The sequence below is a fragment of the Scyliorhinus torazame genome, chromosome 15 (assembly GCF_047496885.1).
Source record: "Scyliorhinus torazame isolate Kashiwa2021f chromosome 15, sScyTor2.1, whole genome shotgun sequence".
Classification (NCBI taxonomy): Eukaryota; Metazoa; Chordata; class Chondrichthyes; order Carcharhiniformes; family Scyliorhinidae; genus Scyliorhinus; species Scyliorhinus torazame.
This window is the reverse complement of record NC_092721.1, coordinates 186,230,931-186,519,288: the sequence shown is the minus strand read 5'-3', so window position 1 is coordinate 186,519,288 and position 288,358 is coordinate 186,230,931. Positions and strand designations below refer to the sequence as shown.

Here is a 288,358-nt window from a genome sequence, read left to right as displayed (position 1 = left end):
GCTAGGGCTCCTTGATGCCATACTTTATCAAATGCTGCCTTAATGTCAAGGGCAGCCACTCTCACCTCACCTATGGAGTTCAGGAGGATCTGAGAATCTTTTCCCTCGATCGCATTCGAGCGCCGGGTCTCCCAGCTCAGGCCTGATGAGGGCAGTGAGGTTTGTCACCTCACCACCAGTGGCCGATCCTTTGCCGTTATTATGGCTGCCTTTCTCCTGTTCATACAAAGCTCCATTCAGGACTCAACCCCCCCATCTACAACACCATATCATGCTGCACCCCCCCCCCCACCATCCCGCTTTACCCCCACAACTATGTGGCGGTTCCCAACACCTTTGCACAACAGACCCTTTAATGACCCCTGGGCTTCTGATCTTCTCTCCAGCCTTGACACACACGGTCAGAGGTGTGTTCCGAGTCTTCCTGGTTCCTGCACCTTCGACACTTCTCAATGGCAGACCATGACAATTCAGTACCTTTTCAAGCATAGATAATCAATGAAACTTTTTGGGCACTGTATCCATGAGCAGCAGGTGGATCAATTTGTATCTGCTGATCTCAGCTGCCATCTCTACCCAGGCCTTCTTGGTGAGGTCGGGTGGCCTCCTCTTGCCACCTCACTCCATCAGAGCATCCCTCTGCTGTCTCCACAAGACCGAGGAGACAGTTCATAAGACCACAAGATAGAGGACCAGAATGAGTCCATTCGGCCCATCGAGTCTGCTCCACAATTCGAAGGCTGATCTGTTTCTCATCCTCATTCTCCTGCCTTCTCCCAGTAACCCGGAATAATATGATCATCCTCAACACCAGTGCCCCACAAGGTTTGGTCCTCAGCCCCCTACTATACTCCTTATACACCTATGACTGTGTGGCCAAATTTCCCTCCAACTCGATTTTCAAATTTGCTGATGACACCACTGTAGTGGGTCGGATTTCAAACAATGACGAGACAGAGTACAGGAATGAGATAGAGAATCTGGTGAACTGGTGCGACGACAATAATCTCTCCCTCAATGTCAACAAAACGAAGGAGATTGTCATCAACTTCAGGAAACGTAGTGGAGAACATGCCCCTGTCTACATCAATGGGAACAAAGTAGAAAGTGTCGAGAGCTTCAAGTTTTTAGGTGTACAGATCACCAACAGCCTGTCCTGGTCCCCCCATGCTGACACTATAGTTAAGAAAGCCCACCAACGACTCTACTTTCCCAGAAGACTAAGGAAATTTGGCATGTCAGCTACGACCCTCACCAACTTCTACAGATGCACCATAGAAAGCATTCTTTCTGGTTGTATCACAGCTTGGTATGGAGCCTGCTCTGCCCAAGACCGCAGGAAACTACAAACGGTCATGAATGTAGCCCAATCTATCATGCAAACCAGCCTCCCATCTATTGACTCTATCTATAATTCCCGCTGCCTCAGAAAGGCAGCCAGCATAATTAAGGACCCCACGCACCCCGGACACACCCTCTTCCACCTTCTTCCATCAGGATAAAGATACCAAAGTTTGAGGTCACGTACCAACTGACTCAAGAACAGCTTCTTCCCTGCTGCCATCAGACTTTTGAATGGACCTACCTCGTATTAAGTTGGTCTTTTCGCTACACCTTGCTATAACTGTAACATTATATTCTGCAGTCTCTCCTTCCTTCCCTATGTACGGTATGCATTGTTTGTACAGCATGCAAGAAACAACACTTTTCACTGTATACTAACACATGTGACAATAATAAATCAAATCAAATCAAATAACCCTTCATCCCCTAATTAATCAAGAACCCATCTGTCTCCGTCTTAAGGACATTCAGTGATTTGGCCTCCACAGCCTTCTGCGTTAATGTGTTCCACAGATTCACCACCCTCTGGCTGAAGAAATTCCTCCGCATCGCAGTTTTTAAGGATCGTCCCTTCAGTCTAAGGATGTGTCCTCGGGTTCTAGTTTCACCTACTAGTGGAAACAGCTTCTCCATGTCCACTCTATCCAGGCCTGTAAGTACCCTGTAAGTTTCAATAAGGTCCCTCCTCATCCTTTTAAACTCCATCAAGTACAGAACCAGAATCCACAACTGCTCCTCATATGACAAGCTCTTCATTTTGGGGATCATTCCTATGAACCTCCTCTGGACCCTTCCAAGGCCATCCCCCCTTAGATACGGGGCCAAAAACTGCTCACAATAATCCAAATGGGGTCTAACCAGAGCCTTATACAGCCCCAGAAGTACATCCCTGCTCTTGTATTCTAGCCCTCTCGACATGAATGCTAACATTGCATTTGCCTTCCTAACTGCCGACTGAACCTGCACGTTAACCTGAAGAGAATCCAGAACTAGGACTTCTAAGTCCCTTTGTGTTTCTGATTTCCTAAGCATTTCCCCATTTATAAAATAGTCTATGCTTCTGTTCAATAATAATAATCTTTATTAGTGTCACAAATAGGCTTAAATTAACACTGCAGTGAAGTCATTGTGAAAATCCCCTAGTCGCCACACTCCGGCACCTTTTTGGGTACACTGAGGGAGAATTCCGAATGTCCAATTCACTAACAGCACGTCCTTTCGGGACTTGTGGGACGAAACCAGAGCACCCGGAGGAAACCCACGCAGACACGGGGAGAACGTGCAGACTCCACATAGACAGTGACCCAAGCCGGGAATCGAACCCGGGTCCCTGGCGCTGTGAAGCAACCATGCCACCCTCTTCCTACCAAAGTGCATGACCTCACACTTTTCCATATTGTATTCCATCTGCCACTTCTTTGCCCACTCTCCTAGCCTGTACAAGTCCTTCTGTAGCCCCCTGCTTCCTCAATACTACCTGTCCTTCCACAGATCTTTGCATCACCTGCAAGCATCTGCAAACTTGGCAACAATGCCCTCAGTTCCTTCTTTCAGATCGTTAATGTATATCGTGAATAGTACGGTCCCAACACTGACTCCTACGGAACACCACTAGTCACCGGCTGCCATCCTGAAAAAGACCCCTTTATCCCCACTCTGCCTTCTGCCAGTCAGCCAATCCTCTATCCATGTCAGTACCTTGTCCCTAACACCATGGGCTCTTATCTTATTTGGCAGCCTCCTGTACGGCACCTTGTCAAATGCCTTCTTGAAATCCAAATAGATCACGTCCACTAGCTCGCCTTTGTCTAACTTCCTCATTACCTTTTCAAAGAACTCTAACAGATTTGTCAGGCGTGACCTCCCCATGAAAAATCTGTGCTGGCTCAGGCCTATTTTGCCATGCATTTCTAAGTACTCAGCAATCTCATCCTTAATAATGGACTCTAAAATCTTACCAACAACCGAAGTCAGGCTAACCAGCCTATAATTTCCTGCCTTCTGCCTCTCTCCCTCCTTAAACAGCGGTGTTACATTAGCCACTTTCCAGTCCTCAGACACCCTTCCTGCCTCCAGTGATTCCTGGAAGCTCATCACTAATGCCTCCACAATCTCCTCAGCTATCTCTTTTAGAACCCTGGGGTGTAGTCCATCCGGTCCAGGAATTTAACCACCTTCAGACCTTTCAGTTTCCCCTTAGTGATGGCCACTACACTCACCTCTGCCCCCTGATTCTCCTGGAGCCCTGGCATCCCACTGGTGTCTTCCACCATGAAGACTGATGCAAAGTAATTATTCAGTTCCTCTGCCATTTCTTTGTTCCCCATTACTGCTTCTCCAGCCTAATTTTCCAGTGGTCCATGTCCATTCTTGCCTCTCTCTTACCTTTTATATATATTTTTTAAAAACTCTTGCAATTTCTTTTATATTACTAGCTAGCTTGTACTCATATTTCATCTTCTCCCCCATTATTGCTTTTTTCGATGTCCTCTGCTCGCTTTTAAAGGCTTCCCAATCTTCTTGCTCCCACAAATTCTCGCCACATTGTATGCTTTTTCTGTTGCTCTTATGCTGTCCCTGAAAAGGTTGCCTGGTCCTTGGGATGAATTACTGTTGTGCCTCCCGAATAACCCCCAAAAACTCCTGCCATTGCTGTTCTGCTGTCTTCCCTGCTGGGCTCCATTTCCAATCAACTCTGGCCAGCCCCCTCCCACATGTCTTTGTAGTTACCTTTATTCAATTGTAATGCCGTTGTATCTGATTCCAGCTTCCCCGTCTCAAACTGTAAATTCTATCATATTGTGGGCATTGCCTCCGAAGGGTTCCTTCACCTTAAGTTCCCTAATCAAGTTTGCTCCATCACATTAGTGGGCAGCACGGTAGCACAGTGGTTAGCACTGTGGCTTCGCAGCGCCAGGTCCCAGGTTCAATGCCCCGCTGGGTCACTGTCTGTGCGGAGTCTGCACATTCTCCCTGTGTCTGTGTGGGTTTCCTCCGGGTGCTCCGGTTTCCTCCCACAGTCCAAAGACGTGCCGGTTAGGTGGATTGAACATGCTAAATTGACCTAAGTGTCCAAAAAGGTTCGGAGGGGTTATTGGGTTACGGGGATCGGGTGGAGGTGCAGACCTGATGGGCCGATTGGCCTCCTTCCGCACTGTATGTTCTATGTTCCATCACACATCACCAAATCCAGAATTGCCCGTTCCCTAGTATGCTCTGTCACAAGCTGCTCCAAAAACCCATCTCATAGACATTCCACAAATTCCTTTTTTGGGGATCCACTACCAACCTGTTTTTCCCAGTCCACCTACATATTTAAGCCCCCCATGATTATTGTAATATTACCTTTCTTATATGCCTTTTCTAGCTCCTAATTTATTTTCCGCCCCACATCCTGACTACTGCTAGGGGGCCTGTACATAACTCTCATCAGGGTCTTCTTTCTTTTGCAATTCCTCAACTCTACTCACAGAGATTCTACGGCTTTCAACCCTATGTTGCTTCTTGCTGTTGATTTAATTTAATTTCTTACTAAGTTTGCAACCCCGCCCCCTTTGCCCATCTGCCTGTCTCTTCAATAGGACTCATGTCCTTGGATATTTAGATCCCAGCCCTGATCCCCTTGCAGCCACGTCTCTGTGATTCCCACAACATTGTACCCACCAATTTCAATGTGCGCTACAAGCTCATTTACCTTGTTTCGTATACAGCATCCTCAATCCTGTGTTGACTGTCCCCCTTTTCATAGTTCTCCCCTTATCTGCCGTGCCTGAAGTTAGATTCCTACCACTTTCCATGCTGTCTGTTCGATAATTTGTTTTGGAAACTTTACTAAGTACTCCTAAGCTCTCTCCCTCCTTAACTAGTTTAAAGTCCACATCATTAACCTGCACTCCTACCTTCACCTTTAGCATTGATTTTCTAATTTTCCATGCACCTGAACCTCCCCCGCCACCCGCATTATTTAATTTAAAGCCCTGTCTACAGTCCTAGTTATGCAATTTGCCAGGACTCTGGTCCCAGCATGATTCAGGTGAAGACCATCCCATCAGAACAGCTCCCTCCTTCCCCTGTGTCAATGTCCCATGAATTCGAACCCATTTCTCCCACACCAACCTTTGAGCCACGCATTTACCGCTTTAATCTTATTGTCCCTGTGCTAATTAGCTCGTGGCTCAGGTAGTAATCAGGAGATTATTACCTTTTTTGGTTCTGCTTTTTAATTTATCATGAATGTGAGGATCAAGTAGGCAACAGAACCTTTGAGACTCTCTATGATGGTTGCAAAGAAGAGCCTATGCCCCTAACTGTACTGTCCCCATTGACGACTACATTTCTTTTCTCTCCCCCCACTTTTTGATGCTTGCGGCCTGTTCGTAGACCACGTCGCCATCCCATTAACAGAGTCTTCCATAGTCTGTCTTATCGCCGATCGGTCCATTTGTGTCAAGAAGGCTGCCAGGAAGGAATATTTTCCCAGGAACGTTTTTAGAGCCGCTAACATTTGTTCTAACTGGTTGTGTCTTTCTGTAAAACCAGAAGCCTATCCATATTTGTAACTTTAGCACAGTCCAATAATTTGAACGCCAGCACTGACTGAGGTATTTCTGGACTGAATTTTTGTGGCCTTAATCTGCTGAATTCCATTAGATACTTTTTTTTCATCTTTCTAAATCTGTCAAAATCTGACCTGGCCTCATAACCATTTAATAAGTCATCCTTTTGGTAAGTCTTATCCATTAATGTCTCCAAACCTTCATCCATGTCCCCTTTTTCCCAGAGGAAACCCACGCAGACCAGGAGAAAGAGTGGAGCGGCACAGTGATTAGCACTGCTGCCTCACAGCTACAGGGTCCTGGGTTCAATTCCGGCCTCGGGCAACTGTCCGTGTGGAGTTTGCACTTTCTCCCTGTGCCTGCGTGGGTTTCCTCCGGGTGCTCCGGTTTCCTCCCATAGAAGGTTAGGTGGATAGGCTATGCTAAATTGCCCCTTAGTATTCAAAAGGTTAGGTGGGGCTGCTGGGTTATGGGGATAGGGTGGAGGTGTGGACTTAAGTAGGGTGCTCTTTCCAAATGCCGGTGCAGACTCGATGGGCCGAATGGCTTCCTTCTGCACTGTAAATTCCATGACTCCACACAATCACCTGAGACCGGATTTGACCCGGGTCCCTGGCGCTGTGAGGCTAACCATTGTACCATCGTCACACCTAGAAACCTAAATTGGACATTCAACCACAATGACATGAAACCTGCAGGTTTTTTTTAATTGGTGATTTAACCTCAGGGTCAACACACCTCAGGTGGGGTTGAGAAGGTGGGGTCTTCATGAATAACCTCAGCCGATATGGGAATTCAACCCATGTTGTTAGCCTTGCTTCACATCAGAGCCTAGGTGTCCAGCCAACTGAGCTAAACCACTCACCTCCTCGCAAACCAGCACTGGTGCCCTTGCCTATTGGGTGGAGGGGATTCTGGTTACCGGGAGTTTGTCCATCAAGGGGTTAAGGTGACAATGAAAATCGCCACCTATAAAGGAATTAGCCAACGCCCAGGTCAGCAAAGCCCATGAAGACTTAGTTACAAAATCAGGGGAATAATTTGGAGGACCATACACATTCATTATTGAGACAAATTCCCCATATAAAAGGCTATTCACAATCACATAATAATAATCTTTATTGTCACCAGTAGGCTTACGTTAACACTGCAATGAGGTTACTGTGAAAAGTACCCCCTTGTCTTTCACACTCTTCTCTATTTTGAAAGGCACATTTTTGTTGACTAATACTCCTCCGCCACGACTACTGGTCGGGAACAAGGCAAAAGAAAACTGTCCAGCCCAGTCCCGCCTCAACTTTAAGATCCAAGTGGCGCGGGAATGGGACCAGCTTCATAATTTGAATCTGGCCCGGCTGGTGGACCAAATGAAGGATGATTTTCGGAGATGGGCCGCGCTTCCGTTGTCTCTAGCTGGGAGGGTGCAAACGGTGAAGGTGACGGTCCTCCCGAGATTCCTATTTGTATTTCAGTGTCTCCCCGTTTTTATTCCGCAGTCCTTTTTTTAAGCGCGGCAACAGAGTGATCATGGGCTTTGTCTGGGCGGGCAAGACCCCGCGAGTAAGGAAGGTAATGCTTGAGCGGAGTCAGGGAGAGGGCGGGCCGGCGCTGCCAAATTTTAGCAATTATTACTGGGCGGCTAATATAGCCATGATCAGGAAATGGGTGGTGGGAGAGGGGTCGGCATGGGTGCGCATGGAGTCGGCTTCATGTAAGGGCACCAGTTTGGGGGCGTTGGTAACTGCGCCTCTACTGTTCCCGCCGGCACAGTACTCCACCAGTCCAGTGGTGGTGGCGGCCCTGAGAGTTTGGGGCCAGTGGAGGCGGCATGTGGGAGGAGTGGGAGCATCGGTTTGGGCCCCAATCTGTGATAATCACCGGTTTGCCCCGGGGAGTATGGATGGGGGGTTCCAGTTATGGTGGAAACGGGAATTGAGAGGATGGGGGATATGTTTATAGAGGGGAGCTTCCCGAGTTTGAGGGCACTGGAGGAGAAGTTTGAGTTGGCGAGGGGAAACAAATTCAGGTATCTGCAGGTGCGGGACTTCCTATGTAAACAGGTGTCAACCTTCCCGCTCCTACTGCTATGAGGGATTCAGGACAGGGTAGTTTCCAGAGGGTTTGTAGGAGAAGGGAGCGTCTCGGACACTTACAAGGAACTTATGAGGTCAGAGGAGACGCAGACTGAGGAGCTGAAGCGCAAGTGGGAGGAGGAGCTGGGAGGAGAGATAGAGGATGGTCTATGGGCAGACGCGTTGAGTACAGTCAACGCGTCCACAACATGTGCCAGGCTCAGCCTGATACAATTTAAGGTTGTTCACCGGGCTCACATGACAGTGGCCCGGATGGGCAGATTCTTTGGGGTTGAGGACAGGTGCGCAAAATGTGCGGGAGAACCAGCGAACCATGGCCACATGTTCTGGGCATGTCCAAAGCTTAGGGGCTTTGGGCAGGGGTTTGCGGATGTCATGTCCCGGTGTTAAAGACAAGGTGGTGCTGAGTCCAGAGGTGGCGATTTTCGGGGTATCAGAAAATCTGGCCTTTGCTTCCCTGGTAGCCCGGAGACGGATACTATTGGCATGGAGGGACTCAAAGCCCCCAAAGTCGGAGACTTGGCTATCGGACATGGCTAGCTTTCTCTGTTTGGAGAAAATCAAGTTCGCCTTGAGAGGGTCACTGTTAGGGTTCACCCGGAGGTGGCAACCATTCGTCGACTTCTTTGCAGGAAGTTCATTGTCAGCAGATGGGGGGTGGGGGGGGGGCGTGAGTAATTTAGATTAGAGTGGGGGACAATAAGGGTGGGACCTGTACGAGAGGTAAAAGGCTTTTGTACTATGTTTTTGGTTTCATGTATATTGTTTATTTTGTTGTGTTACTATACCGAAAATACCTCAATAAAATTTATTTTTTAAAAAACTTTAAGAGTTCCTTGTCATCTAAATGAGTTTCCTGCAACAAAACCATGTCAACTTTCTCCATTTTATGGAATGACAAAATCTTTTTTCTCTTAATAGGGTGATGTATTCCCCATACATGCCAGGAGCAAATTTCTTACGTAGCTACCGCCATTGCCTAATCAGCCAGAGAAAATATAGGATAGGATTTCACGCCACATTCGGGTGTGCATCAAAACATACCTGCCCATTTCAAGTCACACCATAGGTACAATGGCCAGCCTCTATCGCCCTCTGTGGTAAGAAATTCAACAGATTCACTAATCTCTGAGAGATGAAATTCTTCCTCATCTCTGTCTCAAATGGACGACTCCTTACTCTTTGATTATGCCCTATTGTCCGAGACTCTCCCACAAGGGGAAACAACCTCTCAGCATCTACCCTGTCAAGCCCCCCAGAGAATCCTGTATGTCTCAATAAGGTCGCTTCTCATTCTTCTAAACTCCAATGAGTACAGGCCCAACCTACTCAACCTCTCCTCGTAAGAAAATCCCTCCATACCCAGGATCAACCTAGTGAAGGTTCTCTGGATTGTCTCCAATGCCAAAATATCTTTCCTTAGATAAGGGGACCAAACTGTTCACAGTATTCCAGGTGTGATCTAGCAAGTGCCTTGTATAGTTTTAGCAGGACTTCCCTATTTTTATGCTCCATTCCCTTTGAAGTGAAAGTCAACATTCCATTTGCTTTCCCTATAACCTGCTAGGCATGCAGGCTAGCGTTTAGTGATTTATGCACGAGGAGCCCCAAATCCTCCTGTGCTGCAGCTTTCTGCAGTCTCTCTCCATTTAAATCGTATCCAGCTCCTTTATTCTCCCTACTAATGTGCATAACTTCACTTTTCCTACATTATACTCCATCTGCCAAAGATTTTGCCCACTCACCTAGGCAGTCCATATTCCTTTGTAGACGCTGTGTCATCCTCACCATTTGCCTTCCCACCTATTTTTGTGTCATCCGCAAATTTGGCAACAGTGCATTCACTACCCTCAGTCAAATCATTAATGTATATATTGAATAATTATGGCCCAGCATGGATCCCTGTTGCATTCCACCAGTTACAGGTTGCCATCCTGAAAAAGCTCCTCTTTTCCCAACTCTCCGTCTTCATCAATTAGCTAATCCTCTATCCATGCTGATATGTTACCATGGGTTCTTATCTTATTAAGTAGCCTTTTGTGTGGTGTCTTATCGAATGCTTTTTTGGAAATCAAGGTTTATTACACCTTCTGGTACCCCTTTATCTGGGTGGCACGGTAGCACGGTGGTTAGCACTGTTGCTTCACATTGCCAGGGTCCCAGGTTCGATTCCTGGATTGGGTCACTATCTGTGCGGAGTCTGCATGTTCTCCCAGTGTCTGCGTGGGTTTCCTCCGGGTGCTCCGGTTTCCTCGCACATGTCCCGAATTACTTGCGTGATAGGTGAATTGGACATCCTGAATTCTCCCTCAGTGTACCCAACAGGCGCCAGAGTGTGGCGACAAGGGGCTTTTCAGATTAACTTCATTGCAGTGTCAATGTAAGCCTACTTGTGACTATAATAACAATTATTATTATTATCTATCCTGCTCGTTACCACCTCAAAGAAATTTGTGAGGCATGAATTTTCCTTCATGAAAGCCACACTGAATTCATCAGGGGCACACTCCCCTGCCTCCCCTCTCCCACCCACCCACCAATTAGAAACTTTGCTGCTGCTTCAAATCCACTCCTCATCTATTTCTCCATGATTGTTGATTGCATTGCAAATATACTTAATTGGGTGCACGGCACTTTGGGACCTCCCAACAGTTTGAAAATTGCTGTATAATGGTCTCTCTCCATATTTCCATGTGAGAACTGCATTTCGAACATATCTTGATTTAACTTCCACAACAGAGTTGTCAGCATTTTATATGAAATTAATTTCATGAATTTGACAGAAAACCAAGAACAAAAAGGTACTTGAGCAACGAGCACAATATGACACCAATTTAACAATGCACCATAATGTTTAGATGCTTGGTCACACCGTGGTTTTTGCTGTCAGTGAATCTAACGTACGAGGAAGCCTTTATGAGAGACAGATGGACATTGGTCATTAAGAAGGATATGTTTTGGCATAGTTGTTTTCTAAGGATCTCGCAGATGTTTATGGATTTTCTCTGTCTCTTGCCACTTTTAAACAATGGCGCCCTTGTCCATGAAAGTGTGAGAAGGATTGCAATTAAGATTTGGCGAGGGACCTTGGATTCTCAGAGTGGTGAAAAATGGTGACAGGTTTGATCTAGGGTGAACTTTCAGCTGAGATAAGTCTGCAGGTTACGTCACAAATCATCTGGTGAGTGCTCTGTGATTAACCTGTGACATTGTATAGCTGATATCAATTTTAATTACAATTTTCAGGTTTAATTTCAACGATGGTGGGACAAGCTGTACATCATTTTATTTTGGGTGGTCTCCATTACAATTAGACACTGTGATAGGAATGTTTTAATACATTCAATTTATTTAAATTTATGCAGAAAAAATGGAATGTAATTTCTTTTTCGGGGAATAAATTATTTTCCTTTTGTGGATTGAGCGCGGGTGGGGGTTGGGGGAGGGTAACTCCAATTTAGCAGATTGAACAACTGCCACAAGATGTACCCCTAACCTCAAGGTTATTAGGATGGGTCTGTTCCCTCAGGCTCCTCCAATGAATCTAATTGGATCGGGGCTCGGTGAAGCATTGGCCGGTCCACCTCGACATGACAGTGTCAGTCACTTTCGAGCCACCAGTGAAGGTTTAAAGCATTTCTCAATCGTCCACCTTCTGCCACCCAGCCAGTGCCATTGATGACTGTGTTCAACTGACCATGATTTCTGATTTCCGTGATTTTCATCTGACCTAATATCTCCTGTGCGTCTCAGTATCAAGCTTTGTTCCACAACACTGCTTGGTAAAGTATCTTGCCAATTTTTATTTCACTGAAAGCATAGTGCTGGGCGGTACGGTGGCGCAGTGGTTAGCACTGCTGCCTCACGGTGCCAAGGACGGCGTTCTAGCGAGAATCAATTGGCCCACAGCAAGACAAACATCTCAGAGGAACTGCTGGGAAATCCATTTTTTGGGGCGCATCCGTCACTTGGTACCAGAGTGTGGGGTGTATGGCCACAGTTCACCCACTGGCTTACATGGACTGTGTACTTACTGAGAACATTAGAGCATAAAATAGACATTGTAACTTGCATTATCTTTACAAATCTCTACATATCTGTAACGTTACCCTGTTTTTAAAAATATTTATGGGATGTGGGTGTCACTGACTATGTCAGCATTTATCACCCATCCACAATTGTCCTTGAATAGATGGTGGTAAGCTGCCCTCTTGAACAGTTGCATCCCTGTGGTGTAGGTACACCCACAGTGCTGTTAGGGAGGGAGTTCCAGGGATTTGACCCAGTGACAGTGAAGGAACAGCGATATATATCCCAGTCAGGCTGATGAGTGACTTGGCTCTGCTTAGAATCATAGAATCCGTACAGTGCAGAAAGAGGTCATTCAGCCCATCGAGTCTGCACCAACCCTCCAAAAGAGCAGCCTACCTAGGCCCAATTCCCCGCCCTATCCAACATAACCTTTGGACATTTAAGGGCAATTTCGAATGGCCAATCCACCCAACATCTTTGGACTGTGGGAGGAAACTGGAGCACCCGGAGGAACATGCAAACACCACACAGGCAGTCACCCGATATCAGTATCGAACGCAGGCCCCTGCCGCTGTGAAGCAGCAGTGCTAACCTCTGTGCCACAATGCCGCCAAGCCGTGCGGGGACCTTCCAGGTAGTGATGTTTCCATGTCTTCTGCCCCTGTCCTTCTCGATGGTAATGCCTGTGGGTTTGGAAGTTGCTGCCTAAGGAGCCTTGACGAGTTCCTGCAGTGCATCTTGTAGATGGTGCACACGGCTGCCACTGTTCATCTGTAGTTACTCACCCGAGCTGCTCAGAAGCGGTCGCTCATCTTCTTATGGCATTACGTGCTAGTCCTCTTGGTGAGGCTGCCAGCACTCAGCCTCTGCCACCTCATCCCAGGCCTCGGTCAGTATAGCGGGCTTGAGTCTTCACCCTGCCCTGGGGAAGAGGGTGTCCTTCTTCTACTCAATGGTGTCCAGTATGCATTTGATGTCAGCATCCAGGAACCTTGGTGCTGGTCTGCATGCTAGGGGCTGTTTAGCACAGGGCTAAATCGCTGGCTTTGAAAGCAGACCAAGGCAAGCTAGCAGCACGGTTCAATTCCCGTAACAGCCTCCCCGAACAGGTGCCGGAATGTGGCGACTAGGGGCTTTTCACAGTAACTTCATTGAAGCCTACTTGTGACAATAAGCAATTTTCATTTCATTCATTTTTCATGCAGCCACCTTCTTGGCTGGAATGACAGTCTGTGCTGAGTGGAGCGCTGGAAAGCTGTTCTGGGATTCGGGCGAGCTGCGTGCTGGTCCATTTGCATGACATGAATCGCTCCTCGCCACGCTCCTTGCAGCAGCACGCAGTTCCCATGATTCCCCACCAGTTAGTCAGCACATAGTTCCCCACCAGCACTTAGTCTCCAGAACAGAGAATCCAAGCTCTGGAGAAATAAATCAAACTCAAAACTGGGCACTTTGGAAAAAAGGATTCTTGATGTTCTGAACTGCTTCAGGATTGAACAGTCAATCTGAAGTTGAATAGGTCAACACATTATTTTACTCAATAGGAACAGGAGCAGATGACATTGCAAAACAGGGCATCAATGAGATCCCTCATAAATTTGAAAATGTTTTAAAAGTCTTCGACGGCTATTTCAACTTGAGGAGCAAAAACAATCTGGAATGGGCCAAATTCAGCAAAAGGGCCTAGAAACCAAGTGAACCTGTTGAGAATTTTATTATTGACCTTTACAGGCTGGCTGAAGGATGCGAATATGGAGACTGAAAAACAGAATTAATATGAGACCACATTGTAATTCGTGTTACCAATGTATCATTATCAGACTTATTGCAATTTGGGAAGACCTAACCTTAGTAAAGGCAATACAGCTGATGAGACAAAGAGAAGTCGGTAAACTAAACAGGGCAGTACCAAGAGGGGAAGAAAAACCTTGGCTCAGGAAACCTTCAGTGGTCATACAGTTCCCTAAGCCCAAGAATGTAAAAGAAGTGTGAGAAAAGGAGATACAATTCGAAGGGAAAGTACAGGACACCATAAAACCCTGCCAGTGCTGTGGTCAAATTGGCCCTCAGATGCCAAGAGTGCCCTGCAATCATCACAGAATGCATTCTCTGCAGGAAGATTTATAATAATAATCGCTTATTGTCACAATTAGGCTTCAATGAAGTTACTGTGAAAAGCCCCTCGTCACCACATTCCGGCACCTGTTCGGGGAGGCTGATACGGGAATTGAACCCACACTGCTGGCATTGTTCTGCATTGTTCCACATTACAAGCCAGCGATTTAGCCCACTGAGCTAAACCAGCCCCCAGGTTGATGTGCCGAGGTAAAACCTCAAACTTCACGGATTTCAGAGAAAAAGCTTTCACGCACAATGCTATTGTTGAAGTTAAGGAATTTCCTCCAGAAGGGAAATAAATATTCCCTGGGTGAGACCTTAAACATGCTCCCTTCTGGAACATGGACAGCAGCGGTTCAAGAAGGTAGCCCACCCATCGCCTTCTATCAAGGGTAATTAGAGATGGACAACCAGTGACACCCACATCCCATGAATGAATGAAGAATAAATCAATGACTCTGAAATACAGATATATATGTCAATGGAAATACCACCAACTTTAAACTAGATACAGGAGCGGGCGTAACAGTTTTCATACAATCGTCGAATTTACAGTGCAGAAGGAGGCAATTCAGTCCATCAAGTCTGCACCGGATCTTGGAAAGAGCACCCTACTCAAGCCGTCACCTCCATCTTATCCTCGTAACCCAGTAACCCCACCTAAGCTTTTTGGGCACTAAGGGGAATTTATCATGTCCAGTCCACCTAAGCTGTACATCTTTGGACTGTGGGAGGAAACCGGAGCACCCGGAGGAAACCCACGCAGACATGGGGAGAACGTGCAGACTCCGCACAGACAGTGACCCAAGCCGGGAATCAAGCCTGGGACCCTGGAGCAAGTGTGCTAACCACTGTGCTACCGTGCTGCCCAATGTTTTATCAAACAATGGACCATGGTTACCAATGCGTTGCTGCAGTCAATAAAAACCCAGTTATATGGGCCAGGAGGGGTCAAACTAAAAGTCAAGAGAAAGTGATCGGCAAACACTCCAGTACAATAAAAAGCAGCTATTATAAATATTGTATATTCTACAGAATCAGGGAACCTCGCTTTCACACAGAAGACCTTTTCTTATCAGCAAAAATCCAAGGGTGACTTCAGAAATAAATCCCCGGAACTATCCAGCTACAATGAATATCTGGAATGCGATTTCAGCACTGACTTTTTGACATTCTTCACAGAGATTGATAGTCCAGCAATTAGGTAGGAGGACATCCAGGAGAGGGTTGGGCGGAGGGGGGGGGGGGGGGGGGTGCAATCACACTGAATACACAGTGGAAAATTGTGCCAGAGAAAACATTAGAATGAGAATCTTCACTCATTACTCTGTAGCATTGCTTCAAGAGTGGAAGATGCAAATAAGTTGATGCAAAACCCTTTTCAAATACCACATTCATTCAACAGTGGTGGCCTTCTGCAAAGTACATCCACACCTACCCATCCACCAAAGGTGGTCAGCAAGAATGCTAGCAGTCAACAAGGTCAAAACTAGACATGGAGCCATGCCCCACAATGTTCGTGTTTTCTACGTGGGCAGGAAGTTAATCCATTGATAAACCAGGTCTGCTGGATTCTGAGGGAAACAAAAGTGTTGCTCGGATGGATTGTTCGTAGTTTCCCATCCGACCCAAAGAATTACTTCCAGGGTCAGAGGTCCAGGACTATCCGAGAATTCAAGAATGAGGGACTGCAAGGAGTCATTGTTCCAGGAGTACGGAAGGACAGGAAAAAAACCTAAACAAAGATAAGAGGGCAAACTGAAAAAGCAAGGGTAGGAAATTCACAGGTAGAAACCAACAAAATCACATTCACAGAGAGGGAAATGTGATGGAGAAAAGATCAAATCCAATTCCATAAGTCGGACCAAGGGAAAGAAAGAATAATCGTCCAGAGAGATGACAATCCATAGAGATCAGTTTAGTTGAAACGGGAAAAATCTTAGTTCTATTCGTCAAAGACGACAATCAGTCATACATTTGGAAGATTTTGGGCGGGATTCTCCGACCCCACGCTGGGTCGGAGAATCGGCGGGCGCGGAATCCTGCGGCGCCGCACTAACGCCGGTCCGCCGATTCTCCAGCAACCAGAGAATTGGCGCGTTCGCCGCGGCGCCGGTCGGAGGCCGCGCGGGAATTCTCCGCGCTTGACGGGCCAAGTGCCCGCCAAGTTCCGCCGGAGTCATTCGCGTGTGGTCCTACACCGGCGGGACCTTGGCGTTCATGCTGCGGGGGCCGTCCTGGTGGAGGGGAGGAGGGATCCGCCTTCGGGGGGGCCTCCACGGTGGCCTGGCCCGTGATCGGGGCCCTCCGATCAGCGGGCAGACTAATCCTGGGGGGGTCTATGTGTCTCCGCGCCAGGTCCCTGTAGGGCTCCGCCATGTTGCCTGGGGGCCGGCACGGAGAAGGCAGCCCACGCGCATGCACGGACTCGCGTCGCCCGTGCTGGCGCCCATATACCGTCAGCTGCGTCAGGCGCTCCAATACCGTGCTGGCCCCCTGTGCGGCGCAGGAACGCTGCTCCTCGGGGCCAGATGACGCCATCGTAAAATGCTCCGGCAAGATTCCCGTCCAGAACTGAATAAAGACCAAGACACAACGGGCGGAATCTATCAGCCTTGCTGCTTCCAAAACACCACGGAAAAGTGTGGCCAGTAAATGATGGGAGATCCCGCTTCCGGGATCGACCCGGCTCGCCATGCCTCCCGACATCTAACACGATCTCACGGGACGTTGCGATGTGAAAACCGCCCGATGTGGGCGAAATCACTATTTTGGCAAATCTGCATCTTGGAGCAAGACAGTTAGTCTCACTTTGATATGCAGTTCCCTTAGGTAACTAAGGCGTTGCGATCTTTCTTCTTCACCTTGGTGACCTGGGCGAGCGCCATTCAGTACTGGTCTCCACAAATGGGGACCAGACGGAATGGCACTCGTGGGGGTCTCCCAGGGGATTGGAGGCCCTCAGATGCATGCCCTCTAACCAGGGTGGTGCCCTGGCACTGCCAAGGTGCCCAGGTGGCAGGGGAATTGCCAAGGTGCCAAGCTGGCATTTTGTGCTCGGCGGTTATTGGGTGAGGGGTCCCCAGGGAGCCCCTTACAGTGAGTTGGGGTCTTCGGGGCTCGTGTCAGGGGCTCAAGAGATTCGGACGCCATTGAGAAATAACGTCCCGATCTCTCCCTGCACTGAGACGTTTCGGCGAGCGCGGCTCCTCCGTGCGGGAAACGAGACTAAGTGTGGCCTTGGCCGTGTGTTCGCCACTGAGGCCCCGTATCTAACCGGAGTCAGGTTAGATCGTGTGGTGTTTTTCAGCACTGAGCACCGGAAACACACAGCTAAACGTGCTCTCTGTGGGACATAGTTCCCATTTGGTTAAATCATGCCCTATAACACTCAATGGAGACCACAGTCAAGAAAAAATGAGTTCCGAGAGAGGCTACTGGTCTTCCAATCTTGACAAGAACATAATCAGGAGGGATTGTGAATCCTGCTGGCAGATTGAATCTGTCATGTCAGAAACTTGTGGGGGGGATGGGATACTGTGTAAAAAGTATGGACAAAGACACAGAGTGCTGGATCAGGCAAACAAAGTTGTGTGAATCAGGTTGGCATTTTGTCACCTGATTAAACAGCGCTCTGTGATTTCAAAGTGATGGTGAGGATCACAGAGCCAGCTGGGGGAGGGGGGGGGGCCCTAAATGTGCCGGCAAAGTCGCAATTCTGATATCGGGCACCATTTTTAAAGGGCTTCCCGATCTCAAAGTTAAATTAAAGATACCCCTCCCCCGTGAACATCGTCCGCCCCACACTAAGGGGAGCACTCCTCAATTGGGCTCCCCAGAGGGCTTGCCACGACAGTGCCGAACTGACAGTGCCAACCTCGCACTACCAGGTTGGCACTGCCAGGTTGGCGTTGCCACAACGCCAGGAGGCAGTGCCAGGTTACCAGGGGGCAGTGCCAGGGTGCCAGGGGGCAGTGCCAGGGCACTGCCCAGCCATGCCCCTCACCACCTGGGTACTCTCCTTTTGCCCCCGGTGTGGGTTTTTGAAAGCCAATAGTAATTCGCAGCAGCGTGACATCACTCAAAATTTTGCAAGATTCTCTTGCGAGATTTTGCAGCCATAACGGGATTTGCGCATGCATCAAACGGGCCCACTAAATTCCACCAGTCCACCCGTGCTATTAGGATTTGAAAGAGTTAATGTGCGAAACTGTGTAACTAGCACCTCCTGTAATGATGGTATCAGAGAACACGGGCTGGATTCTCTGTTTTTAGAGCTCTGTCCCACGCCATCGTGAAAACTGTGGTCTTTTACGCCAGGAAAACTGGCGTCAAAAGGCTCCAGATTCCCCGTTTTGTGGGGGGCTAGCAGGCAGCTGTCGTAGAGCTCGCAGCTCTAGTTGCCAATGTGGCCCCCGCAACTTCCGGGTCAGAGGCCGCGCATGCACATGGCAGCGGTCTCCAGTGGTCACAGCGTGCTCCATGGCAGACTCAGCCCGCGGACCTGGACCGCCGAAATAGTGCCCGGCATCGGCCGCTCGCGCGCCCCGGACTGCACGCCCACATTGCTCCCAGCCCCGAATGAAGCTCCCACTGCCCGCCGATCGGCCCTCCCCCGACTGTGGCAGCCCTGGACTGAGTCCGCAGCCACCACGCGAGGATCACGGACAGTGGGACCATGTTAGAACCACGCCGTCGGGAATTCGGCCGGTCGGCCACAGAGCATCACGGGGCAGGCCTCAGGCAATGGCCTGGGGTGGTGGATACTCGCCGTAGTGTACTCCACGAGTATGCCGATTTTTTTGGGGGGGCGGAGAATTGCGAAACCTGCACCGGTCCCCATTTCGTGCGCGAAAACCGACTCTCCGCCCCGTCGCCGAACATGATTTTGGCGTCGGGGAGGCGGAGAATCCAGTCCCACATTTCTAGGAGATGGGAGGGAGAATATTCTTGGTTCCAGAACTGTAACACCGCATCATGGATAGCCGGATATCGCTCGGTTGTCTAAAATAAACCAGTTGTTGTTTGAACACACCAACATCTCAGTAATCATTCCGAAGCTGGACCAAACAGCACGTGGCTCTAATTTTAAGATTAAGCCTACTTTTGCTAGACTTTCCAGAGGAAATAATTTCCACCACAACAAACGCTTTGACTATCTTAACCACTTGAATTAGTTCATCCCTGAATCCTCTGCACTCAAAGAAATGCATACTTAGTCCATGAAAGCTGTCCTTAAAAGTTAACCATTTTAGCCCTGGTATCATTCTGCAGCCTTTTCACCGCAACCCCTCTCCAGGCCTCCCCCAGGGTGAGGTACCCTCATGCCGACATCATCCATTTAAATAACAGTTCTTGGCAGCCATGGTAACTGATGTTTCGGGGCACTATGTCCTAGGCTGTTGCGACAATTCAGAATTGGTACACGCTCTTGGGACTGACTGGCTCACACCTGCTCACGTAAACTCAGCACAATAGAGCAGAAAACCTGAAGGAACAATAGTCACCTTCCTGAATCAAACCCACATGGGATTGTGGCTCATTTAAAGAATAAAATGTAAACCTGTTAGCGTGAAACATTCTAAAAACAGCTGTTCTTACAATCTCAGAATTTGTCACCTATCCCTCAATGACCTTGCCATATTGGAGGGCAGTTAGGACTAGGGCCAGGATTGTTCGGAGGTGGTGAGGTCCTACTGCCATGGCCGAAAGTGAGGGGTGGAGGCACCCCTACATCAGCAGACGGTGGCCGAACTCCTGGACTGCAAGATCTCCCGACCCAATCAGAGGGCCACAGCTCAGCAGAGTCAGTAACCACATCGGGTGCGGTGACCATTCACGGGGATGCACCAGAAGGATGAGAACTCATCGATGGATGTGCGCCCTCACAACCAGCTAAGTGAGGCCTAGGAATGCCAAGGCCAACCAGGTAGACCTCAGCAAGGTAATGGAGCATCGTAAAGGGCAGAACCATAGAAAGGTTACGGTGCCGAAAGAGGCCATTCAGCCCATCATGTCTGCGCCAGCCAAGAAAGAGAAAAAGTAAACCAGCTGCTCAATTTTACTCTCACTTTCCAGCACCTGGTCCATTGCCTTGCAGGCTACAGCACTCAGATGCAGAACCAGGTACCTTTTAAATGAATTGAGCATTTCAACCTCAATCACCAACTTAGGCAGTGAGTTTCAGACACCCACCACCCTCTGGGTGAAAATGCTTTTCCTTGTGTCCCCTCTAATTCTTCCTATCACGTTAAATCAGCTAAGGGAAACAGGTGATCACTGACTACCCAGTCCAGGCCCCTGAGAATCTTTTACACCTCAATTAGGTTGCCCCTTAGCCTTCTCTGTTCTAAGGAAAACAAGCCTGGCCTCTCCAATCTCTCGTCACAGCTGCAATTTTTAAGCCCTGACTACATTCTTGTAAACCTCCTCTGCATGCTATCCAGAGTAATTGGGCTGGATTCACCAATTCTGTGGCTATCTCCCCACGTTGGCGTGGGAACGGCAGAAAAACTGGCGCAAAATGGCCACCGATTCCCCATTTTGCTGGAGACTAGCAGGGAGGCAGTATAGAGCACCTGGCTCGAGCTGCTGATACGGCCTGTCGAATTGCCGGGTCCGTGGGCGCGCATGCCCATGGCGGCGGCCTGCAGCGACCACGCGTTGATTCATGGCGGAGGCCGCTCGCGGGCCCGGCCCACAAAATAGTCCCCCCCTTTGGCCGGCTCCACGCCCCGGACCGCCCCAACACAGTGCCCACAGCCCCGAATATGTCCACCCCTGCCCACGGGATCGGGCCTCCCCCGACTGTGGTGGCGCTGGACTGAGTCCGCAGCCGCCACGCCGAGTTCCCGACCGATGAGGCCACACGTGTCACCCGCCGTCAGGAACTCGGCCGGTCGGGGTCGGAGCACCGGGGGCGGGCCTCAGCCGATGACCTGAGGCCGTCGATATGTGGCGCGGTGTACTCGCAGAGTAAGCCGCTTTGGAGGGGGCGGAGCATCGCAAAAGCGGTGCCACCCCCCGATTTCGTCGGGAATTTGGATTCTCCGGCCTTTCACCTAATGCGATTTTGCCGTCGGTAACCAGAGAATCCAGCCCATTATGTCTTTCCTGTAATGTTGTGACCAGAACTGTGCACAAAACCCCAGTTGTGGCCTATCTAACGTTTTATACAGTTCCAGCATCACAGCCCTGCTTTCATATTCAATACCTCATCCAATAAAGGGAAGTATTCCATATGCTCTTTGACCAATTTGTCCAACTGTCCTGCCTCCTGTAAGAACCTGTCACTGGAGCTGGCCATTGCTGTCATGGGGTCCCGTGGTGGGTCAACGTGTGCCAAAAAAAAGGAATATCTACCACCACTCCCAGAGCCAATTGGGATGGCACTAAAGTTTACCTGGTGGTATCTTCACATGGTAGAGGATTACCTGGTCAAATGCAGCAGAGACACAAAACCGCCCTTAATTGGCTGCTTAAGTGGCTCCGTTGAGCGATGAGTGGGCTGCCTGCCACCTTTCCTGCCAAAGCGGCATGGCATTGGAGAGACATCAGCCGTGCCATGTGTTGCTATCCACCCCATTTTGCCAGCCTTCCCACACCACTGACCCCATCCTCCAAGGGCCTGGAAAATCCCAACCACCTTGCTCTTGATCTGGAATCACATGATGGCCAGAGCATGCAAGGATAGCAGATTAATATAAAAGCAAAATACTGCAGACGCTGGAAATCTGAAGTAAAAACGGGAAATAAAACAAAGAACAAAGATCAAAGAAAAGTACAGCTCAGGAACAGGCCCTTCGGCCCTCCAAGCCCGCGCCGACCATGCTGCCCGTCTAAACTAAAATCTTCTACACTTCCTGGGTCCGTATCCCTCTATCCCCATCCTATTCATGTATTTGTCAAGGTGCCTCTTAAATGTCACTATCGTCCCTGCTTCTACCACCTCCTTCGGCAGCGAGTTCCAGGCACCCAGTAAAAAACTTGCCTCGTACATCTCCTCTAAACCTTGCCGCTCGCACCTTAAACCTATGCCCCCTAGTAATTGACCCCTCTACCCTGGGGAAAAGCCTCTGACTATCCACTCTGTCTATGCCCCTTATAATTTTGTAGACCTCTATCAGGTCGCCCCTTAACCTCCGTCATTCCAGTGAGAACAAACCGAGTTTATTCAACCGCTCCTCATAGCTAATGCCCTCCATACCAGGCAACATCCTGGTAAATCTCTTCTGCACCCTCTCTAAAGCCTCCACATCCTTCTGGTAGTGTGGCGACAATAATTGAACACTGTACTCCAAGTGTGGCCTAACTAAGATTCTATACAGCTGCAACATGACTTGCCAATTCTTATACGCAATGCCCCGGCCAATGAAGGCAAGCATGCCATCTGCCTTCTTGACTACCTTCTCCACCTGTGTTGCCCCTTTCAGTGACCTGTGGACCTGTAGACCTAGATTTGTCTGACTATCAATACTCTTGAGGGTTCTACCATTCACTGCATATTCCCTACCAGCATGAGACCTTCCAAAATGCATTACCTCACATTTGTCCGGATTAAACTCCATCTGCCATCTCTCCGCCCAAGTCTCCAAACAATCTAAATCCTGCTGCATCCTCTGACAAACCTCATCGCTATCCGGAATTCCACCAACCTTTGTGTCGTCTGCAAACTTACTAATCAGACCAGTTACATTTTCCTCCAAACCATTTATATATATTACGAACAGCAAAGGTCCCAGCACTGATCCCTGTGGAACACCACTGGTCACAGCCCTCCAATCAGAAAAGCACCCTTCCATTGCTACTCTCTGCCTTCTATGACCTAGCCAGTTCTGTATCCACCTTGCCAGCTCACCCCTGATCCCGTGTGACGTCACCTTTTGTACCAGTCTGCCATGAGAGACCATGTCAATGGTCTTACTGAAGTCCATATAGACAACATCCACTGCCCTACCTGCATCAATCATCTTTGTGACCTCTTTGAAAAACTCTATCAAGTTAGTGAGACACGACCTCCCCTTCACAAAACCATGCTGCCTCTCACAAATAATTGTAGAAAAAACTCAGCATGTCTGGCAGTGTCTGTGGAAAGGGAAACAGAGTTAAGGTTTTGAGGCCAGATGACTCTCCTATGCTGCCAGCTGACCTGCTGAGTTTTTGCAGCATTTTCTGTTTTTACTCAGAGAGAGAAGACTTCATGTGCTAAAAGGGCATTAATGAACCAGATGGATTTTTATGACAATCTGATAGTTATGTGGTTATTTTATATTATAATATAATATATTTTCTTTTATTTCCAGGTTTCTTTCTTAACAAACTTTAATTCCTCAATTGTCATTTGAACTCCTGTCACCAGACTGTTAGTCCAGTAACACAGCCACTTTGCCTTCGTTGTTATGGGCGAGCTGTTTTCAGAACTCCAAAATGTATCATGGAGTTCAACCAACCTCTCCCTTTAATGGATTGTTGCTTTTGAAGCACACGGCTTGTTCCCCAGGTGTGATATTACAATAATGGACACTTGGTTTTTAACACAAAACAATGTTTATTCCATAAACTCAACTTAACCTTCTAAATAAACATTGGATCCCTTAACACCCCTTACTTCAAAGATAACCCCAAAAATAATACAACACTAAATAATCCCTCAAAATGTTCCTTCAAACATCCAAAAGGCTTCAAACCTTCAAAACATTAACACACCAGGTCACAGAATATATATATTTTCTGTTGGATGGCAAAGATGTATCAGCTTGGTTGACTTCAGCTCCAGCACCTTGCTCTTCCTGCAGCTCTCTGGAAACACACAGACACACACAAGCTGCTTTTTCAAACTGAAACCAAAAGCAGAAGTGAGCTCAGCTCCCCCAACCTCTGACATCACTTCAGTAATATGATCATCTCCATTCCTTAAAGGTACATTGCTTAAACATCCATTTCTTAAAGGTACTCTCACATGCCACCGTTCCATCAAGTAGCACATTTACAAGTAGCTCACTCCTCAATCCTTTCTCTTTCAATATATGTTCTCTCCTGTTAACTTGTTCGATGGGCCTGGCCACCCTGTATGTTAAAAATGCTCTGCCTCATTTCCTCATTCATTTCAGCCTTGTGAAACGTGTTAATCCCTTTGCCTTAGAGAACAAATTGCTTGAATCAACTTTTGAGAATTCCCTTTAGAATCATAAGATCTTCAATTAAATAACTTCTAAAGTTGCCTCTTTCCCTGCCCCATCCCCTCCAAAAAGATAATTCAATCTTTCCTCATGAATCTAATACCCAGCACCCAGAATCATCCTTTCTCTGCGCTCTCAAAGGCAATAATCTCCTTCTGGTTAGGTGGCCAGAACTGCACACGATGCCCTGGGTGTGGTCTGATGCAGTCCTATGGAGCAATAGTACATTTAATATATATTTTTTAATGCACTTGATCTCATTAATTTTAATTTGCTTGAAGGAACAATCTTCAGTATTTGTCCTGGTAATTACCGATAAGCTGAATGGTGACATGCTATTATAATACTTTGATAATGGTTCCCAAAAAAAGGCAAAAATTATCAGGATATCACCTGGTTTTAAGAGTGTAACATTTTTACCTACTGTCAGAAGCTGTTTTATTCAAATCAATGGGAATCAGGGGGAAAACTCACCGCTGGTTAAAGTCATACCTGGCACAAAGGATGATTGTTGTGGTGGTTGGAGGTCCATCATCTCAGCTCCAGGACATCACTGCAGGAGTTCCTCAGGGTAGTGTCCTTGGCCCTACCATATTCAGCTGCTTCATCAATGACCTCCCTGCCATGATAAGGTCAGAAATGGGGATGTTTGCAGATGACTACATAATGTTCAGCACCATTCGTGACTCCTCAGACACTGAAGCAGTCCATGTCGAAATGCAGCAAGACCTGGACAATATCCAGGCTTGGCCTGACAAATGGAAAGCTACATTCATGCTACACAAGTGCCAGGCAATGACCATCTCCTACAAGAGAGGATCTAACCATCGCCTCTTGTCATTCAATGGCATTACCATTACTGAATCCCCCACAATCAACATCCTGGGGATTACCATTGATCAGAAACTGAACTGGACTAGCCACATTAATACTGTGGCTACCAGGGCAGGTCAAAGGCCAAGAATCCAATGGCAAGTAACTAACCTCCTGATCCCCTCCCAAAGCCTGTCCACCAATGCACAATTTAGGAGTGTAATGGATTATTCTCCACTTCCTGGGTGAGTGCAGCTCCAGCAACACTCCAGAATCTCAACACAATCTAATAATAATTATAGTCGCTTATTGTCACAAGTAGGCTTCAATGAAGTTACTGTGAAAAATCCCTCGTTGCCTCATTCCGGCGCCTCTTCGGGGAGACAGGTACGGGAATTGAACCCACGCTGCTGGTCTTGTTCTGCATTACAAGCCAGCTGTTTAGCCCACTGTGCTAAACCAGCAGCTCACTTGATTGCTCCTCCTGCCACAAGCATTCAATTCCTACATCACTAGTACAATCTTGATTTGATTTGATTTATTATTGTCACATGTATTAGTATACAGTGAAAAGTGTCGTTTCCTGCATGCTATACAGACAACGCATACCGTACATAGGGAACGAAGGCGAGACTACAGAATGTAATGTTACAGTCATAACTGGGATGTAGGGAAAAGATCAACTTAATACGAGGTAGGTCCATTCAAACGTCTGATGGCAGCAGGGAAGAAGCTGTTCTTGAGTCGGTTGGTACGTGACCTCAAACTTTTGTATCTTTTTCCTGATGGAAGAAGGTGGAAGAGAGTATGTCTGGGGTGCGTGGGGTCCTTAATTATGCTGGCTGCCTTTCCAAGACAGCAGGAATTATAGATAGAGTCAATGGATGGGAGACTGGTTGGCGGGATGTACTGGGCTACATTCATGACCTTTTGTAGTTTCCTGCAGTCTTGGGCAGAGCAGGAACCACACCAAGCTGTGATACAACCAGAAAGAATGCTTTCTATGGGCATCTGTAAAAGTTGGTGAGAGTCGTAGCTGACATGCCAAATTTCCTTAGTCTTCTAGAATGTAGAACGTAGAACTGTACAGCACAGTACAGGCCCTTTGGCCCATGATGTTGTGCCAAACTAGTCTGAAACTAAGATGAAATCAACCTACTCCCAAACATTCTAGTGCACTCCACATGCCTATCCAATAACCGCTTGAAAGTTCCTAAAGTGTCCGACTCCACTACCATAGCTGAGAGTGTGTTCCACGCCCCAACCACTCTCTGAGTAAAGAACCCACCTCTGACATCCCTCCTATATCTTCCACCATGAACCTTATAGTTATAGAACATAGAACATAGAACAATACAGCGCAGTACAGGCCCTTCGGCCCACGATGTTGCACCGAAACAAAAGCTATCTAACCTACACTATGCCATTATCATCCATATGTTTATCCAATAAACTTTTAAATGCCCTCAATGTTGGCGAGTTCACTACTGTAGCAGGTAGGGCATTCCACTGCCTCACTACTCTTTGCGTAAAGAACCTACCTCTGACCTCTGTCCTATATCTATTACCCCTCAGTTTAAAGTTATGTCCCCTCGTGCCAGCCATTTCCATCCGCGGGAGAAGGCTCTCACTGTCCACCCTATCCAACCCCCTGATCATTTTGTATGCCTCTATTAAGTCTCCTCTTAACCTTCTTCTCTCCAACGAAAACAACCTCAAGTCCATCAGCCTTTCCTCATAAGATTTTCCCTCCATACCAGGCAACATCCTGGTAAATCTCCTCTGCACCCGCTCCAAAGCCTCCACGTCCTTCCTATAATGCGGTGACCAGAACTGTACGCAATACTCCAAATGCGGCCGTACCAGAGTTCTGTACAGCTGCAACATGACCTCCCGACTCCGGAACTCAATCCCTCTACCAATAAAGGCCAACACTCCATAGGCCTTCTTCACAACCCTATCAACCTGGGTGGCAACTTTCAGGGATCTATGTACATGGACACCTAGATCCCGCTGCTCATCCACACTTTCAAGAACTTTACCATTAGCCAAATATTCCGCATTCCTGTTATTCCTTCCAAAGTGAATCACCTCACACTTCTCTACATTAAACTCCATTTGCCACCTCTCAGCCCAGCTCTGCAGCTTATCTATATCCCTCTGTAACCTGCTACATCCTTCCACACTATCGACAACACCACCGACTTTAGTATCGTCTGCAAATTTACTCATCCACCCTTCTGCGCCTTCCTCTAGGTCATTGATAAAAATGACAAACAGCAACGGCCCCAGAACAGATCCTTGTGGTACTCCACTTGTGACTGTACTCCATTCTGAACATTTCCCATCAACCACCACCCTCTGTCTTCTTTCAGCTAGCCAATTTCTGATCCACATCTCTAAATCACCCTCAATCCCCAGCCTCCGTATTTTCTGCAATAGCCTACCGTGGGGAACCTTATCAAACGCTTTGCTGAAATCCATATACACCACATCAACTGCTCTACCCTCATCTACCTGTTCAGTCACCTTCTCAAAGAACTCAATAAGGTTTGTGAGGCATGACCTACCCTTCACAAAGCCATGCTGACTATCCCTGATCATATTATTCCTATCTAGATGATTATAAATCTTGTCTCTTATAATCCCCTCCAAGACTTTACCCACTACAGACGTGAGGCTCACCGGTCTATAGTTGCCGGGGTTGTCTCTGCTCCCCTTTTTGAACAAAGGGACCACATTTGCTGTCCTCTAGTCCTCTGGCACTATTCCTGTAGCCAATGATGACATAAAAATCAAAGCCAAAGGTCCAGCAATCTCTTCCCTGGCCTCCCAGAGAATCCTAGGATAAATCCCATCAGGTCCCGGGGACTTATCTATTTTAAGCCTGTCCAGAATTGCCAACACCTCTTCCCTACGTACCTCAATGCCATCTATTCTATTAGCCTGGGGCTCAGCATTCTCCTCCACAACATTATCTTTTTCCCGAGTGAATACTGACGAAAAATATTCATTTAATATCTCGCCTATCTCTTCAGACTCCACACACAATTTCCCATCCCTGTCCTTGACTGGTCCTACTCTTTCCCTAGTCATTCGCTTATTCCTGACATACCTATAGAAAGCTTTTGGGTTTTCCTTGATCCTTCCTGCCAAATACTTCTCATGTCCCCTCCTTGCTCGTCTTAGCTCTCTCTTTAGATCCTTCCTCGCTACCTTGTAACTATCCATCGCCCCAACTGAAACTTCACACCTCATCTTCACATAGGCCTCCTTCTTCCTCTTATGCCCCATTGTAACAGCTACATCCACCCGAGGAAAAGGTCCCTGAACGTCCACTCTATCCACTCTATCTATCCCTCTCATCATCTTATACACCTCAATTAAGTCACCTCTCATCCTCCCTCGCTCCAAAGAGAAAAGCCCTAGCTCCCGCAACCTTTCCTCATAAGGCCTACCCTCCAATCCAGGCAGCATCCTGGTAAATCTCCTTTTCACCCTTTCCAATGCTTCCACATCCTTCCTATAATGAGGTGACCAGAACTCCAAATGTGGTCTAACCAAGGTCTTGTACAGTTGAAGCATAACCTCACGGCTCTTAAACTCAATCCCCCTGTTAATAAATGCTAACACACTATAGGCTTTCTTCATGGCTCTATCCACTTGGGTGGCAACTTTCAGAGATCTATGGCCATGAACTCCGAGATCTCTCTCCTCCTCCACATTCTTCAGAACCCTGCCGTTAACCCTGTAATCCGCATTCAAATTTGTCCTACCAAAATGAATCACCTCACACTTATCAGGGTTAAACTCCATCTGCCACTTTTCAGCCCAGCTCTGCATCCTATTAATGTCTATTTGCAGCCGACAACAGCCCTTCACATTATCCACTACTCCACCAATCTTGGTGTCACCAGCAAATTTACTAACCCAACCTTCAACTCCACCATCCAAATCATTGATAAAAATCACAAATAGCAGAGGACCCAGCACTGATCCCTGTGGTACACCACTGGTGACTGGGCTCCAAGATGAAAATTTACCATCTACCACCACACTCTGTCTTCTATGTGATAGCCAGTTACTGATCCAATCGGCCAAATTTCCCTCTATGCCATGCCTCCTTACTTTCTGCGTGAGCCAACCATGGGGCACCTTATCAAACGCCTTACTAAAATCCATGTATACGACACCAACTGCTCTACCTTCATCTATGTACTTAGTTACCTCCTCAAAGAATACAGTCAAACTTGTGAGGCAAGACTTACTCCTCACAAATCCGTGCTGACTATCCTGGATTAAGCTGTATCTTTCCAAATGATCATAAATTCTATCCCTCAGGACCCTTTCCAATAATTTACCTATGACCGAAGTGAGGCTAACCGGCCTATCATTCCCAGGGTTATACCTATTCCCTTTCTTGAACAAGGGACAACATTGGCCTCTCTCCAGTCTTCTGGCACTATTCCTGTAGACAGTGAGGACATAACGATCAAAGCCAAAGGCTCTGCAATCTCATCCCTCGCCTCCCAAAGAATCCTAGGATATATCCCATCAGGCCCAGGGGACTTATCTATTCTCAGGCTCTCAAAATTTCTAACACATCTTCCTTCCGAATATCTACCTCCTCCAGCCTACCAGCCTGTATTGCGCTATCCTCCTCAACAACATGGCCACTCTCCTTTGTGAACATTGAAGAAAAGTATTCATTTAGGGCCTCTCCTATATCTTCAGACTCCATGCACACGTTCCCACTACTTAGAACATAGAACAATACAGCGCAGTACAGGCCCTTCGGCCCACGATGTTGCACCGAAACAAAAGCCATCTAACCTACACTATACCATTATCATCCATATGTTTATCCAATAAACTTTTAAATGCCCTCAATGTTGGCGAGTTCACTACTGTCCTTGACCGGCCCTAACTTCACCTTGGTCATTCTTTTATTCCTCACATAAGTGTAAAAAGCCTTGGGGTTTTCCTTGATCCTCCCCGCCAAGGACTTCTCATGCCCCCTCCTAGCTCTCCTAAGCCCTTTCTTGAGCTCTTTCCTAGCTATCTTGTATCCCTCAAGTGCCCTAATTGAACCTTGTTTTCTCATCCTTACATAAGCCCCCTTCTTCCTCTTGACAAGACATTCAACCTCTTTTGTAAACCATGGTTCCCCCACTCGGCCATTTCCTCCCTGCCTGACAGGGACATACATATCAAGGACACGCAGTATTTGCTCCTTGAACAAGCTCCACATCTCAATTGTGCCTATCCCTGACAGTTCCTGTTTCCATCTTATGCTCCCCAATTCTTACCTAATCGCATCGTAATTACCCTTCCCCCAGTTATAAACCTTGCCCTGCCGTATGTTCCTATCCCTCTCCATTGCTATAGTGAAAGTCACCGAATTGTGGTCACTATCTCCAAAGTGCTCTCCCACAACCAAATCTAACACTTGGCTCGGTTCATTACCCAGCACCAAATCCAATGTGGCCCGCCTCTTGTCGGTCTACCCACATATTGTGTGAGGAAGCCCTCCTGCACACACTGGATAAAAACAGCCCCATCCAAACTATTCGAATTATAGTGGTTCCAATCAATATTTGGAAAGTTAAAGTCACCCATGGCAACTACCCTGTGACTACCGCACCTATCCAAAATCTGCATTGCAATCTTTTCCTCCACATCTCTGTCACTGTTTGGGGGCCTATAGAAAACTCCTAACAAAGTGACCGCTCCTTTCCTATTTCAAACTTCAGCCCACACCACCTCAGTGGACAGATCCTCCTCAAAATGCCTTTCTGCAGCCATTATACTATCCTTGATTAACAATACTACTCCTCCACCTCTTTTATCACCTTCCCTAATCTTACTGAAACATCTAAACCCCGTAACCTCCAACAACCATTCCTGCCCCTGTTCTATCCACGTCTCCGTAATAGCCACAACATCGTAGTCCCAGGTACCAATCCATGCTTCAAGCTCACCAACCTTATTCCTGATGTTCCTCGCATTGAAGTAGACACACTTCAAACCACCTTCATGCCTGCAGGTCCAATCTTGTGACCTTGGTAGCTTCCTTAGTACTGCACTATCCTCAACTGCCTGAACTCCAGCAATGCCATCTCCTGGACTACAAATCAGTTTCCCATCCCCCTGCCAAATTAGTTTAAACCCCCCCCCCCCGAAGAGCTGTAGCAAATTTCCCTCCCAGGATATTGGTGCCCCTCTGGTTTAGGTGTAACCCGTCCTGTTTGTACAGGTCCCACTTTCCCCAGAATGTGTTCCAATTATCCACGTAACTGAGACCCTCCCTTCTACACCATCCCTGTAGCCACGTGTTTAACTGCACTCTCTCCCTGTTCCTCACCTCGCTAGCACGTGGCACTGGCAGCAAACCAGAGTCTGTCCTGGCTCTCAGCTTCCACCCTAGCTCCCTGAATTCCTGTTTTACATCCCCGTCCCTTTTCCTACCTATGTCGTTGGTACCGATGTGTACCACGACTTGTGGCTGCTCCCCCTCCCACCTAAGGACCCTGAAAACACGATCAGAGACGTCACGGAACTTGGCACCCGGGAGGCAACACACCAAACATGAGCCTCTATCGTTGCCACAGAACCGCCTATCTGTACCTCTAACTATAGATTCTCCAATAACTAATGCTCTCCTGCTCCCCCCCTTCCCTTCTGAGCCACAGGGACAGACTCAGTGATAGAGACCGGGTCACTGTGGCTTACCTCTGGTAGGTTCCCCCCCCCAACAGTATCCAAAACAGTATACCTGTTATTGAGGGGAACAACCGCAGGGGATCCCTACACTGACTGCTTCTTCCCCCTCCTTTTAAACGTCACCCAGCTACCTTCATTCTTAGGAGTAACTACATCCCTGTAGCTTCTATCTATAACCAACTCTGCCTCCCGAATGATCCTCAGTTCATCCAGCTCCAGCTCCAGTTCCCTAACACGGTCTTTGAGGAGCTGGAGATGGATGAACTTCCCGCAGGCGAACTCAGCAGGGCCACTGATGGTGTCCCTCACCTCGAACATCCTGCAGGAGGAGCATTGCATTGCCCTCTCTGCCATCCCTTCCATTTATCCACTTGGCAATTACAGAGAGAAAAAAAAAACTTATTTGATTTTCACACTCCCCACAGGTTGGAGGTGGTGGACGGGTGGAGAGCGGAAAAGGAAAGAAAAACTTACCTCACCAACTCACCACACAGTCTTTTTTTGGTTCGAGGAGGTGGATGGGTGGGAGACACTACCTGTGTAGTATCTCGGGTTTAGCCACTGCCTGAAATATATTAGTTCTAGAAACTCACCCGACAGCAGCTTTCCGCAATTCACTCCCCGCCACAGCCAATCAGCGTCGCCGCTCTGCTGCCCTCTGCAGGATACTTGCCTCAACTTGTCTGAGAAAGTAGAATCGTTGGTGGGCTTTCTTAACTATATTGTCGGCATGGGAAGACCAGGACAGGTTGTTGGTGATCAGGACACCTAAAAACCTTAAGCTCTCGACCCTTTCTACTTTGTTCCCATTGATGTAGACAGGGGCATGTTCTCCTCTACGCTTTCTGAAGTCGATGACAATCTCCTTTGTTTCATTGACATTGAGGGAGGGATCATTGTCGGCGCACCAGATTCTCTATCTCATTCCACGAGGTGCACTTCAGTAGGTCACCAAGGTTCCTTTGGCAGCACCTTCCAAACTCACAATTAGTAACATGGACAAGACCAGCAGAAACCTGGGAAAAGCACCACTTGGAGGTTCTCCTCCAAGCCACACACCATCCTGACTTGGAAGTGTGAACATGCGCTATCTCGCCCAGAAACACAGTTCATTTAAAGCCTCCACTTTCTTTAATTTTAACAAAGAAGCATTGTCAGTCTCTATGCCTTTATAGAATCTTATAGCAGAGAATGAGGCCAATCAGGCTAACATGCACGCCAACTCTTTGGAAAAGAATTATCTGATTGATTCCTTCTCCCACCAAACCCCCAACAACGCCCTTTCTCCATAGCTCAGCATATCTTTCCTTTTCAAGTATTCATCCCATTAACTTTCTAGACCTTCAATTTGTCTTTATTCACGTTCGTGATGTGGGCTTCGCTGGCTGGGCCAGTATTCATTGCCCATCCCTAGTTATCCTTCAGGAGGTGGTGGTGAGCTGCCTTCTAGAACCGCTGCCGTCCATGTGGGGTCGGTACACCCACAGTGCTGTTAGGGAGGGAGTTCCAGGATTTTGACCCAGTGACAGTGAAGGAACAATGATATATTTTGTCCAAGTAGGGAGGGGAGGCCTCATGTCCAGTCAGACCCTGGGGCAGGAAAGAGAGTGGCGAGACAGAAACTGCTCCCGAAAGCAGCACAATAAAGACCAAACCCTCCTTTGAGCCAGGTTGAGAACAGTTTAGATTGAAATCTCTTTGGCTTTGAGTCGGTAGCAGGGTAGGCCTACGTTTTCTATGTGGAACCTTCCATTCCATTTTCTACTGGCTCCACAGGAAAGTAAAAGATTTTGGGTTGCTTCAAGCGCTGAAACACATGTCCACGAGGTTGGCCTGTCGGGGAAATCATGACCACTTTCCGCTCAGGTCAGTGAGTTAAATTTCAGTCATGTCCCAATCAGTGTCCAAAGGTATGTTAACAAGGACCCCACCAGGTTTGGCTGCGTAATCGTCCTGTGTGCTCAGCTGAGCAGGTTAATAATGATCGGTGGTAAGTAATTTGTCTGATTTTCGCTGACCTCGGCAGGTGGAGTTAAAATTATCTCCTCTTGTTAACCATTATTATCTGAAAAGGAATGCGCAGGGCTACAGGGGGCAGGCAGGGGATTGGCAATCAGTAAATTTCTCCTTCAAAAGAGATAGCACAGACATGATGGGCTGAATGGCCTCCTTCTGTGTTGTAACCATTCTGTGATTGCGTGAATTTTAAACGTCTGAACTGTTTTCACATTCAGATTGTTCCCCAGATTCTTCCAAATCTACCGGCAGGGGCACATTTAGAAGTTTAATATGAGATATGAGATGGCACGGTGGCACAGTGGTAGGCACTGCTGCCTCATAGCGCCAGGGACCAGTCTTCGATTCCGGCCTCGGGTGACTGTCTGCGTGGAGTTTGCACGTTCTCCCTGTGTCTGCGTGGGTTTCCTCTGGGTGCCCCGGTTTACTTCCACAGCCCAAAGATGTGCAGGCTTGATGGATTGGCCATGCTAAATTGTCCTTTAGTGTCTCGAGATGTGGGATTACAGGGATAGGACGGGGATGTGGGTCTCGGTGGGCTGCTCTTTCATAGGGTCAGTGCAGACTCGATGGGCCGAGTGGCCTCCTCTACACTGTCAGGATTCTATGGATAGTTTGCTTACGTCTGACATCACCGGCCACAACCTTGAGCAAGACGTATATAGAAGATAGGAGCAGGAGGAGGCCTTTTGGCCCTTCGAGCCTGCTCCGCCATTCATCACGATCATGGCTGATCATCCAACTCACTCCTACTTTCCTACTTTCTCCCCATAGCCTTCGATCCCATTCTCCCAAGTGCCACATCTAGCCGCCTCTTGAATATATTCAATGTTTTAGCATCAACTACTTCCTGTGGTAATGAATTCCACAGGCTCACCACTCTTTGGGTGAAGAAATGTCTCCTAACATCTGTCCGAAATGGTTTACCCTGAATCCTCAGACTGTGACCCCTGGTTCTGGACACACCCATCATTGGTAACATCTTCCCTGCATCTACCCTGTCTAGTCCTGTTAGAATTTTATAAGTCTCTATGAGATCCCCCCTCATTCTTCTGAACTCCAGTGAGAACAATCCCAACCTAGTCAATCTCTCCTCATCTGACAGTCTTGCCATCCCTGGAGTCAGTCTGGTAAATCTTCGCTGCACTCCCTCGAGAGCAAGAACATCCTTCCTCAGAGAAGGAGACCAAAACTGCACACAATACTCCAAGTGTGGCCTCACCAAGGTCCTGTACAACTGCAGCAACACATCGCTGCTTCTATACTCGAAACCTCTCGCAATGAAGGCCAACATACCATTAGCCTTCTTTACCGCCTGCTGCACCTGCATGGTTACCTTCAGCGACTGGCGCACAAGGACACCCAAGTCCCGCTGCACACTTAGCTCTCCCAATTTACAACCATTCAGGTAGTAATCGGCCTTCCTGTTTTTGCTTCCAAAGTGAATAACCTCACACTTATCCAAATTATACTGCAAATGCCATTGATTTGCCCAGTCGCCCAACCTGTCCAGATCATGCTGTAGGATCCCTGCATCTTCGTCACAGTTCACCCTCCCACCTAACTTGGTATCGTCTGCAAACTTTGAGATGTTATATTATGTTCCCTCATCCAAATCATTAATATACATTGTGAATAGCTGAGGTCCCAGCACCGATCCCTGTGGTACCCCACTGGTTACTGCCTCCCAATTTGAAAAGGACCCATTAATCCCTACTCTTTGTTTCCTCTCTGCCAACCAGTTTTCTATCCACCTCAATACATTTCTCCCAATCCCATGTGCTTTAATTTTGCACAATAATCTCTTATGCGGGACTTTGTCAAACGCCTTCTGAAAGTCCAAATATACTGCATCGACTGGCTCTCCCTTGTCTATGTACTGGTTACATCTTCAAAGAATTCCAACAGATTTGTCAAGCATGATTTTCCCTTCATAAATCCATCCTGACTCTGACTGATCCTGCCACTGCTTTCTAAATGTTCCGCTATAGAATCGTTGATAATAAAGTTAATCATTTTACCCACTACCGATGTTAGGCTTACTGGTCTATAATTCCCTGCTTTCTCCCTTTTTGAATATCGCAGTGACGTGAGCTACCCTCCAATCTGCAGGGACAGTTCCAGAGTCTATAGAATCCCAGAAGATGACCACCAATGCATCCACTATTTCCAGAGCCACCTCCTTAAGCACTCTGGGATGCAGATTCTCAGGCTCTGGGGATTTATCCGCCTTCAATCCCATCAATTTTCCCAGCACCATTTCTCGACTAATGTTGATCTACCTCAGTTCTTCCCTCTCACTAAACCTTTCACACTCCAACATTTCTGGGATCTGATTTGTGTCCTCTTTTATGAAAACAGAATCAAAGCATATATTCAATTGCCCAGCCATTTCTTTGTCCCTTGTTATGCATTCCCCTGTTTCTGTCTGTAGGGGGCCTACATTTCTCTTTACCAATCTCTTTCTCTTCACATAGCTAGAGAAACTTAAATCCCTTTGTCCTTCTTTGCTGAATTCTAAACTGCTCCCAACCCTCAGATCTATTATTTTTCTTGGCCAATCTGTATTCTTCTTCCTTAGATAGGATACTAGTTCTAATTTCCTTTGTCAGCCATGGATTGGCCCTCTTACCCCCTTTGCTTGTGTGCCAGACAGGAACGAACAGTTGCAGTCGTTCCCCCATGTGTTCCTTGAATGTTTGCCATTGCCTATCCACTGTCATCCCTTTAAGTAACTCTCCCCAATCTATTAATGCCAACTCATGCCTCATAACTTCATAGTTCCCTTTATTAAGATTCAGCACCCTAGTCTCCGAATCAACTACTTCACTCTCCATCTTGATACAAAATGCTTTCATGTTATAGTCGCTCATCCCCAAGGGGTCTCGTACAGCCAGATTGGCAATGATTCCCTTCTCATTACACAGTACCCAGTCTAAGATGACCTGCTCTCTAGTTGCTTCCTCCATATATTGGTCAAGAAAACCATTCCGTATACACTCCAGGAATTCCTCCTCTACGGCATTGTGTTATGGGTGAGGTGTTTTCAGAACCCCCAAATGTATCATGGAGTTCAACCAACCTCCCCCTTTAATGGATTGTTGCTTTTGAAGCAAACGGCTTGTTCCCCAGGTGTGATATTGCAATTATGGACAGGTGTTTTTTAACACAAAACTATGTTTATTCTATGAACTCAATTTAACCTTTTAAATAAACATTGGATCCCTTAACACCCCCTTATTTCAAAGATAACCCCGAAAATATTACAACACTAAATAATCCTTCAGTTATTCCTTTCAACATCCAAGAGAGACTTAACACCTTTAAACAGAAACACATCAGGTTAAAGGCTTTACTATTATGAGTTTAAATCACCCAAATGATCCCGAGGTAGTCTTTCATGGCAGAGATCACAGCAGATCCAGCTCACTGCAAAACACAGACACACAACCAAGCTATTTTTCAAACTGAAACTTCAAAATGGCTCAACTGAGCTCAGCGCCACCCACTCTCTGACATCACTGTTTTCTTAAAGGTACATTGCTTAAACATCCGTTTCTTAAAGGTACTCTCACATGACACCTCCCCCAAGAAAAAAAAATAAACCATCAACTTTAAGATGGTTTCATTTTTCACTTTTGCACCATCCACTAAGAAATGCACACAGTAAAAAATACGTTTTCCTTTTTAAACAAAACACACGCAAATAGGCATAATAATATAGTCAATTTTTCCCGTTCTTCTTCCTCCAACCGAAATCCATCTCGATTGACAGTCTCTTTGAACAAAGTCTCTGCACGATCCATCCATTCCTCTCTGCCTCGGCATTTCTCTTTAGATGCAGATACTTTAGTTCAATCTGACCACAGAGCCCCTTGCAATTCTCCAGTACAGGAGCATTGGTTACCACAGCTTTCAAGCAGTCAAATGCCTGTTGAAAGTCCACTGTCCATTGAAATTTTTGAAGTTTCTTTAGCAAGTCCATCAGTGGAGTAATCACGCCACAAACATTTGCACAAAGGTTCGATCAAATTCATTCATGTTACGAGATTGCATTATTCCCCTTCGTCTTGAGGGTATCGGAAACTCCTCAAGGGAAGTGATTCGGCTTCTCCAAATTCACTTTCGGCTAGGTTCATCACCAAATCCGCCTCCTGAAGTCGATTGAAGAACTCCATACGATGTTTTAAATGTTCTTTCCATGTCTGGAAGTTGGAAATAAAAGCAGATTGCGGCACTTTCGCAATGCAATCCTTCAAACGTGGGATAGGATAAGAGTCCATTCTTGTAACTGCATTCATCTTTCGATAGTCCACACACAACCATTGGATACCATCTGGTTTAGGTACCATCACTATGGGTGAGCTCCATTGGCTGCAACCCACTTCAATTATGCCATTTTTAAACATACTCTCAATCTCTCTGTTAACCTGTGCCAATTTTAAAGGGTTGAGTCTATATGGATGTTGTTTGATAGGAACAGCATTTCCCACATCTACATCATGTATAGCCATTTTAGTACTTCCCAATTTATCTCTACAAACTAGCCCATGTGATATCAATAACTCTTTCAGGTCAGTTCATTTTTCCTCTGGAAGGTAACTTAACAATTTATTCCAATTTTTAAGAACATCCTCATTACCCAATTTAATTTGAGGTATGTCAAATTCACAGTCATCTGGAATCGGTTCGTCACTTTGAGTTAGAATCATTAAAACCTCCTTTTTCTCTCTTTCCCTTTCAAAGTACCTTTTAAGCATATTCACATGACACACTCGGTGAGTTTTCCTTCTATCTGCTGTTTTTACCACATAATTCACCTCATTTAATTTCCTTTCAATCTAATACAGTCCACAAAACCTAGCTTTTAAAGGCTCACCTACCACTGGTAACAACACTAAAACTTTATCCCCACTGGCAAAACTGCAAACTTTGGATTTCTTGTCCACTACCCGTTTCATCACATTTTGTGCAACTTTCAAATGTTGTCCAGCCAATTCACCTGTTCTATTTAATCGTTCCCTAAAATTTGACACGTAATCCAATAATATAATTTCCGATTTCTCACCCACCAATTTTTCCTGAATCAATTTAAGTGGTCCTCTTACCTCATGACCAAAACTTAGTTCAAAAGGACTAAATTTGGTAGATTCATTAGGTGCATCCCTAATTGCAAACAATACAAATGGGATTCCTTTATCCCAATCCTCTGGATAATCTTGACAATACGCCCTCAACATTGTCTTTAATGTCTGATAGAACATAGAACATAGAAAAATACAGCACAGAACAGGCCTTCGGCCCGCGATGTAGTGCCGAACCTTTGTCCTAGATTAATCATAGATTATCATTGAATTTACAGTGCAGGAGGAGGCCATTCGGCCCATTGAGTCTGCACCGGCACTTGGAAAGAGCACCCTACCCAAAGTCAACACCTCCACCCAACACTAAGGGCAATTTTGGACACTAAGAGCAATTTATCATGGCCAATCCACCTAACCTGCACATCTTTGGACTGTGGGAGGAAACCGATGCCACCTTTCTAACGCTCCCTGCGATTCTTGATGGTACGCGGTTGATTTAAATTGTTTTATTCCTAAGCTATCCATAACTTCTTTGAATAACTTTGAGGTAAAATTTGATCCTTGATCCGATTGAATTTCTGTGGGTAGTCCATATCTAGTAAAGAATTTAAGTAACACCTCCTCAATCCTTTTAGCTGTAATATTATGTCCTGGAATAGCCTCTGGAAACCTAGTAGGCACATCCATTATAGTCAAAAGATATGGATTCCCACTTTTTGTTTTAGGAAGCGGTCCTATGCAATCAATTAGTACCTTTGTAAAAGGTTCCTCAAATGCTGGAATGGGTATTAAGGGTGCTGGTTTTATCACTACTTGAGGTTTCCCTATCACTTGACATGTGTGACATGATTGACAAAATTTAACTACATCTTTATGTAGTCCCGGCCAATAAAAATGTTTCTGGATTTTAGCTTGAGTTTTCCTTATTCCCAAATGACCTCCCACTGGTACCTCATGTGCAACTCGAAACACCTCCCTTCTACACCCTACTGGCAATACTACTTGATGAACTTCTGCCCACTTTTCATCCGCCTGCATATGTATAGGTCACCATTTTCAGGTGTTTTCAGAACCCCAAAATGTATCATGGAGTTCAACCAACCTCCCCCTTTAATGGATTGTTGCTTTTGAAGCACACGACTTGTTCCCCAGGTGTGATATTACAATTATGGACACGTGGTATTTAACACAAAACAATGTTTGTTCTATGAACTCAACTTAACCTTTCAAATAAACATTGAATCCCTTAACATCCCCTTACTTCAAAGATACCCCCGAAGATATATTTCAACACTAAATAATCCTTCAGTTATTCCTTTCAACATCCAAGAGAGACTTAACATCTTTAAACAGAAACACATCAGGTTAAAGGCTTTACTATTATGAGTTTAAATCACCCAAATGATCCCGAGATAATCTTTCATGGCAGAGATCACATCAGATCCAACTCACTGCAAAACACAGACACACACCCAAGCTCTTTTTCAAACTGAAACTTCAAAATGGCTGAACTGAGCTCAGCTCCACCCACTCTCTGACATCATTGTTTTCTTAAAGGTACATTGCTTAAAAATCCATTTCTTAAAGGTACTCTCACATGACAATTATGGCTAATTTGATTTGCCCAATCTATGTGAAGATTAAAATCACCCATGGTTACCGATATTCCCTTATTACATGCATTTCAAATTTTGTGTTTAATGCCATTCCCAACCTCACCACTGCAGTTTGGGGGTCTATATACTCCATATCACTTATGGCCCAGGGCACATTAGCCTTCGCCAATTGTCAGAGCAATAGAGAATTTTCACTGGCAGTGCTGCCAGGAAACTGGAAATCCTCTTTAGAGCAGGATTATACAGCCCCGCCACAGAGTGTCTCCCTGCTTGGTGGATGCAGCGAGATATTTCAACCTCCATTCAGTTCTGTGGGACGGAAATATCCTGCCGGGCGGGAGGGGTGAGAAAATCCTGACCCAGGGAATTTTATACATTTCTTTCATTTGCCTCTTTGAACTATTTGTTGAGCTTTATTGGTTGCAAATCTCTGAAACATAGGACAAGATTTTCTGGCCCATCCCACCGGCAGGATCTTCCAGTCCTGTCAAAAGCGAACCTCTCCCCACCAGATTCTTTGAATCTGTCTATATATGTGTTTCTGGAACATACCTCTTCATTCACCTGAGGAAGGAGCAGCGCTCCGAAAGCTAGTGACATCGAAACAAACCTGTTGGACTTTAACCTGGTGTTGTAAGACTTCTTACATAGATATCTGTAGCATAGATTTAATACTGTTAATTTATTAGCTATTACTTCGTGAAGTGTGCGAACCATTTGAAGTAGTGTATGATATGTGGGGGCTGGTTTAGCACACTGGGCTAAACAGCTGGCTTGTAATGCAGAACAAGGCCAGCAGCACGGTTCAATTCCCGTACCAGCTTCCCCGAACAGACGCCGGAATGTGGCAACTAGGGGCTTTTCACAGTAACTTCATTGAAGCCTACTTGTGACAATAAGCGATTATTATTATTATGCTTGCCAGTGGAAACATCTTCTCTACATCTCCCCTATTGAACCACTTCATAATTTGAAGGAGCTTCATCAGGTCATATCTCAGTCTTCTCTCTTCCAGAGAATTATGACGCTTCCGGGTCAATCTTTGCTGGTAGTTATACCTTCTGAGTGGCGTTGGTATCTCAGCAAATCCTTTTTTTGCACTTTTTGCAATCTCTTTATCCTCGATTCACTTCCTTTCCAGTGCGTGTAGCCCATTGACAGGAAAGAGTGGTACAGCTTTACTGAATGGCAGCATCCTCCATGGCCCAGGGAACCATTGACAGGACACACCGTCATCTGTGCAGACTTCGATGTGAGCAAAAAGGGTTTCATTCGCTCAACGTACAGCTCATATGTGATGCCAGGCACATCATCACACATGTAAATCCCTGATATCTAGGGAGCTGTCACGAATCATTCAATTTAAGACAATCAAGAAGCCCAGCGTTGTTCACTGCCCCAGGCCAAGGACCAATTGGTTGCTCTGGGACAAGGGCTACATCGAACAGCAGTGGTTTGGAGCCCTGCCGATTAAGGTCAGGGCCTTCCAAACTGACAAGATATAATGAGCTATCTGTGGCACAGAATAACTGTGGAGAATATAATTTCTATTTTAAACGGTTGGTTCAGATGTTTTGGTTAATGGAGGGTCAACCTCCAATACATCCCAGTCAGGATTATTCTGTCCTACTGAATGGTTTAGCGATCAGAGAAGGACTTTAGTCCAACAGGCTCAGGAGAAGCTTGGCCAAGGTGGACCGAGCCAGACTATAATCCATAACAATATTAATTTCCACTTGGAAAAACAAAGCAGCCAACACCGATTTGTTAAAGGTAAATTGGGTCTGAAAACATGCTTGAGTTTGTGATGGTCTTTGCTTTCTGAATGAGGATGGCTTCGAAGTGTAGTGTCTCACAAAGAACATCAAGCTAAGTTTTGAACAAAGCTAATTTATTTACACTACAATGAAATAGACTTGACTTGCTTGCTAAGATATGAGAGATTACAGATACACTAAACTATGGTTCTAATAGCTCCTGATAACACAACTATTCTCTACCTCGCCTAACAACCACCCCCCAATCAAGAGTATCACGTGATCCACGTGTATGCGCTTGATTGCCATCTAGTGGTTGGATGCAGTTACAGCAAATCGTTAACCATTCATTATTCTTACAGTATACATATTGTCACAGAGTTCTTCGATGAAATGATGGAGAGGGTTGAAGGATCTTGTTACCATTGCTGTCAAAAATGCTCCTGCGTTATCTCCATGTATCTGCCGGCAGCAATTCCAATGCCAAATTCAGCAAATCATTGAGCTCTCTTGCCCAAGCAACTTGCCTCTTGATATTTTTCTCTTCCTTTAAATGGACCCAGGCAGGGCGATGGGGTGGGGTCCGGTTACATCCCCCTCCCCTCCTAGTCGGGTGGTTTTCTCTGCCTTGTTGGGAAGGACTGTATGGAATGGCGGCTGGTGATTAATAAAGTGATGGGGAAACTAAAAATAAAAAATGGACCCAGGCAACACCGGGGGGGGGGGGAACGACTCCTGCATCAGACAGCCGGCACAGGAAAAAAGGGCAGGGTAATCATGACATGTCAAAATTCAGTCCTTATGTTGTCCTGACAGTAACCCCAATGTTGAGGAAAACCCACCCCATGTGCAATAATAGAGACTGGCACATGGCACAGAGCCTGTGAGGGATTGGCGTACAAGTCAGCAGTACACCATGGGTGGATTTTATCAATTTTAAGCGTTGCAAAATCATGGGGATTGTGCCCGTAATTTCCCCACTGACAATCCTTTCAGACCACAACCCTGCACCACAAGCAAAAGTCCAGATATCAACCCTCACATGTGTAAACACTCCTGCAATAGGTTCAACGGTAGCACAGTGGTTAGCACTGGGTCAGCACGGTAGCATTGTGGATAGCACAATTGTTTCACAGCTCCAGGGTCCCAGGTTCGATTCCCGGCTTGGGTCACTGTCTGTGCGGAGTCTGCACATCCTCCCCGTGTGTGTGTGGGTTTCCTCCGGGTGCTCCAGTTTCCTCCCACAGTCCAAAGATTAGGTGGATTGGCCATGATAAATTGCCCTTAGTGTCCAAAATTGCCTTTAATGTTGGGTGGGGTTACTGGGTTATGGGGATTGGATGGAGGTGTTGACCTTGGGTAGGATGCTCTTTCCAAGAGCTGGTGCAGACTCGATGGGCCGAATGGCCTCCTTCTGCACTGTAAATTCTATGATTCACAGCTCCAGGGTCCCCAGGTTCGATTCCCGACTTGGGTCACTGTGTGCGGTGTCTGCACATTCTCCAGGTGTCTGCGTGGGTTTCCTCCGGATTCTCCGGTTTCCTCCCACAAGTCTCGAATGACATGCTGTTCGGTGAATTGGGCATTCTGAATTCTCCCTCAGCATCCCAAACAGGCGCTGGAATGTGGCGACTAGGGGATTTTCGCAGTAACTTCATTGCAGTGTTGATGTGAGCCGACTTGTGACACTTATAAAGATTATTATTATTATATTAAGCTCACCTCTCATTCTTCTGAACTCCAATGGATAGTAAGTAATGTTGATTCCAGATCTTGAGGGCCACATGATTAATAGCCCACGACATATTAGACAGAATTTACAATACAGAATCATGCCCAGCAGGTCTATTTACATTAATGTTTCTGTATTACAACAGTGGCAGACTTTAAAAGTGTTTCACTGACTGTGAAGTGCTTTGAGACAACCTGAAATTGTGTAGGCAATATAAGTTATTTATTTAATTTTCAGGAAAAGTGCATTCTTTCGTGGCACTCTATAATAATGTTGAAATAAATCTATTGATTTGGAACTTATTCTCTTGTTCGTCCTTCAAGAGTTTGAAAAAAATCTAGTTTCAGCTGGTAGGTCATGTCTGCTATATTATTTTCCAATCTTCGCATGTCCCACCTGGTCGCCGTTCCCCCCCACCCCAATCAATCACAGAGAAACATACATAGAAAATAGAAGCAGGAGGAGGTCAGTCGGCCCTTTGGCTCTTCGAGCCTGCTCCGCCATTCATTATGATCATGGCTGATCATCAAGTTCAATAGCCTGATCCCCCCCCCTCCCCCCACATATCCCTTAATCCTTTTAGCCCAAGAACTATTTCTAATTCCTTCTTGATACTACACAAAGTTTTGGCCTCAACTACTTTCTGTGGTAGTGAATTCCACAGATTCACCACACTCTCTGGGTGAAGAAATTTCTCCTCACCTCAGTACTGAAAGTTTTACCCCTTATCCTCAGACTATGACCCATAGTTCTGGACCCCCCATTATCGGGAACATTCTTTCTGAATCTACCCGGTATAATCCTGTTAGATCTTTATAAGTTTCTATGAGATCCCCTCTCACTCTTCTAAGCCCCACTGAATATAATCCTAACCGACTTACTCTCTCCTCATATGACAGTCCCGCCATCCCAGGAATCAGCCTGGTAAACCTTCTCTGCACTCCCTCCATAGCATGTACATCCTTCCGCCGATAAAGACACCAAAACTGCACAAAATAATCCAAGTGTGGCTTCACCAATGCCCTATGCTCCACTAAAGTTAAATGGAGCCTTTGTGAAAACCAATAAATGACTGTTAAGAAGTAAGTGTGGCTGAGGTAACTTAAATGAGATAAAGCTGATCAAAGGATATCTAACCACAGATGAAACACCCAAATTTGAAAATTATTTATTCCCATCGTAGCCACCATACAAAGAACAAAGAAATGTACAGCACAGGAACAGGCCCTTCGGCCCTCCAAGCCCGTGCCGACCATACTGCCCGACTAAACTACAATCTTCTACACTTCCTGGGTCCGTATCCTTCTATTCCCATCCTATTCATATATTTGTCAAGATGCCCCTTAAATGTCCCTATCGTCCCTGCCTCCACTACCTCCTCCGGTAGTGAGTTCCAGGCACCCACTACCCTCTGCGTAAAAAACTTGCCTCGTACATCTACTCTAAACTTTGCCCCTCTCACCTTAAACCTATGCCCCCTAGTAATTGACCCCTCTACCCTGGGGAAAAGCCTCTGACTATCCACTCTGTCTATGCCCCTCATAATTTTGTATACCTCTATCAGGTCCAGTGAGAACAAACCGAGTTTATTCAATCGCTCCTCATAGCTTATGCCCTCCATACCAGGCAACATTCTGGTAAATCTCTTCTGCACCCTCTCTAAAGCCTCCACATCCTTCTGGTAGTGTGGCGACCAGAATTGAACACTATACTCCAAGTGTGGCCTAACTAAGGTTCTATACAGCTGCAACATGACTTGCCAATTCTTATACTCAATGCCCCGGCCAATGAAGGCAAGCATGCCGTATGCCTTCTTGACTACCTTCTCCACCTGTGTAGCCCCTTTCAGTGATCTGTGGACCTGTACTCCTAGATCTCTTTGACTTTCAATACTCTTGAGGGTTCTACCATTCACTGTATATTCCCTACCTGCATTAGCCCTTCCAAAATGCATTACCTCACATTTGTCCAGGTTAAACTCCATCTGCCATCTCTCCGCCCAAGTCTCCAGACAATCTAAATCCTGCTGTATCCTCAGACAGTCCTCATCGCTATCCGCAATTCCACCAACCTTTGTGTCGTCTGCAAACTTACTAATCAGACCAGTTACATTTTCCTCCAAATCATTTATATATACTACAAAGAGCAAAGGTCCCAGCACTGATCCCTGTGGAACACCACTGGTCACAGCCCTCCAATTAGAAAAGCATCCCTCCATTGCTACCCTCTGCCTTCTATGGCCTAGCCAGTTCTGTATCCACCTTGCCAGTTCACCCCTGATCCCGTGTGACTTCACCTTTTGTACTAGTCTACCATGAGGGACCTTGTCAAAGGCCTTACTGAAGTCCATATAGACAACATCTACTGCCCTACCTGCATCAATCATCTTAGTGACCTCCTCGAAAAACTCTATCAAGTTAGTGAGACACGACCTCCCCTTCACAAAACCGTGCTGCCTCTCACTAATACGTCCATTTGCTTCCAAATGGGAGTAGATCCTGTCTCGAAGAATTCTCTCCAGTAATTTCCCTACCACTGAAGTAAGGCTCACCGGCCTGTAGTTCCCGGGATTATCCTTGCTACCCTTCTTAAACAGAGGAACAACATTGGCTATTCTCCAGTCCTCCGGGACATCCCCTGAAGACAGCGAGGATCCAAAGATTTCTGTCAAGGCCTCAGCAATTTCCTCTCCAGCCTCCTTCAGTATTCTGGGGTAGATCCCATCCGGCCCTGGGGACTTATCTACCTTAATATTTTTTAAGACACCCAACACCTCGTCTTTTTGGATCACAATGTGACCCAGGCTATCTACACCCCCTTCTCCAGACTCAACATCTACCAATTCCTTCTCCTTGGTGAATACTGATGCAAAGTATTCATTTAGTACCTCGCCCATTTCCTCTGGCTCCACACATAGATTCCCTTGCCTATCCTTCAGTGGGCCAACCCTTTCCCTGGCTACCCTCTTGCTTTTTATGTAAGTGTAAAAAGCCTTGGGATTTTCCTTAACCCTATTTGCCAATGACTTTTCATGACCCCTTCTAGCCCTCCTGACTCCTTGCTTAAGTTCCTTCCTACTTTCCTTATATGCCACACAGGCTTCGTCTGTTCCCAGCCTTTTAGCCCTGACAAATGCCTCCTTTTTCTTTTTGACGAGGCCTACAATATCACTCGTCATCCAAGGTTCCCGAAAATTGCCGTATTTATCTTTCTTCCTCACAGGAACATGCCTGTCCTGTATTCCTTTCAACTGACACTTGAAAGCCTCCCACATGTCAGATGTTGATTTGCCCTCAAACATCCGCCCCCAATCTATGTTCTTCAGTTCCCGCCTAATATTGTTATAATTAGCCTTCCCCCAATTTAGCACATTCATCCTCGGACCACTCTTATCCTTGTCCACCAGTACTTTAAAACTTACTGAATTGTGGTCACTGTTACCGAAATGCTCCCCTACTGAAACATCTACCATCTGGCCGGGCTCATTCCCCAATACCAGGTCCAGTACCGCCCCTTCCCTAGTTGGACTGTTTACATATTGTTTTAAGAAGCCCTCCTGGATGCTCCTTACAAACTCTGCCCCGTCTAAGCCCCTGGCACTAAGTGAGTCCCAGTCAATATTGGGGAAGTTGAAGTCTCCCATCACCACAACCCTGTTGTTTTTACTCTTTTCCAAAATCTGTCTACCTATCTGCTCCTCTATCTCCCGCTGGCTGTTGGGAGGCCTGTAGTATACCCCCAACATTGTGACTGCACCCTTCTTATTCCTGATCTCTACCCATATAGCCTCACTGCCCTCTGAGGTGTCCTCTCGCTGTATAGCTGTGATACTCTCCTGAACAAGTAGCGCAACTCCGCCTCCCCTTTTACATCCCCCTCTATCCCGCCTGAAACATCTAAATCCTGGAACGTTTAGCTGCCAATCCTGCCCTTCCCTCAACCAGGTCTCTGTAATGGCAACAACATCATAGTTCCAAGTAGTAATCCAAGCTCTAAGTTCATCTGCCTTACCCGTAATGCTCCTTGCATTAAAACATATGCACTTCAGGCCACCAGACCCGCTGTGTTCATCAACTTCTCCCCGTCTGCTCTGCCTCAGAGCCACACTGTCCCTATTCCCTAGTTCTCCCTCAATGCTCTCACCTTCTGACCTATTGCTCCCGTGCCCACCCCCCTGCCATACTAGTTTAAACCCTCCCGTGTGACACTAGCAAATCTCGCGGCCAGGATATTTATGCCTCTCCGGTTTAGATGCAACCCGTCCATCTTATACAGGTCACACCTGCCCCGGAAGAGCTCCCAGTGGTCCAGATAACAGAAACCCTCCCTCCTACACCAGCTGTTTAGCCACGTGTTTGTCTGCTCTATCTTCCTATTTCTAGCCTCACTGGCACGTGGCACAGGGAGTAATCCCGAGATTACAACCCTCGAGGTCCTGTCTTTTAACTTTCTGCCTAGCTCCCTGAACTCCTGCTGCAGGACCTCATGCCCCTTCCTGCCTATGTCGTTAGTACCAATATGTACAACGACCTCTGCCTGTTTGCCCTCCCCCTTCAGGATTCCCTCTACCCGTTCGGAGACATCCTGGACCCTGGCACCAGGGAGGCAACATATCATCCTGGAGTCTCTTTCACGTCCACAGAAGCGCCTATCTGTGCCCCTGACTATAGAGTCCCCTATAACTATTACTCTTCTGCGCTTTGACCCTCCCTTCTGAACATCAGAGCCAGCCGTGGTGCCACTGCTCTGGCTGCTGCTGTTTTCCCCTGATAGGCTATCCCCCCCGACAGTATCCAAAGGGGTATATCTGTTCGAGAGGGGGACAACCACAGGGGATTCCTGCACTGACTGCCTGCCCTTTCTGGTGGTCACCCATTTCTCTGCCTGCACCTTGGGTGTGACCACACTTACATAACTGCGATCTATGACGCTTTCCGCCACCTGCATGCTCTTAAGTGCATCCAATTGCTGCTCCAACCGAACCATGCGGTCTGTGAGGAGCTGCAGTTGGGTGCACTTTCTGCAGATGAAGCCATCCGGGACGCTGGAAGCCTCCCGGACCTGCCACATCTCACAGTCAGAGCACAGCACCCCTCTAACTGACATTGCGTCAATTAATTAAAATTAAAATTTGTCTTTTTTTTTTTTTATAAATACTTTTTTTTAAATTACAAAGTTACTGTCAACTATCTGTTTCCTAGCACTAGATTTCTAATAGAAATGCGATAGCTAACTATAATATTCTCCGATCTCTGGCTTAGATATCCTCTAAATTATAATTAAGTTATTATGTTTAATTAGTTCCCAAATACTCAAAAAAATTTAGGTTAGAATCCCAACCAGCCACTCAGGTCACAGCTTTTCTGTGATGTCACTTCAGTTTCCCCCCGACACACACAATTTGAAAAAAAGGTATAAAAGTAAAAATCACTTGCTTACCTTCTGAGATGTTCTCAGGTTCTCTCGCTGACAGAGACTGCTCCTCCACCTCCAATCCTTGACCTGCACAATGCTAATAATATAATAATGTAATATGGCACTTACCTTACACCAATGGGTCTTATTATTAGGTTAGAGGAGGAGGGTGGTTGGGAGACACTACACGTGTAGTGTCTCGAGTTTCCTCTCCACCAGAATTTATTGGTTGGGGGGGGGGGAAACTTGCCAGAGGTCGAACTTCCGGTTCCCGCCGAAATCCAAAGGGCTGCTCCTGTAAAGGTAAGTGGTTTTAAACTCACTACTCACCTCCAAGAAGGCCCCTGCACACCGCTGCCGCCGAAATCCAAAGGGCTGCTCCTGTAAAGGTAAGTGGTTTTAAAGTCGCTACTCACCTCCCAGAAGGCCCCTGCGCACCGCTGCCGCCGAAATCCAAAGGGCTGCTCCTGTAAAGGTAAGTGGTTTTAAACTCACTACTCACCTCCAAGAAGGCCCCTGCGCACCGCTGCCGCCGAAATCCAAAGGGCTGCTCCTGTAAAGGTAAGTGGTTTTAAAGTCGCTACTCACCTCCCAGAAGGCCCCTGCGCACCGCTGCCGCCGAAATCCAAAGGGCTGCTCCTGTAAAGGTAAGGTTTTTAAACACACTACTCACCTCCAAGAAGGCCCCTGCGCACCGCTGCCGCCGAAATCCAAAGGGCTGCTCCTGTAAAGGTAAGTGGTTTTAAAGTCGCTACTCACCTCCCAGAAGGCCCCTGCGCACCGCTGCCGCCGAAATCCAAAGGGCTGCTCCTGTAAAGGTAAGGCTTTTAAATACACTACTCACCTCCAAGAAGGCCCCTGCGCACCGCTGCCGCCGAAATCCAAAGGGCTGCTCCTGTAAAGGTAAGTGGTTTTAAAGTCGCTACTCACCTCCCAGAAGGCCCCTGCGCACCGCTGCCGCCGAAATCCAAAGGGCTGCTCCTGTAAAGGTAAGTGGTTTTAAAGTCGCTACTCACCTCCCAGAAGGCCCCTGCGCACCGCTGCCGCCGAAATCCAAAGGGCTGCTCCTGTAAAGGTAAGGTTTTTAAACACACTACTCACCTCCCAGAAGGCCCCTGCGCACCGCTGCCGCCGAAATCCAAAGGGCTGCTCCTGTAAAGGTAAGGTTTTTAAACACACTACTCACCTCCCAGAAGGCCCCTGCGCACCGCTGCCGCCGAAATCCAAAGGGCTGCTCCTGTAAAGGTAAGGGTTTTTAAACACACTACTCACCTCCAAGAAGGCCCCTGCGCACCGCTGCCGCCGAAATCCAAAGGGCTGCTCCTGTAAAGGTAAGTGGTTTTAAAGTCGCTACTCACCTCCCAGAAGGCCCCTGCGCACCACTGCCGCCGAAATCCAAAGGGCTGCTCCTGTAAAGGTAAGGTTTTTAAACACACTACTCACCTCCCAGAAGGCCCCTGCGCACCGCTGCCGCCGAAATCCAAAGGGCTGCTCCTGTAAAGGTAAGTGGTTTTAAAGTCGCTACTCACCTCCCAGAAGGCCCCTGCGCACCGCTGCCACCGAAATCCAAAGGGCTGCTCCTGTAAAGGTAAGTGGTTTTAAAGTAAGTACTCACCTCCCAGAAGGCCCCTGCGCACCGCTGCCGCCGAAATCCAAAGGGCTGCTCCTGTAAAGGTAAGGTTTTTAAACACACTACTCACCTCCAAGAAGGCCCCTGCGCACCGCTGCCGCCGAAATCCAAAGGGCTGCTCCTGTAAAGGTAAGTGGTTTTAAAGTCGCTACTCACCTCCCAGAAGGCCCCTGCGCACCGCTGCCACCGAAATCCAAAGGGCTGCTCCTGTAAAGGTAAGTGGTTTTAAAGTCGCTACTCACCTCCCAGAAGGCCCCTGCGCACCGCTGCCGCCGAAATCCAAAGGGCTGCTCCTGTAAAGGTAAGGTTTTTAAACACACTACTCACCTCCCAGAAGGCCCCTGCGCACCGCTGCCGCCGAAATCCAAAGGGCTGCTCCTGTAAAGGTAAGGTTTTTAAACACACTACTCACCTCCCAGAAGGCCCCTGCGCACCGCTGCCGCCGAAATCCAAAGGGCTGCTCCTGTAAAGGTAAGGGTTTTTAAACACACTACTCACCTCCAAGAAGGCCCCTGCGCACCGCTGCCGCCGAAATCCAAAGGGCTGCTCCTGTAAAGGTAAGTGGTTTTAAAGTCGCTACTCACCTCCCAGAAGGCCCCTGCGCACCACTGCCGCCGAAATCCAAAGGGCTGCTCCTGTAAAGGTAAGGTTTTTAAACACACTACTCACCTCCCAGAAGGCCCCTGCGCACCGCTGCCACCGAAATCCAAAGGGCTGCTCCTGTAAAGGTAAGTGGTTTTAAAGTAAGTACTCACCTCCCAGAAGGCCCCTGCGCACCGCTGCCGCCGAAATCCAAAGGGCTGCTCCTGTAAAGGTAAGGTTTTTAAACACACTACTCACCTCCAAGAAGGCCCCTGCGCACCGCTGCCGCCGAAATCCAAAGGGCTGCTCCTGTAAAGGTAAGTGGTTTTAAAGTCGCTACTCACCTCCCAGAAGGCCCCTGCGCACCGCTGCCGCCGAAATCCAAAGGGCTGCTCCTGTAAAGGTAAGTGGTTTTAAAGTCGCTACTCACCTCCCAGAAGGCCCCTGCGCACCGCTGCCACCGAAATCCAAAGGGCTGCTCCTGTAAAGGTAAGTGGTTTTAAAGTCGCTACTCACCTCCCAGAAGGCCCCTGCGCACCGCTGCCGCCGAAATCCAAAGGGCTGCTCCTGTAAAGGTAAGGTTTTTAAACACACTACTCACCTCCAAGAAGGCCCCTGCGCACCGCTGCCGCCGAAATCCAAAGGCTTTGTTCACTCAATCGAGGCAAATTTCCTCTGCCTAACTATTTATGACCATTGATTGACAAAATCATTAAAACACCTTCAGCTTTGCTGCGTTTTATAAGGATCGATTCTTAGCACATTCCACATACTTTCTATGCCTCACTTCTGCTGTGTTCTAACCCCACTTTTTAAAATCAATAGAATTTTTAATTTTTGGTGGGATCTTCCTCATACAATTCAAATCTTAAATGTTCGTGAATTGGAAAAGAAGAGTGTCGTATTGGTGGAGGTACCTGACAATGGAATTAAAGCACACCGTAGCAATTAATATCGCTCTTACAGCCGGGAACTGCTGAATGAAGACCCTACAATATGCTTGAATTTAAACCAATTCCAACTTTGTGTGCAGAGTTCTGATTTTAATATGTATTTTTTTTATTGGCTTTCATTCAGCCTTGCGCTCTGTCTTATAATTTAAGATAGAAATCTTTGACAGCTTCCCTTGACTTAGACATTAAATTGTTGCCCCAAGGAATTCTTATCCTTGCCAGTCCTTACTCAAGCACTGTCATCACCCCCTCACATTAGCTATCATTCTTGACATGATAGAATCAAAATTAATCATCACATGCAAACATAAATTCTTCGACAGCGAAGAAGAATAATGAGTTGGGGGAAAAAAAATGTCCAAATGTCATGAAAATGGTGTTTTGCTAATGCGCTCTCTCACATAATTCTGATTGCAATGATAAGGGGCAGACGATGTTTAATGAACCATGTAGTAGGCAGGGCTGAGCACCAAAGTTGCCCTGAATCCGAATCAGCCCGATTGCAATCTGTTTTCAGTTTCAGCTTTCCAGACGAAAAGGAAGGGAAAAACTTGCATTTCTATAGCACTTTTCACAACCCGCCGGACGACTTGAAGCACTTTACAGCCAATAAGGTACCTTTGAGGAGCCACCACTGTTGTAATGTAGGGGTGGGGGGACAAAGCCGGAAGATTGAGTGCTGCTGGAAGCTCACGCAGCAAGTCTGGTCCCTAAATGAAGCTGCAAACATCACAGCCGCAATTAATCTATTTTGGTGGGGAGAGAGTTGCGCACATCAAAACAAGGGATGTGGGGGGTGGGGGTGGGGGTGGGGGGCGGAATGGAACAGCCACCAACAATTATGGCCAAGTGTCAATATCGACCACGCTCCGAGATGCTATAACTTGGGCTAAATGCCGGGTGATTTCCGTATTCAGCCTTGACCTCTATCTCAAAATGGCAGCTCTGTACTGTGGCAGAGTGGCATTGCCCACTGAAACACCCAGCATTGCTGTGAGCTTGCTGGGCGGGATAACCAATGCAATACCCATTAGCACCTATCTATGGGCAGTTTTTTATTCTTTACCTGAATTACACTCGGGTTTTATTGCTATCTTCTGTTCAAGAATTCCCTTCCTAAATCTTTCCCCTTTTCATCTTTCCTCCTTTAAGGCACCGCTCAAACCCATCTTCCCATCCAAACATTTGGTCACCCTGTCCTAATCTCTCCTGAGATGGCAGCGCCAGGTTTTGTTTGATAATGCCCCCCTTGAAGGTCCTCGAGGCATTTATTACATTAAAGCATTGTTTTTCAAACTTTTCTTCCCGGGACCCACTTTTATAAACCAGCCGAGTTTCGCGACCCACGCCGGCCGACCTTCGCGGCCCATGCCGGAGGACCTTCGCGATCCACGGCGGACGACCTTAGCAATCCACGCTGGCCGACCTTCACGACCAACGTTGGCCAACCTTCGCGATCCACGGCGGCCGACCTTCGCAGCCCACACCGGACGACCTTCGCGACCCACGTTGGCTGACCTTCGCGATCCACGCTGGGCAACCTCCGCGGCCCACATTGGCCAATCTTCGCAATCCACGCCGACCGACCCTCATGATCCACACCGGCCGACCTTCGCGATCCACGCCGGATGACCTTCGCGATCCACGCCGGATGGCCTTCGCGATCTATGGCGGACGACCTTGACAATCCACACCGGGCGCCCTTCGCGGGCCACGCCGGATGGCCTTGTGACCCACGCCGGACGACCGAGCGGCCTGCACCGGACAACCTTTGCATCCCACGCTGGCCGACCTTCGCGACACATCATTCTCGTTAACTTTTAATGTGACAGGTGAACCTGCTTGGTCCTCACAATCTCACTTGTTTTGTCTTTCAGTGTTACATTTCTCCTAAGGACTTGAGATGACGATTTAAATTCTCGCTGTATCCTTTGAAAAAAATCAAGAGGTTTGTCCACGAACCCGCCTTGCTTAGTTTTCAAATGTCTTTGAAGTTTTGAGGGTTTTAAACTTTCATTTGCCAGTAGTTCCCTGCATATAACACATATGGGCATTGCGTCCTGATTTGCATTGGCAAAATTAACAATGGATACTTCAAGAAATCATCTTTTTACTGCTTTGTTCCCGATATCCGTTTCTTCTTAATGGGTTGTTCACCAGAGGCCATGAAGCTCTGTATGCAGCTCACACCAGCACTGCTTTGTCCTGCCATGGACTCTCCTGTGAAGCTCTCTGCAGCAGATTCAATTGTGAGATCCTGGCCTGTTTGTGTCTCCGGCTCTCTCTTCCTTATTACAAATTGATACATCTTCAGTTTTTCACACAGTCCTGTTGCTTGCTTGCTGGCAGCTATAAAATGGAGTAAACTCGCCTCCATGATTTCATGCCCAAGCACGGACCTACAGGTATGACATCAGTATACTTGCCGGGCGCATGACTTGTTCTCTGCCGCCACCTCTGGCCAGAAGACTCCTGGGTTCACATTTAAAGGTCAGTCATGGCCGGCATTCTGAAAAGCCAGTCACAGCCATTGGGCGCTTCTCCCGCGATTGGGAATGCCATGATCGATCGCTCCGCGACCCTCCCAACACCCGCCTGTGACCCACCCACGGGTCGCGTCCCTGAGTTTGGAAAACCCTGTATTAAAGGTGTTTTCTGAAGGTAAGCTGTTGCTTTAGTTTATAATTAAGTAAATTCAATCCAAAAGTCCCAGAAAAAAATCCCTGGCCCTCATGAACAATGGGTGAGCAGGATGCTGAGATGGGGAAAAAATAACTTAGGATGCTAAGATTGACGTCAAGCCATTTTGTAAACACAGCTGACAGGATAAAGTTCAATCACGGGCTGATCGCAATTTTATTGGATAAAGTTTAAACATGACAGCTTCAGGGATTGGATCGTGTCCAACTGGGGTGGTCTATTGATTTTTGGAAATTGTATAATTGATGTGTTTTTATCAGCGTTAAGTAGATAGATTTTGGCATTATCCCGACCTTAGCTTCGCGTACACGTGAGCTCAGTGTTTGAGCTCCACTTAACCTGTGACATATCAAAGAAGGTATTTACTGGCGCGAGGGCAGCCATTTTGATTGACAAATGGGGCAGCCTTCGGCTATGACCATGGTCAGGTTAGACTGGTTGTGCAGGGTGGTATTCAGATTTGACCACAAACGTGGGGACGTGCACGCCTCGTCCGAATAATTTCACTCTAGTTTTTGGAGGGAGCAAGGGCATTCCATTGAGTAAAGCCACCCATGCAACGTGGAAAAGCATCACTCGAAAGCTTTTTAAAATTCGTGCCTGAGGCGCGGGTGACACTGGCACGGGCGGCATTTGTTGCTCACCCCTAATTACCCTTGAGGAGGGCACTGCCAACCACAGGTTAAATATTACATGGAAAAATGGAATTAACTTTCCCATTGGCTTCAGACTCCCTCAATCTCCACTCAGCTGAGGCCTTCCAGCTGTCAGCAAAGCGCAACTTACTCCCGTCGGCCCGGTCTAAATTGACCCCTGGAAAGTGGAGGCACGACAAAAGGAATATGCGCCATAACATGTTCTTCTTCAAAGGTGTCCAATACGCTCAGATGCAGAGTCCTGTGACAAACGAGCAGCCATCGCAGCAGTTTTATTCTGTAAAAGGAACAAATTCAGTTCAGTGATACAAATCGGAACAAAAAAAGGATACACATCAGGAAACATGCAGGAGGAGGAAGAGTGCTAGCTATCCGTGCAGTGGCGTTAGATCTCCCACATTGTCTTGTCACACCTGTAATAAAAAAAGGCCCTTGTACAACAAAGGAAAACCCTGTGACAGCAGCTCTCATTGTTAACCTCAGGGAGATGCAACAGGTAAAGAATATTCAAGAATAAATTTAGGAAACAAAACCCTTATAAGCAGGAATTTCTTTTCCCAAGGCCTGAATAAGCTAATTGATGTGTGCATTTCATTAACTCTTCAGCATCTGTTGATTCATAAATTATTAAAGCTCCATTGTAACATTTCCCAAATCCCTTTCATTGCAACTCCTTGACTTTAAGTGCGGCAAGTCAGAAATTGTTGCAAAAGAATGCTTAAAATAATTACTCACTGCACATTTCAATAAACCATTCCGGTGTCAACCTTGTTCCCAGTGAGCTAAGGTACACAGTTTTAAAACTGTCTACAATTGCCTATTAAATTGTCATTCACACTGATAGCCATTGCAGGAAATGGAAATATCAGACTGGGGTAATATGGATGCGAGCACATTGTTAAGGTTCCTTAGAGAGGGATTTTCTCTGCGTCTGCCATGACTCAAATGCTGCAAACTCCTCTCAAATTCAGAATTATTTTTTATTCATTCATGGGATGTGGGCATTGCTGGCTAGGCCAGCATTTATTGCCCCTCCCTAATTGTCTTTGAGAAGGTGGTGGTGAGCTGCTTTCTTGAACTGCTGCAGTCCATGAGGTGTAGGTATACCCACAGTGCTGTTAGAGAGGGGGTTCCAGGGGACCCAGCGACAGTGAAGGAACAGCCAATATATTTCCAAGTTCAGGATGGTGAGTGGCTTGGAAGGGAAGTTGCAGGCGGTGGTGTTCCCATGTGTCTATGCCCTTTCTACATGGCAGAGGGCAGGAGTTTGGGAGGTGCCACTGAAAGAGTCATCGCCATGTGGGCAGAGCACCCTAATGCAGGGTTTTTCAAACTCATGTGGGTCACGGGCGGGTGTCGGGAGGGTCGCGGAGCGATCAGTCATGGCGTTCCCGATCACGGGAGAAGCACCCAATGGCCACGTCTGGTTTTTCAGAACGCCGGCGGCAACTGACTTTTAAGTTGAGAATGCCAGCCTTTAAATACCAACGCTGGAGTTTTCCCGTCAGAAGTGGCGGCAAAAAGCAGGTCACGCGTCCGACACATACGCTGACGTCACGCTCCCTGTGGACGTGAAACTACAGAGGAGAGATTCCTCCCATTTTGTAGCTGCCAGCAAGCAAGCAACAGGACTGTGTGAAGAACTGAAGATGTATCAATTTGTAACAAGGAAGAGAGAGCCAGAGACACAAACAGGCCAGGATCTGACAATTGAATCCGCTGGAGAGAGCTTCGCAGGAGAGTCCACGGCAGGACAAAGCAGTGCTGGTGTGAGCTGCATACAGAGCTCCATGGCCTCTGGTGAACAACCCATTAAGAAGAAACGGATATCGGGGACACAGCAGTAGAAAGATGATTTCTGGAGGTATCCATTGTTAATTGTTCCAATGCAAATCAGGATGTAAAGCCTATGTGTGTTATATGCAGGGAAGTTCTAGCAAATGAAAGTTTAAAACCCTCAAAACTTCAAAGACCTTTCAAGACTAAGCATGGTGGGTTTGAGGACAAACCTCTTGATTTTTTTCAAAGGATGCAGTGAGATTTTAAATCATCAGCTGAAATCCTTAGCAGAAATGTAACATTGAATGACATAGCAAGTGGGATTGTGAGGACCAAGCAGGCTCACCTGTCGCAGTAAAGGTAAGCAAAAATGGTGTGTCGGGAAGTTCAGCTGGTGTAGGTCGCGAAGGTCGGCCGGTCGGTAAAAGAGAGTCCCAGGGGAAAAAAGTTTGAAAAACACTGCTCTATCACTCTTGCAACAGGTTCATGAGAGGGCCCTCAGTGACGGGCACTTTGTGGTCCATGGAGGGGCCTTCAGAATAAATGTCAACTCCCGCAGCAACAGCACCACCTGTGCACCACAAGAGCCACCCAAAATACTAGGGCCTGCCTGAAACCAAAGAGAAAATGCTGCAAAATCTCAGCAGGTCTGGCAGCATCTGTAGGGAGAGAAAAGAGCTAATGTTTCGAGTCCAGATGACCCTTTGTCAAAGCTAAAAGACAGAGAAAGTGGGATACAGAAGGATTGGGGCCTTGTAAGCATTTCACCCTGGTTACATTTCAATTTCACCCCAATTTTGCAAGGAAATGCAATACTAGTCTGCTTCTGATAATTTGTGGATAACACCAAATCCTTTTTAATTACGATGTGGCGATGCCAGTGTTGGACTGGGATGGGCACAGTGAGAAGTCTTACGACACCAGGTTAAAGTCCAACAGGCTTGTTTGGAGTCGCCAGCCTCCGGAGCGCAGCTCCTTCATCACCTGGATTCTCTTCCATAATCCACTGAGGGAGCAGAATTCAGAAATTCCTTTTGAAAATAATCATTGCTTCAAAAATAGATGATGAAAGCGGAATGAGCCGCGAGCTGGAGAACACGGAGTTGGTTTGCATGAGGAAACATGTCGGTAAAACCTTGACGGGATGTCACGTCTCCCTATTCTGTAGCATTCAGCGTTTCCGTCATTCTAACATCATGATAGACAAAGGGAAGCTTGTTTGAAAGAAAAGCAGGTGACCTTACTCGATTCAATTGATAGGACGTTCACCTCTGGTCAAAAGATTGGAGTTCAAACCTTGGGCCAACACATCAGAAGAAAGTTTTGGTTAAATTCCAAATAAAAGAAGTGATGCACCATCAGAGAAAATCCTCAAGACCAATCCTGGAAATCCCTCCCTAGCAGCACTGTGGGTGTCTCTACACCATATGCACTGCAACAGAACAAGATGGTAACTCACCACCACCTTCACAAGGGCAATTATGGATTGGTAATAAATGCTGTCTGTAAAGTCTCAGGCAAGTGACCACTCAGAAGCAACGGCTGTAGAAAAAGTTAGATTGATTTCCATATATATTTGCATCTCCTGTTCCCCGAAGGGTCTCCTGTGCCTGGCCCACACTTGGGCCAGGGTATTTATGTCCCAGCAGTCTCTGGTTTAAGGGGGGTAGCTCCGCCTCCCTCATCTGGGTAGATCGTACTCGGGTGAGGCCACAGGGTCTCTGAGGTTGCAGATCATGAGGCTTCCTGTATGGTTGTAACACTGTCCTAGCCAACAAAGCCCACATCCTTGGAATGAATAATGAAAAAGACAAGATGCTGAACTTGGGTCTTATTTGCTTGTTGAGATGAACAAGTGTCGTAGGAAGGGATGATGTTCTGCAAGGACAAGGTCAAATGGACCACAGGCCCTTCCATAACTGAGTTAATGACCCTCTTTAATATGTGCGCAATTAACAATGTGTAGAACACGTAAGACACACAGATTTCAGTTGGCATGATCAAAGCTCTGACATGGAGTGCAGTTATCCTCCACTGTTTCCTCAACAATATTGGTGCTCCATTCCATCAGGTTAATGTCATGGAGTGGTCTATGCAGGTTGAAAATGTGTCAAACACGTAATGGTGGTGCTAAGACCACTATTTTATCACCTAAAGTGTGGAGTACCAGAAAATATGATGAACCTTAGGCCTTAGGCATTGGCCACACAGAAACTAATTGAATACATTTCCATACCATAGCTTCCTAAGTTTTACTTGCCATGTATCCAGATAAAGGTCTCAGCTCCAGAAATCCAAGAAGCAGAGCGGTATTTTATTTTTAAACGCTGTTTAGAATCTACAGGAGTGTTACCAAAAAAAATCCACCATTTCAAAATTCAATGCCGCTAAAAGTTTACCAAACGTCATGACTGAACGTTTCTGAAACCACTGATTATAAAATGGCTGCCAATAACTTTTTTTTTTTTTCTAAATATTTTATTGAAAATTTTTGGTCAACCAACACAGTACATTGTGCATCCTTTACACAATATTATAACAACACAAATAACAATGACCTATTTTATAAACAAAAAATGAATAAATAATAAATAACAAAAATGAAAACTAGCCCTAATTGGCAACTGCCTTGTCACAAGTAACACTCTCCAAAAATATAATTTAACAGTCCAATATATAATTATCTGTAGCAACGACCTATCCATACTATACAGTATATATTAACAACCCTGAGAGTCCTTCTGGTTCCTCCTCCCCCCTCCCCCTCCCCCCCCCCCCCCCCCTCCGCAATCCTGGGCTGCTGCTGCTGCCTTCTTTTTCCCATTCCGTCTATCTTTCTGCGAGGTATTCGACGAACGGTTGCCACCGCCTGGTGAACCCTTGAGCCGACCCCCTTAGGACGAACTTAATCCGCTCTAGCTTTATAAACCCCGCCATGTCATTTATCCAGGTCTCCACCCCCACGGGCTTGGCTTCTTTCCACATTAGCAATATCCTGCGCCGGCTACTAGGGGCGCAAAGGCCAAAACATCGGCCTCTCTCGCCTCCTGCACTCCCGGCTCTTGTGCAACCCCAAATATAGACAACCCCCAGCTTGGTTCGACCCGGACTCCTACTACTTTTGAAAGCACCTTTGTCACCCCCATCCAAAACCCCTGTAGTGCCGGGCATGACCAAAACATATGGGTATGATTCGCTGGGCTTCTCGAGCACCTCGCACACCTATCCTCCACCCCAAAAAATTTACTGAGCCGTGCTCCAGTCATATGTGCCCTGTGTAATACCTTAAACTGAATCAGGCTTAGCCTGGCACACGAGGACGACGAGTTTACCCTGCTTAGGGCATCTGCCCACAGCCCCTCCTCGATCTCCTCCCCCAGCTCTTCTTCCCATTTCCCTTTTAGTTCATCTACCATAGTCTCCCCCGTCCCTCATTTCCCTATATATATCTGACACCTTACCATCCCCCACCCATGTCTTTGAGATCACTCTGTCCTGTACCTCTTGTGTCGGGAGCTGCGGGAATTCCCTCACCTGTTGCCTCACAAAAGCCCTCAGTTGCATATACCTGAATGCATTCCCTTGGGGCAACCCATATTTCTCGGTCAGCGTTCCCAGACTCGCGAACTTCCCATCCACAAACAGATCTTTCAGTTGCGTTATTCCTGCTCTTTGCCACATTCCATATCCCCCATCCATTCCCCCCGGGGCAAACCTATGATTGTTTCTTATCGGGGACCCCCCCAAGGCTCCAGTCTTTCCCCTATGCCGTCTCCACTGTCCCCAAATCTTCAGTGTAGCCACCACCACCGGGCTTGTGGTGTAGTTCCTCGGTGAGAACGGCAATGGGGCTGTCACCATAGCCTGTAGGCTAGTCCCCCTACAGGACGCCCTCTCTAATCTCTTCCACGCCGCTCCCTCCTCCTCTCCCATCCACTTACTCACCATTGAAATATTAGCGGCCCAATAATACTCACTTAGGCTCGGTAGTGCCAGCCTCCCCCCTATCCCTGCTACGCTGTAAGAATCCCTTCCTCACTCTCGGGGTCTTCCCGGCCCACACAAAACCCATGATGCTCTTTTCAATCCTTTTAAAAAAAGCCTTCGTGATCACCACCGGGAGGCACTGAAACACAAAGAGGAATCTCGGGAGGACCACCATCTTAACCGCCTGCACCCTCCCTGCCAGTGACAGGGATACCATATCCCATCTCTTGAAATCCTCCTCCATCTGTTCCACCAACCGCGTTAAATTTAACCTATGCAATGTGCCCCAATTCTTAGCTATCTGGATCCCCAGGTAACGAAAGTCCCTTGTTACCTTCCTCAACGGTAGGTCCTCTATTTCTCTACTCTGCTCCCCTGGATGCACCACAAACAACTCACTTTTCCCCATGTTCAATTTATACCCTGAAAAATCCCCAAACTCCCCAAGTATCCGCATTATTTCTGGCATCCCCTCCGCCGGGTCCGCCACGTATAGTAGCAAATCGTCCGCATACAAAGATACCCGGTGTTCTTCTCCTCCCCTAAGTACTCCCCTCCACTTCTTGGAACCCCTCAACGCTATCGCCAGGGGCTCAATCGCCAGTGCAAACAATAATGGGGACAGAGGGCATCCCTGCCTTGTCCCTCTATGGAGCCGAAAATATGCAGATCCCCGTCCATTCGTGACCACGCTCGCCACTGGGGCCCTATACAACAGCTGCACCCATCTAACATACCCCTCTCCAAAACCAAATCTCCTCAACACCTCCCACAAATAATCCCACTCCACTCTATCAAATGCTTTCTCGGCATCCATCGCCACTACTATCTCCGTTTCTCCCTCTGGTGGGGCCATCATCATTACCCCTAACAACCTCCGTATATTCGTGTTCAGCTGTCTCCCCTTCACAAACCCAGTTTGGTCCTCGTGGACCACCCCCGGGACACATTCCTCTATTCTCATTGCCATTACCTTGGCCAGGACCTTGGCATCTACATTTAGGAGGGAAATAGGTCTATAGGACCCGCATTGTAGCGGGTCCTTTTCCTTCTTTAAGAGAAGCGATATCGTTGCTTCAGACATAGTCGGGGGCAGTTGTCCCCTTTCCTTTGCCTCATTAAAGGTCCTCGTCAGTACCGGGGCGAGCAAGTCCACATATTTTCTATAGAATTCGACTGGGAATCCATCCGGTCCCGGGGCCTTTCCCGCCTGCATGCTCCTAATTCCTTTCACCACTTCTTCTACCTCGATCTGTGCTCCCAGTCCAACCCTTTCCTGCTCTTCCACCTTGGGAAATTCCAGCCGATCCAAGAAGCCCATCATTCTCTCCCTCCCATCCGGGGGTTGAGCTTCATATAATTTTTTATAAAATGTCTTGAACACTCCATTCACTCTCTCCGCTCCCCGCTCCATCTCTCCTTCCTCATCCCTCACTCCCCCTATTTCCCTCGCTGCTCCCCTTTTCCTCAATTGGTGTGCCAGCAACCTGCTCGCCTTCTCCCCATATTCGTACTGTACACCCTGTGCCTTCCTCCATTGTGCCTCTGCAGTGCCTGTAGTCAGCAAGTCAAATTCTACATGTAGCCTTTGCCTTTCCCTGTAAAGTCCCTCCTCCGGTGCTTCCGCATATCGTCTGTCCACCCTCAAAAGTTCTTGCAGCAACCGCTCCCGTTCCTTACTCTCCTGCTTCCCTTTATGTGCCCTTACTGATATGAGCTCCCCTCTAACCACCGTCTTCAACGCCTCCCAGACCACTCCCACCTGGATCTCCCCATTATCATTGAGTTCCAAGTACTTTTCAATGCACCCCCTCACCCTTAGACACACCCCCTCATCTGCCATTAGTCCCATGTCCATTCTCCAGGGTGGGCGCCCTCCTGTTTCCTCCCCTATCTCCAAGTCCACCCAGTGTGGAGCGTGATCCAAAATGGCTATAGCCGTATACTCCGTTCCCCTCACCTTCGGGATCAATGCCCTACCCAGCACAAAAAAGTCTATTCGCGAGTAGACTTTATGGACATAGGAGAAAAACGAGAACTCCTTACTCCTAGGTCTGCTAAATCTCCACGGGTCTACACCTCCCATCTGCTCCATAAAATCTTTAAGTACCTTGGCTGCTGCCGGCCTCCTTCCAGTCCTGGACTTCGACCTATCCAGCCCTGGTTCCAACACCGTATTAAAATCTCCCCCCATTATCAGCTTTACCATCTCTAGGTCCGGAATGCGTCCTAGCATCCGCCTCATAAAATTGGCATCATCCCAGTTCGGGGCATATACGTTTACCAAAACCACCGTCTCCCCCTGTAGTTTGCCACTCACCATCACGTATCTGCCCCCGTTATCCGCCACTATAGTCTTTGCCTCGAACATTACCCGCTTCCCCACTAATATAGCCACCCCCCTGTTTTTCGCATCTAGCCCCGAATGGAACACCTGCCCCACTCATCCTTTGCGTAGCCTAACCTGGTCTATCAGTTTCAGGTGCGTTTCCTGTAACATAACCACATCTGCCTTAAGTTTCTTAAGGTGTGCGAGTACTCGTGCCCGCTTTATCGGCCCGTTCAGCCCTCTCACGTTCCACGTGATCAACCGGGTTGGGGGGCTTCCTACCCCCCCCCCTTGTCGATTAGCCATCACCTTTTTCCAGCTCCTCACCTGGTTCCCACGCAGCTGTATCTCCCCCAGGCGGTGTCCCCCCGTCCATCCCCTCCCATACCAGCTCCCCCCTCTCCCCAGCAGCAGCAACCCAGTAATTCCCCCCTCCCACCCCCCCCCCCCCCCGCTAGATCCCCCGCTAGCGTAATTACTCCCCCCATGTTGCTCCCAGAAGTCAGCAAACTCTGGCTGACCTCGGCTTCCCCCCGTGACCTCGGCTCGCACCGTGCGACGCCCCCTCCTTCCTGCTTCTCTATTCCCGCCATGATTATCATAGCGCGGGAACCAAGCCCGCGCTTCTCCCTTGGCCCCGCCCCCAATGGCCAACGCCCCATCTCCTCCACCTCCCCTCCTCCCCCGATCACCACCTGTGGGAGAGAGAAAAGTTACCACATCGCAGGGTTAGTACATCTTTGCCCCCCACATTCGCCCCACCACTTTGTTCGAACGTTCTTTTTAATAACCCGCTCATTCCAGTTTTTTTCCACAATAAAAGTCCACGCTTCATCCGCCGTCTCAAAGTAGTGGTGCCTCCCTCGATATGTGACCCACAGTCTTGCCGGTTGCAGCATTCCAAATTTTATCTTCTTTTTATGAAGCACCGCCTTGGCCCGATTAAAGCTCGCCCTCCTTCTCGCCACCTCCGCACTCCAGTCTTGATAAACGCGGATCACCGCGTTCTCCCATTTACTGCTCCAAGTTTTCTTCGCCCATCTAAGGACCATTTCTCTATCCTTAAAACGGAGGAATCTCACCACTATGGCTCTGGGAATTTCTCCTGCTCTCGGTCCTCGCGCCATCACTCGGTATGCTCCCTCCACCTCCAACGGACCCGCCGGGGCCTCCGCTCCCATTAACGAGTGCAGCATCGTGCTCACATATGCCCCGACGTCCGCTCCCTCCACACCTTCAGGAAGACCAAGAATCCTCAGGTTGTTCCTCCTTGCGTTGTTTTCCAGTGCCTCCAACCTTTCCACACATCGTTTCTGATGTGCCTCCTGCGTCTCCGTCTTCACCACCAGGCCCTGTATGTCGTCCTCATTCTCGGCTGCCTTTGCCTTCACGACCCGAAGCTCCCGCTCCTGGGTCTTTTGTTCCTCCTTTAGCCCTTCGATCGCCTGTAGTATCGGGGCCAACAGCTCTTTCTTCATTTCCTTTTTGATCTCTTCCACACAGCATTTCAAGAACTCTTGTTGTTCAGGGCCCCATGTTCAACTGCCACCTTCCGACGCCATCTTGGTTTTTGCTTGCCTTCCTTGCCGCTGTTCTAAAGGATCCACTGCAATCTGGCCACTTTCTCCTCCTTTTTCCATCCGTATCCAGGGGGGATTCCCTTCTGGTTTACCGCACAGTGTTTTTAGCCGTCAAAATTGCCGTTGGGGCTCCTATCAAGAGCCCAAAAGGCCGTTTCACCGGGAGCTGCCGAAACGTGCGACTCAGCTGGTCATCGCCGCACCCGGAAGTCCCGCTGCCAATAACTTATAATCACCTAGTGCTTTTAATATAGCAAAATATCACAAGTACTTTGCAGCTGCATTATCAAACAAAGTTTTACATGTTGCCACCTCAGGAGATATTCAAACTGGAGATCAAAAGCTTGGTTAAAGAATTAAGTTCAGGGAGAATCTTAAAGGAGGAGAGAGGTACAGACGCAGAGCGGCTCAATGAAGGGACTCCAGATGTTGGGGTCGAGACAGCTGAAGGCATGTTCAGTAATGATAGAAAATAGTAGAGTCTAGGTATTGCATTGAATGCAGTGAATTCTCTGGTATGCCAGTTCACTATCCTATGACATTGTACAACTTGACCCTGTCCCGTGACACCTGTCATGTGAGAGTACCTTTAAGAAATGGGTGTTTAAGAAATGTACCTTTAAGAAATGGGTGTTTATCAGTGATGTCAGAGTGTGGGTGGAGCTGGGCTGTCTGTTTGCTTTTTACTTTTGTTTTAGGCTGTTTTGCTGCAGGGTGTGTTTTAGTTCTGTTTTCAGAGCTGGATAGCTGCAGTCACAGCCAGAAGGTACATTAGTCTCTCTCACTGTAATCTAAAGACTGTAAATCGATCCTTTGGTGATTTCAAAACTAATAACTGCTCTCAGTAGTGACTTTAACCTGATGTGCTTCTGTTAAAAGTTTTTTTTAAAGTCTTATGGATGTTAAAAGGACTGCTTAAGGATTACTTAGTGTTGTATTCTTTGGGGGTTATATTTGAATTGATGGTTGCTAAGATGTTCACTGTATGTTTTAAAAAGGTTAACTTGAGTTGATAGAATAAACATTGTTTTGCTTTAAAAATACTTTCCCATTTCTGCTGTACCACACCTGTAGAGTGGGCCGTGTGCTCCCCATACCACAATCGGTGAATTGGCCATGCTAAATTGCCCTTAGTGTCCAAAATTGTCCTTAGTGTTGAGTGGGGTTACTGGGTCATGGAGATAGGGTGGAGGTGTGGGCTTGGGTAGGGTGCCCTTTCCAAGAGCTGGTGCAGACTCGATGGGCTGAATGGCCTGCTTCTGCACTGTAAATTCTATGAAACCTATGAGGTAGACTGCAAATACTATGGAGCTTTCACACAACCTTGCTTGATACCGGTCCAGATTTTTAAGCTGTCTGCTTTAGATTACCCACTCAAGACAATCACAACCCAATCTTCATGAAGCAATTTCATGAGTGTGATGACATTTCTTGGACATCCAAATATCTAGAGCACAATCCATAGTGTGTGGTGATTTACTGAGTCAAATGCTGAGTCAAAAGAATTCTTAGTGTTGTTCTCAACATTTTTTGGGAATTGTTTGGCAAAAAGGACCATGCCAGCGGCTCCTCTGGAAAGTTTCTATGGCCGGGAGTCTCCAATCCCGCGCCGGGTCGGAGAATCGTCGGGGGGGGGGGGGTGCAAGAATCGCGCCATGCCACTCCGTCGCCGGGCCATAGAATCCGAAGCTATGGATTCTCCAGCGACCAGAGGATCGGTTCCAATCGCGCCCGCGGGGTCGTCGCCGCGCCGGTCGGGGGCCATTGAAAGCCCCCCCCCCCCCCCGGCGATTCTCTGCGCCTCGACGGGCCGAGTGCCCGCCAAGTTCCGCTGAGTCCCGCCAGCGTGGGTTACATATGGTCCTACCCGGCGGGACCTCAGAGTTCTGGCTGCGGGGGCCGTCCTGGTTGGAGGGGGCGGGGGATCCGACTCTGGGGGGGGGGGCTCCACGGTGGTCAGGCTCAAGATCGGGGCCTACCGATCGGAGCCTACCGATCGGCGGGCGGGCTAATTCCGGGGGGGGGGGGCCTATGTTCCTCCACGCCGGACCCCTGTAGGGCTCCGCCATATTGCCCGGGGGCCGGCGCGGAGACTGCAACCCACGTGCATGCGTAGATCCGCGCTGGCCGTCGGGCACATGCGCGTACCCGCGTCGGCCGTGGCGCACACGTGCAGACCCGCGCCGGCCGTGGCACGCTGGCTTTTGAGCGCCAAAGCAGCGGACACCACTCTGGCGCCGTACTAGCCCCTGAGGAAGGGGCGAATGCCTGGGCCTGGTGGCCCGTTGACGCCGGAGTCGCTCGCGCCGGTTTTGACGCTGTAATCAACACTTGGCCGGGGTTTCGGAGAATCATTTGTCTCTGGAACAATTTCCTCAGCCACAGGAAGTAGCCGATTCAGGAGAATGCATGTCTGGGTTTTCCCTATTAAGGACGGAGGGAAATACCAGGATTGTTTCCACAGCATGAGTTATCTTCCTTCTTGATGACAGCTACTATTGTCACACTCCTGAAGTCAGGGGGGAGTTCTTTTTCCTCCCAAATCTGTACAATGAATGCACGGAGGAGTCTTGATGTGAACAAAAGCCCACCAGTTTTGAAGATCTCAGCTAAAATGCCATCGGGGCCAAAGGCTTTGTTGTCTTTCATCCATCTGATTGTTTGTTGCAGCTCTCCCATCGACGGTGCATTCTATCACAGGGTACTGAGGGGAAACCTGGAGTGAATCAGCCCTGACTATGGATGCATGATTGAGGAATTGTGGAAATGCTCTTCCAGTGCTGAGGGATGGTATTTTCATCCTTAAGAAGGGAGACACCATATTGTGAATGAAGGTGATTTTGTCCATTTGACAAAGAACAATGAACAATACAGCACAGGAACAGGCCCTTCGGTCCTCCAACCCTGTACCGGTCATACCACCCTTGGTCTCAGCACTTCCTAGTGCCAAGTTCCTCTGTACCCAACCTATCCACGTATTTGTCGAGATGCCTTTTGAACGCAGAATTTTAATGGCCGGCACAGTAGCGCAGTGGTTAGCACAATTGCTTCACAGCGCCAGGGACCCGGGTTCAATTCCCGGCTTGGGTCACTGTCTGTGCGGAGTCTGCACATTCTCCCCGTGTCTGCGTGGGTTTCCTCCAGGTGCTCCGGTTTCCTCCAACAGTCCAAAGACGTGCAGGTTAGGTGGATTGGCCATGATAAATTGCCCCTCGGTGTCCAAAAGGATAGATGGGGTTATTGGGTTATGGGGGTCGGGTGGAAGTGGGGGCTTAAAGTGGGTCGGTGCAGACTCAATGGCCTCCTTCTGCACTGTATGTTGTATGTTCTATGTATGTTACACTTTAATGATGTACAGGGCACAATTTCAAAGTTTGAGGATGATGCAAAATCTAAACATATTGCAAACTGTGAAGAGGACAGTTTAGAACTTCAAAAGACATAGACAAGTGGGTGAAGTGGGCAGATGAAGTTTAATGTGGGAACATGTGAGGTAATGCATTTTGGTAGTAAGAACATGGAGGGACCATATACAATAAAGGGTAAAATTCTGAAGGGTGTGCGGGAGCAGAAGGGACTAATGATAGAATTTACAGTTCAGAAGGGGGCCAATCGGCCCATCGAGTATCCTACATCAGTCAAAGTGTGTACAGTACAGACCAGGTGTATATGTGTACAAATCATTGAAGGTGTCAGGTTAGGGCAGCACGGTAGCATTGTGGATAGCACAATTGCTTCATTGCTCCAGGGTCCCAGGTTCAATTCCAGCTTGGGTCCCTGTCTGTGCGGAGTCTGCACATCCTCCCCGTGTGTGCGTGGGTTTCCTCCGGGTGCTCCGGTTTCCTCCCACAGTCCAAAGATGTGCAGGTTAGGTGGATTGGCCGTGATAAATTGCCCTTAGTGTCCAAAATTGCCCTTAGTGTTGGGAGGGGTTACTGGGTTATGGGGATAGGGTGGAGGTGTTGACCTTGGGTAGGGTGCTCTTTCCAAGAGCCGTTGCAGCCTCGATGGGCCGAATGGCCTCCTTCTGCACTGTAAATTCTATGATTCTATGACAGGAGGAGAGAGAAGTTGATCAAGCAGATAGTATTCTGGGCTTTATTAATAGGGGCATGGACTACCAGAGCAAGGAGGTTAAATGCTGAGTTTATAAAAGACACTCTTATAAAAGTTAGACCTCAGCTGGAGTACTGTGTGCAGTTCTGAGCGCCACACTACAGGAATGATGTGAATACATTGGAGAGAGTACAGAAGAGGTTCACAAGAATGGTTCCAGGGATGAGAAACATCAATTATGAGGATTGATTGGAGAGGTTGGGACTATTCTCCTCGGGGAGAAGAAGGCAAAGAGGAGATTTGATAGAGATGTTCAAAATCATGAGGGGGCTGGACATAGAAGATAGGGAGAAACTGTTCCCACTTGTAAAAGAATCAAAAATGAGAGGGCACAGATTTAAAGTGATTTGCAAAAGAGGCAAATGTGATGTGAGAAAAAGCTTTTCCACACAGTGAGTGGTTCAAGTCTTGGAATGAGCTGCCTGGAAGTGTGGTGGAGGTAGGTTCAATCCAGGCATTCAAGAAAGAGGGCATTAGATGATTATTTGGATCACTTCCACCCTATCCCCATAATCCTAACCTTTTTGGTCACTAAGGGCAATTTTTCATGGTCAATACACCTAAGCTGCACGTCTTTGGAAGGAAACTGGAGCACCCGGAGGAGACCCACGCAGACACGGGGAGAACGTGCAGACTCCGCACAGACAGTGACCCAGCGGGGAATCAAACCTGGGACCCTGGCGCTGTGAAGCCACAGTGCTAGCCACTTGTGCTACCGTGCTGCCTACTAATAGAAACAATATACAAGGTATGGGGAAAAGGTCAGGGAATGGCACTAAGTCATAATGCTCATTTGGAGAGCCGGTGTAGACAGGATGGGCCGAATGGCCTCCTTCTCACCATAACAATTCTGCAAATGGAAAGGAAGCTTTTTTGAATGATTGAACCACGCACTCTGGAGTCCCAGGACTCTGAGAGTGCAGTCAATGAGGTCCTGCACTTTGGGGAATCTTGCTAACCCCAGAGTCCTCTCCTGCTACTTCTGATGTCCCTGGCAGAAAGTGGTGAACATAGAATTTACAGTGCAGAAGGAGGCCATTTGGCCCATCGAGCCTGCACTGGCCCTTGGAAAGAGCACCCCACCCAAGCCCAGAACTTCACCCCATACCCGTAACCCAGCAACCCCACCCAACCCCTTTGGCCGCTAAGGGCAATTTATCACGGCCAATTCACCCAACCTGCATGTCTTTGGACTGTGGGAGGAAACCGGAGGACCCGGAGGAAACCCACGCACACACGGGGAGAACGTGCAGACTCCGCATAGACAGTGACCCGAGCCGGGAATCAAACCTGGGACCCTGGAGCTGTGAAGCGACAATGCTAACCACTGTGCTACCGTGCCACCCGTGGTGGAAATGGTTCCTCCAGAAAACTGGACATTACTCGCCTGCATGATGTAAGCACAAACATAATACTAATTAACATTCCTGAAATCCCAGGTGGCAGCTTGGAAGGAGTTGGAGACAAAGAATTCAAGGGCAGAAGTGGTATTGTTTGTAACTGGGAATATTGCATCAGTTGACACATTTGGCTCAGGTGTTGCTACCGCCCTAGAGAAGCAATCTCCTGATGCACTGCTTCTCAGGTCTGTTACACTGGGCCATCCTCCACCTAGATTTGTCCAGTGAACTACAGACCAGTTAGCTTAGCGTTGGGAGCAGGAAGAATAATTGAATCCCAAAAATCTAATAATGAATAGTCAGCAAGGATTTCAGACGGGAAAACTATGTTTGAACATCCTTCTTAATTTTTTGAACAGATTAAAGAGAGAGTGAACGAAGGTAATTCAGTAGATGTAATTTACCTAGATTTACAAAAATCCCTCAATCAGGCTTACTAATGAATAAGATCAGAGAATTCTGAAGTTGGTAAGAAGTGGCAGAATGGATTGCTAGCTGGCTTCAAGACAGAAAGCAGAGAGTGGGGGTAAATGATAATTATTCAGTGTTTAAACACTTGTCAAGAGGAAGAAGGAGGCTTATGTAAAGATGAGACATGAAGGTTCAGTTAGGGCGCTCGAGAGTTACAAGTTAGCTTGGAAAGACCTAAAGAGAGAGCTAAGAAGAGCCAGGAGGGGACATGAGAAGTCTTTGGCATATAGGATCAAGGATAACCCTGAAGCTTTCTATAGATATGTCAGGAATAAACAAATGACTAGGGTAAGAGTAGGGCCAGTCAAGGACAGTAGTGGGAAGTTGTGCTTGGAGTCCGAGGAGATAGGAGAGGTGCTAAATGAATATTTTTCGTCAGTATTCACACAGGAAAAAGACAATGTTGTCGAGGAGAATACTGAGATTCAGGCTACTAGACTAGAAGGGCTTGAGGTTCATAAGGAGGAGATGTTAGCAGTTCTGGAAAGTGTGAAAATAGATAAGTCCCCTGGGCCGGATGGGATTTATCCTAGGATTCTCTGGGAAGCTAGAGAGGAGATTGCTGAGCCTTTGGCTTTGATCTTTAAGTCATCTTTGTCTACAGGAATAGTGCCAGAAGACTGGAGGATAGCAAATGTTGTCCCCTTGTTCAAGAAGGGGAGTAGAGACAACCCCGGTAACTATAGTCCAGTGAGCCTTTTTTATGTTGTGGGCAAAATCTTGGAAAGGTTTATAAGAGATAGGATGTATAATCATCTGGAAAGGAATAATTTGATTAGAGATAGTCAACACGGTTTTGTGAAGGGTAGGTCGTGCCTCACAAACATTACTGAGTTCTTTGAGAAGGTGACCAAACAGGTGGATGAGGGTAAAGCAGTTGATGTGGTGTGTATGGATTTCAGTAAAGCATTTGATAAGGTTCCCCACGGTAGGCCACTGCAGAAAATACGGAGGCATGGGATTCAGGGTGATTTAGCAGTTTGGATCAGAAATTGGCTAACTGGAAGAAGACAAAGGGTGGTGGTTGATGGGAAATGTTCAGACTGGAGTCCAGTTACTAGTGGTGTACCACAAGGATCTGTTTTGGGGCCACTGCTGTTTGTCATTTTTATAAATGACCTGGAGGAGGGCGTAAAAGGATGGGTGAGTAAATTTGCAGATGACACTAAAGTCGGTGGAGTTGTGGATAGTGCGGAAGGATGTTACAAGTTACAGAGGGCCATAGATAAGCTGCAGCGCTGGGCTGAGAGGTGGCAAATGGAGTTTAATGCAGAAAAGTGTGAGGTGATTCATTTTGGAAGGAATAACAGGAAGACAGAGTACTGGGCTAATGGCAAGATTCTTGGCAGTGTGGATGAGCAGAGAGATCTCGCTGTCCATGTACATAGATTCCTGAAAGTTGCCACCCAGGTTGAGAGGGTTGTTAAGAAGCTGTACGGTGCGTTAGCTTTTATTAGCAGAGGGATTGAGTTTCGGAGCCATGAGGTCATGTTGCAGCTGTACAAAACTCTGGTGCGGCCGCATTTGGAGTATTGGGTGCAATTCTGGTCGCCGCATTATAGGAAAGATGTGGAAGCATTGGAAAGGGTGCAGAATGTTGCCTGGTATGGAGGGAAGATCTTATGAGGAAAGGCTGAGGGACTTGAGGCTGTTTTCGTTAGAGAGAAGAAGGTTAAGAGGTGACTTAATTGAGGCATACACGATGATCAGAGGATTGGATAGGGTGGACAGTGAGAGCCTTCTTCCTCGGATGGGAATGTCTAGCACGAGGGGACATAGCTTTAAATTGAGGGGAGATAGATCTAAGACAGATGTCAGAGGTAGGTTCTTTACTCAGAGAATAGTAAGGGCGTGGAATGCCCTGCCTGCAACATGAGTGGACTCGCCAACACTAAGGGCATTCAAATGGTCATTGGATAGACATATGGACGATAAGGGAATAGTGTAGATGGGCTTTAGAGTGGTTTCACAGGTCGGCGCAACATCGAGGGCCAAAGGGCCTGTACTGCGCTGGAATGTTCTATGTTAAGAAGGTGGGACTTGGAGCTCCACAGGGATCGGGGCTGGGGCCACTGTTGTTTACAATTTATATCAACGATTTCGCCATTGGATTCAAAAATACAACTTTGCAGAGAACACCAAACTGAAGGCGGCATAGTCAATACTGAGGAGAATTACGACAAATTACAGAAGGACATTAATAAACTTACAGCGTTAGGTGTATGATTGGGACGTGAATTTCAACACAGGAAATGTGGGCAAGAAAACAAATACTTAGGCTGGAATCTCCCCGCCGCAACACGGCGGGCTTTCTTGCGGCAGAGGCGGCTTGCCATTGGTCACTGGTAGGAGTTTCCAGTCCTGCCAAAGTCTCGAGCGTTTGAATATCTTGCTTGTCCTGCCGCTGAGGAACGCATGGCAGGGGTTGACTTTGGTGGGACCAGACGATCCCACCGGCAAGAAGGGTCTGCAAATCCTACCCCAAGAAAATAACGGGCGCAATTCTTTCAAAAGGGAACAAAGTCCCCTAGTGAGCCCATTTAGCCGCGTGTTTCCAGGCGCTCCCAGTGCCGAGGGAGAAACATATGGCTACTCAACACAACTCGGAATATATAAGGGACGTAAACGGGCAACGCGCAGCCAAGGCCACACATAGCCCCGTTTTGTACACTGGAGAGTTCCGCTCGCCAGAATACCCCCCCCCCCCCCCCCCCACAGGTGTAGCGAGAGTTCGGGCCATGATTTTAAATGGCATCTTGATCTCCGAGGCCCCCAACATGATCTCCGAACTCCCCCCCCCCAGCCCAAACGCAATATCAGAGGGTCCCTGGCACCCGGGCAGTGTCCGTGCCTGGGTGGCACTGTCCGGGTGCCCAGGTGGCACCAGCAGTGTCAGGGCACCACTCTTCCCAAAGGGCATTCGGTTGGGGGCCGCCAATCCCCTGGGAGAGTCTCACACGTGCCGTTCCATCTGGTCCCAGTTTGTGGGGGCCAGCACTAAACAGCCCTCACCCGAGGTCTCTGAGGCGAAGGGGATAAATCCCAAAGCCTCAGGTACCTCAGGAATCTGCAGAACAGAGATAAGCTTACTGCCTCGCTCTAGTATGCAGATTTGCCAGAATGGGCGGGGTTTACATCACAACATCTCGCGAGATTGTGTTGGATCTCACGAGGCGTGGCGAGTCGGGTAGATTCTGGGAGCGGTGTCTCCCGGCTTTCATCGGCCATGCTGCGCCGCGTGAATTGGTTTCCCGGCGCAGTCTGGCTGTTGGACTGCGCCCTAGGAATCTAAATGGAGCGGTGCATGGGAATACAAAACAAACAATACAGGTTAACAAGGCCATAAAAAGGCAAACTAAGCACTCAGGTTTATTTTGAGAGCGATAGAATTTAAAAGTGCAGAGGTTATGCTGAACCAAGGTTAGACCAATTCTAGAGTGCTACATGTAATTCTAGTCACTATATTATATAAATTTCCACAGACTGTGAAGGGAATGCAAAAATGATTTGCAAAGGTGATAGAGTAAATACAGGGGTTTGTATACCGGTCAGGTGAGGCTGCACAAACTGGGTCACTTTTCTTTTGGAAAAAAGAACGTTAAAGGGTGACATCAGAGAAGTCTTTTAATTTATGAAAGGTTTCTCCAGATCAATTTCGAACCACCCTTCCAGGCAACAAAGGGACTTGGCTGGGGTTTTCTGCATCCTTGCAACTCTATTCTCTCCCACCACTGCCATGTTAACACCAGCTTTTGGTTCAGGCTCAGATGCCTACCCCAGGCATGATAGTAATCTCACTATGTCATAGATGCCCCTCATTATATTTTAACCCAAAATGTCAGCTGCCCCACCCAGTCTTCAACCAGCCAGCAAAATCTAGTAGGATTGGTGTCCGTAGGTACCTGAAGGAATGTAAAGGTGTAGCTCAGGATCATGGGATGATTAGCTGTTTTAGTGGTTAAAAACTGGGCGGCATAGACAAGTTGGGCCGAAGGGCCTGTTTTCATGCTGTAAACCTCTATGGCTCTATTAGACGCAAATAGAATGCTTCCACTTGTGAACAAGGGCAAAACTGCAGGCCAATAATATAAGACATGTCACCAAGAAATCAAATCGGGAATTCAGAAGAAACATCTTTGCCCAGTGCCCAAAGTGGGCAGCACGGTAGCATAGTGGTTAGCACAGTTGCTTCACAGCTCCTGGGTCACTGTCTGTGCGGTGTCTGCAAGTTCTCCCCGTGTCTGCGTGGGTTCCCTCCGTGTGCTCCGGTTTCCTCCCACAGTCCAGAGATGTGCGGATTAGGTGGATTGGCCATGCTAAATTGCCCTTAGTGTCCAAAAAATGTGTTAAGTGGGGGTTACTGGGTTACGGGGATAGGGTAGCTATGTGGGCTTCAGTAGGGTACTCTTTGTAATGGCCGGTGCATACTCGATGGGCTGAATAGCCTCCTTCTGCACTGTAAATTCTATGATTCTATGAATGAGTGGTGAAAATGTGGATCTTCCTCCCACTGGGATTGGTTGCGATTTTGAGCATTTAAGAAGAGACTGGATCAGCATGAGGGAGCAGGTAATAAAGGATTATGTTGGTAGAGTTAGATTAAGAAAGAAGGATAGGGGTTCGAGTGAATCATGGATGGAATGGACTGAATGGCCTCATTCTGTGTTGTTTAATCTTATGTCATTCATTCTGTTACTTTTGGACAACTGCTATTTTCTAAATAATAAAAGACCGATAGACAAATAATGACCAAGATTCAGGGTAATTGTGCAAACAGATCAAATTCATAACTGACATGAAACTGGGGCCAGTTGTGGGGCCAACAGAGTCAGTTAAAGTGGGAGGACATGGGCAATGTTTGTAAATGGGCAGAATTATGGCAAATGGAGTTTGACTGATGCAAGCAAGTTGTTCCACAATGGAGGCAAAAGTGGGTACCATGGTTACTTAATAAATGACATTGAACTAGCTGAAAGTTATCTGGAGGTGGCAATAGACCCAAATGTGACCATATCTGTGCAGGTCAAGAGTTAATGATGGAAACAGAATGCTGAAACAGAGTGAATAATTAGCAGGGTTTAAGCCTGAGGCCAACCTGCTGAAGCTGTATAATAGCCTCAGTCTTCTCAGAGCTTAAATATTGCATTCAGACCTGATAACTAGGGCACAAAGGAAACATTCAAGTCCTGGAAATGGTTCAGAGAAGAGTGATGAGGCAGCACAGTAGCACAAGTGGATAGCACTGTGGTTTCACAGCGCCAGGGTCCCAGGTTCAATTCCCCGCTGGGTCACTGTCTGTGCGGAATCTGCACGTTCTTCCCGTGTGTGCGTGGGTTTCCTCCGGGTGCTCCGGTTTCCTCCCACAGTCCAAAGACGTGCAGGTTAGGTGGATTGGCCATGATAAATTGCCCTTGTGACCAAAAATGTTAGGAGGGGTTGTTGGGTTACGGCGATAGGAAGTGAGGGCTTAGGTGGGTCGGTGCAGACTCGCTGGGCCGAATGGTCCCCTTCTGCACTGTATGTTCTATGTTCTATGAGGCTGATAACGGATGAATAAGCTATGAGGAAGAAGTCTTCAGAGTACTTTGCAGAAGGTGCATGGCGAGTGATTCAGCTAATGGTGAAGGCTGAGAATAGCCTGTAATATAAATTAGTAATAGCGGCAGATGTATTTCCAGTGATACTTGTAACTGGTCCAATTCCTGCCCTGACACTTCCGTGAAAACTGGGAGGGTTCACCACCACGTGGGCACACCGCTGGTGAAAGTGAAAAGCACATCAGAGTCCTAAAGGTACTGTAGGACCACATTTTGGATGGAAAATTGAGCATCCCATCTGTTTCCCATGGGAACACAGGCTGCCAACATTGAGCTGCACCTACCTGGAGGGGGCTCAGGCTTCTATCAAAAGTAAGATTATTTACAACATTATATCTTATTTCCCCCTCCAAACCACCCCCGACACCCTAGCTCGTAATTGAAAAATGTGGGGCAGGATTCTCCGTTGCCCGACAACGATATTGTAATTGGCGATCGGGCGGAGAATCCACTCCGATGCCCAAACCGGGGCAGGCGCCAGTTTGACGCCGGTCAGCCATGTTCCGCCCCTTCCAAAATGGCGTAATTGCGTCATGCAACACGCGCCATTGCAACGGCATTGGCGCGTCATCGGAAGACCCTCCCACGATGCTCCACCCCTGGTGGGCGCAGTTCCCGACCGCGCGGGACACATGTGGTCTCAGTGGTCTTGAATCCGGCGTGGCGGCTGCAGACTGCGTCCAGCGCTGCCACACTCGGCCGGGATCCGTGCCGCTGGCCACGGTTTTATGCGAGGGCTGGGGGCACTGGTGGGGGGTGGCCAGGGGGTGGCTTGTGGATTCGCGAAGCGCGGGTCGAGTCCACACACGGCCGCCGCCATGTTGTACGGCGCGATTGCATGCCATGCGCATGCGCGGCCAGGGACCTGCCCATTCTCCAGCCGTTTTTGGCATGGGAGCCAGGAGTTTCACCCGACGCCACTGCTAGCCCCTCACCGGTCCTGGAATTGGCGAAGGGTCGGGCGCCAATTTTGGCGTCATAAAACCCCCAGGAATTCTTTGTTTGGGCCGGCACTTAGCTGCTGAAATGGAGAATCCAGCCCATGCCGACAGAGAGTAAAGAATAGCCCTCATTGCTTCAAGATCCTATCAGTCACACCTTCTGGTAATATGTTATAGTCTTTGTCTTTTGTTCCAGAATGACCCGATGTAGTGTTGACAAAGAATATACCAATCAAAAGATTGAATCAAAACTAATTTATTATAACACTACTAATTAAATGAAGTTCACTCAGTCTGCTGAGTTATAGATGATAGCAAATGATATTGAATCTGTACTACAGCATTCAATATTCAATCTAACTACTAACTACACTATACTTGACCTCGTGCTAGATATCTCTAATCAACTTTCATTCTGCTCTCTCCATGTTCTCTACAGCTTCTCCCAGAATTCCCTGAGAGGCTGTCTTAAACACAGTGAATTAGTAACGCCCACTAGTGTTTGATTTACACATAGATGTAATTATTAACCCTCCACTATCCTGACTATATACATATCATTACATCCCCCTTTTCTAAGACATTTCATTTCTATTATTAAAAGTAAAAAATGTATAATAGCAGTACACAATACATGATATGTATATGAAGTTAACATGTGAGGTAAAAATAATAATAAACAAACAGTCCAACTGTGATGATTCACAAAGTTGAGTCTGTCCGGCTTCCTTCTAATCCTGGATGATCTTCTCCAACTAAGCAGAGGAGTGTCAGAAGTTTTTAACATCTTCTGTGAGTCTTCAATAACCTTGGAAGATGTCAAAGTGTTGTGAAAGAGACTTTCATGCATTTGAAGATCAGGAAAAATCTTGTTAGATGATTGAATTTTTAAAAGTGCTCGTCAATTTCGTCGAACAATTGAACCTTCATTTGTTTGAATGATATAGGAGCATGGTGCTGCTTGACAAATTACTTTAGCAATAGCAGACCTTCCTCCATCAGGAATGCGAATCCTGACTTGATCACCTGGATTCAGTGCTTCCAGTGTTGTTGCATGTTGATTGTAGCATTTCTCTTGAATGCCTTGTTAACATTGCATCTTTTTAATGGCTGGCTGATGATCTGGATCAGGAGGTCTAATGCATGGAAGAGTTGTTCTTAACTCTCTGTTCATCAACATTAGAGCAGGAGATAAACCTGTTGCAAGAAGAGTTGCTCTGTCGTTGAGTAAAGCTAGGTTCATATCAGCATGAGAATCAAAGGATTTATGTAAAAGTTGCTTCACTATGTGAACCCCTTTCTCAACTTTTCCATTTGATTGTGGATAGAGAGGACTTGAAGTTATGTTAGGAAAACTATATGCTTTGGCAAATTCAGTCCATTCATAACTATCAAAACACGGTCCATTATCAGTCACGACTGTGCACAGTCTGTCTCGCAAAAATTTCTTTTGTAGCCTTGATGACGGATTTAGCATCAAGTCAGCCAAATTGATAACTTCAGGATAATTTGAAAAGTAGTCTATGATTAACACGTAATCATGACCATAGAAAAGAAACAAGTCAATTCCTACTTTTGACCATGGAGTCTTCTCCAATTCATGCAGTAGAAGTTTTTCCTTGCATTGAGCAGGTTGGTGTTTTTGACATGTTTCACACTCAAGAATAAGATTGGTGATGTCCTTGTTGATGACTGGCCAATATACTGCTTGTCTCACTCCTCTCTTGCATTTCTCTATGCCTAGATGACCTTCATGTATCTGTCATAGAACTGTGGTTCTAAGTGACATAGGAATCACTATACGATCCAGACGGAGTAATAATCCATCAACAACTGTGAGTTCAGCTTGTATGTTTCTGTATTTGAACAGTGTCCTTTAGGCCAACCATTGTTTAAATGGAGTATGACACATTAAAACATTGCATCTTTGGTGGTCTCATCACAAATGAGTTTCAGTTTGACGTCTGAGGCAGGTAAGGTGCACTTGAGCTTCTATGTGCTGAATAATCTCTGATGGTTGTCCTTCTGAGTTGACAGAACAAGAAATCGATCAAATCCTTGCCTGGAGTGTAGATAAGTCGAAGGTCGTATCGTCGTAACTTCATAAGGATGCATTGTAATCTCAGTGTCATGTCATTCAAATCCTTGTGAATGATGTGAACAAGTGGTCGTTGATCAGTCTCGACCGTGAATGTAGGTAGGCCATATACATAGTCATGAAACTTGAGAATTCCAGTTAGTAAGCCTAAACATTCTTTTTATATCTGGGCATACCCTTAAGCAACTGGTGTCCACAAAGAATTGTCATCTCTTTGTAGAAGAACTGCTCCAATTCCACTTTGACTTGCATCCGTTGAGATTTTTGTTTCTCTGTCAGGGTCAAAGAAGGAAAGAATAGTTGCAATAGTCAATTGTGACTTCAGATCCATTCATTCTTTTTGATGAGCATCAGTCCATGAAAATGTGGTAGACTTTTTGATGAGATGTTGCAAAGCTGTAGTTCTGGAGGAGACTTTTGGAATGAAATTTCCAAGAAAGTTTACAACACCTAGGAATCTCAACACTGCTTTCTTGTCCTCTGGGACTGTCATTTTCTGTATGCAGCAATCCTGTCGTCGTCAGGTTGCACACCATGTTCCCAAATTTGATCTCTCAGGAACTTTAAAGTTGAGATACCAAAATTGCATTTGGCTCTGTTTAGTTTTAAACAAAATCTGTGTATCCATTGGCAGACTTGCAATAGCCTTGCATTGTGCTCTTCACGTGCAGATGACCAGACAATGATATCATCCACGTAAACCCGTACCTTCAGTCATTTGTTTCATCACACAATGAAATATCTCCGAAGCTGAAATAATACCAAATGGCATTCTGTTGAAATAGTACCAACCAAACGATGTGTTACACAATTTCTTGCTTATGTCATCTAACTGCATTTGCCAAAATCCTCTGGAGGCATCCGGATTGGAAATTTTTTTAGCACTCGCCATTTCGCTGGTGATTTCTTCACGCTTGGGTATTGGATAATGTTCACGCTTTATATTTATATTGAGAGCTTGTGGATCTATGCAAATCCTTAATTCCCCAGAAAGTTTCTTTACGCACACCATTGAAGTGACCCAGTCAGTCGGTGCTGTTATCTTGGAGATTATGCCAAGCTTTTGCATAAAGTTCTTGCTTTAATCTTTCACGAAGCGGGGCAGGAACTCTTCTCGGAGGGTGTACCACTGGTTTTGCATCTGGCTTCAATTGAATTTTATATTGAAAGGGAAGAGTACCCATGCATTCAAAGACGTGAAGAAAGCGATCAAGAATTCCTTGAATGTCTTCCTGAAGAGGTGGAAGGGATGAACTTGTGCTATAAATTCTTTGAACTACGTGAAGATCCTGACAGGCTTGTTCACCTAAGAGAGAAGATCTGTTTCATTCAGCAATCTCAAATCTTAGTGATATGGCAGTGTCATGATTTGTCACCAATAAATAGCACAATCCCAAAGAGGTGATTGCATTGCCATTATAATCACGCAATTGACAATCTGTTTTCGTGACTTTAGGAGGTTGCCTTAGTTGCGAAAAGTCATTCTTATTGATCAAGTTTGCGGAAGCTCCTGTATCAAGTTTGAAAATGATTTCAGAACCATTTACTTGAAGCGTTGTGTTCCATTCAGATTCTCTGTTAATAGATTGCACTATTTGAGGAAGAGATGAAACATCTGTAGTAGCATCACATTTTTCAATGATGCCTACAAAGAAGGAATCTTCCAAGCAGTAAGCATCAAGAACATTGGCAAAATTATCATTCTAATAAGCTTCTTCTGTCGTGTCAACACTTCTTACATTCATATGTGCCTTAGGTAGATTTGCAGATTTTAACTGTGTTGTTTTAAGTGAAGTTCTGCATTGTATAGAAACGTGGTTGAGTTTGCCACATTGTGAGCAAGTTTTTCCTCACATTTTGTGTGTGGGTGGGTGTGTCCACAGTGTCCATACATCATGACGTTCATGTCATCACACGTACAGTGCCTTCGTGCATGCGCAGATCAGTCTTCTTCCGTCTCGCGTCTTTTTGCGAAGTGCGCATGTGTAGGTCGGGAATGTGCATACGCAACATGGCTGCCATCCGAAATGTTCATTTTTCTGAACTGTGCCACAGCTCCTATGCATTCGGTCTCGAGGCTTGTTTTCGCACCCTTTTCTTTTTGCAGAATCTCAGAATACTGACTCTTAGACAATTCACGCATTCAACACATTTCAATAGCGTTTTCAAGCTTGAGATCTTTCTGTCTCAGCAAACATTCCCTGAGCTTATCATCTACTATTCCGAAGACAATACGGTCTCTGATCATATAACCAGATTGGATGGAGAAATTACATGTTTGGGTTTTGAGTTTTAAATTAGTCACAAAGCAATCAATCGACTCTGCATTGTTTTGCATCCTTTTCTTAAAGACAAATCTCTCATCTGTTTCATTAATTTTTATCTTGCAGTGCAGATCAAATTTTTCTACGTCAACATCATATTTAGTTTTATCTTCGTCCATAGCAAATTGAAATTAGTTATATAGTTCTATGGCTTGTGGACCAGCCATCGGTAGGAATAATGCTAGCTTCCGATCATTAATTGCATTATTTTAAACAGATGCGGACAGATATAGCTGAAACTGTTATTTGAACACTCGCCAGTTAACGTTTAGTTTACCAGATATCCTGAGCTGTCGTAGAGATTGAACTTTCTCCATCAGTCCAGGATTCTTCGGTGTTTTTCAGGAACAGGTCTGTAAGCGGTCTGTTCTTCAAAGTCTGAGTTGCGTGTTAGGTTTATCTATTAGCTAGATTATAATTAATCTATCTAAATTATTCAGCAGTAACCTGGTACCATGTTGTATTCTTTGTCTTTTGTTCCAGAATGACCCAATGTAGTGTTGACAAAGAATATACCAATCAAAAGATTGAAACAAAACTAATTTATTATTACCCTACTAATTAAATGAAGCTCGCACACCCTACTGAGTAATAGATGATAACAAATTATATTGAATCTGGACTACAGTATTCAATATTCTATCTAACTACTAACTACTCTATACTTGACCTTGTGCTAGATATCTCTAATCAACTTTCACTCTGCTCTCTCCATGTTCTCTACAGCGTCTCCCAGAATTCCTTGAGCGGCTGTCTTAAATACAGTGAATTAGTAACACCCTTTAGTGTTTGATTTACACTTAAATGTAATTATTAACCCTTCACTATCCTGACTTTATACATATTATTACAGGTATCATCCCCATTTTTGAATTGATCAGAGCCACCATTTAGCCAAGTGACCATAGATAAGTACAAGAATTGACCTCAAAAAACCATGCAGCTGAAAATCAGAATATAACATGCCTATCTGATAAAAAAAAGTATACAATAACCTGTTCATTAAGTAAATGTAAGAAAATCTGACCCACTATTTTTGAAGCTCAATGACATGTTTAAGAAAGTAAGAGCGGGCAGCACGGTGGCGCAGTGGGTTAGCCCTGCTGCCTCACGGCGCCGAGGTCCCAGGTTCGATCCCGGCTCTGGGTCACTGTCCGTGTGGAGTTTGCACATTCTCCCCGTGTTTGAGTGGATTTCACACCCACAAAGATGGGCAGGCTAGTGGATTGGCCACACTAAATTGCCCCTTAATTGGAAAAAGTTAATTGGGAACTCTAAATGTAAAATAAAAAAGAATGTAAGAGCATAATTTGTAGCCTATTTAACCTTCACCACATCTCTATCACTTGGTCCAGGAGAAACATCTTTAACCGATAACACCATCCCCAAATGAAAACAGGTTTAGTTGTGCCTTTTATAGAATCATTGAATTTACAGTGCAAAAGGAGGCCATTCGGCCCATCAAGTCTGCACCAGCTCTTGGAAAGAGCACCCTACTTAAGCCCACGCCTCCACCCTATCCACGTAACCCAGTAACCCCACCTAACCTTTTTGGACACTAAGGGCAATTTAGCATGGCCAATCCACCTAACCTGCACATCTTTGGATTGTGGGAGGAAACCAGTGCACCCGGAGGAAACCCACGCACACACGGGGAGAACGTGCAAACCCCGCACAGACAGTGACCCAAGCCAGGAATCGAACCTGGGACACTGGAGCTGTGAAGCAGCTGTGTTAACCACGTTGCTACCGTGCTGCCTCATCTCTTTTAAACTGTGCGTTCATCAGGAGCTACAGTTCTCTATGATTACTCAATTAATTTATTTTTTAGAACCAGGGATGGTGGAAATGTATTTCGGATCGACAGTTATACAAAGGAGGTTAATGGCCACATTAAGAATCATATCGGAATTACATTGAACTGCACAGCACATTACTCTCTTTATTGCACTATGACAATCCGCTGTATTGTAGCGTTGGCAGAGCCCCTTGTGTCTGGGAATATAAGCATCTTGTTTGGATAATCTTGGATGATTTGGGCTCCTTCAGCTTGCATTAACATGGAGACTTTAGCAGAAGTGTTATATTCTGATGTACAGCCACACATATATATATATATATATATATATATATATAAAAGAAGAAAAAGAATTTGCAGACTGTTGTCCTTCAACCTTTTTCTTTTGCCCATATCACCGCAGTCATGAACAAATATGATTTCTGATTAAACATCACTCTGTTTGCAGGTTCTGTGGTCTCTTCTCATCTTGTTACACACTTCTCAGGCTTTGTGGTTAAATTATGTATTAAGGTCAATGTCAAAACATGGAAGATGTGTAATCTACAGGGAGCTCCCTTTTATTCGTTAATACAGTGAAGTCTGAACACAACTGTCAGCAAACTGAGGATGTGCTCAGCATGCGGGCCTTGCTGCACAGCAGTTCCATGCAAAGTCTATCTCCTTGTTCTCCCAGGATAGACCCTTGATAGATTTTCCCAGATAGCCCAGCTCACTTAAAAGTTCCGTTGCCTTTTCAGTGATCTGAAAGCTGTCAAACGTACAGATACAGTTATGTCATAAATCACAGCTAAAATGCTCACGCTGGAGACATCAAAATGTCTTACAGATTCTTGTTGTATTTTGGGACTTATCTTAAGTAAAATGTTTTCCGAAAGCGGAAGCCAAAAGGCAACACACTCGCTTCGCAAAAGGTATAAATATTTTAATTGATGATGCGGCTTCTTGGGACGTATTCAACAGAAACGATTTTTTCTATTTTTTTTGCCGCTAGGTTATGAGGTATAGGTCTTTTTCAGCTTGCTACCTTGTCATTCGGGCACCCTCGTCTTCGTTAATTTTGCTAAAGTTTTAGTGGTTTTATTTTTCCCACTGCCCAGTCATTTTGCGGCAGCAATAATATGCATTTTCTTTTAAAACCCCCGTTTATAGATTAGTGAAGATGGCATCTGACTACGGAGCCCTAATTACAGACATGACTTTGACCTCTGCATCTTGCCCTTATCAAAAAACGTTACAGTACAGCTGATTCAACATGAACTGCATACCAGGCGAAACCCAGTCCTAATGAATAATAATGAATAATAATTACAGGAACCGAGGCCACAGAGACCCTGGTGGAGGAAAATATGCTAATACATCTTTTTTTTAAAAAACCTTGCAGAGTTTTCAACTGCAGCTACAGAACCGAGTGGATAATGTGGGTAGGAATTACACAAAAAGACATGTAAGGTGACTAAAGGTACTGCCATGCCCCTCAAAAAAAAAGTCACTAATTGAGTAATTATTTCAAATTCTCCCAGAATCAACACCTTCCTAATAAATGTGAGTCAGCGCCAGAAGTGGCACTGAGCGAGTCGAACGAGTGAGGTTCATAATAATGCCTTGGAATCATGCCAACTGCACAGCAAGCAGATTCCTGCTGTCACATTTGCTACACAGACTTGCAAATATTTCTTTCAGAAGTGACATGTTGTGGCCCTGTTAGGTGTACATGTGTTTGTATTATTGCATTTTACAGGATCAGACACAAAGGTTTGTGAAAATGTTCAAGCACCCTGAATAGTTGCCAGTTTGCTTTTTTTTTAGCACTGATCAGAATGTCTGTTCCTTAAATGCTGCTCATCACTGTTTTTCACACTTGCGACCTCGAGTCAGTATCAGAGCTGCGGGGATAAAGTATCTGCCCCCGCCCCTTGCTCTTCCCTGTAATGGTGGGTAATGGTGTAATGTTTCCCCCCTCCATTCATTGCACTATTTTGCATTCTCACGGTTCCGCAATTGATTGTTTTTCCGCACTTGCCTCCATTGATCCCAAACTCCGAGTCTTCCAGCTCTGGAGCGTGGATTAGCGGCCAGCGGCAGTGAAAGTGCAGAAAAGCAAAATTGCTCTCTCAAGAACTTGCCTTCACAATGCAAAGAATCGAGAAAGTAATTCCGCAACTTCTGAGACCCATGGGCCAATGAACTTTTCTTGTTTCTTATATTATTGCAGCACGGTTCGATTCCTGTAACAGCCTCCCCGAACAGGCGCCGGAATGTGGCGACTAGGGGCTTTTCACAGTAACTTCATTTCTAGCCTACTTGTGACAATAAGCGATTTCCATTTTTTCATGTGGTGAACCTGGTGCTGTAGTGAGTTGGACACTGCCCTTTCACACGAGAAAGCTACATCTTTTTTTTAAGTTCATTTATGTTGGCATCGCTGGCTAGGCCAGCATTTATAGCCCAACCATAATTGTCCATCAACTGAATGGCTTGCTGGGCCATTATAGAGTAAACCACAACGCCATGGATCTAGAATCGCATGTAAGCCAGGTCAGACCACCCAGATCATGCTAGGATGGCAGATTTCTTTCCCTAAAGGACATTAGTGAACCAGATGGGTTTTTAAGACAGTTGTTTCATAGTTATCATTCAACCAGATTTTTGAAAAATTGAATTCAAATTGCACCATCTGCCATGGTGGGACCCAGACCCGGGTCCCCAGAGCATTATGGGGATAGAGGGGTGGGGGGAGGTGGTATCAGGGTATTCAATTTTGTTGATCATCAGCCATGATCACAATGAATGGCAGAACAGGCTCGAAGGGCGAAATGACCTCCTCCTGCTTCTGTTTTCCAAGTATGGCCTAGGGTCTCTGGGTTACCAGTCCAGTGACAATACCACTCTGCCAACGCCTCCCACATATAATGCAGTCTGATTACTGCAGGCTGTTTACAAGCTTGATGTGAGATAGGCTTGGGAGCTTTCAATACCAATGATAACAATAATCGCTTATTGTCACAAGTAGGCTTCAATGAAGTTACTGTGAAAAGCTCCTAGTCGCCACATTCCGGCGCCTGTTCGGGGAGGCCAGTACAGGAATTGAACTCGCGCTGCTGGTCTTGTTCTGCATTACAAGCCAGCTATTTAGCCCACTGTGCTAGCATTGGACACAGAAACACACATAGCCCTAATTTGGCTCCGATCGATACCACACTCACTGAGCGAGGCCATGGGATCGGCTGTCTTTTCAGACAGTAATGCAGCCGAGAGTGGGGAATCACTCCTATAGGAAATGGTGGTGGAGTTTGGGAGTGTGTGGGGAGGGGGACACAATTATAACACACCATCCAGACATCAGAACGTCTGCACCAAGTGTAGTTCAATATCAAGTTCCAAATAGCAAGGTGGAGTCAGAGTCAACAATCGTAAATGCAAAGGAGGATAAGGCAGATAATTATTGACTTGTTGCTGTCACTGACTTGTCTGGAATGGGGTAGGAGCAAGATCAAAATGGCCCAAAAAACCTTCATGTTCATTTCATGACATTTTGGAGTATAGAGGTGCTGGAGTTGGGGTGGGGGCTTAAAATAGATAGCCAGGGATTTTGCCGAATGTTATAACCCCCTACAAGACCCACAGGGACCCACAAGGATGACCCAATTCATAGAATGTAGAGTGCAGAAGGAGGGCATTTGGTCCATCGAGTCTGCACCGGCCCTTGGGAGGAGCACCCCACATAAACCCAGCTTTCCACCCTATCCCCGTAACCCAATAACCTGACCTAACCTTTTGGGCACTAAGGGGCAATTTAGCGTGGCTAATCTACCTAACCTGCACACCTTTGGACTGATCTTCCCCTGCGGCTTGTGGAGTAGGGTCTTCCCTGCTGAGAAGTAGAGGCCCAACAGCGGGTTTGTAATAAAAGCCAGCCCAGGAGGGGGCCAGCATCTCAGAATGGTCCAATTGGGACTTGGACTGTTGCTTAATTGCTGTATTTCCTAGCTGTGCGTAGGAAATAAATTACTTTTGACTCACCCTCTTGGGACTCCTCATTGACTACAATACCGGAAATGTTGGTGAGCCCCATTAATACATTTAAATCAAAGTCTTTTGATGCATTTCAGATCTCATTGCAATTTGGGGTTTACCCCTGCAATGCACAAGCCCCAACCTTTTGCACTGCGTGGAATATGGCCTATCACTAAAGGGACCACTGGAACACTCACAATAGGCCAAAAAACAGGTTCATGGTGAATTCCTGGTTGGGGGCAGGATGCTGAAGGGCCTCGATTATCTACCTGGACTATCCGTTCCCAGGGACAAAAAAGAAGCGAAAGGCATGGAGACACTAGTTATTTGCCCACTTTACGTGACTGGGAATTCAGGAGTTTGATTTGAGGGCAGGTTCGGCATCTGCAAAGAGAAGCAAATGTGCATCAATAAGGGTCGAGGTGCAATTTCCTGTCTCATCTTCCTCTCCAATCATTCAACAGAAACCCATTTGAACAGAAATGGTGTGAATATTACTGGACTAGTAATTCATTACCTGGCTAATACTCCCAGGGCATGAGTTCAAATCGCCCTATGGCAGCATGGGAAATCTAAACTCAATTAATCAATGAATATGGAATAAAATGTAATCGTATTAAAAACGATCATGAAACAACCAGATTTTCGTTAAAAAAAACATTTGATTCACTAATGTCCTTCAGGGGAGGAAATCTGCTGCCCTTACCTGGTCTGGCCAACACATGGCTCCAGATCTACACCAGACAATGTTGTTGCCTCTTAACTGGCCTCTGAAAAGGCCCAGTAATCCCACTTACTTTCTAGGTAATCAGGGATGGACAATAAATGCTGGCCTTGCCAATGAGGCTCACATCCCAAGAACAAAGTAAAAAATAATCTCGAAGCAATGAACTTTCAGCCCAGCCCCGCTCAGCTCCTCTAATCAAAGTGGGGCCTTGGTACCACATTAAGGTGTCCATTAGGTGGTAAATTCCTTCCTTTATTCAAGAGGTTCATTGTGGGGTTTTTTGGACGCTAAGCGGAGGCACCTGCACCAAGCAGCCTTGCCAATGTTACAGATTGCTCAAGCCCCTGAGGCATGGGTGGGCAAGTCCTGGGGGCATTATAATGGCCTGAATATAGAGTACTTTATATGACAGCAATATCCATAGTGCAGGACACCATCAAGATTGAAAAGGGTGAAAAGGAAGATAAGTTAAATCAGGAAGTATTGATTGAAGAATCAGAGAACACCGACAGTGCAGAAGAAGGCCATTCAGCCCATCGTGTCTGCACCGACCCTCCAAAAGAGCACCCATCCAGGCCCACTCCCCTGCCCTATCCCCACCTAACCTTTGGACACTAATTAGCATGGCCATTCCACCTAACTTGCGCATCTTTGGACTGTGGGAGGAAACCGGAGCACCCGGAGGAAACCCACACAGACACTGGGAGAACGTGCAAACTCCACACAGACAATCACCCAAAGTCAGAATTGAACCCATATCCCTGGCGCTGTGAGGCAGCAGTGCTAACCATTGTGCCGCCGTTTGGGAATTTGGGATTTTATGAGAGGGCAGAACGAAGGAGGAACTGAAGGAGAACGAGTACCGCAGCTTTGAAACCCTGAGAAACAGCGTTTCAGTAGGAAATCGCAGCGAGCTACAGTTCTGAACATAAAGTGTTGCATGAACATGGAAAATGAATGGATTGGAAGAACAAGAGGAGTACTGATTATCAGTGAGTTAAATATGCAAATTAAGAATTCAATGTCTGGGCTTTTGGCAATCAGTCCTCAGCTTAAATCTTATTGAAATTAATAATTACTGAAATCATAGCAATTCCGTTAAATAAAAGATTTCCCTATAGGGATAGCTACATTGCAATCCAGTGATCAGATTTATCCATGGTCAATTGTCTGAAATATTCGGCTAGTTGTAAGTTTAATGAATGCAGAAGCTTACCCTTCAGACACCAAGAAGGGAACAGCTCATCATGTCTGGGTTTTCAATTGATTCTAGGGCAAGGAAGAAGATTCAAATCTGACAACTGCTCCCAAAATACCAATTAGCTGCAGCCTCCTTCAAATTAAAGATACTTGCTGTCTGCCCTCAAGTTATAGACATAGTTTTTTTCTCTATAAAAAGCATTGACGAGTGCGTCACTGAACAGGACAGCAGACTCTGTGCAAGTTCCTCGTTCTGAATGGAAACATTTGTTTTACAAAAATCTTATTTCCCAAAAGGAAACCGTGCCGTGGGCGGCATGGTGGCACAATGGTTAGCACTGCTGCCTCACAGCGACAGTGGCCCGGGCTCAATTTCGGCCTTGGGTGACTGGGAGTTTGCAGTTTCTCCCCGTGTCTGCATGGATTGTGCTCCGGGTGCTCCAGTTTCCCCCCACAGTCCAATGATGTGCGGGTTAGGTGAATTTGGCCATACAAAATTGTCCCTTAAGTGTCCAAAGATGTGCAGGTTAGGGTGGGGTTGCCAGGATAGGGCGGGGGAGCGGTCGGACTTAGACCGGACCTTTCGGAGGATCGGTGCAGACACGATGGGCCAAATGACCTCCTTCTGCGCTGTCGAGGTTCTATGGCGAATGAAAGTCAATGGCGAAAGTACAATTATGCAGGTAATGGAGATTTCACTTTCACCTCCTTCAACATGCACAAAGGACAACAGAATCTAATTGCTAAGTACCTGATTACTAGGAATGATGAAGAAAATCCCATTTGTTCCATATGGGCCGGTTTAGCTCAGTGGGTTAGACAGCTGGTTTGTAATGCAGAACAAGGCCAGCAGCGCGGGTTCAATTCCCGTACCGGCCTCCCCGAACAGGCGCTGGAATGTGGTGACAGCTTTTCACAGTAACTTCATACTTGTGACAGTAAAAGATTATTATTATTATATCCTCAGGCAAGTAACAGGTAAATGTAAAATTAGATATCGGCAACACCAAAATAAAACAGATGTCATTCGGATCCATCAAGGCGCCAGATGGTGTCTGAATAGACAACAGATGACAAGACTGAGAGGGGGCCAGTTCAGCTCAGTTGGCTGAACACCTGGTTTGTGATGCAGAGCAAGGTCTACAGCGCGGGTTCAATTCCTGAGGTTATTCAACCTTGCCCCTCACCTGAGGTGCGGTGATCCTCAAGTTAAACCACCACCAGTCAACTCTCGCCCTCAAAGGGGAAAGCAGCCTGTGGTCACCTGGGATTTTGGCAACTTTGCTATACTAGACCACGACTGTGAGGACAATTCAGGGGCAGCTACAGTTGAATGGTGCATCAACAAGAGATGCAGATTTCTAAAAAATGAATCCCTTATGAACTCCCACTATAGATGAACATGGAATGAGATGAACATGGAATGACTACATTAGGACAGCGCAAAGTGCAAAATTACACATGGACAGTGCAAGGCTTCAATACCAAAAATTGAAGGCATATTTTAAAGAATGCTAATGATATAATCTGAGACCCTACATAATCCTCTTTGTACAAATGATTCTCTAGAGCATCTGCATTAATTCAGGTCCTCAAAGACATCAGTGCTTAGTATCACATGAGCAGGATGCGGCAATACACTTTTTAAAAGACAAAATCTCAAGAGAGAATAAAGGCTCGCAAAAGCAAATGTTCTCAGAAAATCCATAAAGAACACTGCATCCGATCAAAAGCATACAATGCTGCATTTGATGTTAATACTGAATGTAGCAGGTTATCTATGCCAGACTATGGATCTGCCTCAGATAGGTCAAGGCATTTAGTCTGTGCGTGAAGGTGTTTTTAATTAGGCGTTGTTTCAAATATTGGTGCAGTTTCTTTGAGGATTTTGCTGATCTTCCTGTAGTTGTGACAAATTGTTCTGGCAGTTAAATGGCTTTGCAGCAAGTAGGGGAGAAACTTCAGTCTTGTGGGCCACTCTGTGACTGCATCATTCTCATGGTCTGTGAGTTTTCAACCTCACAAAGTAAGCTTACACTCAAAGCCAGCCATGGTTATTGAGTCTGGCCAGTGGGGATTTCTGCTCCTCCAGTGAGTATAATGTAGAAACACATATCACAACATTAGATTTGCAGTCTCACTTTTGTACTACATTGAGTGTTTAACCAGATACACTCAGATTAATTCTCAGATTAAGCCATACACAAGCAAAACGTGTGTGAATCACTTTGAACTGATTTTGAGACTATATTAAATAAATGTAAATTTTCCTATTATTCCCTTCTTTTGTTCTTCAAATCAGACCTGCACATATGATTCCTGCAAATATCTTGGGAATCAGCACAGTACTTCATAAAGTTGGTGTTTGTTTGTGTCTAGGTGTGCACAGTGCCAGGGTCCCAGGTTCGATTCCCAGCTTGGGTCGCTGTCTGTGCGGAGTCTGCAGGTTCTCCCCGTGTCTGCGTGGGTTTCCTCCGGGTGCTTCGGTTTCCTCCCAGAAGTCCCAAAAGAAATGCTTGTTAGGTGAATTGGACATTCTGAATTCTCCCTCTGTGTACCCGAACAGGCACCGGAGTCTGGCGACTAGGGGATTTTCACAGTAGCTTCATTGCAGTGTTAATGTAAGCCTACTTGTGACACTAATAAAGATTATTATTATTATAAACATTCAATCCCTCCACCACCGACAAACAGTGGCAGCCCTGTGTGCCATCTACAAGATGCATGCAGGAACTTACCAAGGTTCCTTAGGCATCACCTTCTAAACCCAAGAACATTACCATTTGAAAAAGAGCAGCAGATACCTGGGAACCCCCCCCCCCCCCCCCACCTGGAGGTACCCCTCCAAGTCACTCACCATCCTGATTTGGAAATACATCGCCGTTCCTTCACTGTCGCTGGGTCAACATCCTGGAACTCCCTCCCTAACAGCACTGTGGGTGTACCCATACTTGACGGACTGCAGCGGTTCAGGAAGACAGCTCACCGTCACTTTCTGAAGGGCAACTAGGGATGGGTAATAAATGCTGTCCTCGCCAGCAACGGCCACATCCATAAATAAATGGATAAATAGATAAATGTTGGTTATGGAAAAACGCAGAGAAATCTAGAGTAAAAACTTCACTGAGTTCAGAATAGAGTCATAGAGTCGTACAACGCAGAAAAGGCCCTTCGGCCCATCGAGAATGGACCAGGTAAATTGGCATGAAGGATTGGCAGGCAAAACTTGAACTGAACAACGAGCTGCCTTTAAAGAGAAGATAGTTCAGGTACAGTCGAGGTACATTCCCATAAGGGGGAAAGGAAGGGACAAACAAAGCTAGAGTTCTCGGAATAACAAACGAGATAGAGAGTAAGATGCAGCAGAAAATAATTGTGGGTGTGACAGATGTCGGGTTGATAATACAAGTGAGATCCAGCCTGAATATAGAAAATTCAGGGGGACAGTGAAAAAGGAAATAAGAGAGGTAAAGGGAGAGTATGGGAAGAGACGGCAACTAATATAATGGTGAATCCAAATGTCTTATATAGGAATATTAATGCTAAAAAGGGGGTAAAAGTAGGAATTGAGTAGATTAGGAATCAATGGGTATCTATGCACAGGCTGAAGTACTAAATGAGAACTTTGCATCTGACTTTATCAAGGAAGAAGGTGCTACTAAAGTCATTGTGGTAATCTGACATAGCCTGGATTTTAGGCCCGATAAAATTGGAATTTATAAATTAAAAATTGGACCCTATAAATCAAACTGCAGTCAACCTCAGGCAGACTGATGGGAATTCGAACTCAGCCAAGTCCGAATATACTGAAACTCAGAAAGGCTGCCAGGACATGTCTGGACCTGCCCTCTCAATCACACTTCAAGAGACAATTGGCTCTATTCATGGGCTGATTGTTTTGAGTAAGGAAGGTTACATACGAACAATGCACCAGGAAATGGACCCCCAATGTCCTGCAGGGCAGCCATTAGTAGTTCCATTGGATGGTGTCACTCCCACCCTGTGACCTCTGTGGTGATCCACTGTAATAGGAAATGTAAGGTAGGACCTGCACTACAGGTTCACCAGTAGCTCCTGCCAGCTGGCTCCGCCCACGGAGAACTGTATAAATATGCATGACCTCCAGTGCCCTGCCATTTCACCAGCTGCAGCAGGAGGCCACGCATCTGACTATAATAAAGCCACAGTTGTACCCAACTTTAGTCTTTGTGCAAATGATCGTGCATCAATTTATTACTGTCAGATGCGTGGCCTCCTGCTGCTTACCGTTTGCAGCCTCGCGACCCTCAAGGTCGATCCCCCCTCCCTTTTTGCCAATCTAACTGTGGATTGCAAGCCCGTTGCCACGAGGAGCAGACGGTACAGCACCCAGGACAAGGCCTTCATCAGGTCCGAAGTCCAGCGGCTGCTTAAGGAGGGTATTATCGAGGCCAGCAACAGCCCCTGGAGAGCCCAAGTGGTAGTGGTTAAAACTGGGGAGAAACACAGGATGGTCGTGGACTACAGCCAGACCATCAATCGGTACACGCAGATCGATGCGTACCCCCTCCCACGCATATCTGATATGGTCAATCAGATTGCGCAGTACGGGGTCTTCTCAACAATTGACCTGAAATCCGCCTACCACCAGCTCCCCATCCGGAAGTCGGACCGGCCATACACTGCCTTCGAGGCGGACGGTCGCCTCTACCACTTCCTTAGGGTCCCTTTCGGGATCACAAATGGGGTCTCGGTCTTCCAAAGAGAGATGGACTGAATGGTCGATCAGTACGGTTTGCGGGCCACCTTTCCGTATTTAGATAATGTCCCCATCTGCGGCCATGACCAGCAGGACCACGATGCCAACCTCGATAAATTCCTCCGCACTGCCACTCTTCCCAACCTGACCTACAACAAAGAGAAGTGTGTGTTCAGCACGACCCGGTTAGCCATTCTCGGCTATATAGTCCAAAACGGACTTCTCGGGCCCGACCCCGACCGCATGTGTCCCCTCATGGAACTTCCCCTCCCCCACTGCCCCAAGGCCCTCAAACGCTGCCTGGGGTTCTTTTCCTATTACGCTCAGTGGGTCCCAAACTATGCGGACAAGGCCCGCCCACTCATTCAGTCCACCCAATTCCCCCTCGCGTCCGAGGCACAACACGCTTTCGCCCGCATCAGAGCAGACATCGCCAAGGCCGGGATGCGAGCAGTGGACGAGTCACTGCCTTTCCAAGTAGAAAGCGACGCTTCAGACGTCGCCCTTGCCTCCACTCTAAACCAGGCAGGCAGACCCGTGGCATTCTTTTCCCGCACCCTTCATGCCTCTGAAATTCGACACTCATCCATTGAAAAGGAGGCCCAAGCTATCATTGAAGCTGTGCGGCATTGGAGGCATCACCTGGCCGGTAAGAGATTCACTCTCCTTACGGACCAACGTCGGTAGCCTTCATGTTCAATAACACACAGCGGGACAAGATCAAAAATGATAAAATTTTGCAGTGGAGAATCAAGCTCTCCACCTATAATTACGAGATCTTGTATCGCCCCGGTAAACTCAACGAGTCCCCAGACGCCCTCTCCCGAGGTACATGTGCCAGTGCACAAGTGGACCAACTCCGGGCCCTACACAACAGCCTTTGTCACCCGGGGGTCACTCGATTGTACCATCTGGTCAAAGCTCGCAATCTGCCCTACTCTGATGAGGAAGTAAGGACAGTCACCAGGGGCTGCCAGGTCTGTGCGGAGTGCAAGCTGCACTTCTACCGGCCAGATCGTGCGCGCCTGGTGAAGGCTTCCCGCTCCTTTGAACGCCTCAGTGTGGATTTCAAAGGGCCCCTCCCCTCCACCGACCGTAACACGTACATTCTCAGTGTGGTCGATGAGTACTCCAGATTCCCCTTCGCCATCCCATGCCCCGATATGATGTCTGCCACCGTCATCAAGGCCCTCAGCACCATCTTCGCTCTGTTCGGTTTCCCCACCTACATCCACAGTGACAGGGGATCCTCATTCATGAGCGATGAGCTGCGTTAGTTCCTGCTCAGCAGGGGTATAGCCTCCAGCAGGACGACCAGCTACAACCCCCGGGGAAACGGGCAAGAAGAACGGGAGAATGGGACGGTTTGGAGGGCCGTCCAGCTGGCCCTACGGTCCAGGAAACTCCCAGCCTCTCACTGGCAGGAGGTCCTCCCTGACGCTCTGCACTCCATCCGGTCACTATTGTGCACCGCCACTAATAACACACCCCATGAACGTGTTTTTACCTTCCCCAGGAAGTCCACATCCAGAGTGTCGCTCCCGACTTGGCTCGCAGCTCCAAGACCGGTCCTTCTCCATAGGCACGTCCGACTCCACAAGGCGGACCTCTTGGTGGACAGGGTTCATCTGCTCCACGCCAACCCTCAATATGCCTACGTTGATTTCCCCGACGGCCGCCAAGATACTGTCTCACTCAGGGACCTGGCATCGTCAGGTTCCACCCCAACACACCCCCCCCACCTCCCACCGCGCTGCCAATATTGACCCCACCAGACCCCCCCCCCCCCTTTCCACACAAGAGGACGAAGAGGACTTTGGCACGCTCCCAGAGTTCAACGATGACTGGCCAGCATCAGCACCGCCGCCACCGCCATCAGTGCCACCTCCACCACCGCCAGCACCGACTTCGCCGCCACCGTTACGCCGCTCCCAATGAAGCACCAAAGCACCGGACCGGCAGAACCTTTGACGGACTCCGGACTGTCAACATGGACTTTTCTTTCCCTACCACTGTACATAATTGCACTAATTGTATATAGTTTCACGTCACCCCCGCCGGACTCATTTTTAACAGGGGTGAATCTGGTGAACCACTGTAATAGGAGATGTAAGGTAGGACCTGCACTACAGGTTCGCCGGTAGCTCCTGCCGGCTGGCTCCGCCCAGGGAGAACTGTATAAATATGCATGACCTCCAGTGCCCTGCCATTTTGCCAGCTGCAGCAGGAGGCCATGCATCTGACTGTAATAAAGCCACAGTTGTACCCAACTTTAGTCTTTGTGCAATTGATCGTGCATCAACCTCATTGGCTGGGGGCTGGAGAACATTCCGGAAAGGCATGGGAGGTGTATAAGAATCAAACCCCCGGACCTCCCAGAAGCAGAGACTCGGCATGGAGGTGACCATTTGGAAGACTGACCAGAGAAGGAAGAAAGCAGCCACTGAGACCCACCTTCCCAAAGACCGCCCTGAGGTACATGAGGCTCAGAGAATCGGACCCACGGCATGGCTGAGTTCATCACATAGGCACGGGTAATATAACGAATCTTGGGATCTTTGGTGAATGTTATTGAGTTAATTTAAGGGTTAATGTTATTGTATTGAATAAACTTGATTTAACTTTATACTTGTGTTGTCCTTTATTCTTCTTGCCAATAAGGACATCTGGGTAAAACCTTTGATTAATACACTGGTCGATGTGTCTGACATTTTTCAGATACAACTTCACAGTGAAGGGGAGATCGTTGCAATACTGGATGGGCTAAAAGTTGATAAAGAGAAAGCATGAGAAAGAATGGCTGTACTTCAAGTTGATAAGTCACCAGGACCAGATCAAATGCATCCAAGGGTGCTAAGAGAAGGAAGGATAGTAATTGTGGGCAATCTTTTAAACCCTCATTAGTTAGAAGAATGGTGTCAGAAAAGAGGAGAATTGCAAATTTTACTCCTCTGTTTAAGAAAGGATGCAAAGATAAACTCAGCAATGATAGGACAGTCAGTTTAACCTCATTGGTGGGAAAGCTCTTAGAAGTGATGACCAGTGACAAAATTAATAGTCATTTGAATAAGGGCAGATTAATTAAGGAAAGCCAGGATGGATTTGTTAAAGGCAAACTGTGCATAAGTAACTAAATTGAATTTTAGGTACAGAGAGGGTTAATGAGGGTAACGCAGTTGATGTGCTGCATATGGACTTCCAAAGGTGTTTGATAAAATGCCACATAAGAGGTTTGTAAACAAAGTAAAGGCCATAGAATAAAAGGGATGGTTGCAGATTTGTTACAAATGTATAGTTTTAAGAGCAATAAGATTTTGGATTATAATTTTTGGTTTATATTCTGGCTTTATTCTGATTCAGGAGGCTGAGATTTTTAATGTTGGGTAGATGAAAGAAAGCATTAAAGGTATTGATACCTCGGATTATAGTGGCCTCTCTACATATCTGTTGAGGAGATGGGCAGTTTGTAGGCATTTCAAAAAGGTTTGAGGTTATGGTATAAATCAGGATGTTTAAATTATTCATGTAATTTCCCCAAATCAAAGAAGGCTTTTGTGGTGTTTTTAAAGGATAGGCTTGCAGACCACAAAGGTACAAACAAACAAGAGCTTTATTGGAAAGATGTTTATTCCACAGGCTGTTAGGGTAGTTGAATGTTAACCCACACAAACGGCCGATGATGTCATCAATACGTCACATGATCAGACTCTTAAAGTGACCTTGCTCTAACTAGGAACAAATATAAATACACAACTTTCCTCCCCCTTTAGAGGTTCCTGCATTGAAACACAATATAACATTAATAATCAAAATATACAATATGAACAATTAATACACACAAATCAATAAGTCAGATGTTTTGGAGGATGTTAATTTGCATGGTCATTGGTGAACCTCAGGCATCTGCTTTTTCCTGTTGACTGCAACCACTGGTGTTTTTGGTTCAGTTTGGACGTCGTCCATAGTTGTCTCAATCGGAATCGACATAGTATTCGGAAGTTAACTGGAGTCAACTAGGTTGACTCGGTTTTGAAGCGTCCTCATCTGGGATACCGTCTTCCACAGTTGCTTCTGGTATTGTCAGGTTCTCAGGAATATCCATGTTTTCGCTTGGCACAGTTTGTTGTGGAATCTCGGTTGACTCTGTCTCTGACAAACTGGTTCTAGTTGCTAAAAGTTGATCAGCGAATATAGCATCCTGAGTACAAATGGGGTAGAGATCGGTCCTGCTTGTGCTAAAGTGATGGCAGGTATCCACTTTTCACTGGTGGTGTAGTTCCTTGCCAATCCATCCTGACTTTTCTGAAAAACACAGCAAAACCTGACTTTGCTGTTTCCTCTGAACGATTTATCTTGTTTTAGGCAACTTCAGCAGATCAAAGCTGACGTTTTATCAAGAGTAATGCCAGAGAATTTTGGGTTGTCGAATGTATTGTATTCCTTATGTCGTTGGGAATTGGCTTAGTCATTTTGACAATGATCCTTGTTCACGAGTTACCTTCATTTGCTTCATTGTCTGAACAAATCTTTCAGCCAGGATTGTGGCAGGATGATAAGGAGCAGATTGGATGTGTTGGATTCCATTCTCCTTTAGGTAATTTGTAAATTATTGCAAAATGTGGCCCATTGCCACTAACAAATTGTTCAGGGTAACCCAATCTTGCAAAAATATCACCCACAAATATCCTCTCCGAGGATGTCGTCTTCATAACGGCAACTTCAGACCACTTTGAGTGCATGTCTACCACAATGAAAAACATTTGTCCTTCGAATGGTCTGGCATAATCTATATGAACTCTTAACCATGGCCCTTCCGGCCATTCCCACAAGTGATGGCACGAGTTTGAACGTTTGCACAAGCTGAACATATGCTCACCTTCTCCTCGATTTCGCTATTGAGCCCTAGCCACTAAGAATTGCTTCTTAACAATGGCGGAATGTTGGCTCTCATTCCCCAGAGGTGATAACTAGCTGATACAGATAACCCGAGTCTTCAGGTAACGTATGGTTTCAAGTCCGGGCTTGCTCCCACGATCTTGCCATGAAGTACCATGTCCATAACATCTGACAGTAGTGGATTATCTGTGGTACACTTCTTAAATTATCTTCCTGTTACAGGAATATTATGGACTTCTTTGAAATAGAGAAGACTCGTTAGGTAAAGAGATATACGGTGGGATTCTCCGAGCCCGCGCCGGTTCGGAGAATCACCGGAGGCGTGGGAAATTCCCGCCACGCCGCTCCGACGCCAGGCCGCGATTTTCCGGCGACCGGAGAATCTGCACCAATCACGCCCGCGCAGTCGCCACGGCGCCAGTCGGGGGCCGCTGAAATAGGCCTCCGCGGCAGTTCTCCGGCCAAACTTTAGCCGGGTTCCGTCGAGTCCCGCCGGCGTTGTTCCAACCTGGTACCACCCGGCGGGAGGTTGGATCCGCGGCTGCGGTGGGAGGGGCTGGGGGGATCTGTTTTCGGGGGGGCCTCCACTGGATCCAGACCAGCGATTGGGGGCTTCCGATCGACAGCCGCGATCGGGGGCTTCCGATCGATGGCCGCGATCTGGAGGGGGCCTACCTCCTTCCGCGCAGCCCACTGTAAAGTTCCCGACATGTTGCTTCGTGCCGGCGCAGAGATGGCAACCACGAACATAAGCCGGCGCGGAGACGACAACCATGCGCATGCGCGGACCCGTGCCGGCCGTGTAGGGCCTCCTTCCAGGGGCCGGAGCAGCGCGCAGCACTCCGGCACCGTGCTAGCCCCCTGAACACCAGTGAATTGCTGGGCTAGGAGGCCCGGAATGGTGTACGCCGGCGTCATCACTTGGCCAGGAGTTCGGAGAATCCCGGCCATAGACTCCATCAACGTTCTCATGGCAATTTGATTGATGATATTTTATCGTGTATGCATGTGCTGACAACAGTAATGCCCATCTCTGCATCTGGCTCGCTACCCATGTATCATTGTCCATGGTCGATGATCTGTTAGTAAAGTCCATTTCCTTCCATTTAGGTATTGCCAAAAAAGTTTGATTCCAAACATAATGCCTGGAGCTTCCTTTTCCATCTGTGCATATTTCATTTCTTGAGGCAAACGCTATTGGCTTCTCTTCATCATTGGGCATTATGTGAGAATCCACTGCTCCCACCCCATAAGGTGATGCGCCGCAACATGTTGGAGCTTGTTGTAATGGCAGCCGATGATCCTTTGAACACAGACGCTGGTGGGGTGGAAGATGAGGACAGGAGATGCTCTATCTATTACAAGATGATCAGAGGATTAGATAGGGTGGACAGTGAGAGCCTTTTTCCTTGGATGGTGATGTCTAGCACCAGGGGACATACCTTTAAATTGAGGGGAGATAGATATAAGACAGATGTCAGAGGTAGGTTCTTTACTCAGAGAGTAGTAAGGGCGTGGAATGCCCTGCCTGCAACAGTAGTGGACTCGCCAACACTAAGGACATTCAAATGGTCATTGGATAGACATATGGACAATAAGGGAATAGTGTAGATGGGCTTTAGAGTGGTTTCACAGGTTGGCGCAACATCGAGGGCCGAAGGGCCTGTACTGCGCTGTAAAGTTCTATGTTCTATGTTCTATCATGGTTTTGGGAGGGAGGGGAGCGGTGACAGCAGTAGTGTGTGAAATGAATTGGGCACATTGGAGGACTCTGTCAACCACGCTCCAGAGGGAATACTTGACGGATGAGGAAGGAAGACATGTCAGAAATGGTGTTGTGGAAAGTTTCATCATCAGAACAGATGCGATGGAGATGGAGAAATGTAATGGAGTCCTCAGGGCAAGCAGAGTGTGAGGGAGTGTAGTCGAGGTAGCTGTGGGAGTCCATGGGTTTGCAGTGAACATTATAAATAGCCTATCTCCAGAAATAGAGACAGAGAAGCTGAGGTAAGGGAAGTGAAGAGTCGAGAGATGGACCAGGTGAAGGCAGAGGGGAGATTGAAAACAAAGTCAATGAAATGTTTCGGATCAAGGCAGCACCAATACAGTCATCAATGTACCAGAGAAAGGGGTGACGAAATGAGGGGGGATGCCCCGAGTAGGACGGAGACGGGAATAATGAATGGTCCACATTTCCCACAAAAAGCCAAACATAACTGGGATCAATATGGGTACCCATTTCAACATTTATTGTAATCTGGAGGAAGTGAGTGGAATTGGGGCAGCAGTTCAGAATGAGAAGAAACTCCGCCCGGTGGAGGAGTCATCGACTATCAGCAATGTTTCTTATCACCACCAACAGACAGATAAGCAGTCATTTAACTAGACAAAGTGATAATGTTTCAAGAACTCTTAAAGCTTATAAACATTCCTTTAACTGCTGGGGTTTCTCTGTATCATTCTGCATTTGTGTGGGCTTGACACGGAATTAGGACTGAGAAACATTAAATGGGACAGCTCGTATTTGTGGGTCATAAATTTATATTGTTCCAGGTGTAGGAATCTATCTAACCCTGCCTCTTTCTGAACGTGAAGTTGCCTAAACATATTAGAAGAAAATAGCAAAACTGGAAAGAGGCACAACTTCATATCAAAGCAGGTGTTAAGATGGTGGAAGCTAAATACAGATATCCCATGAGTGCTACTTGTGATTAGGTGATGCTACTGCAGCAGGTGTTAAAGATGGCTGGTCACTTCACCCCCTGAAATTTGAAAACATATGAATATGGAGCAGAAGGGGGCCATTCGGCCCCTCCAACCTGCTCCGCCATTGAGTAAGATCTTAGCTGGTCTGATAGTCACCTCAGATCGTCATCCCAGCTACTCCTGATAACCTATCACCCCCTTGCTTAGCAAGAATCTATCTACATCTGCTTCCAAAATAGTCAAGGGGCACGATCTTCTTGTTGTTCACGTCTGCGGGTTCTTTGAGTCCCTCCGATGACGCGCCCCCGGCGGCGTGAGGTGTATCCAATAAGAAATCCCATTGAATGCGATGGGAGAAGATCCCACCGCCAGAAAACAGCGAGCCGCCTCCCGTCATTGAGAAACACGCCGCAGGGAGACCAGAGAATCTCACCCAAAGTCTTTGCTTCCACAGTCTTTCCAGGAAGAGAGGACCCAAAAACTCATGACCCTCAAAGAGAAAAAGTTTCACCTCATCTCCATTTTTAATGAGTGACCCCTTACTTTTAAACAGTGACTCATCGTTCTAGATTCCCCCACAGGATTCTCTCCACGTCCACCCTGACAGCACCTCTGTGGATATATGTTTCAATCAAGTCTCATCTTACTCTTCTAAACACCAGTGGATATATGCCTAGCCTGTCCAAGCTGTCCTCATAAGAGGACCCTCCCAGGTATTAGTCTGGTAAATCTTCTTTATGCCCAATACTGTCTGCAGTACCCCAGGGCTGGTCTCACTATTGCTCTGTATAACTGAAGCATTACCTCCCTACTGTTGTATTCCCCTTGCAATAAATGATGACATTCTATTATCTGACCTAATTATTTGCTGAACTGCATATTAGCCTTTTGTGACTCATGCACTAAGGCACCCTGGTCCCTCTGCACCTCGGAGCTCTGTAATCTCGCACCATTTAGCACAGGGCTAAATCGCTGGCTTTGAAAGCAGGCCAAGGCAGGCCAGCACCACGGTTCAATTCCCGTACCAGCCTCCCCGAACAGGCGCCGTAATGTGGCGACTAAGGGCTATTCACAGTAACTTCATTTGAAGCCTACTTGTGACAATAAGCGACTTTCATTCATTCAAGGTGCTTTTATTCTTCCTGCCAAAATGAACAAAGAACATAGAAAAGTACGGCACAGGAACAGGCCCTTCGGCCCTCCAAGCCTGCGGCGTCCATGCTGCCTGACTAAACTAAAATCTTCTACACTTCCGGGGTCCGTATCCCTCTATTCCCATCCTATTCATGTATTTGTCAAGATGCCCCTTAAACGTCACTATCATCCCTGCTTCCACCACCTCTTCCGGTAGCGAGTTCCAGGCACCCACTACCCTCTGTGTAAAAAAACTTGCCTCATACATCTATTCTAAACCTTGCCCCTCGCACCTTAAACCTATGCCCCTAGTAATTGACCCCTCTACCTTGGGGAAAAGTCTCTGACCATCCACTCTGACTATGGCCCTCATAATGTTGTAGACCTCTATCAGGTCGCACCTCAACCTCCATCGTTCCAGTGAGAACAAACCGAGTTTATTCAACCGCTCCTCATAGCTAATGCCCTCCATACCAGGCAACATCCTGGTAAATCTCTTCTGCACCCTCTCTAAACCCTTCACATCCTTCTGGTAGTGTGGCGACCAGAATTGAACACCATACTCCAAGTGTGGCCTAACTAACTAAGGTTCTATACTGCTGCAACATGACTTGCCAATCTTTATACTCAGTGCCCCGGTCAATGAAGGCAAGCATGCCGTATGCCTTCTTGACTACCTTCTCCACCTGTGTTGTCCCTTTCAGTGACCTGTGGACCTGTACTCCAAGATCTCTCTGACTGTCAATACTCTTGAGGGTTCTACCATTCACTGTATATTCCCTACCAGTATTAGACATTTTCCCACAATATACTCCACGTGCCAGATCTTTGCCCACTCACTTATCCTATCTATGGGCGTCATTCTCCGACCCCCCGCCGGGTTGGAGAATCGCCGGGGGCTGCCGTGAATCCCGCTCCCGCCGGTTGCCGAAGTCTCCGGTACCGGATATTCGGCGGGGGCGGGAATCGGGCCGCGCCGGTTGGCGGGCCCCCCCGCTCGATTCTCTGGCCCGGATGGGCCGAAGTCCCGCCGATAAATTGCCTGTCCCGCCGGCGTGGATTAAACCACCTTTTGAACGGCGGGACAAGGCGGCGTGGGCGGGCTCCGGGATCCTGGGGGGAGCGCGGGGCGATCTGGCCCCGGGGGGTGCCCCCACGGTGGCCTGGCCCGCGATCGGGGCCCACCGATCCGCGGGCGGGCCTGTGCCGTGGGGGCACTCTTTCCCTTCCACCTCCGCCACGGTCTCCACCATGGCGGAGGCGGAAGAGACTCCCTCCACTGCGCATGCGCGGGAAACTGTCAGCGGCCGCTGATGCTCCCGCGCATGCGCCGCCCGGAGATGTCATTTCCGCGCCAGCTGGCGGGGCAGCAAAGGCCGTTTCCGCCAGCTGGCGGAAATCCCTCCGGCGTCGGCCTAGCCCCTCAATGTTGGGGCTCGGCCCCCAAAGCTGCGGAGCATTCCGCACCTTTGGGGCGGCGCGATGCCCGGCTGATTGGCGCCGTTTTGGGCGCCAGTCGGCGGACATCGCGCCGTTTCGGGAGAATTTCGCCCTATATCTTTTTGTAGCTTCCTTATGTCATCTTCACAACTCACTTTGCTACCTGTCTCTGTGTCGTCAGCACATTTGGCAGCTATCCCTTCAATCCTTTCATCCAAGTCATTTCTACAACTGTAAACATTTGAGGTCCCAGCAATGATCGCTGTGACGCACTATTCGTTACATCTTGCCAAGCTGAAACAGATCCATTTATGGCTATCTTCTGCTCCATGTTAGCCAGCCAATCTTATATCCATGTCAATATGTTACCCCCATACCATGAGCTTTTACTTTGCACATTAACCTTTGGTGCAGCACTTTATCAAATGCCTCCTGAAAATCTAGGTATAGTACATTCACCGGTTTGCCTTTATCCAGAGGATATGTTACCTCCTCAAATAACTCCAATAAATTGGCTAAACATCATTTTCCTTCCACAAAACCATGTTGGCACTATTTGATTACCTTGAAGTTATCCAAATGCCCTGCCATAATGTCTTTAATAAGAACTTCAACAGGAGTAAGGAGGTTATGTTGGAGCTGTACAGAACGTTGGTTTGACCACAGCTGAAGTTCTGTGCGCAGTTCTGGCCACCTCACTATGGGAAGGAGGTGATTGCACGGAGGGGGTACAGAGGAGATTCACCAAGATGCTGCCTGGGAGGGAGCATCAGAGCTATAGGGAGAGACTGGATCGGCTTGGATTGTTTTCTTGACAGCAGAGAAGGCTGAGGGGGGATAATGAGTAGGAAGCAGGGATAAATCACAAGGGGACATTGTTTCAGGGTGAGGGGCAGGAGATTCCGAGGGGATTTGAGAAAAGAAAATTTCACTCGGTGGTGAGAACCGGGAATGCACGGCCTGGGAAGGTACTGTAGGCTGGAAACCTCACAACCTTTAAAAATCACTTGGATGAACACTTGAAACACTGTCACATTCAAGGATATGGCACAAGAGCTGGCAAATGGGATTAGCGTGAGATTAGGGGTAGTTACTGTCGGTGCAAACTCGATGGGCCAAAGGCCCTTTTCTGCGCTTTACGACTCTCTGGCTCTATGGCACTATTTTCCCTATGGACGAACACTAAGCTAACTGGACTGCAGTTTCCTGCTTTCTGTCTCCCTCCGTTTATGAATAATGGAGTTACGTTTTCTACCTTCCAATCTAATGGGATCTTCCCTGGATCTTGGAAGTTTCAGAAAAGTAAGAACAATGCATCAACTATCTCACTAGCCACTTCTTTTAAAACTCTAGGATGAAATCCATCAAGACCCAGGCATTTTTCAGCAGCAGATCCAACAATTTACTCAGTCCCACTGCTCAAGTTATAATTTTCCTGAGTTATAATATAATAATCTTTATTAGTGTCACAAGTAGGTTTACATTAATACTGCAATGAAGTTACTGTGAAAATCCCCTAGTCGTCACACTCAGGCGCCTGTTCGGGTACACTGAGGGAGAATTCAGAATATCCAAATGACCTAACAAGCACGTTTTTCAGGACTTGCGGAGGGGAACCTCCGGAGCACCCGGAGGAAACCCACGCAGACACGGGGAGAACGTGGAGACTCCGCACAGACAGTGACCCAGCGGGGAGTCAAACCTGGGACCCTGGCGCTGTGAATCAACAGTGCTAACCACTATGCTACCGTGCTGCCCTGTTTTCCATTTCACCGCAGCCCTGAACATTCGTGCCACTGGTTTATTCCAGGGCTGGAACGGGGACTTGAGCAGCATTTCACAAGCTACAGCTCACAAATGCATCAGTGAAGTCACAGATGACCTGTTTGCCCAGGCAGCAGACTTTATAAACTTTGAACTGGTCCAAACCCATCATGATGCCCGGGCAGCAGGATTCTCCACCATCGCCAGGATGCCCCTGTTCTAGAGGTCAATAGATGGCACGTATGTTGCTTTGCACGCACCTGGGCAACAGGGGGCACCCTTCAGCAACAGGAAGGGTTCCACTCCCTGAAGGTTCAAATTGTGTGCGACCACCGTCCCCGGATCATGTGTGCATGTTTCCCAGGGAGCGTGCATGACAGCTATATCCTTGGACATCGGAGATCCCCTGCATCTTCAAGGACCACCCCAGGATGATGGGTTGGCTCAAGAAGGATAAGAGGTACCTGCTGAGGTCCAGGCTGAAAACATCAGTGCGCAGGCCAGAGACCGTCAGTGTGCAGGCCAGAGACCGTCAGTGCCCAGGCCAGAGACCGTCAGTGCGCAGGCCAGAGACCGTCAGTGCGCAGGCCAGAGACCGTCAGTGCCCAGGCCAGAGACCTTCAGTGCGCAGGCCAGAGACCGTCAGTGCCCAGGCCAGAGACCGTCTGTGGTAGTATGCATTAGGGGTCATGTGGGACTGTGAAGCCGTGATGTCATTGGCTGACAGATCCCGGGTCCTGGTTGGCCGTTGACCTCTAGCTCCGCCCTGAAGGTGGAGTATAAGAACCAGGAGTCCTCCCCCGCAGGCCAGTCTACTACTGAACTGCGGGGGAACAGTCACGCTTAATAAAGCCTCATCGACTTCACTCTATTCGTCTCTCGGAGTCTTTGTGCGCTACAATTTATTAAGCGTGACTAAAGGACTATGGAGCTCAGGATCATCCCGGAATGCCTGAGGATCAGCCCCCACGCAGTGAACGCAGCAGCAGCTTTCAAGCACTGGCAGACTTGTTTCGAGGCCTACCTCAGAACGGCCCCCGGCCGGGTCACAGAAGACCAAAAACTACAGGTCCTGCACTCGAGGTTAAGCACGGAGATTTTCTCTCTCATCGAAGACGCAGAGGATTTCCAGACGGCGTTCGCAGCACTAAAAAGTCTCTATGTTCGCCCAGTAAACCAGATCTACGCTCGCTATCAACTCGCAACGAGACGCCAAAGTCCCGGAGAATCGATAGATGAATTCTACGCCGCTCTACTAATTTTGGGACGGGCCTGCAGCTGCCTGCCGGTGAACGCAAATGAACACACGGACATGTTAATGCGCGATGCTTTTGTGGCAGGTATGAACTCCTCCCAAATCCGCCAAAGACTTTTAGAAAAAGAGTCGCTAGGACTCTCAGAGGCACGGGCCCTAGCAGCCTCCCTGGACGTGGCCGCGCGAAACACCCGCGCCTACGGCCCCGACCGTGCGGCAGCCCATTGGGCTCCGTACGCACCCGTCGCGACAAACCCACCCCCCCCCCCGGACACCCCACAGGCCTGCGCGGTTCAAACGCCAAGTCGCACCGGGGGAGCCCGCTGCTATTTCTGCGGCCAGGCGAAACACCCCCGGCAGCGCTGCCCGGCCCGCGCAGCAATCTGTAAGAGCTGCGGGAAAAAGGGCCATTTCGCGGCTGTGTGCCGGTCCCGGGAGGTCGCCGCTGTCCCAGGAGAACAGGGAGCCCTGCACGCCTTTTACGCTCCCCAACCCCCCCCCCCAGCGCCCCATGTACGACCCACAGGCGCAACCACTTTGGGTCCCGACCACCGCTCTTCCCGGAGAAGAGGGAGTTCTGCGCGTCTCTAACGCTCCCCAAACCCCCCCCCCTGCGCCCCATGTATGACCCGCCGGCGCTACCACTTTGGGTCCCGGCCACCGCTGTCCCCAGAGAAGAGGGAGTCCTGCGTGTTCCTAACGCTCCCCAACCCCCCCAGCGCCCCATGTGCGACCCGCAGGCGCCGCCATTTTGGGTCCCGGCCACCACGAGGGGGGGAGGGGCGCCGCCATCTTGGACCACCCCAAACCTGTGCGACGCATGGGGGCGGCCATTTTGTCCACACCCGCCGCCATCTTGTGACCCCCAGCCATGTGCGATGCATGGGGGCAACCATCTTGTTCACCCCCGACGCCATCTTGGACGGCAACAACGGACCCCAGTGTCGACGGCTCCACGGGGTTCGAAGAAGACGCTCAACCATTACGACCACTTCTGGCTTCAATGACGCTGGACCAAGCACGGCCCCGGACGCTCCAGACGACGACGACAACGGTGCTGATAAACGGGCACGAGACACCATGCCTGGTCGACTCCGGGAGCACGGAGAGCTTTATCCACCCCGACACAGTAAGACGCTGTTCTTTGACCATCCGTCCCAGCGCACAAAAGATTTCCCTAGCTGCAGGATCCCACTCCATACAGATCAAAGGCTTCTGCATAGTTACCCTAACGGTGCAAGGGAGGGAGTTCAAAAACTACAGGCTCTACGTCCTTCCCCAACTCTGCGCGCCCACATTACTGGGATTAGACTTCCAGTGCAATCTACAGAGCCTAACCTTCAAATTCGGCGGCCCAATACCCCCACTCACTATCTGCGGCCTCACAACCCTCAAGGTTCAACCCCCGTCCTTGTTTGCAAACCTCACCCCGGATTGCAAACCCGTCGCCACTAGGAGCAGACGGTACAGCGCCCAGGACCGGACCTTCATTCGGTCCGAAGTCCAGCGGCTACTGAAGGAAGGCATAATCCAGGCCAGCAATAGTCCCTGGAGAGCACAGGTGGTAGTAGTAAAGACAGGGGAGAAGCAAAGGATGGTCATAGACTATAGCCAGACCATCAACAGGTACACACAACTAGACACGTACCCTCTCCCCCGCATATCCGACATGGTCAATCGGATTGCCCAATATAAGGTCTTCTCCACCGTGGACCTCAAGTCCGCCTACCATCAGCTCCCCATCCGCCCAAGTGACCGCAAGTACACAGCCTTCGAGGCAGACGGGCGATTATACCACTTCCTAAGGGTCCCATTTGGCGTCACAAACGGGGTCTCGGTCTTCCAACGAGAGATGGACCGAATGGTTGATCAACACGGGTTGCGGGCCACGTTCCCGTATCTCGACAATGTAACCATCTGCGGCCACGATCAGCAGGACCACGACGCCAACCTCCAAAAATTCCTCCAGACCGCTAAAGCCTTGAACCTCACGTACAACGAGGACAAGTGCGTTTTTAGCACCAACCGGCTAGCCATCCTGGGCTACGTAGTGCGCAATGGGATAATAGGCCCCGACCCCGAACGTATGCGCCCCCTCATGGAATTTCCCCTCCCTCACTGCTCAAAAGCCCTAAAACGCTGCCTGGGGTTCTTTTCATACTACGCCCAGTGGGTCCCCCAGTATGCAGACAAGGCCCGCCCCCTAATACAGACCACGACCTTCCCTCTGTCGACAGAGGCTTGCCAGGCCTTCAGCCGCATCAAAGCGGATATCGCAAAGGCCACGATGCGCGCCATCGATGAGTCCCTCCCCTTCCAGGTCGAGAGCGACGCCTCCGACGTAGCTCTAGCGGCCACCCTTAACCAAGCGGGCAGACCCGTGGCCTTTTTCTCCCGAACCCTCCACGCTTCAGAAATCCGCCACTCCTCAGTGGAAAAGGAAGCCCAAGCCATAGTGGAAGCGGTGCGACATTGGAGGCATTACCTGGCCGGCAGGAGATTCACTCTCCTCACGGACCAACGGTCGGTAGCCTTCATGTTCGATAATGCACAGCGGGGCAAAATCAAAAACGACAAGATCTTAAGGTGGAGGATCGAGCTCTCCACCTTCAACTACGAGATCTTTTATCGTCCCGGAAAGCTGAACGAGCCGTCCGATGCCCTATCCCGCGGCACATGTGCCAACGCACAAATTAACCGCCTCCAAACCCTCCACGAGGACCTCTGCCACCCGGGGGTCACTCGGTTCTACCACTTTATTAAGTCCCGCAACCTCCCATACTCTTTGGAGGAGGTCCATACAGTCACAAGGAACTGCCACATCTGCGCAGAGTGCAAACCGCATTTTTTCAGGCCGGATGGTGCGCACCTGATTAAGGCTTCCCGCCCCTTTGAACGCCTTAGTCTGGATTTCAAAGGACCCCTCCCCTCCACCGACCGCAACACATACTTCCTTAATGTGGTGGACGAGTACTCCCGCTTCCCATTCGCCATCCCCTGCCCTGACATGACCACGGCCACAGTCATTAAAGCCCTGAACACCATATTCACACTGTTTGGTTGCCCCGCATACGTCCACAGCGACAGGGGGTCCTCCTTCATGAGTGACGAGCTGCGCCAGTTCCTGCTCAGCAACGGTATAGCCTCGAGCAGGACGACCAGCTACAACCCCCGGGGGAACGGGCAAGTAGAGAGGGAGAACGGCACGGTCTGGAAGACCGTCCTACTGGCCCTACGGTCCAGGGACCTCCCAGTTTCACGGTGGCAGGAGGTCCTCCCGGACGCCCTCCACTCCATCCGGTCACTACTGTGTACTAGCACTAACCAAACGCCTCATGAGCGCCTCCTTGTCTTCCCCAGGAAGTCCTCCTCTGGAACGTCGCTGCCGACCTGGCTGGCGGCCCCAGGGCCCATCTTGCTCCGAAAACATGTGCGGGCGCACAAGTCGGACCCGTTGGTCGAAAGGGTTCGCCTCCTTCACGCGAACCCGCAGTACGCTTATGTGGAGTACCCCGACGGCCGACAGGACACGGTCTCCCTGTGAGATCTGGCGCCCGCCGGCAACACACACACCCCCCCGACACCAATCACCCCCTCCCTGCCACCGCCGCACCCTGCGACCGCCCCCTTCCCAGGAGGATCGGTCCTCCTCCCAGGCCCGACCAGGAGTGAAGCCCAAGCTGAAACCGTAAGGCTCCCGGAGACGACAACACCGGAACAAGCACCACCACCACCACCGGGGCCGAGGCGATCGACACGGACGACCAGACCGCCCGACCGACTCGTGGTGTCGATCTAACACTACAATATGTGGACTTTTAACGAGAACATTTTGTCTTTTTCTCCTGACGATTACTGTAAATAGTTCGAAACAAAAAAAACCCTGTACATACTGTAATAACATGCGAAGGTTTTCCTCCCAGGACCAGCCTTGTAAACCCTTACCACCATGCGAAGCATCACCCCGCCGGGTTCATTTTTAACAAGGGGTGAAGGTGGTAGTATGCATTAGGGGTCATGTGGGACTGTGAAGCCGTGATGTCATTGGCTGACAGATCCCGGGTCCTGATTGGCCGTTGACCTCTAACTCCGCCCTGAAGGCGGAGTATAAGAACCAGGAGTCCTCCCCCGCAGGCCAGTCTACTACTGAACTGCGGGGGAACAGTCACGCTTAATAAAGCCTCATCGACTTCACTCTATTCGTCTCTCGGAGTCTTTGTGCGCTACACCGTCAGTGCGCAGGCCAGAGACCGTCAGTGCGCAGGCCAGAGACCGTCAGTGCGCAGGCCAGAGACCGTCAGTGCGCAGGCCAGAGACCGTCAGTGCCCAGGCCAAAGACCTTCAGTGCGCAGGCCAGAAACCGTCAGTGCCCAGGCCAGAGACCGTCAGTGCCCAGGCCAAAGACCTTCAGTGCGCAGGCCAGAGACCGTCAGTGCGCAGGCCAGAGACCGTCAGTGCGCAGGCCAAAGACCGTCAGTGCGCAGGCCAGAAACCGTCAGTGCCCAGGCCAGAGACCGTCAGTGCGCAGGCCAAAGACCTTCAGTGCGCAGGCCAGAGACCGTCAATGCGCAGGCCAGAGACCGTCAGTGCCCAGGCCAGGGACCGTCAGTGCGCAGGCCAGAGACCGTCAGGGAGCAGACCAGAGACCGTCAGTGCGCAGGCCAGAGACCGTCAGTGCGCAGGCCAGAGACCGTCAGTGCGCAGGCCAGAGGCCGTCAGTGCGCAGGCCAGAGGCCGTCAGTGCGCAGGCCAGAGACCGTCAGTGCGCAGGCCAGAGACCGTCAGTGCGCAGGCCAGAGACCGTCAGGGAGCAGACCAGAGACCGTCAGTGCCCAGGCCAGAGACCGTCAGTGTGCAGGCCAGAGACCGTCAGTGCCCAGGCCAGAGACCGTCAGTGCGCAGGCCAGAGACCGTCAGTGCGCAGGCCAGAGACCGTCAGTGCCCAGGCCAGAGACCGTCAGTGCGCAGGCCAGAGACCTTCAGTGCGCAGGCCAGAGACCGTCAGGGAGCAGACCAGAGACCGTCAGTGCCCAGGCCAAAGACCTTCAGTGCGCAGGCCAGAGACCGTCAGTGCACAGACCAGAGACCGTCAGTGCGCAGGCCAGAGACCGTCAGTGCCCAGGCCAGAGACCGTCAGTGCCCAGGCCAGAGACCGTCAGTGCCCAGGCCAAACACCTTCAGTGCGCAGGCCAGAGACCGTCAGTGCGCAGGCCAAAGACCTTCAGTGCGCAGGCCAGAGACCGTCAGTGCCCAGGCCAGAGACCGTCAGTGCGCAGGCCAGAGACCGTCAGTGCGCAGGCCAGAAACCGTCAGTGCGCAGGCCAGAGGCGTTTAGTGAAATAAGTTGCGTCAGCTCAAGCAATATTTTTAGATGTCCACAGTCAGCACTACTTTGCCTTAAATTGATCTGGATTTCCTCATCGAAGCCGTAACGTTAGCTAGTTTGGAAAATCGAAGTGCCACATTGATGTTGTTGGGGGCTATCTTCTGAGGCGAGTGGAGTTGTGCAGGTGGAGTTCAGGTAAAGGTTCATGATCTTATTGAATGGCAGAGCAGGCTTCAAGGGCCTATTCCTGCTCCTATTTCTAAATTACGTGTACAATAGAATAAGCTTGATGCTGCATCTAAATCTGACCTGGGAGTACTTGATGTTGGCATTGTTTGCAGAAGATAGAAACAGCATCCTATTCCTCAGACCTGGCATTCCTTACACTAATGAGCACAAAATGCCCTCCAGCAAAATGGAAAGAATCAAATGCTAAAGACACAAAGATGTGTTATTACGGACTTGTTGACTTGCAATGGACAAAGTTAATTTTATTCTTATCGATCTCGTCAATATTTTCAAACTTCAGTAACGTCAGTTGAACCATTTTGATTAGGCAACCAATGATCGCTGTTAAATATAACTGACTCATATTTTGTGCTGGAAATGATGGTGAGACTATCAATGTTCATCATTATTAAACTGTAAATGGTCCAGCAACTCCCAGCAACTGCACATGATCAGTTAAACACAAACTATGGGACGTTGTTCTGCTTTCCAGAAGTGTCTTTTGAAGAGACATTAAACACTCAAAATGGCATGAATTGGCAGTCTTAATGTGGTAGAGAAATGATGAGGGGCTTGTCCATTGCAATGTAAGTATTTTTTTAAATTACACGATAAGTACTAATTACTGCCAAGCCTCGCTGGCTTTGAAAATTAACTTTTACAAGTGTGGCGTCACATACCTTCGGATTTTGACATAGAACATAGAACATAGAAAATACAGCACAGAACAGGCCCTTCGGCCCACGATGTTGTGCCGAACCTTTGTCCTAGATTAATCATAGATTATCATTGAATTTACAGGGCAGAAGGAGGCCATTCGGCCCCTTGAGTCTGCACCGGGTCTTGGAAAGAGCACCCTACCCAAACTCAACACCTCCACCCAACACCAAGGGCAATTTGGACATTAAGGGCAATTTATCATTGGCTAATTCACCTAACCCGCACATCTTTGGACTGTGGGAGGAAACCGGAGCACCCGGAGGAAACCCACGCAGACACGGGGAGGACGTGCAGACTCCGCACAGACAATGACCCAATCCGGAATCGAACCTGGGACCATGGAGCTGTGAAGCAATTGTGCTATGCACAATGCTACCGTGCTGCCCTTAAGAACAAATAAATCTACACTATATCATTTTACCGTAATCCATGTACCTATCCAATAGCTGCTTGAAGGTCCCTAATGTTTCCGACTCAACTACTTCCACAGGCAGTGCATTCCATGCCCCCACTACTCTCTGGGTAAAGAACCTACCTCTGATATCCCTCCTATATCTTCCACCTTTCACCTTAAATTTATGTCCCCTTGTAATGGTGTGTTCCACCCGGGGAAAAAGTCTCTGACTGTCTACTCTATCTATTCCCCTGATCATCTTATAAACCTCTATCAAGTCGCCCCTCATCCTTCTCCGCTCTAATGAGAAAAGGCCTAGCACCCTCAACCTTTCCTCGTAAGACCTACTCTCCATTCCAGGCAACATCCTGGTAAATCTTCTTTGCACCTTTTCCAGAGCTTCCACATCCTTCCTAAAATGAGGCGACCAGAACTGTACACAGTACTCCAAATGTGGCCTTACCAAAGTTTTGTACAGCTGCATCATCACCTCACGGCTCTTAAATTCAATCCCTCTGTTAATGAACGCGAGCACACCATAGGCCTTCTTCACAGCTCTATCCACTTGAGTGGCAACTTTCAAAGATGTATGAACATAGACCCCAAGATCTCTCTGCTCCTCCACATTGCCAAGAACTCTACCGTTAACCCTGTATTCCGCATTCATATTTGTCCTTCCAAAATGGACAACCTCACACTTTTCAGGGTTAAACTCCATCTGCCACTTCTCAGCCCAGCTCTGCATCCTATCTATGTCTCTTTGCAGCCGACAACAGCCCTCCTTACTATCCACAACTCCACCAATCTTTGTATCGTCTGCAAATTTACTGACCCACCCTTCAACTCCCTCATCCAAGTCATTAATGAAAATCACAAACAGCAGAGGACCCAGAACTGATCCCTGCGGTACGCCACTGGTAACTGGGATCCAGGCTGAATATTTGCCATCCACCACCACTCTCTGACTTCTATCGGTTAGCCAGTTTGTTATCCAACATATTGGCTATTCTCGCTGAGTCGTTGGTGGGAGTTTCTGATCCGGCTGACGGAACACCGTTCGTGGGTTTCCTGGCAGCGGGGGGGGGGGGTATAGAACAGGAAGCCCCATTGGTACTAACGGGATCAGAAGATCCCGTCACCACCAATGGCAGGCCACCCCCACCGCCACGAAGCATGGCACGTATTTTAAATCAATCAAAACTTTTCAACCTCTTAAAAACTTTTTTATTTGTCTCTTTTATTCCCCGCCCTCCTCTTGATATAAATCTATAGCTTTTCTTCTTTTCGATTTGCTTTATGTACACAAGGGGACTTGGAATTAGATGCTGTAACTTAGAATCCCAGGACTTCTGGTGGCGTTCGCAAGCGGAGTGGACGCATTCAGGAGAAGCTCCCGCCGGTCCGCGATACCGCGGTCTTTTTGCGGGGGGGGGGTTTCCCGCTGATTTTTTGGAAGATTTAAACCTCTCCGGCCTGTGAAAGCGTCAAAGCTCCGTTTCACGGAGTCAGAGGTTTGGAAAAGGGCGGGAGAGGAGAGACTGGTCCCGGTGGGTTCGGCGGAATGGCTGCACGTGGAGGAGGAGCTGGGATTGGGACTTTGTTCCCTAAGGAACATCCTGAAAGCCGAAGGGCTCAAAGAGCACGGAGAAAATTTTTTCTCTCACTCTCCTGAAAACTTGAAAGGAGCAGCGGGGGCGGAGCCAAATGGAGGCCGAGGCTGCAGGCCCGAAGCCAGGGGGCGATGTAGGTGAGATGTCCCACATCGGATGGCTCCCGCCTAGAATGTGGTAAGAAGACTGAAGCCCGGTCACAGGGAAATTCTGGAGGTATACAAAAAAGAAGAGAAAGACGTTTTAAAGAAATTTGAGATTGAAGAAGGAAGGAAGGGTGAGAAAAAGGAAAAGTAATAAGCCGTTAAAGGATGCGAAAAGCAGCATCGAGGAATGGAGGAAACGTGGGCTCGCTGTGGAATGAGAGGACGAGCATAAATGCTGACAAGATGGCGGAAGCCGGACTGCATGGTGGGGCCGCACTACTTATGGTGGAGAAGATGACCAAAGGTGATGGTGGTGGAGCTAGAAAAGCAGTTTGCGAGGCACATGGAGGCTTTGAGGAAGGAGACGGCGGTCACAGTGAAGTCATCGGTGGAGGAGGCAATCGCCCCGGTAAGAGTAGCTGTGGCAAAGACATCGGCCGAGGTGAGAGAGCTGGGCGAGAAGATGAAGGAAGTGGAGGAGTCCGTGTCGCAGCACAGCGACCAATTCACCTCGAAGGGGACGAGCTGCGGAGGGTGGTGGAGGTCAACAGAGGACTCTGAGCAAAGCTCGAGGACTTGGAGAACCACTCGAGGCAGCACAATCTGAGAATTGTGGGCTTGCCCAAAGAGATAGAGGGTCCAAGGCCAACAGAGTACTTTGCTACAAAGTTGGCGGAGCTGAAGGGGGAGGGTGAGAACCCCTCCCGGTACGAGCTGGACCGAGCTCATCGGTCATTAAGGCCAAAGCCCAAAGTGAATGAGCCACCAAGAGCAGTAATCAGCTGCTTCCATAAGTACTGCACGAAGGAGAAGGTGTTAAGCTGGGCGAAGCAGAAGCGCGAGGTGCAGTGGGATGGTGCTGGAGTTCGGATCTACCAGGACTTGACGGTGGAGTTGGCAAAAAGACGAGTGGCGTTCGGGCGAGTGAAGGCGGCACTGTACAAAAAGGGGGTGCGATTTAGTATGGTATACCCGGCGAAGCTGAAGGTGACGTATGGTGCGAAAGACCTTTATTTCGAGACAGCGGAGGCGGCTGAGGTGTTCATGAGGGCAGAAGGCTTGGGACAGACGTGAGGTGCAGAGCTGGAAGAGAGACTGTGGACTGTGATTGGGGAGCTGGAAAATGTATAAATGCTACAACTTTCTTTTTACTGATGTGTATTGTAATTTACTTCTCTTCACATTGTTACAGAGTTCAAGTTATTGGTTGGGTTGACTGGCATTCTGTGTTGCGACGGTTATATCTTAGTTTAGTGAATTTTATGGGTTGGATTGTTGTTTTTGTTTTTTCTTTCTCTGGGACTGGGTGGGGGGAGCTACCCGCTTTAGCTAACTAAAGTCGGCTAGTGAGCGGAGGTGAGTGAAGTGTTGGGTACTCTGACACACAGACGAACCAACACGGTTGTGTATGGTACAACGCAGTTTTATTTCATTGAACTATAAACATAGTAAACTCTGGTATTCAGCACATGGTGAACCTCTGAGTGGCTGGCAATGAGGTCTGTCCCCTGAGCTCTCTCCTGCTCGAGGGCCCAGGAAGTGTTCCCTGCTTTGTACTGTGTCTGCTCTTGTCCGTGATTGGCTGTCATGTTGTATGTGTTGATTGGTCCGTTGATCTGTCCATCATTATGTGTGCATGTATGTGCTGTGATGTTCAGCTGAATATCATAACAGTGAGGTGAGAGGAAGGCTGTGGACATTGGAGCCTGGTTAGCAGGTTTCGATGGGCCTTCGAGGCGAGCAAGGAGGGGGGGGGGGGGAGGGATTGATGCTGGGAGATGTTTTTTCAAGAGGAAATGTAGGGGGTGGGGTTTGGGAGGGGGGGGGGAAGGGGTGTGATGTTAATAATGGATAGGGGCGGGTCAGGCTCATGGGGCAGGGCCTGGTGGTATGATGATGGTGGATAAGAGGGGTGGGGGGGGTTGAGAGACCCCCAGTTAGGATAGTCACGTGGAACGTGAGGGAGTTAGGAGGTCCGGTCAAGAGGTCAAGGGTGCTTGCGCATCTTAAAAGTTTGAAAGCCGATGTAACAATGCTGCAGGAGACTCACTTGAGGGTGAAGGACCAAGTGAGACTTAAAAAGGGCTGGGTTAGTCAGGCGTTTCATTCTGGACTTGACGGAAGTGCTCGAGGGGTAGCGGTAATGGTCAGCAAAAGAGTACGCTTCCAGATGGAGAAGGTGGTGGCAGATCAGGGGGGTAGATATGTGATTGTGACAGGGGCGCTGGAGGGGAGGTTAGTGGTGCTGTTAAGTGTATCCGGCCCCAATTGGGACAATGTGGGATTCGCAAAGAAGGTGTTTGGGGCCATCCCCGACTTGGACACACACAAACTGATAGTGGGGGGGGGGGGGGGCTGGAACTTGGTGCAGTCGCCAAGGTTGGACATGTCACGGCCGTGCTCGCTGGTCCCATCATGGGGGGCGAAGGCATTGGCTGGGCTAATGGTGGAAATGGGAGGGGTGGACCCTTGGAGGTTTCTGCACCCGAGGGAGCGTGATTACTCGTTTTTCTCAGCGGTCCATAAGGTATACTCACGGATCGACTTTTTTGTGGTGGGGAAGGATTTGCTGGCTGGAGTCAAGGGGTCGGAATACTCGGCAATTGCAGTGTCAGATCATGCTCCGCATTGGGTGGATATGGTGCTGGAGAAAGGGGTAGCGCAGAGACCGGGGTGGAAATTAGATGTGGGACTTTTGGGGGACCAAGTGTTCTGTGACAAAATTGAAAAGGTAATTAAGGAATATGTAGGTTTCAACTATACGGGTGAGGTGTCGAAGGCGGTCGTCTGGGAGGCTCTAAAGGCGGTGGTGAGGGGGGGAGGTAATTTTGTTTAAGGCCAGGGTGGACAAAGAGGAGAGGTTGGAGCGGCAGAGGGTAATAGATGAGATGTTGGAGGTAGATAGGAGTAATGCAGAGAATGGGGTCTCAGCAAAGCTGGAAAAGAGGAAGGAACTACAAGCGAGCTTTGACCGACTATGTACCAGGAAGGCGGTGCGCCAACTGAGACGAGCAAGGGGTGCAGTTTACGAACATAGAGATAAGGCGTATGTTAGCAGGTCAGCTCCGGACGGAAGCAGCAGCAAGGGAAATTGTGCAGATGAGGGATAGGACAGGGAAGTTGGTGGTGGCTCCGGATCTGATTAACAAGGTTTTTGAGGAATTTTATGAGAGGTTGTACAGGTCAGAGCCCCCTGGGGGAGACCGCGAGATGCAGGAATTTCTAAATGGGTTGGAGTACCTGATGTTAGGGGAGGGGGACAGGGCTACATTAGAAGGAGCGATAGTGGAGCAGGAGATAAAGGATGCGATTGGGAGGATGCAGTCGGGGAAGGTGGCAGGGCCGGATGGGTTTCCGGTGGAACATTATAAAAAATTCAAGGACCCCTGATGGTGGGGATGTTTGAAGAGGCAATAGGGAAGGGGGTGTTGCCACAAACTTTGGGGCAGGCATCGATTTCCCTGTTGCTAAAAAAAGATAAGGATCCGACGGAGTGTGGGTCGCATAGGCCCATATCACTTCTGAATGTGGACGCAAAAGTATTGGCGAAGGTACTGGCGGGTAGGCTGGAGGACTGCCTCCCGAAGGTGATAGGTGAAGATCAGACGGGGTTCGTGAGAGGGAGGCAGTTCTTTTCAAACATTGGAAGGGTATTGAACATCGATATGGCACTGGCAGAGGGGAAGGAAACAGTGGTGGTTGTGGCATTGGACGCTGAGAAGGCGTTTGACCGGGTAGAATGGGGGTACTTGATGGCAGTTCTCGAGCAGTTTGGGATTGGACCAAGATTTGTGAACTGGGTAAAGCTACTATATAAGGAGCCAAGGGTGAGTGTCCGCACAAACAACATCAGCTTGAGATACTTTTCTCTCCACCGTGGGACTAGGCAGGGATGTCCTATGTCCCCCCTGCTGTTTACACTCACGATTGAGCCATTGGCCATCGCATTAAGAAGTTCAGGGGTATGGAAAGGAATATGGAAGTTCGGCGGGGAATAGAGCATAGAGTGTCCTTATATGCCGATGACTTGCTGTTATACGTGTCGGAACCGAGTGTGTCGATAGGGGGAATATTGGAGCTGCTTCGAGTGTTTGGGTCTTTTTCGGGTTACAAACTAAATCTAGACAAGAGTGAGTATTTTGTGGTGTCTCGGCCGGGGGTGGAGGCAGGGGTGGGGAGGCTGCCATTCCGTAGGGCAGGGACTCACTTTAGGTACCTGGGGGGGGGCAAACTGCACCCCCCAGGTAGTTCGGTGGGGAGAGTGAAAGCTGATCTGGCAAGGTGGGATGGTCTCCCTCTGTCACTGGCGGGTCGGGTACAGGCGGTTAAAATGAATGTGTTACTGCGATTTCTGTTTATTTTTCAATGCCTGCCAATTTTCCTGCCAAAGGATTTTTTCAGGGAGATTGAGGGAAGGATTACGTCGTTCATATGGGGAGGGAAGGTGGCCAGAGTTAGAAAGGTGCTGCTACAGAGGGGAAGGCAGGCAGGGGGTTTGGGTCTTTCGAACCTCATGTATTACTACTGGGTGGCGAATGTGGAAAAGGTGCGGAGCTGGGTCAGAGGGGTTGATACCCAGTGGGTCAGAATGGAGGAGAGTTTGTACAGGGGGTCGGGACTGAAAGCATTAGCAACAGCGCCGCTCCCGATAGCCCCGGGGGAGTACTCAAGGAGTCCGGTAATAATAGCTACATTGAGAATTTGGAGGCAATTTCGCCTAAATTTCGGGTTGGGAGCAGGGTCAAGGGAAATGCCGATTCGGGGGAACCACAGATTTGAGCCAGGGAGGTGGGATGGAAATTTTCAGAAATGGGAGGAGAAGGGGATTAATACACTAAAAGATTTGTTTTTTAGGGATCGGTTTGCAGGATTGAAGGAGCTGGAAGCGAAGTATGGGCTGGAGCAGGGAGAAGGGTTTAGGTATATGCAGGTTCGAGATTTTGCCAGAAAGGAGATACAGAACTTCCCAGAGGAGCCGGCCTCCACATTGCTGGAGTAGGTGCTGATGACAGGGGGACTGGAGAAAGGGGTAGTGTCAGCGGTTTACGGAGCTATTTTGGAAGAGGAGAAGGCACCACTGGAAGGGATCAAAGCAAGAAGAAGAGTTGGGAGAGGATATGGCGGAGGGGTTCTTGTGTGGGGTGCTCCGGAGAGTGAATGCCTCCACCTCGTGCGCGAGGTTGGGGCTGATACAGCTGAAGGTGGTATACAGAGCACACCTCACGAGGGCGAGGATGAGCCGATTCTTTGAAGGAGTAGAAGACGTGTGTGAACGTTGCGGGGGTGGTGGTGCGTCTGTTAATCACGTTCATATGTTTTGGTCCTGTCCAAAGCTAGAGGATGACTGGAAGGAGGTTTTTAGGGGAATTTCTAAAGTGGTGCATATGAAACTGGACCCGGAACCCCGAGAGGCCATATTCGGGGTGTCGGACCAGCCAGGGCTGGAAACGGGTGCGGAGGCAGATGTTGTAGCTTTCTCCTCATTGATCGCCCGAAGGCGGATCCTGATGGGTTGGAAAGCAACCTCCCCACCCTGTGCCCTGGCGTGGCGGGGGGACCTGTTGGAATTCTTGACTCTTGAGAAGGTTACATTTGAACTGAGGGGAAGGATGGAGGGGTTCTACAATTCATGGGCATTATTCATTATGCACTTTCAAGAACTGGATAACATTGAACATTAGCTGGGGGGGTGGCTGGGAGGGTTGGGGGGAGGGGGCGGTGTGTGTTAATGGTGGCTATGGGTGATTCCTGATTCCTTTTTGTCATTTGTTTACGTGAACATCCGGGCTAATGTTTGGGGTTTGGTGGGAGGATGGGATCATTGTTATTGATACGGGGATTGACATATTTGTTCCTGATTATTGTTTATTGTTGGTGGGTGTAAATTTGGGAGAAAATGTGAAAAAGGAGAATAAAGGAATTTTTTTTTTCCAACTTAGAATCCCTGATTCAGACTTTGAACACCACTTTAATCTTTCTTCAAGCTGACTGGTTAAGAAGATGCTTGCTCTATTCACGCATATTCAAGAATTCCAGTAGAGGAGGGGCTGCAAATGGCTTTGTAATTGCGGCAAGTTCCAGTGCAAAGCCCCACACAACATCTATGACCAAGTGCAATGAATTGCTGGTGCTATTTGTTCACCACTGCCCGCACGATCTGGACCAATATGTGAACCAGGATTAATTGCACTTAATTAATATTTAAAGTTGCATTCAGGTTTAGCAACCTTAATTAATGTTATATGCAGTATTAAACACCCTGTGCAATCACTTGTCCCATGCAGTCAACAGATGAACTGCTTAATAATCCTATAATATGAGGTTGGTAAGAACGTCCCTATATTCACTGGAATTTAGAACAATGAGAGGCGCTCTCACTGAAACGCATGAGGTTCTGAGAGGGTTTGTGTTGAGTTCACAGAAGCAGCAACACGGGAAGCGTTGCGAATGAAGGGTTTATTGAAAGCAGTATGAAGAGACTATGTACACAGGTCCCGGCAGGGACTACCACCTCCGGCTCATATTCAGACTGGGTTTAAATACTCTGATTTCCTCTCCTGCTGGTAACGGGGCCCCTGCCCCTCGGCGAGGAAGCTCATACTCCACGAGACTCATGGGGAGCCCAATCGGCCCAGCCCATGGGTCCCGTGGGAGTTACAACATTCCTCCTTCCCAAAGTCCGATAACGCGACCGACAGAGGAGGAGGAGGAACGCTGCGTCTCTTGGCCCATGACTGGCTCTCGGGCGCCGTCAGAGCAGGGCAAGGCGGTGTATAGCGAGCTGGCGACCGATGTTTCTTTGTCGAATGTCGCAATGGCTCCACTGTCAGTGGTTGGTCATCGGGGGGATTCCTCATCGGAAACATCTGGTGACTGAAACTCCATTGCAGAGTCGAAACCTACGGTTTCCTGCATCTCAGCGCCAGGTCCCGCGTGGGACGGCCCTTGTGGAACCACCAGTGCGAGTGCCGGGGCGGTCTGGGTTTGTCCCAGTTCATCCAAAAGGGGACCGCCTACCACGGGGCTCCTATTCAATTTCCGGTTCTGCATACCAACCCGGTACGACATCGGACCAGTCGGCTGAATGGCAGTGCCAGGGACCCACCGGGCACCGTCTCCGAAGTTGCGCACATGGACTGTGTTGCCTGGAACAAATAGTTTAGGTGGGGCAAGCTCGACAGGGCAACGCCCCAGTAACTCCTGTCAGCAACATACCTTTCCGCCGATATCACGCAATGTCAGGCTAAGGCGAGTTCGAAGTCGACATCCCATGAGAGGTTCCGCTGGAGCCACACAGTGGCAACTTGCCGCAAGGAACGGTGACAGAAAAGGAAGCTCGCCAAACGCATGTCCACTGACCCCGAGGCTTGCTTGTTCGTGCCACGCTTGAACGTTTGGACTATTCTTTCGGCCAAACCATCTGAAGCGGGGTGATATGGGCAGTGCTATATGGCGCACTCCATTTGTCTGCATGAAATGTTTGAACTCTGAACTAATAAGCGGTGTGCCGTTGTCAGAGACTAGAACCTATCGGATGGCGCGCGTGCTTATAAGAGACTCTGAGCTTCTCAACCGTCGCCCTCAAAGTCATTGACGACACCCTGTAGACTTCCAGCCGTTTAAAGTGTGCGTCTGTAGCACAATCAATCACTCACGAGGCGAGAAGAGATGAAGTCAATCGATGGCTTTATTACGCAGACTTGTTCCCCAGCAGCTCGGTTACAGAATGCGGCTGCTGGGAGAACCCGGGTTCTTATACTCCGCCTTACTGGGTGGAGCCAGCAGGCGGCAGATCCAATCAGGACCCAGTGTCTGTCCACCAATAGCCTCTCGGCATCACTGGGTACCGTACTACCCCTAATACATACCACCACAGCGTCGGTGAGGAGCAGGAACATGGACCCCTGAATGAGGCCAGCAAAATCGGCATAGAGACATATCCATGGCCGACCCGGCCACTCGCAGAGATGAAGCGGTGCCATCGGTGGGAGCTTCTGCTGCTCTTGGCATTCTGCGGCATTGGGCGAGTCATTCAATCTCCGCAACCAATCCTGGCCACCACACGTACTTTGAATCAACATCTTCATCTTCGACATGCCAGGGTGTCCATAATGAAGGTCTGCCAAGATGGGGCCTTGTCCCTTATGCAGAACTACCATGCCCATCCCCCCAAAGGAGTATACCATCCTCCATGCTGAACTCAGCAATCTTCAATGTAACAGCCTTTAATCCTCTGGGAAGAGCTTGATGCTGGGCTCCATACAACCCGATATGACGAACCTTAGATAACAGGGGGCCAGTCTGTGCCCATGTCTGTATTCGGCCTGCCATGATCAGCAATGTATCCATAAAATGCAGAGTAACGACAGCCTTGTCGACTCTGGGGAGCGTTGGTGGCCTTGTCGGTAATGGTAGACTACTCAATGCGTCGGCATTTGCAATCTGCGTCTGAGGGTAGTGTTCCAGCGCATATTCATATTTCATAGAATTTACAATGCAGAAGGAGGCCACTCGGCCCATCGAGTCCACACCGGACCCTGGAAAGAGCACTCACCAAATCCCATGCCTCCACCCATCCCTGCAACCCAGCAACCCCACCCGACCTTTCGAACACTAAGGTGCCATATCCGTCGCTGTGTGGAATCCGATGTTCGATCCGCAGACAAAAATGTGCTTTTCATACCTGAGAAATGACCTGTCTGGGTTCCCGCGTGGACCGGGGGGTCCTCCCCCGGTTCAAGACAAAGTACGGGTCATCCAACAGGCCCCCCCGCCAGGAGGCGCGACAGATCTCCGTTCGTTCCTGGGGCTCGTAATTTACTATGGGAAGTTTATCCCGAGCCTTGCAACTATGTTGCCCGCCCCCCCCCCCCCCCCCCCCCCCCCCCGTGCAGTTTACTCAAAAAGAACCAGGAATGGGTAAGGAGGGTGCTGCAGGAGGCGCCGTTCGCTGAGGTAAAAAGGCAGCTCACTTCTTCTCAGCTGCTGACCCGCTTTCATCCTGCATAACCACTCTTGGTCACCTGTGATGCTTCGCCGTATGGCATTGGCACCGTGGTGTCTCATCGGATGAGCGAAGGCAAGGAGCGTCCGATCGGTTTCACCTGAGGACGCTGGCAGCGGGTGAGCCCAATTATGCTCAGATAGAGAAGGAGGGCCTGGCCATGGCCTTCGTCATAAAAAAGTTTCACCAGTATGTCTACGTTTGTCATTTCACCGTATTGACTGATCACAAGCTGCTGTTCGGGTTTTTTTTATAGAGGACAACCCCTATAGCGTTGGCCAGAATTCAATGATGGGCCCTCTTGTTGGTGGCACAGTGGTTAGCACTGCTGCCTCACAGCTCCAGGGTCCTGGGTTCAATTCCCACCTCGGGTGACTGTCTGTGCGGAGTCTGCACTTTCTCCCCGTGTCTGCGTGGGTCTCCTCCGGGTGCTCCGGTTTCCTCCCACAGTCCAAAGATGTGCAGGTTAGGTGGATTGGCCATGATAAATTGCCCTTCGTGTCCAAAGATGTGCCGGTTAGGTGGATTGGCCACGCTAAATTGCCCTTTCGTGCCCAAAGATGTGCCGGTTAGGTGGGGTTATGGGGATAGGGAGGGAGAGTTGGCTTAGGTGGGCTGATCTTTCAGAGGGTCAGTGCAGACTCAATGTGCCGAAAGCCCTCCTTCTGAACGGTAGGAGTTCAATGAGTCTGTAACTCGGGGGTTTAGTCGCAGAATAAGGGGGTCAGTCATTGATGCGCTAAACGTCAAGAACCACAAAGACATGTGAGACTTTAACTCAGGCTTTAATATACTACATGGGAGGCTTACCCGACACAGACGACCCCAGACAGAATGGGGTCTGTCCCAGAAGAGGTTCTTATACTGACTCCCGGGGGAGTGGCTAAGGCGGAGCTCTCCGTAGCCAGGTCGGGTTACCTACCAGTGACCGAACCTCTGCAGAGTTACAGTACAATACACAGTATTACAGGGCCACGTTACGCACAACTTTTATATACTATGTACAATGGTAGGGAGGTACAGTGGTGTATCACCACAGTCATTGAGGACGGAGATGAAGAGGAATTTCTTCTGCCAGCCAGTTGTGAATTTTTGCAGGGCAGTGGGTGCTCAATGGTTGAGCATATGCAAGGCCGAGATAAATAGATTTTTGGACTCAGGGGAAATCAAGGGATATGGGGATCGGGCAGAAAAGTGGAATTGAGGTCAAAGGCCAGGCATGATCTTATTGAATGGCAGAATAGACTGGAGGGGCCGTACGGCCCAGTCCTGATCCTATTTCTTATGTCCTTTACAAGATGAGACCAACTCAATTTAAACTAAGATATCCCCGTCACTAATCTATCACTGACATAGAAATTAGACAGTATTTGCAGTAATTTGCAGAAAATTACTTCAAGTGAACACATAAGAAAGCAACAGCCAACCATTCCGTCAAGTCCTCCGAACACTGTGCAATTATCTCTGCATTTGCATTCTGCTGTATCTTTGTCTGTTACCCTTTCATCTGCATCTCTGCGTAGGAGAAATGTGCTGCATCTCTTTCTAATTCTCAGCAGCTCCGTGCTGCCTGCTCCGAAAGCTCACCAGACTGCATCGATTCGGAAGATGGAACTATGGCATTTACAGCAGTTGTCCTAATCGAGGTGTGCAGTGTTATGAAAGTTTTGGAGAGCGTAGACAGTGAAGGATTGTTTTCACTGACTGGATAACAACAGATCATTAAAACTCAGAACAATCGGCAGAATAACACGAAGTTGGAAGCATTTTCCAGGTTGGCGCAGGATTATTAAAATGTGAGATGCTTTCATCACGAATGTCTCACGAGGTTGTTACTACAGCATCGGACAAAGAAGCACGATATAAGTGGATGAAAAGGAAGAATACAAAAGATTGCGTGATTGGAGTCAAGGCCCAGGAATTGGATTGTGACCTATTTGGGGTGTGATCGGGTTGTTGCGCAGGCTGTACATGTTCAGTAAGGCAAGGCGGCAGTGGTTTGCTGGCCTAATTCATGGAGTACCAGCAAGCTGTGGGCACTAGGGGTCGCTGTGGGACAAGCTCACCGGCCATTTTGAGCCGAACTCCATTTTGAGAGAACACTTCACTCTTCCCCTGCTAATCTTGAAGTCACTCTAGGTCTCCCAGCGACGTTAAAGCTGCAAAGCTCTGTCATGATATCCATATTAACATATCATGGTGCAATCACACACACACACTGATGGACAGGTAGATGGACCAACCAACACACACACATCACAGCCAATCACCAGTGAGAGCATAAGCACTATAAAACAGGGAACACCACAGTTCCCGCTCATTCTAACAGGAGATAGCTCAGGGCACAGAGCTCACAGCGTGCCACTCAGACATACACCATGTGCTGAGTGCCTCACTAAGATAGTGCTAGGGCTGGGTCCACAGGTTAGCTGGTGAAGTACGAACCACAGCCAGAAGTTAATAGTTATTATTGTACAGAATAATAAAACAGAGTTGTACCATCTACAACCGTGTTGGTTCGTTTGTGTATCGGAACACCCAACACGACAAGCTCAACATTCCCATTCCGGTGACAGGCCTCCACCCTAAACACTATTCTATATCTTCCTCTCTCAGTTGCTGACCCCGCTGCTGTGCGCTTTTCCAATATTGCTCAATTTAAATTTCCGACATTTTCACTTTGTTTCTCCAAAACCTCAACCACCACGCCGACATTTAAGGACCGTTGCAACTCATGTCTCAGGGGCTCCCAAGTTGCGGAACAACTTTAACAAAGCTTCATCACTACCTCAATATCCTATAGCCATTCTTCTCACAGAAAAAAATATATTATTCATAAACTTGAGGTTTTTTTATGCAAATGCTAAGTAATTGCTTTCATGAACTAAAGACAACCAACCTGATGCCACAACAGGGGGTGGGGGGACAGTTATCTCAAAGGCCTGAATTATATTTCGAATGGGCCAATTATTCTGGGGAAATTCTTTTTTATGTTATCCTCAATTAAGTTTTCTCTGAAATTCTTCCTCCCTGCTACTTCAAATTGTGTAGTTGTCAGTAATGCAGATCAAAGAAAGGATACTGCGATCCACAAATCATGGATAACAGGATTTTAAATAATAAATTGTCACGCTGAAGATAATCTGAGAGTCTGCAATCAAGATTTATCATCCGGCTTCAGTTACACTATAAAGTTATGTGTCAATGGGGAGAGGGAGATGAAATCTTATAATGCATATTTTAAGGAGTTTACTGGAGCTTTAGAAGCATGCAAAATAAATATGCAAATTGAAATGTTACACTAGCTAGCGTGCGCAGTTTACTATCTCCCTCTAAAGTACAGTTTCTTTCAAATTTGAGGTATTGAGTACACCTGGACCTAATAGTGATTGCTGGCTTGAAATCGTGAGGTCCGACATAAGCAAATTATTTTCAATGGGCTTAGACCTTTGCCCAGAAAGCAGAGTGAGAAATTTCATAGAAATACACTTTGTTCATGGGCTCCGAGTGCTGAATAGTGCGGTCTCAATCCGGAGACAGGAATAAATCAGAACGCACCCTGGCATATGTACATTGCATTGTAGTTTAACTCCCAAAGTTATCCAAGAGGACTGATGGCCCACATGAATGGTTTTATTTCATCGGGGTCGGCACTGAAAACCCAGGGTAGCAGGTCTTGGAAACGAAGAGAAGAATGTCACCAGGATTTTGGAGGTGGGTTTGGAACCGGATGGAGAACAAAGTTTGAAACAAATGCGTTGGGCTGAATTGCCGGTGTACGAGCCCATTGAAAATAATTTGCTTATGTCGGACCTCACGATTTCAAGCACGAGCCGCTTCTCCCAGGGGTGGGCTGAATCCAATATCACAAACACGCTTGGCGGCTGCAGAAAGCCAATTGGGGTGGATAATTAGGTAATTAAGTGCCAATGTGCACCGATGTTGCAATTTTCACAGTGTTGCAGGGGCCGGACTTTTATGCCTCCCCCCCCCCCCCCCCCAGGAGAGAGTTGGCAGGCGGGGTAAGGATCGTAAAGTCAGCTGGGATGTTGGGGACGGCATCAGGTCCTTTGCCAGCCGCTCCTGCTGGTATTTTAACAGTGATGAATTTGTTATCTGGTGGCCTGGCCTTGGACCATTGAGGCACTTACCTGGTTAATTAATAGCCACTTAAGGGCATCTTCCCATCCACCACTGATATTTATCCTTGGCCGCCTGACATCGGGTGTGGGGAGGGGTCCCTTTTCTTCAGACACCTAATAGCCCACGGAACCCTCCCCTTTGTGGAAAGGGCCACCTCTGCTTGAACCCTTCCTCCCACACCCAAATGACCCTCACCCCCACCCCACCATGCCCTCCGCCAGCCACCTGACTGCCGCCCCAGCAGTGGCCACCGTTCCCAGGATGAAATGGAGCGGGAGAGCAGCCAGCCACCTGATTGACTGGCAGCCCTTGGGGTCAGGGAATCCTGCCCCAGAGGATGCAGAAACTGCTATCTCAGGCAATTCACTGTCTGAGCCACGCAGAATAACGTCGCTCCTTCCCTAGGCTAGTAGAGGCGGCAGGGGATCATCCCTGAATTTCCAACAGTGGGCAGGTCCACCACTGGTTCATAAAATCCAGCCAGTTGTCTCAATGCTCCAGCAACTCAGAGAAAGCAGCTACACAGCTGGAGGTTGGGAAAATGTGGGAATGTAATCTTTCCTAAACCATATGGCCACGGCTGATGTCCTTCCACCAGCAAAATTATCATTGCAATGTAGAGGAACACGAGAGGATTGAGATCAGTGTTGGGGGGTGGGGAGAGAAGGGACATTCCTACCACACTGAATACGTCTCTCTGCCCTACCAGATCCCCTCGGCTGCCTGCTTCCTGTCAACGGCACTCTCACTACAGATGCAGTGAAGGCTGTCGGCTGTCCTTACAATGGCGGTGGGGAGGGTCACGGTGGGGGGTGGGGGTTGCTGACCCACCATCCCTAGTCAGAACCTGATCGCAGAGGCCGTATTCTAATTGTCCGCCTTCGGTCTACGTCACTGAACTGGCAAACCACAAACCGAGAACAAAGCTCTGGGGCTCCAGGCTCGAACCCCAGCAGCATGGATGGTAAAAAATCACCCTGTTGGCAGACATAGGTGAGCTGAACGGGAATGTACGCCGCTACAGTGAATATGGTCCCCTAAGCCCAGAGATGTTGCAAGTCTGGAAAACTCTGAACAGAATTTCAACCATGTATTAAGAAAGTCAATGATAAAAGAAGGGGTTACCGGAAGGAAACACTGCTTAAAACAAAGTTATTGTAATGAGAAATTTCAACTGTGCACATTTGTTGAAAATTGATGCACTTGAAGCTAAGAAGTAGCACATCTAATCTAATTAAAGAAAGAGAAAGTCCAAAACACACTCATATTCACGGACTCGTTATAAGTCAGTTGAATATCTTGTTAGAATCCTACTCTGGCTCCTCTTGATACCAAATTAAAAACAGAAAAACTGTGAAGATACTACACTGAAGAACAACGTTTACCGTGGGACCTGACAATAAGAGTATGCAAATCCTACAGAAGAACTATCGCCGCCCTTCAAAGTAATTCAGACATAAAACACTTTTGCAGATATAAGGGGTTCTCCCGCACATCCTGCAGTGGAAAAGTCATGGAAATCCCAGAGAAATGGCGCGAACGGAATTTACACCATTTTCCAGCAACTTTCACGACTTACGGAAGACTAATGGGAAAAGCCTTGGAGGAGTTTCAACCCCACGGCCTTAAGTCTCAAGTTACACTGGTTAAAAGCTACTACTGAGAAAACTTTCTTCATATAAAGGGTTGTGAGAAATTGAAGCACGCTGACCCACCGGAATGTAAAGTCTGTTTGAAAGAGAGACCCTTACTGAGGTAGTAAGGGTATTAAGGGAGATGGTGATAAAGAAGAGCATTTGAGTTTCAAAAGCAGAATTTTCATTAAATCTAAAACGTTCTGTGGGCCACCTTTCACCTGGTTTGTTAAGAACCCCACTGATGTTAAATGTGAGAGTATCCCAAAACCCCGGAAGGGTAATTTGGTATATTGTGAAAAAAATCTGCGAACCAGGAAGGAATAGTCCAATCATTGTGTGAACTATTAAAGAATATTTATTATCTTAAAAGAAAAAAAAAATGACATGAAGGACTATAATACACTATTACACTTAAATACACTGATGGCTATACAATATTACATGAAGTTACCCCTTTGTTCCTAAATACCTATGTTCCCTGAACTCTGAGACGCCCCTTTTTTCCCAATCAACATCCAATATTATATAACTCTATGAGCTAAATTCCAGCAGATAGTTACCATGCACAGGTTATTTGCCAAGTTTGGGAAAACCGTCTTCAGTTTCAGTGAAGGCGAAATCTGCTACTTCTTTTTTGGAGTCTGTTTCTGTTTATGCAGCCAGATGTGGCTGTGATGGCAGCTGTACTTGTGTCTCTTTCCCCAGTCATTATGCTATGGATGTATCATTCTTTCCCTTTGATGTTACCCATCCTGTGGAGTCAACTTTTAGCATATGACTGTCAATTTCCTATCTCTCCACTATGAAGTTACCTCATCTATACCCCATTATTTTCCTCTAGTCACACAGGTAAACACTTGCTTTTCTCTTTGATATGCTAATTTGCACCTCAAAATCTCAGTTGTCCTTATTAACTCCCTAGTTTATTTTATCGCAACTTCAATTTATTAATATTAATTTTCTCCAATTCTCAACGCCTTCTTATAGAATATATAATCACAGAAGGAGACCATTCGGTCCATCGTGTCTGTGCCAGCTCTTTTCAAGAGTAATCCAGTGGGTCTCACACTCCCAGCTCTTTCCAAATACCCTCCAATTGTTTCTCCTTCAAGTATTTATACAAACTCTTTTTTAGGGTGACTCTGTAACCACCGCCCTATCAGGTAGTGCTCCCCAATTCATAACTACTCGTTGCGGAAATATAACATTATTTAGCTACTTTTGTATCCGTTTACCGTTATTTTAAATGACTAGTGGTCAAGGAGACAATAGAAAATCTATGTGGGCAAGTACTCAACTTCTCCTTCTTTCCCTGCAGCCTCCCCCACCCCTCTCTCTCCCAATACCATTCTCCGCTGAGGCACCATGTAACAGTGAACCTACTGCAAAATGAAGATGTGAATTTGTGGGTTATCAATTGGAGTACAGATTTTAAAAATCTAGCCAAGTGTCCAGAAATAATGTCTGCACGGAGTAAATTTTCCAGTCCTGCCTAACGCGGGAATCGTCGCGGGCGGGGGCTGGAAAATGTAACGGAGCATCGAAAGGTCCATTGGCCTCGGGAGGATTGGGACTGGAAAATCCCACCCTACTTATCTGTACACTATTCTGTTGGTGTGCGAGTGAATGGACTGATTCCTGCTGTCAGCTGGCAGTGCATTTTCTCACATTGGCCTCAGGAACTATCTTATTGATGAGGTTAGTTTCCCTCAGAGCCATGTGACCCTTAACACAAGATATTGTGAACTGTAGCTATGAGGATATTGGGAAACAAAGCCCCAATACAAAGTCACATCCATTATAAATAAGCCAGTACAGAAAACCTAACCAACAGCATTAGAAACTCCATAGGATAAGAACGTTTCTTGTAGCTATGCCCAGCAAGGCTATCATTGTGCGGCAATTTTGTTTGCTCGTTATTTCTAAGCACATTGAAAAAGAAAAGCCTTTTTGAACTTCTTAGAAATGCTGACCAATATATAAGCAAAACATTTATGACCTGAGAGTAACTAAAGGAGCTCGTGCCCCAGTGCAGCAGACACAGTAATTACCTTCATTGGTGTTTCAAGGGTGAACCTCCACCAGCTCCCCTTCCACTGCCTAGAGTACCTTGTCCTTAAGCAGTGCTACTGTGATCTAATGGCATAAATAAGTCTACAGGGAGTTTCCTGAGTAACTAATGAAGCCAGGGTTTCAAAATTAGGTTTAAAAGGGATATCATAACTGAGGGAAGAAGAAATTTTCACCCCATCAATCTGCTCAGAGACGATTTTACTTTTGGACCATGACTCTTGTAGCGACGATCACTAGTAATAAAATTGTGTGTGGGAAAAGGCAAATAAATTGATATTTTTTTATGGTGCACTTACAGAGTGATAGGGATTTGCCGATGAAGTGTTTTAGAGTGCTGTCCCTATCCCCCTGGGAACTGAGTTCAAAATAAGTCTCCTTTTGCTCTGACAGCTGTTAGGGGCCCTAAGTGAAATGAATTGAGACATTCGCAAATCAGTTCCCAGCGGACATGACTTCACAGTACAAAACTGACCTCAAATTTGTTGCACTTGGCTTTTCTTCAGCATTCTCAGGACGTTAGAATAAACAGCGATACTGTGAAAACGTGAGAGGTGTCACAGGTATGGCAGGACTGCTCCTCTGAGGCTAGGCCCCTGCTTCAGTGCAATTCAAGAGTAACTGAGCGTAGCAACAGGGATACGCTGAGAGATCAGTTTCAGAGGAATTGGTCTCTCGCTATAAGGTGACACACCTTACTACAACAGGGACAAAGGAGCCAGAAATCAGCTGTAAGCGAGGCAGTGGAATACCATGATAAGTTGCCAAGGCCCCATCTGCATGGTGACTACCCACTGAGCATTGTTAGAGGCACATCAACTGCTCAGCAAAGATCTGGCAGAAGGGACCTTAGGGATGGGTAGCAGGGATGGATGGTGGGGCACTTGCCATTGGGGAAGTGCAACAGAGGTTCAACAGCTTAGTTCCTGGGAAGGCAAGATTGCCTTCTGAGGAGAGATTGAAGAAACTGGACCTGTATTCTCTCGAATTTTGAATGATGACAAGTGACCTCATTGAAACTTATAAAATTCTTACAGAGGAGATGTGACGAGGCTTTTTCCCCTGGCTGATAAATCTAGACACAGTCTTAGAGTAAGGGACAGGCCATTTAGGACTGAGATGAGGAGGAATTTCTTTGCTCAGACGTGGGTGTATCTTTTGAATTCTCTACCTCAGAGGGCAATGGAAGCTCAATCGATAGATTTATGGCTGTAAGTAACATCAAGGGATATAGTATAGGGAAGTGATGTTGAGGAGAATGATCAGCCATGATCTTACTGAATGATGGAGCAGGCTCAACGGGCTGAATGGCTTACTCCTGCTCCTATGTTCCTATGTAACTGGAAGTAGAGACACTTCTAAACTGGCTCCTTCCCTAGGCCAAACCTGGCAGAAGAATAGAACTCCTTGATCAATGATGCATACTGGCTGATGTCGGGCCAGGAGTTAGGCCCGATCTGGTAGTCATTCCTAGACGGTCACAAAGAGGATCAAAGCAGCATTAAATTTGAGAGCGAGGTACATTGGCCCTCTGGGAGCAACTTCCAATAACCACATTTTCCCTGTCAGTTGGATACCTAAGATGTATCAATAGTAGTGTCGGCACCTGCCATTTAACTCCCAGGTCCAGAGAGCTGATTGGCAGAGGCTCCCAGTTGTCACATCCCAGTGCTCATTTCGAGATGTCAGGGGCGCGATTCTCCGACCCCCCCACCGGGTCGGAGAATCGCTGGGGGCTGGCGTGAATCCCGCCCCCGCTGTGTCCCGAATTCTCCGCCGCCAGAGATTTGGCGGGGGCGGGAATCGCGCCGCGCCAGTCGGCGGAAATCGCGCCTGTCGGCGGGCCCACCTCCGGCGATTCTCCGGTCCGCGATGGGCCGAAGTCCCGCCGCTGTCAACCCACGCCAGCCGGCGTGGATTGAACCACCTTTCGAACGGCGGGACAAGGCAGCGCGGGCGGGCTCCAGGGTCCTGGGGGTGGCGTGGGGCGATCTGGCCCCGGGGGGTGCCCCCACGGTGGCCTGGCCCGCGATCGGGGCCCACCGATCCGTGGGCGGGCCTGTGCCGTGGGGGCACTCTTTTCCTTCCACCTTCGCCATGGTCTTCAGTATGGTGGAGGCGGAAGAGACCCCCTCCACTGCGCATGCGCGGGAATGCCGTGAGCGGCCGATGACGCTCCCGCGCATGCGTCGCACGGCAAAATCATTTCCGCGCCAGCTGGCAGGGCGCCAAAGGCCTTTCCCGCCACCCGGCGGGGCGGAAATGACTCTGGCGCGGGCCTAGCCCCTCAAGGTGAGGGCTCGGCCCCTCAAGATGCGGAGAATTCCGCACCTTTGGGGCGCCGCGATGCTGGACTGATTCGCGCCGTTTTTGGCGCCGGTCGGCGGACATCGTGCCGATTGCGGAGAATAGATCTGTGAATTGTTGGCCCCTCAAAAATATTCACTTTTCATAGAGATTCATGCAGTCATTATGGCACAGAGGAGAACGTTTGGTCCATCAAGTCCATGATTCAGTCTGTCCCAACCTCCTTACTCTATCTCCATAAGCCTTCAAGTTGAATTCCCTCAAATGCCCGTTCAATTTCCTTTTCCAAGTAATCAATTATAAATGGACAGAAAGAACATTATTCATTCCATAAAATTTCTATAAAATGGATTGAAATTATACGTACAATATATTCAGAACAAATGTGGTTTTTATCCCTCTTACTTAAGTAAAGGTTAAAGTGGGTCAGTTTTTGTGTTAATCGGTTTAATACCATTGTGAAATGATTCAGCAGATACAAACTCATTACTACCATATTCATCACTGATCACTTGGCATGCAATTTGAACACATGAAGTTCTAAAATCTCTCTTCTAATTAAAATGTAAAAATATTGGCCCACACTCTGCTGCACACACTACAATAATAATAAGATTAAAAGATCGTAGAGTGCACTGGCTCCTATCAAAAACAGCCAATTTACGTTGGAAACTTACGAGTTTCACTGTTAACTATATGATATTTTAATGTCGGTGTTAAGCCATTTACTTGAAGCAGGATGATATCTCCATTAAAATACAAGAATGAGGAATGCAGCCTGAATCAGTCAGCGTTTGGTAGTTTGTTTTGTAAGCCACACCCTCATCTCTGAGGGAGATGGTTGTGGGGTCAAGCCCCATTCTAGGGTTTGAGCACTTTGGTGTATTATTGAGGGGCTGCTATTTTGCAAACCTGTGGACAGAACATTAAACATAAGCCCTGTCTAGTTGGTCAAGTGAACGCAAAGGATCCCACAGCATGATTAACACAAGAGCAGAGGGGTTCAGCTGGTGCTGTAGTCAACATGTTCTCTTTGGGCCGAATGGCCTCTTTCTGCACTGTAAATTCTATGATCTATGACTCCAAGGACTTACAATCGACATACAAGAGAAAAGAACACGGTGAGAAGATTATGCATCAAGGGTTTCTACCATCTCCGCACATTGTCCCTGTTACAACCCACAAGGATCTTTATCAAAATTACCTGGATTACATTCTTCAACCTGCCCTGTATCACTGGACCACCGCTCATCTGTGACCACCTATGGCTGGTCATTGAGCAGTCCTTTGGAATTCTTTCTCAAAGTTACTTCGGAGCAGGAATAGGCCACTTAGTCCCCTCACTGCAATTTGAGCCGAGCCATACATGGTCCTTTCTTCAATATTTCAAAATCAGGGGTCACCAATTTAAGACAGAGATAAGGGGAATTTTCTTTCCCTCTGACCAGGGCCGTGAGTCTTTGGACCTCCCTTTCTCAAAAGGCAGTGGAAGCAGAGTGTTTAAGCACTTTTTCAAGCAGGTAGATTCCGGCCGGGGGTGGGGGGAGAGGGAGGTGGGGAAGGTTATCAGGGGAAGGTGAGAATATGGAGTTGTAGTTACAATCAGATCGGCCATGATCTTTCTGAATAGCGGAGCAGGCTCGAGGGGCCGAATAGCCTACTCCCGTCCCTAGTTTGTACCTTCAGCAGACTCTTCTACATAAATCTATTAAACACATCTTCTTTCCTTTAATCTTTCCCAAGCCCAGTTGGGAATCCTCATTTCCCCTCTCTTCTGAAATATCCCAATACATGAGGGGTGTTTTATAAATGCAAGTTGTTAATTTTGTTTTAGACTGTACTTTTTTTGAAATGACCCATCACTCAAATATTTTCTCTTCCACACGCTGTCAAAGTTGATGAAATTCAGTAATTGTACTGCGGGAAGCATCCACTGAATCATGGGAGGCACAATCTTAGCGACTTTGTATCTGCGAGGAAGTGATTGTTGAACGTGGAGGAAAATTTTGACACAGCGTATTAGAGGAATCTACTGCAACTGAGGACATAGTCGCTGGGAGAGCCGGTGCAGGTACGATGGGCCAAATGGCCTCCTTCTACACCGTAACTATTCTGTGGTTCTGCGATAGTGACTTTGCAGTTATCAGTTAGCGAGCAGGGTTAACTACGTGTTAATTACACTTGACTGATGGGCAATGGAAAGATGTCGCAATGCTTGCCGCTTCGTGCAAAATTATTCGCCACGTCAGCAGTGGCAGAGATCTCAGTCGGAGGAACCCAGAACATTTCCCTGTCCTGAAGCTTGGGATCCAGAGGGTGAGAAGTGGCACATGCGGCAATTTTACAATATCCGTGTAATCCAGATCACGAGAGGTTGGGTCAGTGGGGTTGGTGGAGGTGAGTTCAAATTGCGAGTTGCATTCTTGACTTAAATAACTTTTGAATTATTTGCTGGGGGGAAAATTTTTCAACTACAATTCAGACGACACACAAATAATACAACCATTCTGATTGTGGTTAAAGCATTTCAGGGCTTAAGTGTTGTATGTGTATAACAAAGGAATAGTGTTAATATGCAGATAGCATCACCATCTAGTGGTCATTGGTGTGGAGCCAGTATTATGCTGGTAATAAATGAACACTTTACATTGCTGTTTGCTTTGTTTGGATTCATGTCCAATTGCCTGGTATTTAAAGGGATGCTGTGAGGGCAAGTGTCATTATCTGGCTGATCAGATGATTGTCTTGAATTTCATGCTTAGTTTTATGTCAAAACAGTGGGCGAGATTCTCCGACCCCCCGCCGGGTCGGAGAATCGCCGGGGCTGGCGTGAATCCCGCCCCCGCCGGTTGCCAAATTCTCCACCACCGGATTTTCGGCGGGGGCGGGAATTGCGCCGCGCCAGTTGGCAGGCCCCCCCGCGCGATTCTCCAGCCCGGATGGGCCGAAGTCCCGCTGCTAAAATGCCTGTCCCGCCGGCGTAAATTAAACCACCTACCTTACTGGCGGGACAAGGCGGCGCGGGCGGGCTCCAGGGTCCTGGGGGGGGCGTGGGGTGATCTGGCCCCGGGGGGGTGCCCCCACGGTGGCCTGGCCCGCGATCGGGACCCACCGATCCGCGGGCGAGCCTATGCCATGGGGGCACTCTTTCCCTTCCGCCTCCGCCACGGTCTCCACCATGGCGGAGGCAGAAGAAACTTCCTCCAATGCGCATGCGCGGGAGCGTCAGCGGCGATGTCATTTCCGCGCCAGCTGGCGGGGCACCAAAGGCCTTTTCCGCCAGCTGGCGGGGCAGAAATTCGTCCAGCGCCGACCTAGCCCCTTAGGTTGGGGCTCGGCCCCCAAAGATGTGGATCATTCCGCACCTTTGGGGCGGCGCGATGCCCGACTGATTTGCGCCATTTTGGGCGCCAGTCAGCGGGCATCGCGCCGATACCGGAGAATTTCGCCCAGTGTAAGTGGCTTTGGGCTTGGCGTGTAAGACAATTATCCAGTCATCATTTAGGCTGGCAAGTGTTTGCAGATAAGACGGCAGCACTCAAATAGTTTTCTCTTTTGTATCATGTTGACAGTCCCGGTTACTCTGAAAACATATTTTCCTGTGCCACCCAGCACAGGGCCAGAAATTCCTGCCGGAAATCAATAAACATTCCATACCGCTCGCGGCGTTCCCCGCCACAGGCGGGACTGGAAAATCCTGGCCACAAAGTCTTTATGTGATGTCAAATGCACCTTTCAAAAGGCTCATTGGCAGATTAAAATATCCTCGGAACTCTATGGAAGCAAGAACAGAACGGGCTGGCGGTACGCTTACAGCACTGCACTATCTGCAAAATCAGAGGAAGTTCTACAAAATATCATCAATCAATTAAAATATGGGAGTTTAGAATATGGATTGAGAATGAACACCAAAACAACAAACAAAGGCCACGATTTACCAGCCGCATCCCCCCGGAATCGGGTAGATCCCGCGAGAGGCCTTTTCCCGGTTTCCCGACGGTCGTTGTGCACCACAAGATCTAACGCGATCTTGCGAGACTTTGCGATCTGGATCCCATCCACAATGGACAGGACCCAGACTTGCAGAGTTAAGTGACCTTAACTGCTCACTTAACTCTGCCAACACCAGATCTAACCAGAATACACCAGCCAGGCGCTGTTTAGCACTGGTCCCCGGTATCTGGGAAGGATGGCACCCTGGCACTGCTGATGCCACCTGGATACCCTGGCAGTGGCACCCGTAAGCCACCCTGGCACTGCCAGGGTGCCCAGATGGAATTGCCAGGCTGGCAGGGGCACTGTCAAGGTACATGGCTGTCAGTGTCAAAGTGCCCAGGTGGCATTTTGTACCTGGCAGGGATCCGGTCTGGGGGTGCACTGCCCATATGAGGTGGGGTGCAGGGGGCTCGAGGATCCCCCAACAGGTGAGTTGACACATTGGGAGGTCTGGGGGGTCATGTCCTGGGGTCAAGAGATCGGGGCGCTATTTAATAATGGCGTCCTGAACTCTTCCTGCACTGACGGGCGGAGCTCCTCAGTGCAGGCAGTGCGGCTAAGTGCGGCCTTGCTGTGGCGTTTCCACTGAGGCCTGTTAGATAGCAGGGTCATTCCCGGCGCAACAAGTGTGAAGATCAAAGTGGATGATTTCACACTGGAACAAGTAGCTCAGTTTGTCTCTTTAGGACGAATAACAACAGAAGATTGTAGATGTGATGCTGAAGTCGGAAGAAGGAGAGAGACATCCTGAAATAATTGTGTGAAGGTGAAGGGTGTGTGAACAGCAAGAAAACTCAAGCTTGTAACAGGGAAAAAACTCACTGGATGAAACATTCCATCCACTTTCCCAAATGCTAGGGAAACCTGAACAATATAAGGATCTATGGAAGAAAACCGGGGCCTTTGAAATGTGGATGCTAGAGCGTATGTTAAAATTCCATATGCAGACCATAAGACAAATGAAGACGTTCTTGAAATTGTGAAAGGAAAAAGAGCTCTAAGAAGCGATATCCAGAAAAGAAAATGTCAGTGTTTTGGCTATTTGGTCTGAGTTACAAAGCGACAGAGATTTCTTCTACTGGACAATGTGGAGGGGTCAACTCTGTGCAGTTGGATGAAAATTTTGTATTGATTCGTGGGATGTGAGTGTGTGAACAACACTTGGCTTGTAACAGGGAAAAAACTCACTGGATGTAACATTCTATCCATTTTCCCAAATGCCTGGCTCGGCCAGCATTTATTGGCCATTCTTAATTGCCCTAGAGTGGCTTGCTAGGCCATTTCAAAAGGTATTTAAGAGTCAATTGATTTTTTTCAATTTTAGAGTACCCAATTCATTTTTTCCAATTAAGGGGCAATTTAGCGTGGCCAATCCACCTACCCTGCCCATCTTTGGGTTGTGGGGGTGAAACCCACGCAAACACGGGGAGAATATGCAAATTCCACACGGACAGTGACCCAGAGCCGGGCCGGGATCGAACCTGGGACCTCGGCGCCGTGAGGCCACAGTGCTCACCCACTGTGCCACCGTGCTGCCCTATGAGTCAATTATTATGGATCTGGAGTCACATGTAGGCCAGACCAGATAGGGACAGTAGATTCCGTTCCCTGAAGGACATGAGTGAACCAGATGGATTTTTACAAAAATAAACAACTGGCATCATTAGACTTTTAATTCCATCTTTTATTGGATTCAAACTTCACTCTGCCATGGTGAGCCCTCAAAAAATTGCCCTTGGTACCTGGTTCCGTGACAATACCATTAGGCCACCAGTTCCCCTCATGTTACTGAGTAGTTAAAGATGAGCTACAGTGAATGTGTGGGGATGGCATAATAGAGTCAAGCATCACACAGAACGACAGCAGATTTCCTGGTCCATGTAGCTAGAAACCCAGCAGGAGCAGCCAAAACACTTTGAGGCCCCAGGCCTGGAACTTTGGTGAAGAGAAATCGACCCTCACTCTAGACCCCGTTTGCAGACTCTCACATGAGTGAGATGCCAGTGCCTGAAGGAGTACATAGGCCTCACTCTTCCCTTTGAAGTGGACCAGCCCACAGCCATTCGAGCTGAAAAACCGAATAATCAACGGGTACCAGAAAAGAACATAAATGTTTTGGAGTATTTGGCATCGCACAGAATACTTTCACCTCCAGGCAAAGTAACATAGTGGTTAGCACCGCTGCCTTGCAGCTCCGGGGACCCAGGTTCAATTCTGGCCTGAGGTGACTATCTCTGTGGAGTTTGCACTTTCTCCACGTGTGTGTGCGAGTTTCCTCCGGGTGCTCCGGTTTCCTCCCACAATCCAAAGGTGCGCAGGTTAGGTGGATTGGCCATGCTAAATTGCCGCTTAGTGTCCAAAAAGGTTAGGTGGGGTTACTGGGTTACAGGGATAGGGTGGCAGTGTGAGCTTTGGAGCTGTCTCCAAGGGCTGGTGCTGACTCAATGGGCCGAATGGCCTCCTTCTACACTGTAAATTCTATGACTCTATGATTCTTGGATTGATTAGCCAAGTCTGGGGACGATTTAGGACTTTTCAGATGGTCATCTCTCAGCCTTTCAAAGGCAGAAGGAACAGAATTCCTGGAGTAGTACGGACAATCCCCCAACATAGCACCTTGGCAATGGGAGGGACAAATGGGAGATCCACACACAGCATAGTTGACCAGAATGTAAACAATTTCATTAAGTGGGTAAAATCCTGGCATAACTGCACCCCACCAACATTCTGGGGAAGAATTTCACTTTCTGGAGTTGTGAGACCTGAGGTCTCATTTGTACTTGACATTGGTGGCCCCACTTGATGGTTTAGTTTGGTATTATTAGAGCAAAGTTTGGGGATTTCCCTGCCATTCCTGGCAACTCTGCAAAAATTCTGTTGCATTCGCAAGGAGCCATTGCAGCATCAATTTATCCTGATGAAAGAAATTACCAAGTGTATCTGGGGGGAAAAATAATTACAAACATACTGTGCCAGTCTTCCAACTTGCTTCATTTTATCTTGAACATCACATTCACTAGTGTGAGATCTGACCCTCAGCTGGCCTTCAAGAGGGAGCTGGACTGGTTTTTGCCCGAGGCAAAGGTCACATCAGGTAAGTCATTTTCATCTGATCTCCTGAACAAGATTCAGTGAAGTGAGTCACAGAGATTTTTTAAAAATCATTCATGAGAGGTGGGTATCGCTGGCTGCCAGCATTATTGCCCATAATAATAATCTTTATTATTGTCACAAGTAGGCTTACATAAAGCTGCAATGAAGTTACTGTGAAAATCCCCAAGTCGCCACATTCCGGCGCCTGTTCGGGAACACTGACGGAGATTTCAGAATGTCCAATTCACCTAACAGCACGTCTTTCGGGACTTGTGGGAGGAAGCCGGAGCACCCGGAGGAAACCCACGCAGACGCGGGGAGAACGTGCAGACTCCACACAGATAGTGACACGAGCGGGAATTGAACCTGGGGCCCCATTATTAATTGCCCTTAAACTGAGGGCTTTTAAATGTCAGCCACATTGCTGTGTACCTGGAGTCAAGTGTAGGCCAGATCTGGTAAGGAAGGCAGACTTCCTTCTCTAAAGCAGATGGGCTTTTACAATTAGATTTTCAACTTAATAAAAAATTAATTCAAATTCCATCAGAAGCCATCGTGGGATTCAAACCCCGGTCCCCAGTGCATTACCCTGAGTCTCAGGACTGCAAACCCAGTGGCAATACCACTGCACCGTTTCCTCATTCCAGGATCTTCCTTACCTGTATTGAGCTTGAGTTTTCTCTGGCTTTTGCCTCTTCCGGGAGACGGTGGTGCCCCAGTCATCATGAGTGTAGGGCAGGCCTATCATTTCTTTATGATCATTCGAGAGCGGCTGCTGTCGGACAACTTGAGGATGGATTGACAATTCCATCGTAGGGAGAGATTGAGACCTTTACATACTGTGTTGCAGGTGCCTCAATAAAGCAAAGCCTGTTAACTCCAGACAAGGAACAGCAGGAGAGGGTGGCTGAACAATGAAAAATACATCTGCATTGTGTCGATGATCCTGGGTTCTGCTGACGAGTTCATAGCATCATAGGATTTACAGTGCAGAAGGACGCATTCGGCCCATCGAGTCTGCACCGGCCCTTGGAAAGAGCACCCTACTTAAGCCTACATCTACAACCTGTCCCCGGAATCCAGTAATCCCACCGAACCTTTTAGGACACTAAGGGCAATTTAGCATGGCCAATCCACCTAACCTGCACATCTTTGGACTGTGGGAAGAAATTGGCGAACCCGGAGGAAACCCACGCACACACGGGGAGAACGTGCAGACTCTGCACAGACAGTCACCCAAGATCGGGAATCGAATGTAGGACCCTGGAGCTGTGAAGCAACAATGCTAACCACTGTGCTACCGTGCCACCCATATACCATTCTGGAATAGGGAAACAGTGGCGTAGTGGAATTGTATCAAGTAACGATTGAGTATGGCCTGTAAAGAATGGGGTGAATGAGCATAGAAGAATTCAGATGCATGCCAAAGGAGCAGTATAGTAGGGAAAAGAGGAACCACAATGTAAGCTGTACATTTAGGGTGCTACCAGTGTGGTAGGGTCGATCTTGGATTACAACCTGCTTCCATCAGGTCTACACATTATTTGATAAATGACAAGGTCCTGAAGCAGGTTCACATATAGCTCACAGACTTCTATGGATTCCAGAATTTGGCTTGTCATATCTAATTTGGGTGCATAGCACTAACGAGTCAGTCAAAGGGCTCACACATGGGGGGTCTTCTACCGAAGAAGGAGATAAATTCTTGTGTCTGCTTTCCATATTTGCTCAGATCCAGTGGAGCTGATCACTCCCATATATGTTCCAGATGTTTTATATTCAGGAGTGCGCCCAATATCTCACTTTATTTCATCCCAGGTATAATCCAGAGTTTAACAATCTAATATGGATAGCGATCTTTCCTATCTTTTGTGCTTTCAATCTTTTGTGCAAGGTTACCTGAAAGTAGTCCTTGGCACTGGATCAGCAGCCTAAAAGTAACTAGTATCCTTACTTATTGCAGTGTTAATGTAAGCCTATTTGTGACACAAATAAAGATTATTATTATTAATAAGAAAGGGTATAATTGCATTGCAAGCAGTTTGGACAAGACTCACTCAACTGATCCCTGGGATGGGTGGCAGCACGTTAGCAAAGTGGGTAGCACTGCACCAGGGTCCCTGGTTCGATTTCCGGCTTGGGTCACTGTCTGTGCGGAGTCTGCACGTCCTCCCCGTGTCTGCGTGGGTTTCCTCCGGGTGCTCTGGTTTCCTCCCACAAGTCCTGAAAGATGTGCTGTTAGGTGAATTGGACATTCGGAACTCTCCCTCCGTGTACCCGAACAGGTAGTGTGGCGACTAGGGGATTTCCACAGTAACTTCATTGCAGTGTTAATGTAAGCCTACTTGTGACAATAAAGATGATTATTATCGTATGAGGAAACGTTGGACAGATTGGGACTGTGTCCACTGGAGTTTAAAAGAATGAGAAATGACCTGATTAAAACATATAAGATCCTGAGGGGATTTGTGCCAGCTGAACGGGAATGGGTGAGAGGAGTTCTTGGGAAAAATTTGTAAGATTTGTTAATTTTTTTCCATCAGAACATGTAGGAAACTGCATTGATATCCTCCTGATTGCTGTGGTGCCTAATTATCACACTTAATGTCTGCAATGCCGACTGATCACTTCTGAACATACATGACTACTGCCACAAATTTAATGAGCTGTGGTGTCTTTTGTTGAGTATCACCCTGATACACCATTTGATGGCAGATTGAGTACTGATCGTTTGGAGCTATATCGAGTGCTGAATCGATGTTAGATCTGTCAGGTGGGGGAGGGTTGATGCTGAGAAGATGTTCCCCCATTTTGGGGGAGAGTATAACTAGAGAACACATTTAAAAAATAAGGGGTCTCCCAATTAAGAGTGAGATGAGGAGATTTATTTTTCTCTCAGCGCGTCATGAATCTGTTGAAATATCTTCACCGGAGGCTGAGTCGTTGAATATGTTCAGATCGATTCTTAATTAACAAGGGTGTGAAAGGGGATGTACAGGAAAGTAGAGTTGAGGCCAGACATAATCAAATAGCAGAGCGGATTTGAGGGTCCAAATGGCCTACTCCTACTCCTAACTCATATGTTCAAATGAGTTCAGATCCCACCATGACAAATTGAGATGCAAGATTCTTTCAGGCTGAAATTAGGAAAGGATGCGGTGAAGGGGGTAAAAGTTCACGTGGCTGTGTCAGGGACACTGATATGTTTTATGTCAATGTGAGGGATAGACACTTGTAATAATAATATTAATAGTACTTTATTTAAGAAACACATTCACAGCCAAAGGCTGAATTGCATTGAAAAATTCATACAGAGACCAAGTAGTCAGTTCAAAAGTGTGCAAACATGTGACAATCATGCAGTAACAAAAATAGACAAACAAATTGAGTAGGTGAAAAGGAAGTGGTGGACAGGATATTAAAGGCAGGGTAATGTTGAAATCAAATAAAATTAACATTAAATACATCATTCCTGCAAGAACTGAAGTATTTACAAATTTCATAATTTAAGCACTTCATTGAGGACCCAAACATTGTAAGGAATAGGATTACATCAGCATTGCACAGCTTTAAATTCGGTTACATTTCTGAATTACATTGATTACTCTGAGCTGGGTAGATTTCCAGAATTGGGTAGATTTCGCCAGGGATTTTCTGAACTTAGTACAAACTTAGTGGGTTTCCTCCGGCAGGGATTTTCTGAACTTAGTACAAACACTTAGTGCAAACCCTTCTTGTTGTAGGTGCTAGGCTCATGTGTTCATTGTACTGCTTGAGGGCAGTGGTTTCTTTGCACACTAGCTAACTTTCCAGGGTCATTAAATGTTTTCAGGTATTTCTTCACTGTGGTTGCTCTCTGGAGATGACTGCCTCAAGTCTCCGAGTTTACTTGTTAGCTGGAAATCTCTCCAAACTCAGCAGCTAATTTTTTTCGGAATTCCTCGTTTTGCTCCATGAGAACATTAATGAACATTTAGGCCTGAAATGCTGCTGTGATATTCCATCATCCTTAACTGCATATCCAACAGCCTTGTTACATTGTCATTGACAACGATTTGTGGGAGGAAACCAGAGCACCCGGAGGAAACCCACGCAGACATGGGGAGAAGGTGCAGACTCCGCACAGACAGTGGCCCAAGCTGGGAATCGAACCTGGGACCCTGGTGCCGTGAAGCCATAGTGCTAACCACTATGCTACCGTGCTGCCCACAGAGACCCCTGTAATAGGGAGATCCACCCCAAAAGGCCTACTGTAATAGGGAGGCCCCCCACAGAGGCCCTGCAATATAAGCCTCCTCCCCACAAGGACCTCCTGACGAAAAGGGACACCCACACAGACCCCCCCTCCCCCAAAAAGAGACCCCTGTTTGGAAGCGAGACAGCAGACCAGACAAGGGCAGAGAGAAGAAAGACTGCTGTAATACTTACTTTGCAGCTCCACGTGTCCATTCCTCAAAGGAGAACAGCTGTGGCCTGCATTTCATTCCCACAGATCCAATAGCTGAAAGCCATTCATAGCTTTCTAGTAGTGGTTTGTGATTGACAGCTTCTACAAACCATCTGCAGCTTTGACTTGTTCATCTGCCTTCAAGTTTCAATGGCCTAAGTGGTGAAATCACATGTTAATAAACATTGACCACATCAAAGAGAGGTAAGTGCATTCCAATCACTGTATGATTTCACTGCACTTACCTCTCTTTGAGGAAGGTGGTCCCTGTGGGGGCCCCATATTGTAGGGGTCCTTGGGGGGTTCCCCTATTACAGGGGTTCCATTTTGAGGCCTCCCTATTGCAGAGGTCCCCAAGGGTGTCCCCCTATTACAGAGGTCCCTGTGGGGCATCCCCCTATTACAGGGGTTCATCTGGGGTTCCCCTATTATAGGGGTCCCTTGTGGTCCTGTATTGCATGCACTAACTGCATTGAATGCTGCAATCATTTATCCACACTCTTGACGGCAACAGAAGGTGAACAAAGAGAAAACTAATGTTTCAAACATGCCGTGAAACCCCCAGGTACATAATTAATGAGGTCGCGGCCGGGAGACTTGACATGTTTTCCCACCGCCGACCTCGGCGGGGGAAACACTCCACGTTCCCACCAGTGCCACAGGTCTTGGTCTCAAAATGGAAGAATTCCGCCCTGAGTCTTCTGTCATCATGGAATATGGAGAGTACGGTTGAAACCTCCCATGAGTACATAAAGTCATATTTTTACAAATTAATTAATAACATATTTTTATGATGTATTATATGTTGGCCTACGTGAACTTTAATAGCATACAAAATGTTGTGTCTAAGCTTATGTTAATTTTCAAGTGTTGCTTATTTATATAAAATATATATCTACTTACATGGGATGTGAGCATCATTGCTCGACCAGCCTTTGTTGCTCGTTCCTAATTGGTCTTGAGAAGCTGGTGAGTTAAACTTGGATGCCATTGGAAAATAGTTTGCAAAGCACCGCCATTGTCCTCTGCTTCATTTTGCATGTATATATATAGCCTGGTTCTGTTCTCGTGCGGGAATGCACTGACTTTATCCTGTATTGCATGCACTAACTGCATTGAATGCTGCAATCATTTATCCACACTCTTGACGGCAACAGAAGGTGAACAAAGAGAAAACTAATGTTTCTATCCGCAGTAAGTCTAATACATCCACCCATTAGAAATGGACTCGAAGTATTTGCATTTCACTAACAATCATAAAAAGTGGTACAATTATGTGATTATGTCAGGGTCTCCTTATTACATGGGTGCCTGAAGGGTCCCTCTATGACAGGGGTCCCTGTGGGGGTGTCCCCCTATTACAGGATTCCCTGTGGGAGTTCTCCCAATTACGGGGGTCCATTTGGGGATGTCCCCCTATCACAGGAGTCCCTGTGGGGGTGTCCCCCTATTACAGGAGTCCGTTTGGGGATGTCCCCCTATCACAGGAGTCCTTGTGGGGCTGTCCCCCTATTACAGGAGTCCCTTTGGGGATGTCCCCCTATTACAGGATTCCCTGTGGGGGTGTCCCCCTATTACAGGATTCCCTGTGGCGGTGTCCCCCTATTACAGGAGTCCTTGTGGGGGTGTCCCCCTATTACCGGATTCCCTGTGGCGGTGTCCCCCTATTACAGGAGTCCTTGTGGGGGTGTCCCCCTATTACAGGAGTCCCTTTGGGGATTTCCCCCTATTACAGTATTCCCTGTGGATGTGTCCCCCTATTACAGGAGTCCCTGTGGGGGGTCTCCCTATTACATGGGTGCCTGAGGGGTCCCCTATTACAGGGGTCCCAGAGGGATCCCCCTTTACGTGGGTCCTTGGGGGGTATCTCTATTACAGGGGTCCCTGTGGGGGGTCCCCTGTTACAGGAGTCCTTGCGGCGGGTCTCCTTATTACATGAGTGCCTGAAGGGTCCCTCTATGACAGGGGTCCCTGTGGGGGTGTCCCCCTATTACAGGATTCCCTGTGGGGGGTCTCCCAATTGCAGGGGTCCCTTTGGGGATGTCGCCTATCACAGGAGTCCCTGTGGGGGGTCCCCCTATTACAGGATTCCCTGTGGGGGTGTCCCCCGATTACAGGATTCCCTGTGGGTGTGTCCTCCTATTACAGGATTCTCTGTGGGTGTATCCCCCTATTACAGGATTCCCTGTTGGGGTGTCCCCCTATTATAGGGGTCCCTTTGGGGGTATCCCCCTATTACAGGAGTCCCTGTGGGGGGGGTTTCCCTATTACATGGGTCCCTTTGGGGGGGATTACAGGATTTGCTGTGGGTGGGGGGGGGTCTCCATGTTTAAGAAGGGAGGGAGGCAGAAGAAGGGATATTATAGGCCGGTTAGCCTGACTTTGGTCGTTGGTAAGATTTTAGAGTCTGTTATTAAAGATGAGATTGCGAAGTACTTGGAAGTGCACGGCAAAATAGGACTGAGTCAGCACGGCTTCGTCAAAGGGAGGTCATGTCTGACAAATCTGTTAGAGTTCTTTGAGGAGGTAACAAGCAAGTTAGACAAAGGATAATCAGTGGACGTGATTTATTTAGATTTCCAGAAGGCCTTTGACAAGGTGCCGCATAAGAGACTGTTAAATAAGTTAAGAGCCCATCATGTTAAGGGTAAGATCCTAAACTGGATAGAGGATTGACTGGCTGGCAGAAGGCAGAGAGTGGGGATGAAAGGGTCTTTTTCAGGATGCCATTGGTGACTAGTGGTGTGCCTCAGGGGTTGGTGCTGGGACCACAACCTTTCACAATATACATTAATGATCTGGAAGAAGGAACTGAAGGCACTGTTGCTAAGTTTGCAGATGATACAAAGATCGGTAGAGGGACAGGTAGTATTGAGGAAGCAGGTGGGCTGCAGAAGGACTTGGACAAGCTAGGAGAGTGAGCAAAGAAGGGGCAGATGGAATACAATGTGGAAAAATGTGAGGTTATGCACTTTGGAAGGAGTAATCGAGGCATAGCCTATTTTCTAAATGGTAAGATGCTTAGGAAATCAGAAGCACAAAGGGACTTGGGAGTCCTTGTTCACGATTCTCTTAAGGTTAACGTGCAGGTTCAGTCGGCAGTTAGGAAGGCAAATGCAATGTTAGCATTCATGTCGAGAGGGCTAACTTACAAGACCAGGGGTGTACTTCTGAGGCTATATAAGGCTCTGGTCAGACCCCATTTGGAGTATTGTGAGCAGTTCTGGGCCCCGTTTCTAAGGAAGGATGTGCTGGCCTTGGAAAGGGTCCAGAGGAGGTTCACAAGAATGATCCCTGGAATGAAGAGCTTCTCATATGAGGAACGGTTGAGGACTCTGGGTCTGTACTTGTTGGAGTTTAGAAGGATGAGCGGGGATCTTATTGAAACTTACAGGACACTGCGAGGCCTGGATAGAGTGGACGTGGAGAGGATGTTTCCACTTGTAGGAAAAACTAGAACCCGAAGGCAGAGCCTCAGACTAAAGGGACGATCTTTTAAAACAGAGAGGAAGAAGAATTTCTTCAGCCAGAGGGTGGTGAATCTGTGGAACTCTTTGCCACAGAAGGCTGTGGAGGCCAAATCACTGAGTGTCTTTAAGACAGAGATGGATAGGTTTTTGATCAATAAGGGGATCAGGGGTAATGGGGAGCAGGCAGGAGAATGTGGATGAGAAAAATATCAGCCATGATAGAATGACGGAGCAGACTCGATGGGCCGAATGGCCTAATTCTGCTTCTATGTCTTATGGTTTTATAGGTGCATTTAAATCGCATATTGTAGCAATGACGGTCTGAACCAGGCCACCCCGATCCTGAGGGGGGCACCCCAAGTCCACGGACTTGACACCAAGTCACACCCTGCTGCTGCCACGGCCCGAAGATTTTCGTGGGCTTTTAACAGATCTTTTAGCCTTCCGCCCCCTCTTCGCAGCCATGGCGCCCACACCCAATGTGTAAAAGCTTGCACTAATTCACGCCCACCTGACCTCCGCCTGAGAGAGGCGGAGCATCGCACACTGTGCACAACCTGCTAAGTATATCTGAATACATGCAAATGCCGGATTTGCATGGCCCCGCCGGGAGGGGGTGCAAACCTCGTTTTCGTCGCCAGAAACATGGCGCCGAATCAGCGCTGGGCGCGAACCTCAATTTTCACATGACCCCCGATTCTCCACCATCGCAACTCGCGTTCCCGGCGTTGCGAGGAGGAGAATCCAGCTCAGTGAAGCTCGAGAGTGATGGAAGAATGGGTGCAAATTAGAATACTGACAGAAGAGTTTGGCATGAGTTTGAATGTATGAAGTGTGCAAGATGAGAGGTCAGCCAGAAGAGATTTTTAAAAAACGGCTAATTGAAATAGATTAGCGCTCATTTCACTCTATATTAGTGAAAACATGTTCCTCGATGAAACACAATTGCTTTGGCATTCTCAAATTTAAGAAATCCTATTGGATCTTCTGTTGCTGGTTCTATTCCCATGCTTTTCACCCAGAAACGCTGAGGACTGAATTTGCACAATGACGGACAAGGTCTCATTGCAAAAATGGTGGAGGAGACTGATGTGTTAAATAAGTTGGTTCAACGTTGATTGCAACTGGATGCAGTGAAGCTAGAAACAGGCTTCTGACACAGGAGATGGTCCAACACTGTTTTATTGAACATCCTGATTGCTGTACATAGTCTGCTGTGAGTTGACACTCTATTAATCCAACTGATAACCTCCTACTGGCTTGACCAGACTAACTCTCTACCTCATGGTGATAGTGCTCACTGGCTTGTGCACTCTTACTATCTCAGTAGTTGTGTCCTGTAGAGAGAGGGAGAGTATTGGGCAGCACGGTAGCCTTGTGGATAGCACAATTGCTTCACAGCTCCAGGGTCCCAGGTTCGATTCCGGTTTGGGTCACTGTCTGTGCGGAGTCTGCACATCCTCCCCGTGTGTGCGTGGGTTTCCTCCGGGTGCTTCGGTTTCCTCCCACAGTCCAAAGATGTGCAGGTTAGGTGGATTGGCCATGATAAATTGCCCTTAGTGTCCAAAATTGCCCTTAGTGTTGGGTGGGGTTGCTGGGTTGTGGGGATAGGGTGGAGGTGTTGACCTTGGGTAGGGTGCTCTTTCCAAGAGCCGGTGCAAAACTCGATGGGCCGAATGGCCTCCTTCTGCACTGTAAAATTCTATGAAATTCTATGAAATTAATGCCCTGTGTGCTTTATAGTGGTGGTGTCCTGTCTGGTGATTGGTTGTTATGTGTCGTGTGTGTTCATTGGTTATCCTGTGTGTCAATCACTGCCTGTCTGCATCTCATTATATACATGAGTGGATATTATGACAGAAACCAAACTGCAGAAGTCCTGACTCCAACCACGGCAACTACCATTTCCTCAGGGGCAGGATTAGAGGTGATACAAGATTTTCACATGCATATTTCACGGAGGCAACTGCCCACATAAAACAGTGGCTGCTTCCAGTCAAGCCTGATTTGCATTGGCCAAAAGTGAGAAACACAATGTGTGCAGCTTCAGGCCTGGTAGTAGCTGGTCTAAACTTTTCAAAGTCCTTTAGAGAAGTGGGTACTCTTTTGGAGAGATAGGGTAGCACTTTGGATATGGCCCTCCTTTGGGGAGTTCAGGTGCCCTTTGCAAGAGGTAAGCTGCCCTTTGAGAGAGGTAAGGTGTCCTTTGGGAGAGGTATGATGCCCTTTGGGATTGTTAAAAGTGGACATGAAGGTGCGTAAAAAGTGCATAAACTCATTGGAACTGTCAAGAGAACTGTCAAAAGAAATTGTCAAAAGGAACTGTCAAGCTACCAAGGCATTTAAAACTCCTGCCCTTTAAAGCTTTGCCAAAACTGTGGAATATTTTAAAATAAATCATCGATTGCTATTTCACTTTGTCTGTTAACATAAGCCTGAGTGTTACCATTGCTGGATTAGTGCTGCATGATTGTTTTCACAACCTTCTATTATCATGGTGGGATGTCTTCTAAGTCACAGCTACAAGTGACCATAGATTCTTTGAAATGGGACTATGAGTTCCATTGTTAGGCAATGCCTTCAGGGCAGGCAGGCCATCTGAGGCAATGCCTGCCCCAGTGTAAAATTGCAGGGAGGTCAGTGCTGGCAGGAGTCCAATGGGAAGCTCATCCGTGGAGTTGTACGCTCACCACCGCCCCCCCCCCCTCCACCTACAAACCCACCAGCATGGGAGCGTAAAATTCTGTCCAAGACTGGTAGCTAAATATTCCGGGATATTTCACTTTTAGAAAAGATCGGCAGAATGGAAAATGAGGAGGGGTAACCCGAATAATATAGGTTGGGATAAAGGCAGGAAAGGGAAAGGACCTTAGCTCAGAAAATCAAATGGTAGAATCAGTTTGGATAGAGCCACGAAAAAACAATGGACAGAAAGCATTGGTGCAATTTTTTTATAAGACACCTAACCTGTATTGTTGTATCAGTCAGAGTGTGAATCGGGAAATTAGAGGCCCATCTAATAAGGGGACTTTAATCTCCACTTAGACTGAATTTGCAGTAAAAGTGTGGAAAATGAATTCATGGAATGTAGACAAGGTTGTTTTCCAGATCTGTAAGTCGAGGAACCAACTGAAGAAGAAGTTGCAATAGAACTGAAAATGATTCCGCATTTAACAGGCAGCCGGCCTGATGTCACCAGTTTTATGTCACTGCCCAAGAGAAATTTCTAGCTCTATATGTTTCAATGTTCAATGTCAAAAAAAAGTAAATGGGACTAAGTTAAAGCCAGCTTTAATTCACATGTATAAATATTGGAAGCGATCCTTTGTGTAGTGTAAGGCACAAAGAAAAACTGTTGTCTTCTCATATTGTTAGAAGACAACATTCCCTGTTGTGTCTTGGGTGTACATTTTTATTTATTCATTTCAGGGGAAGTGAGCATTGCTGGCAAACCAGCATTTCGTGTCCTCCCCGGCACGGACCCCCCCCCCCAACCTCCACCCCGGCACGGACCCCCCCCCCAACCTCCACCCCGGCATGGACCCCCCCATCCCCCTCCCCGGCACGGACCCTCCCCCAAAGGGTCGGAGAATGGCCGTTGGCCGCCGTGAATCCAACCCCCGCCCACGCCGAAGTCTCCGAAGGGAGATAAGTCGGCGGGGCTTTAATATCGCCGTTGCCGTCGGAGAATGGCACGGGTCTGCGCAAGGCAGCCGATTTTCGGCCTGCCGATATTCTCCCTTCCGGATGGGCCGAAGTCCCGTCGACGTGATGACCGTTCACGTCGACGTAAATCAAACCTCCTTTTCATCGGCGTGAACCTGTGCTCCAGGCTCACGCCGACCAGCGTGGAGGTGAGTGACGGCCTGGGGGGTTGGCTCTGGGCAGGCGATGGCGTGGCCGCAGTCTGAATGCGTGAGGGTCCGTGCCGGGGAGGTGGATGGGGGGGTCCGTGCCAGGGAGGGGGATGGGGGGGGGGTCCGTGCCGGGGAGGGGGATGGGGGGGTCCGTGCCGGGGTGGAGGTTGGGGGGGGGTCCGTGCCGGGGAGGCAGATGGGGGGGTCCGTGTTGGCCGCCATGGCGGCAGCCGCTCATGTCTATGTTGCCCTGGATGAGGAGGAGGAGGAGGAGGAGCGTGCCAGAGAGGAGGCGCAGGCTGCCGCAGAGGGGCAGGCGGCAGCCGCCCAGGCTGGAGGGACACCTGACCGACAGGACGAGGAGGGGGAGGAGGACGTCGCGGCCCCACGGCAACGGAGGCACCCGAGGGCGCCCCGTGTCTACCAGACCCGGCAGTCATACCAGGACCTCACGGACCGGGAATGCAGGAGGAGACTCCGGATGAGCCAGGAAACCGTGGCACACATCTGCCACCTGCTGGCACACCTGTCACCGCATGGCACTGGCGGGGGACACCCTCTCCCCGTGTCCGTCAAGGTTACGGTGGCCCTGAACTTTTATGCAACGGGGTCATTCCAGGCACCGAGTGGGGACCTGTCCGGCATATCGCAGACATCGGTGCATCGGTGCATCCGGGCAGTGACAGATGCCCTATATGCCATGGCGCACCGCTACATCCGCTTCCCCGTGGACCGGGCCAGCCAAGGTGCCCGAGCCGTGGGCTTCTCTGCCGTGGCCGGGTTCCCCATGGTCCAGGGCGCGATCGATGGGATGCACGTCACCGTGCGGCCACCTGCAGATAACAGGGCCGTGTTCACCAATAGGAAGGGGACCTATTCGATGAACGTACAGGTGGTCTGCGACCACCGCATGATGATCCTGCACGTCTGCGCCCGTCACCCAGGCAGTGTACACGACTCATACGTGTTGTCGCGGTCATCCATCCCCGGCATGTACGAGGGACGCCATCCCCGGCTGAGGGGCTGGTTGCTGGGCGACAGGGGCTACCCATTGCGATCGTGGCTGATGACGCCTATACGGAGGCCACGCAATGAGGCGGAGAACCGCTACAATGATGCCCATGTAGCGACAAGGGGAGTGATAGAGAGGTGCTTTGGCGTGCTGAAGATGCGTTTCAGGTGCCTGGACCTCTCTGGAGGCGCCCTCCAGTATCGGTCAGATAGGGTTGGCCGCATCATTGTGGTGTGCTGCGTCCTGCACAACATAGCCCAGCAGAGGGGCGATGTGCCGCAGGCAGAGGAGGGCGGAGTGGAGGAGCAGCAGGAAGAGGCGCAGTCCTCCCCAGATGAGGGGGATGGGGGTAATGGTCAGGGCAGACGGGGTAGACACAGGCTGGTGGCTGTCCACCGTTACCGGCTGGCCCAGCGGGCACGGGACAGACTGATAGACGCCCGCTTCACTGACTAGATGGGCGTGGGAATCGGGTAGTATGGCCACAGACCGCACACCATGGCAACAGCCGACCACCCACACCCCCCACCCATCCACCCACCCAGCACCCTCACCCCCCTCCCCAACCCCACCCACCCCACCCGCATGCACACCACCCCCCCCCCCCATTGCCGAACCACCTGCGGCACAACGGGCCGGGCTCACACAGTTGCGGGTGGACGCGTGTCTACTGCAGGCCATGGAGGATGATGACAACCCGCCCTGCGGTGAGCTCCTGGCTCTACATCGTTGGACTATGTCTGACCCATGGCCACAGTACCACCATCCACCCGGACCATCCCTGCATGCGGCTGTGACACTGCAGCGCACGGTCCCGTCCTCTGCCCGGGGGATGTTGATGGTGGCCCAGGGGGAAGGGGGCAGACTCACCTGGGGCTGAGGTAAGACCACCCCTCACACACACACTTGTGCTCAACGTATATGACACCCCCGCACACTTTGGACAGAGCACAAAGGCAGCTTCTGTAGGTGTAACATTGACTTTAATAACCAAAGGAGTTCATGCACGTGCCCTAGCCCCTAAAACTCATCTGTGCCCTGCAACCGTGCCATCTTACTCAGTGTCTAATTGTTTGGCCTTACGGGCCCTTTGACTACGTCTACGTGGTTCCCCAGACGGTACAGCAGAACTGGAGGTGGACTCCTGTGATTCCTGCCCTCTGACACTGGATCCCTTTGGCGGCCGTTTCCTGGGGCGTCCTGGCCTAGATGGGCCAGGCTGCGGCCCGGGCGACTGAGATGGCGAGCTGCCAGCCTGTCCTGCCCGTTGCCCACCCGATGCACCTGGGACGGAAGGGGGGGAGTCCGAGGTGTCGCGGTGTACCGGGACCTCCCCTACAGGGGGAGCCGGGACGGACCACACAACCTCCTCCTCCCTCGGGGTGCCCGATGGCCCCCAGGCCTCTACATGGGTGGGGATGCGAACGGACTGGCCATCCAACGCCCCCCCGACATCTGGCGCTGCCAGTCCTGGAGGCCCGTGCTGGTATCGACAGGGGTCTGCAGGTTTGCAGCCATGGAGCCCAGGGGGTTGGCAAACCCTGTCTGTGACAGTGCGACGCCGGCTCGCACATGGCCACTGGCGCCGATGCCCTCAGCGATGGCCTGCAGAGACTGGGCCATGAACTGCTGAGACTGGGCCATGGCCTGCTGAGACTGGGCTATGGCCTGCAGAGACTGGGCCATGGCCTGCTGAGACTGGGCTATGGCGTTGAGCGCCTCTGCCATCTGGCGCTGGCACTGGCTCATGGCCTCCTGTGAGAGGGCAGCCATTTCCTGGGCCACAGACGCCGCCTGCACGGAAAGCTCCAGGCCTCGCAAACCGTTCCCCATGTCTGACACCGTCGCACCCATTGCCTCCACCGCGGACGCCACCCGTGCGGTGTCGGCCTGGGTGGAACGCATGACCGGCACCATTCCTGGACGCGGGTGGACTCCTCCACCTGCGACTGCAGCCGCCGCAAGCCGCCTGTCACCCTCTTCGCTCGTCTCCGGGTCGGTGGTTGCATCGGATCTATGTGTGGGTGTAGTAACTCCAGGAACCCGGGATCCATCTGGGCGGCAGATGTTCGCTTGGGCTGGGCTGCCCTCCGACCGCCCGGCCCCTCTGCTGCTCCTACCTCCACCTGCTGTACCGGGACGGCTGTGTTGTGCGCACCAGCGAGTGTACCAGACGCCTCATCACTAAAGTGCCCAACCGTGGTGAGTGTTTCTGCGATGGTGGAGGGTGTTGGTGACAGCAGTGGCGTTGTGTCGTGCTCTTCGTCCCACTCTGAGACCATGGCACTTTGGGGTGGGGGTTCGTCTCCACCCATCCACTCTGAGTCACTGTCCGGTATTTCGTCTTCCTGGGTAGTGGTGTCCCGGGTAGGGGTGTCCTGGGCAGTGCTGTCCCGGGCAGTGCTGTCCCGGGTAGTGCTGTCCCGGGTAGTGGTGTCCTGGGTAGTGGTGTCCCGGGTAGTGGTGTCCCGGGTAGTGGAGTCCCGGGTAGTGGTGTCCCGGGTAGTGGTGTCCTGGGTAGTGGTGTCCTGGCTCGGATGTGACGGGGGCCTGTGGCTGCCCCCTCGTCGCTGGGTGGTCGCTCCCGCACGTGACCGGGATGTCGTCCCCCAGTTGCTCCAGGTCCCTCCGTCTCCCGTGGTGTGCGAGGGGCATCCTGCGGGCGTCGCATGCTGGAGGGTGCGGGTCTCTCCGTCTCCCGTGGTGTGCGAGGGGCATCCTGCGGGCGTCGCATGCTGGAGGGTGCGGGTCTCTCCGTCTCCCGTGGTCTCCGAGGGGCATCCTGCGGGCGTCGCATGCTGGAGGGTGCGGGTCTCTCCGTCTCCCGTGGCCTCCGAGGGGCATCCTGCGGGCGATGTGCATCTGCGGGGATGGGTGCCTGGACGTTTGGTCCTGCGATACACAATGAAGCATGCATGGTTAGACATCAGGCAGTGATCAGGTGATATGGGGGAGGGGGATATAGGGGAGGGGGGATATGGGGTCGGGCTGTCGGTGGCTCACTTGCTAGTACGCCCCCGACCTCTGCATCAGCAACCTCCCGGTCCTCAGGTCCGCCAGCCAGTTCCAGGGCCTTTTCCTCGTGTTCGGTCAGTGGCCTCACATCAGCGGGGCCTCCTCCAGTCCTCACATGCTCCCTATTGTTGTGTGCGCGCTTATCCTGTGGGGGGGGGTGGCAGGGGTAAAAGGCAACACTGTTAGGCAGGTATATGAATGCACGCCATCGGTTGCGCGTGCATTGCAGAGGTTAAGGTTATGGCTGGATTCACTTGGGGATATGGGGGATATGGGGGAGGGGGGATATGGGGGAGGGGGGGATATGGGGGATATGGGGAGGGGGGATATGGGGAGGGGGGATATGGGGGAGGGGGGATATGGGGGAGGGGGATATGGGGGAGGGGGATATGGGGGATATGTGGGAGGGGGGATATGGGGAGGGGGGATATGGGGGAGGGGGGATATGGGGAGGGGGGATATGGGGATATGGGAGAGGGGGGATATGGGGAGGGGGGATATGGGGAGGGGGGATATGGGGGATATGGGGGAGGGGGGATATGAGGGAGGGGGATATGGGGGATATGGGGAGGGGGGATATGGGGGAGGGGGGATATGGGGGATATGGGGGAGGGGGGATATAGGAGAGGGGGGATATGGGGAGGGGGGATATGGGGGAGGGGGGATATGGGGGAGGGGGGATATGGGGGGGATATGAGGGAGGGGGGTTATGGGGGAGGGGGGATATGGGGAGGGGGATATGGGGGAGGGGGGATATGGGGGATATGGGGGAGGGGGGATATGGGGGAGGGGGGATATGGGGGAGGCTCACCCTGCCTGCTCTGACGAGTTTGTTCACCTTCTTGTGGCACTGGGTGCCTGTCCGTGGTGTCAGGGCCACAGCGGTGACGGCCTCTGCCACTTCCCTCCACAGACGCCGGCTGTGGCGTGGGGCAACTCTGCGGCCGTGCCCGGGATACAGGGCCCATGTTCGTATCCTGGCCCTGGATCACTGTCCATGTGGAGTTTTCACATTCTCCCCATGTTTGCGTGGGTTTCACCCCCCACAACCCAAAGATGTGTAGGGTAGGTGGATTGGCCACGCTAAATTGCCCCTCAGTTAGAAAAGAAATAATTGGGTAATCTAAATTAAAAAATATATATATATTAGTTATGTCGGGTGGGATTTTCTGGCCTCCTGGGCAAATATTCCAGAGGCGGCCTGCCATTGGCCAGTGGCGGGATCTCCCACCAATGTCAATCAGGTTTTACATGCCCTTCCCCCTCTGTCATCAGAGAACGCACTGCGGGGGGATCACCATCTGTGGGACCGGAAGACCTCGCTGGTGGAGGTATGACGCTGCACGGCGTGAACCACTGCGCAAGCGCGGATCCCGTTACGTCGCTGCTAGCCCATTTCGGGCCGGAGACTATCGACCCATTTTTCCGACGTGACGCAAGTCGGATTTGCGCCGTTTTTTGCGCCGATCGGCGGACTTTCCGCCGATAACGGAGAATTTCGCCCCTGATTTCCCAATCTTTTGAAAAAGTTGGCATAATTTAGTAAACCTTTGAAAACTATTAAAAATGTCTTTTTTTAAAATTAAAATAAATGGAAAAGAGCATTGGGCTGTCTTTAAAAAGATGACGGCCACATTTTCCAACCCTTTCCACCAGCGAGGTCTTCCGGTCCCACAGATGGTGATCCCCCCGCAGTGCGTTCTCTGATGACAGAGGGGGAAGGGCATGTAAAACCTGATTGACATTGGTGGGAGATCCCGCCACTGGCCAATGGCAGGCCGCCTCTGGAATATTTGCCCAGGAGGCCAGAAAATCCCACCCGACATAACTAATATATATATATTTTTTAATTTAGATTACCCAATTATTTCTTTTCTAACTGAGGGGCAATTTAGCGTGGCCAATCCACCTACCCTACACATCTTTGGGTTGTGGGGGGTGAAACCCACGCAAACATGGGGAGAATGTGAAAACTCCACATGGACAGTGATCCAGGGCCAGGATACGAACATGGGTCCTCGGCGCCGCAGTCCCAGTGCTAACCACTGCGCCAAATGCCGCCACCCGACATAACTAAACAAATGTTTTGAAAGGCACCTATTTACTTGCTCACAGGAAAGCAGATGGCATTGCAAATTGGTAGGTAAGAGGAACACATGTCATAATCATAATTGTAGGGTGCCTAGGTAAGCTAATATCATGGTGTGGAAGAAAGCCAACGAGGCTGTGACTGGAAACAGCACTATTCTATAGACCACAGTGTAATGCCATAAGAAATTGAATGATCCAATGCGATCTGCCAAGGTTTGTAGAGTTCGAGGAATTTTTTTCATTTAAATTTTCATTCAAAGTTTAAAAGGTCATGAAGCAAAAATCTTTGTTTGTGGGTGAATGGGTGTTCTGGGTTGAATGACACCTGGCCGCCATTAAACCAGTTGCTTTTGAGGACAGAGCTTTTCATAAGTGCTTGTAAAAATCTCTTATCTGCAGTCCACAGGTTGGAAGTGTGAAGTTATCCCCAAACCACCCAACAGATATTACCCAAACCAACAAAGAAGCACACAGTGTTACTGATTACTTATTTTACGCATCTGTTTACAGTAAAATGACTCATAATACCACAAAGCGCTCATTGAGAAAGACTTTCTGAAGAATCTTAATGAATAGGACATTGAACAGAACTTTCTGAAGAGTCTTTATGAATCTTAATGAGTATGGGGGATGGTGAGGCTATATTGTATTAATTACTGAGAATTATATGTCTAAATTACTACTTGTGTTCTACTTGATTCTGTCGCTGTATTTATATATTAGTTGAATATTGCTAAGAGAGACATGTTGCCAATTTATGATCCGATCTGATGTTGTTACTGGACTGGGTAGATCCCAGGATAGATAAATCTGACTTTTATTTTGTGTTTAGATATGTGGATAAACAAAGCCACATAACTTTTAACAAAAGAAGAAAATGTTTATTAAACGAGAAAAGATGAACGATGATACACTTTACCCCAGCTATACCTTTACACATATATACAGATGTGGAAGGATAACACAAAGTACAAAATTTAGCTTATGCTCTAAAATTCACAGTAAGTACACAGTCGCTGTAAACTAAGAAGTGAAATGTGGTCAGACACCCCACACTCTGAAACCAAGTGACAAATGGCACTCAAAACAACTTCTCTGGATTTCTCATCAATTCCCTCCAAATGTTTGTCACATTGTGAACCAACTGGTCTCACTAAAACTCTGAATTTTGCATGGGGGCTTTCAATCTCCGCTCTTGAAGAGAATGCCTTAGAATCTTCTCACAAACAATGCTTTCTCTCAGATGCCTTCACCAAGGATCCACCTCCAGAATTTCAACCTCTCCTTTTGGTATTCCTCTGCCCTGGGGCGAGATTCTCCGACCCCCCGCCAGGTCGGAGAATCGCCGGGGGCTGGCGTGAATCCCGCCCCTGCCGGTTGCCGAAGTCTCCGGCACCAGAGATTCGGCGGGGGCGGGAATCGCGCCGCACCGGTTGGCGGGCCCCCCTGCTCGATTCTCCGGCCCGGATGGGCCGAAGTCCCGCCGCTAAAATGCCTGTCCCGCCGGCGTAAATTAAACCACCTACCTTACCGGCAGGACAAGGGGGCGCGGGCGGGCTCCGGTGTCCTGGGGGGGGCGCGGGGCGATCTGGTCCTGGGGTGTGCCCCCACGGTGGCCTGGCCCGCGATCGGGGCCCACTGATCCGCGGGCAGGCCTGCGCCGTGGGGGCACTCTTTCCCTTCCGCCTTCGCCACGGTCTCCACCATGGCGAAGGCGGAAGAGACTCCCTCCACTGCGCATGTGTGGGAAGCTGTCAGCGACCGCTGACGCTCCCGCGCATGCGCCGCCCGGAGGTGTCATTTCCACACCAACTGGCGGGGCACCAAAGGCCTTTTCCACCAGCTGGCGGGGCGGAAATTCATCCGGCGCCGACCTAGCCCCTCAATGTTGGGGCTCGGCCCCCAAAGATGCGGAGCATTCCGCACCTTTGGGGCGGCGCGATGCCCGTCTGATTTGCGCCGTTTTGGGCGCCAGTCGGCGGACATCGCGCCGTTTCCGGAGAATTCCGCCCCTGGAGCGCCACATGGTTTCAAACTTACATGCAATCTCTCAGGCACCCAGCAACACCAACAGAGCACTTTATACCCAGGTTTGCACCTTGTAGCCCTGTCATTAACTTGGAGCCGATCTCTCTATGTTTTGCTTTACTGAACAAAATCCTTTTTCAAGATTCCTGGGCGGAATTCTCCCCCTCCCCTCCCCCCCACGCCGGGTGGGAGAATCACCGGGGCACCGCGCGAGTCCCACCATGCCACCCCGGCACCCGCACACGATTCTCCCACCCCCCCCCCCAAACCGGCGCAGCGAGAATCACGGCTGGCCGCTCGGAGAATCGGCGCTCGCCGTTTGTAACGGGCGAGTGGCGATTCTCCGGCCTGGATGGGCCGAGCGGCCTGCCCAATACGACAGGTTCCCACCGGCGCCGTCCACACCCGGTCGCTGCCGGCGGGAACAGCGCGGGAACTCTGGGGGGGGTGGCCGGTGGGGGGGGGGGGGGGGGGGGAGTTCCCGCACAGGAGGGGGAACTCAAAAGGGGTCTGGCCCGCGATCGGTGCCCTCCGATCGGCGGGCCGGCCTCTCTGAAGGAGGACCTCCTTTCCTCCGCTGCCCCGCAAGATCCATCTGACATCTTCTTGCAGGGCGCTGCGGGGAGGACGGCAACCGCACATACGCGGGTTGGCGCCGGTCAACCTGCGCATGCGCGGATGACGTAATCTACGCGGCGCCGGCCGCGTCATTTACGCGGCGCCACTTTTACGCGGCAGCAAGGCCCGGCGCGTGTAAATGACGCGGCGCCGCTCCTAGCCTCCCGGGGACGGGAGAATAGGGGGCTGGGGGGGGCGCCTCCGACGCCACTCCGGCTTTCACTCCGGCGCCGGGACTTAGTCTCTTGATGGGAGAATTCTTCGTCCCTTTGAATTGCCAGTCTTCTTTGACTTTCCTCTGTCCCCTTTCCTGGTTTCTCGGGTTACTTACTTAGATTCTGGGACTAAAAAAATTGAAGAGGTTAAGCAAACCCTCACATGCTGCCACAATGCAAAGGCTGCAAAAGTGCTATTTCCCCAAAATAGGATGCTGCCATCAGTCAAAAAAGACATTCTGCCTACCATACAACTGTTCCTTCAATTATTCTGTTTTTTATATAAAGTTAGAGTACCCAATTCTTTTTTTTTCAATTAAGGGGCAATTTAGCGTGGCCAATTCACATCATTTTGGGTTGTGGGGATGAGACCCACGCAGACACGGGGAGAATGAGCAAACTCCACATAGGCAGTGACCCAGGGCCGGGATTGAACCCGGGTCCTCAGCGCGGTGAAGCAGCAGCGCTAACCACTGCACCACCTTGCCCCCCTTCCTTCAGTTATTCATAATAGGCAGAGTACAATTGTATTTAACCAGCCTGCACTATCATAACCCAACAGAAGAAACGAAAGGCAGTGTTGCCGCAAATGCACAGGGTATTAGTGAGGCCGCACCTGCTGTACTGTGTACAGTTTTGGTCCCCGTATTTGAGGAGGGATGTAATTTCATGAGAGGTAGCTCAGAGAAGGTTCACTAGATCTATTCCAAAGATGGGGGGTTCATCTTATGAAGAGAGATTGAGCAGTTTAGGCCTTTACTCTCTCGAGTTTAGAAGAATGAGGGGAGATCCAATTGAGGTAAAAATGATAAAAGGTATAGACTAAGTAGATGTAGAGAGGGTGCATCCTCTTGTGGGGCAATCTCAGGTGAGAGGTCATAGATTTTGGATAAGGAGTAGCAGATTTAAAACAGCGGTGAGGAGACATTACTTCTCTCAAAGATTTGTGAATCTGTGGAGTTCACTACCCGAGTGCAGTGAATGTTGAGACATTGAGTAAATTTAAGGTGGAGATAAGACAGATTTTTAATTAGTAATGGGTTGGAGGGATATGGAGAACGGGCAGGAAAGTGGAGTTGAGGCCGAGAGGAGATCAATCATGATCGTATTGAATGGCGGAGCGGCCTCGAGGGGCTGAATTATCTACTCCTGCTCCTAGTTCTTTTGTTCTTATGTTAAATGTTCTTCAGTAATTGGGTGTAATTTACTGAATAATCCTGGGCGGGATTCTCCGACCTCCCGCTGGGTCGGAGAATCCCCTGGGGGCGGCGTGGATCCCGCCCCGCCGCTCCGACTCCGGCTGCCGTATTCCCCGGCGCCGGTTTCCGGGCGGGGATCACGCCGCGCCGGTCGGGGGCCGTTGGCAACGAACCCTCGGCAATTCTCCGGGCCCAGATGGGCCGAGCGGCTGTCAGTCTCTGGCCAGTCCCCGCCGGCGTGGATTGGAAATGGACCTACACGGCGCACGGCGGGACCTGGCAGGTAAATTGGCTGGTGCGGTCCTCGGGGGGGGGGGGGGGGGGGGGGCGCAGGGGGTACCCGACCCCGGGGGGGGGGGGGGCCCACGGTGGCCTGGCCCGCAATCAGGGCCCACCGACCTGCGGGTAGGCCTGTGCCTTGGGGGCACTTCTTCCTTCCGCACCAGCCCCTGCAGGGCTCCGCCATGGCCGGCGCAGAGAAGACACCCCCCTGCGCACGCGCCAGAATACGCCAGCCGGTCTGCGCATGTTCTAACTCGCGCAGTCCCTGCGGCTCCGGCTGGCGCGGCACCAACCCCTGTGGCACCGGCCTACCCCCGGAAGTGTGGAGAATTCCGCAGCTTCCGGTCGGCCCGACGCCAGAGTGGTTCACGCCATTTGTTACACCGGCTTCGGGCCTTCGCGCGGATTCGAGAGAATCCCGCCTCCTGAGTCTGTTAGTAGGTACACTGACAACCAGTTTAAATAATAAAAACAGAAAATGCCGAAAAACGCAGCAGGCTTGGTTGCATCTGTGGAGGAAAGAAATATAGTTAATGCTTCGAGTCCATGTGGCTCTTCTTCAGAGCTGGAGAGGGTGAAATGTGATGGATTATATACTGTAGAAGAGGGGTGGAGTAGGTGGAGCAAAGTGACAGTCTGGGTAGATGTGAGCTATGAGAGATTAGGAAAAAAATGTTCAGAGCGCAAGGCAAAGGAAGTGTTAATGACAGTATTGAGGACTAAAGGGGGTGCTGATAGTAGTATAAAGATAAGATAGGAGAATGTGTTTGAGGCAGAACAAAGTTCAGCATTCTGTGAAAACAAATGGTAAGAACAAGTGACAGATGGCCCTGAGATGCTGGGTTTGTGACATTGGTTAAAATGCAAAATACCTGAAACTTGTCTTCAACGCCCTATTTTGATTTTAACAGAGATGATTGGAGAGATGGGAAATCAACCCGTTCACGGGAAGAGAGTTGGTCATTCAAATATTATAATGAGGCTGCGGGCCTTATTGTTATTAGTCCTATTTTTAATCAGGAGTGGCTGAATTTTTCCAGGAAACCTGGAAAATTAAAGAAGGCAGAAGCTGCTGAATCAACTAAATGGGCAGCACAATGGCACAGTGGTTAGCACTGCTGCCTCACAGCATTAGGGACCCGGGTTCAATTCCGGCCTTGGGGGGCTGTCTGTGTGGAGTTTGCACTTTCTCCCCGTGTCTGCGTGGGTTTCCTGCGGGTGCTCTGGTTTCCTCCAAAGCTGTGCAGTTTAGGTGGATTGGCCATGCTAAATTGCCCCTTAGTGTCCAAAGATGTGCAGGTTAAGTGGGGTTACGGGGTTAGGGTGGTGGATGTTTGGTGCTCTTTCAGAGGGTTGGTGCAAACTCGATGGGCCAAATGGCCTCCTTCTGCACTGTAGCAATACTATGGTTTCTTTACAGAAGGGCTTGGTGGACGTGCTTCCTCCAGGCTAAACAAGCTATCAGGGAACACCCACACCATTGTGATTGGTCTGATTCCACCTGCCTTGACCATAAATCAATGCACCCAACCACCTCTTCCTCCTACCCGACCACCATCAATCCACCCTTGATACCATTTTCTAACCCCAACACTGTCAGACCCCCGCCCATCAACTGCTCCCCAACTGACCACCAAGCGGGCTCCCCCTGCCAGGCAATAAAGACCACCCAGTCCACAATGAGACCCTCCCCCTTGACTCTACATGCCCACCATCCTAAGCATTTGCACTCCCCCAGCCGAGCCCCTGCACTCCAAATCACTCTCCAGACCACCCACAATAAGGGCACCCCCGTGATCTCTCTCACCTACCTGTTCTCCTAGGCCTTGTGAAGTCAGCTTTCTGCCTGTAAAACAGCTTCCTCTGGAGGGAATCCCCATTTAAAGGAGCCCTGCAGTTAAATCCTGCAGGTAATTTGGGAAATCCATTTTTCCAAGTTGACTTTATTTCTCCCTCCACAGATGCTGCCAGGCCTGCTGAGTTCCTCCAGCATTATCAATTAGCCCATCAGCCGCCAACTGGGCCTTCGCATTTTCCGGGATGCAGAACATTTAAAGCAACAAAACATTGTCTAAAAAAAAAAAAATCATCTAATAAAAAGAAAGTAACATTTAAGCAGACAAACGTATTTCATTCCAAGATAATCCTTTCACAATCCAATGGCAGGAGCCTCCTCCGTTGCACTCTTGTTCCGGTCAAATACCCAGAATTTCCAAGTACTCATCCTGTAAATCTACAGAAAAAGAAAATATTAGAATTGCACATTGGGATGATTTGAAGAATTAAATATAAATGTTTTTTTCACAGTGTGGGTGGGGAGAAAGTACTTTCACTGGCAGGTAGGTTCGTAGCCAGAGGACACAGATTTAAGACATTAAATTGGCAAATTAATCAGAGGCGAGATGAGGTGGGGGGGTTTTGAAGCAGAAAGTTGTTCCGATCCGGAATGCGCAGCCTAAGGCTGGTGGAAGAATGTTATTTTCAACAGGAAACTGGATAAATATGTGGAAGGGAAAAACGTGCAGGACTAAGGGGAAAGAGCAAAGGTGAGACTAATTGATGAGTTCCTTCAAAGAGCCAGCACGACGGGCCGAATGGCTTTTTTGTGCGATAAGATTCTACAGTTCGATGGGGAAATAAAACTCGTTGAAGATGCGATGGGGCCTCCACCTTTCATTACTTCTTGTGAAATTGTAACCCATTCATTTCAATATGTTGCTTGAAATAGTAAACAGAGGAGATTTTCCTGATATCTTTACCATGCCACGATGGTCTATAGAGGTAGTGTGGTTGCAAAGACAAGAAGACCTTAAAGGAGCAATGATGCATATGTGTCACATAATGATCAGTTGGTGAAAATATTTCCGTTTTATTGCTTCCATAACTTCCTCGTTTTATTTTATTTCGGACTGTATGCTAGGCAGTGGACAAATTGAAATCCGTCAGGTTTTCTTTAAGGATGTGAAGCTCCCTCCGCCAGTTTAACAACACCCATGAGGTGGAGGTGGAAATGATCCTCGATGTCTTCGGTTGGAAATGTATCTCCTGTGTGCAGTATATTTAAATGTGGGCCTGGATTTTTGAGATGTTGGGGTCTCGCTTCCCATCATCTGAAGAGTCAGCGAGGAGCACATCCGGGTGACTCTGAGTGCCCCGCAACAATTTAGTCATAGAGAGTGTCATAGAGGTTTACAGCATGGAAACAGGCCCTTCGGCCCAATTTGTCCATGCAGCCCAGTTTTTAACCACTATGTTAGTCCCAATTACCTGCATTTGGCCCATATCCCTCTATACCCATCTTTCCCATATAACTCTAAATGCTTTTTAAAAGACAAAATTGTACCCGCCTCTACTACTGCCTCTGGCAGCTTGTTCCAGACACTCACCACCCTCTGTGTGAAACAATTGCCCCTCTGGACCCTTTTGTATCTCTCCCCTCTCACCTTAAACCTATGGCCTCTAGTTTTAGACTCCCCTACCTTTGGGAAAAGATGTTGACTATCTACCTTATCTATGCCCCTCATTATTTTATAGACCTCTATAAGATCCCCGCTAAGTCTCCTATGTTCCAGGGAAGAAAAAGTCCCAGTCTATCCAGCCTCTCCTTATAACTGAAACCATCATGTTCCGGTAGCATCCTAGTAAATTTTTTCTGCACTCTTTCTAGTTTAATAATATCCTTTCTGTAGTAGGATGACCAGAACTGAACACAGTATTCCAAGTGTGGCCTTACTAATGTCTTGTACAACTTCAGCAAGACGTCCCAACTCCTGTATTCAATGTTCTGACCAATGAAACCAAGCATGCCGAATGCTTTCTTGACTATCTTGTCCACCTGTGACTCCGCTTTCAAGGAGCTATGAACTTGTACTCTTAGATCTCTTTGTTCTATAACTCTCCCCAACAACCTACCATTAACTGAGTAGGTCCTGCCCCGATTCGATCTGCCAAAATGCATCACCTCACATTTATCTAAATTAAACTCCATCTGCCATTCAATGGCCCACTGGCCCAATTGATCAAGATCCTGTTGCAAGCCTCGATAAATTTCTTCACTGTCCACTATGCCACCAATCTTGGTGTCATCCGCAAACTTACTAGCCATGCCTCCTAAATTCTCATCCAAATCATTATAAATAACAAATGACAGTGGACCAAGCACTGATCCCTGAGGCACACCCCTGGTCACAGGCCTCCAGTTTGAAAATAACCCTCTACAACTACCCTGTGTCTTGTCGTCAAGCCAATTTTGTATCCAATTGGCTACCTTACCCCGGATCCTGTGAGATTTATCCTTATGCAACAATCTACCAAGCAGTACCTTGTCAAAGGCCTTGTTAAAGTCCATGTAGACAACATCAACTGCACGGCCCTCATCTGCCTTCTTGGTTACAAATCAGCGTTAGGTGGCTGCAGGCGGGACTTCCGCCCCTCACTCAGGGAGAAGTCCTGCCTTGAAGAGCTGCTGAAGAATCTGATTGGCCAACAGTTTTCCAGTCCCTGCAGCAACAGCACTGCAGTGGACAGAAGAAGAAATGCAGGAGGACGTTTGAGACTGGAGACCCAGGTAAGTTCAAGGGGTCCCAGGGTGGGGAGAGGAAGGAAGGCCAGGGTGGGGTGGGGGGATGCAAAGGGGACAATCGAGGTCTCAGCAGGGAAGCCTTGGGGGGGCGGGGGGCAGGGGATAGGTAGGCTGGAGGCCACCAGACCTTAAGGGGGTGATATCCAACTTCAGAAAAGAGCTTCTGATGGAGGTGCCCCATCACCCCCTTCCCACCCAAAATCTAACTCAGTTAATTTTCTCCCCCCTCCCCTCCCCCTACCTCCCCCAGGTTCAATGCTCCTATCAGCCTAAAGATTGAGGCTTCGGTAAGGGCAGGCTTCCCAACTGAGACTTTGCTTCTCCAGCGTAAGATCACTGTGTGGTCGGGACAGGTGGGAAACCAAAGGCAAATTCATCCCATCAATTTCACACTCTCTCACACCTAAAAAACGGTATTGGGAGAGGTTAAAATTCTGGCCATGGAGTTCACGCATCACTTTCAGAATGAAAGTTATTGAACTGTGGGCTATGGTATAGGGAAACCCGCAAGGCTGTTGGGACCCCAGTAGAAGTCTATTTGTACGCACATCAATTACAAAACTCAGCCTTGTGAAGTGTCCTTTCTAACAGTCATTTGGTGGTGCAGAACTTGAGTATTGTTGAAAAAAGAGACATGCTGTCCAGACCTTCCGCCATGCGCTCATCAGGACAGTTGGCCAATTAATGGAAACAAAAATTTATACTGCATAAGAAGAGTGTGCTGACTGGTTGGCAAGGGTCTTTTCCCACTACAATTTTCCCCAGTAGTGCCTGGTCCTGGCGTCTTTTAGAGAAATCTTTGACGGTCAACCCAAGGACTTCACAAGCACCTCCCAAATCTCCACCGCCTAAACGGACAAGGGCAACAGCTGCATGGGAACACCCACCACCTCCAATGTTCCCTCCAAATCGCACACCATTCCGGGTTTGAAGATATATCACAGTTCCTTCATTATCGCTGGGTAAAATGACTGTAACCCCTGACTTAACGGCAGTGTGGAGGACTGCAGGGGTTGTGGAAGCCAGCTGACCACCACAGCCGGCTTCTCAAGGGCAGCCAGGTGTGGTCAATAAATGTCGGCCTTCCAATGATTTTTTTTTTTTTAAGAAGTATTAGCTAGTTTTCCTCTTTCTCCTTTTGTCTGACCTACTGCGCATTTTCTGTTTCTCTGCAAATAAAATTAATTGTTATCCCTTACCGAGGTGGTAAACTGTGGAAAACATGAAGAAAAAAATAGAGGGGGGCGGTGAGTAGGAGCAGGAATAATCACACAGATAACTGCTCTCTGAGCTGCTGGGAGTTCTCATACTGATGTAATTCATAATAACAAATGAAAATCAATATAATAGGAAAATATTGACAAATTAAATTGATCTGACTGACACAGACTGGTGCAGAGTGTAGGCATCCTAACAGATATAAATGAAATGTAATCAAATTGATTCTGTGCATGAAAACATGAAATTTGTAAGTTAACTGACAATTATGAAAAACAAGCCAAGCAAAAAAGCAAAGTGTCTTGATATATCAACTTAAATCAACACCTAATTGAATTTATTTTATTTATTTCTGAAGACCAGAGTTTGAATGTTAGTGTAATAAAGAGAGCTGAGTCTGTGTGCTAAATGAATTAGATAAGTTGATAAGAGAAATTGGTTTGAGAAATGAATTGAAGGATTTTTCTGGAAAAGCCCAGATCAATCAGTCTGTATCTGTTTCGCACAGGCTCCGGTGAATTCAGATTGACTTGTGATCTGAGAGCTTGGAGCTCCACACATCAGCCTATCGGTATATCATCACACGCAATATAGACACAATACAGACAAGTAAAAGCTCCACATCCAGGCCGAATAAAGCCGGGATGTGAAAGCAGCAGGATTTCACCAGGGGTTGCACTATTCCAGCTGATATATCTAATTGACCTTTTTGAGGTGTCTTGCCTCAATTGGTAGCTCCCTCCCTTCCAGGCGAGGAGGTAGCTCACTGTCTGTGCGGAGTTTGCACGTTCTCCCCGTGTCTTCGTGGGTTTCCTCCGAGTGCTCTGATTTCCTCCCACAGTCCAAAGATGTTCAGGTTAGGTGGATTGGCCCTTAGTGTCAAAAAAGTTAGGTGGGGTTACTAGGTTACGGGGATAGAGTGGAGGGGTGGGCTTAAGTAGGGTGCTCTTTCCGAGGGCTGGTGCAGACTCGATGGGCCAAATGGCCTCCTTCTGCACTGTAAATTCTATGATTCTATGAAAATAAGATCACTGGTCATTGAGTTCACTTCTGCTTGTGGGACATAATCCCATAAAGGATTGTCACTACACCACCCAACTGGAAAAAAGCAGTTTGGACAGTAGTCTATTTCCCTGTTTTTATTGGGTTTCCATTTTAAACTATACAAGATAATTTCGGACCAGTATTCTTAATTCCCAATTTTTACAGTCTTTTCCTGCTGGTCGGGTAAACAGTCACTGCACTCTGCAAAATAATCCTGACAAGACAAAGGTTCAAATTTTAAAAATATGTACAAGGTTATGACCAAGACAAATTGTTAAATGGTGCAAAGGGTTGCAGTGCAACAGGGCCCAAGGAGGCTATTGAGATATCCAGGAGAAGAAGGGATGTCAAACGGATTTATATATAGGGAAAATAATAAAGTTGAGAAATTAGTCATGAGGAAATGAATTTGAAGTCTGAGGGCAATAATGAGTTAACTGCACGGGGCGAGAACAGATTAAGAGAGATGAGAGGTGGAACGCAAGTAAGATGGGGATATGTCTTATCCAAAACTCTGCCATCCATATCTTAACTCGAACCAAACCCCATTCACTTTCCACCCCGCTGCTCAATGACTGACATTGGCGCCAGGTCAAGCAATGCTTCGATTTTGAAATTCACAGCCTTATCTTCAAATTCCTCCATAGCCTCACACCTCTTTATCACTGTGATCTCCTCTAGCCCTACAACGCTACGAGATATCTGCACTCCTCTAATTCTGGCCTCTTTGCCATCCCTGATTTTAATCGCTCCGTCATTGCTGGCCGTGCCTTCAGTTGCCCAGGTCCCAAGCTCTGGAATGCCCTCCTTACAGCGCCTGTCCCTCGATCTCACCTTCCTCCCTCAGGACACTCCTTGAAACCTACCTCTTTGAGCAAGTATTTGCTCACCTGAATCACCTCTTTATGTAGCGCGGTGCCATATTTTGTTTTTAATAATGCTCCTGGATTGGATTGGATTGGATTTGTTTATTGTCACGTGTACCGAGGTACACTGAAAAGTATTTTTCTGCGAGCAGCTCAACAGATCATTAAGTACATGAAAAGAAAAGGAAATAAAAGAAAATACATAATAGGACAACACAAGATACACAATGTAACAACATAACACCGGCATTGGGTGAAGCATACAGGGATATAGTGTTAATGAGGTCAGTCCATAAGAGGATCGTTTAGGAGTCTGGTGACAGTGGGGAAGAAGCTGTTTTTGAGTCTGTTCGTGCGTGTTCTCAGACTTTTGTATCTCCTGCCCGAAGGAAGAAGTTGGAAGAATGAGTAAGCCGGGTGGGAGGGGTCTTTGATTATGCTGCTCGCTTTCCCCAGGCAGCGGGAGGTGTAAATGGAGTCAATGGATGGGAGGCAGGTTTGTGTGATGGACTGGCTGTGTTCACGACTCTCTGAAGTTTCTTGCAGCCTTGGGCCGAGCAGTTGCCATACCAGGCTGTGATTCAGCCCGATAGGATGCTTCCTATGGTGCATCTGTAAAAGTTGGTAAGAGTCAATATGGACATGCCGAATTTCCTCAGTTTCCTGAGGATATATAAGCGTTGTTGTGCTTTCTGTGAAGTCCCTTCGACATTTATGACATTAAAGGCGCAGTATAGATCTATAAATCGCTGCTGCTGTTGCAATTAAAGAAGATCAGCACATTCAGTATAAATGGCGTTTGGCTGTTCCGAAATATTTTGATGGCTGACAGCTCAAAGGTTTGCTCGTTCTACAGACAGGGGCATAAATAAAACTGACTCAGCTCCTCCAACGAAACCTTCAGCCCTCATCCCAAGTGAAACCTACTTCAGCAGCCAAGTGTATTGTTTATTCATGCCTTTCTTCTGAAAGATTTATAAACATGATACTGGAACTGCGAGGTTACAGCAGGGGAAATAGACTGAATTGGCTGAAGCTCTCGGGTTCGACTGAACAGGCTGGGGGGCTCATTCCTCCGGAAAAGGGAATTCTGAGGCAAGGCCGGATTTTTAAGGTTATCAATCTGTTTGATAGGGTAACCGTAGAGAAGGTGTGAGAGTGTCCAAAACTGGAGGTTATAAGTATACGTTTATCACCAGTAAATTCAATAATAGGAGCAATATCTTTACCCAGAGAATGATTAGAGTCAGATGGCCGAGTGGTTGAAGGCACTGTGTTCAGCTCACAGTCTCCTCTGGAGGCATGTGTTCGAATCTCACTCCTGACGTTGATTTTGGGCGGCATGGTCGCACAGTTGCTTCACAGCGCCAGGGTCCCAGTTGCGATTCCCGGCTTGGGTCACTGTCTCCCCCTGTCTGCGTCGATTTCCTCCCACAAGTCCTGAAAGACGTGCTGTTAGGTGAATTGGGCATTCTGAATTCTCCCTCTGTGTACCCGAACAGGCGCCGGAGTGTGGCGACTTGGGGATTTTCACAGTAACTTCATTGCAATGTTAATGTAAGCCTACTTGTGACACTAATAAAGATTATTATTAATAAAGAGTCAGGAACGTGCTGCCACACGGAGTAGTTTAGGCACATAGCATAAATTTAAGGGAAAGCTAGGTAAGTACAGGAGGAAGAAAGGAACAGGGTTAGATGATGTAGGATGAAGGGAGGCTTGTTCGGACGATAAACACCAGCATAGCCCAGTTGAGCCGACTGATCTGTCACTGTGCTGCAAATGCAATTTTACTTCTGCTGACACCATTTGGAGCAAAATATGGGCGTCACTGGCTCGGTCTACATTTATTGTCCATCCCTAATTGCCCTTGAGAAGGTGGTGGTGAACTGCCTTCATGAACCACTTGAACCATGTGGTACAGGTACACCCACAGTGCTGTTATTGAACGAGTTCCAAGGTTTTGATTCAACGACAGTGAAGGAACTGCTTAAGTATTTCCAAGTCAGGGTGGCGAGTGGTTTGGAGGGTAACCTGGTGTTCCCATGAGTCTGCTGCCCTTGTCCTTCAAGGTGGTAGAAGTTGTGGGTTTGCAAAGCATTGCAAGAAAACAGCCTTCTTCTATACTGTAGGGGTTTTATGGATTCAATGGACTGCAACAGCAAGGGACCCAGCACCGGTCCCTGTGGTACACCTCTAGACACAGGCTTCTAGTCACAAATACAAGCTTCGACCATCACACTCTGCCTCCTTCCACTAAGCCAATTTTGGATCCAATTTGCCAAATTGCCCTGGATCCCATTTGCCGTTTCCTTCTTGAATAGTCTCCCATGCGAGATCTTGGCAAAAGCTTTACCGAAGTCCATTTAGACTATATCACCTGCACTGCCCTCACCTACACCTCGTTACCTCTTTGACGAATTTGAGGAGTTCCATGATTTTGAACCAGTGACAGTGTACCAGAGGATTTGGGATTCATGTCTATAGATTCTTGAAGGCAGCAGGGCAGGTAAATAAGGTGGTTAAAAAAACATATGGGAAACTTAGCCAAGGCGTAGAATATAAGAGCAGGGAGATTATGATGGAGCTGTGTAAAACGTTGGTTAGGAACAGTTGGATTACGGTGTAAAGTTCTGGTTGCCACACAATAGAATTACTACAGTGCAAAAGGAGGCCACCCGGCCCATCGAGGTTGCACCTACCCTCCAAAAGAGCACCCCACCCAGGCCCACCTCCCACCCCCACCCCACCCTCGCAACCCCATAACCCCACCTAACCTGCACATCTTTGGACTGTGGAACGAAACCAGAGCACCCGGAGGAAACCTGTGCAGATACAGGGAGAAAGTGCAAACTCCACACAGACAGTGACCCAAGGCTGGAATCAAACCCAGATCCCTGGCACTGTGAGGCCGCAGTGCTACTCACTGTGCCACCCTATAGGAAGCATATGATTGCACTAGAAATGGTGCAGAGGTGATTCACCAGGACTGGAGTGTTTCAGCTATGAAGAGAGGCTGGATAGGCTGGGTTGCTTTCCTTAGAGCAGTGAAGGCTGAGGCGGGACCGGATTGAGGGTACAGGGACATAGATAGGGTAAATAGCAAGGAACCTTTACCCCTATTAGAGGGGTCAATAACCAGGGAGCATAGTTTTAAGGTAAGGGGCAGGAGATTGAGAGGGAATTTGAGGAGACACTTTCTCACCCAGAGGAGGGTATCTGGAACATCACTGCCTGAAAGGGTGGTCGAGGCAGGAACCCTCACATCATTGAAGCATTTAGTTGAGCACTTGAAACGCCATTGCATACAAGGTGACAGGCCAAGTGCTGGGAAATGGGACTCAAATAGATAGGTGCTTGATGGCCAACACCGACACGATGGGCTGTAAAGTTCCATGACTCTAACAGCACAGTGGGTGTACCTACATCCACAAGGACTGCAGTGATTCAAGAAGGCAGCTCACCATCACCTTCTCAGGGGCAATGAGACATGAGAAATACACGCTGGCTGAGCCCGCGCCACTCACAGCCCACGAAAGAATGAGCGGAATCATCATAAAGGAATCATCACAGTAGCCTCAGCAAGGAACGTGCTAACCTCACGGAGCATAATGGCACACATTGAGACAAAGTAGAAGCGTATGGGAGGGCATCACCTACCGTCGGGCAGTACTGCCAGTCTCACGGAGGGTAACATGACTCACCTAGAGACATTATTCATCAGAGAAAATAAGTGTTTACAGTGAATTTTAACAATCTTTCAAATACGGTTTCAGTGCACATGAGGGCTATGAGCTGGGGGTTAAAGGTGACAGTCAAGGTTGCCATTTGAATTTGCGTCTGTTGCACTTTCATTTCCGATGGTAAACGCTTCCTATCTGTAGGTGGCCCAGTTTCCAAGCCTTTTAAAAAATATCATACACGGGAGGTTTAGTGTTGCCATGTTCCCCATTTCACATTGAGAAAGAAAATTCAGAACGGCCTATGATTCATGTTAAAAACAAACCTCTTCCCGAAGAGGTTGAAGGTGCGAATGTGGTGCGCGATTGGCCTGAGTGTGCTCTCCTGTCGATTCCTGCAGGGATCTGCAACCCCCAAGTCACACACCGTCCTGACTTGGACATGTTTGCTCATTCCTTCATCATCGCTGGGTGAGAAACCCTCGCACTCTCAACCTAACGGTACTGCGGAAATACCTTCCCCACCCAGACAGCAGCAGCTCCTTCTCAAGGTCAACTCCTTTTTGGTAACAAATACCGGCCCTCGCGAGTGGTATTCACATTGTAAGAATAAATTTAAAATAACCCTCTTCAAACAGTGCTCTGGGATGTTTTACAAGCTGCCTAAACTGGCAGGCTGGGCCTTTATTTAATCTCTTGTTTAAAAGATGACACCTCCTACAGTGCAGCGGTACAGAAGTGTATTCATATGAAACGTCACCTTGTAGATTATGTGCTCAGGTTCTGCAATTGAGCTTTAACCCACAACTTTCAGATTCAGCAATGATTGTCATACATCCAGCACACTAATGATGCCTTCAGCAAGTTCCTTAAACCTGATGATGCTGGGACAGTTTCCATTCAGTCATACATTCACTGACTGGGATAGTAAAGGAAAGTGTCTAATCAACCGGACAGAAGGGGGAAAAGTACCATCTTTATTTCTACTTTTGTATTTTCAACGATTGTTTTTACAAACTTGCCACAATTTCATTTAGTAACGTATTTATTAGTCAAGCTAACCTTTGTGTACTTTTCCAGATGGACTATAAATATAAATGAGGGGCATGGACAGAGTGGAGAGGGAGCAGCTGTTTCCCTTAGTTGTAGGGTCAGTCACGAGGGGACGCAAGTTCAAGGTGAGAGGCAGGAGGTTTAAGGGGATGTGAGGAAAAACCTTTTACCCAGAGGGTGATGACGGTCTGGAGCGCACTGCTTGGGTGTGTGGTAGAGGCGGGTTGCCGCACATCCTTTAAAAAGTACCTGAATAAGCACTTGGCACGTCATAATGTTCAAGGTTATGGGCCAAATGCTGGCAAATGGGATTAGAACAAAGAACAAAGAAAAGTACAGCACAGGAACAGGCCCTTCGGCCCTCCAAGCCCGTGCCGACCATGCTGCCCGACTAAACTACAATCTTCTACACTTCCTGGGTCCGTATCCCTCTATTCCCACCCTATTCATGTATTTGTCAAGATACCCCTTAAATGTCACTATCGTCCCTGCTTCCACCACCTCCTCCGGCAGCGGGTTCTAGGCACCCACTACCCTCTGTGTAAAAAACTTGCCTCGTACATCTCCTCTAAACCTAGCCCCTCGCACCTTAAACCTATGCCCCCCAGTAATTGACCCCTCTACCCTGGGAATAAGTCTCTGACTATCCACTCTGTCTATGCCCCTCATAATTTTGTAGATCTCTATCAGGTCGCCCCTCAACCTCCTTCGTTCCAGTGAGAACAAACCGAGTTTATTCAACCGCTCCTTATAGCTAATGCCCTCCATACCAGGCAACATCATGGTAAATCTCTTCTGCACCCTCTCTAAAGCCTCCACATTCTTCTGGTAGTGTGGCGACCAGAATTGAACATTAGGTAGGCAGGTAAGGTGTTTTTTTCAAGTGTCGGTACAGACTCGATGGACCGAAGGGTCTCTTCTGTACTGTGTCATTCTGTGATTCTGTGAAATGGCTATGTAGTAAGGAGGATTAATTCTTACCAATTTCTCAGATACTCTATTCATTCTAAGAGTTCTGTTAAACTGGAAAATACTTAAAATATCACTCACAATACTGACGTTCATTCCACCCAGAGTGTGTAACAGCATCTAACTGTACCTCGAAGCTTTGGAAACACTTTGGTGATTGATGCACGATCAATTAAACTCAAAGACGAGGTTGTAACATAACTGAAGGCTTTAATAGACTAGATCTGTTCCCCAGCAGCTTCGGTACAGAATGAGGGCTGCTGGGACAGCATCGGTTCTTATACCCTGCCTGTCAGGGCGGAGCTACATATCAAAGAGCCAATGGTAAACTCCTAGGTTTACCCAAGGTCTACAGTGTCTCGGGTACTGCAAGACCTGATAATACCACAGTAGTGTTATTTAATGCTTGGAGTGAAACAAGACGTAGGCATGTGCCAGAAATAGGTTAGCAACATCCACCACAATGTTATCAATCTCATCGGTCGGGCCTTACTCAACATTGGGAGACAAGGTTGGGATTCCATTCAATTTATTTTGTCTTCCCTGCTCCACCACTGGATACCTTGCTCCCATGCTCTGAAGCTCCCTCCCCAGACCCCTTGCCCTTTCTACATGCATTTCCCCCTGCATTTAAATCCATCCGCAAAACCTACGTTGGCTATTTCTTTTCCTGCTCAGATCTGACGCCTATTGGTGAAGCACCTTGGGACAAAATCAATATGGCACTGCAGACTTTACCAGCTTTTATCAGCCTTCATGTTGCTTCTCATTTTCACATTTGCAGTGACTGAGCGGTTTTAATGCTTGAAAATGAGAGGTTTTCCATTGTAGGCATCAAATGTTGTTCTTCTCCATGTGCTTACTGAGTGGATCAACACTAAGGCACCAACCTCCATACAGGACTGTTTAACACAACAATACGTTTATTCCTTTGTTAAGGACTTGAGTAGTTGGTGGCAGTGGGCTGGATTCTCCCCCACCTGCCTTCAGTAGTGGAGTACCCGATGTACTCGGCCAGTCGGGGGCGGAGCATCAGGGGGCGGGTGTCAGGCAATGGCCTGAGGCCGTCGAGATTTGGAGGGGGCGCTGCATTGCAAAAGTGGCGCTGCCCCGATTCTTTTGGGAAATGTGGCCGCAATTCTCTGGCCCGGCGCCAGAGTGCCGGCGCCAAAACGGGAGTACTTTACTCCGGCGCCGGCATCGGTTCTGAGACCCGATTCTCAGGTCCTGGGGGGGCCAGCATGGCACTGGAGCGGCCCATGCCACTGCAGCTACCGGTCCTGGTGTCAACCCGGCGGCGCGGGGTCCGCGCATGTGCAGTTGGGCCGGCGGCAACTAGCGCATGCGCAGTGGCCTTCTTCCCCGCGCCGGCCCCAACGCCAAATGGCGCAGGGATCCAGGAGCCGCATGGAGGAAAGGAGACCCCCGGACAGAGAGGCCGGCCCGCCAATCGGTGGGCCCCGATCACGGACCAGGCCTCTACCGAGGCCCTCCCCGGGGTTGAACCTCCCCCCCCCCACAGACCGCCCCCGGACCCTTCAACCCCGAGGTCCCGCTGACCTAAAGCATGTTAGAACTCCGCTGGCGGGACATGGATTTTTTCGGGCGGCCGCTCAGCCCATCCGGGCCGGAGAATCGATGCGCCGCCGTAGGATCACCACTACGGCTGTTTGCGACAATTCTCCGTGTGGCCCGGCACCATGTGCGCCCGACCGTTTTTTCACGGGCGGGAGAATGGCGTCCCGGCGTCGTGGCGCAATTCGCGTGGCCCCCCCGCCAATTCTCCGGCCGGCGGGGTCGAAGAATCGCGCCCATGATTCTCCGGCTGTTCACTGAACACGGGCGAAAATCTCCGGTATCGGCGCGATGTCCGCCGACCGGCCCCCAAAACGGCGCAAATCAGTCGGACATCGCGCCGCCCCAAAGGTGCGGAATCCTCCGTATCTTGGGGGGCCGAGCCCCAACCTTAAGGGGCTAGGCCCGCGCCGGACAAATTTCTGCCCCGCCAGCTGGTGGAAAAGGCCTTTGGTGCCCCGCCAGCTGGCGCGGAAATGACATCTCCAGGCGGCGCATGCGCGGGAGCGGTAGCGGTCGCTCAAGGCATCCCCGCTCATGCGCTGTGGAGGGAGTCTCTTCCGCCTCCACCATGGTGGAGACCGTGGCGAAGGCGGAAGGAAAAGAGTGCCCCACAGCACAGGCCCGCCTGCGGATCGGTGGGCCCCAATCGCGGGCCAGGCCACCGTGGGGTCACCCCCCGGGGCCAGATCGCCCCGCGCCCCCCCCAGGACCCCGGAGCCCGCCCGCGCCGCCTTGTCCCGCCAGTAAGGTAGGTGGTTTAATCTACGCCGGCGGGACAGGCATTCAAACAGCGGGACTTCGGCCCATCCGGGCCGGAGAATCGCGGGGGGGGGGGGGGCCAAACGGCGCGGCGCGATTCCCGCCCCCGCCAAATATCCGGTGCCGGAGAATTCGGCAACCGGCGGGGGCGGGATTCACGCCAGCCCCCGGCGATTCTCTGACCCGGCGGGGGTTCGGAGAATCTCGCTCCACAATTGCGTCGGTGAACGGAGAATCCAGGTCCATATTCTCCAGGCCTTCATGATTCTCTGATCATCTGGGCTGGGAATTACGTGGGTGAGAATTGGTGCAGGTCTTGACAAGTGTGGACCAGACACGGTAAACCCCCTGATGTGCCAATGGGGTAACATTTTAAGGGACTTATCCCAAAGTCCATCCAAGGGCCAACTGCATCCCCACAATTGAAGGGCTGCCCACCCCACCCGCACCAAATGCCCCTAATTAAAGAGCCCCCCCGAGACCCCCTAATTAGATAGACCCTCCCAGAGACCCCCTAATAATGGAGACCCCCCTACCAGATGCTCCTCAGATGAGAGACCTTTGTCTAGAAGCCCAGCAGCAGAAGACCCCTGTCTGGAAGCCCCTCAAAAAGAGAGACCCCTGTCTGGAAACTAGAGAGCAGTCCAGCCAAAGGCAGTGAAAAAAAAATCACTGCTTTAGAAATGCACCCATTGGCTCAGATAGAGTAAGCAACACCTGTCAATTCCTGGAAAGAGCAAACCAGTCAGCTGGGTTTAATCCCCCTCAGATCTTTGACCTGCAAGCCATTCATTCATTTCTCAGCAATGTTTAGAAACATCAAGCTTTGATTGACAGCTCCTGGACCACATTAAAGAGAGTTAAGTGCTTTTCATTCATTTCCCTTCATGCTTGAGTGACTTTGAAGTAGTCAGCAGTGAAGCTAACAGAAAGCACTTAATTCTCTTTGATGTGGTCAAGGAGCTCTCCCTCAGGATGATCGCAGCTCTTTTTACAGGGAATCAAATGCCAGTGACAATAGAAATCACTGCAGCATTGAACATCAACGCCAAGGATTCCTCTCATTCTTCTAAACTCGAGAGAGTAGTGACCTCAACCGTTCAATCTGTCTTCAGAAAACTAACCCTTCATCTCCGGAATCAATCCAGTGAACCTCCTCTGAACTGCCTCCAATACAATTACATCCCTCCTCAAATAAAGTGGCCAAAACACCAGGTGCAGTCTCACCAATGTCTTGTACAGTTTCAGCAACACTTCCCTACATTTATAGTCTATAAAGGGCAAAATTCAATCTGACTTCCTTATTATTATCAGTACCAGAGACTTCAGTACAGATCCAGAGAGCCAGATCGCAAGATCAGTGGCTTCAATGTCATTGCGGGTTACCCACAGGTGAAGGGGGTAACTGACTGATCAAGTGGTGATCAGCTCCGCAGAAAGCTTCATAAACATGAAAAGGTTCCACCGTGTGCAACCATAGGAAACATATCCTCGGAGTGTGTGCTCGCCTCCCAGGAAGCACTCATGTTTCATACACTCTTCGGAACTCTCAAGTACCATGGTTTTCCTTTGAGGCCGCAGAGGTGGATCCTGGGTGACAGAGGCTATCCACTCAAAACCAGTCAGAAACCCTCAAACCCCAGGAGCAGTAGGACGCTGCCACAAGGGCTACATCCGAACAGACCAGGGGATTTCTGACAAGGTGGTGACGCCGCTTGGAGTGCTCCAGCCGAGCTCTCCAACATGCGCCTCAACGGGTGTTGGGAATTATAATAGTCTACTAAACCCTGCATGTCCTCGCATGGTGAAGGCAGGCTGGTCATTACAATGCCCTATTGCCTGGTATACAGGCAAGACTGGCCAGTTACAGGCAGAGGATCCACAGTCTTTATTGGGCAAGGATGATGGGGCAGATGCACCAGGCCAGACAGGCCTGCCTGTTTTAGCCTCAAGATCAGATGCCAGGGCCATGGTGAAACACCTGAAGGATGCCCTGCTAACCAGATGTTCGAATCTGCGTAGAAACTGTTAACAGTTGAAGAGAAATTTGAATTCCTAGATACTAACTGAAAGAAACATGCCATGAGATTTCACATTTTAAACAAAAAACCTCAAACTGTACAAACATTAGACAAAGCAAATACACTAAATTAGCACTATAATTTGTAATTACTCAGGTTTTAAAGCCTGTTCTACTTTTCACTTCCACCCAAGAGCTCCCCTATACTTTATGGGATCTTGAGAGTTCATTTGCTTCCTCTGGGATCACACCAAGGTATGCCACAGATCTCTGGAATTCAAGTTGGTTCTTTAATATTCCAGTTATTCTCCAAGGTATGAGATCTGTTGGGGTCCTCCCACTAGCATTCAGTTAATCGACTCTCCACACTTTTACCTCAGGTCTATTTGATTGAAACTTACTTTAGGTTTGTTTATTAACTTCCCAATCAAGTATATCAATTTACCTGCATTTTAAAATTGCAAAACCAAAAGTTACCTCTAAAGTATTAATATAAAATAAACCACAAGACTAGCGGATTGCAATCTAGAGCCCACCAAAAAACTATCCATCTCACATGATTAAAGTGAACCTGGCCATTTAATCATTCACAAATGCATACTGAAGTCTCACATTGTAACACCCATGCCACCTTTATGCAACCATAAACTTGTCTTTACACTTATGGTCATAATATTTGCAATGATATTTGCAACTGAGGTGAAGGCAGGCTGGTCATTGCGATGCCCTATTGTCTGGTATATAGGTGCATCGCCTCTTCTTCGGTCGTGGATACTTGATGCACAGGGTCACTGGCAGAAGTTTGAGGAGTGGCTGTACATCCTTGAAGCACCATGACAGGATGCCTCAAAGTGGCTGTCTGGTGCTCCTCCTCCCTAACTGTGTGCAAAGGTGCCTCCCTGAGGAACCAAAGAGTAGGGGCACCAGCAGGGAGTAACAAGCACTGCATACCCCCTCGCCCGGCCACCACTGTACAGAGACCATGGCCAGAGCAATGGTAAGCAGGTCTGATCACACATCCCGTAACCACTAGCTGGACTGCTGAGCCTAACTCTCCATGGTGGTCACCAGCTTCTCCTTGGAGGAAGCCAAGCACTTATCTACCTAAGACATGGCACAACACAAGGCCTGGATGTATTCCTCCACTCTTTGCACAAGGCTGCACAAAGCCTCTGCCAGCTCTGCCAGGTTGTCCCCTGCCTGTCTCAGCATCTTCAGTTGGTTTCCAGTGGCTGCGACCAGAGGCCTGCCCTCAGCCTGAAGCTCAACATAGGCCTGGCCTCCAGCAGTCTTCTGACAGGGTCCTCGACTGCCACAGCCACTCTGGTATGCCTGTGACGTGCTCACCAGATTTTGACCCCCAACTCTAACTCTGAGGTCAGTGGCGGTGAGGAGGTCTGAGCATAAGATGATGCCACTGAGGTTTATGCTTTCAGAAGGCTTTTATTCTTGTTGTGCTAGTGCCAGGCTTGGGGTGTGACATGTCACAGGCCGGGCAAAAGAAGGAACGCCACGGATCCTGCTATCGTCTTCTATCAGGCCAATGCTGCTGTAGGCACCAGCGGCTGGTTTAGCACAATGGGCTAAACAGCTGGCTTGTAATGCAGAACAAGGCCAGCAGAAGCGGGTTCAATTCCCGTACCGGCCTCCCCGAACAGGCGCCGGAATGTGGTGACTAGGGGCTTTTCACAGTAACTTCATTGAAGCCTACTTGTGACAAGAAGCGATTATTATTATTATTGTCTGGGTGCCACTTAAAAATGTGTCTGGACCTCCCAGCTCATCAGCTGACGGTGAGTTCAGCAGCTCCTTACCTCCCCCCCGCCCTCAACGGAATTTGTTGGGCCCTGTGTCTATGCCTATTTTATTGGCTTCCGCCACATATTGGTTGGCCAGCCATTCCCCCTGCGAGTCGAAATTCCATCCATTTCCAGGTCTGCTATCAGGACCTGCGCTAGGATACTCCATTCCGCACTATATTTCGGATATGTTGTCACTCTCCTTCACAGGTGCAGTACAGGGCTTTCTGGGTTTAACCAAGATATACATTTTGGAGATGGCATTAAAAGTAGCTTTAATCTGCCTTCAACCATGGGCCATGGTTCACTGAGATACGCTGACTTGACATCAAGGGTGTGAATCATTTTGTTGATAATTTTGCTTCAAGGATTTTACACTTTCTTTTGTTTGAGTGACAGAAGCAAAAATGCCTTTTGTTGCTGAATACTAGCATCTTTCACATCAAAGCGTACAAAATTTTAACCAGGCGTTAATTTATTTACTTTTGGGATTTACATGAATGTAAGTGTTGGAGCAAATGGCAGACAGGAAATCCTTCATCACCTCATCAAAGTGTTTTTCTTTAAAGTTGCAGTGAAGCATCTTTGTTCCCATCCGGCAGTGTTTGGATGAAAGGTAATTTTGTGTTGTTTTATTGTGCCAGTATAATCTCCCAATAATGAAACTCTGAATCATTTCTTAGGCTTACAGGGCAAATATTTAACCCTCCAGTGTTGCAGGTGTAGCTTACAACAGAGTCTTTCGCCCACCAAAAAGGTTTTTGAAGGTCACCTTGTGGCTTATGCTTTGTGATAGCTTTTACTCTTTCTGTGCTAGTGCCAGGCCAGGGGTGCGACACATCACAGGCCAGGGAAAAGAAGGGACGCCACAGATCCTGCTGCGGTCAGGCGCATCTGTGCCAGGCCCCGATTAAAATTCAACGGGCAGCCAGCACCTCGATCACAAGTCTGTTCGCAATACGGGCAAGGCTGAAAGAGCAACGTCACAACGTGAAATGACAGATTATATTTGGATTTGTTTATTGTCACGTGCGCCGAGGTACAGTGAAAAGTATTGTTCTACGTACAGCTCAGACAGATCATTTAGTACATGAAAAGAAAATACATAGGGCAAACATAAAATACACAATGTAAATATATAGACACAGGCATCGGGTGAAGCATACAGGACTTGGGCCGAGCAGTTGCCATATCAGGCTGTGATGCGGCCAGATATGATGCTTTCTAATGACTTGAGATGTAGGCTTCCTGTCACCATTGGCTTCCACCCAAACATTTGGACTCAACGCTCTTCTTGTTTCTTGGGCCCAGCTTTTCTCGTGCTTCCTTCTGGAAAAGACCTTGGGCGAAATTCTCCGGAAACGGCGCGATGTCCGACGACTAGCGCCCAAAACGGCGCAAATCAGACGGGCATCGCGCCGCCCCAAAGGTGCGGAATGCTCCGCATCTTTGGGGGCCGAGCCCCAACATTGAGGGGCTAGGTCGGTGCCGGATGAATTTCCGCCCCGCCAGCTGGCGGAAAAGGCCTTTGGTGCCCCGCCAGCTGGCGCGGAAATGACATCTCCGGGTGGCGCATGCGCGAGAGCGTCAGCGGCTGCTGACAGCATTCCCGCGCATGCGCAGTGGAGGGAGTCTCTTGCGCCTCCGCCATGGTGGAGACCGTGGCAGAGGCAGAAGGGAAAGAGTGCCCCCACGGCACAGGCCCGCCCGCGGATCGGTGGGCCCCGATCGCGGGCCAGGCCACCGTGGGGGCACCCCCCGGGGCCAGATCGCCCCACGCCCCCCCCAGGACCCCGGAGCCCGCCCGCGCCGCCTTGTCCCGCCGGTAAGGTAGGTGGTTTCATTTACGCCGGCCGAACAGGCATTTTAGCGGCGGGGCTTCGGCCCATCCGGGCCGGAGAATCGAGCGGGGGGGGGCCCGCCAACCGGCGCGGCGCGATTCCCGCCCCCGCCGAATATCCGGTGCCGGAGACTTCGGCAACCGGCGGGGGCGGGATTCACGCCAGCCCCCGGCGATTCTCTGACCCGGCGGGGGATCGGAGAATTTCGCCCCTTATCTTGTGCCAGGTGTTGAGAGGGGGGGACACAGTTTTGAAATTGGTTGGCGGGCCAAGGTCGTTCCCCGCAAGGCTGCGTACTTAGCCCCCTACTACACTGTACATGATTTGTACACACATCATGTACACACATGATGTACACACATGATTGCGTGGCAAAATTTGGCTCCAATCCATCTACACTTTTGCTGACGACTCGACCATAGTGGGTCGGATCTCGAACAACGATGAGTCAGAATACAGGAGGGAGATAGAGAACCTAGTGGAGCGGTGTAGCGACAACAATCTCTCCCTCAATGTCAGCAAAGCTAAAGAGCTGGTCATTGGCTTCAGGAAGCAAAGTACTGTACACACCCCTGTCAGCATCAACGGGGCCGAGGTGGACATGGTTTACAGCTTCAAATTCCTACTTGTGCACATCACCAAAAATCTGTCCTGGTCGACCCACGTCAACGCTACAACCAAGAAAGCACAACAGCGCCTCTACTTCCTCAGGAAACTAAGGAAAATTGGCATGACCACATTGACTCTAGCCAACTTTTACAGGTGCACCATAGAAAGCATCCTATCAGGCTGCATCACAGCCTGGTATGGGAACTGCTCAGCCCAAGACCACAAGAAACTTCAGAGACTTGTGAACACAGCTCAGTCCAGCACACAAACCCGCCTCCCATTCATTGACTCTATCTACACCTCCCACTGCCTGGGGAAAGCGGGCAGCATAATCTAAGACCCCTCCCACCCGGCTTACTCACTCTTCCAATTTCTTCCACCGGGCAGGAGATACAAAAGTCTGAGAACACGCACAAGCAGATTCAAAAACAGCTTCTTCCCCACTGTTACCAGACTCCAAAATTACCCTTTTCATAGAAGTAGAAGTTTTATGGACTGACCTGATTAATACTACTCCCCTGTATGTTTCACCTGATGCCTGTGTCTGTGTGTCCACATTGTGTACCTTGTGTTGCGCTATTACGCATTTTCTTTTCATGTACTAAATGATCTATTTGAGCTGTACGCAGAAAAATATGTTTCACTGTACCTCGGTACACGTGGCAATAAACAAATCCAATACAATCGAATTGGCAGCAAACAGTGCAGCGTGCTGCTAAGAGTTGTGCTGGTCCAGCTAAGGGTGCCTCAGTATTCAGTGTTCCTTACTGGGGAATGGGGCGACAGCAGAGAGGTGGGGGGGGGGGGGGGGGGGGGGGATGCGGGAGGAAACAGGGTGGCGGCGGGGAGAATGTCTCCTTTCAGTATTGCATAATGTACATCAGGACCTTGCCGACTAGGAAAATCAAAGGCAAATCAGCCCATTTCCCAGCAACTAATTTCAGACCGAAGGCACCATACACCTTACTTACTGTATCCAAAAATCATCTTTGTTGCTGATCTATTTTCACAGTTCGATACAACTTTTTACAACTTCAATAAGTAAGCACATGATCCCACAATGAGTCAAAAAATCAGAATGACTCATTTGCAAGGAAAACAAATCATGCTGTCAAAACTTCATTGCAATTGGAGTGAAACTGAAGGGGGGAGTTATTTTCGCTGAAAATTATCACCAGTTCATTCATACGTTGTTATTTTTTGATCAGTTATGAGAGAAAGAGCCCGTTTTATTTTCCATTCACAGTGCAGAATGCTCAAGATCGTTCACAGTGTGAATGCAGCATATGGTTACAGCATGGAGGGATGCCATTCTGCCCATTGACTCTATGCTGGTTCCCTCCAGGAGTAATCCAGCTATTCCCACCACCTGGCCTGTTCGCTGCACACCTGCGAAATATTTTCTGTCCACTGCAAATCTAATTCCCCTCAGAACATTAACCAACTACATTTAAAGATTAAAGGGGTGAAACGTGTGGTGATGTGCATCAATGTAAATACATGTAGGCTAGCTAGACACAAGAGGGAGCACAGGAGACACCGCACACACACACTCAACCAATAGATCAGTTAGATAGGACACGACCAATGGACATTCACGATACACATGGAGGTGACACGACCACAGGAGGGCATTACACCAACCTATATGCAAAGGACACCACACACATGACCTGCCTCTTTCCAGTGGAGACAGTCAGTGAGTAGAGACACAGGGTTGATTCAATATTACACCCACCACATGGATTGCAGCAACTGGTTGGTCAGTCTGGGTAGCTATAGTAGGATTAGCAGTAGTGTCGAACCCGAGTAATAGAAGTGTAAATAGTTTAATAAAAGTGTTGAAGTTATCTCCACGTCTGAACCTTCCTTTGTCAAGTGTTCACAAGGAAGCCACTTATGTTACACCGAGAACATAACAAATCAAAATGGGTCTTGGATGTTAAAGCAAGTTGGGTGATAGCGACCCCGTAGCCCTTTCCACAACCTCCAAACAGGGACTGTCGCCCAATTTTCATTACTGTGCAAAACCAATTTCACCCTCTTCATCTTTAAAAATAATAACAGGGGCACAATTTAACCGGAAAAAAATCTATGTCTGGTTTTGGGCACGTTTATCGGGGTGTCTCTCAGCAGCTGCAGTGCCAAGAATCATCTCACTATCGAACAGCACTTTGTCGTTTTTTTGGCCTCGGAGGTTTCTCTCCACCAAGGCCGTAATTAGAGTTATTCCCTACTGCCGAACCCAGCAGGAAAGGCTCCTCGCAGATTAGGACGCCATTTTGTCTGTCTGCCTCGATCTCCCCCCCATCAGGGAGACCCCCGGGAACACCCCTTTACCCCCCTTCACCTGGTAAGACCCCCCGGGCCCAATCCCAGGCAGTGCCAACCTGGACAACCTAGCAGTGCTACCTGGGCACCATGGCAGTGGCAGGCTGGCACACCCAGAGGGCCCGGGTGGCACTGCTAGTTTGCCAGGCTGGCAGTCCCAATGCGCCCAGGAGCCAGAGGACGTGCCAGCATGCCAACCTGCCCCGACCACCCAGGGACCTCTAAAGGCCTGGGAGACCCCCCAGGTCTGGTCCACATTGTGGAAACCAGTGCTAAATGGTGCCCTGGTCTCCCAGGCACGGCCACTCGGTCCCAAGCACCAGGAGAATCCCGCAAACACAAATTTAAATTAACCTAATGGCTGATTTATGTGTACTGATCTGGATCACTCCCAGTGAGGGCGACATCCAGATCGCAACGTCTCAGGAGACTCCGCTAAATCTGGCGAGGTAAATCTGAAGCGAGGTCTCTCACGAGATTCAATGGCCTCATCCTGACACCAAGTCGGGTGCAACAAGACCCTTAAATCGCACCCATGATCTCTTCATGGCTTAATGGGCAATTGTACTAACTTTGGGGTGCAAAGCCATATAGAGGAGAAGAACCCGAGCTCCCATTGCTGGGATGTCTGACTTTTTCTTTTTAAAAAAAATATTTTATTGAAGCATTTGTAATTTTCACAATTTAACACATTGACATTTCTAAAACAACCACGCGGGTCGACGCACAAAATACCCCCTAAAATAACAGCAAACAATAGAACATGTACCCCACTTCTCCCGCCCTATCCCCAATGAGACGTATACTAAATTCCCTGTCCTTATTTAACATTACCATGCCTCCTATTTTCTTCGCCCCCCCCCCTTTTTCTCTTTCCCCCCTTACTGCTGACGTTCAGTTTTTGTTAAAGAAATCGATGAACGGGCAGCACGGTGGCGCAGTGGGTTAGCCCTGCTGCCTCACGGCGCTGAGGTCCCAGGTTCGATCCTGGCTCTGGGTCACAGTCCATGTGGAGTTTGCACATTCTCTCCGTGCTTGCGTGGGTTTTGCCCCCACAACCCAAAGATGTGCATGTTAGGTGGATTAACCACGCTAAATTGCCCCTTAATTGTAAAAAAATATTGGGTACTCTAAATTTATAATTTTAAAAAAAGAAACCGCTGAACGGCTGCAACTCTGGGCGAATCCCTGTATTGATCCTCTTAGAGCGAACTTGATTTTCTCCAGACTGAGAAACTCTATCATATCGCTGACCCACACTCCTGATTTCGGGGGCTCCGAGTCTCTCCATCTCAGCAAGATTCGTCTCCGGGCCACCAAGGAGGAGAAGGCCAGAATATCGGCCTCCCTCCCCCCATTTGCCCCCGGATCTTCCGACCCCCAAATATTGCTAATTCTGGACTCGGAGTTCGCCTACTTTCCAGGACTCCCGACATAACATCTGCAAATCCCTGCCAGAATTCCCTCAGTTTCGGACATGCCCAAAACATATGAACATGGTTGGCCGGGTTACCCCTACACCGCCCACATCTGTCCTCCACCTCCTCAAAGAACGTATTCATCCGGGCTACCGTTGTGTGGGCCCTGTGGACTACATTGAACTGAATCAAGCTAAGTCTAGCACAGGACGAGGATGCATTTACCCTTTTCAAGGCTTTTTCAGTTCAGTTTCAGGCTCCCCTCCTAGCTCCTCTTCCCACTTCCTCTTCAGCTCTCTTATAGGGCCCTCTTCCCATTCTAACAATTCCCTGTATATGTCTGAAACCTTCCCACTTCCAACTCCTATTTTTGACAGCAGTTTATCCTGTAGTCCCCTCAGGGGGAGGCGAGGAAAGCTTGGGACCTGTCTCCATACAAAGTCCCGCACTTGAAGATATCGAAACCCATTCCCACCTGGCAAATCAAACTCCTCCTCTAATGTCTCCAAGGTCGGGAAGCCCTCATGGACGAATAGATCCCCAAACCTCTCAATCCCTACCCGCTGCCATACCTTAAAGCCCCCATCCAGCCCTCCCGGGATAAACCGGTAATTGTCACAGATCGGTGACCACACTGACGCCCCCTCCAGTCTCATATGCTGCCTCCATTGCCCCCACACCCTCAGGGCTGCCACCACCACAGGACTTGTGGAGTACTGAGCTGGCATGAACGGCAGGGGGCGCCGTCAGTAAAGCCTCCAGACTCGTACCTTTGCAGGATGCTGCCTCCATCTGCTCCCGCCCAACCCCTCCCCCAGTACCCATTTCCTGACCATCGATATGTTGGCAGCCCAGTAATAGTTAATAAAGCTCGGGAGAGCCAATCCCCCTTCCCCGCGGGCCCGTTCCAGGAGTGTCCTCTTTACTCTCAGAGTTTTACCCGCCCATATAAACCTCGATATCGCCACATTCATACTTCTGAAAAAAGCCTTTGGGACAAAAATCAGGAGACATTGAAAAAAGAAAAGCAGTCTCGGAAGGACAGTTCACCGTCTGAACCCTCCCCGCCAGCATCAGTGGGAGCATGTCCCATCTCCAAAAATTTTAAAAATAAAACACCCAAACCCTTTTCTTCACGAACATCGCAACTTAACTCACAGAATTAAAAGACTGAAATTTTAAGCAAGGCAAAGCAGAACACAGAACCATGTTTCTCTCCTCTCTGCCACTCAATCCCGCCCCTCAAACTCAGCCCACCACAGTTAGAATTTAAGAGTCCTTAAGCCAGATTATTGTCTTTCATGAAAGTAATCACCTCTTCCAGAGAATTAAAGTACAGCTCCTGGAGCGGGATTCTCCGTAATCGGCGCGATGTCCACCGACCGGCTCCAAAAATGGCGCAAATCAGTCCGGCATCGCGCTGCCCCAAAGGTGCGGAATTCTCCATATCTTGAGGGGCTGAGCCCTTACCTTGAGGGGCTAGGCCCGCGCCGGACTGATTTCCGCCCCGCCAGCTGGCGGGAAAGGCCTTTGGTGCCCCGCCAGCCGGCGCGGAAATGACTTTGCTAGGCGGCGCACGCGCGGGAGCGTCAGCGGCCGCACACGGCATCCCCGCGCATGCGCAGTGGAGGGGGTCTCTTCCGCCTCCGCCATAGTGGAGACCATGGCGAAGGCGGAAGGAAAAGAGTGCCCCCACGGCATAGGCCCGATTCTCGGCCCCGCTGAATCTCCGGTGGCGGAGAATTTGCGACACGGCGGGGGCGGGATTCACGCCGGCCCCCGGCGATTCTCCGACTCAGTGGGGGGTCGGAGAATCGCGCCCCTGGTTCTCGTAGATCACCCAAAGACGCGTCAAGTATAATAGTCCAAATTTAATGTCTTTCTCAAAAGGGCCACCTTAACTTTGTTGAAACTTGCTCTCCTCTTTGCGAGTTCTGTTCCCCAGTCTTGGTACACCCGGATCTCTGATTTTTCCCACATGTACCGTTTCGTCTGCCTGGCCCACTTCATGATACGCTCCGTGTCGAGGAATCGATGTAGCCTCACCACCATGGCCCTCGGGGGGCTCACGGCCCTGGTGCTTACGTACGAGCACCCTGTGCGCCCGGTCCACCTGCAGCGGCTTGTGAAACACATCAGCCCCGAACATTTCCTGCAATATATTCCCCACATACGCTCCTGCATCTGATCCCTCCTTCCCCTCTGGCAGCCCGACGATTCGGATATTTCGCCTGCGAGACCGGTTCTCCAAGTCCTCCACTTTACCTGGCAGTCGTTTCTGTCTGTTCTGTAGTATGCTAATTTCCAAAGCCATTGCAGTGGACTCCTCCTCTCGTTCAGTCGCCAGCTCCTGCAGCTTTAGAATCTCCTGTCCCTGGGTCGTCATTTTCTCCTTCACCCGGTCAACCATCTCCTTAATCGAGGCTATCATCTGGGTTACATCTTCTGTACACTCCTTGTGATGCTGGGCGAACGTCTCATCCAGATACTCGACCCATTGCTCCATCGACCAGTGAGCTGGCGTGGACACGCTTTCTCTCGTTACCATTGAGCTGGATGACCTCTGATTCTTGCTTTCACTCATCTTTTGGTTTCTCCTTTTTCGACTCTTATTTGGACACAATTCCATAAATTGAGGGTCACCTCCTTTTCCTCTCCCTTCGATCAACTTATGTTGAGAGATTTTCTGAAAAATCCGGCTTAAACACCATTAAAAAAACCACTAAAGGCGAGAGCCACCGGAAGTCATATCTGACCTGATCAAGGGGAGATGCTACTTTTGGTTTGCTGGTGTAGGGAGGGGGCGAGAAAAAAAATCAACCAATGATCCCATTCTTGACCATTGCCCGGTGATGCCGATTGGAAAGTATATCCTGAACATTAAGTGAGGCCAGAAAACATCTTGGGCCACCCGCAATTGGAAATAGTATTAATCTTGACTGCGCACATGAAGGATGGGGACTTGGGCAAGATATTGTTGAGCTGGCAATACCTGAAAACATAGAATTTACAGTGCAGAAGGAGGTCATTCAGCCCATCGAGTCTGCACCGGCCCTTGGAAACAGCACTTTATCCAAGACCACACCCCATCCCCATAACCCAGTAAGCCCACCTAACCTTCTTGGACACTAAGGGCAATTTATCATGGCCAATCCACCTAACCCGCACATCTTTGCACTGTGAGAGGAAACCGGAGCACCCGGAGGAAACCCACGCAGACACGGGGAGAAGGTGCAGACTCCGCACAGACAGTGACGGAGCCACCAGTGCCACCATCACCTAGCAAAGGGTCATCCATTTCGTTGAAGATGAGGCGATTCGGTGGGACGGGGGGTGGGGTTGCTGGAGATAAGATAGATCAATGAAGTTACGAAGAGATGATCAGAATTGAAATGGATTATCTGCCGCCCCACTTGCTGAGCCGTCACAGTGAGCCAGACCCAAGGGTACCACACAAAATCCCCATCAACATGTAATCTGAAAACAACTTCAATTGCAGCAACCATAAGCGGGCCTTTATTAAATGCTCTTGATGTAGATATTACCATGCTCAGCTACATGTAATGGAAAACACGGAAACCAAAAATATCTAGAAATAAAAAGGAGAAAAAGACCCCAGAAGTCAACAGTGAGCACAAACTTCCTGTTGTGAGATGAGATATTATGAAGACTAGCATCAACAGATGGACTGATAAGCTCAATAACATTTGAGTGTTTTATTAATAGGTGGGGGAAATTACTCTGTTCTGCTGTTTAGAATTGTTTGTTCTGTCCTGCGCTGAGGGCACTGACCCTTCCCTGAAGTGGATTCTCTGGCACGATGGAGCAGGAGATCAGGGAGCACAAGATGCTAAACACCAGGGCCTGAGGGCTATTGGGAGGGAGCCCTACCTCAAATCCTCCTTTTCTATATTAAAGTCTATGTCATGCATCATCAGTTAATTTTTCCAAAGCGAACTCTTATTTCTATCAACCCTCGCCAGAGGTGGATTTACACATTGTGGGGTCCCGCTCTCACCTTCATTTCTGAGCACCCACCCCCATGACATCACAATCCTCCCGCCCAAACTCGCCCCACAGGCGCAAGCCACAAAAATACACAAATTGATCACTGCTTTAGGGCTTTAGTGCAAGTCCGCAACCCTAGCTAACTCCCCTCCCACACACTCCACCCCCTCCGATCCCTCCACGCCCTCACACTCTTCCCCCCACCCCCACCTCTCACTAATAATAACAATAATAATCTTTATTATTGTCACAAGTAGGCTTACATTAACACTGCAATGAAGTTACTGCGAAAACTCCTAGTTGCCACATTCCGGCACCAGTTCGGGTACACAGAGGGAGAATTCAGAATGTCCAATTCACCTAACAAGCAGGTCTTTCGGGACTTGTGGGAGGAAACCGGGGTACCCGGAGGAAACCCACGCAGACACAGGGAGATTGTTGCAGACTGCGCACAGTGATCTCACATTCTCCCTCACACTCTCGCTAACCTAGCTCGCCCAGGGTCTTCAAGGCAGCCTCTTGCCTCACCCATCGTCTCCTCATGCTGGTACGTTTTGATTTGGTGCTGACTATTGATGGCTGGCCTGCCCTCAGCCCTCCCTGGTCGAGTCGATCCTCGCCTGTTCTCCTCATTGCTTGACGGCTGCTGACCGGCTGGCTCACCTTAGCTCATGGCTTTCGCTCGGCGCCTTGGCTCGCTGTTGCTGGCTGCCCTGCCTCAACCCTGCCAGGGTCGAGAAACCATCTGGCTGGTCTTTTTTCGTAAAAGTAAAACAATCTTCTGCCTCTTCTCTCTCTCTCCCTCCTCGCCTAGCTGCCTCTCATTCCTCGCGCGCGCCTCAACATGCGGACCGGTCTCTTTTCCAACTCTAAGGGGACTCGGCCGATCAGAGTCTGATGTCGCTCTGCGTTGCCTGCTGATAGGCTCATTTGTATTTAGCCTATCAGCAAATGCAGAGTCATCAGGCTCTGATTGGTGCCCACAGACACCGGACGGGACGGGGCACTCCCATTGGTCAGGGCGCTGTGCCTAGACACGGTATATTTCATTGTAAATCCGCCTCATGCCTCCCGCTCATTTCCTCTGCCAGTGATAAACGAGCATGAGGAGCCAGGCGCCACAAAGAGAGGGAGGGGGGTGTTGCGCTTGACTGACGTGAAGATTCAGCTTTCCATTGGCCCATGGCTCAGTCCATCAATTAAACCCCCGCACGGGATAGGTTGGGCCGGTGTGGGCGGAGGTGCTCAAGTGCTGGATACACAGCGCGAGGTATAGGGAAGGCAAAATGTAACCACGAGTATACAAATCTGTGTACTCTCTTTCGGTTTTAACTGCTTTGTGCCCGTTAAGACTTCAAGCGTGCAGATTCTAAAATTTAAAAAGGGATCATATTTGATTCTCTATTTGTCCTCTCAAATTCCTCACTATTTAGGCCTATAAAATGTTACTAGCTGTTACATTCACACGGTGGCTGACATATTCCAAGTAATTTCAATTACTTGGCGCCATGGTAGCACAGTGGTTAGCATTGTTGCTTCACAGCGCCAGGGTCCCAGGTTCTATTCCTTCTTGGGTCACTGTCGGTGTGGAGTCTGCACGTTCTCCCCGTGTCTGCGTGGGTTCCTCCGGGTGCTCCGGTTTCCTCCCACAAGTCCCAAAAGACATGCTGTTAGGTAATTTGGACATTCTGAATTCTCCCTCCGTGTATCCGAGCAGGCGCCGGAGTGTAGCGACTAGGGGATTTTCACGGTAACTTCATTGCAGTGTTAATGTAAGCCTACTTGTGACACTAAAGATTATTATTATCAAATTATATTTTGAGACGATAGTTTTTAAAAACTATCAGTTGGCCAACACCATGCATTTTCAGTGATCGCGCACACCCAACTTTACTGCTAGGTGACCACTGATTGCGATTGTGTGGAATTTCATTCAAAAAGTACTACTTTGAAAGCCTTCACTGGAACAGTTCCCAAAACTAAATATAAACAGCTCCATTTTTGTTAAAGGAGATGAATAACTGATCCTCGGGCGATTGTTACTGTTCTTTTATACATGCAGATGGTTTGTGCTATGAGAGCGCGTTATTGAACCCAGGCCATTTTTTAATGAATAAACGTGCACCTCATTCCCTTTTGAAGCTGTGTTACAGTTTGAAAATTTATAACATGTATAATTTATCCAATGTAGTATCAATTAGGCACTTTGCGACTGAAAGCTCCGCTCGGGGTTGAACAGGACACTGAGATTGCAATTTGGTTCAGCTCGAGACAGTGATTAGGGAGCGAGATGATAATGGTGCTGTTTTAATATATCGAACTGAAGGAGTTTACGCTTCAGCTAAGACCTGACCTCAGATGGTGAGGCCAGCTATAAGGTAAGGCAAAGTCGCCATAGTCCCGGATGACCATAGGCTGGTGGTGATTTTACCTGAGGATCACCACACCTCAGGCGAGGGGCAAGGTTGAGAAAGTAGGGCCTTCATGAATAACCTCAGCCGGTACAGGAACCCACACTGTTGCCCTTGCTTTACATCACAAACCAGCTGTATAGCCAAGTGAGCTAAACCGGGCCCCTATAAACCAGTCAGCTATACAGAGGAGGTGGATACAGTGAGAGGAGGTAGAAAGGGTAGAGCTGGGGGGAGCACAATCCACATGCATGTGGAAGCTAGCATGTACACGGGTGGAAAGAGATGACATTGTCGGAGAAGCTCCAGCTACGATCAAATAGGTAAGTCTGGGACCAAGTGAGGGAAACCTCACTGAGCTTTTCTTGATTAATATGGTGATCCCTTGATTAATAAGGGGATCAGGGGTTATGGGGAGTAGGCAGGAGAATGGGGATGAGAAAATATCAGCCATGATTGAATGGCGGAGCGGACTCGATGGGCCGAGTGGCCTAATTCTGCTCCTGTGTCTTATGGTCTTATAGTTGGATGGATGAAATATAAAAAGGATGGAATGGTGGGAATAGGTCAAACGTTGCAGGAAGATCAATGCACCCCAGTCACCGTCACAGAGGAAACTACTGCGACTTGTTTAGGAGCTGTTTCAGTCCACTGATAGAATCCTGACTGGAGAGATTCAAAAACAGGAGTGATGGGCACTGGAGTCTACAACATGTAGAGATAGAGAGTTGTTTTCTTTAGGAGAGGTGTTTTGAAAGTGGAAGGGACAGTACCTGAGGCTAGTGAACTTTATAAACCACGTCAGCTAAAATGAGGGCTCGCAAGGTAATGTGGGTTGTAGGTAGTTTAACGGGGGTAGGGTGAATAGATTGGAAAGGTCAGGAAGATATTCTAAATCTATAGAAAACACCAGTTGATCCCACTTGGGACATTGTGTTCAATTCTGGGCAGGACACTTCAGGAGGGGTGTGAAGGTTTTGGAGCGGGTACAGTAGAGATTTATTAGAATGGTTCCAGGGATGAATAAAGCTGCAGAGTGACCAGATTGTGTCATTGAAGGCGGAGATGCCGATCCTGGGTTATGTCTGTAAGGTGCTGTGTGTACGGGCGGATGATCAAGAGAATCGATCTTGGCGGCAAAATCTTCACATCGTGGACCTGCCGGTGGGAGTGGAGAGGAGGAGTGCCACGGGCTACGACACAAAAATGTTCGCCAAGTTGGTGGAGGTTGGCAACAAGGCCCCGGATGTGGATCATGCCCACAGGTCCTTGTGGCAGAAGACAAGGGCTGGGGAGCCACCGTGGGTGTCATTGAGCGTGTGCACAAATTCCAGGACAAACAAAAGGTTTTGAGGTGGGCCAGGGCGACCCGGGACTGCAGCTAGGAAGGAAATCAGGTCCGGATCTACCAGGGCATTGATGCTGACATGGCCAAGAGATGGGCGGGGTTTAATGCAGCTCAGGCAGCTCTATCGGAGCAAGGTTCGGTTTGGAGTGCTGTACCTGGCTAAATGTTGGGTAACTTTCACGGGGCGGGAATATTATTTCTTGACACCGGAGGAGGTGAATGGCTTTGTTAAGGAGCATAGGTGGGGGAGGGTTGAGGAGGGGACTTTGTACCATCTGGAACTTTTGAGATGTTTGCACCTTATGTACCCTTTGTCCCTTTTGTAATTTGCTTTGCCTTTTGTACCTTTTGTATGGTTTATGAATGGTTATGTTTGTGTTTACGCGGGTTCTTGTAATTGATAATATTGTTCATGGGGGCTTCGTTAGAGGTTGTCTTACTGGAATGGGTGATTTTGCACAATGTGCTTTGGGTATGGGACATGAAGGTTGCAGTTGGGTGATGGGTTGGTAAGGGGGGGATATGGGGATGGGTCAAAGAGGGGATGTGGCAGCGCAAGCGGAATGGGGGGATGGGTAGGTGAGAAGGCTTAGGTGGGACCATTGTTTGAGCCTCCAGTTGGGAGTCGCCATGCTAAAAGGTGATGTTAGTGAACAGACGCAGAGTGGGGTTTAGCCTGAGTGGTGGGGGGAAGGGTGGGGAGTGGCTTGGGGGGAAGGGAGTGGATTGGCTACGCTGTTGGTATGTTGGTTGAGTCGGGGTGAGACCTGAGGGGTGGCCATTTTGCATGGGCCCAGACTAGCAAGAGGTTGGAGGTCTGGGCAGGGTTTGGGCTGGGTGGTGATGGCAGGTCTTAGTAGAAGGGGAAGGCAGAACACCCCAGTGAGGATTGTAACATGGAATGTACGTGGGTTAAATGATCCGATCAAATGGTCCCGGGTGTTCGCGCACCTGAAGAGCTTGAAGGCGGAGGTGAAGGACCAGATGCAGCTGTGGAATGGTTGGGTGGGGCAAACGTTCCACTTGGGGTTTGATTCAAAGTCAAGGGGGGGTCGCGATCTTGTTTAGCAAGAAGGCAGTGTTTGTGGTAGCCAGGGAGGTGCAGAACCCAGAGGCAGGTTTGTAATGGCAAGCGGGGTATTAGAGGGGGCCCCGGTGGTGTTAGTGAATGTGTACACACCCAACTGGGACAATGTGGACTTTATGAAGATGTTGTTGGGGCCTACCCCTGATTTGGATTCCCACCAATTGATCATGGGTGGGGCTTTTAACTGCGCGCTGGAGCCTCGGGTGGATCAATCAGAGCTGTAAGTCTGGAGTGTAACAATACATCGAATCAGCTCAACCTCCTCTTGTGCGAGGATGAGCCTCATACAGTTTAAGGTGGTACATGGGGTCCATATGACTCGGGCCCAGATGGTTGGGTTCTTCCCGGGAGTAGAGGATATGTGGGAAAAGTGTGGGAGAGGGCTGGAGAACCATGTTCACCTGTTCTGGGACTGTGCAAAGCTGGGTAGCTTTTGGGAGGTGGTGTTCGAGAGTGTGTCGGGAATGGCAGGGGTCAAGATGTATACCTATGATGGCGATCTTGGCTTGTTGGAGGTGCCGGGGCTGCAGGTGGGGAAGGGGGCCAATGTCGTAGACTTCGCCTCTCTGATTGCCCAGCGACGGATATTAGTGAACTGGAGGTTGGCAGCATCTGTCCATGTTTGAGGAACTGTTTATAGGGGCCGGAGTGGGGAGGACAGGGGAGTTGGAGCTAAAAGGGGGAAAAATTGAACAAACTGTATGTGCCATGCTTATTTTGTACTAAGTTTATGTGTTTGAGTGTGTCAGAATAAAATATATTTTACAACTAAATAAATAAGTCATATCATGAAACATTTAGATAGAGAGAATAAGTAGAAACTGTTTCCAATAGCTGAAGGGGTGAGAGCCGGAAGACACAAGTTCAAGGTGATTGACAAAAGAACGGAGGCAACATGAGGAAAAACTATTCTTTTGCAATGAATGGTTGCAATGCTCTTTCTGACAAAGTGGTGGAAACAAATTCAATAGTAGTTTTCAAAAGGGAATTGGATAAGCATTTGGAAGGAGTAAATAAATGACAGGGATATGGAGAATGAGTGGGACTAATTGGTTTGCTTTTTGAAAGAGCATGCCCAGACTCGAGTGGTTAAATGGCCTCCTACTGAGCCATGCTTTTCTATCCACCTTCTAGGATGGTCCTTTCCTCAAAATTATAGAGGTTAAATCTTACAAATGACAGATGGATTCCCCAATTATTGGCATCCTGGGGGTTACCATTGACCGGAAACTAAACTGGACTAACCATATAAATATTATGGCTACAAGAGCAAGTCAGATGTTGGGAATTATGCAACTAGTAACTCTAGTAATACACCTCCTGACTCCACAATGCCTGTCCACCATCTACAAGCCATAAGTCAGCAGTCCTGGAACGGACTCTCAGGCCTTTTTCAGGAGTTTCCACGGACATTTTGGGGCAGATTGGTGAAGCGAACACTGCCAAAAGGATTCCCTCTCGAGACTTTTGGGTTCTTTTCAGGGCCCCCAAGGGCACTTTTTCGACGTTTCCCGGTGTGGGAAGGAGTTAATAATAGTTCCCCGTCAGTATATGGCTTTAACTAGCAGCGGGGTGACAAAAAAGGTGGTGGTGGACCAGAAGAAGGGAGGGAAGAAGGACAAAATGGCGGCGGGCGGAGACCAGGCAGCGTGGAGGCAGTGGGCGGAGGAGCAACAGGAGGGTATCCAGCACTGCCTCAGAGAGATTAAAAACGACCTGCTAGAGCCAATGAAGGCTTCTATTGATAAGCTGCTGGAGACACAGACTGCCCAGGGGGTGGCGATCCGAGAGGCTCAACAAAAGATCTCTGTCAATGAGGACGAGATCTTAGTCCTGGCGGTAAAGGTGGAGGCGCACGAGGCGCTCCACAAGAAATGGCAGGAGCGGTTCGAGGAGATGGAGAATCGGTCGAGGCGGAAGAATCTGCGGATTCTCGGCCTCCCGGAGGGGCTGGAGGGGCCGGACGTGGGGGCCTATGTGGTCACCATGTTAAACTCGCTGATGGGAGTGGGGTCCTTCCAGGGGCCCCTGGAGCTGGAAGGGGCCCATAGAGTGTTGGCGAGGAGGCCCAAGGCTAACGAGCCTCCGCGGGCGGTGCTGGTGCGGTTCCATCGGTTCGTCAATCGGGAGTGTGTGCTCAGGTGGGCCAAGAAGGAGAGGAGCAGCAGGTGGGAAAACGCGGAGGTTCGGATATATCAGGACTGGAGTGCGGAGGTGGCGAAGAGGAGGGCTGGGTACAATCGAGCAAAGGTGGTGCTGCACAGGAAGACGGTGAAGTTTGGCATGTTGCAGCCGGCGCGATTGTGGGTTACCTACAAGGACCGGCACCATTATTTTGAGTCTCCGGAGGAGGCGTGGGCCGTGTTCAGGCCGAGAAGCTGGACACAGACTGAGGGTCGGGATGGGCGATTGGGGACTGCGGTGGATATGTTATGCCTATTTTTGGTTCGGGGGGGTGCCTTTGCATTGTTTTGGGTTTCTTTTTCTCTGTGTTTTTCTCTTTCGGGTTGGGGAGGGTGGATGGGGCGGGTTAGCACTGTTTTGGTTGGTGGCGGGGCCTGGAAGGTGGAGAGCGCGAGATTTTTTTCCCGCGCCGAAGACTGGGGGGGACGGGACCGGGGCGGGGAAGCGAGGATTGTTTCCCGCGCTTAGAACGGAGGGGGAGAGCCTGTGAATGGGGAGCGGGAGAGGAGGGTGTGCCACACAATGGGAGGAGTCGAAGGGGAGGCGGAAGTGGCCGGGGTCAGCAGGAGTCATCTGACTTGCGGAAGTGCAATGGGGGGAGTAAACCAGCTAGGGGGGGGGATGGAGTTGCTGCTGCTAAGGTCAAGGAGGAGCTGGAGCGAGTGGGGGGTGGGTCGAGACAGGGGTATGCCGCTGTGGGGAACAGGCCGGGTGTGGGGTGCGGGCGCGTGGCTGGCCGAGGAGGGGTCATGGCTAGTCGGCGGGGGAGGGGGGCGGGTAGCCCCCTAATCCGGCTGATAACCTGGAATGTAAGGGGACCGAATGGGCCGGTTAAGCGGGCCCGCGTGTTCGCGCACCTGAAGGGGCTCAAGGCGGATGTGGTTATGCTCCAGGAGACACACCTGAAGGTGGCAGACCAGGTAAGACTGAGGAAAGGGTGGGTAGGTCAGGTGTTTCACTCGGGGCTAGATGCCAAAAATCGAGGGGTGGCGATCTTGGTGGGAACGAAGGTGTCATTCGAGGCGTCGAGCATTGTGGCAGATAATGGCGGTAGGTACATAATGGTAAGTTGCAGGGAGAGAGGGTGGTACTGGTCAATGTGTATGCTCCGAACTAGGACGATGCGGGTTTTATGCGGCGTATGTTGGGTCGGATCCCAGACTTGGAAGTGGGGGGCCTGATAATGGGGGGAGACTTTAACACGGTGTTAGATCCTGCACTGGATCGCTCCAGGTCTAGGACGGGTAGGAAGCCGGCGGCGGCTAGAGTGTTGAGGGGATTTATGGACCAAATGGGAGGGGTGGACCCTTGGAGATTTGCAAGGCTGGGGGCTAGGGAATTTTCATTCTTCTCACATGTCCATAAGGCTTATTCTCGAATCGACTTTTTCATTTTGAGTAGGGCGCTGTTAGCGAGAGTAGAGGATACCGAGTATTCAGCAATAGCCATTTTGGACCACGCCCCGCATTGGGTGGACTTGGAGATGGGGGAGGAGAGGGCCCAGCGCCCGCTGTGGCGCTTGGAGGTGGGGCTGTTGGCGGACGAGGAGGTGAGCGAGCGGGTCCGAGGAAGTATAGAGAGGTACTTGGAGACCAACGGCAACGGGGAGGTCCGAGTGGGGATGGTATGGGAGGCACTGAAGGCGGTGGTGAGGGGAGAGCTGATCTCCATCAGGGCCCACAAGGAGCGGAGGGAGCGGGGGAGAGGGAGAGGCTGGTGGGGGAGATGGTGAGGGTAGACAGGAGGTATGCGGAAGAACCTGAGGAAGGATTGTTGAGGAAGAGGCGCAGCCTCCAGGCCGAATTCGACCTGGTGACCACCAGGAAGGCGGAGGTGCAGTGGAGGAAGGCCCAGGGGGCGGTCTACGAGTATGGGGAAAAGGCAAGCCGGATGCTGGCGCATCAGCTTCGGAAGCGGGACGCAGCTAGGGAGATCGGGGGAGTTAAGGACAGGGGAGGGAGCGTGGTGCGGAGTGGGGTTGGCATCAATGGGGTCTTCAGGGACTTTTACGAGGAATTGTACCGATCCGAGCCCCCACGGGAGGAGGGAGGGATGGGCCGTTTCCTGGACCAATTGAGGTTTCCAAAGATGGAAGAGGGACTGGTGGCGGGACTGGGGGCCCCGATTGGGCTGGAGGAGCTCATCAAAGGGATAGGAAGCATGCAGGCGGGGAAGGCACCGGGGCCGGACGGTTTCCCGGTCGAGTTCTATAAAAAATATATGGACCTGTTGGGCCCGCTGTTAGTTAGGACCTTTAATGAGGCAAGGGAGGGGGGGGCTTTCCCCCGACGATGTCCCAGGCACTGATCTCCTTGATCCTGAAGCGGGACAAGGATCCCCTGCAATGTGGGTCTTACAGACCGATTTCCTTGCTAAATGTAGATGCCAAGGTGCTGGCGAAGGTCTTAGCCACGAGGATTGAGGATTGTGTGCCACAGATCATCCATGAAGACCAGACGGGGTTTGTGAAGGGGAGACAGTTGAACACGAATGTGCGGAGGCTTTTGAACGTTATCATGATGCCAGCGAGGGAGGGGGAGGCGGAGATAGTGGTGGCGATGGACGCTGAGAAAGCTTTCGATAGGGTAGAGTGGGGGTACCTGTGGGAGGTGCTGAAGAGGTTCGGGTTTGGGGAGGGGTTTGTCAGGTGGGTTAGGCTGTTGTACGAGGTCCCGATGGTGAGTGTGGCCACAAATAGGAGGAGGTCCGAGTACTTTCGGTTGCACCGAGGGACGAGACAGGGGTGTCCCCTGTCCCCCCTGCTCTTCGCACTGGCAATTGAACCCCTGGCTATGGCACTGAGAGAGTCGAGGAACTGGAGGGGGTTGGTGCGGGGTGGGGAGGAGCACAGGGTGTCGCTTTATGCGGACGACCTGCTGCTGTATGTGGCGGACCCGGTAGGAGGAATGCCAGAGGTAATGAGGATGCTTAGGGAATTCGGGGACTTTTCGGGGTACAAGCTCAATATGGGGAAGAGCGAGCTGTTCGTAGTTCAGCTAGGGGACCAGGAGAGGGGGAGTGGCGAGCTCCCACTGAAAAGGGCGGAGAGGAGTTTCAGATATTTGGGGGTCCAGGTGGCCAGGAGCTGGGGGGCCCTGCATAGGCTTAACTTTACAAGGCTGGCGGAGCAAATGGAGGAGGGGTTCAAGAGGTGGGACGCGTTGCCGCTGTCCCTGGCGGGTAGGGTGCAGTCAATCAAAATGACGGTGCTCCCAAGGATTTTGTTCCTGTTCCAGTGCCTCCCCGTGTTTATCCCGAAGGCTTTTTTCAGGCGGGTTAACAGGAGTATAATGGGGTTTGTGTGGGCGCGAGGGACACCGAGGGTGAGAAGGGTGTTCCTGGAGCGGAGTAGAGATAGGGGGGGGCTGGCGCTGCCCAACCTCTGTGGGTACTACTGGGCCGCCAATGCGGCAATGGTGCGCAAGTGGGTGATGGAGGAGGAGGGGGCTGCATGGAAGAGGCTGGAGACGGCGTCCTGTGTGGGTACGAGTCTGGGGGCGCTGGCAACAGCGCCGCTGCCGCTCCCTCCAAGGAGGTATACCACAAGCCCGGTGGTGGTGGCGGCCCTCAAAATTTGGGGGCAGTGGAGGCGGCATAGGGGGGAAGTTAGAGCCTCGGCGTGGACCCCATTACGGGGAAACCACCGGTTTGCCCCAGGAAGAACAGGTGGAGGGTTTTCGGGGTGGCACAGGGCAGGCATACAAAAGTTAGGGGACCTGTTTGTGGACGGGAAGTTCGCGAGCTTGGGTGAGCTGGAGGAGAAGTACGGGCTCCCCCCCGGGGAACACCTTCAGGTACTTACAGGTAAGGGCGTTTGCCAGGCGGCAGGTGGTGGAATTCCCACGGCTACTGCCACACACAGTACCAGACAGGGTGCTCTCGGGGGGGTGGGTGGGATTGGGGAAGATCTCGGAAACTTACCAGGTGATGCAGGAGGAGGAGGCCTCGGTGGTGGAGTTGAAAGGTAAGTGGGAGGAGGAGTTGGGAGAGAAGATCGAAGAGGGGACGTGGGCAGATGCCCTCGGGAGGGTGAACTCTTCCTCTTCATGCGCGAGGCTCAGCCTCATACAGTTTAAGGTGCTGCACAGGGCACACATGACCGGGACAAGGATGAGCAGGTTCTTTGGGGGTGAGGACAGGTGTGTTAGGTGCTCAGGGAGCCCAGCAAATCACACCCATATGTTCTGGGCATGTCCAGCGCTGGAGGAATTTTGGAAGGGCGTAGCGAGGACGGTGTCGAGGGTGGTAGGAGTCCAGGGTCAAACCGGGCTGGGGGCTCGCAATATTTGGGGTGGCAGAGGAGCCGGGAGTGCAGGAGGCGAAAGAGGCTGGAATTCTGGCCTTTGCGTCCCTAGTAGCCCGGCGGAGGATTCTCCTTCAGTGGAAAGATACGAGGCCCCCAAGTGTGGAATCCTGGATCAGCGATATGGCAGGATTCGTTAAATTAGAGAGGGTGAAATTCGCCTTGAGAGGGTCGGTACAAGGGTTCTTTAGGCGGTGGCAACCGTTCTTAGTCTTTCTGGCAGAACACTAGACATTGGTCAATGGCAGCAGCAGCTCGGGGGGGGGAGGGGGTGGAGGGGGGGGTTACTTTATTTTTGTTTATGTTATTTACACTGGAAGGGTCTGAGGGGGTGTATACACCTGTTGTGTTAAGTCGGGGTGTTAATGTTAATTTATTATTTATGTACAGGGGGGGAGGGGTTTGGGGGGTTGCTTTTTTAGATTGTGTTTTGTACTTAACCCTGTTGGGTTCTTTTTTCTTTCTCATTTTGTTATTGATATTTTATGAAAACCTTTAATAAAAATTATTTTTTTAAAAAAGGAAATTGACAGGGACCAGGGACTAAAGCTGTACACAGATATCTGTAAGTACAAGCCCGAGCCAAACTGGGAACCACAACAAGGGTGTGCTAGTCAAAGGGGCCAGAGCAGAACGGAAAGCAATTGTATAATGCAAATATCCGTACTGACATCTGTCTGTCTTTTCACCTCCTTTTATTTCTTGCTTGTTTTTGTTGTTGTTTTGTTTATTTTCTCTCTCTGGTCGGTGCGGTTATGTAAAGTGTAACATATAAAAGAACAAAGTAAAGTACAGCACAGGAACAGGCCCTTCGGCTCTCCAAGCCTGCGCCAACAATGCTGCCCGTCTAAACTAAAATCTTCTGCACTTCCAGGGTCCGTATCCCTCTATTCCCATCCTATTCATGTATTTGTCAAGATGCCCCTTAAATGTCACTATCGTCCCTGCTTCCACCACCTCCTCCAGCAGCGAGTTCCAGGCACCCACTACTCTCTGTGTAAAAAACTTGCCTCGTACATCTCCTCTAAACTTTGCCCCTCGCACCTTAAACCTATGCCCCCTGGTAATTGACCACTCCACCCTGGGAAAAAGTCTCTGACTATCCATTCTGTCTGTGCCCCTCATACTTTTGTAGACATCTATCAGGTCGCCCCTCAACCTCCTTCGTTCCAGTGAGAACAAACCAAGTTTATTCAACCTTTCCTCATAGCTAATGCCCTCCATCCCAGGCAACATCCTGGTAAATCTCTTCTGCACCCTCTCTAAAGCCTCCACATCCTTCTGGTAGTGTGGTGACCAGAATTGAACACTATACTCCAAGTGTGGCCTAACTAAGGTTCTATACAGCTGCAACATGACTTGCCAATTCTTATACTCAATGCCCCGGCCAATGAAGGCAAGCATGTCGTATGCCTTCTTGACTACCTTCTCCACCTGTGTTGCCCCTTTCAGTGACCTGTGGACCTGTACACCTAGATCTCTCTGACTGTCAATACTCTTAAGGGTTCTACCATTCACTGTATATTCCCTACCTGTATTAGACCTTCCAAAATGCATTACCTCACATTTGTCCGGATTAAACTCCATCTGCCATCTCTCCGCCCAAGTCTCCAAACGATCTAAATCCTGCTGTATCCTCTGACAGTCCTCATCGCTCTCCGCAATTCCACCAACCTTTGTATCGTCTGCAAACTTTCTAATCAGACCAGTTACATTGTCCTCCAAATCGTTTATATATACTACAAACAGCAAAGGTCCCAGCACTGATCCCTGCAGAACACCACTAGTCACAGCCCTCCAATCAGAAAAGCACCCTTCCATTGCTACTCTCTGCCTTCTGTGATCTAGCCAGTTCTGTATCCATCTTGCCAGCTCACCCCTGATCCCGTGTGACTTCACCTTTTGTACCAGTCTGCCATGAGGGACCTTGTCAAAGGCCTTACTGAAGTCCATATAGACAACATCCACTGCCCTACCTGCATCAATCATAGTTGTGACTGCCTCGAAAAACTCTATCACAGAGTTGTGAAATATAAAATGTGAAAACCCAATAAAAACACTTTTTTTTTTAAAAAAGCAACGTGATTGACTCTTAAATGCCCTTGGAGAGGGCAATAAATGCTACCCAGCCAGCGATGCCCACATCCCATGAAGGAATAAAAAAAAGTAACATCAACTTTGATATTACAAGTTGGCATTGGAATATGCTGTTGTGTCATTTTTTTCCTTTTGGGTCATGGGATGTGAGCGTTGCTGCTCAGGTTGCTCATTCTAATAGCTCTCAAGGAGTTGATGGTGAGCCCCCTCCTTGAACCAGTGGGGCACTAACATCCGAGGCACTCTGCTACATTTGCAGTGATGTGTACTGTGTGCTGCTTCACATCAATGCAAAACCGTTGGATGAAATGAGAACTTCAGCAGGCGATTTTAACCACACACCTGCCCAGTTTCCAGGAAGTGGACAGGGTTACACTGGCCCTGAAGTTTGCCATTTGTCAGCAGTGCCTCTTTTGAATTGATTTTTTTAGGATATGGGCTTCGCAGGCTCGGGGAGCATTTCTTGCCCATCCCTAATTGCCCCTTGAGAAGGTGGTGGTGAGCTGCCTTCTTGAACCGCTGCAGTACATGTGGTGTAGGTACACCCACTGTGCTACTAGGGAGGGAGTTCCAGGATTCTGACCCAGTAACAGTGAAGGAACGGCGATATATTTACAAGTCAGGATTAGGTGAGTGATTTGGAGAGGAACTGCCAAGCAGGTACATGTTCCCATGTATCTGTTGTCCTTGTCCTTCTCGATGGTAGTGATCGTAGGTTTGGAAGGTGCTGCCTAAGGAATCTTGGGGCGTTCCTGAAGTGCATCTTGGTACATACTGCTGCCAGCTTTGACAAAGAGTCATCGGACTCGAAACGTTAGCTCTTTTCTCCCCCTACAGATGCTGCCAGACCTGCTGAGATTTTCCAGCATTTTCTCTTTCGTTACATACTGCTGCCGTTGTGAGCCGGTGATGGAGGGAGTGAATGTTTGTGGAAGTGATGCCAATCAAGTGGGCTGCTTTGTCCAGGATGGTGTCGAGCTTCTTGAGTGTTGTTGGAGCTGCACTCATCCCGCCAGGTGGAGAATATTCCATCGTACCTTGTAGGTGGTGGGCAGGCTTTGGGGAGTCAAAAGGTGAGTCACTTGCTGCAGGATTCCTAGACTCTGACCTGCTCTTGTCACTACAGTATTAACATGGCTAGTCCAATTCAGTTTTGGGTCAATGGTAACCCCCAGGTTATTCATAGTGGGGGATTCAGTGATGGTAAATCCAATTAAGGTCAAGGGGCGATGGTTGATTCTCCCTTATTATTACTTGCCATTTGTCAGCCCAAGCCTGGATATTGTCCAGGTCTTGCTGCATTTGGAATGCTTCAGTGTCTGAGGAGTTGCAAATGGTGTTGATCATTGTGCAATCATCAGCGAACATCTGCACATCTGACTTTATGTTAGAAAGAAGGTCATTAATGAAGCAGCTGAAATGGTTGGGCCCTGAGAAACTCCTGAAATGATGTCCTGGAGCTGAGATGATTGACGTCCAACAACTACACCTTCTTCCTTTGTGCTAGGAATGATTCCAACCAGTGGAGAATTTACCCCTGATTCCCATTGACTCCCATAGGGCTCCTTTATGCCATACTCGGTCAAATGCTGCCTTGATGTCAAGGGCAGTCACTCTCACCTCACATCTGGAGCTCTTGTGCTGCCTATGTGTGACCACAAGCAATCAACCACTAACTCAAATTCTGTTTCCCACCAGCATGTACTAATAATAACTCACCTTACCGTCACAATTTATTTGTAATTAACAGAAGTTTCTGACAAGTTCAAATAAACAGAGTTAATAGTGACACAACTGTGTCAAGAATAAGTTGGAGACGAGGAAGGACTATACCAAACTGCAGTCAGTAGAAGATAACTACATAATGCAAAGAATAGTTATACCTATTGGGAAATGGTTTAACAGGTTTAAGGGGCGCGATTCTCTGCTCCGACGGCAGAATGTCGGCAGCGGCGTCAAACCGGGAGTGTTTCACTCCGCGGTTGGCGCCCACTCCGGGACCCCATTCTGCACCATACAAGGCGGCTAGCAGGGGCACGGCGGGAGGCACGGGGGCGTGGCCTCAGAGCAGCATCAGAGATGTGGCGCCACGCAATCGACGCGACGCCGCGTCGCACATAAGGCGAATGGAGCGAACAGGCCGCCGATGGAGCATCATGGCGCCATGCCAAGCAGCGCCCAGGTTCACCGACCATGACCTGGAGACGTCCTGGACGTCCTCAAGAAGAGGAGGGAGCATCTGTACCTTGGACCCGGCCAGAGGGTCCCACACAACGTGGCCCGGCATCTGTAAAGGGAGCACGGCCGTCAGTGCCATCACGGTGACACCCAGGACTGGCGAGCAGTGTCGCAAAAAGCTCAACGACCTACTGAGGGCAGCCAGGGTGAGTGCCCAGCAATGTGCCCATGGCACCAACCCACCTACCCCCCCATCTGTGCGACAACCACCCCCTCCCCAGGGCGGCAGTACAACCACAGCCGTGACCCGCATGGCTGCAGCCACCCATGCAAGCCGCGTTGGCCGTGTGCCCTGTGCACCCATGCCAACATAGATCCAACCCGACCGCAGGTCCGATGAAGACACCGAGGTTGCATCACAGCTGTCCCCTGCACCCTCCGCCACCGCAGATATTCTCACCTCGGTTGGTCATTTTAGTTGTGAGGCTTCTGGGACACTAACTGGTGCGCACCACACAGCCGATCCGGTACAGCAGGTGGAGGTAGGAGCAGCCGAGGGGCCGGACGGTCGGAGGGCAGCCCAGGCCCGGCAAACACCTGCCGCCCAGACGAGTCCCGGGTTCCTGGAGTTCTCCCGCCCACCCATAGACCCGATGCAGTCAGGGACCCAGGGGCGTGAGAATGTGACGGCCGGTTTCCAGAACCTGTAGATGCAAGTGCCGAAGTGTATCCGTGTCCAGGAACAGGAAATGGTGCCGGTCATGAGTGCCACACAGGCCAACACCGCACGGGTGGCGTCCGCGGTGGAGACAATGGTGGCGACGGTGGCGGGCATGGGACTGAGTTTGCAGGGCCTGGGGCTATCTGTGCACGCATCCTCCGCGGCCCAGGACAGGGCTGCAGTCGCACAGGCAGCCATGAGCCAGGGCCAGCTGAACATCGCAGAGGCACTCAACAACCTGCCACAGTCTCAGCAGGGGCATGGCCCAGTCCCAGCAGGCCATGGCCCAGTCCCAGCAGGCCATGGCCCAGTCCCAGCAGGCCATCGCTGAGAGCATCAGTGCCATTGCCCGGGTGATGGATGCCGTTGTACAGAGCCAGACAGGATGGCAAACTCCCTGAGCTCCATGGCTGCGAACGACCAGACCCTGGTCGATGCCAGCGCGGGCCTCCAGGACTGGCAGCGCCAGGTAATGGTGGTTTCCCGGGTGCTGGATCCGCTCGCAACCCCATCCCATGGAGAGCCCCGGGGGCCACCAGGCACCCGGAGGGAGGAGGAGGTGCTGGGGCCCATTCCGACTCCCCCTGCAGGGCCCCGCACCACCTCGGACTCCCCCCCTACCATCCCTGGTGCATCTGGTGGGCAGCGGGCAGAACAGGGTGGCACCATGCCATCCCAATTGCCCGAGGTGCAGCCTGGCCCATCCAGGCCGGGCCGCCCCAGGAAACGGCCGCCAAAGGAGCCCCTAGTCACAGGGCAGGAATCACAGGAGTCCACCTCCAGCTCTGCTGTACCGTCTGGGGGAACACCGAGATGTAGTCATAGGGCCCATAAGGCCAGAAAGGTAGACACTGATGAGTAAGTTGGCACGGGTGCAGGGCACAGAATAGTTAAATGGGCTAGGGCACCTGTACAGGACGTCTGTTATTAAACACATTCCACAGCTATGTGAGCTGCCTCTGTACTCTGTCCGATGCGTGCGGGGGTGTGGCGGGGACTGTGTGTCAGTGTGTGTGAGGGATGCTGCGTTAGAAGATGAGCTTTGGTGCATGTGACCTGTGCGCGCCCCCTCCCTCCCTCCCCCCCCCCCCCCCCCCCCCCCCCCACACACACCCACAGTTCTCCTACGCCAACCCACCCCCAGCCATACGACAGGGCCATGGGATAAAGTGTATGGGCCGTGTGCAGGGTCCACCCAGGAGGAGGGTCTTGATGTGGCCATGAGTCAGACATTGTCGAGCGATGTATGGCTCGGAGCCCATCACAGGGCGGGCTGTCATCATCCTCCATGCCTTGTACCAGACCCGCCTACGCCATCAACCGTGTGCCCCATCCCGTTGTGCCACAGGTGAATGTGTCATGGAGGGGTGGTATGCATACGGGTGAAGTGGTGGTGGGGGAGGTGAGGGTGGTGGGGGAGGTGAGGGCGATGTGGTGGTGGGGGAGGTGAGGGTGGTCGGTGGTGGGGAGGTGAGGGTGGTCTGTGGTGGGGGAGGTCCAGAACTCTGCTGTCTGTGCCCATGCCCATCACTACTGACCCCCACCATGGTCGCTGAAACGTGCAGCTACTAGCGACACCCGTGCCTGCTGGCCCAGCTGGCGGCGCTGGCCAGCCTGCTGTTGACGTCCATCGCCCATTTCCCGTGCATCTGCTTCACCCTCGCCATCCCCCTCATCTGGAGAAGAGTTCCCCTCATCCTGACCGTCCTCCTCCTCCTCCTCCAGCACATCACCCCTCTGCTGGGCTATGTTGTGCAGGATACAGCAGGACCACAACGATGCGGCCGACCTTCTCCGACGTGTACAGGAGGGCCACCCCAGAGTGGTCCAGGCACCTGAAGTGCATCTTCAATGGCCCAAAGGACCTCTCGACCACACTCCTGGTCGCTGCATGGGCATCATTGTAGCGGCGTTCCGCGTTGGTCTGTGGCCTCTGTATAGGCGTCATCAGCCACGACCGCAACGGATAACCCCTGTCACCCAGCAACCAGCCCCGCAAGGGGGAGGGGGGGTCCCTCGAACATGGATGAACGATTGGCACATTATAAAGGAGTCATGCACACTGCCAGGGTACCTGGCGCAGATGTGCAGGATCGTCATCCTGTGGTCACAGACCACCTGCACGTTCATTGAATATGTACCCTTCCTGTTTAGGCACATGGTCCTTTCCTCCGAGGTGGGCCGCTTGGCGATGTGCACTCCATCGATCGCCCCCTGCACCATGGGCATCCGGGTAACGGCTGCGAAACCGGCTGAGCGGGCATGCTGGTGGGCGCGGTCCACAGGGAACTGTATGTACCGGCCTGCAATGTCGTACAGGGCGCCGGTGACGGCCCGGATGCACCTGTGCACCAATGGCTGGGAGTTGCCGGACAGGCCCCCACTCGGCGACTGGAACGACCCCGTCGCGAAGAGGTTGAGGGCGACCGTCACCTTGACAGCCACCGGGAGGGCATGTCCACCCCCGGTCCCACATGGTGCCAGGTGAGCCGTCAGGTGGCAGATGTGGGCGACAGTCTCCCGGCTCATCCGGAGTCTCCTCCTGCACGCCCTGTCCAGGAGGTCCTTGAAGGACATGCGGGGCTGGTACACACGTTGTCGCATCGGACGCTGACAGCTTCCCACGCAGGCGCAGTGGAGGGAGTCTCTTCTGCCTCCGCCATGGTGGAGACCGTGGCGGAGGCGGAAGGGAAAGAGTGCCCCCACGGCACAGGCCCGCCCGCAGATCGGTGGGCCCCGATCGCGGGCCAGGCCACCGTGGGTCACCCCCCGGAACCAGATCGCCCCCCCCCCAGGACCCCGGAGCCCGCCCCCGCCGCCTTGTCCCGCCGGTAAGATAAGTGGTTTCATTTATGCCGGCGGGACAGGCATTTTAGCGGCAGGACTTCGGCCCATCCGGGCTGGAGAATCGTGCGGGGGGGCCCGCCAACCAGCGCGGCGCGATTCCCGCCCCCGCCGAATATCCAGTGCCGGAGACTTCGGCAACCGGCAGGGGCGGGATTCACGCCAGCCCCCGGCGATTCTCCGACCCGGCGGGGGGTCGGAGAATCTCGCCCCTGGTTACTGACCGTCCTGCCAGTGTAAACAGTTTCTCCCTGTCAACTCTATCAAAGATGTGGAGATGCCGGTGTTGGACTGGGGTGAGCACAGTACGAAGTCTTACAACACCAGGTTAAAAGTGACATCGAAACAAACCTGTTGGACTTTAACCTGGTGTTGTAAGACTTCGTACTGAACTCTATCAAAAACACCTCATAATTTTGAATGTTTCTATTAAATTTCCCCTTAGCCTTCTCTACTCCAAGGATAACAACATCAGCTTCCCTAATCTCTTCACATGACTGAAGGCCCACATCCCGGGTATCATGTTGCTAAATCTCCTGTGCACCCTCTCCAAGGCCTTAGCGTCCTTACTGAAGTGTGGTGGGCAGAATTGGACATAAGACCATAAGACCATAAGACATAGGAGCGGAAGTAAGGCCATTCGGCCCATCGAGTCCACTCCACCATTCAATCATGACTGATTTCAACTCCATTTACCCGCTCTCTCTCCATAGCCCTTAATTCCTCGAGAAATCAAGAATTTATCAACTTCTGTCTTAAAGACACTCAACGTCCCGGCGTCCACCACCCTCTGTGGCAATGAATTCCACAGACCCACCACTCCCTGGCTGAAGAAATTTCTCCTCATCTCTGTTCTAAAGCTGTGCCCCTGGGTCCTAGTCTCCCCTGCTAATGGAAACAACTTCCCTACATCCACCCTATCTAAGCCATTCATTATCTTCATCATGCCTTAGCTGAGGGCTAACCAGGGATTTATGAACATTCATCATAACCTCCTTGATTTTTGAGCTATATGCCTTTATTTATGAAGCCTCGGATCTTGTACCCTTTCTTAACATCTTGTCCTGTTATCTTTAAAGATTTTCACATGCGAATCTCATGTCTCTCTGTTCCTGCACCCACTTTGTCTTTATAGTGGTCAAAAGTCACAGAAAGAAACTATACAATTACATTAATGAGCATGCAGTAAAGAGAGTGCGTGTGTTCCAACTGGTCCATCGCGAGTATGACAGCTTAATTTCTGTCCTAAGGGCATATATCAAATAAATGAAAATTACAATATGTCATTAAACAGTCTGCCGTTTTTTTGTGGCCGTTGGTTTTCTTCTTGCTTTCCTTTGAACATTTTATTCCTGTGCTCATCAAAGTGTAAAACACCAGCGATCAGACTCAAGCTCTTCTTTGTTTTCAACATCGAACCTCAGCGAGGTTCGGGGCATAGGCTAGGGTGCAGCTAGACTCACCATCATCAAGGTTTAAAAAGTGTAGGAGACACAAGGAGGTCAATGAAGACATCCAGGTCAATGGCTTAGGTTTTAAAAGTCTGAAGACGTTGGAGACGGGTAAGTCACTGAGTGAATAACTACCCCTCCGGAGGTTCAGAAGCGATAGCAGTAATGTGGCTTATTAAACATGTGTCCAAATCCTATCTCCTTCATGGTTTAGAATGTCCAGGCATGTAATGGAGGGGCTTCTGGGCGACACTGTGAGGTGGATTGAAAGAGAGGTGGTTGCAGTGCTCCTGCCTCCAGTAATCTCAGGAGGTGGGTCAGCCTCATGGTGGGGACGACTCTTTGCCTCTCAGTCTCTTACGTGATGACTTGGATTAAACAGCTGCCTATACACAAGCTTTGAACCTGGACATCCAGAACATCAAAGTGGCTGGCACACTGCAAACTATCTTGAATAGGTCCTTCCACCAAACTGAGCGTGGATGTCCATCATACAGCTGATGAGACGTGCTGGTTTTGCACGAAAACTGCTGTAAGAGGTAGCTTCTGAGAACCTATGCTCATAAATCCAGGATTTGATGCCCGCTGTACTTAGAATCGTAGAATTTCCAGTGAAGAAGGAGGCCATTCGGCCCATCGAGTCTGCACTGGCCCTTGGAAAGAGCACCCCACTTAAACCCACACCTCCACCCTATCCCCGTAACCCAGTAACCCCACCTAACCTTTTTGGACACTAAGGGCAATTTAGCATGACCAATCCACCTAACTTGCACATATTTGGGCTGCAGAGGGGCAACCAGTCGCCACTGAATCACTGAATCAAAATGTTCAAGTGGAACAGACAGTGAAGCAATTTCCATTCACTGAAGAGTCAAAAGGGGCAGAGTTTAGGAATCAAAGTCTAAAAAATTCAAGTCACTAATATCTTAACCCTTTCTGCGTAAAAACGATGGAAGAGTTTCAGAAATATGACAGCACCAAATAAGTGTTAGTTTCTCCATAGAGTCCATACAGGGCAGAAGGAGGCCACTCGGCCCATTGTGTCTGCATCGACTCTCTGAAACAGCACCCTACTTAGGTCCACTCCCTCACCCTATCCCTGTAAGCGCGTAACCCCACCTAACCTGTACATCTTCGGACAATGGGTGGAAAACAAAGTGCCTGGAGCACCACGTAGACACGGGGAGAACGTGCAAACTCCACATAGACAGTCAGGGCTGGAATCTAACCCGGGTCCCTGATGCTGTGAAACAGCTATGCGGCCGTGCTTGCCTACAACATTCTTAAATCTGATAGCAACTAGTTCATCAAAACAACTAATGTACTCTAGAAAATAGAGTAAATTATATTGACGTGAATGCATACTCATTTTACCCTTCTCACCTCCATTCTGACTTTGGATTTTGTACGTTTTATATTCCACTGGATGCAGTAATGGCACAACGGTACCTTGATCTGGTTCCTCATAAGTTAAAATAAGTTTTTCCATGCTGCTGAAAAAGCGAGGTGGAACTCCTTTCGACGTCTGTCATGTGAAAGAATAAAATAAAAATAAATTAGATTGTCGACTCTGGTAGTGCAGTGTAAACCACTCAGAACCTCAAGTTTGCCAGCTTAGCTGTTAACTTAGCAGAGCCTAGTAGCTCACAAACCTATAACTCCCACCAGTTAAAAAAGGGAAAAGGCAGCAAGCGTGTGGGAATATCATAACCTCACATTCCCTTCCAAGCCACACCCCATCCCAATTTAGACACATGTCATTGTTCCTTCATGGTCTCAGAGTCCAGATCCTAGAATTCCCTACCTAACAGCAGATTGTGTTCTGGCACAATTCACTCACCTGATGAAGGAGCTACGCTCCGAAAGCTCATGATTCCAGACTTTAACCTGGTGTTGGAAGACGCCTTACTGTAACAGCACTGTGGAAGCAGCTTCAAAATTCGGACGTCTCTGGCGTAAGCAGTGATGGACAATAAAAGCTAGGCTTGCATATGATATTCACATAGCTAGAGAATATTTTTTCACATGTCAATAAGTCTGCCAAGAATCCCATGCATGTAACATTCATTGTACAATTAAAAATGAGCAAAGCTCAGTATATTGCTGTGTCTAAAATACTGTGCTCCAAATATGTAACTTGCCAATGCCTTCCAGTCAGAAGGTGACATAAAAATGTATTGTGCTGGAACACAATCTGCAGTATACTTTCAGATAATAGTCCAGCCACTTTAATTTTAATTCAAAGCAGGAAACTATTGCAAAGATTTTTACTGTGGCTGCATTGTCGAAAAGGTTTTTAAATCTCCTATGGAACCAGCTGCCCTAAACGTCCTAATTTATGTCTACCTATCTGAACCTCGCATTCCATAGAATCACAACAGTGCAGAAGGAGGCCAATTGGCCCATCGAGGGTTCACCGACCCTCTGAAAGAGCACCCTACCGTGGCCTGCTCTCCCAATCTATCCCCGTAACCCCACCTAACCTACACATCTTTGGACTGCAGGAGGAAACCGGAGCACCCGGAGGAAACCCACGCAGACACGGGGAGAACGTGCAAACTCCACACAGACAGTGACCCAAGTCTGTGGAATCGAACCCGGGTCCCTGGCGCTGGGAGGCAGCAGTGCTAGCCACTGTGATGCCCATGCACTTTACAAGCCTCCATGATTTCTGCTTTCCTCTGATTTGTGTCTCTTGCACCGTTTTTATTGATCCACCGTTGCTTTTCATCTATTCATTCATGAGACGCAGGCATCACTGGCAAGGCCTGCATTTGTTGCCCATCTTGAATTGCCCTTTGAAAGCAATTAAAAGTAGATCGAGAGTCACATGCAGGCCAGGCCGGGTAAAGGTGGCAGATTTCCTTCCTTAAAGTACATTGGTGAACCAGATGGGTTTTACAACAAGCGAAAGCTTCATGGTCACCGTTATTGAGACCAGCTTTTAATTCCCGACTAATTAAACAAATTTAAGTTCCACCAGTTACCATAGGCCCTTCTTCCCTAGATTACTAGTCCAATGGCATTACCACGATACCACTGTCTCCCCAGGTTGCACGGCTTGAAGTGCCCATGTCCTAAACTCTGGAAGTCTCTCCCAAAGCTTCTCTATCTCTCTCTCCTCCTTAAATTTCTTTGGCCAGCTTTTAAACACATATCCTAATATCTCCAGGCATTATCTCAAGGTGAATTTTTATTAATTTTCTTTAATTGCTTTTTATGGGATGTGGACATACGAGGCCGGGCCAGCATTTGCCACCCATCCCTGAGGGCATTTAAGAGTCAACAACATTGCTGTGGGTCTGGAGTCACATGTAGGCCAGACCAGGTAAGTACGTACCCTAAAGGACATTAGTGAACCAGGTGGGTTTTCACAATTGACAATGGTTTCATCTTTGACTTTTAATTCCAGATTTCTTTATTGAATTCAAATTCCACCATCTGTCGTGGTGGGATTCGAACCCAGGTCCCCAGAGCATTACCCTGGTTCTCTCCCTTACTCGTCCAGTGACAATGCTACTGCGTCACCACCTCCAGGCACTATTTCCAGGTGGATGCTTTGACAAACTACTTATCAAGAGGTAGCGAGTCTCATGCACTATTTCCCCGTGCTGCCCTCAGGAGGGCTCAGGGTTGCCAGTACGAGTCAGGCTGGCTGCAGTGACCAGGGGGAAGACAGTTGGTAAGGGCAAGGGGCTGTTGCTTCAGGCAGGTTACCCTATTAGCATAAGCCCAGGGGGAGGTGCCAGGCTTCACCAGCTGGTCTCCCACAAGCTGCTGGTTAATTGTTGGTGGCAGAAGGAAGAGGACCTCAGTTGGTCACAATGGGTCAATTGCCTGGGAGACTGCCTGACTTTCATCTTCCGCCGACACATTCAAACCAATGAAGTCCCCAATTATTTTATTCCAATTAAGGGGCAATTTATATCCTGCACATCTTTTGGGTTGTGGGGGTGAGACCCACACAGACACGGGGAGAATGTGTAAATGCCACACAGACAGTGATGCAGGGCGGGGATCGAACCTGGGTCCTCAGTGCCGTGAGGCAGCAGTGCTAACCACTGCACCACCGTTTCACCCCTGCCTTTGACTTATAATGGCTGCTGCACTGGAGGAAATGCAGCAAGCAATTTGCACACAGAACTGTGATAATGATGCTGACGTTGACTGAAGGGGATAAATATTGGCCACTAGGGAGAACCCTTCTGTTCTTCTTGGAAAGAGTTCCAAAAGATCTGTAGATTGCCTTAGAAAGCAGTTGGGACTTCAATTTAATCTCTCATTCAAAAGACGGTTCCTCTAACAATGCAGTAAGCTTTTTGAGCACAAGTTTGTTTCACTTGTTCAATTGTTGCCCATCCCTAATTTCCCTTCAACTCCGTGGCTTGTGGGCCATTTTGTTTAAGACTCAGCCACATTGCTGTGGGTTTGGAGTCACATGTAGACCAGACCAGGTAAGGATGGCAGATTTCCATCCCCAAAGGGCATTAGTGAACCAGATGGGTTTTTACGACATGGTCATCATTCAACTTCTAATTCCAGATTTTTATTGAATTCAAATTTCACTGCCTGACTGGGCTGGATTTGAACCGAGGTCTCAACAGCTTTACTCTGGATATCTATATTAACTGGTCCAGTGACAATACCACCATGACACCGCCTCCCGCTAATGTCCGAATGTCTCTGGAGTGGACTAGAACTTGCAAACTCAGAGGTGAGGATACCAGAAACTGAACTAGAGCTAACACATGTCACTGGGCTAAATTCTACACCCCTCGGAGCGGGGGCCCACGAATCGCGATTGGGCGGAGAATCAGGCATCTGGCCGAAATGAAGGTTCACGCAAGGTGCCGAACTGACTGCTATGCTCTAGCCCCCCCCCCCCCCCCGCTAGCAGCAGGATTGGGATTCACGTTTGCACACCAGCGGGAGGATGCTAATGGATACAAATAGCTCTTAATGAGTTAAGTGCATTCTAATCACGCCCCTTCATGCTTGAGTGATGTTGAAGTGCTCAGCTGGAAATTGACAGCACTTAACTCTCTTTGATGTGGTGGATATTTGTAAACATTGCTGTTTCAGCACTTTGATTTACTCATCTACGAAGAAGATGAATGGAACAAGGCTCACAGCTGATTTGTGTAAGGTGACAATCGCAGCCGACTAACAAAAATTAATGAATGGCTTGTGTCATGATATGCAGACATGCAGACAATGAAAAAACAGACAGGCACAGACAAGCAGCTAATGAACACAAAGAACAGGACATGACCAATGAGCTGGCAGGACACTCAGGGGTGGTATCTTTCTTTCCACTGCTGAACATCTACAGAGTGAGTCAGTGTGTATGTACAGTTTCACACCTCCAGCACGTGGCTAAGAGCAAATCTGGTTCAGTCAGACAGAGTAACCACACTTAGGTTAGCAGAGAGTCAAACTCATAGAGAACTGTGCTAACTGTGCTACTGGTTCAATAAATCAGATTGAACTAACTTCAAGGTCTGGAGTATCTTTCGGTTAAAGCTGCATTCAGTTGCAGCCTGTGTTATCCCAGAGTACATAACACGACATGCTACCAGGAGACTGCTCAATCTAGGTGGTTTACCTCAGTCCGTTCCGTGACGACTAGCGAATGTATCCCGGCACCATGGAGAAGATTCAGGCCCTCGCAGCTCAGGATCTCTGGCAACCTCAGTGCCAACTGGCGGACATTCAAGCAAAAGTTTCTGCTGTACATTGAAGCTTCAGACCTCGTGGGTGCATCTGATGCAAGGAAGATTGCGCTTCTCCTCTCAACAGTCGGTGATCACGCCATCGAACTCTTCAACTCTTTTCACTTCACCAAAGGCCAGGACAAGACAAAGTTTCAGACCATCCTGGACAAGTTTGACAGTCACTGTGAAGTGGACACCAATGAAATCTTCGAGCGCTACATTTTTAAACAGGGTCTACAAGGTAAAAATGAATCTTTCAACTCCTTCTTAACAAACCTCCACCTGCTAGCGCTGTCCTGCAACTTTGGTGATATTGCTGACTCCATGATCAGAGACCAAATCGATTTTGGAGTTCACTCTCATCCTCTGAGAGAGCAGCTGCTGAAAATCAAGCATATGACCCTGCCAGTCGCGATTGAAACATGCACAGTGCATGAACACGGCAAAAATCGCCATGCCCAGTACAAATCGGCTGAAAATGAGAAACGTGCCTCCCACGAGGCAGAGAGTGTGCAGGCCATCTCCCGGATGCAGTGCCTCAGCATTGATGAAAGCGGCCATTTTGCATGCTTTTCCCAGGGCCCCACACATGCGCGATGCGAACGGGATAACGAAGCGTCCGACACCCACACTGCGCATGTGCGACAACGTGCAGAGCGTCAGGACGCCGATGTCATGACGTGCTTGAACTGCGGCAATGCCCACTTAAAGAAACACTGCCCTGCAAGAGGCAGGCGATGGTTAAACTGCGGGAAGCCTAGACACTATGCAGCCTTGTGCAGGTCTGCACCACCAGTCAGGGGCCAGTCAGGGGCCAGGGCCCAATTCCGATGACAGCGCGTTCAGAGTGTGCAACAACGATTACAGGATTCTGATCCTGGCAGCACAACGGATCCAGAGGAAGAATGCCTGGACTCCGCCTACAGTGTGGGCATCATTACCAAATGTGAATCTGCCACATCCAACTCATCACAAATTCAATCCATCCTCGCTGTGGATTCTGCGGACGAATGTCGTGCGGTGATGCAGGTCAAACACTGCTCCATCCAGTTTAAGCTGGACACAGGTGCTTCTGCCAACCTCCTCTCACAGACAGACTTCAAACACATCAAGAAGCCCCTCAAGGTCCTTCCAGCAGCCTGCAGGCTTCTGGACTACAACCGAAATGCCATCACGGCACTGGGATCCTGCCATCTACTCGTCTCCAACCGAAGCACCCATGCACGGTTACGTTTTGAAATTGTCAAGCCAGACAGGGCATCCCTACTTGGTGCGCATGCCTGCAAGCAGCTGAACCTCGTGCAGCGGGTTTACACAACGACATCCTCCAATGTGGATCTTCAGGCCGGCATTGACGACATCCTCTCTCAGTATCCGTATATGTTCGACGGGATGGGCACGCTGCCATATCGATACAAGATTCTGCTACGACCTGATGCCAAGCGAGTGGTTCACGCACCACGCCAGGTTCCGGCTCCGCCGAGGAAGCGCCTGAAGGCACAGCTCAAGGATCTTCAGCAACAGGGCATCATTTCCAAGGTAACCAAACCGACTGACTGGGTCAGCTCGATGTGTTAGAAAGCCTCCGGGAGACCTGCGCATCTGCATTGATCCCAAGGATCTCAATAAGAATATAATGCGTGAGCACTGCCCCATCCCGAAGCGGGAGGAACTCACCAGTGAGATGGCACACGCACGTTTTTTCACCAAGTTAGATGCGTCACATGGATTTTGGCACATCCAGCTGGATGAGTCCAGCAGAAGGCTCTGCACCTTCAACGCACCGTTTGGCAGATACTGCTATAATCGCATGCCGTTTGGCATTGTCTCGGCATCGGAGATCTTTCATCGCATCATGGAGCAGATGATGGAGGGCATTGAAGGGGTTTGTGTGTCCGTGGACGACATCATCACATGGTCCACGACCCCTGAAGAGCATGTTTCCCATCTCCAGCAGGTATTCCGACGTGTCTATGCCAATGGCCTGAAGCTGAACAGGTCCAAATGTTGCTTTGGCATGTCGACACTCAAGGTCCTAGGTGACCAGATCTCTCAGCAGGGCGTGCGCCCGGGCACAGACAAGGTCAAGGCCATCAAAACCATGAAAGTCCCTGAAGGCAAGAAGATGGTGCTGCGCTTCCTGGGCAATGTCAATTTTCTGGGCAAGTTCATCCCAAACCTGGCCTCACACACCAGGCCCCTACGAAACCTGGTAAAAAAGTCCACTGCCTTTGAGTGGAAGGCAGCACATCAGGCAGAGTGGTTGGAGCTGAAAGCCAAGCTCACCACTGCACCCGTCTTGGCATTTTTCAACCCCGACAGGGAGACGAAGATCTCGACAGATGCGAGCCAGGATGGCATCGGTGCGGTGCTGCTTCAACGCGATGACACTTCATCCTGGGCACCGGTAGCCTACGCATCGAGGGCCATGACGCCTACCGAAACAAGGTATGCGCAAATAGAGAAGGAATGCCTGGGTCTTCTCACTGGCATTCTCAAGTTTCACGACTATGTCTACGTCCTGCCGACATTCACTGTCGAGACGGATCATAGGCCTCTGGTCCACATTATCAACAAGGACCTGAACGACATGACGCCTCGGTGGCAGCGCATCCTCCTCCAACTCAGAAGGTACGGCTTTGACTTAGTGTACACGCCTGGCAAGGAGCTCATCATCGCTGATGCATTGTCCCGCTCCATCACATTGCCTAGTGAACCGCTGGAAATCATCCGGCAGATTGAATCACAGGTGCAGCTGTGTGCTAGCACCCTCCTGGTGTCTGATGAGAAGGTGGTTCGTATCCGCGAGGAGACAGCCAAAGACCCCCTCTTGCAGCGTGCCAATCACCACCTCGCCAATGGCTGGCAGAAAGAGCAGTGCCCTCAATTTTACAATGTAAAGGACGGCCTGACGGTGATTGATGGTATCCTCCTCAAGCTGGACCGGATTGTCATTCCACTCAGTCTCCAGAGCTTGGTGCTCAGCCAAATCCATGAGGGACACCTGGGCATCGAGAAGTGCAGACGCAGAGCCAGGCAGGCTGTCTACTGGCCCGGTATTAGCCAGGACATCTCGAACATGGGGCGGGATTCTCCGCATCTTGCGGGGCCGAGCCCTCACCTTGAGGGGCTAGGCCCGCGCCGGAGTGATTTCCGCCCCGCCGGCTGGCAGGAAAGGCCTTTGGCGCCCCGCCAGCTGGCACGGAAATAACTTTGTCGTGCGACGCATGCGCGGGAGCGTCAGCGGCCGCTCACGGCATCCCCGCGCATGTGCAGTGGAGGGGTCTCTTCCGCCTCCGCCATAATGAAGACTATGGCGAAGGCGGAAGGAAAAGAGTGTCCCCACGGCACAGGCCCGCCCGCGGATCGGTGGACCCCGATCGCGGGCCAGGCCCACCGTGGGGGCACCACCCGGGGCCAGAACGCCCCGTTCCCCCCCAGGACCCCGGAGCCGGCCCGCGCCGCCTTGTCCCGCCGTTCGAAAGGTGGTTCAATCCACGCCGGCTGGCGTGGGTTGACAGTGGCGGGACTTCGGCCCGTCGCGGACCGGAGAATCGCCGGGGGCTGGCGTGCATCCCGCCCCCGCTGGTTGCCGAATTCTCCAGCACCGGATATTCGGCGGGGGCAGGAATCGCGTAGCGCCGGTTGGCGGGGCCCCCCCCCCCCGCGATTCACAGCCCGGATGGGCCGATGTCCCGCTGCTAAAATGCCTGTCCCGCCGGCGTAGATTAAACCACCTACCTTACCGGCGGGACACGGTGGCGCGGGCGGGCTCCAGGGTCCTGGGGGGGGGCGCATGGCGATCTGGCCCCGGGGGGTGCGCCCACGGTGGCCTGGCCCGCGATCGGGGCCCACCGATCCGCGGGCGGGCCTGTGCCATGGGGGCACTCTTTTCCTTCCGCCTTCGCCACGGTCTCCACCATGACGGAGGCGGAAGAGACTCCCTCCACTGTGCATGCGCGGGAATGCCGTCAGCGGCCGCTGACGCTCCCGCGCATGCGCCACCCAGAGATGTCATTTCCGTGCCAGCTGGCGGGCACCAAAGGCCTTTTTCGCCAGCTGGCGGGGCGGAAATTCGTCCAGCGCGGGCCTAGCCCCTTAAGGTTGGGGCTCGGCCCCCAAAGATGCGGAGCATTCCGCACCTTTGGGGCGGCGCGATGCCCAACTGATTCGCGCCGTTTTGGGCGCCAGTCGGCGGACATCGCGCCGATACCGGAGAATTTCACCCCTGGTAGTCCCACTCACTGTCATGAGTGACAATGGCCCGTTCTTCAACAGCCACGAACGGTCTATGTTTTCCAAGTGATACCATTTCAAACATGTCACTTCCAGCCCACACTATCCACAGTCCAATGGGAAGGTTGAAAAAGGGGCACATTGTGAAACAGCTCATCTGCAAGGCCGCGGATTCTGCTTCTGACATCTACCTCGCGCTGCTTGCATACAGGGCGACCCCACTGTCCACAGGCATGTCGCCGGCTCAACTCCTGATGAACAGGGACCTGCGGACGACACTTCCAGCCATACACTTGCTCAACTTGGATCACCTCCCGGTGCTGCAGAAGGTGCAGCAACTCCGAGACCGGCAAAAACAGGGCTATGATACTCATGCCACCGATTTGCCCGTGTTATCCCCGGCAGACACTGTCAGGATCAAGATACCGAATGGTGGCTGGTCTCCTCCAGCTGTCGTTGTTCGACAGGCTGCGCCCCGCTCGTATGTTGTACGTATGGCTGGTGGTTCTGTGTGCGATGAAACAGACGGGCACTGCGCAAAGTTGCCTGCCCGCAACTGCTTTCTTCTCCGTTTTTGTCCGTTGTTTTGCCACCTCCTGATACCTCGAACACAAGGCCACCAGTCAGGCTTCCATCCCGCCTGTCAAGGCACCGTCATCCCCACAAACACCTCTCCGGCGGTCGACAAGGATCAGATGCAAGCCGCAGAGACTGGACTTATGAACATTTGTTTTGTTTGCTATGTTCTGTTTTCTCACATTATCATAGAATTTACAGTGCAGAAGGAGGCCATTTGGCCCATCGAGTCTGCATTGGCTCTTGGAAAGAGCACCCTACCCAAGGTCAACACCTCAAGCCTATCCCCATGACCCAGTAACCCCACCCAACACACTTTTGGACACTAAGGGCAATTTATCATGGCCAATCCACCTAACCTGCACATCTTTGGACTGTGGGAGGAAACCGGAGCACCCGGAGGAAACCCACGCACACACGGGGAAAATGTGCAGACTCCGCACAAACAGTGACCCAAGCCGGAATCGAACCTGGGACACTGGAGCTGTGAAGCAATTGTGCATCCACAATTCTACCGTGCTGCCTTCACATATAAATACGTTCACATATGCCACCGCTTGTAAATATGTTAATATGTGCCACCACATGTCAGTACGTTCCCATGTGCCAACAAAACATTTTTTTTAAATAGGGAGGAGATGTCATGATATGCAGACATGCAGATAATGATATACAGACAGGCACAGACAGGCAGCTAATGAACACAGAGAACAGGACATGACCAATGAGCTGGCAGGACACTCAGGGGTGGGATCTCACTATAAAAGGCACGAGGCACTCACACTCCGCCTCTTTCCACTGATGAACATCTACAGAGTGAGTCAGGGTGTATGTACAGTATCACACCTCCAGCACATGGCTAAGAGCTAGTCTGGTTCAGTCAGACAGAGTAACCACACTTAGGTTAGCAGAGAGTCAAACTCATAGAGAACTGTGCTACTGGTTCAATAAATAAGGTTGAACTAACTTCAAGGTCTGGAATATCTTTTGGTTAAAGCTGCATCCAGTTGCAGCATGTGTTATCCCAGAGTACACAACATGACACCTTGCAGAATCCCTCAGATTCATTGCCATGCATAAATTTGTATGGCGAGGGATACTGAATTGCTCAACGATTTGGGCTCCCAACGGGAACGCAAATCACGTGCAATTCGGCTCTGGCAGGATAACTTAGGGTGGGATTCACCGTTCCTCGACATCGATTCTGTAATTGGCAATCTGGCGGAGAATTCCTCTTGACATCAAAATCGGGGGCAGCGCCTGTTTGATGCAGGTTTCGTACGCTCCACCCCCTCCAAAGCACCATCATCGCGGCATGCGCTGCCTCACCTGAAGGCCTCTCCCGACGCTCCGCCCCGATGGGCTGGGTTCCTGACTGCGTGCTTGACATGCTGTCTCAGCCATGAGGGGACCCGACGTGGCAGCTGCGGACTGTGTCCAGCGCCACCACAATCGGCGGAAGCCATGCTGCTGGCCGGTGGGGGGCACTATCTGGCAGGTCGGGTCCGCACACGGCCTGCGCCATGTTTTACGGTGCGACCGCTGCAGGTCGTCGCTGTGTACATGCACGGCCACAGTCAAAGCCACTCTCCAACCGTTTGTTTCATGGAAGCCGGGAGTTTTACGTGGCATGGCTGCTAGCCCCTCACCGGTCGCAGTATCGGTGAGGGGGCGTCGTCGATTCTTTTCCACGTAAAACGCCACAAATTCTCCGCACCTAGCCTCAGAAACAGAGAATCCAGCCCTTATGGAGAATTTCTCTCACTGTGTAGATTGTGCTTGTATACTGTGCACTGTGTACTTGTGCACTGTGTACTGTGCAATGTGTACTTGTGTACTTGTGTACTGTGTACTGTGCACTTGTGTACTTGTGTACTGTGTACTTGTGCACTGTGTACTGTGTACTTGTGTACTGGTGTACTGTGTACTGTGTACTTGTGCACTGTGTACTGTGTACTGTGTACTGTGCACTGTGTACTTGTGTACTGTGTACTTGTGTACTGTGTACTGTGTACTGTGTACTGTGCACTGTGTACTTGTGTACTGTGTACTTCTGCACTGTGTACTGTGCACTGTGTACTTGTGTACTGTGTACTGTGTACTGTGCACTGTGTACTTGTGTACTGTGTACTGTGTACTGTGTACTTGTGTACTGTGTACTGTGTACTGTGCACTGTGTACTTGTGTACTTGTGCACTGTGTACTTGTGTACTGTGCACTGTGTACTTGTGTACTGTGTACTGTGCACTGTGTACTTGTGTACTGTGTACTTGTGTACTGTGTACTGTGTACTTGTGCACTGTGTACTTGTGCACTGTGTACTGTGCACTGTGTACTTGTGTACTTGTGCACTGTGTACTTGTGCACTGTGTACTTGTGTACTGTGTACTGTGTACTGTGCACTGTGTACTTGTGTACTGTGTACTTGTGTACTTGTGCACTGTGTACTTGTGCACTGTGTACTTGTGCACTGTGTACTTGTGTACTGTGTACTGTGCACTGTGTACTTGTGTACTGTATACTGTGCACTGTGTACTTGTGTACTGTGTGCTTGTGTACTGTGTACTGTGTACTTGTGCACTGTGTACTTGTGTACTGTGTACTGTGCACTGTGTACTTGTGTACTGTGTACTTGTGCACTGTGTACTTGTGTACTGTGTACTTGTGCACTGTACTTGTGTACTGTGTACTGTGCACTGTGTACTTGTGCACTGTGTACTTGCGTACTTTTGCACTGTGTACTTGTGCACTGTGTACTTGTGCACTGTGTACTTGTGTACTGTGTACTTGTGCACTGTGTACTTGTGCACTGTGTACTTGTGCACTGTGCACTGTGTACTTGTGTACTGTGTACTGTGCACTGTGTACTTGTGCACTGTGTACTTGCGTACTTTTGCACTGTGTACTTGTGCACTGTGTACTTGTGCACTGTGTACTTGTGTACTGTGTACTGTGTACTTGTGCACTGTGTACTTGTGTACTTGTGCACTGTGTACTTGTGCACTGTGTACATGTACTGTGTACTGTGTACTGTGTACTGTGTACTTGTGTACTGTGTACTTGTGTACTGTGTACTTGTGTACTTGTGCACTGTGTACTTGTGCACTGTGCACTGTGTACTTGTGTACTGTGTACTGTGTACTGTGTACTGTGTACTGTGCACTGTGTACTTGTGTACTGTGCACTGTGCACTGTGCACTGTGTACTTGTGTACTGTGTACTTGTGTACATGTGTACTTGTGCACTGTACTTGTGTACTGTGTACTGTGCACTGTGCACTGTGCACTTGTGTACTGTGTACTTGTGCACTGTGTACTTGTGTACTGTGTACTTGTGCACTGTACTTGTGTACTGTGTACTGTGCACTGTGTACTTGTGCACTGTGTACTTGTGCACTGTGTACTTGTGTACTTGTGCACTGTGTACTTGTGTACTGTGTACTTGTGTACTGTGCACTGTGTACTTGTGCACTGTGTACTTGTGTACATTTGCACTGTGTACTTGTGCACTGTGAGCAGTTTTGGTCCCCTTATTTAAGGAAAGATATTATTTCATTGGAGGCGGTTCAGAGAAGGTTCACGATGATGATCCTCGGTATGGAGGGATTGTCTTCTGAGCAAAGGTTACACAGGTTGAGACTCTACTCATTGGAAATTAGAAGGAGAGGTGATCTCATTGAAACATACAGGATTCTTAAGGGGTTTGACAGGGTAAATGCTGAGAGGATGCTTCCCCTGATGGGTGAGTCTAGGACCAAAGGGGCATAGTCTCAGAATAAAGGGGTGCCAATTTAAATCTGAGAGGAGGAGGAATTTCTTCTCCCAGAGGATTGTGAGTCTTTGGAACCCCTTGCCACAGAGAGCTGTGCGGACAGAATCCGTGTGTATATTTAAGGCTGAGACAGATAGTTTTGTGATCAGTAAAGGAATCAAGGGTTACGGGGAAAGGGCAGGAAAGTGGACGTGAGGAATATCGGGCGGAAAGGTCCGACCCCACGCCAGGTCGGAGAATCGGCGCGGCGCCACGTGAATCGCGCCACGCCGCCCCGATGCCGGGACACAATTCTCCGCAGTGCGGAGAATCAGCACCAGCGGCGCCGGCGTGGTCGGCGCGGCGCCGGTCGGGGTATGCACCGACTCGCCGGCCCCGGGCCGGCACGGGCCGGAGCATCAATTCTCCTGCCCGGATGGGCAGAGCGGCCATCATCAAAAAGCCGAGTTCCACCGGCGCCATTCTAACATCCTCTGAGCCGGCGGGACCTCGGCCTTGAAGAGTCCAGGGCGGCCTGTGTGGGGGGGGGAGGTGGTTCCGACCCAAGGGGGGGCTCCATAGTGGCCTGGCCCACGATTGGGGCCCACCGATCGGTGGGCCAGCCTCTCTGCTCCCCGGCCTCCTGTAGCCCTGCGCCATTTGGTGTCGGGGCGGCCGCGGGGAAGAAGGCCAATGCGCATGTGCTAGTTGGCGCCGGCCCAACTGCGCTTGCGGGACCCCGCGGCGCCGGGTTCACGCCGGGATCGGCAGCGGAGGCTGCTCCAGCGCCGTCCTAGCCCTATGTGGGCCGCAGAATGGGGTCCCGGAATGGGCGCTGACGCCGGAGTAAAACACTCCCGTTTTTTACTCCGGCGTCGGCACTTAGCCGCGCATTGGGAGAATCCCGCCCATCGAATCAGCTATGATCCTATTGAATGGTGGAGCAGGCTCGAGGGGCCGAATGGCCTACATCTGCTCCTAATTTTTGTCTTAGGGTCTTACAAGTCAGGTGAAGGTGGGATCAAGTTATTAGAATCACAGAACGGTGCATCACAAAGAACACCATTCGGCCCATTGTCCTGGTGCTGTGAAAGAGCTATCCACTTACTCCCTCCTGCTCTTTCCCCACATTCCTGCAAATTTTTCAACTTCAAATATTTACTTCAGTCCTTTTTGAAAGTTATTCTTGTAAATGCTCTCAGGCAGCGCATTCCAGGCTGTAACAATACACTGCCCTTAAATGCTTTTATCTTTGTCGCTGCAGGTTCTTGGGCAACAATCTTCAAATTCTCCCATATTTTAACAGTTTCAAAGGGGGCAGAGTGCTGATGTCAATGGATGTGTAGCTATGCTGAGACGATGCTCTTTGCCTTGCTAATGCAAAAGCCAGGTGCCAAACTCATATACTTTTCTGCATGAAACATAAATCACTTGAATTGCATGCCTTCAAAAATTAAACTCAACTGACAAAACAAAAACATGGCAAAGCTATTGGGCACCGAGAAGAATAAAAGAACAAAATGCCCTCAGCATATGGCTTCCCTGACCTCGGCTGACCTTCAGGATTAAGGATGGATGTCTGCCGTGGCACAAATAGAGACAACGCATTAGGGCGGGCCGGAACCGCATCATGTGCATGAAAGCAGCCCCCGTGACATTAATAAATCCTTGCAAGTGACCCATGACTCACCATGTCACACCTGGGGTATAAACCTGCATTACGATTTGAGAAAGCATCAGCTCTTTCTCATGCATGGTAATGAAAGCTGTCATCTGTTTCATAGCACAAGTGCATAGATGATGGAAAACAGGTGGCATTCTGTTATTATGTGCCTTAAAGACTGATAGCTGAGCCAGCTGGGTCAAAGACCCCTGATCCAGCTGCTCAGAATGTGTGCTCTGTCTGGGATGAATGTTAGCCGCACCCCACATGCAGATCATTTCATGTAATCTCTCACTCATGAAGGCAAGATAACTGGTCGTCTGTCAATTCTTACCACAAGAACAACCGCTGGACAGTGAGGACTATTGCTCTGCTTCTGACACTCGTAAATATTACTAAAGATGTTAAACTCCAATGTGCAGTTTGTTGCTAACAGTGTGGCACACTGGGGCCATCTCACCTGTGACTGCGGTTAGACAAGGGAAGACAGGGCCAGGTGTGAAATTCATTGAATTAAAAAGGCCCGACAGTGTAGAAGAAGGCCATTTGGCCCATCAGGTCTGCACCTACCCTCTAAATGAGCACTCCACCCAAGTCCACTCCCCCACCCTATCCAATAACCCCTTAACCTAACGCATCTTTACACACTAAGGGGCAATTTAGCATGACCAATCCGCCTAGCCTGCACATCTTTGGACCGCGGGAGGAAACCGGAACACCCGGAGGAAACCCACACAGACACGGGGAGACTGTGCAGACTCCACACAGACAGCAACCCAAGGTCGGAATCGAACCTGGGACCCTGGCGCTGTGAGGCAGCAGTGCTAACCACTGTGCCACTGTGCCACCTCCCAGCATGCCTCTGGGAAGCTGCGTCTTTGGCCTGCTGGGCTTTGCCTTCAGGGTGGGTCGCGCCCACCGCCATTAAGAGCTGAGTGACCACTCCAAGTGACCAGTTAATTATAACTAAGTGACTATCTTTACTGTCAGACGGGTAGCCACCTCCACACTCACCTGCCTCCAGCGAGATTTTCAACTGGCAGAATGTACCACGTTCAAAATATTTTCCCAACCCACTACCAAAGCCACCACCCCACAGCTGGTAAGATTCCACCCTTTAATTGCCCAATCCTCCGCTCTGCACACATAGGCCCCTTAGAAAGCACTTTCCAAACCCATAGCCACTACCATCTTGAAGATCGAGTGTAGCAGACACATGGGAACAACACTATCTGGAGGGCCCCCTCCATGCCAACCACCATCCTGACTTGGAAATATATCTCCGTTCCTTCACTGCCGCTGGGTCCCTAACAGCACTGTGGGTGTACCTACACCACATGGACTGCAGCAATTCAAAAAGAGGGGGGCACAGTGGTTAGCAGTGCTGCCTTGTAGTGCAGGCACCTGGGTCCATTTCTGGCCTTGGGTGACTGTGTGGGGTTTGCACATTCTCCCTGTGTCTGCTTGGGTTTCCTCCGGGTGCTCCCACAGTCCAAAGAAATGCAGATTAGGTGGATTGGCCTTGCTAAATTCCCCCTTAGTGTCCAGGGATGCACAGGTTAAAGGGATAGAACGGGATGGACGGGGGAATGGATATGGGTAGGTTGCTCTTTCGGAGGATCGATGCAGACTTGATGGGCCAAATGGTCTCCTTGTGCTCTGTAGGGATTCTATGAAAGTAGCTCACCACCACCTTCTCACGGGCAATTAGGGATGGCAATTGAATGAGTAAAACAAAACGAGTTTCTGCGAGACGAGTCGGATAAACATCAATCCTGAGCATTTTGTTAAGTAGTCATTGGGTACTTGCGCTGGTGGCTGGCACGTGAAGACTGCAAATGTGGATGAGCTCAGACTGGAGCTCAAACCGTAATGTAATAGTCACAACAGATATGAATTTTTCTCAAATAGGGTTAAAAATCATAAACCACAAGCTCATCTCCAGTTTGAGTATTGTGTCCAATTCTTGACATCCCACTTCCGGAAAGATGTAAAGACTTTGGAGAGTGTACAGAAGTGATTTACTAGAATGGTTCCAGGGATGCGAGATTATAGCTACATGGACTGTTGTTCTCCCTCAAGCATAAAATGCCGAGAGAAGATTTGATACAGATGTCTAAAATTATGAAGGGGTTAGATAGAGTAAATAAAGAGAAGCTGTTGCTCATCTCTGCCGGGTCGATGACTAGAGGACACAGAAGGAAACATGAGGAAAGAGCTTTTAATGTGACGAGTGGTTGTGATTTGAAATGCACAACCTGCGCAGGCCGTACTGCAGGGATTTGGAGAAAGAGTGGGCAAGTGGGGTGAAATGAATCGTTGTTTTATAGAATTAGCATAGATTTGCTGGGCTGGATTTTCTCCTTCTCTGCTGTCTTCTTCAATCGTTCTATGACTTTTCTAAGTGCATTAATATCCAATTCCTAGCTGGAGGTGAGGTTACTCACTGGAGAATTCCCTAATTCTGACCTGTTCTTTTAGCCAGGGCGAGATTCTCCGACCCCCCGCCGGGTCGGAGAATCGGCGGGGGCTGGCGTGAATCCCGCCCTCGCCGGTTGCCGAATTCTCCAGCACCGGAGATTCGGCGGGGCGGGAATCGCTCCGCGCCGGTTGGCGCCCCCCCCCCCCCGCGATTCTCCGGCCCGGATGGGCCGAGGTCCCGCTGCTAGAATGCCTGTCCCGCCGGCGTGGATTAAACCACCTCTCTTACTGGCGGGACAAGGCGGCGGGGGCGGGCTCCGAGGTCCTGGGGGGGGCGCGGGGCGATCTGGCCCCGGGGGGTGCTCCCACGGTGGCCTGGCCCACAGTCAGGGCCCACCGATCCGCGGGCGGGCCTGTGCCGTGGGGGCACTCTTTTCCTTCCGCCTTCGCCACGGTCTCCACCATAGCTGAGGCGGAAGAGACTCCCTCCACTGCGCATGTGCGGGGATGCTGTGAGCGGCCGCTGACGCTCCCGCGCATCCGCCGCCCGGCAATGTCATTTCCGCGCCAGCTGGCGGGGCACCAAAGGCCTTTCCCGCCAGCTGGTGGGGCGGAAATCAGTCCGGCGCGGGCCTAGACCCTTAAGGTTAGGGCTCGGCCACTCAAGATGCGGAGGATTCCGCACCTTTGGGGCGGCGCGATGCCGGACTGATTTGCGCCGTTTTTGGCGCCAGTCGGCGGACATCGCGCCGATTACGGAGAATTTCGCCCATATGTGGCTAATCCAATTAAGTTTTTAGTTACTTTAGTTAGTTAAAACCCCAAGTATTGATAATGGGGGAGGGGGGGGGGGGTTACGATGGCAATGTCATTCAACAGCAGATGGTTAGATTCTCTCTTGTTGAAGCTGGTCATTGCCTGGCACCTGTGTGGTGCCACTGTTACTTTCTGCTTTTCAGCCTAAGCCAGAATGGTATCCAGGCCTTGCTGCATGCAGGCACAGTTACTCGCACAGTTACGCATCTGCCACAAACCAGGCAAGGGTTCAAATTGGGTCTATGGGCATCCTTTTTATCAAGCGCATTTAAAATGCCATAAACCTTACCCAAATGAACAGTGACCACCTCCTTCCCCAACTGTCTCCAATTCACAAAAGTGATCTTGTAGCCTTGGTGTTGTTCCTACTGCTCGTCCCAACTACATCTTATACCTGATGTTGCAGCTTTGGTATCCGTTTCTTTTTTTAAAAATAATTTTTTTTTCCAAATAAGGGGCAATTTAGCGTGGCCAATCCATCTACCCTGCACATCTTTTTGTGTTGTGGGGATGAGACCCACGCAGACACTGGGAGAATGTGCAAACTCCACACGGACTGTGACCAGGGGCTGGGATCGAACCCGGGTCCTTGGTGCCGTGAGGCAGCAGTGCTAACCACTGTGCTGCCCTAGCTTTGGTATCAGATTCAACATTGCCAGGAGGCTACAGCACCAACACTAAGCAGAAAGCTGGCACATATTACCTTAAAGATTAGAAAAAACTCAGAATAGGTAACAGCTTCAAAATTGAATACTGATCTATAATCTGTACACTGGAATAGCCATAAGCCCATACCAACCTTTGTCCCAAGTCCCTCAATACCTTTGATTAATAAAAATCTATTCGCCTCAATTCTAAAATTAATATTGGATCAAGCATCAATTGCTGCTTTCAGAGTAGAGTTTGAGATCTCTACCACTCTTTGTGTGTAGAAATGATTCCTAAATTCCATCCTGAAATCTCTGACTCTAGGATTTAGACTAGGTCCCCAGCACCATTCCACCCAACCAGCAGAAACAGTTCCTCCCAATCCTTCCCTACCTGTCCCTCATTTCTTATAAGGGATTAGAAAGTGGTTCGGGTAATGTACCACTGGGACTTGTTTTTTTCCATAAGGAAGAATCATCATTGATATGCAAACATTGCAAACACTTAACTTCCAGTATGATGTCTCCCGATCCTTCTGGAACTCCTGATTGAATGATTCTGTTCTCTTTTGTGCCCAGTTGCTGGCCCACGATTACAAAAATCAATCCCAAACTGCTTCATGACATCTGACAAAAAACTCAGGCAGCCAACTGTGTCTTCTTGAGAATTACGAAGAGGAAAAAGGGCTAAACGGTACATTAGCACAGGACAAACAACACAGTAGCGAACCCTTGTTCATCTGCCTATCCAATTTTCAGAAAATGATCGATTGAGGAATAAAGGAGGACCACGCCCAAAGTATGACTCTTTTATTTAAGAACTGGCTTCTGCGTTTAATGCAACCGCCAAGAGGTTTTCTAACTCTAAACTGTAGATGTGAACTTTACAGAATATAACAAAGTAATTCATAGGTCATACTCTCTAGCCGGTGTAATAATAACAATCTTTTATTGTCACAAGTATGAAGTTACTGTGAAAAGCCCCTAGTCGCCACATTCCGGCGCCTGTTCGGGTAAGCTGGTACGGGAATTGAACCCGCGCTGCTGGCCTTGTTCTGCATTACAAACCAGCTGTCTAGCCCACTGAGCTAAAATGTTTGAATTATATAGAATTAACACCACAGAAAAAGGCCAAGATGGCCTATTCTGGTCTTCATGTTCTACATGCGCCTCCTCACATTCTACTCAACTAACCCTTTCAGCATATACTTCTGTTCCTTTCTCCCTCATGTATCTAGTTTCCTCTTAAATTAAGAGTGTATAAAAATGTGCCCTGTTTTAATATTAAAAGGACTGGCTCAATGGTCCAATGTGCTATTAAGAGCCCAGGCTGACAAGGTGAGACACAAAAGATGAGGTGAATAAATTATTCTGAGACAGTAACAATGAGGTGGAGAAGAGGTCACATAATGAGTCTTCACACACAATGTGGACAGGCGGCTGACCTCGCACGCTAACACATAATGCCGGTCTGTGTGGAGTTTGCACATTCTCCCCGTGTCTGCGTGGGTTTCCTCCGGGTGCTCCGGTTTCCTCCCACAGTCCAAAGATATGCAGGTTAGGTGGATAGGCCATGATATATTTCCCCTTAGTGACCAAAGATGTGTATGTTAGATGGGGTTACAGGGTTACGGGGTTAGATGGGGGAGTGGGCCTACGTAGGGTGCTCATTCAGAGGGTAGGTGCAGACTTGATGGGCCGAATGGCCTCCTTCTGCACTGTAGATATTCTATGGTTCTATTCTATAGCGAGTTCATTTAATCTTTGTGCCAATCCTACAAAGCAAAATGTATTTTATGATACACCGGGAGACGCACTGTGTTGGGGAATAGATCACTAAGCTCCATAAGATCTTAAGCGTCTGCGGGATGCTTTTAATGGTATGTCCATTTTTGAGAATCAAAAGCTGTAGCCGAGTACATTGAAGCTGTAAATGTCCTTTATCAACAGCCACATTATTGGGTAGGTGTTGAGCAGAAAGCAGATGCTGGGAAGGTAGGGCGTATTATCAAGATTAAGCAGAAATTCTTGCACTTCTCCCTCTGGGCTTTATAAAGCAGCATTTACATAGGTCTGGCAATAAACCATCTGACCACTATTTCAGGCAATGTCAGTAGAAAGAAATGTGAAGATAACAAACATAGTGGTACCTTTCAAACTAACTGGTTATAAATAAAAGTAGCTTTAGAAGCACTAATTCTCTGTAATGTGTATTCATACATTCATGCCCATATTGTGGCAAGGCTAATGTTTAGTGACCATCCCTAGTTTCCCTTGAGAAGATGATATTGGGCCAAATAGTCACAACAGAATCCAGTAGAATGTCAAAATTAAAATACACAGATTGGTGGAAATACTCAGTGGGTCTGGCAGCATCTGTCGGGAGTAAAACAGAACTACCTTTTCAGGTCAATTGCCTTTATTTCAAACGATAATCACAAATGGAAAATCTCCCATTAACTAATGTAACTGGGCAGAGATTTAGGGTGTAAAGTGTTCATCTTTTCCCCAGCAATAAAAATATTTCTTGATATAGTTACGAATGGTAAGCTGGTGCTAAGTATTAATCCAGATGAATCATACAATGCCTACAGTGCAGAGAGAGGTTATTTGGCCCATCAAGGCTGCACCGACCCTCCAAAAGAGCGTCCCACCTCGGCCCACTTCCCGCCCTATCCCGCACATCTTTGGAAACAAAGGAGCAATTTAGCATTGCCAGTTCACCTAACCGGCACATCTTTGGACTGTGCGAGGAAACCAGAGCACCCGGAGGAAACCCACGCAGACACAGGGAGAAGGTGCAAGCTCCACACAGACAGTCACCCAAGGCCGGAATCGAACCCGGGTACCCAACGCTGTGAGGCAGCAATGCTAACCACCATACCACCGGGCCAGTGGCTTTGCCACACCAAAAACATCATTTTTGATAAGAGCGCCTTGTACACCAAAAGTTAGAAGCTCAATTTTAAATCACTGAAAAAGACTTTTAAAAAAATATACAGAAACATTTACACTGACATATATTGGTCAGTTCCTTCAAAATAAATTATTTTTTTAAACAGCGAAGAGTTGCGTTTATATAGCGCCTTTCATAACCAACTGACAAAGAGTCAAGGGACTCAAATCATTAACCCTGTTTCTCCCCTAATAGATGCTGCCAGACTTGCTGAGTTTTTCCAGCATCCTCTGTTCTTGTTTCAGGTGCCAGCATCCGCAGTATTTTGCTTATTTTAGCAATTCAACCAGGTTACTTCAACACCCCTCTCTCCCCTGCAACCTCGACCACTTTGTAGGACAAGGGCAGCGATGTTGTGGGAATTCCGTCAACACCAAGTATCCTTCCACACCACACAGCATCGTGACATGAGGGTGGAATGCCATCCTTGATTATCACTGGGTCACTATCCTGGAATCCCCAGCCTAACACCATCATGCTAGCACCACTGCCAGAAGGGCTGCAGCAATTCAAGAAGGTCCACCACCGCCTTCCCAGGACTTTAGTGGTGGCCCTGCACACATCCTGAGACCAAATAAAATAGCTAATTTGACTGGGATAAAGTTGCAATCTAAATAACAGGTCATAAAAACACTCTTCTGCAAATCATTGCAGAAGCTTGAAAACAATGAAATTGTATCCAGTGAAGGAACAGAAATCAAGGAAAAAGTCATTGATCAATCGAATCCCGTCCTTCCACAGGACAGACTCAATCTATTCTACCATGGACATGGGGACTTGGCTACACTCAACTAATCACCTGGGGAGAAAGAATTACACAGGGCAGCAGAGGCATGGTGTTGGTTTCCTGTGACACATGAAAAGAAAACCACTGTATATTCAGAACTTTACCCCTTATTGCTTTCTTTTTATTGGACGTTTTCTGCTGAACCACAAAAGTTAAGATGGCTGCTACAAGTCACCTGATCACAGGGTTGGCCCACTGTCTGGGAGCTATCCCCAGCAGTTTCAAGAACCAAAATAATAATTTTTCCAGCTTCTGGAATCAACAAAAGCAGAAGAAGTGCAGAAGAATTGGATTCCCCAGCCTGCACTACCACAAAAGGAAAGGTCATTACTGGATGAGACGCTAATAACCAAGTAATCTCGCTCCTAAGGAGGTGGCACGGTAGCACAGTGGTTAGCACAGTGGTTAGCACTGTTGCTTCTTAGGGTCCCAGATTCGATTCCCGCTTGGGTAACCGTCTGTTTGGAGTCTGCGCGTCCGCCCTGTGTCTGCGTGGGTTTCCTCCAGGCGCTCCGGTTTCCTCCCACAAGTCCCAAAAGATGTGCTTGTTAGGTGAATTGGACATTCTGAATTCTCCCTCTGTGTACTCGAGCAGGCACCGGAGTGTGGCGACTAGGGGATTTGCACAGTAACTTCATTGCAGTGTTACTGTAAGCCTACTTGTGACAATAATAAAGATTATTATAAAATGGAATCCCGGTCAGGAACACAGAAACTGATTGTTAAGCTGCATTTAACCATTAATAGATCATGTCACTTGACAACGGCTCAGCCTTTTGGAGTTTTAACAGTGCATCTCTGGGTCTCACAGGCAGACTGTTGTTTTAACATCAACTGGGCAGAACTCCAGTAGCTGGGCTGGGTAAGCAGTCTCAATTCCAGGAAGCCATGCTTGATTCCAGAAGTCTCTGATTAATGTCTTCCAACTGGTCAAAACTCAGAAAAGCCCACCGTGCAGCAACATTGATCATTTGAAGAATTATTGCGTCATTTAACCAACCAGATACTCATTGGAACGGAACACAATGGAACCCTCTGGACTCTGACTTTGAACTCTGGAGCACACGTGAACTGATATCCATTTTCTGTGGTCTTCATACTATAAAACTCATTTTCTCTATCTATCCCCTCTCCTTCGGAGTGAATGTATGGAATGTGAAATGGCGAACGCTCTGTTTTCCAGCTTTTGCATGTGTAGAAATAAACTAACATTCTGAGTCAACCCTAACACGATTTTGCTGTGAATTATTAGGAAAATTGGACCACGGAAACTGAGAGATTGGGAAGGCACTTATACTTTTCTTGACTCATTCAAAACACCTTCTGCTCACGGACGGGTAGTGGGAGGACCAGTGGAGCTTGACTGTCTTGCTCCCGTCCATGACACATGGGAACAGCACCAGCACGTTCCCCTGCAAGTCACTCACCATCCTGACTTGGAAATATATTGACGTATCTTCACCGCCGCTGGGTCAAAATACAGGAACTCCCTCTGTCACAGCACTGTGGGTGTACTGACACCAAAAGTATTGTAGCGGCTTAAGAAGGCAGCTCACCACCACCACTTTGTCAGGGCAATTAGGGATGGGCAATATATGCTGGTCTATAGCCAGCAATGTCCATGTCCCATGAACAAATTTTAAAAAGCAAATAGTTCCCAATGGTAATCAAGTAATACACCAAACCAATCACCCAACATTACATCTTCATCAATTTTCTCAAGCATATTATTGCTATCCAACAAATCCCCTAGTCTAAGAAGCAATGGTGTTCTATTTCAGCAATTGTTCATCTAGTCTACAGCTAACCTTAATTTATAGTTAACACTACAGCCATTCATTCTCATGCCATTCAGATATTTATTCCATTCCAGGTTTTTTGGGGGAAATGATTATTTTTAACATTTCATACAAACGAATATAAAAGACATGAACCTGAACAAACATCCTTTAACAAGATTCCATCAACAAACACTTTTTACAAACACTCTCAGCTCTATCACCCCTCCCCCCGCCCCACCTGAGCTACCCCACCCCGTGAACAAGTAAACCCTCCCCCCTTTAAACTCCAGCAGTGACCAATTCTTTGAAATACACTATGAATGGTCGCCATCTTTGATAAAACCCCTCAATCGACCCTCTCAAGGAGTATTTGACCTTCTCAAGACACACAAACTCCAACAAATCACCCAGCCATGCCGAAGCCTTCGGAAGTGCCACTTATCCTTCAGCATAATAAGGTACGCCTCCAAATCACCAACAAAGCAAAAACCAGGACAGCCAATCCTGTTCCCGTCCACAGTTCCAGCACTGCGGAGACCCCAGAAATCACGACAGCGGGCAGGGTCTCACCCCCACATTTAGGATTCTCCGCCGGCGTGATTCTCCGTTTTGCCAGCGCCCGGGGGTTTCCCGACGGCGTGGGACTGTCACACAATGGGAAACCCCATTGACCGGCCGGCGTAATGGAAAATCCCGCCGGCGGGGCGGGGCAGAAATGTGGCGCGGCAGGGCGGAGAATCCCGCCCATGGTGCCAAAAAAAGCACTCCCAAAACTCCAGCAGCCTGGGGCACGTCCAGAACATGTGCGTGTAATGTGCGGGCCCTCATGAACAACGCTCGCACCTATCATCCATCCCTTCAAAAAAATCGGCTCATCCTCGCTTTAGTGAGGTGAGCTCAATAAACCACCTTTAGCTGAATGAGACTCAGTCTCGTGCACGACGATGTCACATTCACCCTCCTCAACGCCTCACACCACACCGCTTCCTCTAGCATCGACCCCAATTCCTCCACCCATTTTGCCTTTGTCCTCTCAACCAAACGCAACTCCTCCCCAGCTATACGCTGGTACATCCCGGACGTACCACCCTCCACCAACCCTGCGCGGGATAAAATCCGTTCCAGCAAGGTATTTGGCTGAACCACCGGAAAGGCCAGAGAAAAATGCTGTGTTCGAAAGCCCATGGGTGGGATTCTCTGTCCCGCCACACCCGTTTTGTGGTGCGGTGCACCCCCGCCGGCAGCAGGATCTTCTGTCCCGGCAGCCGGCCAATGGGGTTTCCCACAGTGGGCATCCCCATGTCGTCGGGAAATCCGCGGACGTGACTGCGCTGCCGGCAAAATGGAGGATGCCACTGACAGAGAATCCAGCCCCATATTTCTCCTCTAACTCCTCCAAGCTAGCAAACTGCCCCTCCAAAAATAGATCTCCCACATTCTCCAACCCTCTCTCCTTCCAAGTACTAAATGTGGCATCCAGCATTGCCAGTTCGAATAAGTGATTGGCACAGATGGGAGCTAGCCGCGATATTTCCCCAAATTCGAAATGTTGGTGGAGATGCCTCCAAGTTTTTAGTGTTGCCACCACCACAGGATTTGTTGAATATTTAATTGACGATACCGGGAGTGATGCCATTACCAGCACTCCCAAGCTCGTCTCCCTAACTGACTCCGATTCCATCTTTACCCAGGGGGCCCAAGGTCCCTGCACCACCCCAACACCTTCTCCGCATTAGCTGCCCAATAATAATACAACAGATTTGGCAGCACGAGGCCCCCCACCCTGTCCCTGCCTATGAAGCACCCCCCTTTGAATCTTCGGGACCTCGCCCGCCCAGATAAATCCCGTAATAAGCCAGTCTACCTCTTGAAAAAACGATTTGGGCAGAAATACTGGGAGGCACTGGAACAGGAATAGGAATCTAGTCAGATTTCGACCCACCGGCGATAGCAGGAGGCTGTCCCACCTCTGTAGGCCTGCCTTAACCCACCCCACCAAGCTCGTATAATTCAGTTTCCGTAATCGTCACCACTCTCCGCCACAAGTACCCCCAAATACCGGAATCTGGTCCCAGCCAATCGAAACGGCAATCCGCTCGGCCTAGTCCCTCTCCCACTACTCCTACAACAAAACATTCATTTTTCCCTATATTCTGTCTGTAGCTAGAGAAAGCCCAAAATCGCTGCAGAATCTCCATGATGTTTCCAATAGATACCTCCGGATCCCTTACGTATAACAGCAAATCATCAGCATATAATGATACCCTCAGGTTCCACCCCCCTCTAAATATCCCATTCAATTCCTTTTAGGCCCACAATGCCATGGCCAACGGCTCAATTGTCATTACAAACAGCCAAGGAGACAATGGACATCCCTGCCTCGTGACCTGATGTAACCGAAAGGTCTCAGAGGTCATATTATTACTGCAAATATTCACAAACGGCGCCACACACAGCAGCTGCACCCAGGACACAAATCCTGGACCCAGCCTGAATTTCTCCAATTCTGTAAAGAGGTATCCCCACTCCAACCGGTCAAATGCCTTCCCTATGTCCAGAGATACAATAATCTCCGTACAGAACCGGTCGCAGGGGAAAGCACCACATTAAGCAACCGGCACACATTCGGCGGCAGCCTCCGCCCCACCACAAACCCCATCTGATCTTCCCCTACCCCGGGAGGACCAACTCCAGTGTTAAAGCCAACACCTTGGCCAGCAATTTGACGTCTACGTTCAACATGGGATTCGGGGTCTTTGTCCTTCTTCGAAAACAGCTAAATGGACGCCTGCTCAATGTCCCCGGGAGAGCGCCCCACTCTAAAGAGTCCTTAAATATGCCCAGCAACAATGGACCCAACTGATCCATGAACTTTGTATAGAACTCCGTCAGGAACGCATCCGGCCCCAGCGCCTTCCCTGACTGCGTCTGCTTCAACACACCCTGGATCTCCTCCAAACAACGCAAGGCCTCCAACTACTCCCACAGACCATCACCCACTCTGGGAAATTCCAGACTCCCCAAAAACTCCGCCATCCCGAGTCCATCTTTAGGTGGTTCCGACCAATATAACCTCTCATAAAAAGCCTTGAACACCACATTCACCTTCTCCAGATCAGAGACCAACTTACCCTCTCGGTCCTCAACCCGAACAATCTTCCTGTCCGGCTCCTAATTGTTAAGCCAAAAGCTGCCGCACCTTTGCCCCATATTCGTAAACAGCCCCTTTTGCTCATCTCACTGCCGCACCGCTTTGTCCATCACATCAGGTTGAACTGCATTTGCGGTTCCCTCCTGAACATCAACGATTCAGGAGTCGGATCCCTCACATATCTACGATCCACACTTCAAATCTTACCAACCGATTTCTATCTCGCCTCCCAAGCCTTTGCATCCACATGTGCTTTAATTGCTATAATCACTCCCCTGATCAGCACTTTCAGTGCCTCCCATAGAATGAAGGGTGAGACCTTTGTTCGCAATGTATTCCTGTATGACCCTCAAAATCCTCCCGCAGACCCCAAAATCCGACAGCAACCCAACATCTTACCTCCAACCCTTACGGTGCTCTTCGCCCATTCCCAGCACCAGGTCCACCCAATGTGGGGCGTGATCCGAAATCACCACCACTGAATTTTCGGCTGCCCTAACTCCAGTCAGTAGAGTTCTACTTATAATGAAGTAATCCACCCGCGAATACACTTTGTGTACCGCGGAGAAAAAAGAGAACTCCCTCTAGCCCGCGTGCACGAACCTCCATGGGTCTGCCCCTCCCACCTCCTCCATTAACGTTGACCATACTCTCGCCGTCCTGACCGGGGCGTGTAATCTCGGCCTATATTGATCTGCCTTCGGGTCCAGCACACACTTCATATCACCACCCCCCCCATAATTAGATGGTGGGTGTCCAGGTCTGGCACCGCCGCTACCAACCGTCTCATGAATGACACAACCTTGAGTCAGCCTCGGTAGGACAAACACTCCTCAACAATACCCAGGCCCTTGGCCCACCAAAGATGATGACCTGCTTCACCTTAAGGCTGAGACAAAAAAAAAAATTCTGGTCACTGCTAGCCCTGCCCCCCACTATGCCTCCCCCTACCCTCCCAGGTCGGCAGAGAACTTGCCGCCTCTATTAACCCTGTTCCCCTCCCAACCAACCATGCTAGACTCATCGTCCCGCATGTAATTGACCCAAAAAGTTGCAGCCCAAACCCCACATCACTCCCGTTAACTAGCCTAACTGTTAGCGCTAGCAAGGTGACACGCTCTCCCCCTCAGGTCAGATTCCCAGGTACCACCAAACCCAAGACCCGTGATCCCTATCCCCCACCCTCACCCAATGTCCTAATAGACCTAATCGCCTATAGCAAAAAGAGAAGACCAAACAGAGAATTCTCCCATTATCAACAAACCATGGCCACAGAGAGTAAGACAAACATAACCCACAATAATACAGGTCATGCCTCACTAATTTGATTGCGTTTTTTGAGGAGGTGACAAAGATGATTGATGAGGGGAGGGAGGTTGATGTTGTTTACATGGACTTCATTAAAGCCTTTGACAAGGTGCCTCATGGCAGACTGGTACAAAAGGTGAAGTCATACGGGATCAGAGGTGAGGTAGCATGATGGTTACAGAACTGGCTCGATCGCAGAAGGCAAAGGTTGCAGTAGAAGGGTGTTTTTTCTGAATGGAAGGTTGTGACTAGTGGTGTTCCACAGGGATCTGTGCTGGGGCCTCTGTTGTTTCTGGTGTACATAAACGATTTGGAGGAAAATGTAGCTGGTCTGATTAGTAAGTTTGCAGATGACAACAAGGTTGGTGGAGTGGTAGATAGTGTTGAATATTGCCAGAGGATAGAGCAGGACATAGATAGATTGGAGACTTCGGTAGAGAAATGGCAATGGAGTTTAGTCCGGACAAATGTGAGGTAATGCATTTAGGTAGGTATAACATAGAGGGGAAATATACCATAAATGGCAAAGCTCTTAGGAATATAGAAAGTCATAGAGGTCTGGGCATTAAGGTCCACATATCTTTGAAAGTTGCAACACAAGTGGACAAGGTAGTCAAGAAAGTAGACGGAATGCTTGCCTTCATTGAACGCGCCATTGAGTATAAAAACTGGCAAGTCATGCTGCAGTTGTATAGAACCTTGGTAAGGCTGCACTTGGAATATTGCGCACAATTCTGGTCGTCACACTACCAGAAGGATTTGGAGGCTTTGGAGAGGGTGCAGAGGAGGTTTACCAGGATGTTGCCTGGTCTGTAGGTTGTTAGCTATGTGGAGAGACTGAATAGACTCGGACTGTTTTCATTCGAATGACGGAGGTTGAGGGGTGACCTGATAGAGGTCTACAAGATTATGAGGGGTATGGATAGAGTGGATGGGCAGGCACTCTTTCCCAGGGTGGAGAGGTCTGTCACCAGGGTGCATAGGTTTAAGGTCCGTGGGGCAAAGTTTAGAGGAGACGTGCAAAGCAAGTTTTTTACACAGAGGGTGGTGAGTTGCCAGGGGAGGTTGTGGAAGCAGATACATTAATGGCATTCAAAAGGCATCTCGACAAATACATGGATAGGATGCGTATGGAGGGATACGGCACTAGGAAGTGCTGAGGGTTTTGGTCAAGGGTGGTACCATGACCGGTACAGGCTTGGAGGGCCGAAGGGCCTGTTCCTGTGCTGTATTGTTCTTTGTTCTTTATTATCAGCGCTCAGCCTGTACAAAAAGAGAAAAACCACGAATATAACCCCAATATAACAATATTTACAGTAGCCCCAACCCTACTTGCATGAACAAGAAAAAATAGAGCAAAGGAAAACAGTCGAGCAGCCTGACCCTCCTCAAACCACTCCAAGTCCACAATCCCTGACCAAGGCCTCAGCTTGCTCCAGCGAGTCGGAATAGTAATCCCTCAACTCCAACGTCAGCCACACCAGATAAAACACTCCGAACCACACACCCTTTTTATGAAGAGTCGCCTTCACCTTGTTGAAGGCTGCCCTTCTTCTCGCCAACTCGGAGCCAATGTCCTGTTAAATGCGCCATGTGTTGCCATTTCAGTTGATATTCCGTTGCTGTTTGGCCCAATGCAGGACTTGCTCCTTCCTCTGATAGCTATGGAATCAAATGAAAACTGAGCATGGTGGCTCATTCAGCTTTGGCTACTGTCTCAGGGCTGGGGACCCTGCCTAATTCTGGCGAAGCAAACACCTCATCTCTGCTCACCAGCCGGGAGAACATTGTCAAAAAGTATTCGATTGGCTCTGCGCCCTCCAATACCAGACATAGAAGCAGAATTAGACCAGTCGGCCCATCGAGTCTGCTCCACCATTCAATCATGGTTGATATGTTTCTAATGAAGCCAATCGGCCCTCGTCACTAGACAGGATCTCTTCAGCACCCTTTAGTGTCTCAAGCTCTTGTGCTATCGCCTTCATCAAGGTTTCTAAGGTGATGGGCCCGTCCGATACTTCCGCATTCTTGTTACCCTCGTGATTTTTTTTTATCAGGCCCTCTGCCTGAGATTTGTTTCCCACAGTCTTCTTAAATGCTTTTTTGGACATCCTCTCAACACCTCAATCTCCTGCCCTGGTAAACCTCTGGGTTTAAAAACCCGGGGAAAAAATCCGAGAAGAAAAAAAAATCCGAGAAAAGAAAATCCCCCAAAAAAGGATTCTCGGAGAGAGAGAGACAAAAAAATACCCTGACAAGAAGCTGTCACCCTTTTAAAAGGTCAAGCCCTGCTTCTGGCCGGGTCCGTGGCTGGGAGCGCTCCTCCTCTTGATGTTTCTGGCCTAAAGCTGAAGCTGTTTTAACTTTTCCCGCCCTTTAAAATGTCCGGATCCGTTCCTCTCCGTGCTGTAAACATCAGCCAGAGTCTGCTGCTCACTGCGCTGCTTGTTACTAATAAGCTCCTGGATTTTAAAAAAAATTCCGTGACAAAGACGGGCGAAAAGGACCGAGATATCGGGACCTTAGCAGGGGCAACCTTAAATGCGACCTCCCTCCTACATCGCGGTGCAAGTCCAACATGGTTTTGTAGTTTTGATCTGAATCTGTTTGACTTTATGAGGTATCACCGTTTTTGAGTTCTCTAATTTTGGTCTGTGGTAATTAAGTATTTAATGCATTTCACTTAATTATAGCAAATGTCATGAGGCTATGCCCCGTTAATTTTGAAACTTTCAACTGATTGGAAATTTTGCAATTTGAAATGAGGCAGAACAAACTACTTAAAAATGCAAGGCCACCTTCCAAGGTGAAGGTGCAAAACAAGCAAACCTTCAGGCCCATCGAAACCCATCGCAGTCTAAGGAAGGGACATTAAGATGCAAAGTTCTGGATATTGAAACAATGGCTGTCACAAACCTGTGAAATACACAATGGGCGAATTGTGACAAGCCTAGGCTGCAACCGCTGCAGAGAGATTGCAAGTGACACAGGGAGTGTCAAGACAGTTTTCAGCAGAGGAAACAGGCTGGGAATCTGCAGTCTGTGCCTCTCTCTTTTGGAAGAAGTGTGTGTCACCCAGTTCGAGAAGTTAACTATCAGAAACCTACCAGCAAACTGAGATCTCATAATAATTGAACATCTTCTGCATCTGATTACATCCAAGAAATCAGCTGACCTAAATTGGCTGCAAAATTTAAAATCCAGACCTCAAGGAAAATAAGAGGATACTTAACGCTACATTCATTTATCTTTTTGTATTGGGTTTAAACTTCCCTTCCTTCTGAGTGTTTGCAAGTTTTTATTTTTTTTCTCAGGGTTCCCCTTTATTTAACTCAAGAAAACTTTCTTTAATAGGCTCTTTATTGGTCACTGCATAAATAGTTAAATGCATTCAGATTTGAAAAAGTAGCTTAAATCTTTGTTGTGACCAACCAAGGAGGCTAAACAGAGGGGAGCAGTTCACTCCTTCTCACCTCGTCATAGTACAAACCAAAGATTAAAAATTATAATAAGACAGTAAATTATTCCAACATGAAGTAGTCAATGTAATTTTTATTTCCAAAATTAGATGCAAAGTTTCCACATGTAACAGGAAGTAATGCTGATGGGGGTTACATACAAATATGTGTCAGTAAATGAAGTTTGTTTTAAGTGATGTATGTTTGTTTTTGTGAGTATCAGAAGGTATAGCTTTAAGGAAGCTTAATTTTGTGTTTCTGTATTGTGTGCTAAGAAAGGGTCAACTTCAGTTACAGTTCCATTTTTAAAAGGATGCCTGCAACTCTATAGGTTGGTTTAGATGCCTGCATTGTAATGACGGTTTTCACAAAGTTAAAACAGACAGGATTTAAAGAAAAACTAGGCTGTTGCATAGCAACCAGGGACCACACTGAGGCAGCAATGAAGAGCAATGAAGTCAAATGGAACAGAATAATCCAGAAGAGAGCAGCTCTCACTGAAAATGCCAGAATAAGGAAGAGATGAAGTGAGACTGGAGAGGGCAGGTCCCAAGCTAAAGAACCGAAGGCTATTTTGAAAACAGCAAATGGGACAAAAGATAGTTCCAGAAATCTATGGAGTCAAAGGAACAAAAAACAGGAATCTGAACAAGGTCCTGTTGAGTGAAATTAAAGCAAGGAGCAGAGAAAGGGCTCTGAAGTAGAGACAGCTGCGAAAAGGAGATTTTAAAGTCAGCTTTTTTTCTAATAATCTTTATTAGTGTCACATTAACACTACAATGAAGTTACTGTGAAAAGCCCCTAGTCGCCAAATTCCGGCGCCTGTTTGGGTACACAGATGGGGAATTCAGAATGTCCAAACTACCTAACAAGCACGTCTCTCAGGACATGTGGGAGGAAACCGGAACACCCGGAGGAAACCCATGCAAACACAGGGAGAACATGCAGACTCCGCACAGACAGCGACCCAAGCCGGGAATCGAACCTGGGACCCTGGAGGTGTGAAGCAACAGTGCTAACCACTGTGTTACCGTGCCGCCCAGCTTGCAAGAAACCAGACACCAGGTAATCAGAAAGTTAGTTCTCCTAATTGCTGGGCCTGCATAACTAAGAGAGTCTGTGGAAGGTGAAGCTTGTATGCACATGGTGAGCTGGAGCAGAGGAATACCAAAAGGAGAGGCTGAAAACCCTGGAGTTGGATTCTTGGCGAAGGCATCCGAGAGAAAGCATTGTTTGGGAGAACATTTTAAGGCTTGAGGTTGGAGGTATTAAAGCTCTTAAAGAACAGAGATTGGAAACCCTCATGTGGAAAACAAAGTTCTGATTGTGGCTTATAATGTGACAAATATCTGAGGAGGTGGGGTATGGGAGGCTGAAATTGATTAGAAATCTACTGAAGTTGTTTTAGGTGGCACCTGTCATTTGCTTTCAGAGTATGGAGTGTCCAACCACATTTTGCCTATTTGTTTACATCAATTGTGTGCTTATTGAAAATATTAGAGCACAAGTCAGATTTTGTAACTTGTGTTATCCTTACAAATCTGTAAAGCTATAAAGGGAGTGAAGGAGTAGTGTGTTATAGTTCATCTTTTCTTGTTTAACAAATTATTTTATTAAAAGTTAATTGGCAATCCTGTGAGTCTGTTCATCCTTATGACTAAACAAAGAACAAGTTCGGATCGATCAAGCTGGGTTCCACCTTGGCCAGTTTCAGGGCTGAAGCAATAGGCTCCTTCTCCATCTCCATCCCACTTCCAGCTCATGCTATCATCTCTTCTAATTTGCAAGCTGCAGATGATGTACTTTCCATCACACCACAATCCTACCCATACACCCTTCTCTTTGCAGATACCTGAGCACAGTATTGCGGAAGAGAAAGAGGTGGAAGAGCAGGAAGGCAGTGATGAAGAAGAAGCCACCAGGTCAGATACTGGCACTGACCATAATTTAGAAGATAGCTTCGGAGTGAGACACTGGGTACAAGTGACCTGTAACCAGGCCAGGGCACCAAGCTAGGGAAGATACCAGCTCCCGAGGAGGGAAATGTTGAACACGGGTTCTTCTGCAGGAGACGCAGATGTGGAATTTGATGGCGTGGCATACAGAGCCACTGAAAAGCTTGGTGCATTGGCAGGCCTTACAGAAAGCCACTGGAAATGTTAAGGAACAATGAGGAGGCCGGTGCCGATTTTGCACAGGGTTTTCACAGAGCACAGAGTTTGGAGTCTGTCCTTTCCAGTGGGGAAGTCCTTTCCAGTTGGCTACTCCATTGGCATAACCCTTGTATGACACAGTGTCTGATGGTTGATGTCTCGGCTTCCAACGCAGCACAAGCCACCCAAAGTCTAGCCGCTGCAGTGAAAGCTCAGACCTCAGCAATGCAAGGGCAGCTTGCTGGCACACCATCTCAAACTGCTGCCATCATGGCTGCAGATATCAGTGTTCAAAGTGGCTTGTAGGATATAGAATCAGTCCAGCAATCTGTATTCCCAACAATTGCAAACCAAACTGGTACAGCCCAAAGCCAGGGCCTCCAAACCATGGTGGAAAACCTGCAGCCGAAAGCCACATGCAGCCCTCCTGGGTTCTGAGTGCAGCCCACGAGACATTTTGTTGACCATTGCCCATGTGCAGAGTTGCCATATTCTACTGATTTCCAACCGCATAATTTTTTTTCCCACCGGTATGACTGAAGTGATAGGCACGTAAAGGAAGGGCAAGTGAAGTGAGGTACATACTGATTGAACAGAACATTGACTGTGAGAGCCGTGCGCTCCCTCTGTCTCCAAAGTGTAAATAATTATTTTGCTTTTTCCCTTTGATGGTGATCACTGTTCTATTAATATATAAACGATTCAGCAGTTTCTATAACTCAGGATGAAGTATTCAGCACTTATTAAATGTATTTAATCTTGTCCATGAGGCCATGATTAGTGAACAAGCTTAATTTCAATCTTGCAGCCCACCGAGATCAGTGGCCCACACACCAGTCTAGGTTGCTCTTAACTGTTCTAAGCCCCCAGTGCTGATCAAAGACATCCTGCAGGGTGAACTGAAGGTCAACAATCTTCCACCAACCATGGGGTTAGCACCTCATAAGAGCACTAGGATAGGCAACGACAGACAGGAGGTAGACATGAAGGATTATTTGATATTTATCTGCAATGTGGCATGGTTTGACTCATTTATTTGCCTTGGAAAGTTTATTTTGCCTTTTTTTAAATTAATAATAATAATCTTTGTTGTCACAAGTAGGCTTGCATTAACACTGCAATCACGTTTTTTAAAAAATATTTTTTATTCTCTTCCGTTTCCACATTTTCTCCCAAATTTACATCCACCAACAATAAACAATAATCAGTGACAAATATGTCAATCCCCATATTAATAACAACGATCCCATCCTCCCACCAAACCCCAAACATTAGGCCGCATGTTCACGTAAACAAATGACAAAAAGGAATTAGGGATCACCCACAGTCGCCGTTAACACACACAGCCCCCCTCCCCCCAACCCTCCCACCCACCCGCCCAAGCTAATATTCAATGTTATGCAGTTCTTGAAAGTGCATAATGAATAATGCCCATGAATTGTAGAACCCCTCCATCCTTCCCCTCAGTTCAAACTTAAGCTTCTCAAAAGTCAAGAATTCCAACAGGTCCCCCCGCCACACCAGGGCACAGGGTGGGGAGGTTGCTCTCCAACCTATCAGGATCCGCCTTCAGGCGATCAATGAGGCGAAGGCTACAACATCTGCCTCCGCACCCGTTTCCAACCCTGGCTGGTCCGACACACCAAATATGGCCTCCCAGGGACCCAGGTCCAGTTTCACGTGCACCACTTTAGAAATTACCCTAAAAACCTCCTTCCAGTAATCCTCTAGCTTTGGACAGGACCAAACCATATGAACGTGTTTAGCGGGCCCCCCCCCCCCCCCACAACATTCACAAACATCTTCTACTCCTTCAAAGAATCGGCTCATCCTCGCCCTCGTGAGGTGTGCCTGTATACCACCTTCAGCTGCATCATCCCAACCTCGGCACGAGGTGGAAGCATTCACTCTCCGAAGCACCTCACACCAGAACCCCTCCTCCATATCCTCTCCCAACATCTTCCTCCCACTTTGCTTTGATCCTTTCCAGTGGTGCCTTCGCCTCTTCCAAAATAGCTCCGTAAACCACTGACACTACCCCCTTCTCCAGTCCCCCTGTTGTCAGCAACCCCTCCAGCAATGTGGAGGCCGGCTCCACCGGGAAGCTCCTTTCTGGCAAAATCTCGAACCTGCATGTATCGAAACATTTCCCCCTGCTCCAGCCCATACAGAACATAGAACATACAATGCAGAAGGAGGCCATTCAGCCCATCGAGTCTGCACCGACTCACTTAAGCCCTCACTTCCACCCTATCCCCGTAACCCAATAACCCTCCTAACCTTATGGACACTAAGGGCAATTTACCATGGCCAATCCACCTAACCTGCACGTCTTTGGACTGTGGGAGGAAACCGGAGCACCCGGAGGAAACCGACGCAGACACGAGGAGAATGTGCAGACCCCGCACAGACTTCGCTTCCAGCTCCTTCAATCCTGCAAACCGACCCCTAAGAAACAAATCTTTTAGTGTCTTAATCCCCTTCTCCTCCCATTTCTGAAAATTTCCATCCCACTCCCCTGGCTCAAATCTGTGGTTCCCCCGAATCGGCATTTCCCTTGACCCTGCCCCCAACCCGAAGTGTTGGCGAAACTGCCTCCAAATTCTCAATGAAGCTATTATTACCGGACTCCCTGAGTATTTCCCCGGGGCCATCAGGAGCGGTGCTGTTGCCAGTACTTTCAACCCCGACCCCCTGCACAAACTCTCCTCCATTCTGACCCACTGGGATTCAACCCCTCTGACCCAGCTCCGCACTTTCTCCACATTCGCCGCCCAGTAATAATACATCAGGTTCGGAAGACCCAAACCCCCTGCCTGCCTTCCCCTCTGTAGCAGCACCTTTCTAACTCTGGCCACCTTCCCTCCCCATATGACCGACGTAATCCTTCCCTCAATCTCCCTGAAAAAAGCCTTTGGCAGGAAAATCGGCAGGCATTGAAAAATAAACAGAAATCGCAGTAACACATTCATTTTAACCGCCTGTACCCGACCCGCCAGTGACAGAGGGAGACCATCCCACCTTGCCAGATCAGCTTTCACTCTCCCCACCAAACTAGAAATGTTGTACCTGCGGAGCCCCCCCCCCCCACTCCCGGGCAACTTGCACCCCCAGGTACCTAAAGTGAGTCCCTGCCCTACGGAATGGCAGCCCCCCCACCCCTGCCCCCACCCCCAGCTGAGACACCACAAAATACTCACTCATGTCTAGATTTAGTTTGTACCCCGAGAAAGACCCAAACACTCGAAGCAGCTCCAATATTCCCCCTAACGACACACTCGGTTCCGACACGTATAACAGCAAGTCATCGGCATATAAGGATACCCTATGCTCTCCAACCCCCCCCCCGCACTATTCCTTTCCATACCCCCGAACTTCTTAATGTGATGGCCAATGGCTTAATCGCGAGTGCAAACAACAGGGGGGACAGAGGACATCCCTGCCTCGTCCTACTGTGGTGAGAAAAGAATCTCGAGCTGATGTTGTTTGTGCGGACACTCACCTCAGCTCTTTATATAGTAGCTTTACCCAGTTCACAAATCTTGGTCCAATCCCAAACCGCTCCAGAACTGCCATCAAGTACCCCATTCTACCCGGTCGAACGCCTTCTCAGCGTCCAATGCCACAACCACCTCCGCCGGTGCCATAACGATGTTCAAAACACTGCAATCAAGTTACTGTGATTAGCCCCTAGTCGCCACATTCCGGCGCCTGTTCAGGTGCACAGAGGAAGAATTTAGAATGTCCAAACCACCTAACAGCACGTCTTTCTCAACTTGTGGGAGGAAACCGGAGTGCCTGGAGGAAACCCACGCAGACACGGGGAGAATATACAGACTCCGCACTGACAGTGACCCAAGCGGGTATCGAACCCGGGACCCTGGAGCTGTGAAGCAACAGTGCTACCCACTGTGCAGCACCCACAACACAACATGTATGCAGTCAACAGCACCCGGCAGCACGGAGAAGCCTGCAATCCTGCCAAGTTGTGTGCTCACTCTGACTGTTTCTCTTTGGCAAGATAAAATGGCATGTATTCAGCTGTCTTTCACTATAAGGCCTCAGTGCAAGTGAGGACAATGAACCTTTGCAAATGCTGTCTGCTCCAACCTGGAATGACACTGGCATATAAAATTTATGGTCAGGGTCAACTTCAATGCTACCAGCAAAGCCATCCTCACCCTAAGCTTTCTAACTTTTTACCCAAGGTAACTCGGTGAACTGTACAGTGCATCAAGTCTCTATTTTTAATAGCGAACGGAGCATTGCTACGAAAGTGCTCTGAACCTATTTCTTTAAGTGGAATTTGTCTCAGCCTCTGTCCTTGATTTAACTTGTTTGAAAATTAATTATGAACATTAGGAGGATTAACCGGCCTGGGATTGATTCTCTTGTAATTAACTGGATTGCTATGCATGTGAACAAATAATCTGTTAGCTACTGTCAACTTTGCCATCTGAAGTCAGCTGACTTACGGAAGTAATATGGGGGGAGCAATCATGCTAGAAAGAGATCTAGCGGGGAGGGGGGGGAGGGAGGGGGAGGGGGGGTTGGGGGACAACTGGGTTGCTGCTGCGGAAATCCAAAAGGAAATGGCTAAAGAGTGGGTGGGCGGGGATGGTGTGCGACGCTGGGGGAGCGAGCGGGAGCGCGGAGGCGGGATATGGGACTGGCCTAGAGAAGGTAATGGCTAGTCGACACGGGAGGGGGGCAGGTAGCCCCCTAGTGAGGCTGATCACGTGGAACGTGAGAGGCCTGAACGGACCGATAAAAAGGGCCAGAGTGCTCGCGCATTTGAAAGGACTAAGGGCAGACGTGGTTATGCTCCAAGAGACGCACCTAAAGGTGGCGGACCAAGTTAGGCTAAGGAAAGGATGGGTGGGACAGGTGTTCCACTCAGGACTGGACGCAAAGAATAGAGGGGTGGCCATTTTGGTGGGGAAACAGGTCGCATTTGAAGCAAAGAACATCGTAGCAGATAGCGGAGGTAGATATGTAATGGTGAGTGGCAGGCTGGAGGGAATGGAGGTCGTGTTGGTTAACGTGTATGCCCCAAACTGGGACGATGCGGGATTTATGAGACGGATGCTGGGGCGTATACCGGACCTGGAGGTAGGAAACTTGATTTGAGGAGGGGACTTTAATACGGTGCTGGACCCGGGGCTAGATAGATCCAGCTCAAGGACCGGAAGAAGGCCGGCAGCGGCCAAGGTACTTAAGGGGTTTATGGACCAAATGGGGGGAGTGGATCCATGGCGATTTCTTAGACCTAGGGCTAGGGAGTTTTCCTTCTTCTCCCATGTCCATAAAGTGTACTCCCGGATAGATTTTTTTGTTTTGGGAAGGTCGTTGATCTCTAGGGTGGAAGAAGCTGAGTACTCAGCCATAGCGGTTTCGGATCATGCCCCACATTGGGTGGACCTGGAATTAGGAGAGGAAAGGGAGCAGAGAACACTCTGGCGATTAGATGTGGGACTGATGGCGGATGAGGGAGTGTGTGCAAGAGTGCGGGGGTGTATTGAGAGATATCTGGAGGTCAATGACGACGGCGAGGTCCCTGTGGGAGTGGTATGGGAAGCACTAAAAGCGGTGGTCAGAGGAGAGCTGATCTCCATTGGGGCCCACAAAAGGAGAACAGAGGCCAAGGAAAGGGAAAGATTACTGGGGGAGATTTTAAGGGTGGATAGGGAATTTGCAGAGACCCCGGAGGAGGAATTGTACAGGGAGAGGAGACGACTCCAGACGGAATTTGACCTTCTGACCACCAGAAAGGCGGAGGTACTGTGGAGGAAGGCACAGGGGAGGAGGTATGAATATGGGGAAAAGGCGAGTCGCCTGTTGGCTCATCAATTGCGAAAGAGGGCAGCAGCGAGGGAGATAGGAGGAATTAGAGACGAAAGGGGAGACACGGTGCGAAGGGCAGGAAAGATAAATGAGGTGTTCAAGACCTTCTATGAGGAACTGTATAGGTCTCAACCCCCAGAGGGAGAGGAGGGGATGCGGCAGTTCCTGGACCAATTGAGGTTCCCGAAAGTGGAGGAGCGGGGGGTGGTAGGCCTGGGGGCACCGATTGGGGTGGACGAGGTTATTAAGGGACTGGGAAGCATGCAAGCAGGGAAGGCCCCAGGACCAGACGGGTTCCCGGTGGAGTATTACAGAAAATATGTGGACTTGTATTTCCGACTATATAGGGGAACAAGACAGGGATGCCCGCTGTCTCCATTGTTGTTCGCGTTGGCAATTGAACCTCTGGCCATGGCGTTGAGAGACTCCAGGAAATGGAGAGGGGTGATTAGAGGGGGAGAAGAACACCGAGTCTCGTTGTTTGCGGATGACCTATTGTTATACGTGTCGGACCCAGCGGGGGGAATGATAGAGGTTATGCGAATTTTGAGGGGGTTCGGGGATTTCTCGGGGTATAGGCTAAACATGGGGAAGAGTGAATTATTTGTGATACATCCAGGGGACCAGAGTAGAGAGATAGAAGGCTTGCCTCTAAGGAAAGTGGAAAGAAACTTCCGATACCTGGGGATTCAGATCGCTAGGAGCTGGGGAACCTTGCACAGACTTAATCTGACACGGTTGGTAGAACGAATGGAGGAGGACTTCAAGAGGTGGGACATGCAGCCTCTATCGCTGGCGGGCAGGGTGCAAGCAATTAAGATGATGGTCCTCCCGAGGTTCTTATTTGTATTTCAATGTCTCCCTATACTAATCACTGAGACCTTTTTTAATAAAATAGACAGGAGCATCACGAGCTTCGTGTGGGCAGGGAATGTTCCGAGAGTAAGGAGGGGGTTCCTTCAGCGTAGTAGGGACAGAGGAGGATTGGCACTACCGAACTTGGGCGATTACTATTGGGCCGCCAATGTGGCAATGATACGTAAATGGATGATGGAGGGTGAGGGAGCGGCGTGGGAAAGACTGGAGAGAAAATCCTGTAAAGGGACGAGTTTAGAGGCGCTGGTGACGGCGCCGCTACCGATCTCACCTAAAAAGTTTACCACGAACCCGGTGGTGGCGGCAACATTGAATATCTGGGGACAGTGGAGGCGACAGAGAGGGGTGCGGGGAGCCCTGGTGGGGTCCCCAATCAGGAACAACCATAGGTTCGCCCCAGGAAGAATGGATGGAGGATTTCAGAGCTGGTTCCAGTTGGGAATTAGGAGGGTGGGAGATTTATTTATAGATGGGACTTTTGCGAGCTTGGGAGCATTGGAGGAAAAGTATAAGTTGCCCCGGGGAAATTTCTTGAGATATATGCAGGTGAGGGCATTTACTAGACAACAGGTGAGGGAATTTCCGTTGCTCCCGACACAGGGGATACAGGACAGGGTGCTTTCAGGGGTGTGGGTCGGAGAGGGCAAGGTGTCAGAGATTTACCGAGAGATGAGGGAAGAGGGGGAGGAGTCGGTGGGCGAACTAAAAGGAAAGTGGGAAGAAGAACTAGGGGAGGAGATAGAGGAGGGTATGTGGGCTGATGCCCAAAGCAGGGTAAATTCCTCTTCCTCATGCGCCAGGCTTAGCCTGATTCAATTTAAGGTGCTACATAGAGCACACATAACGGGAGCAAGATTGAGCAGGTTCTTTGGAGTGGAGGACAAATGTGGGAAGTGTGGCGGGAGCCCGGCAAACCACGCACATATGTTTTGGGCATGCCCGGCATTGGAAGGGTATTGGAAGGGAGTGACGGGAGTGATTTCGCGGGTGGTGAAGGCCCGGGTCAAACCAGGCTGGGGGTTAGCTCTATTTGGAGTTGCGGAAGAGCCGGGAGTGCAGGAGGCGAAAGAGGCCGACGTTGTGGCCTTTGCGTCCCTAGTAGCCCGGCGCAGGATCCTACTCATGTGGAAGGAGGCGAAACCCCCCGGACTGGAGGCCTGGGTAAATGATATGGCGGGGTTCATTAAACTGGAGCAGATAAAGTTTGCCCTGAGAGGATCGGCTCAAGGGTTCACCAGGCGGTGGCAGCCATTTCTCGACTACCTAGGGGAACGTTAGAGGGAAGACAGATGACCAGCAGCAGCAACCCAGGGGGAGCGGGGGGGGGGGGGGGGGGGGGCGGGAGGGGGGGGGGGGGGGTTTAGTTTAGGTCAAAGATAAAGGGGTTTTGTTACTTGTGTATTGTTTAAAATTTCTGTATTGTTATTGTTGCGTTTGCTTTGTAAGAGGGGAAAAATTGTTGTTTGGGAAAAAAATTTCAATAAAACATTTATTAAAAAAAAAACTTTGCCATCTGAAACTTTGAATCCAGACCATTTTGTTTCTGGTACCTGTGAACTGTAGCATGTACAATGGAGAGGGCACCTACAACTTTGCTGCATTCACATCTCTTGAGAGTGCTACCAAAGTGTTGTGTATCCGAACCCCCCCCCCCCCCCCCCCCGCCCACTGCGTTGTTGTCCCCTGCCCTTCAAGGACCATTCAGGCAATATTTTACTCTTCATCCATGAATCCCAATGGATCCATTTAAAAGCTGTGGAAGCAGATGAAGAGCAATATGTTGAAGTTAGAGTGGCTATCCGAGCGGCTATACAGCGAAAACAGCGCGAGAGGAGAGAGAGCCGGGACAGCGAAAACAGCGCGGGAGGAGAGAGCCGGGAGATTTAAAAAGCGCGGGAGAAGAGAGCCGGGACAGCGAAAACAGCGCGAGAGGAGAGAGAGCCGGGACAGCGAAAACAGCGCGGGAGGAGAGAGTCGGGAGATTTTAAAAGCACGGGAGGAGAGAGCTGGGACAGCGAAAACAGCGCGAGAGGAGAGAGCCGGGACAGTGAAAACAACGCGAGAGGAGAGAGCCGGGACAGTGCTGGGAGAGGTGAGTGCACAAAAGGTGTGGCAGGAGTGCCTTTATTCACGGAGTGCTGATTGGAACAGAGTACATCTGAGTTTAGGTGAGTGACTGAGTGCTGATTGGAACAGAGTGCATCTGAGTTTAGGTGAGTGACTGAGTTCGGGTGAGTGGCGAGAGAGGGCTGTGTTTTTGTTGGTGTTCGGGATTATCCTTGAGGTTCAATTTTTTTTGAAAAATTATTTAAATTAATTAACTAGTTGAATATGGCTGGACAGGTGATGTGCTGTTGCTGTATGATGATGGAACTGGTGGATCCCATTGAGACCGTCAGTGACCACATCTGCAGCAAGTGTTGGCTGCTCGAGGAACTTCGGCTCAGAATTGATGAGCTGGAGACCGAGCTGCACACACTGCAGCACATCAGGGAGGGGGAACATTACCTGGACACTTTGTTTCAGGAGGCAGTCACACCCGGTAGAATAAGTACTGGTAATTCGGTCAGTGGTCAGGGACAGAGTGGTGTGACTGCAAGGGAGGCAGGTAGGGGGATCCTGAGTTTAGGAGTTGAGGAGCCTCAGCCCTTGACCTTGTCCAACAGGTATGAGGTACTTGCTCCCTGTGTGGATGAGGAAGAGGGCTGTAGGGAGGATGCGTTGACTGACCACTGCACCGTGGTACAGGAAGCCATTCAAGAGGGGGGAGCAAAAAGACAAGTGGTAGTTGTAGGGGATTCTATAATTAGGGGGATTGATGGCATCCTTTGTAAGCCAGATCGAGAGTCCCGCATTGTATGTTGCCTGCCCGGTGCCAGGGTGAGGGACATCTCTGATCGGCTTGAAAGGATTTTGGAGAGGGAGGGGGAGGATCCAGTTGTTGTGGTCTATGTTGGGACAAACAACATAGGTAAGACTAGGAAAGAGGACCTGTTTGGGGATTATCAAACACTAGGGACTAAATTAAAGAACAGGTCCTCCAGGGTTATAATCTCTGGATTACTACCCGAGCCACGTGCCAATTGGCATAGGGTTGAGAAAATTAGTGAAGTTAACACGTGGCTAAAGGAGTGGTGCGGGAAAGAGGGATTCCATTTCATGGGGCATTGGCATCAGTACTGGGGCAGGAGGGACCTGTACCGTTGGGACGGTCTTCACCTGAACCATTCTGGGACCAGTGTTCTAGCGAATAGGATAAATAGGTTAGTCACAAGGACTTTAAACTAGCAAGTTGGGGGGAAGGGAAGTGTAAAGCTATGGACAGTATAATGGTTAATGGAGATCAAGACAGCAGGTTACGTGACAGGTTATTATGTAGAGATATGGGTTCAAAGACAAGGAAAATTAGGAGAAAGGGTAAGAGGAAAAATAAATTGCGAAAAGTTACTGATTAAAGTGTTAGGATTCATAACAAAGACATAAAAAACAGCATAAGTGTACTTTACCTGAATGCTCGTAGTATACGAAATAAGGTAAATGAGTTGATGGCGCAAATCATCGTGAATGACTATGATTTAGTGGCCATTACTGAAACATGGTTAAAAGATGGTCACGACTGGGAGTTAAATATCCAAGGGTATCAGACTATACGAAAGGATAGAATGGACGGTAAGGGCGGTGGTGTAGCTTTGTTGTTTAAGGATGGCATCCGGACAATAGTAAGGGATGATATTGGTGCTATGGAGGACAAGGTTGAATCAATTTGGGTGGAAATCAGGAATAGTAAGGCGAAAAGGTCACTGATAGGAGTAGTCTATAGGCCACCAAATAGTAACAGGATGGTAGGGCAGGCAATAAGCAAAGAAATAACGGATGCATGTAGAAATGGTACAGCGGTTATCATGGGAGATTTTAATCTGCATATCGATTGGTTTAACCAGGTTGGTAAAGGCAGCCTTGAGGAGGAGTTTATAGAATGTGCCCGGGATAATTTCCTGGAACAGTATGTAATGGAACCTACAAGGGAACAAGCGGTCCTAGATCTGGTCCTGTGTAATGAGGCAGGATTGATTAATGATCTCATAGTTCGGGATCCTCTTGGAAGGAGCAACCACAATATGGTGGAATTTAAAATACAGTTGGAGGATGACAAGGTAAAATCAAACACTAGTGTTTTGTTCTTAAACAAAGGTGATTACAATGGGATGAGAGAAGAACTAGCTAAGGTAAACTGGGAGCAAAGACTTCATGGTGAAGCAGTTGAGGAACAGTGGAGAACCTTCCGAACAATCTTTCACAGTGTTCAAAAAAGGTTCATACCGACAAAAAAGACGGTAGAAAGGGGAAAAATCGACCGTGGATATCTAAGGAGGTGAGAGAGAGTATCAAATTAAAGGAAAAAACATACAAAGTGGCAAAAATTAGTGGGAGACTAGAGGACTGGGAAGTCTTTAGGCGACAACAGAAAGCTACTAAAAAAGCTATAAAGAGTAAGGTAGACTATGAAAGTAAACTGGCTCAGAACATAAAAGAAGATAGTAAAAGCTTCTACAAATATATAAGACAAAAAAGAGTGGCTAAAGTAAATATTGGTCCTTTGGAAGATGAGAATAATAGGAGATGGGGAAATGGCTGAGGAGCTGAACAGGTTTTTTGGGTCAGTCTTCACAGTGGAGGACACAAATAACATGCCAGTGACTGATGGAAATAAGGATATGATAGGTGAGGACCTTGAGATGATTGTAATCACTAAGGAGGCAGTATCGGGCAAGCTAATGGGGCTAAAGGTAGACAAGTGGTCCTGGCCCTGATGGGATGCATCCCAGAGTGTTAAAAGAGATGGCTAGGGAAATTGTAAACGCACTAGTGATAATTTATCAAAATTCACTTGACTTTGGGGTGGTCCCAGAGGATTGGAAAGTAGCAAACGTGACACCACTGTTTAAAAAAGGAGGTCGGCAGAAAGGGGGTAACTATAGGCCGGTAAGCTTAACTTCAGTTGTAGGGAAAATGCTGGAATCTATCATTAAGGAGGAAATAGTGGGGCACCTGGAGGGAAATTGTCCCATTGGGCAGACGCAGCATGGGTTCACAAAGGGTAGGTCGTGTCTGACTAATTTGGTAGAATTTTTTGAGGATGTTACCAGTGCAGTAGATAACGGGGAGCCAATGGATGTGGTATATCTGGATTTCCAGAAAGCTTTTGACAAGGTGCCACACAAAAGGTTGCTGCATAAACTAAAGATGCATGGCATTGAGGGTAAAGTGGTAGCATGGGTAGAGGATTGGTTAACTAACAGAAAGCAGAGAGTGGGGATAAATGGGTGTTTCTCTGGTTGGCAACCTGTAACTAGTGGGGTCCCTCAAAGATCAGTGTTGGGCCCGCAGTTGTTCACAATTTACATAGACGATTTGGAGTTGGGGACCAAGTGCAATGTGGCAAAGTTTGCAGACGACACTAAGATGAGTGGTAAAGCAAAAAGTGCAGAGGATACCGGAAGTCTGCAGAAGGATTTGGATAGGTTGGGTGAATGGGCTAGGGTCTGGCAGATGGAATTCAATGTTGCCAAGTGTGAGGCTATCCATTTTGGGAGGAATAACAGCAGAATGGATTATTATTTAAACGGTAAGATGTTAAAACATGCTGCTGTGCAGAGGGACCTGGGTGTGCAGGTGCACGAGTCGCAAAAAGTTGGTGTGCAGGTGCAACAGGTGATTAAGAAGGCTAATCGAGTTTTGTCTTTCATTCCTAGAGGGATGGAGTTCAAGACTAGGGAGGCTATGCTGCAATTGTATAGGGTGTTGGTGTTCAGTTTTGGTCTCCTTACCTGAGAAAGGACATATTGGCATTGGAGGGAGTGCAGAGGAGATTCACTAGGTTGATCCCAGAGTTGAGGGGATTAGATTATGACGAGAGGTTGAGTAGACTGGGACTGTACTCATTGGAGTTTAGAAGGATGCGGGGGGATCTTATTGAAACATATAAAATTATGAAGGGAATAGATAGGATAGATGCGGGCAGGTTGTTTCCACTGGTCGGGGAAAGCAGAACTAGGGGGCATAGCCTCAAAATAAGGGGAAGTAGATTTAGGACGGAGTGTAGGAGGAACTTCTTCACCCAAAGGGTTGTGACTCTCTGGAATTCCTTGCCCAGTGAAGCAGTTGAGGCTCCTTCTTTAAACGTCTTTAAGAAAAAGATAGATACCTTTCTAAAGAATAAAGGGATTCGGGGATATGGTGTACGGGCCGGAGAGTGGAGCTGAGTCCATAAAGATCAGCCATGATCTCATTGAATGGCGGAGAAGGCTCAAGCGGCCAGATGTCCTACTCCTGTTCCTAGTTCTTATGTTCTTATGTTCTTATCCTTGTGCTGGTCACCAAACCCAATGGGAAACAGACTGGAGATAAGGCAGGGGTGAGATAATAATCTGAGTTATGGGGCGGAATTCCCCCCCCCCCCACGCCGGGTGGGAGAATCGTCCAGACGCCGCGCGAGTCCCGCCACGCCGTCCTGTCACCCGCGCACGATTCTCCCACCCCCCCCCTCCAAAACCGGCGCGGCGCGAATCACAGCTGGCCGCTGGGAGAATCGCCGCTTGCCGTTGGTAAAGGGCGAGCGGCGATTCTCCGGCCCGGATGGGCCGAGCGGCCTGGCCAACACGACAGGTTCCCGCTGGTGCCATCCACACCTGGTCGCTGCCGACGGGAACAGCGCGGGAATGCTGGGGGGGGGGGGGGGCGGCCTGTGGGGGGGCGAGGGGGGTTCCTGCACCGGGGGGGGGGGGGGCTCAAAAGGGGCCGGCCTCTCTGAAGGAGGACCTCCTTTCCTCCGCCCCCCCGCAAGATCCATCCGACATCTTCTTGCGGGGTGGCCGTGGGGAGGACGGCAACCGCGCATGCGCGGGTTGGCGCCGGCCAATCCGCGCATGCGCGAGTGACGTCATTAACACGGCGCCGGTCGGGTCATTTACGCGGCGTCGCTTTTACGCGGCGCCAAGGCCCAGCGCGCGTAAGTGGCGCGGCGCCGCTCCTAGCCCCCCCCGGGGGCGGCAGAATAGGGGGCTGGGAACACTCCGGTTTTCACTCCGGCTTCGGGACTGAGTCTTCCGATGGGAGAATTGCGCCCATGATGTTTTATTCACTTCTGGGGCGGGATTCTCCGATATCGGCGCGATGTCCGACCGGCGTCCAAAACGGCACAAATCCCACCTGCATTGCGCCGCCCCAAACGTCGCAAGGTCTCCGGCCCGGAATGGGCTAGCAGCGACGTGACGCTATCCCCGCTGGCTGACGTGGTTCGTGCCATGAGGCGTCATGCACGTCGCACGGCGTGACGGTTCACTAGACGCACCGCTCCCCCCACCCGACCAGAAGACCCGACCGGATGGCCGCCGGCCGCTCAGCCCCGAGGTTCCAGTCCCGCGATATTGAGGCGCTCCTGGACGCAGTGGAGCAGAGGAGGGAGGCCCTGTATCCCGGACACGGCCGCAGAGTCGCCCCACGCCACAGACGGCGTCTGTGGAGGGAGGTGGCAGAGGCCGTCAGCGCTGTGGCCCTGACACCACAGACAGGCACCCAGTGCCACAAGAAGGTGAACAACCTCGTCAGGGCAGCCAGGGTGAGCCCCCTCCCTGCCCGATATCCATATCCCCCATAACCCCCCTCCCCCATATCCCCCCTCCCCCATATCCCCCTCCCCCATATCCCCCCTCCCCATATCCCCCTCCCCCATATCCCCCATATCCCCCCTCCCCATATCCCCCCCTGCCCCATATCCCCCTCCCCCATATCCCCCTCCCCTATATCCCCCATAACCCCCTCCCCCATATGCCCCCTCCCCCATATCCCGCCTCCCCCATATCCCATTTCCCCCATATCCCCCTGCCCCATATACCCCCTCCCCCATATCCCCAAGTGAATCCAGCCCTAACCTTAACCTCTGCAATACACGCGCAACCGATGGCGTGCATTCATATACCTGTCTAACACTGTTGCCTTTTACCCCTGCCACCACCCCCCACAGGAGAAGCGCGCACACAACACCAGGGAGCATGTGAGGACTGGAGGAGGGCTCGCTGATGAGAGGCCACTGACCGAACATGAGGAAAGGGCCCTGGAACTGGCTGGCGGACCTGAGGACCGGGAGGTTGCTGATGCAGAGGTCGGGGGCCCACCAGCAAGTGAGCCACCGACAGCCCGTCCCCATATCCTCCCTCCCCCATATCCCCCCTCCCCCATATCACCTGATCACTGCCTGCGTGTCTAACCATGCATGCTTCATTGTGTATCGCAGGAGCAAACATCGAGGCACCCATTCCCGCAGATGCAGACCGCCCGCACGATGCTCCTCGGAGACCACGGGAGACGGAGAGACCCGGACCCTCTGGCGTGCGATGCCCGCAGGATGCCCCTTGGAGACCACTGGAGATGGAGAGACCCGGACCCTCTGGCATGCGACGCCCGCACGATGGCCCTCGGAGACCACGGGAGACGGAGAGACTTGGAGCAACAGGGAGATGGCACCCCCGTCTCATGCGGATGCGGCGGCGCAGGCGTGTGCCACCCAGCGATGAGAGGGGCAGCCACAGGCCCCCGTCACAGCCGAGCCACGAAACCACAACCCAGGACACCCCTACCCAGGACACCCCTACCCAGGAAACTGAAATACAGGACAGTGACACAGATTGGATGGGTGGAGACGAACTGCCACCCCAAAGTGCCATGGACTCAGAGTGGGACGAAGAGCACGACACAACGCCACTGCTGTCACCAACACCCTCCACCATCGCAGAGACGCTCACCTCGGTTGGGCACTTTAGTGATGAGGCGTTGGGTACACTCACTGGTGCGCACAACACAGCCGTCCCGGTACAGCAGGTGGAGGTAGGAGCAGCAGAGGGGCCGGGCGGTCGGAGGGCAGCCCGGCGCATGCGAACATCTGCCGCCCAGATGAATCCCGGGTTCCTGGAGTTACCACACCCACCCATAGGTTCGATGCAACCACCGAACCTGGGACGAGCGAAGAGGGTGAAGGCCAGCTTGCGGCGGCTGCAGTCGCAGGTGGAGGAGTCCACCCGCGTCCAGGAGCTGGCAGTGCTGCTGGTCATGCGTGCCACCCAGGCCGACAACGCACGGGTGGCATCCGCGGTGGAGGCAATGGGTGCGACGGTGTCAGACATGGGGAGCGGTTTGCGAGGCCTGGGGCTTTCCGTGCAGGCGGCGTCTGTGGCCCAGGACATGGCTGCCCTCTCACAGGAGGCCATGAGCCAATGCCAGCGCCAGATGGCAGAGGCGCTCAACGCCATGGCCCAGTCTCTGCAGGCCATGGCCCAGTCTCAGCAGGCCATGGCACAGTCTCAGCAGGCCATAGCCCAGTCTCTGCAGGCCATGGCCCAGTCTCAGCTGGCCATGGCCCAGTCTCAGCAGGCCATCGCTGAGGGCATCAGCGCCATTGCCCATGTGCGAGCCGGCGTCATACAGTCACAGACAGGGTTTGCCAACTCCCTGAGCTCCATGGCTGCAAAACTGCAGACACCTGTCGATACCAGCACGGGCCTCCAGGACTGGCAGCGCCAGATGTCGGGGGAGCGTTGGATGGCCAGTCCGTTCGCATCCCCCACCCATGTAGAGGCCTGGGGGCCATCGGGCACCCCGAGGGAGGAGGAGGTGCTGGGGCCCGTTCCGGCTCCCATTGTAGGGGTGGTCCCGGAACACCTCAACACCTCGGGCTCCCCCCCTTCCGTCCCAGGTGCATCGGGTGGGCAATGGGCAGGACAGGCTGGCAGCTCGCCATCCCAGTTGCCCGGGCCGCAGCCTGGCCCATCTAGGCCAGGACGCCCCAGGAAACGGCCGCCAAAGGGATCCCGTGTCAGAGGGCAGGAATCGCAGGAGTCCACCTCCAGTTCTGCTGTACCGTCTGGGGAACCACGTAGACGTAGTCAAAGGGCCCGTAAGGCCAAACAATTAGACACTCAGTAAGTTGGCACGGGTGCAGGGCACAGATGAGTTTTAGGGGCTAGGGCACGTGCATGAACTCCTTTCGTTATTAAAGTCAATGTTACACCTACAGAAGCTGCCTTTGTGCTCTGTCCAAAGCATGCGGGGGTGTCATGTACATTGAGCGCAAGTGTGTGTATGAGAGGTGGTCTTACCTCAGCCCCAGGTGAGTCTGCCCCCTTCCCCCTGGGCCACCATCAACATCCCCCCGGGCAGAGGACGGGACCGTGCGCTGCAGTGTCACAGCCGCATGCAGGGATGGTCCGGGTGGATGGTGGTACTGTGGCCATGGGTCAGACATCGTCCAACGATGTGGAGCCAGGAGCTCATCGCAGGGCGGGTTGTCATCATCCTCCATGGCCTGCAATAGACACGCGTCCACCCGCAACTGTGTGAGCCCGGCCCGTTGTGCCGCAGGTGGATCGGCAATGGGTGGGGGGTGGTGTGCATGTGGGTGGGGTGGGTGGGGTTGTAGAGGGGGGTGAGGGTGCTGGGTGGGTGGATGGGTGGGGGTTGTGGGTGGTCGGGTGTTGCCATGGTGTGCGGTCTGTGGCCATACTACCCGATTCCCACGCCCATCTAGTCAGTGAAGCGGGCGTCTATCAGCCTATCCCATGCCTGCTGGCCCAGCCGGTAACGGTGGACAGCCACCCGCCCATGTCTAGCCCGCCTACCCTGACCATTGCCCCCATCCCCCTCATCTGGGGAGGACTGCACCTCTTCCTGCTGCTCCTCCACTCTGCCGTCCTCTGCCTGCGGCACATCGCCCCTCTGCTGGGCTATATTGTGCAGGACGCAGCACACTACAATGATGCGGCCGACCCTATCTGACCGATACTGGAGGGAGCCCCCAGAGAGGTCCAGGCACCTGAAACGCATCTTCAGCACGCCAAAGCACCTTTCTATCACTCCCCTTGTCGCTACATGGGCATCATTGTAGCGGTTCTCCGCCTCATTGCATTGCCTCCGTACAGGCGTCATCAGCCACGATCGCAATGGGTAGCCCCTGTCGCCCAGCAACCAGCCCCTCAGCCGGAGATGGCGTCCCTCGTACATGCCGGGGATGTATGACCGCGACAACACGTATGAATCGTGTACACTGCCCGGGTAATGGGCGCAGACGTGCAGGATCATCATGCGGTGGTCACAGACCACCTGTATGTTCATCGAAAAGGTCCCCTTCCTATTGGTGAACATGGCCCTGTTATCTGCAGGTGGCCGCACGGCGACGTGCATCCCATCAATCGCGCCCTGGACCATGGGGAACCCCGCCACGGCAGAGAAGCCCACGGCCTGGGCATCTTGGCTGGCCCGGTCCACAGGGAAGCGGATGTAGCGGTGCGCCATGGCATATAGGGCGTCTGTCACTGCCTGGATGCACCGGTGCACCGATGTCTGCGATATGCCGGACAGGTCCCCACTCAGTGCCTGGAATGACCCCGTTGCATAAACGTTCAGGGCCACCGTAACCTTGATAGACACGGGGAGAGAGTGTCCCCCGCCAGTGCCACGCGGTGACAGGTGTGCCAGCAGGTGGCAGATGTGTGCCACGGTTTCCCGGCTCATCCGGAGTCTCCTCCTGCATTCCCGGTCCATGAGGTCCTGGTATGACAGCCGGGGCCGGTACACATGGGGCGCCCTCGGGTGCCTCCGTTGCCGTGGGGCCGCGACGTCCTCCTCCCCCTCCTCGTCCTGTCGGTCAGGTGTCCCTCCAGCCTGGGCGGCTGCCGCCTGCCCCTCTGCGGCAGCCTGCGCCACCTCTCTGGCACGCTCCTCCTCCTCCTCCTCCTCATCCAGGGCAACATGGACATGAGCGGCTGCCACCACGGCGGCCAACATCGCTGGATGATCTGAAAACATGACGGCCTGGTGGGGGGAGGGGAACGACGACATGTCATCATTGCCCATATCCCCTCCTCTCCCCAGTCAGGTGGCATGGACCGCATGGGTCCAACTGTTGGAGGCTGGCACCTGGCCAGGTGGACCAACTCACTTGCCCCCCGATCCCCCTCCCCGGCACGGACCCCCCCCCAACCTCCACCCCAGCACGGACCCCCCCCCAACCTCCACCCCAGCACGGACCCCCCCCCAACCTCCACCCCGGCACGGACCCCCCCAACCTCCACCCCAGCACGGACCCCCCCCCAACCTCCACCCCGGCACGGACCCCCCCCCCAACCTCCACCCCGGCACGGCACGGACCCCCCCCCACAACCTCCACCCCAGCACGGACCCCCCCCCCCCCAACCTCCACCCCAGCACGGACCCCCCCCCCAACCCCCAACCTCCACCCCGGCACGGACCCCCCTCCCAACCTCCACCCCGGCACAGACCCCCTCCCGGCACTCCCCCGGAGCCCAGCCTACTCTAACCACCCCCTCGCCCCCCGCCGCACACACACACACACACAACCCGAGACACACCTCTCCTCACACAATCAGACTGCGGCCACGCCATTTCCTGCCCAGAGCCAACCCCCCAGGCCGTCACTCACCTCCACGCTGGTCGGCGTGAACCTGGAGCACCGGGTCACGCCGATGAAAAGGAGGTTTGATTCACGTCGACGTGAACGGTCATCACGTCGACGGGACTTCGGCCCATCCGGAAGGGAGAATATCGGCAGGCCGAAAATCGGCTGCCTTGCGCAGACCCGTGACATTCTCCGCGGCAGCGGCGCCATTAACGCCCTGCCGACTTTTCTCCCTTCGGAGACTTCGGCGGGGGCAGGGGCGGGATTCACGGCGGCCAACGGCCATTCTCCGACCCTCTGGGGGGTCGGAGAATGACGCCCCAGGTCCGTGAGATCCTGGTACGACAGCCGGGGCCGGTATACATGGGGCGTCCTCGGTTGCGTCTGTTGCCGTGGGGCCGCGACGTCCTCCTCCCCCTCCTCGTCCTGTCGGGCGGGTGTCCCTCCAGCCTGGTCAGCTGCCGCCTGCCCCTCTGCGGCAGCCTGCGCCGCCTCTCTGGCACGCTCCTCCTCCTCCTCCTCATCCAGGGCAACTAGCGGCTGCCGCCACGGCGGCCAACATCGCTGGATGATCGGAAACATGACGGCCTGTGGGTGGGGGGGGGGGGGGAGGGGGGGGAACGACGACATGTCATCATTGCCCATACCCCCTCCTCCCCCCAGCCAGGTGGCATGGACCGCATGGGTCCGACTGGTGGAGGCTGGCACCTGGCCAGGTGGACCAACTCACTTGCCCTCGCATCGCCCCTCCCCGGCACGCACCTCCCCATCCCCCTCCCCGGCACGGATCCCCACACCCCCGTCCCCCTCCCCGGCACGCACCTCCCCGTCCCCCTCCCCGGCACGGTCCCCCCCGTACCCCTCCCCGGCACGCACCTCCCCGGCACGGACCCCCACACCCCCGTCCCTCTCCCCGGCATGCACCTCCCCGTCCCCCTCCCCGGCACGGCCCCCCCGTCCCCCTCCCCGGCATGGACCCCCCCCTCCGTCCCCCTCCCCGGCACGCACCTCCCCGTCCCCCTCCCCGGCACGGACCCCGTCCCCGTCCCCCTCCCCGGCGCGCACCTCCCCTGCCCCCTCCCCGGCACGGACCCCCCCCCCCCACCGTCCCCCTCCCCAGCACGGACCCGTCCCCCCCCCCCGTCCCCCCCCCCGTCCCCCTCCCCGGCACGCACGCAACTCCCCGCCCCCCGTCCCCCTCCCCGGCACGCACGCAACTCCCCGCCCCCCGTCCCCCTCCCCGGCACGCACGCACCTCCCCGCCCCCTCCCCGGCACGCACCTCCCCGTCCCCCTCGCCGGCAAGGAGCCCCCCCCCGGCATGGACCCCCCGTCCCCCTCCACGGCACGCACCTCCCCGTCCCCCTCCCCGGCACGCTCCTCCCCGGCATGGACCACACCCCCCCCCGTCCCCCCCGTCCCCCTCCCCGGCACGGACCGCCCCCCCCCCCCCCTCCCCCCGTCCTCCTCCCCGGCATGGGCCTCCCCATCCTCCTCCCCGGCACGCACCTCCCCGTCCCTCTCCCCGGCACGGACCCCCCCCCTCCCCATCCCCCCCCCCCCCGACCCCCTCCCCGGCACGCACCTCCCCGTCCCCCTCCCTGGCACGGCCCCACCCTCCCGGCCACCTCCCCGGCACGGACCCCACCCGCCGTTCCCCTCCCCGGCACGGACTCCCCGTCCCCCTCCCCGGCAGTCATCCTCACGTCCCCGGCACTCATCCCCCCTCCCGGCACTCCCCCTGAGCCCACCCCACTCTAACCCCCCCCCCTCGCGCCGCGCACACACACACGCACAACCCTACACACACCTCTCCTCCACACATACAGACTGCGGCCACGCCATCACCTCTCCAGCGGCCAACCCCCCAGGCCGTCGCCCACCTCCACGCTGGTTGGCGTCAACCTTGAGCACTGGTTGACGCCGATTGAAAGGTGTTTTGATGTACGCCAACGTGACCATGGGTTCGGCCCATCCGGACGGGGGGTCGGAGAATCACGCCCCTGATTTTTTTTTAAAAACATGGAAATACTTAATACCGATGTTTCTACCCAAGAGAGAGAAGGGGAAATTAGTAATAAGACATCTGGCGGGATTGATAACTTAATTCTTACTTATTTCTTACTGAAAGCCCAAACTGAAAGGTAATCGATTGGTAGGGCGCTATTTGAACATCTCTAACGACTGTCAGGTTTCACGACAAGTTGACTGGTTTACAAACAACCAGGCATAAATGTGAAAAGCATTTGACAACTGATTCCCCAACTGAACCCATCTACCAAAGAAAAATGCATGGACTGATCTGTTTGGGCTATCATGGGTGGGTGAGCTGTCTGGTATCTGCAGCACCCGACTGGCTGTTTGGCTCCTGAATCTGAACTATATTTCACCAGCCCTGTCCCCTTTAAGTTCCTGTTCTCAATTCTTTAAATAGCCAGAACCCGCAGTTAGTTTGAGGTTCACTTCTGGAAACTTCTGCAGCTTGGCAGTTGGCCAGCTTATTGAGGAAAGACTTTTTGACTGTGCCAGACAAACTTTGAGTCCAGTTCCTGTCCTCACTTCACCCTGCTGAGTGTATTCGGGCGTCTAAACAAAGCCCCAAAAGCGAGCCATCTGCTACAACTGCAGAAGCAGTACAAGCTTACCACAACCACCAATGTCGGCTTGTTGGGTCAATCATTCTCCCAAATGTTTAAGCAAAGAGCAGTAAATTAGTAAATTAGTAAATTAAGCAAAATGAAATGAAAATTGCTTATTGTCACAAGTAGGCTTCAAATGAAGTTACTGTGAAAAGCCCCTAGTTGCCACATTCCGGCGCGTGTTCGGGGAGGCTGTTACGGGAATTGAACCGTGCAGCTGGCCTGCCTTGGTCTGCAATTGATGCTAAATAGCTAAATATAGTTCACCGGCACTAATGTGAGATTTTTATAAATACTCACTGATCTCCTATGGTGTTTTCATAGAATCAACAGTGCAGAAGGAGGCCATTTGGTCCATCAGGTCTGCACCAGCTCTTGGAAAGAGCACCCTACGCAACCCACACCTCCACCCTATCCCCATAACCCAGTAACCCCACCCAACACTAAGGGCAATTTTGGACACTAAGGGCAATTTATCATGGCCAATCCACCTAACCTGCACATCTTTGGACTGTGGGAGGAAACCGGAGCACCCGGAGGAAACCCACACACACACGGGGAGGATGTGCAGACTCCGCACAGACAGTGACCCAAGCCGGAGTCGAACCTGGGACCCTGGAGCTGTGAAGCAATTGTGCTAACCACTATGCTACCGTGCTGCCTACCGTGTTGTTCTGAGCAATGCAAAGTTCAGTTCTGATATTTGGCTGCCAAGGTGCTGCTGTTTTTAAATTGGCCTGTCCCTTTAAGGCCACTGCCCTAATGCGAGGCAAACCTGTTTGTTCATAAAGTCAACTAGAAAGGAGCTGTGCTTGACTGTAACTGTTCATCATCATGTCAGAAGAGGCCAGCACGAAATACCTGGTTTTCTCTGTTCAAACCATATTTTGTATCTGTATTACGATCCCGGACCAGATCCCAATGTTTGCTAGGATAGCAGTCAGAAACCCCAATATTTATTTTAATTTGTACAACTGGGGAAAATAATATTTTGCTCCAGGAGTGATTCCACACAAAAATAGGGATGTGGGTTATTGAAATGAATCTTATTATTACCACTGTGTTAAACTAACATTCACATCACAAAGAAAGCTTACAATTACCAGTTAAACAATGCTTAGAAACAAACTGAAAACCTTCGCAGCCCCATTTTGCTTAATTTACTAGTTCCTGCTCTTTGCAAGCTTAGACATTTAGAAGAATGATTGACCCAACAAATCAACATTGCTGGTTGTGGCACGCTTGTACTGCTTTAACCCCTAACTGCTGTCTTCCATATCTCCAATCAAGCAAAACCCATCACAGGTCAAAATCCACTTGTAAATACAGTTAGCAAACACAGGAATACTTGATGTATAGAGATGGCTTAGAGAGAAAGAGAGAGATCCTTCAGGAAACAGCCTATAGATTTTTTTCTGTGTCAAACCATTGTTTAACTTGGGTAAGGGTCCTTACTGTTGATTTCTTTGTTCCCCCTTTCTATATTTTTTTGACCCATGGATGCTTAATGGACATGTATCTTTAAGTCAAGCAGCAGAGAGAATGAGAAATTCAAAAAGTTGTGACATAGCATATGGTGCTAGTTTGATGCTCGTACTCAGTCCCCACAGCACCTGGAAGATGGGGTGAGACTTGGTTCGATTGGTTGGCTTGGTGGCCAATGAATTGGCCAAAACGCCTCATACTACCCGGTAACAGCTGGTGGTTGGATCTCTCCTGCGTTGGATGATTTCCAGAGACCTAAGGAAAGCAGAGTTGAGGCCTGGGCACACAGAGACAAGCACCTTCTCTCTCTCTGTCTCTTCCCATAACAGCCTCCCCGAACAGGCGCCGGTATGTGACGACTAGGGGCTTTTCACAGTAACTTCATTTGAAGCCTACTTGTGACAATAAGCGATTTTCATTTCATTTCTCTTCCTCCCCCTCATGTTTTCTCCAGAAAAGCTGTATGCTGTACACAGAATCTGCAGATCTGCATGAATCTACAGTGAAAACCTCGAACTGAAAGCCTGGATTGAAGCAAGGTGTGCTAGAAACAACCATCTGAAACAAAGACTCTTATCTTTTACTTCCACTACCATTTTTTTCACCCCTCTCCTTCCCTCTGTGTTTGTCTGTCTTGTGTGTTTATGTAGAGGGTGGGACGAGTTTAAGTAGGGGGGTTAAGAATTAGATAATAGTTAACCTGTTGTATTCGGTGCATATTTTATTATAATAAGAAGTCTTACAACACCAGGTTAATGTCCAACAGGCTTGTTTCGAATTACTAGCTTTCGGAGCACAGCTCCTTCCTCAGGTGAATCACCTGAGTCACCTGAGGAAGGAGCAGTGCTCCGAAAGCTAGTGATTTGAAACAAACCTGTTGGACTTTAACCTGGTGTTGTAAGACTTCTTACTGTGCTCACCCCAGTCCAACGCCAGCATCTCCACACGTGTATTTTATTATGATGTGGAGATGCCGGCGTTGGACTGGAGTGAGCACAGTACGAAGTCTTACAACACCAGGTTAAAGTCCAACAGGTTTGTTTCGATGTCACTAGCTTTCAGGGCGCTGCTCCTTCCTCAGGTGAATGAAGAGGTATGTTCCAGAAACACATATATAGCCAAATTCAAAGATGCCAAACAATGCTTGGAATGCGACCATTAGCAGGTGATTAAATCTTTACAGATCCAGAGATGGGGTAACCCAGGTTAAAGAGGTGTGAATTGTGTCAAGCCAGGACAGTTGGTAGGATTTTGCAGGCCAGATGGTGGGGGATGAATGTAATGCGACATGAATCCCAGGTCCCGGTTCAGGCCGCACTCATGTGTGCGGAACTTGGCTATAAGTTTCTGCTTGGCGATTCTGCGTTGTCGCGCGTCCGTTCATGAACGGACATCGCGCAACAACCACCAGGCAGGAATGTTCCCTTCCAGTCGGGGAACACTTCAGCAGTCAAGGGCATTCAGCCTCTGATCTCCGGGTAAGCGTTCTCCAAGGCGGCCTTCAGGACGCGCGACAACGCAGAATCGCCGAGCAGAAGCTTATAGCCAAGTTCCGCACACATGAGTGCGGCCTCAACCGGGACCTGGGATTCATGTCGCATTACATTCATCCCCCACCATCTGGCCTGCGAAATCCTACCAACTGTCCTGGCTTGACACAATTCACACCTCTTTAACCTGAGGTTACCCCATCTCTGGATCTGTAAAGATTTAATCACCTGCTAATGCTCGCATTCCAAGCATTATCTGGCATCTTTGAATCTGTCTATATATATGTTTCTGGAACATACCTCTTCATTCACCTGAGGAAGGAGCAGTGCTCCGAAAGCTAGTGACATCAAAACAAACCTGTTGGACTTTAACCTGGTGTTGTAAGACTTTGTACTGTATTTTATTATAGTTAGTTATAAACTTAATTGTGTTTAAATTTACAAACTTGGTGATTATAGTTATTGGGCAGCTAAGGACCAAAGGCTTTGAGTGTTTTTCTACGAAATATTCATTAATTTCAATTGTGCTGTGACTCCATGTCAAGTGGAGCTGGAATTGACCGCACTCTAGCCCAGGGGGTCGTAACATTTGACAATTCTTTCCTGAAGCTGCTGTCCAGTACACAGCCAAATCCAAACTGACTGACTCAAAACCTGACTGTTTCAGCCCTTGGCAGCTCCCATTAGTTACATCACCCTTATCCCATTCAAATCCCATGACCTTATACTTAATGATGTGGAGATGCCGGCGTTGGACTGGGGTGAGCACAGTACGAAGTCTTACAACACCAGGTTAAAGTCCAACAGGTTTGTTTTGATGTCACTAGCTTTCAGAGCGCTGCTCCTTCCTCAGGTGAATGAAGAGGTCTGTTCCAGAAACACATATATAGACAAATTCAAAGATGCCAAACAATGCTAGGAATGCGAGCATTAGCAGGTGATTAAATCTTTACAGATCCAGAGATGGGGTAACCCCAGGTTAAAGAGGTGTGAATTGTATCAAGCCAGGACAGTTGGTAGGATTTTGCAGGCCAGATAGTGGGGGATGAATGTAATGCGACATGAATCCCAGGTCCCGGTTGAGGCCGCACTCATGTGTGCGGAACTTGGCTATAAGTTTCTGCTCGGCGATTCTGCGTTGTCTTATACTTATACTTAAGTTGAAACACTTTTTTATAAAATTCATTTACAGGATGTGAGCATTGCTGGTTAGGCCAGCATTTATTGTCCACCCCTAGTTGCCCTTCAGAAGGTGGTGATGTGCTGTCTTCTTGGACGGTTGCAATACCTGTAGTGTAGGGAGGGAGTTCCAGGATGTTCCCCAGCGACAGTGAAGGAGCGGCAATATATTTCCAAGTGAGGGTGGTGAGTGACTTGGAGAAGAACCTCCAGGTAATGTGATTCCCAGGTATCTGCTGCTCTTGTCCTTCTAGATGGTAGTGGCCATGGGTTTGGAAGATGCTGTCTAAGGAACCTTGGTGAGTACCTGCAGTGCATCCTGTAGATGATACACAAGGCTGCCACTGTTCGTTGGTGGTGGAGGGTTTGAATGTTTGTGGTAGGAGGAGCAATCAAGTGGGCTGCTTTGTCCTGGAGGGAGTCAAGCTTCTTGAGTGTTGTTGGAGTTGCACTCATCCAGGCAAGTATTTAAATATTCCATTACACCCCTGACGTGTGCCTTGTAGATGGTGGACAGACTTTGAGGGGTCAGGAGGTGCTGTTACTCGCCATAGGATTCCTAGCCTTTGACCTGCCCTGGTAGCCACAGTATTGATGTGGCTAATCCAGTTCAGTTTCTGATCGATGGTGACCCCCAGGATGTTGATTGTGGGGAATTCATTGATGGTAATGCCCTTGAATGTCAAGAGGCGATGGTTAGATCTTCTTTTGTAGGATCTAACACATTGCCTGTCACTTGTGTGGCGCGAATATAACTTGCCACTTGTCAGCCCAAGCCTGGATATTGTCCAGGTCTTGCTGCATTTGGACATGGACTGCTTCATTATCTGAAGAGTCTCAGATGGTGCTGAACATTGTGCAGCCATCTGAGAACATTCCCACTTCTGACCTTATGATGGAAGGCAGGTCGTTGATGAAGCAGCTGAAGATGGTTGGGCTACCCTGAGGAACCCCTGCAGTGATGTCTCGGAGTTCAGATGGGCGCAATTCAGCGGTCAAATTTTAAAATCTTGGGCGGCATGTGGCGCTGTGGTTAGCACTGGGATTGCGGTGCTGAGGACCCGGGTTCGAATCCTGGCCCTGGCTCACTGTCGGTATGGAGTTTGCACATTCTCCCCATGTCTGCGTGAGTTTCAGCCCCACAACCCAAAGATGTGCAGGTTAGGTGGATTGCCCAGGCTAAATTGCCCCTTGATTGGAAACAAAAATAATTGGGTACTCTTAAAAAAAAAATTTTTTTTAAATAAAACATTTTAAAATCTGCTTTTGGGAGTGTCTGGCAGGGTGTTTCTCGGTGCTGTGGCAGTGAGAAACACCCCGCTTTTCAACAGCACTTTGTCAGTTTTTTTTGGCATAGGGGCGTTTCTTGCCGCTGAGGCCACACTTTAGTTGATTTCTCACTGCCGAGCAGATTTCGCCGGCAAGAATGGCTCCTCGCAGATCAGGGCACCATTTTGACCGACCTTCCCCCCCTTTATTGACCCACCCCCCGCTTCAACCCCCCAACCTTGTCGAGGCCCCAGGGTCTCCTCCTCCAAAGGGCAAGCCCCCCCAAGGTGTGTCACGCTGGTTCACATTTGTGTGAACCAATACTAAACGGTGCCCTGGCTAAGGTCTCACAGGGCACCGGGTGAATCCGGCGCTCAGTATTTAAATTAGCTTAATTGCTCATTTAAATATGCAGCTCTGGATCTCGCCCAGCGAGGGTGAGATCCAAATCGTGCTGGGTAGAGCGAGTCGGGTGATTCGCAATCGGCCTGGGCGGAGCCCAATTTGGGACTCTCGTGCAATTCGTCCATTGCCCCCAGATCTGCACGGGACGCAACAGGGTCACTGAATCATACCCAATGTCTCTAATTATCTACTCCTCAGAAATCATCACAGAAATCCATTAGGCTTGTCTTTTTACGCATAAGCATGGTTTGAAATAAGATTATCTCATTTTTATGATGCCTTAATTACACCTTCTGTAGCCAGAGTGTCTGCCTGACTTTTAAACCAGGATTTTTACAAACATTACTGCAGTGTATATATATATGTATATATATATATACACACACTACCCAGCCCTTTAACCATTATTGCACCAGATACATATAACAGAATATATATCTCAAATTCCTACATTCATAACATCTGTGACAAGAATGTCATTCTGAAGCTTGGATTTGGAGTATTATGTACTTGCAAGATTCAAGTCTTTTTCATTGGCACATGTGGTAAGTACTAGTGAGCTGTTTGCAAATGTTACCACAAAAGGACTGAAATTAACAAAAGTTTATTTTCAGAATGTAGGAACAGAGGTTTAGTCCCTCAAGTCTGTTCCATCATTCAATGAGGTGATTGTAATGTTGCTGGGTTGTATGGAAACGAAGACCAAGAATTAACAATGTAAACACTTTATTAAAGCTCTTTATCTGCTCTTACAAGCTTAATGTGTGGCCATGCTGGGGGAGAACTCTCACGCTCCTGACACCTCATTTCCTGTGAACAGGCCGTCATAATATACACATGAATACAATCATCACATATCTGGGACTTAACTTCATGTATCCACCCTTGTCCCATATCCCTTGGTACCTTTGGTTAACAATACCCTGTATTAATTTTGTGTCCATGCATGGAATTCCAAAAGTTTGCTTTCTGGTGAACAGGCTAGCTGGCTATGCATCTCATTGGGATCTTGCTGTGTTATGTTGGCTGCGCCCTTGGCCTGCATGACAATGGTTAGGCATAAAAATCTACAACGTGATCTACAAAGAGCTTTCTTCCTGTTAATATCAGTCGACCTCAGAGTCTGGTGTAAACATCCTGCAACAGTGTTGAGAAGCTGCCAAGTGCACTTGTGGCCAACTTTTGTTTCAACTTTAAATTAATATGAAAATTCCACCCGTGATTGCAGTCAGGTGGCTGTACATAAAACAAAGCCCCAAGAGAGAGACATCTGCCGCAATTGTGGAGACAGTAAAAGCTGGCAATGGCTGGGACCTGAACATTCAAGGGTACATGATATTTTGGAAGGACAGGACGCTAAGAAAAGTTGCAGGGGTAGCTCTGTTAGTTAAGGGTGACATTAACACATTAGAGAGAGGGAGTTAGTTCAAAAGATCAAGATGTGGAATCAGTTTGGATAGAGGCAAGAAATAATAACAATAGGCTGTCACTTGTGGGAGTGGTTTATAGACCCCCTAACAGTAACCAGACTGTGGGATGGGGTATACAGGAAGAAAAAATAGGGGTTTGTGACAAAGATATAGTGTTAATCATGGATGATTTTAATCTGAATATCAATTGGACAAATCAGATTGGCAAGGGAAGCCTGGAAGATAGATTCATAGAGTGCTTTCTGGATGGTTTCTTAGAGTAGTACATGCTGCAGCCAATCAGAGAACAGGCTATTCTGGATCTCCTAATGAGCAACAACAGGATAATTAATGTCTTCACAATAAAGGTGCCCCTAGATTCAGTGATCATATGATTAAACTTCACATTCAGTTTGAGGGAGAGAAGAGTCGGTCTAAGATTAGTGTTTTAAAATTAAATAAGGGCAATTATGAGGGTATTAAAAGAGCTAACTAAAGTGAACTGGAAAATCAAGTTAAGAAATAGGTCAATAGAGATACAGTGGCAGAAATTGAAAGAGGTATTTTGTAACACTTAACAAAAATTTCAGAGTGAGTTTCAGCAAAGCCTTTGACAAGGTCCCACATGGGAGACTTATACTGAAGGAAAATGCACATGGGATACAGGGTAATTCGATAAGGTGGATTCAAAATTGGCTTAGTTGTAGGAGTCAGAGGGTGATGACAGACGGCTGCTTTAGTGACTGGAAGTCAGTGTCCAGTGGGGTACCTCTGGGATAGGTGCTGGGTCCCCTATTATTCATCATTTATATAATGATGAATACGAGATTGAAAATTTGTGCTTAATATTTTACCTGCTCACTCCTTTTCCTTTTCTTTTCGCTTTATTTTAGTCAAGGTAACCTTGTGTCTTTGGTTGCTTTGCACTCGGGCAACTTTTATTTTGTTTTCATTTTGATCTGTTCAGTTCCATCTCGACATTGATGACTATGTGGGGGATAAGGTCGGTAAGTTTGCAGATGACACAAGGATTGATCACGTGGTTAAAAGTGAGGTTGAGTGTCTTGGGTTACAGCAAGGTATAGATGGGATGCTAAAATGGGCAGATAAGTGGCAGATGGATTTTAACCCTGTAAGGTGTGAGGTGATGCACTTTGGAAGGAATAAGAAGGATACATTTTACAAGGAATTATTCAATGACCGGCATGACACTAGGAAGTTCTGAGGAACAAAGGAACCTTGGCATGTTTGCCCATAGATCTCTGAAGGCAGAAGGGCCACGTTAATAGGGTGGTGAAAAAGGCATACGGGACACTGGATAAAAGCAAATTATTGCAGATGCTGGAATCGGAAACCAAAGAGAAAATGCTGGAAAATCTCAGCAGGTCTGCCAGCATCTGTAGGGAGAGAACAGAGCTAACGTTTCGAGTCCAGATGATCCTTTGTCAAAGCGTCATATGGTACACTTCCCTTTATCAATTGAGGCATAGGTAACATTCGCAGGGAGGTCATTTTGGAGTTCTATAGAACTTTGTTGAGGCCACAGTTGGCGTACTGTGTGCAGTTCTGGTCACCACATTATAGGAATTATATAATTGCACTGGAGGGGGTGCAGGGGAGATTCACCAGGATGTTGCCTGGGTTGGAATATTTAAGTTAGAAAGTGAGGTTGAATAGGCTTGGGTTGTTTTCATTGGAGCAGAGAAGACTGAGGGGCGACCTGATCGAGGCGTACAAGATTATAAGGGGCATGGACAGGATGGATAGGGAGCAGCTGCTCCCTTTAATTGAAGGGTAAGTCATGAGGAGACACAAAGTCAAGGTGAGGGGCAGGAGGTTTCGGGGGGATTTTAGGAGGAAAAACGTTTTTACCCAGAGGGTGGTGATGGTCTGGAATGCACTGCCTGGGAGGGTGGCGGAGGCAGATTGCGCCACATCCTCTAAAAAGTACCTGGATGAGTACGGGCAGCACAGTAGCATTGTGGATAGCACAATTGCTTCACAGCTCCAGGGTCCCAGGTTTGATTCCTGCCTTGGGTCACTGTCTGTGCGGAGTCTGCACATTCTCCCCAAGGCCGGCTCAACCACACGACAAACGCTCCAAGATCCAGATATCACCTGGATCACAGCTGTCAAAGCTCTGAAGTGTACTGCCTGCATAGTATTGGGAAAGCCTGGATTGGATTAAACAGGATAAAAAACAGAGACTACCCAGGAGGCCTTGTTCATAGTGGATGGGGACTTCAACCAGGCCTAAATTCTACCAACACATCTCCTGCCGCAAAAGGGCCCCCACCTCCCCTGCTATACAAACATGAAGGTCACCCAACCTGGTGCCCCTGCCATACCAAGCAGAAACTTAGTGGGAGAATCTAGTTCAGATGCTGGTGGGTATCCTCCGGGTGCTCCGGTTTCCTCCCACAGTCCAAAGGTGTGCAGGTTAGATGGGGTTATGGGATTATGCGGAGAGGGTGGGGCTGTGAGCCTAGGTAGGGTGCTTTTCAGAGGGTGGGTTCAGACTCTCAATCGGTCGAATGACCACCTTCTGCACTGTAAGGATTCTATGAACTGCTTTGATTAAATAGGCTGTATTCCTTACCTGAGCAGACCAATTTCCAGAAGTTTCAGAAATCCGGTAAGTATGAACAAATGTTTTATTTCTGGAGATGAAACAAAAACGTTTTTTAAGGAACCAATCGGTAACAGCTTTAAAACCGATGTCCAATCCAAAATATGATGTAGGAGCAGTGCTCCGAAAGCTAGTGATTTAAAACAAACCTGTTGGATTTTAACCTGGTGTTGTAAGACTTCTTACTGTGCATGCTTCTTAAACACTTGGGCACACATGGTCAAGGTCATGGTCATGGCTTCTTGTGTATCTTGGGATTTTAATTGTGAAATACCCAGGGGTATGTTAACCTTCATTGATGAAAGTATCAGGATCCTGAGGTGTGCTGAGAATCAGTGATGCCTGAAACAGTATTGTAAAAGTTGTCTAAAGTTAAATTACCGGGCGTGCTATAGTGTGGGGACTAGGTGATTTTCACAGTAACTTTGTTGCAGTGTTAATGTAAACCTACTTGTGACACCAATAAAGATTATTATTATTAATTGTATTCCACACCGCCAGCCCCCTTATCCATGGGGACTCATGGAAAGGGAATTTGTCTCTTTCAGCTGGCAGTGTTGAACTGTTGCGGATTTTACACAGTCCCCATCGTGTTTTTGTGTTTCTCATTTGGAACAATTTGCAAGCTGGTGCTATTGGTCGGAAATTACGATTTTGGCCGGCGCTCTCTCGATATTTAAAAATTGGATCCAGACGTCGTGGGGGTCGCTGTCTGGGTCAGCATTTATTGACCATCCCTAATTGCCCTTTGAGGGGTTATTTAAGAATCGACCACATTGCGGTGGGTCTGGAGCCTCCTGTAGGACAGGTAAGGATGACAATCCCCCCCAAAGGAGATTTGTGAATTGTTCAAGCCAGGCGCCACAGTGTCGACCTGACATTGTGCACCAGTTACTGTGCTGTAGCCTGCAAGAGCAACAGCTCTCCTTCGCTGTAGAGTGTGGTTCACACCTTGCTCTGTCCCCCCTTGGTGCCTGGTCTCAATGTTCACTTCTGAACTCGCTCTTTACTCAGCTCCGCGGCACACTCAGAATAACAGTGAGCAAGCGAGCGATGAAACGCTGCCCACAACTGTGCGCTCGCACGTTCGACCAAACCACATGAAAACATCGACTTCGAAATAGCAAGCGGAATTGGTGAGCAAGTTGTGGAACATGGTAAACTGAGGAGAGGAGGGGGAGGGGGGGGGGGCGCGCAGAAACAAAAGGAAACCACAGCTCAGCTAGCAGCCTTCTCCCGACACATCTTCAAAAGATCCACTCTTCCTATTGATGCAGAGGAAAGGTTTCAGACACCGGATGGATTCAGTCTAGTTCAAGCTGATTTGCACTATTCCAGGGTTAAACCAATTATCAAGTTGATTTATGAATGGGCAGCCTAAACCTCCAATAAACCATAGATGGTGGTGCATTCCTGTTAACTATTGTCCTTTTGTTTATAAAGTGGACAACATATTATTCTCTAATAATTTAGATTTGCTCTTTCAGTTAACCTAACGCCCCAAGAACAACATACTGCATTTGGAATAGCAGGGCAGTCAAATCGGTAAGGCTATTTATTAATTAGTTTATGGGATATGGGGCCAGTTAAGAGGGCCGCACGGCACAGTGGGTTCAGTTCCGGCCTCGGGTGACTGTGTGGAGTTTGCACTTTCTCCCCGTGGGTTTGCTCCGGGTACTCTGTGCTTACTTCCTCAGAATGCACTGTAAGAATTCTATGATTCTAAGAGTCACCCACATTGCTGTAGGTCTGGAGTTACGTGTGGGCCAGACGGTCAAAAATGGCAGATTCCCTTCCCTCAAGGGCACTAGTGAAACCAGATGCTTTTTTAAAATAACTTTGGATGTGGCCAAATTAATCAATTAATTGAAACTTGAAACACCACAAACAGCTATGGTGTGATTTGAACCCATGCCCCCCAGGACATTAACGAGGGCCACTATCCCCAGTGACCATTACCACGCTGCCAACATGGTCTGGGTATATTGCCTCAACGGATAGGTGCCTAGTAGAAGCGATGAGCAGAAGCTGTTACAACCAGGGGGAGTCCTTGCCGATGTCAGTGCAAACAAGTGTAGATATTTCGAAAATAAAGCGACCTTTCAAGAGGGTCGCTTGAAATGCCCCACAGTCAAAGCCCACCTCAACCCTGCATCCAACTCAACCCCTTAATGGAAACATGTTTTAAAGGAACACACCGCGAGCTAAAATGGATTAAACATATTGAATATCTCATCGTGACCGCCCCCCCCCCCCCCGGGCTGTGTTATGTTTCTTAACTCTCGGCTACAGGAAAATGAGTTAAACGCGCAAAAAGCACTTCATGGCTCGAGATCAAAAGGCGCCCTGAATGTTACACCTCAGTGATGAGGTTTTATAGACGACAAAGTGTAAACATTTCCACTGAAAAGCAAGCAATACTTTTAGCCTAATCGCCGCGTTTTATTGCAAACAACACCCCTGGCTGGGAGATTGCAGGGGGCTTTTTCTGTCCATTCGGTAAGGTAGGCGGTGTATTTCTAGCCACGTGCCAGGTTGGCTGAAATGAATTTGTGCAATATTCAATATTCTCCAAATTACAACCCCGGCTGAAGGGGGTTGAGGGAGGGGTGGGGGGGGGGGGGGGTAATTCCCGACTCCGATTTGGAAACGTCTCCTCCCCAGAGCGATTTTGTGTAATTTCTCCTCTCTCAGCAAACGAGGCGTGGGTGCAGAGTGCGGGGAGAAGGGGGTTTCAGTAAACAGCAACTCGCCTTGAAAGTGGCTCCGCCTCCGCCTTTCAAAGGCTCCCGACGCTCTCACACACACACACCACTTTACACCCCTCTGGAGAAAGTTACTGAAATAATATTGCTAATAATAAATAACTTCCTCGCGGGACAAAACCGAAGCGCCGGCTCTCAAATGGTCCGTGTGGATTCACGATTGAACAGTCAGGTTGGAGAGAGCTTGCAAGGTACACGACTCAGACCCCAACATTAACTGGCTGCAGATCTACTGATATGGCCGTAAACGGTTAAAAAAAGGCAAAGTGGATTGTTTAAGATTCACATCTGGGCCGAGACTTGTTTCAAATTATTTTTTTAAAACCTGCCCGAATAAAGGTTCAATGTGTCTGATTTATTTCACAGTCAAAATCAAAGTACAAGAGGATCACATGGAGAATTTCATTCAAGGATTTGGAGGAATTCCCCGAAGATTTCCTAATGTTTTTTTTGGGAGGGGGTTAATTTTCCACTTCCCCCTCAATTTCAGCCCCCCATCTGAAGCATTGTCCATTAAACTTGCTGTAAAGGTATTTAGGATTGAGTTTTAGCGGAAAGACCGCTTCGGCTGTTAAACTGAGCTGTGAAAAGTGCAGTTTCCTTATTTCCATGTTTATCGAATTCTCCCTGGACCTTCTTGTCCCCTCCCTGTGAGCAGTGAGGGTCCCAAAGGCGGGGGAAGCAAAATATTGTTACTTTTTCTGCTAACGCAATTTCCCTGCTGGGCTTCAGCGACCCCCGTGGTCTAATTTCCACCCTCTTTCCCCCGGAGACAGGGGGCATTGTAACACATCGCTGGGAAGCCAGTGCATTCATTGCATTGCGGAGACAACTTGGGAATACTCAAGCGGTGTTTGTTTTGAAGACCTGACGGGTGCGGGGGCTGAATGTTTTGACTCGTCTACATCCAAATGAGAACAATTTAAATATTCGCTGGAAACGTTTTAATCCACCCTGACCCTAATTCTACCCGGGGCGAAAGTGTGGAAACAATTTCGCAGCAACAAAAATATTACATTTGCAACTTTGCGGCTTCTAGCTGCGTTTCAAAATTAGATTTATTGCTAAAGTCCATTTCGTTACTTATTTCCCAAACCGGAGGCCGGCTCCATCCACCTCGTCATTAATGTCACATTTGTGCTTTGCATCAACTCTTCCTTGAGGTGTTGGTAAATTAATGTCAAATTAATATGGCAAAAAAAATCAAATTGGGGCAGGGCGGAAGAATGACCTTTTTGGTTTTTTTTAAAGCGAAACAGATAATTGGTCAAATCTGGTAACGGGTCAGTGAACACTTTCCCAGCGAACGACTAAGAAAAATGTATGATATTTAATTAAGAGTTCAGCGATCACCCGAATATCCACCTCTGACCTGCAGTAATTGTGCAACGACCCAATAGCCCAGTGGTCAAAAATGACATCCGCATATTTTGATTTATCGAGATAGATTGCAAAATCATTGTAATTTACTAAAATATTTATGGCACAGTTGCTTTCTGAATGGGCACCAGTGAGAAATGCAACAATTCAATCTCACAAAGCTCACGGTTGTATCGTTTGGGTGCAGCAGGCGGGAACGACTCGAATTTCGATTAATGTATTGTCCAGCCTGTAAAATAAACTGTAAGCGAGACTGGACAACGAAATGGGTCCCCTTGATGCTCAGATTTAACAGGTTCATGAGCACGGTGCGGACGGGGGGAGGGGGGGGCGTCATTTCATGAGATTGGGAGCGAGTGGCCATTTAGTCAATGGTTTCAGAAATGGATGGTCCTGAGCGCACCCCAGTGAGGCTCGTACACCCCAACCACTGGACTCAGATCCGCAACATATTTGCAAACAAGTAGATGTCCAGTGGCGATCCATTCATCCAGTCTGATCGGGCCAGCCTCAGGTCCACGACTCAAGGAAGTACCTGTCCAACAACTAGGCTCCCGAAGGAGTTTCCTGCATATCTACATTGACCAGGCTTCAACACGTATTCCATTGGCTCTTGGGATTGGGGGGGGGGGGGAATGACAGGCGTAACGCAAATGCATTTTCCTTCCAAGAATGTCCCCTTTATTTTACTCCCTCGTTTCCATTCGTTCCATATTTCGTTCGCAGACATGTGAGTCGAAACTCGAAACGTGGAGTTGATGCCGTCCCAGTTCCACCTGAAACTCCCTACTTGCTGGTGTCGAAGTGGTTGGATTTCTGTAAGACATATTCTTACACTCTCTCCCACCCCCCTCCTCTCCGCTCTCCCTGCTCAGTCTTCATACTCACAGCAGACACAGGCAGTAAGTCCCAGGTACGGTCTCGCTGTCCCGGATCAGGTAGCTGCCGTCTTTGCCTGCCGATGCCAACAAGTCCTCGGTCTCTGCCTGGCTAATTCTCCCGTGGTAGAAAGATAACCTCATGATTTCTATGGAAGGGAGCCTCTGAGAGACAAAAGGGTGCTCTCTCACGCTCTCTCTGCCCTCTCTGTATTTTGTTTCACAGTGTGCAATAGGTTGAGGTTGAGAGGGGGGTGGGGGTGTAGAATTTGGAGGGTTTTCTGGTGTGTGTTGTATGTGCTAACCCGGCCCCGACTTCCTGACTGATAACAGTACCATGTACAGAGAAGTGTAGATAGAGCCACTTCCCCGTTCTCTGCGAGGCAGCATCACTTTTAAAAAAATCTCGCAATCAATTTGAAACATCCGGCTTCTCGACAAAATTCGACAGGAAGCAAGACAGCGATACATTTGCACTTGACTTAACGCATTTCTTTCAAATTGTTTTGTCTTTATACACGTGAAGCCTAACTTCGAAAACCAATGTGTTCGGTGTTCTGCAGATTGGCCGAGTTGGGCTAATATGATTCAGGGAGATTGGTTTGTAGAATCAGCGAACTGATACA

General features: G+C 49.3%; 1 protein-coding gene across 1 annotated transcript; it reads right to left on the bottom strand.

Annotated features, from left to right (window-relative positions):
* Positions 1–165,279: 165,279 nt before the first annotated feature.
* On the bottom strand, positions 165,280–287,927 carry LOC140392066 (SH2 domain-containing protein 1A-like). Its single transcript, XM_072477289.1, has 4 exons — positions 287,743–287,927; positions 282,680–282,740; positions 216,986–217,127; positions 165,280–167,436 (listed from the first exon to the last, which is right to left on the bottom strand). Exons 1-4 carry the CDS (start codon positions 287,874–287,876, stop codon positions 167,399–167,401), a joined length of 375 nt encoding a protein of 124 aa, XP_072333390.1. The 5' UTR covers positions 287,877–287,927; the 3' UTR covers positions 165,280–167,398.
* Between the last annotated feature and the right edge of the window lie 431 nt (positions 287,928–288,358).

What these genes read in the sequence shown, in the direction of transcription:
- LOC140392066 (XM_072477289.1), bottom strand. Translation starts at nt 287,876, where the DNA reads ATGAGGTTATCTTTCTACCACGGGAGAATTAGCCAGGCAGAGACCGAG. An exon ending in ACTTACTGCCTGTGTCTGCT is followed by an intron (nt 282,741 to 287,742) that starts GTGAGTATGAAG and finishes TTTCATCTCCAG; the next exon opens with AAATAAAACATTTGTTCATA. An exon ending in CTGGAAATTGGTCTGCTCAG is followed by an intron (nt 217,128 to 282,679) that starts GTAAGGAATACA and finishes TTCACATGACAG; the next exon opens with ACGTCGAAAGGAGTTCCACC.